Source organism: Homo sapiens, chromosome 5 (genome assembly GCF_000001405.40).
Source record: "Homo sapiens chromosome 5, GRCh38.p14 Primary Assembly".
NCBI classification, from domain to species: domain Eukaryota; kingdom Metazoa; phylum Chordata; class Mammalia; order Primates; family Hominidae; genus Homo; species Homo sapiens.
In genome coordinates, this window is record NC_000005.10 from 181,092,473 (window position 1) to 181,340,222 (window position 247,750).

Consider the following 247,750-nt stretch of genomic DNA (forward strand, 5'->3'; position numbering starts at 1 on the left):
CTGTCCCTTGGTGCTGAGACCTTGCCCCAACTAGGGAAAGTGCCTGTGGTCAGACTTCCAGTTTCTGGCCCACCACAGAAGGAGCCTGGAAGTCGTCACTTGGTCCTAACAACACGTAAAAAGCTGAACAGACTGAAAAAACCAACAACTCTTCTTAGATCCAGAGAAATGAGGTCACAGGGCAAAGCACTGCCTCCCAAGTATGAGAGGCAGACAGGCAGACACAAAGAATCACGACTTACCAGAGCAGAAACTCATGGGCGCCAAAGCCACGGCAGGAAGACGGAACAGTAGCTGAAGAATTGCTGGAGGTTCCCTGTAGACGAGTCTGAGAGTTGAAATCTCCAGGGGGCCTCAGTCATAGGGGGCCCTACACCGTAATGCATTTCACCTCCAGCTCTGCCAGGTTCTCCGTGAAGATCCCAGAATAATCCCCTCCTAATTACAGTAGGGGGAGGGGAAATGTAGCCATTTTGAAACACACCAGAACATTCTGCTTTTCACCCGGCCTGTCCTCAAGAAAAACTACTTTACCAGAGGCTAAATGACCTGGGGGAAGAGAAATACCCAACTCCAGCCCCGTCTAGCCCTCCTGTCCCACCTAAGAGTGGGAAGAAACTGAAAACCAGTGGTAAAGTTCATAGCCCAAGGGCACAGGCTCACTAAAAGTCTGACACCTGGGTGGTCCCAGTGGCTCACAACTGTAATCCCAGCAATTTGGGAGGCCGAGGCAGGTGGATCACCTGAGATCAGGAGTTCAAGACCAGCCTGGCCAAAATGGCAAAACCCTGTCTCCACTAAAAATACAAAAATTAGCCAGGCATGGTTGCACATGCCTGTAGTCCCAGATACTCGGGAGGCTGAGGCAGGAGAATCACTTGAGCCTGGGAGGTGGAGGTTGCAGTGAGCTGAGATTGCACCACTGCATTCCAGAACAAGACTCCATCTCAGAAAAAAAAAAAAAAATAGACTGAGACCCAACCATAAAGCTACAGAACACTCCTCGACTGAGACCCAACCATAAAGCTATAGAACACTCCTCGTCCCCCACTTTAATGCCACATCACTAAAAGCCTATTTACCAGAGTTCCTTTTATCTAGTAGTACATCATTTTGTTGTTCAGCAACAACAAAAATTACAAGGCACATTAAAAAGCAAAAAGCACAGTTTAGAGAGACAGAGCAAGCATTAGAACCAAATTCAGATATGTCAGGGATGGTACAATTAACAGACCATGAATTTAAAACAACTATGAATGATATGCCAAGGCTCTTATGGAAAATGTGGACAGCATGCAAGAACAGATGGTGATGTACACAGACATGAAAATTCTACGAAAAAAATCAGAAAGAAATGCTAGAGTTCAAACACTAACTGAAATGGAGAATGCCTTTGGTCTCATTAATAAACTGGACACAGCTGAGAAAAGAGTCACTGCGCTTGAGGACATGTCAATAGAAACTCCTAAAACCGGCCGGGTGCAGTGGCTCATGCCTGTATTCCCAGCACTTTGGGAGGCTGAGGCAGGTGGATCATGAGGTCAGGAGTTCGAGACAAACCTGATCAACATGGTGAAACCCCATCTCTACTAAAACTACAAAAATTATTTCTTGTAAATTTGTTTAAGTTCTTTGTAGATTCTGGATATTAGCCCTTTGTCAGATGGGTAGATGGTAAAAATTTTCTCCCGTTCTCTAGGTTGCCTGTTCACTCTGATGGTAGTTTCTTTTGCTGTGCAGAAGCTCTTTAGTTTAATTAGATCCCATTTGTCAATTTTGGCTTTTGCTGCCATTGCTTTTGGTGTTTTAGACATGAAGTCCTTGCCCATGCCTATGTCCTGAATGGTAATGCCCAGGTTTTCTTCTAGAGTTTTTATGGTTTTAGGTCTAACATTTAAGTCTTTAATCCATCTTGAATTAATTTTTGTATAAGATGTAAGGAAAGGATCCAGTTTCAGCTTTCTACATATGGCTAGCCAGTTTTCCTAGCACCATTTATTAAATAGGGAATCTTTTCCCCATTTCTTGTTTTTGTCAGGTTTGTCAAAGATCAGATGGTTGTAGATATGTGGCATTATTTCTGAGGGCTCTGTTCTGTTCCATTGGTCTATATCTCTGTTTTGGTACCAGTACCATGCTGTTTTGGTCACTGTAGCCTTGTAGTATAGTTTGAAGTCAGGTAGTGTGATGCCTCCAGCTTTGTTATTTTGGCTTAGGATTGACTTGGTGACGCGGGCTCCTTTTTGGTTCCATATGAACTTTAAAGTAGTTTTTTCCAATTCTGTGAAGAAAGGCATTGGTAGCTTGATGGGGATGGCATTGAATCTATAAATTACCTTGGGCAGTATGGCCATTTTCACAATATTAATTCTTCCTATTCATGAGCATGGAATGTTCTTCCATTTGTTTGTGTCCTCTTTTATTTCATTGAGCAGTGGTTTGTAGTTCTCCTCGAAGAGGTCCTTCACATCCCTTGTAAGTTGGATTCCTAGGTATTTTATTCTCTTTGAAGCAATTGTGAATGGGAGTTCAGTCATGATTTGGCTCTCTGTTTGTCTGTTATTGGTGTATAGGAATGCTTAAACAACAGGTGCTGGAGAGGATGTAGAGAAACAGAACACTTTTATACTGTTGGTGGGACTATAAGCTAGTTCAACCATTGTTGAAGACAGTGTGGCTATTCCTCAAGGATCTAGAACTAGAAATACTATTTGACCCAGCCAGCCCATTACTGGGCATATACCCAAAGGACTATAAATCATGCTGCTATAAATACACAGGCACACATATGTTTATTGTGGCACTATTCACAATAGCAAAGACTTGGAACCAACCCAAATGTCCATCAATGATAGACTGGATTAAGAAAATGTGGCACATATACACCATGGAATACTATGCAGCCATAAAAAAGGATGAGTTCATGTCCTTTGTAGGGACATGGATGAAGCTAGAAACCATCATTCTGAGCAAACTGTCGCAAGGACAGAAAACCAAACACCGCATGTTCTCACTCATAGGTGGGAATTGAACAATGAGAACACTTGGACACAGGAAGGGGAACATCACACACTGGGGCCTGTCGTGGGGTGGGGGGAGGGGGGAGGGATAGAATTAGGAGATATACCTAATGTAAATGACGAGTTAATGGGTGCAGCACACCAACATGGCACATGTATACATATGTAACAAACCTGCATGTTGTGCACATGTACCCTAGAACTTAAAGTATAATAAATAAAATGTAAAAAAATATATACAAAAATTAGCCAGGTGTGGTGGCGTGCACCTGTAATCCCAGCTACTCAGGAGGCTGAGGCAGGAGAATCTCTTGAACCCAGGAGGCAGAGGTTGCAGTGAGCAGAGATCATGCCACTGCACTCCAGCCTGGGCGACAGAGCCAGACTCTATCTCAAAAAAAAAAGAAAGAAAAGAAAAGAAAAGAAATACCTGAGGCTGGGTAATTGATAAGAAAAGAGGCTTAATTGGCTCATGGCTCTGCAGGCTGTGCAGGAAGCATACCGCCAGCTTCTGCTTCTGGCGAGGCTTCAGGAAGCTTCCAATCACGGCAGAAGGCAAAGAGGGAGCAGGCACATCACATGGCGAAGGTGGGAGCAAGAAGGCGGGGGGTGCCACACACTTTTTAAAACCTTATCAGGGGAGAACTCATAATAGGGAGGACAGCACCAAGGCCGTGGTGCTAAACCATTCATGAGAAATCCATCCTCATGATCCAATAACCTCCCACCAGGCCCCACCTCCAATATTGGGAATTACATTTCAACGTAAATTTTGACGAGGACATAAATACAAACTATATTACTACCCTTAAACAATTGGAAATTGCTTTGTTTTTGAGAAATAAAAGAATGCTGAATTCTGTTCTGTTGCTTTGGTTGTACACTTTAGTGAAAATTGAAAGGTTATGTTAATTTCTGAAGAATTATAATGATAAAAAACGGTGCAGACACAACCTGCACTTTGCAAGCATTGCAGACTTAAGTTTTTTGGGGGAAACTATACATAATTAAATAGTTTCCCAGTGAGCTCAGCCAGCCCATTCAGGGCAGTGCCCAGACATATGCTTGTGGCAAACTCTAGCCAAGCAACTTACCTACAGGAGAAAAAAAGACTCACTGTTTCAAGAGGAGCTGTGGTGCTTCTCTCCTTTCTCCTCTTTTTCTTGTATAAACCCTACATTCACCTGTATTCAACAAAATCAGCCAACTAATTGGTTTCTGTGTGTGTATTCAAGAAAATCAGCCAACTAATTGGTTTCTATGTGTGTATTCGAGAAAATCAGCCGACTAATTGGTTTCTATGTGTGTGTATTCGAGAAAATCAGCCAACTAATTGGTTTCTGTGTGTTTGTGTTCAAGTGAACGTCCACATTCACTCAGCTGTGCTGTGTCTCTGAGCTACTCTCTGACTCTGCAACCCTCCCCTTTTAAATGGTTGCACTGGACTCTGTATTCTTGTGCGCTCATACCCATTACCAAGCTCAAAGGGACCCACGGAAGAAGCTCAGAACTCTTATGAGAAATAAAATACCGCCGTGTGTCGTGACTAATTATGATGGCAGAAAAGCATCAAGCCGGTTTCCGTAGTGTAGTGGTTATCACGTTCGCCTCACACGCGAAAGGTCCCCGGTTCGAAACCGGGCGGAAACAGTTCCTTCTACTTTTCACTTAACTGCTTCAAATTTATTACACCGAAGACTAGCCTAGAACATCCCACCAATATCTCCACCCACTTAAGGAGAAAAGGCTATCAAGGGTATTTATACCGTTGCCTTTCCGCCGCAATCATTGGCATCTGGGAAGAACGGAACCCACCTCACTTGCTGTTGACACCAGCATGACGAACTCCCCACAAAGCCCGTCCAGTGGATGGATGCACAATGCCAAATGGAATTCCCGATGCCGGGAAAGCGTGGGGCCCAAGGCGACTTCCTCCTTTTGTAACCCATGAAGGGACAAAAATGGAGGAATCACAACAAGCTGGCAGCGGTGGGATTCGAACCCACGCCTCCGAAGAGACTGGAGCCTTAATCCAGCGCCTTAGACCGCTCGGCCACGCTACCCTCCTTCTGGGCTTCACCTACATCTTTTCCTTCCTTATAAAACATCCCCAGGGTCCCCGGGCCAACAAGGCGTCGAGGCGAATCCACAGGGCATCGCAGAACCACCGCCTTCCAGCAGGATTCGCTGGGCCAGAGGCCCCGGCTGGGAAACGGCTCCACCAGCGCCCCGGCAGAGAAGGTTCGCGAAGCGCAGGTCTCGGGATTTGCTTTGGGGGCCACTCAGAAAGTCACCCACATTGGCCCTCTTTGGGGAGGCGGCGTGAGAGGAGGGGAAGCCTTCTGCACTCTTTAAAGAAAGATAAAAATAAATAAACCAGGGCAGACCCGGTCCGCTCGGGGCCGCCTAGTCCTGCAGCCGCCGCGCCGCACTCCACAGGCAGCAGCGCACAGGGCGCGACTCCGGGGAGGCCGCGGCCCGCGGGGTCCGTCCGTCCTGCGGTCCCCAGCCCCGTCCCCTGGAGCTTGGCGCCCGCTCTGCCCGGATCCGCCCCGGCCCGGGGCTCCTGCCCGCCGTCCAGTCCGCGCAGGGACCCCGAGCAGCCTCGCCGTGCACGGCCCCGCCGGGCTCAGTTCTGGGCTCGCACTTCCACCGCCCCCGCCTGGCTCCCAGTTTCTTTCTGTCTCCCGCGGAACCGACCTCCTTCCCCCGAATCTCCGCCAGCTCTTCTCCCCCTCCCCCTACGCCCCGTGCTTTGCTCTCCCGCTTCTCGCCTCGCCCGCGGCTGGGGGAAGGGACTGGAGGGGAGGGGAGGGGAGGGGACGGGTGGGGAGGGGTGGGGCGGGGAGGGAAAGGGTGGGGAGCAGAGGGGTGGGGAGGGGAGGGGTGGGGAGAGGTAGGGAGGGGAGGGGTGAGGAGGGGAAGGGTGGGGAGCAGAGGGGTGGGGAGGGGAGGGGTGGGGAGAGGTAGGGAGGGGAGGGGTGAGGAGGGGTGCGGAGGGGTGGGGAGGGGAGGTGAGGGCAAGGGAGGGGAGGGGTGGGGAGGGGAGGGGAGGGCAGGCGAGGGGAGGGGTGGGGAGGGGAGGGGAGGGCAGGCGAGGGGAGGGGTGGGGAGGGGAGGGGAGGGCAGGGGAGGGGTGGGGAGGGGAGGGGAGGGCAGGCGAGGGGAGGGGTGGGGAGGGGAGGGCAGGGGAGGGGTAGGGAGGGGAGGGGTGGGGAGGGGAGGGGAGGGCAGGCGAGGGGAGGGGAGGGCAGGCGAGGGGAGGGCAGGCGAGGGGAGGGGACTCTCAGTTCCTGTTGTCAGACAATCTGAAGTTGTTTTTTTTTTCTTTGAGACGGAGTCTTGCTTTGTTTCCAGGCTGGAGTGCAGTGGTGCCATCTGGGCTCACTGCAATCTCCGCCTCCCACGTTCAAGCGATTCTTCTGCCTCAGCCTCCAGAGTACCCGCGATTACAGGCACGTGCCACCACACCCAGGCAATTTCTGTATTTTTTGTAGAGACAGGGTTTCACCACGTTGGTCAGGTTGGTCCCGATCTCCTGACCTCGTGATCCGCCCACCTCAGCCTCCCAAAGTGCTGGGATTACAGGCGGGAGACACTGTGCCCAGCCGATGAAGTACTTTTAAGTGTAGCGGGCTCACCAGTTCTCAGCCTGACACGCAGCTATGTGTCCTTGTCTTGACACTGTGTGAGGAGCTTTGGCTGGGCAAAACATTGCCAAGGTGAAAAATCCAGCGTGTCTCCATCCATGAGGTCATTCCAAATGAAGATTTGGATTCCATGTCACAGTCCAAGGGCTCAGTGAGCATGCCGTCCAAGTCACTTGGAAGCCTCTCCTGGTGGAGAAGGTCCATTCTGCCATAACCACTGCAGCTGCTCACCGAGGAGTAGCCCCCCAGGGCACTCATCTGCATGGGGTGGGGCAGAGGCACTTGCAAAGGTGTCTTCACTGGGGTCAGTTGGTTCACACCTGAGGTGTGGGGCTTGGTGTTTTCCGTGTGAGACAGGGCACGGCCGTAAGCTGCATATGTCTGCTGAGCATGCCCAGGGTGGATATGGGAGCTGGGATGCCTCATTTTGTATCCAGATGCCTGGCTGCCATAGGTTGACATGGCTGAATTAAGGCCCATCATGGTATTCTGGCCCAGAAACCGACTGTTGGATTGGGCTACTCCAGGATCAGCTGGTGTCATAATGTCATTATGGGGAGGAGAGTCAGAAGTCAGCATCTCCTCCAGGAGTCCCGCTACACAGTTACACGGACTCACAGCTCCGTAACTTGATTTGTGCTCCTGGAGTGTTTGCATCTGGGGCAAAGGGCTCATGTTGGACTGGCCCTACGTCTGTTTTTTGCAGTTTGGCTGGGCGAATTCAGACTGGTGTTTGGTGGCACAAAGGAGTAGCTGGCGTCTGCTGCATCATGGTGCCAGGTGAGGACTGGGTGGACACAGTTAATGATGTTGGTGAGGAGATAAGACTGAGATCACTCAGAAAGCTTTCCACGTTTCAGGATTGCTTGTCTCAGACTGGGTGGAGTAGGGGCATCTTTGCCGCAGATGGCGGGTACCCCACAGAATGTGCGTCCCCATCTCCAAGATAGTCTCCTTTGACTATAATGGGTGAAAGTCTCCCAGTAACAGTACTAGCATTTGAGCTAGTTCCAGGGCGAAATGCACTCCAGCTATTAAAGTCATCATTGCTGTGAGAGCCAGGGCTTGCAGGCCATCTGGAAAACTGGGGTCCAGGGCTGTCCCCGGCACCCCCCTGGCTAGACTGCAGGATGCTTTTTTCGTGGCAGCTTGACTTAGGCTCCGAGCGCATTTGCTGCTGCTGTCCATGGATGCAGCTCTTGTCCTAAGAGATCTCCCACCCTTGCCGCCCTCTGGATCCAGCGTCCACCGAGCACTTTTTCCAGTTCCTTCATTCTGCGCGCGAGTCAGCTTGCTGTGTAGGGACAGAAGATGACGAAGTGAATTCCTGCAGCCCGCCGAGCTGTTGCTGTCGCCCTGGGAGCAGGGCACGCTCTTGACCATCCACTCGCAGATCTGCGACAGCGCGAGCCGCTTCTCCGCCGAGCTCTCGTCGGCCCTGGTGCTGAGGTCGGCGTGGGACAGGCTGCGCGACGCGGTGCGACGGGACGAGCTGCCCCTGCGCTGCTGCCCGGCGGAGGCGGGGTCCCGGGTGGGTGCTGCGGCGCGGCGTCCCGGCGTCCGCAAAAGTCCTCGCTGTCCTGCAGCAGGCTCGGGTTGCTCATGAAGTCGGCGCTGACGGGCGGGACTGGAGGTGGCCGCGTGGGACCCGCGACTGGAAATCCGGGTGCACCTCCGCCCCCCGGGGCGCTTCGGCCTTGGGGTCCCGTCCCCTCCCCTCCCCTCCCCACCCCTCCCCTGCCCTCCCCTCCCCTCCCCACCCCTCCCCTGCCCTCCCCTCCCCACCCCTCCCCACCCCTCCCCTGCCCACCCCTCCCCACCCCTCCCCACCCCTCCCCTGCCCTCCCCTCCCCTCGCCACCCCTCCCCTGCCCTCCCCTCCCCTCGCCACCCCTCCCCACCCCTCCCCTGCCCTCCCCTCCCCACCCCTCCCCTGCCCTCCCTTGCCCTCCCCTCCCCTCTTATCCTTCCCCCAGCCGCGGGCGAGGCGAGAAGCGGGAGAGCAAAGCACGGGGCGTAGGGGGAGGGGGAGAAGAGCTGGCGGAGATTCGGGGGAAGGAGGTCGGTTCCGCGGGAGACAGAAAGAAACTGGGAGCCAGGCGGGGGCGGTGGAAGCGCGAGCCCAGAACTGAGCCCGGCGGGGCCGTGCACGGCGAGGCTGCTCGGGGTCCCTGCGCGGACTGGACGGCGGGCAGGAGCCCCGGGCCGGGGCGGATCCGGGCAGAGCGGGCGCCAAGCTCCAGGGGACGGGGCTGGGGACCGCAGGACGGACGGACCCCGCGGGCCGCGGCCTCCCCGGAGTCGCGCCCTGTGCGCTGCTGCCTGTGGAGTGCGGCGCGGCGGCTGCAGGACTAGGCGGCCCCGAGCGGACCGGGTCTGCCCTGGTTTATTTATTTTTATCTTTCTTTAAAGAGTGCAGAAGGCTTCCCCTCCTCTCACGCCGCCTCCCCAAAGAGGGCCAATGTGGGTGACTTTCTGAGTGGCCCCCAAAGCAAATCCCGAGACCTGCGCTTCGCGAACCTTCTCTGCCGGGGCGCTGGTGGAGCCGTTTCCCAGCCGGGGCCTCTGGCCCAGCGAATCCTGCTGGAAGGCGGTGGTTCTGCGATGCCCTGTGGATTCGCCTCGACGCCTTGTTGGCCCGGGGACCCTGGGGATGTTTTATAAGGAAGGAAAAGATGTAGGTGAAGCCCAGAAGGAGGGTAGCGTGGCCGAGCGGTCTAAGGCGCTGGATTAAGGCTCCAGTCTCTTCGGAGGCGTGGGTTCGAATCCCACCGCTGCCAGCTTGTTGTGATTCCTCCATTTTTGTCCCTTCATGGGTTACAAAAGGAGGAAGTCGCCTTGGGCCCCACGCTTTCCCGGCATCGGGAATTCCATTTGGCATTGTGCATCCATCCACTGGACGGGCTTTGTGGGGAGTTCGTCATGCTGGTGTCAACAGCAAGTGAGGTGGGTTCCGTTCTTCCCAGATGCCAATGATTGCGGCGGAAAGGCAACGGTATAAATACCCTTGATAGCCTTTTCTCCTTAAGTGGGTGGAGATATTGGTGGGATGTTCTAGGCTAGTCTTCGGTGTAATAAATTTGAAGCAGTTAAGTGAAAAGTAGAAGGAACTGTTTCCGCCCGGTTTCGAACCGGGGACCTTTCGCGTGTGAGGCGAACGTGATAACCACTACACTACGGAAACCGGCTTGATGCTTTTCTGCCATCATAATTAGTCACGACACACGGCGGTATTTTATTTCTCATAAGAGTTCTGAGCTTCTTCCGTGGGTCCCTTTGAGCTTGGTAATGGGTATGAGCGCACAAGAATACAGAGTCCAGTGCAACCATTTAAAAGGGGAGGGTTGCAGAGTCAGAGAGTAGCTCAGAGACACAGCACAGCTGAGTGAATGTGGACGTTCACTTGAACACAAACACACAGAAACCAATTAGTTGGCTGATTTTCTCGAATACACACACATAGAAACCAATTAGTCGGCTGATTTTCTCGAATACACACATAGAAACCAATTAGTTGGCTGATTTTCTTGAATACACACACAGAAACCAATTAGTTGGCTGATTTTGTTGAATACAGGTGAATGTAGGGTTTATACAAGAAAAAGAGGAGAAAGGAGAGAAGCACCACAGCTCCTCTTGAAACAGTGAGTCTTTTTTTCTCCTGTAGGTAAGTTGCTTGGCTAGAGTTTGCCACAAGCATATGTCTGGGCACTGCCCTGAATGGGCTGGCTGAGCTCACTGGGAAACTATTTAATTATGTATAGTTTCCCCCAAAAAACTTAAGTCTGCAATGCTTGCAAAGTGCAGGTTGTGTCTGCACCGTTTTTTATCATTATAATTCTTCAGAAATTAACATAACCTTTCAATTTTCACTAAAGTGTACAACCAAAGCAACAGAACAGAATTCAGCATTCTTTTATTTCTCAAAAACAAAGCAATTTCCAATTGTTTAAGGGTAGTAATATAGTTTGTATTTATGTCCTCGTCAAAATTTACGTTGAAATGTAATTCCCAATATTGGAGGTGGGGCCTGGTGGGAGGTTATTGGATCATGAGGATGGATTTCTCATGAATGGTTTAGCACCACGGCCTTGGTGCTGTCCTCCCTATTATGAGTTCTCCCCTGATAAGGTTTTAAAAAGTGTGTGGCACCCCCCGCCTTCTTGCTCCCACCTTCGCCATGTGATGTGCCTGCTCCCTCTTTGCCTTCTGCCGTGATTGGAAGCTTCCTGAAGCCTCGCCAGAAGCAGAAGCTGGCGGTATGCTTCCTGCACAGCCTGCAGAGCCATGAGCCAATTAAGCCTCTTTTCTTATCAATTACCCAGCCTCAGGTATTTCTTTTCTTTTCTTTTCTTTCTTTTTTTGAGACGGAGTCTCGCACTGTCATCCAGGCCAGAGTGCAGTGGGGTGATCTCGGCTCACTGCAAGCTCCGCCTCCCGGGTTCACGCCATTCTCCTGCCTCAGCCTCCCGAGTAGCTGGGACTACAGGCGCCCGCCACCGCGCCCTAATTTTTTGTATTTTTAGTAGAGACGGGGTTTCACCATGTTGGTCAGGCTGGTCTCGATCTCCTGACCTCGTGATCCGCCCGCCTCGGCCTCCCAAAGTGCTGGGATTACAGGCGTGAGCCCCCGCGCCCGGCCGGGATTATCGTGTTCTTGCGGCTGAGTGGTGCTCTGCTGCGCATCCACCTCGGTGCCTCCGCCCACTCCTGCACCGACGGCCGCTGCCTTTGCTCGCAGATCTGGGCTATTGTGAACAGCGCTGCGGTAAACGTGGCGGCACAGACATCTCTCGGGCAAACCGAGGATGCGATACGGATACTTCCTCCGTCATTTCCACTCCCCTTTCTCCAGGCCCTGAAGCTCCGTCTCCACGCCCGAACTCGTGGCCTCCCATTCCCCAGGCAGCTTCTCCCGAATGTCCCCTCTCAGAAACCGGTGCCAGCGCGTCCCCGCTGTGCCACCCCCAAGCCCACTGCCAACCCCGCACAGTTCCGCGTCCGCCGTCTCCTCTCCCTGCGGTCGCTGCCACACCCTCTCGTCCGGTCTCCCATGCCCCCTTATGCTACCGCGTCGGGCATGAAAACTTCCTTTTCTTTCTTCTCCTTCTTTCCTTCCTTTTGAGACAGGGTCTTGCTCTGTCTCCGCCGCTGGAGTGCAGTCACAGCTCCCTGCAGCATCAACCTCCTGGACCTAAGCAGTCCTCCCACCTCAGCCTCTGGAGTAGCTGCGCCTGGGGACAAAGGTTCCTGGCCTCAGCGCACTCTCAGATTCACAGGGAGACAGAACTGAGACTGAGAGCTGGTTCCTCTCCCTCTCTCGTGGGGATACAGTGAGAAGGCAGCTGGGCAGAAATCAGGAAGAGGATCCTTACCAAGAACTCCAGTGTGCTGCACCCTGATCTAGACTTCCAGCCTGCAAAACTGTGAGAAATCAATGTTCGTTGAGCAGCCTGGCATATGGTATTGTGTTACAGCAACCCGAACCAAGACAAAGGTTCTCAGCTGGGGAGACAGAAACTCATCTGGAGCCTGCACTCCCCCTGGGGAGGGGAAGATGCCTGTCGACCTGGACAGAGGGCCTTGGACAGAGGCAGCCCTGGGCTGAGTTGGCCCTTGCTTGCCGCTTCTGCTCGGGGGCACTGGGACAGGATCCCGGAAGGTTCCAGAATGCATGTCAAGCAAGCAGCAGCCCCTGTGGAGTTTGGGGTAACATGCACAGAGGAAGAAATGGCGGAAAAGCAGCATCAGGATGGCTTTAGGGCGGGGAGCTGCTGGAAGGTGGCAGACAGAGTGAGCAGGGGCAGGAGATGGGCCAGCGAGGCACCCGCTGACATGGAAGTGCCGTCATGCACTGCACAGCAACCTTCCAGGCAAGGAGGGACACGTGCATGACAGTGGTCCCATGACTATGATGGAGCTGAAGAATTCCTATGGCCTAGGGATGTCATAGCCGTGGTACTGTCGTAGCACAGACATCACTCGTGGGAGCGATGGGCTATGCCACCCAGCCTAGGGGTAAATGAGGTGCACCTTCCAAGAGCCACCTAATCACCATTTCCCAGAATGCATCCTTGTTGTTAAGGGGCCCGTGACTGTATGTCTTGGGAAGCAACACGTGACTGTTGTCCCGCCCTGCACTGACTGCCCAGCGAGCACTCAGAATGCATTAGATATGGGGTGGACAGAGGAGGAGGACAGCACCAGAACCCAGACAGCAACCGCCCTTGGAATCACCATTTCCTGAACCAGGGGACCTCCCCAGCCACCCACACCAAAGCCTAAACTCTCATACCTCCTCTCTCTAAAGCAGGGGTCTGCAAGCTTTCTCTGCAAGGGCCACGTATGGAATCTTTTCAGTTTTGTCGGAAGTACCCACGTCTGCCCTTTTGGTGCCAAAGCCAGTAAAGGTGACACATAACGAGAGGGAGGCGCTGTGTGCCAATGGGACGTGTGTGCCAATGGGACTTGACTCAGACACCAACATTCAAATTTCATCTAATTTCCACATGTCATGAAATATTATTCTTTTAATTTTTTCAACCAGTAAAAAGTGTAAAAAATGTTCTTAGCTCACTGGGCGGTAGAAAAATAGATTGCAGGCTGGGTTTGGCTTGAGGGTAGTTTGCTGACCAAGGGAAAGGGAAAAAAACCAAACTTGCTCTAACCCACCTCTCTCCCTCCAGTCCCATGCAGTCAGTCCCACTTCCCTTTTTTTTTTTTTTTGTAACCACAAAATTATCTTCACCATTAATTTTTCTTGCTTTTGACTTGGTTTTCTATTACACAGGTAACTCTATTCTCTCCAATGAAACTACACCATTACCATGTGCTCAATTCCCAAACACATTTGAGTCTCTTTATTGCTTCAGTTCCACTCCATTGATCTTCTTGGTTCTTCCTGCACCAGGACCAAAGTTATTACAGTTAGTAATACATGGAGGCTTATCTTTGTGCAGATTTCTTTGTACTGGGATTTTCAGAAGACTTTCCTAGCCCTGGAAGGCTGGTGTAAAAGAAAGGTTTCTTTCATGTCTATAATTCCTCCCAAACTGCCCTCTAGCAGGTGAGCCCCTTGTGCTCCCACAAGCAGGGTGCTAGGCCGCCAATTCCTTACCCTTGGTGGGTTCTATAAATCATTGCAACATTGGCAATTGGCTAAGCAAGAAATGTCTTACTATTGTTTTAACTGAGTGTATTTTTTATACATTCACTTATTTTATTCTGGAATTGCCTGTTCATATCCTTTGCTATTTTCCCTCATGGAGGTTTTAATGGTTTAACCAATTTTTAGAAGTTCTTTACATGTGTTTAATATATAAATATAAATATTTACTTATTCCAGACATTTGTTATATTTTATATGTAATGTGTGTATTATCTCCTAATCTGTTATATGTGTTGCAAATATTTTCACTGAGGTTGTCCCTTAATTTTTCTTTTTTTTTTGAGACAGGGTCTCGCTCTGTCACCCAGGCTGGAGTGCAGTGCTGTGATCTCAGCTCATTACAACCTCTGTCTCCCAGGTTCAAGAGATTCTCCTGCCTCAGCCTCCTGAGTAGCTGGGATCACAGGTGCACACCACCACGCCTCGCAAATTTTTGTGTTTTTAGTAGAGATGGGTTTTGCCATATTGGCTGGCTGGTCTTGAACTCCTGACCTCAAGTGATCTGCCCACCTTGGCCTCCCAAAGTGCTGGTATTACAGGTGTGAGCCACTGCACCTGGCCATCCCTTAATTTTTAACAGTGATAAAGTTAAACTGTAACACTTGGTTCGTCACTGTCTCCTGCCCTTAGACTGTAAGCTTATGACCACAGGGACCTGGCCTGTCTGCTCACCACTGCGCCCCTAGAGCCTGTCTGGCTTTCATCATGGCTGCCACAAAAGCCGCAGGCTGTGACTGAGTTTTAGATGGGTCACTTGGTGCAATTTCACAGGAATGTCCAGTGATGAACAAGACCATGCAAGGAACCAGGCAGGGGCAGCAGATCCGTCACTCCTTTCTTAGGATTCCTTGGGTGTTGCTTCCAGGGCACCCCTGCTGTGCCCGCCTCCTTGGGTGTCTGTAGGAGCTCCGCCTCCTTTCTGTCTCTTTTCAAAGCTGCAGCCCACCCTTCTGAGAGGACACAGCCTCTTCAGTGCTCTGGACAAGTCTATGGGACTTCACTGAGTAAGGAGAGGTTGTGGTTTATTATTAGAGATGGGGTCTTGCCGCATTGCCCAGGCTGTACCCTAACTCCCGGGCTCAAGCAGTAGCTGGGAATACAGGCATGCGCCACCCCACCCCACTGGCTTTTTTGCACGTCATTTTGAACAACTGATCATTAATGAGTAACAGATAAGGGATATCAAAAGCAGCGAACATATAATACTTCCCGAAGCTTAGGAACTACTGATGCCCTACAGCCAAAGACCACCAGGGACGTACAAGCAGCCTCCAGCCAAAGACCACCAGGGACGCACAGGCAGTTGAACAAGTACAGATTATCGCTCATTGCAGTGAAGGAGAACACACACTTCAGGGAATTGTGGGTGTCTCCCGGGAAGACGGTCTTAGAAGGTATTAATAGGATTTGGACTTTAGCTGGGCATTTGCGGGCAGGGTCTGAGTTTGCTTTAAACTGGATGCTGTTAGAAAGTGAGGGCGGTTCCATGACTGGGTGTCTCGATAAATGATATCTAACCTATGAGAAGGGAAGACTAGAGGGAAGATAAAGCTGTAATTGGCAAAGACGTAACAGCCACAGGTTTCGGCTGGGAGTGGGTGTTTGCTGCTTTGTGGGTGGTGCAGTCAACTTGCTCCCATCTGTGCTTAGATATGGTGATGAAGTGGCCTGGCTTGGTCTCCTTTCATCTTTGTCTCCAAGCTCTGTCTGGGGCTGGCGTTCTGTGGGGCTGCTTATGTCCAGCAGGAGAACAGCATGCTGCGGCTGTGAGCGCCACGCCAGCTTCCAAATGTCAGGGCTGCTCTTTAAAAACTTATTTTTTTCAGAAGTTGTTGTGGCCCCTGGTTGATCCCTGTGACCTTGTGTCCTGGCTTTCGTAGTATAGCCTCAATGCAAAATATTTTCCTTATGTTCCATTGGCCAGAATGCATGTGCTGGCATTTGGATCTGAAAATTTACATCCTATAAAAAAAAAAATCCTGATGCTTGTTAGTGCTAGCTGCTCCTTATCTAAGCACCTGCTACACGCCAGGCATTCACCGTGAACTTCCAAACTCTAATCTTAACTAAAACCCCATGTGGTAGGCTTCATTATCCTTGTACCCTTGATGGAGACATTTAACTTGCCTGCAGTCACACAGCTAAGAGGTGACATAAATACAAGTGGGATTCAGGTGCAGGTGTCCTGACTCCAAAACTCAACTGCCTTCCACCAGCTACATGATCTCTTCTGAGTTTGAGCCCCAAAGACTTCATTGTAGGCTGATATTTTGCAAGTTTCTCAACTGCCAGATGGGGTCCCAACAACCCCCTTCACCCCTCTCCCAGAAGACCCCGTCTGGGTGGAGCACTAGGTGCCTCCCGAGCCCATCAGAGGAGGCTGATTTGAGGGGGTGGTTTGCAGCCCTGAGGCCCTCCAGACCCTGGGAGACAGGCTTGCCCTGGAGGAAGCCGCCCTTTCCAAGCGCTCAGTAGGCCCACCCAGTTCCGCACGCTCCTTCACAATCTCCATGCACTTGGCCCTCAGTCCAGACCTAGAAAGAAGATTCTATGATCAGCTCATTTGCAGATGAGGAAACCAGGCAGGGTAGGAAGTGGGAGGGTCCCACCAGACAGACCCTCAGGTACTAGTGCCCCTACCCCCAGGCACCCCTCGTGGCCACGCCCACCTGCCTCTGCGGGACAGTGTCCATACTTAACCCTAGCAATCCTGAATTACTGTGCCCTGGGCTGGCAGGTGCCAACTCCTAGACTCTTCGTGGTCATTGCACGGTAGGTTCTGTTGTCTTGTTTACTGGTGAAAACACCGAGGCTCCTCGGGTGTGCTGGGGCTGACCTGGACGCATGCTCTGGTCTGGCTCTAACGACCCACAGTGGGAACCTCATGCAGACAACGCCCCAGCACCTTGACTTGCATGATGCCCACTGGAAACTCACGCCTGACCCTTAGGTTGGGCTCCCAGCAGATGACTCTGAAGCAGAGACTTGGTTTTTTCATTTTGTTTGTTTGTGTTTTTTGGAAGGGTTTTGCTCTGTTGTCCAGACTGGAATGCAGCGGCTCGATCACAGGTCACTGCAGCCTCCTCCTCCTAGACTCAAGCGATCCTCCCACCTCAGCCCTCCGAGTAGCTGAGACTATAGGCACACACCACCAGGCCATGCTAATTTTTTTTCTGTGTTTTTTTTCCTGTTGTTGTTTTGTAAGTAAGGGGTTTTGTCACGTTGTGCAGGCTGGTCTTGAACTCCTGGGCTCAAGCGATTCACCTGCCTTGGCCCCTCAAAGTTGTGGGATTCAAGGGCCATCGTGCCCGGCCTTGAAGCAGAGCTTCATGTGCAGGAAGGTTTTGGGGGAGTGCTGTTGGGATCAGCATCTTCAAGGGAGGGAGGGAGGCGTGACTGGGCAGAGGGAGGAGCTGAGCGGCAAGACAGTTACCACTGAGGCCTCAGCCCACCCCAGGGCTGCTGGGAGGGGCCTGCAGGAACGTCCAGTGGAGGTGAGGCTGAGGTGGGAGGGCCTGGCCTTTGTGCCCCTGTTCCAATCAGTCTTTGGGTCCTGGCTGCTTCCAGGGAGGAGGCGTGGCCCTGGGTGAGGCATTTCCCTTCCCCCAGGGCAATGCCTACAGAGGGGTTCAGTGCAGGCTGTGCTCCCAATCGAGGGGTGCGTCTGGTCTGGGTGGAGGGATCTGCATGGGGCATCGCAGCATCCACCCCACTATGGTCACCAAAGACCCGTGCAAGAACCTTCCCAGCAGCACTGTTCTATTGCATAGACATCCAAACTGGAAACTTCCCCAGTGTCCATCAGTGGAGAATGGACAAACAAGGTGTGATGCTGACAATAGTAAACTTCCACCTGAGCCTTGAGCTCCTGGGAAACGGCGACTATTAAGAAATCCTCCACCCTCTCAAGCAGTTTGAAAATTTTTCGAGGAACTTAGAACTACCCTTTGACCCAGCAATCTCATTACTGGGTTTACATCCAAAAGAAATAATTGTTTCACCAAAAAGACACCTGGCGCTTGTATTTTCATCGCAGTGCTGTTCACAATAGCGAAGCCACGGTGCCCGTCCACGGTGGATTGCATAAAGAAAGTGTGGTACATAGACACCATGGGATATGACACAACCATCAAAAAGAACGAAATCATGTCCTTTGCAGCAACGTGGATGCAGTGGAAGCCGTCATTCTAAGTGAGTTAAGGAAGGAACAGAAAATCAAATACTGCATGTTCTCACCTGTAAGTGGGAGCTAAACACTGGGTAGTCATGGACGTAAAGATGGCAACAAGGGATGCTGGGGACTCCTAGCGGGGAGGGAGGAAGGGAGAGGGTAGGGTTGCAAAGCTATAGGGTGCTATGCTCAGCACCTGGGTGAGGGGATCGTTCATACCCCAAACCTCAGCACCACACAATATACCCAGGTAACAAACCTGCAGATATACCCCTTGAATCCGAAATAAAAGTTGAAATTATTAAAAAGAAAATAGAAGAAATGCCCCACCCTCCTGTAGGCCTTTCCCCTGCCACATGGATAAGGCAGGATGGTGAACCCCTGTTGACCAACGATGAGGCCAGATCCAGACCCTCCAAATTCCCGATCTTCAACTCATGAGTGACTAGCTGAACTGTTTGTCCGCACTGACCAATCTGGATAAAATGCCTGTTGACTTGTCCATACTTTAGTCAGGCTTCCTGGTTCCCCACAGGCTGTGACCTTGGCCCACCTTGAGCAGCATGGGAACCCCTCTAACAGCCCCTCCTCAGAATCTCAGTTTCAGGAGAACACTCCCCGGTGCACTGTCCCATCTGTCACTGCTCATCCCGCCCCACCTGCCGCGGTCTTTCTAGCCTTGCTGACGCCTCCCTGCAAATGTGAAGCCCTTTCTGTAGCCTGGGACAGGGGTTCTTGCTGTCAAAGGATGGACCTCCTACTGCAACAGCCCCCTCCCTACTGCAGGGGGCTCTCCTCAGGCTGGAGTGCAGTGTTGCCATCTCAGCTCACTACAGCCTTGACCTCCTAGGCTCAAACAATTCTCCTGCCTCAGCCTCCCCAGTAGCTGAGACCACAGCTGCTTGCCACCACACCTGGCTAATTTTTGTATTTTTCATAGAGACCGGGGTCTCCCCATGTTGCCCAGGTGGGTCTTGAACTCCTGGGCTCAAGTGATCCACTTGCCTCAGCCTCCCAAAGTGCTGGGATTACAGGCATGAGCCACACACCTGGCTGAGAGTGTGTTAAGATACTTAAAATCTCAGGCCAGGCGCGGTGGCTCACGCCTAAAATCCCAGCATTTTGGGAGGTCCAGGCCAGAGGATCCCTTGAGGCCAGGATTTCAAGACTCACCCGGGAAACAAGAGGAAAACCTAGTCTCCACAAAAAATAAAAGAAAAACTTAGCCACAGCGGCAGTGAGCTATGATTGTGACACTGCACTCCAGCCTGAGCCACAGAGGAGAACCTGTCTCAAAAAAATAAAACATAAATAAAAACGCCTATCTCTGGGCTCCCCCTCAGAGTCTGTTTGCTAGGTCTGGGCTGGGGTCCAGGAATTTCCATTTCTAACAAGTTCCCAGGAGATGCTGCTGCTGCGTGCAGAACCTCAGCCCCAGGGGAAGGTAGCTTTCTGTGACTTGCTGTTTACTACTTGTTAAAATTCACTGAGACATTGGATGATAAGGTGTAGCCCTGTGGGGTTGAGATCTAAATGATTCTTGTTGTGTATAAAAGATAGCCCAGCAGCTACAGGTTTATTGCCTTGGAATTTATTAACCTGTTTTGTATCAAACTTAGCATTTGTATCCATCCTTCTTCCTCCCTGAGTGCATAACCCCACTTCTCTAACTCCCCGTGACTCAGACTCGCCATCCTGACAATTCCCTCATCAATGAGCTATACGCCTTTGCGTGTGTTTGCTGTATAAGTACATGACATATTGATGAGATACACAGTATGTATATGTGTTGTTAATGTTTCAAAGATTATGCTTTCATGGCAGAAACATCTATATATATGCTCCAAGACATGTATGGTTGTTCCTTACATCACCATAGTATAGGAAACCTGGAAGGAAACAATTCAAATGTGATCACTAGGGGTGTGGGTACACAGCACATGGTCTATCCACGTTATACACTCAAAAATAGTGAAGTGTGGGCCTCTAGGCATGGCAGAGGGCAGAAGCTGGCAAATCTGTTCCCACACCCAAAAGTATAAAATGGGACAAAATTGTCAAGAGCGATCATTTCAGAGCTCTCAAAATTGACCAAAGGCAAATCATCAAATGGAGAAACATATACTCATAATAAAAAGCTGCCAGAACTTCTAGTTAGAACAGCAGGACTTTGCAGCCTTCTTGCCTGGAGCTGCTGTCATTCTGGCACCCTGCCCTGATATCCTAGGCTGGGCCGGCCTTGAAAACCAGTAGTCTCACCCGCAAAGGGGGCTGATTTAATTTGGAACTGGGAAAAAAACTCAGACCTGCTGATGAGACGGGATTGTTCCCTTGATTTTGACCCCCTTCATGGGTGGGTACTGGAGAGGCTCGTTTCACTCAGCCTGCTGGGTGGCGGGTCGGGGGGTGGGGAACACTGCGTCTATGAAAACATTTTAAAAATTGCCATGTATGGTGGCTCCCACTTGTGGTCCCAGCTACTTGGGAGGCTGAGGTGGGAGGAACATTGAGCCCAGGAGTTTAAGGTTGCGGTGAGCTGTGAGTCCACCACTGAATTCCAGCCTGGGCAACAGAGTGAAGCCTTCTCTCAAAAAAAAAAAAAAAAAAAAAAAAAAAAATTGCATCGTGTGAATATACTGATATGGGAGGTAGAAAGAAATTATTTAGGCAGATAGTGAGGGCAAAAGAGTCCTTGGCAGAATTTCCCTTCTAACAAAAAGCAGCCTCCAAAATCATTTCTTTTCTAACAAAAAGCAGCCTGAAAAATAGAGCTTGAAACATAGAGATAAGCCAGCTGGAAGCCTGCACAGGGGAACGCTGGCAGCCGTGCCAGTAGAAAAGGGCCAGACATGTCCCACACGGAGGCTCCATCCTCCCTTTTTTGGTTACCACATGTACAGTAATAAAGAAATGGGCAACACGCTGTTCTTCTTGTTATCCTTCCGTGGCTACTGTAAAGCATTTAGAGACAGTAACAAGGAGGGAGCACGTTCTTCCACCTGGGCAACACGCTGCTCTTCTTGTTATCCTTCCGTGGCTACTGTAAAGCATTTAGGGACAGTAACAAGGAGGGAGCACGTTCTTCCACCTGGGCAACACGCTGCTCTTCTTGTTATCCTTCCGTGGCTACTGTAAAGCATTTAGGGACAGTAACAAGGAGGGAGCACGTTCTTCCACCTGGGCAACACGCTGTTCTTCTTGTTATCCTTCCGTGGCTACTGTAAAGCATTTAGGGACAGTAACAAGGAGGGAGCACGTTCTTCCACCTGGGCAACACGCTGTTCTTCTTGTTATCCTTCCGTGGCTACTGTGAAGCATTTAGGGACAGTAACAAGGAGGGAGCACGTTCTTCCACCTGGGCAACACGCTGTTCTTCTTGTTATCCTTCCCTGGCTACTGTAAAGCATTTAGAGAGAGTAACAAGGAGGGAGCACGTTCTTCCACCTGGGCAACACGCTGTTCTTCTTGCTATCCTTCCGTGGCTATTGTAAAGCATTTAGAGACAGTAACAAGGAGGGAGCACGTTCTTCCACCTGGGCAACACGCTGTTCTTCTTGCTATCCTTCCGTGGCTATTGTAAAGCATTTAGAGACAGTAATAAGGAGGCAGCACGTTCTTCCACCTTCTGGGTGCTGCTGAGCATCTTTCTGGGAGCAGTGGCCATGCTGTGCAAAGAGAAAGGGATCACCGTGCTGGGTTGGAACGTGGTGTTTGACATCTTGGTGAGAGGCAAATTCAATGTTCTGGAAATTGTCCAGAAGGTACCACATAAGGACAAGTCATGAGAGAATCTTGGCATGCTCAGGAACCGGGACTCCTCTTCAGAATGACCCTGCTCGCCTCCGGAGGGGCTGGGATGCTCTCCGTGCGCTGGAGGATCATAGGCCCGGGCCCGCCGGCCTTCACCGAGGAGGACAACTGGGCCTCCTTTGCTGACCGCGTGCTGGCGAGGGCCATAAACGACAATTACTCCTATTCATTGAATGCCTGGCTGCTGCTGCTGCGTCCCTGGTGGCTGTGTTTTGATTGGTCAGTGGGCTGCAGCCCCCTCATGAAGTCCCTCAGCGACTGGAGGGTAACTGCATTTGCAGCGCTCTGGTTCCGCCCAGTTGGCCTCATACGCCAAGCCCTGTGCTCTGCAGACGGCCACCAGAGAAGGATCCTTACTCTGCGCCTGGGATTGCTCGTTATCCCGTTTCTCCCCGCAAGTAACCTGTTCTTCCGAGCGGGCTTCGTGGTCCCGAGCGTGGGGTGCTGTGTGATGCTGCTTTTTGGATTCGGAGCCTGCGCAAACACACCGAGAAAAAGAAGCTCATCGCTGCCGTGGTGCTGGGAATCCTACTCAGCAAGATGCTGAGAGGCTGAGATGCGCGGTGCGCGGCGGCGAGTGGCGGAGCGAGGGGCGGTTTTCAGAGGCGCTGTGTCTGTGTGTCCCCTCAGTGCTGAGGTTCGCTGCAACATCGGCAGAAACCTGGCTGCTAAAGGCAACCAGACGGGCGCCATCAGATACCACCGGGAAGCTGTAAGCTTAAATCCCAAGTATGTTCATGCCGTGAATAATCTTGCAAATGTCTTAAAAGAAAGGAATGAGCTACAGGAAGCTGAGGAGCTGCTGTCTTTGGCTGTTCAAATGCAGCCAGACTTTGCTGCTGCGTGGATGAGTCTAGGCATAGCGCGGAGCAGCCTGAAACGCTTTGAAACCGCCAAGCAAAGTTACCCGACGGCGAGTAAACAGAAGGAAATACCCAGACCGTTACTACAGCCTCCGGCGTCTGCTGATCTCAATCGCCAGGTGGACGCCTTCAATGCGTGGAGAAATGCACCGAGCTGAAACCAGCGCGCAGCCTGGCCTGGAACAACGTGGTTACACTGCTCACGACCCAGGTAGTGCAGCCCAAGCCGAGGCAGTTGGAAGAGACGCGCTGGAATTAATACCTGATGATCACTCTCTCGTGTTCTCCTTGGCAAACGTGCTGGGGAAATCCCAGAAATACAAGGAATCGGAAGCCTGACTCCTCAAGGCAATTAAAGCAAATCCAAATGCTTCAAGTTACCGTGGTAATTTGGCTGTGCTTTATCATCGCTGGGGACACCTAGACTCGGCCAAGAAACGCTATGAAGTCTCCTTGCAGCTTCACCCCACGGCATCAGGAACTAAGGAGAATGCAAATGCAACAGAAAGACGCTGATCCTTTTTCCTTCATGTTTGGAGTCTGAGTGTGTGTGTGCATGAGCATATCTTTAATAGTATGTGGTTACATTTAACCATTTAAAAGTCTCAGACATGTGATTTTATTGATTTTTTTCGGCGCAAAAAGATGATAGCACCAGCAATATACTCTTGAATGCTTGATATGATTTTTTCATTGAAATTGTATTTTTTCAGACAACTCAAATGTAATTCTAAAATTCCAAAATTGTCTTTTTTAATTAAACAGAAAAAGAGAAAAAAATTATCTTGAGCAACTTTTAGTAGAATTGAACGTACATTTGGGATCTGAGCCTTGTCGTGTATGGACCAGCACTATTAAACTTCAATTATGACCAAGAAAGGATAGACTGACTCCTACAATTTGTATAAATATTGAATGTGTCTGTATGTTAGCATTTTTATTTAATGAAAAAGCAAATTAAGATTCTTGTTTTTTTAATCTCTCTTTTTTTAAAGCAATATACTGTGAACTTCGTTTGTAAGAAAATATTTATTTGTATTTTTATGTCTGGAATAGGGCAAATAATCGAACGAGGAATGGAAATTTTAACATGTAGTACAGCTACATGCTGTTCCCCACAGGAAGAAATTGACTCTTGCAGTAGTTTTGGATGCTCTGACTTGCACAATTTCAATACATAGGTGGTTATGCATAATCGATTACTATCAATAGAAAGTTCAAGCCATGCTTTAGGCAAGGGCAGGCAGCCTCACATCTTTATGTTTGTTACATCCAGGGTGAAGAGGGCAACACATCTGTGCAAGTTGCTTTTGAGTGTTTTTAACTGAAAAGCTGTTTTCCATTTTTGCTTAATGAAACTACAGAAATTACTCTATCCAGAAAATGCAAAATTTTCTCTCAAATGGAGCCACATTTATGGTATTTTTAAGAATTGAGTTGTTCCTGCTGTTTTTTATTTGATCCAAACAATGTTTTGCTTTGTTGTTCTCTGCATGCTGTTGACCTAATGATTTATGCAATCTCTGTAATTTCTTATGCAGTAAAATTATTACACAAACTAGCAAAAAAAGAGAAAGAAAAGAAAAGAAATGGAGAACACGGGGCAGCTCAGGCAGAGAACCCATCTGCGTAATAAAAGATTAGTATGGGGACTACCAGAGATTTGTGGCCTATGCAAATGGCACGCCTGGTCCACCCAGTTTTTCTCGCCCGATGTAGATCAGACACCACCTCCTCACCAGCTCATCAGTAACACCCCCTGCATTTCACTGTGGATCCAGGAGCCCATTTTTCTGAGACCCCTCTCTGTAGCAGAGTGGTTATCTTTCTTTCACCTATTAAACTTCTGCTCTTGGCCAGGTGTGGTGGCTCACACTTGTAATCCCAGCACTTTGGGAGGCCGAGGTGGGCAGGAGGTCAGGAGTTCGAGACCAGCCTGGCCAACATGATGAAACTCCATCTCTACTAAAAATACAAAAACTAGCCGGGCGTGGTGGCACACGCCTGTAATCCCAGTTACTTGGGAGGCTGAGGCAGGAGAATTGCTTGAACCCGGGAGGCAGAGGTTGCAGTGAGCTGAGATGGCACCACTGCATTCCAGCCTGGGTGACAGTGAGACTCCATCTCAAAAACAAAACAAAACAAACAAACAAAAATCTTCTGCTTTTAATCTCACTCTTTGTGTGTTCACATCCTTGATCTCCATCACCATGAGACAATGAACCTCGAGTATTATCCCAGACAACGAGGCCGCTTCAATACACATTTGGTTTATCCATTCATCAATTGATGGACATTTATGTTGTTTCCACTTTTTGGCTATCATGAACAATGATACCATAAACAGTTGAGTACAATTCTTTACATAAACACGTTTTCAATTCTCTTGTGTATATACCGAGGACTGGAGTTGATGGGTTGTATAGTAACCGTATGCTTAACCTTTTGGTATAGCAAAGTGAAACTTACAACATAGCAATTCCACTCATATCGTTTATATGAATGGAATTTATATGAAATTTACAGGAAAGGCAGATCAATACAGACAGAAACCAGATCACTGGTTGTCTAGGTTGGAGGCTGAGAGCCAGGGTTGGCTGCAGATGGGGATGCAGGAAATTTTTCTGACAAAGGAACTGTTTTAAAAGTGGATTGTGGTGATGGTTGCAGAACTGTATACAGTGACTAAAAATCATTGAGCTGTAAACTTACAATGAGTGGATTTTATTGTATTGAACTGTGCCCCAATAAAGCTGTTAGGGAATGCTAAACCATAAAAACAGACCCCCAAACACAGCAGCGAGGCAGTTAGTGTTTCCCAGGGATCAGCTGAGTGACCGTTGCAGTGTGCAAAATGATTCCTGTGGCCCAGAGCATAATAATGTTCACATAAGGCTTTAATGCAGCCTTGGCGGGCAGGTAACTTGCACCTTGAAACTTGAAGTTCTTGCTAGTGTTGCTTGTAATTAAGCTAAAGTAATTGTATAAATGATAAACATATGAGTAAATTTAAGGAGATGCCAAGTAAATGAAGGAGATGAGCAACCACCATGAGACTGAAGCTGGGAGGGGCGTGATGGAAGTCATCCAATCCAAAACTGCCGGAATAGAGACCTTGCCAACAGATGAGTTTAAAAAACGAAAAGTGCATGTTACAGAAACGAAATGAGGATCCGTCATAGGATCCAGTTTATGGCCAACATGGGCGCATCCACCCAATAGTGTGAGTCTGCAGGAGGGGCCAATGTGTGCTGCTGTGTTTTGTGTGTAATGTGCAAAGTCCTGGTCCTTGAGGAGATGGGGGCACTGGCTTTTATTTTCTACAGCTGTCTTCTATAATCTAAGGAGAGAAAAGCTTCTGTTGATGAGCACGCGGGGCTGCAGGAGGGTCGTGGTGTTGAGCGTGCTGGCCCTCTGCAGGGGCCGCCTGGGCAGGTCAGCTCCTCCGTTGGCTCTCAGAGTTTGAGTTTCACAACCCCTGGAGGTCCTGGTTCCTCCTGTAGAATGGCTCTGTCCAAATTTCCTCTTATAAGGACACCAGTCAAATTGGATTTGGGCCCACCCTAGTGACCTCATTTTTGTATAATCACCTCTTTAAAGACCCTATCTCCAAAAACAGTCACATTTTGAGGTCCTAGTGGTTGGAGCTCTAAGATATGAATTTTGAGGGGGACGCACTTCAGCGCTAGCAATGTCTTTCAGGCCTCAGGACTCCAGCTGAGCAGCGAGGCAGAGTCCAGATGGCAAAGGGAGGCTCTGGAGGGTTTCACAAATGGGACCATCCTGTGCCACTTTAGGCAAAAGGTGGAAGGAAGTGATCTTCTGGGGCTGCTTGGCTGGTTGTTCCAATGAATCCAGGAGAAGCAACCAGGTTAGCTTTGCCTTTGCCCTTTGGAAATCCATTTGGATTCAGTTCCAGTGTTGCATGGGCCTGGAGGCTGTGCCAACGTGGGTCCAGGGCACAGTTTAGGGACCTGCTCTGTGACCACAGGCCAGCCATTCCCATCTCTGAGCCTGTTTCACATCAACAAAATGAGAGGGTGAATTAAATGATCTCTAAGGTCCCTGCTCACCTGCAGTCACAGAGCAGGTCTGGGATTCCATCTGGCAGCGTGCAGCTGTGGAGTGGGCGGGCTCTGTGCCGAGGTCATCCTTGCAGTGTCCACAGCAAGTGAGGTGGGCTCAGTTCTTCAAAGGTGCTGATGGCTGATGTGGGAAGGCAACGGTGTAGATGCCTTTTTCTCCTTGCGCCTCTGTAACCAGGTGGAGATAGCAGTGGGATGTTCTAGTCCCTAATGTCACAAATGCGAAGTAATGAAGGAAAAAGCGGAAGGAGCCGTTTCTGCCTGGTTTTGAACCGGGAACCTTTTGCGTGTGAGGCGACATGGGACTTTGTAATACTTGCTTCCCTTTTGTGTATGCTTAAAGTTTTCTATAATAATGGTTTAAAATATTCACAGGCAAGTTTTTTTTTTTTCCAACTTCCTTACCAAATCCTTTCCCATCAAGTTGTTCATTCAACTTATGGGGAGATTTTGCATCATACATGTGACAAATCTTCATTCCAATCAGGTGGTCAGTGTTTCCTGCCTGTGTGAATATGAAAACTTGCTTTAAGCTAGGCATGGTGGCTCATGCCTGTAATCCCAGCTACCTGGAAGGCGGAGGTGGGAGGATCACTTGAGCCCAGGAGTTTGATGCTGCAGAGAGCTATGACTGCACCACTGCATTCCAGCCTGGGCAACAAAGAAAGACCCAATCTGTAAAAATTAAAATATTTTAAATTTCAGCCGGGGAGGATGGCTCACACTTCTCATCCTGTAATTTGTTTGTTTGTCTGTTTTTGAGACAGGGTTACGCTTTGTTACCCAGGCTGGAGTGCAGTGGCACAAAACCAGAATACTGCTTATCAGACAACTGTTTTCTCATTAAGACTCCTCACATCTGATGCCCACCAAGCCACTTCCAACTTCTCAAATCCAGATCCTAACACTCATACACATCTACCCTTGATCTTCCACTTCTGAAATACTGCAGAACGTGGTCATGGTGGTGTTTACCTTTACTGCATAAGGAATAAACTTGGCCTTGTTTGATCAGCAGGTTTTCCAGGTGGACTTTTTTTTTGAAAAAGTTAATAGAGAATAATTTTAATTCCTAAAAGCTTTGAATATTTTTTCTTCTCCTATGCATGGTTGCTCTAGTAGATGATCACAGATGCATTTGGGTGAAGGTTGAGAAGACTTACAGTATATATTCATTTAAAAATAATTCTAAAATTAATTATTGCCCATGACCCAGATGGAAAATTACTGTGCATTATTGTGCAGTTAATCAGACGGTGACTCAAACCACAGTGGCTGTTACAGATGTGCTCATCCTTAGTGGAACAAAGCAGCATAGCTTTTTATACCTAATATTCAGATTTTTTGTTTTTTTTTGAGATCCAGTCTCTCTCTGATGCCCAGGCTGGAGTGCAATGGTGTACTCTCTGCTCACTGCAACCTCCGCCTCCCGGGTTCAAGCAATTCTCCTGCCTCAGCCTCCGGAATAGCTGGGATTACAGGCGCCCGCCCACCACCACGCCTGGCCAATTTTTGTATTTTTAGTAGAGACGGGGTTTCACCATATTGGCCAGGCTGGCCTTGAACTCCTGACCTTAAGTGATTTACCTGCTTTGGCCTCCCAAAGTGCTGGGTTTATAGGCATGAGCCACCACCCCTGGCCCTAGTATGCACTTATTGACATGAAAAACTATTTTTCCTCTGTAACAAGTTGTAAGGCCCACAAAAAGCAGCTGTGTGCATTCCAGGACCACAACAGTGCGTCTCAACAATCTTGCCTCAGGACTCCATCGTTTCTCCTCCTGCGCAATATAATCCACAGAGATCTTAATCATCTTAACATGCCATAGAACACCATGCTTTGTGGAACAACTCAGATGCTTGCTCAGTGGACTATGGACAAAGTGGTTGCGGTTGTAGGGACAGAGGTTATCCACAGGTGCACCAACACGGATGGGTCCTCACCAAGCTGACCTGGTTACCACTACCACTGAGTGGCCAACCTTCCATCAGCAGAAACTCATTCTGGGCCCCAACATGGCACCTTTCCTTTTGCTACTAGCCTCCTAGAAGCAGGCTTTTATATTGGATCCCTTTTGTCATGAACGGCATAGCAATTTGACCTCACTGCGATAGACACCTTTTCTAGATTTGAATTTGCCTTCCCTGCCCACGCACATCTGACAGCACCGCCATCTATGTGCAGAATGCCTCAGATACCCCAGAGTGTTCTGCACAGCATCTCTTCTGATCAAGGAACTTGTTTTCTAGCAGAAGAAGGGCAGTGATGGGCTTATGTCTGTGGAGCTGACAGGTCCTGTGTTAGTCCATCGCCCGGAAGCAGGTGTTCTCATTACGATACCAACTCTTTTACAGTGTCAGTTCAGAAGCAAGACCCTGGAAAGACGGGGGCAAAGGACATAGGGAATCCAAAGTGAAGAAGAAGGTTCTAAATACCAATGATGTCTTCATGATCAATTGCCATGTTGGGGTGTGTGTGCGTGTGTCCCTGTGTGGAAGCTAATTTGTCCTCTCCCCCTCCTCTTATTGCTTTACATACCCCTGGTGGTGGAGGCTACCGTTCAGTCAAGATCGTGACTGTACATGAGGGATGACAGTGCCCACCGTTCAGTCAAGACCGTGACTGTACATGAGGGATGACAGTGCCCACAGGCGGTGCCACGGCTGCCAAAGGGCAGCGTGTGTGGACGCGGACACATTCTTAGGAAAAGCAAAATGTCCCTGCTGTTTAGTGGAAGTTCAGCTGTGAGTGAAATGCTGTGTGGACACTGAATGGCCACAGGAGGGACCTGCACCCGCTTTTAAGCAGTTGCCTCAGCCTGCAGCCCACACTCCTGTCATCTGAATTGTGTTGCTAGGGCTGATTTGCTGTCGGGGCCCATCAGTCTCCGCCAGGAGGACACTAGAAGGAGGCTGTCAGCCAGCAGGAGCGGAAAGAAACCAATCCTCATGACTTCCTGTTTTTTCCTGTCAAAATCGTCCCAGCAATGTTTCTTCATCCTGGAAGTTGGCTCCATGCTGCAGATTTTACTTTCACACTTCCGCACTCGTCTCATCCTGCCCTTAGAAAAACACGCAGCAGCCGACTGGCCCCCAAGCGTCAGCAGCCGGGACCTGAGGCCCTCTCTGAACACCTAGAGTGTCAGGAGCAACCACACAGCAGCTGCTCCTCGGAAGCCTGGGCCCAGCTTTGGAGGCCGCTTCTTCTCCCCCGCCGGCCCCCGTGCTCCGGGGGTACCACAAGGCAGGGCCAGGCAGCCCTCCAAGGTCAGGGAGATGCTTCTCCAGGGCCTCTGCTGAGCTCGGGATGCCATGGTCACTGCCTGCCCCCAGATGTTTGAGCTCCAAGGATCCCTAGTGTTCTTGTTTTGGCCATTCAGTTCTCCAACATCTGGTTAGCAATTTTGTTTAATTTTTGTGTTTTTTTAGACACGGGGTCTCGCTCTGTCACCCAGGCTAGAGTGCAGTCAGTGGTGCAGTTCTCTTACTGTAGCCTTGAACTCCTGGGCTCAAGCCGTCCTCCCTCCTTAGCCTCCCGAGTAGCTCGGACTGCAGTAGCTAGGACCAGGCTGGTCTTGTACTCCTGGCCTCAAGTGATCCCTCTGCCTCAGCCTCTCAAAGGGCTGGCATTACAGGTGTGAGCCACCGTGCCTGGCCAGCAATTCTTTATGTTAAACTTTCTCTTAAAATAACTGACGTGATTTTGTTCCTAAATGGACCCTGACTGATATATAAGTTTCAAAATAATGGCTCAGTTTATCTCCTTATTTCTTTTCCAGTCTTCATGCTCCAAGAGAGATACAGTTTTAAACCGTTAAAGAACTTGAAGTGCTAAAATGAATCACAGCTGCCACAGCAAACTTGACATGTGAACAGTGCTTTTAAAATGCTTCCATTTATATTACCTCACTTGATGCTCTCTTCTTGCATTCATTCAATAATGTTTTATTGAGCAACTGCTACTTATAAGGCACAGGGTCTGGTACTGGTAATACACTGTGAACCCCCAACCTTTGAGACAGATATCAGTTAATTTAGAAAGTTTATTTTGTCAAGGTTGAGGACGTGCACCCGTGACGCGGCCCTCCGGAGGTCCTGACGACACGTGCCCAAGGTGGTCAGGGCACGCTTGGTTTTATACATTTTAGGGAGACATGAGACATCAATCAATGTATGTAAGAAATACACTGGTTCCATCCAGAAAGGCGGGGACAGCTCGAAGCAGGGAGGGGGCTTCCAGGTCACAGGTAGGTGAGAGACAAATGGTTGCAGTCTTTTGAGTTTCCGATGAGACATTCCAAAGGAGTCAATCAGAAGCTGCATCGATCTCAGTGAGCAGAGGGCTGACTTTGAAAGAATGGGAGGCAGGTTTGCCCTGAGCAGTTCCCACCTTGACTTTTCCCTTTATCCTCGTGATTTTGGGGGCCCAAGATATCCTCCTTTCATAACACACACAAAAAAACAAGATATTCCCCCCACGAGGATAACTACTAAACTGCAGGGATTTATTTTTATTACTTAAAGGAGGTTTTATAAAGCCTCTAATTGAACATAGAAAAAGGCAAAGAACTGTCCAAAAAGAGTTATAGGGACTCAATTTCTGCCATTTAGAAAGTTTCCACTTAAGATATCCACATTTGTTAGTCTAAGTCATCAATTAAATAATTTAGAAAGAATAGAAAAGGAACAGGAACCTAGAACTTAGTAAGCATCCAATAAAAGACAGCTATTACCAAGAAGAATTAAGAAATATAGCACTAAAGGGCAGAAAAACACAAAAAATAAAATAAAGAAAATAAAAAATAGAGTAAATTTAGTCCAAGGATGTCATAAACAATCAACAATGACAATAATAGCAGCCGTTGCTTCTTCATGGAGCTTTAGATTGACACATTGTGATCTTTACAAAATCCCTCAGAGCACGAGTGTCCTGATTATCTTTTTTTCCTTTTTTTTTGGTACAGAAATGTTCATAATGGCTTTTCTCATGATGGCCAAAACCTATAAACCATCCAATGACCATCAACAGGTGAATGGAAACAGACACTCACAAAGGTTGAGTGACTTCCCAATGTGACACAGGCAAGAAGGGGCACAGCAGGCACCAGACTCTGGGGTTCAGTGCTGGCTGCCAATCCTGCAGCGGTCCAGCCCCTTCCTCAGTGCCCCCATCACCTCCCCATTCCTCAAGCTGTAAATGAGGGGGTTCAGCATGGGAGTAAGGACTGTGTAGAAGATAGAGGCCACCTTGTCATGGCTAGGGGCCCGGTAGCGCCTAGGCCTCAGGTACATGAACATGGCTGCCCCATAGAAGAGGGTGACAGCTGTTAGGTGGGAGGAGCAGGTGGCCAGGGCTTTTTTCCAGGCCTGAGCAGAGCGTATTCGGAGCACAGCCCCTAGGATGCAAGCATAGGAGGCCATGATGATGGAGAAGGGAAGGAGAAGCATGAAGACACAGCAAGCAAAGAGGAGGGTGTCAAAAAGGGAAGTGTCTGCACAGGCCAGCTTCAATAAAGCTTGTACCTCACAGAAAAAGTGATCCACGCTCCTTGAGCCACAGTAAGGTAAGCCCATGGCTGCCACCATCTGAATCACTCCATCTATTATCCCAAAGGCCCAGGAGCTCCCAGTAATCTGGAGACAGACCCTCTGATTCATGAGGATGGGATAGTGAAGTGGGTGGCTAACGGCCACGTAGCGGTCATAAGCCATGAGTCCCAGCAAGAGCCCCTCAGATCCCACAAGAGAGACAAAAAAGCCAATTTGTATGCCACAGCCCACAAAGGAGATGGACTTCCTGCCAGACAGGAAGTTGGCTGCCATCTTTGGCACAATGTTACAGACCAACATGAGGTCCATGAGGGAGAGCTGGCTGAGGAAGAAGTACATGGGGGTGTGAAGTCCAGCGTCCAGGTAGATGAGGAAGATGAGGAGGACATTCCCACAGAGGGCCACTGTGAAGACCACCATAACTGCAGAGAAGAGGACAAGGTCAGTCTGGCTGTGGGAAAAGATGCCCAAGAGGAAGAAGCCATCTGTGTAGGACTGGTTCACCCATCTTCCCATGGCTTAGTTGTTCACTGTCACCTGAGAACATAAGAGAAATTATAAGATTGAGTGACATGTCTCTATTGTGCTCCAAATTCTTCAGTTCAACAGCGTATGCTCTGAGAGATGCAGGAGGACACTCGTATTCCTGTGACACAGGTGACAGGACCTCTGCCAGCTCTGGAATTGGACTACACATCTGTATTTGTGCATATCCATACCCAGAGAGTGGACATAGGATCATTTCATGAGACCCAGGACTGTTGGACAATTCTCTTTTGGCCAGCAAAGCCCAGGCTTTCCACATGGCACTGCCTCTTAGCTGGGGTCACATGGATTTGGTCAACTGTCTCTAACATGCCTTGGTCTATTTCATGCCTGAGAGATCATTACATGTGTTACAAAAAGGAAAGATCAAGCTGGGCGCGGTGGCTCACGCCTGTAATCCCAGCACTCTGGGATGCTGAGGCGGGTGGATCACCTGAGGTTGGGAGTTCAAGACCAGCCTGACCAACATGGAGAAACCCTGTCTCTACTAAAAGTACAAAATTAGCCAGGCGTGGTGGCGCATGACTGTAATCCCAGCTACTCGGGAGGCTGAGGCAGGAGAATCGCTTGAACCCAGGAGGTGGAGGTTGCAGTGAGCCGAGATTGTGCCATTGCACTCCAGCCTGGGCAACAAGAGCGAAACTCCATTTCAATTAAAAAAAGAAAAAAAAGGAAAGATCATGGCAACGTGAGATGTTCTTTAGTCTTTACTTTGTTCAGGTCAAAAATCCTGGGACCATTTTCAACTTCTCTATTTCTTTAATTCCCTAGGTCCAAACCATCAGAAAAGCCCCTTGGCCCATACCCTCAGTGTTTCTCAGAATCTAATTCGCTTTTCCCACCTCCACCAAAACTACCCTGGTCCCAGCCACCCTCCTTTTTCTGATGGGTTATTGTAGCCTCTTCCCTGGTCTCCCAGCTTCTATCCTTGAACTCTTGAGTCTATTGTCACAGCATTTGCAGAGAGTCTGCTAAGATGTAAAGCATTTGTGTAACTTTCCTAGTGAAAGTAGGTCAATGACATCCCAAATTACTCCAAATAAAGCCCAGTTCTTACAGTGGCAAGCAAAGCCCTACATCACACACCACACACACACACACACACACACACACACACACACACAGAGACACACAGACAGACACTAATACACACATAGACACACACACAGACAGACATATAGACACACACACAGACACATGGAAATACACAGACACACACATATACACATGAAAATACACATGCAGAAACACATAGATACACGGAGTCACACACACAGCCATATAAACAAAGACACACACACAGATACACACCCAGAGACATACAGACATGGAAAGATATGCACAGACACGCACAGAAACACATAAGCACACATACATCCATATACAGAAACACAGAGACATACACACACACACACAGAGTCATACACAAATACAGACATATACACAGACACACATAGACACAGTTACACACCCAGACACATGGACACACGGAAATACACACACACCCCGCACGTCCCTCTGAGGTCCCCTCGGGCCCCTCCCTTGCTCGCAGAGCTTCCGGGGGTCTCCTGGGCCTGGTGCCCGCACCTCCATCCTTTGCTGGTTTTCCTCGGTGGAATGCTCTTCCCCAGGTCCCCCTCCCTCCCTGCTTCCTGTCTTTCCTCAAATGCCAGTCTTCACAGAGAGGTGTTCCGTGGAAGCCGGATGAAAACGCTGAATGTCTCGTTCTCCCAGGCCCCTTCCTGCTGCCGTTTCTCCACGGCACTGGTGCCATCTGACACCCACAGGCTCCCGTATTTGGACCGTCCCCGTCTGTGAGATCCACCAGAATGAAAGCATGTTTCTGTTCACCATGACGTTGGCAGCCCCCAGAATGGTGCCTGGCTCATAGCGGGACCTCAACCCAGACATGGTGACTGAACAAAATAATATGTGATGGAGTGACATGTGGCTGCAATTTCCATTTTCTGCAGAAAGGCTCCTGCTTCATTGGCCTTGGTCTGAGTGTCACAGGAGTTTGCTGTGTGATTCTTTTCTACCAGGGACAGTGAGTGAAAATGGAAGAAACATCTTCAGATGCTTACAAAGACGAGGACCTGCTCCACACATGGGCGGCTGTTTATCTGTAAGGCCTCTGCGTGCAGGTGCATTCACGTCCACCTTACCTCACTGCAGCGTTAAATGAGGCTGCTCCACGGGACACCACGCTCTCTGTGCCAGGACCCCGGGGAATTTCCTAAACTGGGATGGGCCTGCCCAGGCCCAGGACCCTGGAGATGGCTGCTTGATCTGTGGCCCTAGGTCAGGGAGCTTGTCCTGGTTCATGCCCAGGAGGGAGTTCCCGGGGTCCTTGCCACTGATGACCCCTGGAGTGATGTGGAGGGGATTTCTACAGGAGAGATCTATTCCCACAGCGACCAAGCACCATCTCAGCCACACCAGCCGCAGGTTCCACCCAGCAGCGAAACAAACCAGGTTCCCCCAGATCCCCCAGCAGAAGAAGGGATGCCCAGCCCTACCACCGTGTCCAGAGGCACCAGCCACAGGCACCTCCCAGGACATGCACGTCCCACTCCCCCCTCCCCCAGTCTCTTAAACTACAATACTGCATGGTTGACTGATGCCACTTCTCCCTCCATCCTGCATGGTTCCTTTGCACTCAGACTCTTACACCCACTGTGCACTCAACCTCTCCCCTCAGCTGTGTCACGGGCTTGTTCCACCCGAAGTGGCCAAACAGACCACCTGCTCTCCCCTGGAGAAACGCCTGTTCTCCCGCTCTCAGCTCAGTGAGTGGCAGATCTGTCCAGATTGACAGGTCACAACACTCGCATCATCCTGGACTCCTGTCCTCTCCTCACACACACACACACACACACACACACACGCCCCAAACATCAGAAACCCCTGCTGGCTCCCCTTGCAAAACATACCCCCCAGCCAGCACGCATCCCTGCCAGCTCCCACCTGGCCACACCACCTCTAGAGTGTCCCTGGAGGATGGCAACGGCCCCAACTGCATTTGCCTCCCAGTCTACGCTGGCACACCCCAGCCCAACCTGGTCTATTTGTCACGTAGTCCTGGGGTGGACCCATCTCTGCAGGAATAAAGCCAAAGTACTTCCAGAGGAAATGCAAGACTCATCAGCAGCCCTCCACCACCACCCACGCCTTTCCTTCCACTCTCCCGGGATTCCCTCCATGCCGGTCTCCCTGCCTCCTGGAGCTGCTCCCACACGGCAGGACAAGGCCAGCTCCAGGGGGCCTGGACACTTTCTCTCACCTCCGTGCAGAAGGCTCTTCCCAGACTGGCCCTGCCTTGCTCCCTCACCTCCTCCTCGCCTTCTCAGCAAAGCCTTCCCTCAGCACCCATTTAGAGCTGAAATCCTTCTTCTTCTGCCTCCCTTCCCTGCCTTGGTTCCCACAGCAGGCATATATGCAAGGCAGGCCCCAGGCTGCTCATGTGGGTGTCTGTTCTCTGCTTTCCCAACTAGAACCCGTGTTCCCCGGTGCCACGGGTGCTCGTGGTGGGATCCCTGGCTCCCGGAACAGGGTCTGGCACATCTGTTATGAGCTCAGTCAATATTTGTTGAATGCATAAAAATTTTGTTGGCCAAGTACCCTGGCTCACACCTGTAATTCCAAAACTTTGAAAGGCTGAGGCAGAAGGATAGCTCGAGGTAGGAGTTTGAGACCAGCCTGGGCAACATAAACGAGACCTCATCTCTATTCAAAAAACAGAGAAAATTAGCCAGGCTATTGTGGCACACATCTGTAGTCCCAGCTACTCAGGTGGCTGAGGTGGAAGGATCGTTTGAGCCTGAAAGTTCAAGCTGGCAGTGATCTATGTTCACGCCACTGCACTCCAGCCTGGGTGACAGAGCGAGCTTTGTCTCCAAAATAAAAATAAAATAAAACATTACCTGGGCGTGGTGGTGTGCACCTGTAGTTCCAGTTACTTGGAAGACTGAGGCAGATCACTTGAGCCTAGGAATTTGAGGCTGCAGTGAGCTACGATCACACCACTGCACTCCAGCCTGAATGATAGAGCTATGACATTGTGTGATTTGGAGGGGGTTTCTACAGGAGCAAATCTGTTCCCACAGCGACCAAGCACCCTCTCAGCCATATCAACCAGCAAAATACACCAGATGCCCCAGCAGAAGAACGGTCTCCCAGCCTTACCACCATGTTCAGAGGCACCAGCCACTTGTGCCTCTCAGGACACAGACGGCAAGATCCTGTCTCAGAAAAAAAAAATTGTATTATGAAACACAACAGAATTTATTCTTGCCTCTCACTGGCTTATCTTCCTGCTCTCTAATTTCAGACCTTTCCGTTGGGTGTTTAGTTAATGGCTTCACTTTTCTTCCTAGAAACCACAACATAGAAGAAGCCACTGCATCTCTGCAATATTCTCCCCGGCACGGGAGGACCCCGTCCCACATCAGCCCCCTCCTTCCTGCTCCTTCACCTTCGCACTCCCCACACATCTGTCCTTGTCTTCCTGCTGTGGACCATCCTCCACCCCAGGGACCTAGAGCCCAGTCTCCAACCCAGACAGAGGGAGGGGGACGGGAAAAGGGGAGTAGGACACCAAGGAAAGAGAGAGAGGTGGGTCAAAGGAAGAGAACGAGAAGAAAGAGTGAGGAGAAACATCACACCAGAAGACGGATGCCCCTCCAAACACCCACACGAAACAGTTACACCCTGATGGAGGCAGACAGCAGGAGGAAGAGCAAGTGCTGATGAACAAGATAAATGGGGACGTGAACCAGCAATGGGAGCAGGAGCTGCAGGGAAGAGAGAGGGGACGACAGGACAAGACCCTCACTCACCTGTGGGTGGGTCCCTGCAGGGGAACAAACTCAGCAGAGTCACCTGTGGAGGAGTTCCTAGCGTCAGAGCCATGCACTCATCCTCCTGTGTTTGCTCCCACTGGGTCGGGGGACAGGAGGAGCCGCAGCCCCAACCTCCTTCCTCAGCCCGCACCGACTACTCATCGGGTTGTGGAGCCCACGGCACCCTCAGCCTCCAGTGGCCCCTCAGGCTCAGAGAGCAAGGCTCACACAGACCACAGCCTCCTCTCAGAGGGAGAAACAGGCTCAGGGAAGGAGCTGGTGCTGGCAGGAGAGGTGGAGCCAGGAGCAGTGCCCTGAGCCCACCCAGGATTCCCACCTGCCTCCAGGACACCCTGGCTCTGGCCAGGTGGCAGAACCGCCTCCCACTGCCCACACAGGTACTGAACCCAGACACGGGGTGAAGAGGGGAAGCTGACTTCAGACCTCAGCTCCCAGGGGACCCCACAGACTCCAGCCCTGGAAGAGGTGCTCCCAAGATTACAATTAAAAAGACCCACAGAGGGACCTGGGGACAGGAACAGGAGCAGGGCCAGTGGGGACAGCGTGAGGAAACCCAGCTGGGGGAGGAGGAACGCAGGGCAGAGGAATACAGGAATGCGGAGGACATTCTTGGTGCCCTACATTGCCCCCCCACACACACATCAGCACTTCCCAGCGACCTCCAGGGCCCTCATGGGGTCTCCATGTCACAGCTGTCCCTTGGGCCCTCGCTGCACCCCACACCTGTCCTTCACCTGCCCCCATTAAGTCAGCCTACATCACCCGTGACATGCAAAGCACTGGGTGGGGGGCTCTGGACACAGTCCTTGCTCAAGGGGTCTACAGCCTCGTGGGAGGGAAAGAACAGCCCCACCTTCACGAGAGTCGGGTGGAGCCTGGGGGCCTGGTTGGGATCCTCATAAACCTGACAGGCGTTTCTGCAGGGTCAGTGTCTTCGTGGGCTGCTGGGGATGGGGCTGAAGTCCACGGTTCTGATGCTGCCACTGCCTTTTACTCTCAAGAGCATTTCACATCGGAGGATGCATTTTATGGTCACTCTGTGGCTATTTATGTCCCATGGAAGCAGGCCATTTTCTCAGGGGCCAATGTGCTTGAAATCCCCTTGCCACATGGCTCAGACACCAGAGGCGTTTGTTCCTTCTGAATCTCGACTTCCTTGTGTGTCTTTGCTACCACACTTTTGGTGTGTGCCCTCTTCCTGATCCAGCTTCCAGCTATGGCAGGAGTCTGAGGAACATGCAGGCGAGGAGGCCATGAGGGAGACACAGGAAGACCGGGGCAGAGAGAGGTAGACTAGGGAGGAAGGGAATGGCCACCTCGCAGCTGGAGTGGGGCAGGCTGGCTTTTGAGGACTGGACCTGCAGCGTCTCCCACTCCTCTCCCACACCGGCCTTCTCCTCTATCCTCCTATGCACCCAACGCTTTCCACACTCACACTTTTTCTCCAGCCACTTCTCCCCACCGGCACTTCCTCTGTCTTCTTCCTCTGTTACTCTTCAGCCTTATCTAATTCCCCAAGACCGAGCTCAAGCCCACCTCCATTCAGATTCCTCCGGAACTCAATCCACCATGACCTCCGCCGGCCATGGCTTCCTGTCTACACTCTGGCAGCGTATGTCCATGGCCTGCTGACAGCTCTTGTATTGCCTTTTATCGTATTATTCAGGGGGAACTTTTGATCATGTGCAAACAAGGAAACACTTTTATTTTTGTACAGCCACTGCTTTTAAATAAGACATCACAATTCATTCTCCACATCTTCATGACATCTCATGCAGATCAAGAGTTTTCTGGTGACTTTGGGTGGTAAGACGAAGGCTCATTTATATATTCTAAAATCCAGTCCATTGAAAATCAAAATTTGAATCTCACATTCAATTCAGTGTTGGTCCCCTTGACACAGCCTAAATCAAGACTAACTTGGGGCTTGGAGTCCCACAGTAGAGAAGGGAGAAGAGTCTGCTAACAGCAATCATATTATGTGTCCTTTCAGATTTTAAGGGAGGTGGGGATACTCTTTGAAATGTCCGTTTTTCTCAAATAAGTTACTAGGATGTCTGAACTGATTTATTTGGAGAACTGCCCTGCATAAATAGAAGCACTGTCTTTTACATGAGTATCTTAATTTAAAAATGTTTAATCTGGCACGGTGGTGCGTGTCTGTGGTCCCAGCTACTCTGGAGGCTGAGGTGGGAGGATCATTTAAGCCCATGAGGTCAGGGCTGCAGTGAGCTGAGATCACACCCCTGCACTTCAGCCTGGGCAACAGAGCCAGACCCTGTCTCAAAAAAAAAAATTATTGTCTAGGACATTCAAATTTTCAACCTCCCCTAATTTTTGTACTAAAATGAAAGCAGCAGCTGTCACATAAATGTCCAGGAAATGTCATTATTGATGTTTCTCTGTTAAGAATTCTTCTTAAATGCTCATCCTATTATTATGTTTTATTCTTGATATTTTAGAGAAACTTACTGATGTATTTACTGAGGAAACTATGTGATTTCTGAAACTTATTTGTAGATAATCCAGTTGTGAAGGGGAGAGGGAGAGGTGGGTGGGGAGTAGACGGAACGGTGTTGACCCTGAGCTGCCAATTGCCAGCACCGGGTGGTGAGTGCAGAGAAGTTCATTATACGATGCTTCCAGGTTTTAGGTGTGTCTAAAATGCTCTATAACAAGAACCTGGAAGGTCACTCCACACTGGTTGAGTAAACTGTAATGTATCCACATAACAGAGTGCCGTACGACTGTAAAAAGAACATCAAGTGTTTCTTCTTCTACACTGGAGGGATCTTCAGGAGGTAAGGAGGGAAAAAGCATGGTGCAGAACAGAACACAGCCTGCTGCTTCTGCCGTGAGAAAGGAGGAAATCTATGGACAAGGTTGTTTTTTACATTTTCAAAATCAACTATAAAAGGATAATTGCAAACTAATAAATACGGTTCCACATAGCAGGAGGGAAGAAATGTGTGTACGAGACAGAGACAGAAACTAGGTTTTTTTTTTCTTTTAAGAGACAGGGTCTTGCTCTGTGGCCCAGGCTGGAGTGCAGCAGTGCCAACATGGCTCACTGCAGCCTCCAACTCCTGAGGCAAGGGCACTCTCCTGAGCTCCAGAGATCCTCCTGCCTCAGCCCCTGAGCAGCTAGGACCCCAGGAGCATGCCACCACACCCGGGTGATTCTTTAATTTTTTGTAGAGATGAGTCTTGCTATGTTGCCCAGGCTGGTCTCAAACTTCTGGCTTCAAGCAGTCACCCTCCTCAGCCTCCCAAAGTGCTGGGATTACAGGCAAGAGCCGCCACTCCTCGCTAAAACTACACATCTGTAAGTGTGCTTTATTTTATAATTGGACTTCAGTACATGTTTCATACAATTAAAAATCAAAATTATATCAAAAAGTAAAAAAATTTCAGCCACTGTGGACTAGTTTGTATAAGAACAACTTTCATGATAAGAACAATTGGAGAAATTGGATAAAATCTAAAAATGAAATATTTTATAAGTGATTATAAAGATGCGGAAACAGCCACGACTCAAGGGTCTGAGACCCGGGGATGTGTTCTCGGCTGAGCTGGACATTGGGTGGTGCTTTTCCTCTCCAGGCATTTGCTGACTCATCCCTGGCACAGGGCCCAGAGGCTGGGAAGCTGAGCGAAGCCTCTTGTCATCTCACAGATCTGGGAGGGAAGAAATTGGGTTTAGAGACCTCAAAAACACCCTGACCTCCAGCTAGGACCCCAGGAACACTACACACTAAGAGTAATTATTAATCAGAAATAGAGAATTCTCACAAAGACTGAACCCAGCTTCACGCGGATCAGCCACAGGTTCACACGCATCAGCCACAGACTGGCTTAAGGAAACCAGCTGCTCATCTAGCTGCCCCACATAAGGAACGGTAAATCTTCTCTAGAAGAAAAGGATATTACCCACAGCTTCAGATTATTCGCATCATTTGTCTGCCATTCAAGAAAAAATTACCAGGCATTCTAGGGACAGGATAAAATGACCAAATTCAAAAAGACAAAAAAGAAACAAACTTAAAGGAGATCCAGACTGGCGTTGCCATTCATGAGCTTTAAATTAACTGTTATCACGATGCTCGAGAGAAAAAAACCAAGACGGATAATTTCACCAGACACCTGTAACCTTTGAAAAGAATAAAACGAAACTCTAGAACTGAAAGTATCAAAAACTAAATAAACAACTCAATAGATAGATTTGGCAATAGTTTAGACACAGATAGTTAGTGAACTGAGTAAGAGGTCAACAGACAAAACCAAGGCTGAAACACAGAGAGAAGAGAATACAAACCATGGAAGGGAGGGTGAGAAACACACGGGCATAGCAAGGTCTCACTTCAGTGCTGCTGGAGTCCCAAAAGTAGAGGGGCAGGAAAGAACAGGATGGAAACAATATTTTTAAAAGATATAGATGGAAGCCGAGGGGTGGTAAAAGCCAGGTCTCATGGCTGATGCCTGTAATCTCAGCACTTTGGGAGGCCAAGGCATGAGGATCACTTGAGGCCAGGAGTTGGAGACCAGCCTGGGCAAAATAGAGAGACCCCATCTCTACAAAAAATTTAAAAATTAGCCAGGTGCAGTGGTGGGCACCTGTGGACCCAGCTGCTTGGGAGACTGAGGCAGGAGGATCACTTAAGCACAGGAGGCTGAGGCTGCAGTGAGCCAAGATTGTGTCACTGCACTCCAGCCTGGGCAAAAGAGTGAGACCCTGTCTCAATTAAAAAAAAAAAGAAAGAAAAGAAAGAAAAAAATATGGGTGGAGCAATTTTTTAAAGTGATGAAAGAGATCAAGTCACAGATTAAGAAACTCTGTTAACTAATAGCAAGAAGAATACAAAGAAGTCCAAGCTAGGCTCACCACAGCATTACAGCTGAGAAGCAAAACAAACAGAAAAGTGTTAGCAGTATCCAGAAGAAAAAACAAAGTACATTAAAAAGTGCAACAAGAAGACTAACAGCAGGCTTTTCAACACACACACACACACACACACACTGCAACAAGAAGACTAACAGCAGGCTTTTCAACACACACACACACACACACACACACACAACAGTGATGAAAGCTAACATGGCACCCTTAACGTCTTGGAATAAAATTACTGCCCACATAGAATTATAGTTCCAACAGAAATATTATTTTAAGATGAAGGCAAATAAAGATGAATTCATGCAAACAAAAACTTTTAGAGTATTTTCTGTCAGAAGATTTGCACCAAAACAAAACAAAACCACAAAAATGAAAAAAGGAACCAAAACAAAGAGCAAAATACAAAACCCTAAAAGGAATTCTACAAGCAGAAGCAGAAGGAAAATGATCCCAGAGGATGGACATGCAAAGAGGGGTCTGGAGAACAACAGAAAGGGTAAATGTGTGAGTGAATCCATCTGCATATTGACAATATCAAATCAGGTTAGTGAGGCTGCGTGGGGTTTGAGATATGTGTAGAATCTAACTGCATAAAAACAACGACAAAGAAGGCGGAGTGGTGGGGAACTAACGCGTTCTAAGGTCCTCGTGAAAGCCAGGAAGTAGCAAAAATACATCTTTATATGAGGCACCAGTAAGTGAGGTATGTGGCTTGTAATTTCCAGGTCGCCACTTAAAGAATAAAGAAAATAACTAAGTTATTAGAGAAAGAAGAAATAAATGGCAAATACCACTTTTTTTCTTTGAGACAGAGTCTCGCTCTGTCACCCAGGCTGGAGTGAGTGCAGTGGTACAATCTCAGCTCACTGCAACCTCCGCCTCCTGGACTCAAGTGATTCTCCTGCCTCAGCTTCCTGAGTAGCTGGGATTATAGGCCTGCATCACCGCCCAGCTAATTTTTGTATTTTAAGTAGAGAGGGGGTTTCACCATGTTAGCCAAGCTGGTCTCAAACTCCTAGAGTCAAGTCATCCTCCTGCTTCGACCTTCCAAAGTGCTGAGATGACAGGCATGAGCCACCGCACCTGACCAAATATCACTTTCTTAGTTCCTCTCCTAAGTGCCCCCAAAAAAGGCAGGGAGAGAAAGATAAGCAAAGTAGGACAAGTAAAAATCAAATAGTAAGATTATGGATTTAAACCTAAATATATCAGATATTGGTATGAGCTTAATTATATCCCTCAAAATTTATATATTGAAGCCCTAATCCTCAGTACCTCCAAATGTGACTATATTTGGTGATGGGTGTAATGGAGGTGATTAAATTAAAATGAGGCTCTTAGGGTGGGCCCTAATCCAAATTGACTTGTTTCCTTCTGAGAAAATAAATTTCTATTGTTTAAGCCACTTCGTCTGTGGTACTATGATAAGTTAGCCCTGGCAAACTGATCCAGACATTACATGTACATTAAATGTAAATGGACTAAATACATCAAATAAGAGATGGGCCAGGCACAGTGGCTCATGCCTGTAATCAGGCGTGACTCCATCTCAAAAAAAAAAAGAGATGAAGATATCAGGCTCAATTTTTTAAAAAATATTAATATTTGCTCTTAAAATTTAGGATATTAACAGGTATAAAACAAAAGGAGGGACAAATACATACCCAGCCAACAATAACAACAAATGTGATGAAGTCAATGCTAAATTCAGGCAAAGCAGACGTAAAAGCATTAAGCTAAACTGGAAGAAAAGGTATTTCACAAAAGGATCAACCCTCCAAGAAGATACAGCAACAATATGTATATACACATGTACATATATAACCTCAAATATACAAAGGGAAATTTGACGGAACTAAAAGTGGAAATAGGCCAGACACGGGGGCTCACGCCTATAATCCCAGCACTTTGGAAGGTTGAGGTGTGCAGATCACAAGGTCAGGAGATCGAGACCATCCTGGCTAACACAGTGAAACCCTGTCTGTACTAAAAATACAAAAAATTAGCCGGTGTGGTGGGGGGCGCCTGTAGTCCCAGCTACTCGGGAGGCTGAGGCAAGAGAATGGCGTGAACCCGGGAGACGGAGCTTGCAGTGAGCTGAGATCGCGCCACTGCACTCCAGCCTGGGCGACACAGCGAGACTCCGTCTCAAAAAAAAAAAAAAAAGTGGAAATAGACAAGTTCACAAAAATAATGTGAGATTTTAGCACAATTGTCTTAGTTATTTTAGAACAAGGTAACTAAAATATCAGTAAGGATATAGAAAATTTGAAGAATTTGAGTAGCAAATTGATCTGTGGACATCTATAGAAAATTGCACCCAACTACTACAAAACACACATTTTCTCCGAGTGCACACAGAACAGGTGCCAAAACTGATCACACACTGGGCCATAAATCAAGTCCCAAATTATTTTAGAGCACTTAAATCTGATCAGGTTCTGATTAAGCTAGGAGTTAATTAATGAAGAGAATAATTAGAAAACACATACACCCAGAAATGAGGTAATAATCTTCTAGATAACCCAGGAGTTAAATAAGAAACCACAATGAAAATTTTAACATATTTTGAAAAAGAGAGAAAACAAAGATGCGACAGGTCAGAAGGAGTGCCATACAGCTGAGACTTGTAGAACCTGGACTTCCTGAGGGAGGTGTCAGGCGGTGTGCATCCCACACACTCTCAGGCCTGTGGAGGGGCCTGGGAATTACGAGGGGTCACAGGAACCGCTCCTCGACGCTTGCTTAGGGAGACCTGAGTGTGAGAGGGTGGCTGGAGCTGTCTGGATGGTGGAGTGAAAGGGGAGCCCACGGAGGGACGTGGGCGGTGCTTCCTGAGAGCTAAGTGGCTACCCCAGATGCTGGCTGGGCTTAAGCCATCTTGAAAGAGAGCTTGAACCTACCGTGTACTCCAGCCACAGAAATAAGAGTCCAGAAAAAAAAATAGCACATAATGAAGCTGGCTTTTAAATATGATACATAGCGGGGTAGAGTTTCTTGGTAAATGATACAGGCATATTTGATCAAATCTTTCGGGCTGGTGGTCTGAGAGTCCAGGCTGGCCAGCCCAGCAGGGCCATTGAAAAGCTGAGGGCCGTCCACCTTGTGGGGATGGTGCGTGGCAGATGGGGGCCCGGGAGAGCTCACACACAGAGTCTTTGGAAGGAAGACCAACATTTGGCTGGGCAACTCCAAAGACCCAAGGGGGTCAGCCCCATGAGACTCTTCATTTCCCTCTGCTCACTCTCCTCCCTGCTGTGCCCAGCCCTGAGGTAGCAAATCCTGAAGTAGCAGCTGGGAACCAGCAGAGGGTGAGACTCAGGGCTGGCCCGTCTCCTTCCCCTAGGCCGGTCTGTGACCTGTGCACATCTCCTGTCTTGCTGTGGGTCTGTCTCTGAGATAACACTCGCTGCTGCTGCTCTCAGCCCCACTGGATGTTGATCCTAATGAGTCACCCTTGGGGATGCTCTTGATGTACAGTTCTCCCGAGGCTCCCTCACCAGCCTCTTCCTGGCACATGAATGACCCCATTTTATTTTATTTTGTTTTTTTTTTTAAGTAAACGCTCCTCAAGTAGAATGTTTTGTTTTCTTCATAGCACTTGTCAGTATCTGAAATTGTTAACAATTAGCTCTCCAGTCAGACTACCTGGATGTGGACTGCAGCTCCACCACTGGCAGCTGTGTGGCCGAGCAAACTGCTTTATCTCACCTGCCTTTCTGTGCCTCTGGCCCAGAAAGTGGGGTCTGTTGAGTGGGGATAGTAGCATATAGATAGTAGTCTGTTAATAGTAGCATATAGTTACTATACAGATAGTAGTCTGTTAAGTGGGGATAGTAGCATATAGATAGTAGTCTGTTCATAGCAGTATATAGTCACTACATAGACAGTAGTCTGTTAAGTGGGGATAGTAGTATATAGATAGTAGTCTGTTAATAGTAGCATATAGTCACTATATAGATAGTAGTCTGTTAATAGTAGCATATAGTTACTATATAGATAGTAGTCTGTTAAGTGGGGATAGTAGTATATAGATAGTAGTCTGTTAAGTGGGGATAGTAGTATATAGATAGTAGTCTGTTCATAGCAGTAGATAGTTACTATATAGATAGTAGCCTGTTAATAGCAGTATATAGTTACTCTATAGATAGTAGTCTGTTAAGTGGGGATAGTAGTATATAGATAGTAGTCTGTTCATAGCAGTATATAGTTACTCTATAGATAGTAGTCTGTTCATAGTAGTATATAGTTACTCTATAGATAGTAGTCTGTTCATAGTAGTATATAGTTACTCTATAGATAGCAGTCTGTTAAGTGGGGATAGTAGTATATAGATAGTAGTCTGTTCATAGTAGCATATAGTCACTATATAGATAGTAGTCTGTTAAGTGGGGATAGTAGCATATAGATAGTAGTCTGTTCATAGTAGTATATAGTTACTCTATAGATAGTAGTCTGTTAAGTGGGGATAGTAGTATATAGATAGTAGTCTGTTCATAGTAGCATATAGTCACTATATAGATAGTAGTCTGTTCATAGTAGTATATAGTTACTATATAGATAGTAGTCTGTTAAGTGGGGATAGTAGTATATACACAGTAGTCTGTTAATAGTAGCATATAGTCACTATATAGATAGTAGTCTGTTAAGTGGGGATAGTAGTATATAGATAGTAGTCTGTTCATAGCAGTATATAGTTACTCTATAGATAGTAGTCTGTTCATAGCAGTATATAGTTACTATATAGATAGTAGTCTGTTCATAGTAGCATATAGTTACTCTATAGATAGTAGTCTGTTAAGTGGGGATAGTAGTATATAGATAGTAGTCTGTTCATAGTAGCATATAGTCACTATATAGATAGTAGTCTGTTAAGTGGGGTAGTCTGTTAAGTGGTCTGTTAAGTGGGGATTGTAATGGCCCTGTCATGGCTGGGGGAGTGAGTGAGAAGACCACGCAGCTCTCTTATCACGGTGTCTGGCATGGTGCCGAAAGAGTCCTTGGCGATGGTCACTATTATTTCTAACTAGTTTGGCTTCAAGCTGGTTGCTTTTTGACTCTCTTTTCTTTCTTTTTTTCTTTTATTTTGTTTAATCAGGCAATACTTTGTTCTATAAAATAGAATATGTGTTCCTAGATTCTTTTTTCTATTTTGTCTACTGCCTATCTTTGTGGCAATACCAACTCTCTTAAATGCTGTGTTTTAAAAATAAATCTTACTATCTGGTAACTTCTATTTTCTTTAAGATCATCTTGACTCTACCTGGCTATTTACATGTTTATACAGTTTTCAGAATAAGCAATTTCTACAAAAGTTCTGCAGGGATTTTGATTGCAGCTGCGTTGGACCTACAGACCGTTTTGGTGAGAACGGACATTCTTACAACGTGGAGTGTCGAAACCCATGAATATGATCTATCCCTCCATTGAGCTTCTGTGATTTCCCTCAGCAATGTTTTGTGGCATGGGCTCTTTGCACATCTTTATTAGTCTTATTCTAGATGCATAAGCAACTTTAAACATTTATTAAGGAAAATCTCAAGTGTACACAAAAGTATAGGCAGTGGAAAATAGAAGTTGTTTTCCATCCCTAGCTTACTATAAGCTTGATTGTGAATGGGTGTTGAATGTCACTAAATGGCAGTTCTGCATCCTTTGAGAAGATCATGTTTTCCCCTTTTCTACTGCTCATATTTTGATTTACTGTGTTAATCATGCTTTTTTGTTTTCTGCATTTGGTGCCTGGACACACTGGGGCCTTACTGATCCTGGAAGGACCGCCCCTCCCAGGCTGGCTCATTCTCAGACACAGTCACAGATGCTCTCGAGCTCACCTTTCCTCTGCAGACCAACCAACCCAGAGCCCAGGCCCCAGCTGCCTCCTTACTGGGCTCTCATATTCTGGACCCTGTGCACCTGCCCTACTCACCCCAGGGCAGGTACCAACAGCGAGGAACTGCCCCTATGTCCCAGAGCCCACAGAAATTACTCAGACTGGCAGGTCCTAACCCTTCTTGCCCTGCCTTGCCCATTCCTCCCCACAGAAACCACAACACAGGCTCAGCCCATGTTTCCCAGCTCCCTCTGCCTCCTAAAGGACCCTGCTACATCCCCATGTGGCCATGCCTGGGGTGCCTTACTCCTGTTTCTGGGGAATCTGTGAGTGTGCAAACGTCTTCCCCCACGACAGGCACTTATGTGTCTGTGCGTCTAACCACACCTGATTCACACAAATCCTGGCTGTGCTTACAACATTTACACGGATTGGTTTTTTCATGTTAAACCACCATAACATTCATGGAATTAATACAACTTTTGTTGTGTAATATTCTTTTTATATATCACTGTCGTCGATTAGCTAATATTTTGCTGCTTAAGATTTTTGTATCTATATTCATGAGAGAAAATGGCCTGTAACTTTCCCTTCTTGTAACATCCTTGCCATGTGTTGGCTAGAAAGTTATGCTGTCCTCACAGAATGAGCGGGAAGAGTCGTGGGAAGAGTCTCCACTCCCTTTTTAAAACATCCCTGGAAGACTGTTATTGTTTCCTCCCTAAATTTATGGTAGAATGTATCACTGAAGCCATTTGGTCTTGGACTTTCTTTTGGGAGGATATTTTAAAATTATTCGTACCAAACTGAACTGGGGTCTGTGTACACTAAGGTCAACATCCACATCTAATGATGAGAACATCAGGAATCTACTTTCTTAGCAATTTCAAAGCATACAATACATATTATTAACTATAGTCACCGTGCTGTGAGATAGATCTCAAAAATGTATCCCTCCTAACTGAAACTGTGTATACTCTTTCACCAAAATCTCCCCAGGCCCCCGAGCCCCAGCCTGTGATCCGCCTTTGTATGCTCTGCCTTCATGAGTGTGTTTTAGATTCTAGATACGAGTGAGATGTGCGGAATTTATCCTTCTGGGCCTGGCTTATTTCACTGAGTGTAGAGTCCTCCAGGCTCATCTGTGTTGTCATGGAGGAGCTCACAGCAGAGGAGGGGCTGTGGATGGAGTCTTTGGAAGGTCGGAAGAGTAAAGGGGAGCTTTAGATGTTTCTCTGTAGATTGGTTAAGTTTCAGTAGGAGGAGACAGAGAGGCAAAGTAAGTTCCCGGGGGAGAACAGCTTGATCGAAAGTGTGGAGGGGAAACACCAGGCCCCTGCACAGACCAAGGGCAGAGCAGCTGGCTGTGGAGGGATGGCCCAGAGGGAGGCTCGGACAGAGGGAGGCTGGCATTGTAGGGAGATTCTGTAAAGCCCGCTTTGCTGTCCCTGGAACCAGCATGACCAAGGCCTGTTTTCCTAGGTCCTCAGCGTCCACTCCCTACACTGGCCCCTCTCCCCACAATCCGTCTCCCCTCAGCCCTCTGATCTGACTGAGGTTCTCTGTGGTTTTGTCTCCAGCTGAAGCCCCCAGTAGCTTTGAATGGCAGGTGAAACACGCTTTATTGCTGTTGTGAAAATAAAAGGAAACCAGTAAAATAAAACCAAACAGTTAAAAGGAACTGATGAGTTGGTGATTCCGCCATTGAGTTTCCAATGAATTTGCCATTTTGAAAAGAGATCTATTTCCAGGAGACATAAAGCCAAGCACAGAGTGACCTTTACGGTCACTCTTGAGAGTGAAAGGCAGTGCAGCCTGTGCCTGCACGGGTGGCAGCATCGGAACCGTGCACCTCAGCCCTCTCCCCAGCAACCCACGAAGGCACTGGCCCTGCAGAAATGCCTGTCAGGGTTTGTGATGACCGAGGCCCACATGCCTCCACCCGACTCCTCTGGATGTGGTGCTGTTCTTTCCCTCCCATGAGGTATGAGATGGAGACCCCATGAGGGCGCTGGGGCTCACTGGGAAGTGCTGAATGTGGGGATCCTGTAGAACACCAAGAATATCCTCTGCATTCCTGTGTGAAAGGAAAATAAATCCTGGGGCCCTAAGATCACTAAGCTAAACGGAAAAGTCAAGCTAGGAACTGCTTAGGGCAAACCTGCCTCCCATTCTATTCAAAGTCAGCCCTCTGATGCATCTTCTGAGTGCCTCCTTTGGAGAGGCTCATCAGGAACTCAAAAAAATGCAACCATTTTTCTCTTATTTACCCATGAGCTGGAAGCCCCCTCCCCACTTCGAGTTGTCCTGCCTTTGCTTTGAGTTGCCCTGCCTCTCCAGACCAAGCCAATGTTCATTTTTTACATATGCTGATTGACGTCTCATGTCTTCTAAAATGCATAAAATCAAACTGTGCCCTGACCACCTTGGCCACTTCTCAGGACCTCCTGAGGCTGTATCACGGGTGCACGTCCTGAATCTTGGCAAAATAAACTTTCTAAATTAACCAAGATTGTCTCAGATATTTGGGGTTCACGTTTTGGTAACCACAGGGGGATTCTGAGTGGAGATGCCCCTGACCTTTGACAGATCTCCTATCGGTGCTTGGGACCAGCATGAGCCAACTTTATGGCTCAAACCAATAGGACAACTTGCTGAGGTCTGAGAGTACCTCCTCCAGAGAATCCCTGATCTCCCAAAATCTAAAGTTTTTTTCCTGATCTAAAGGTCAAGATCTAAAGTTTATTTTCCTGAACAACTCCCCTTTTTTGGAATTTCACTTGCTTCCAACAAGGAAGGCAAGATCTCCTGCTTCCCTGAAGATGGAAGGCACGTAACTCCTTTATGGAGTTTGAGCTCACTCCCAGAAGGGAAGATGAGTTCCAGTTGTTTTTCCTGCTTCTAGGATGGTAGAAAGCAGTCTACAGCCTCAGACCCATCCCTAGGTAAGTAGCTGAATAGTTTTGTCTTGGCTAATGTTTAATGACCAGCTGGTCTGAATTTCTTCTTCCCATTACAGCACTGAGTGATCTTATTGTTGGGATTTGTTGTTGTTGTTGTTTGTTCTGGTCTTTCTCCCATCAGATTTGACCAACTCTACCTGACTTCATCAAATCCGAGTGAGAATTCCAAATTATGGTTGGTAACAAAGCCTCTCTAATTAGGCTAAAACTCCTTGCAGCTGCAAAAGAGGAAAAAGCAAAGCAAAAACAAAACAAAACAAAACAAAACACAAATGAGCTTGGTTTCTGTGTTTGCTTTCCGTCTTAAAAAAATAAATGTTCTTGGCTGGGTGCAGTGGCTCACGCCTGTAATCCCAGCACTTTGGGAGGCTGAGGTGGGCGGATCACAAGGTCAGGAGTTCGAGACCAGCTTGACCAACATGATGAAACTACGTCTCTACTAAAAGTACAAAAATTGGCCAGGCGTGGTGATGCGCACCTGTAATCCCAGCTACTCAGGAGGCTGAGGCAGGAGAATCACTTGAACCAGGGAGGCGGAGGTTGCAGTGAGCTGAGATCGTGCTACTGCACTCCAGCCTGGGTGACAGAGTGAGACTCCATCTCAAAAAAAATAAAAAATAAAAAATAGAAATAAACAGAAATAAAATAAATGTTCTTTAATTTACTTTTCTTCACCCTATACCTCCTACCCCCTTTGCCTTCTGCAGTACCAAAAAATCTAAAGAAGGCTTCTCATGACTTGAACCCCTTTAAAGGATGCAGAGCAAAGGCACCGCTCACCCCTTTTGGGGTGTTCTGTTTACTTTGTGGAGTTTCAAGAGCCTCTCCTGGGAAGTTGTTGCTTAAGGATCCTATTTTAAATGACCTGTGATATCAAGTGTTTTAAACCTTTGATAGTTGACAAACTTTTCTAAATTAAATTATTAATTATGTATATTTGTGACCTAAGTAATCCTCTAATGTATTAGGTTCCCTAAGTCCAAAGATGACATTATTTGGCTTATTTGGTATAAAAATTATACAAGAAGCATTATCAAATATGAAATGGTGTTTGGTTTTCTTTGGGCTGTATTTGTATAAATATGTTATTAGTATGTGTTCCAAAATTATGGGAAACTCCTATAATTATGATATGACTTGGTGTGCATTATCAGTAATAGTTACAATTGTTATGTTAACGTGCCACAGAGGTAATAAATTTCCATGTCGATTGTGTCTTTGACTATGACTGCTCTGAAACTTTTTGTCATCCACAGACAACTCTTGTCTTGTTTTGATCCTCTCTAGAAGGTGGTTTTATAATCAGCTATAAAACTCTAACAGGTGCTCTTAAATGCAGGTGTCTGATAACTTTGGGAGTGTGACATCAGAATAGAGGGAAAACTTTCAGGACTCATGGAGGGCTGAGATGAATATCAAGCAGAACCAGAATTAACTGCATGGACTGAACTAATAAGAGACTGAAGTAATCTTTCTGACTTTTTGCTTAAAACGTTGCTGATCCTTTGTTTGGTTTTTTTCAGAATCAAGGAAACTTTTCTTTTGAGCTGTTGGCAGCTTTTAACAAGTTAGTATACTCCTATAAATAAAATTTGGAGCATGTTTGTTTCTCTCTACCTGAATTCTCCAGAATTTGGAAACTATTTGTGAGTATTATTAACTTATGTCAATACAGTTATTTGCATACATGTAGTAAGATCCTGTTTTCATTTGTAACAGGATGCAATTGAAGAAACTGGTTATTTTCCCAAAGGTTTGACTGGAATGGTGTGTTTTCCTTTAAGGAATCAAACTTGACTTATAGAGCCAATAAAAGCCTTCTGGGAAAACCGCCCTCATACCTTGTCTACACAGTCCCTGTACAGGGTTCCTGATCTGTGGTAAGTAAAGAATGTCACTTTCTGACATTCCCAGGAGCCCCAAGTTTTATCTTGGGACCTCAAGAGGAGAGGAATTCACCCAACTCATAGGTATTTGATGATACAAATCTATGACTGGGCTTGGCTTTAAAAAGTCTTATCTGAGATTCCTTCTATGGAACAAAGTTCCATCAAAGTCAATTTATAAACCTATGTAAAACATAATTATTCAGGCCAAGCACAGTGAGTCAAGCCTATAATTCCAGCACTTTGGGAGGCCAAGGTGGATGATCACTTCAGGTCAGGAGTTTGAGACCAGCCTGGCCAACATGGTGAAATCTCGTCTCTACTAAAAATACAAAAATTAGCCAGGTATGTGGCACACACCTGTAATCCCAGCTACTCAGGAGGCTGAAGCAGGAGAATCGCTTGAACCCGGGAGGCGGAGGTTGCAGTGAGCCAAAAGCATGCCACTTCACTCCAGCCTGGGCAACAGAGTGAGACTCTGTCTCAAAAGTAATAATAAAATTATTATTATTATTATTATTATTATTATTATTATTATTGCTATGCTGTATACAAATAATCCGGCCAAGTATATTAAAGCAAATCAATCCTGCCACGATTTGTCTTTAGTAAAAATGGGAAACTGGGGAGAAAACAAATTACGTTTCAAAAACTATAGTACACTCGTTAGCTTCCAGTCATGTCTAATGTTTTTCAATTTTTATTATTCTCTACAGTTTGGAATGAATTTTAATTTTTCTTGGCTACAAGTTTTCAAAATAATGTTTTCTATTTTTTTTTCTTTTTTGTCTCATTTTTCCTAATTTGGAGTCACTGAAAACTAAGCTGTGCCTTCATAAAGCCCTGCAAACTGAAGCCAGACAACGTAAACTTCAGAAGAAAATAACAGCAACTTATTTACATACATAAACCACTCTCATACCTGCCTACTGATGTATGGACTTCAGGGTAATGTGGCCTATATTAATTTTCCAGGGCTATTCTTTCATTTCTTGTTGTTTTCCCCCCTTCCTCCCCCTATTTTCTCTTCATAGAACATGAGACTTCACAACCTGCTCAAAATGAGCTTTCCTAATAACTCAGGACCTACCTATCTAAGAATAAACCATCCCAGCCATGAGAGATAAGACAAAACCTGAGACCAGAGACTCGTTTTCTTCTAAAATGCTTTCTCCTGGGGCCCTAAAATCACAAAGCTAAAGGGAAAAGTCAAGCTGAGAACTGCTTAGGGCAAACCAGCCTCCCATTCTATTCAAAGTCGCCCCTCTGCTCACTGAGATAAATGCATATATGGTTGCCTCCTTTGGAGAGGCTCATCAGAATCTCAAAAGCATGCAGCCATTTGTCTCTTATCTACCTGTGACCTGGAAGCTGCGTCCTCACTTAGAGTCGTCCAGCCTTTCCAGACCAAACAGATGTTCATCTTACAAATGTTGATTGAGGGCTCATGTCCCCCTAAAATGCATAAAACCAGACTGTGTTCTGACCACCTTGGGCACATGTTGTCAGGACCTCCTGAGGCTGTGTCATGGGTGCATGTCTTCAATCTTCGCAAAATAAACTTTCTAAATTAACTGAGACCTGTCTCAGATATTCAGGTTTCAGGCATGTATTCCTGTGCCCTGCATCCTTCCTCCCCCAGCTGGGTTTCCTCACGCTGTCCCCACTGGCCCTGCTCCTGTTCCTGTCCCCAGGTCCCTCTGTGGGTCTTTTTAATTGTAATCTTGGGAGCACCTCTTCCAGGGCTGGAGTCTGTGGGGTCCCCTGGGAGCTGAGGTCTGAAGTCAGCTTCCCCTCCTCACCCCGTGTCTGGGTTCAGTACCTATGTGGGCAGTGGGAGGCGGTTCTGGAACCTGGCCAGAGCCAGGGTGTCCTGGAGGCAGGTGGGAATCCTGGGTGGGCTCAGGGCACTGCTCCTGGCTCCACCTCTCCTGCCAGCACCAGCTCCTTCCCTGAGCCTGTTTCTCCCTCTGAGAGGAGGCTGTGGTCTGTGTGAGCCTCGCTCTCTGAGCCTGAGGGGCCACTGGAGGCTGAGGGTGCCGTGGGCTCCACAGCCCGATGAGTAGTCGGTGCGGGCTGAGGAAGGAGGTTGGGGCTGCGGCTCCTCCTGTCCCCTGACCCAGTGGGAGCAAAAACAGGAGGATGAGTGCATGGCTCTGATGCTAGGAACTCCTCCACAGGTGACTCTGCTGAGTTTGTTCCCCTGCAGGGACCCACCCACAGGTGAGTGAGGGTCTTGTCCTGTCGTCCCCTCTCTCTTCCCTGCAGCTCCTGCTCCCGTTGCTGGTTCACGTCCCCATTTGTCTTGTTCATCAGCACTTGTTCTTCCTCCTACTGTCTGCCTCCATCAGGGTGTAATTGTTTGGATTTTTGGGGGGGCATCCGCCTTCTGGTGTGATGTCTCTCCTCACTCTTCTCGTCTTGTTCCTTTGACCCACTTCCCTCTCTCGATCCTTGGTGTCTTACTCCCCTTTTCCTGTCCCCCTCCCTCTGTCTGGGTTGGAGACTGGGCTCTAGGTCCCTGGGGTGGAGAGTGGTCCACCGCAGGAAGACAAGGATGGATGTGTGGGGAGTGCGAAGGTGAAGGGATAGGAAGGAGGGGGCTGATGTGGGACGGGGTCCTCTCATCCCCAGGAGAATATTGCAGAGACAGTTTCTTCTTCCATGTTGTGGTTTCTAGGAAAAAAAGTAAAGCCATTAGCTAAACACCCAGCAGAAAGGTCTGAAGTTAGAGAGCAGGAAAATGAGCCAGTGAGATGCAAGAATAAATTCAGTTGTATTTCATAAAACAATCATTATTCATTAATCACGTGGTTACTGAGAGCACAATAGATGCCAGGCACTGGTCCAGGAGCCAGGGATCCCCCCACGAGCACCAGACGTGCCGGGGAACATGGGTCCTAGTTGGGAAAGCAGGAGAAAGTGTCTTCGTGGAGAGCATGGAGCCCGCCTCCTGGCTTTGTGTGCTGTGGGAGCCAAGATGGGAAGGGGAGGGAGGAGGAAGGATTTCAACTCTAAATGGGTGCTGAAGGGAGGCCTTGCCAAGAAGGCGAGGAGGAGGTGAGGGAACAAGGCAGGGCCTGTCTGGGAAGAGCCTTCTGCACGGAGGTGAGGGCAAGGACCGAGGCCCTTGGATTGGCCTTGGCCTTGTCCTGCTGTGTGAGGGAATCCCGCAGGGAGGCCAGGGATCCAGGAGTCCACAGAGCTCTGGGGAGAGCAGAAGGAAAGGAGGTCTGGGTGATGACGGATGGCCTGCGGATGAGGTCTTGCATTTCCTCTGGAAGTTGTTTGGCTTTATTTTTGCAGGGGTGGGTCCACCCCAGTGCTATGTGACAGTAGCCTGGGGTGGGGGACTAGAGAGGACTTAGGAGGCAAGTCCACTTGGGGATCAATGCCATCCTCCAGGGAGGCTGCAAAGATCATGTGGCCAGGCGGGGGCTGGCAGGGGTGAGTGAGGGTCAGGGGTGGATATGTGGGGTGGATATGTTTTGGAAGAAGAGCCAGCAGGGGTTTCCAATGGTTGGGATGTGTGTGTGAGAGGAGAGGACTCCAGAATAACCTGAGTGCTGTGACCTGGGCAGCTGGACAGACCTGTCTTCAACCAAGCTGGGAAGGAGGACAGGACAAGTGTTTCTCCAGGGCAGACCAACAGCTCTGTTTGGCCACTTCAGGCAGAACAGCCCCACTGGCCATCTGGGGGGATGCTGAGTACACAGCGGGTGTAAGAATCTGAGTTCAAAGAAGCCATCCCGGATAGGGAGACAAATGTCTTTAGTGACTCACATAGCATTGCACAAGTTACCTCTGCAGAACCTGTCCTGGAAGCCCCACAGAACCTCCCTCGTCAGAGGCTCACAGGTATACCACAATTATCTTCCTTCCGCGGAGGACACAGCTATGTCTGCAGGGTCACAGAGAGATGGACACGGCCCACAGTAACTGGCAGCAGGGCTGGGTCTTGGGCCCATGGCTTCAGATGCCCTTTCCAGTTTTCTGTCTATTTTCAGTTTTTGCAAAGAAATAGAGAGAGTCACTTGTTACGTAAATGTGCTATAAGCATTTCTGAAGAAACATGGAAATGTAAACACGGAGTGAAAGGAAGAGAGAGATGGACAGAGAAAGAGAGAGAGAATCAGAAATAGAGACAATGCATGTCTTTGAAGGTGCAGGTGGCCTGTGCCTCTGAACACGGTAGTAGGGCTGGGCATGTGCAGACAGGAAGGGGAACTTCTGCTGTGAATTTCTGGGGGACCTGGTTTGTTTTGCTGGTTGGTTGGGCCTCGGGCCCCTATGACCAAGATGGTGTTTGAAGACTGTGAGAACAGCAGTTTGCTTCTATAGAAAACCCCCACCACATCATACGTAGGTGTTGTTGCTGGCAAGGACCCCTGGGCACATCTTCTAGGGCACAAGTCAGGACGTGCTCCGCTCTGTGGAACACAGCTCAAGTGGCTAAATCCAAGGCTCTGCACCTGGGCAGGCGCATAAGAGTTGAGGACATTACTCCAGCTCTTTGCACAAAGAACATGTCCTGTGGAATGGCCTCATTTTGTCTTTGCAGCGAGAAAAGTACCTGAATACACCTGCATGCAACTGTCTGGTATTTGAGCCTCTCACCCTTGTCTTTTGTAAACTGAAGACATGCGCTGGCAGTCACAGTTCTGCATGGGAAGGAAGCTAGCACTGGCCTCTGCTACGCTCAGGTCAGGAGAAAGCTCCCCTCAGTAAAGGGGAAATCCTCTGCTTTCGGAACATGGAAACTGCAGCTGCATTTCACTTCATGGTATTGTTTTACTCAGCACGCAACTGAGTATCACAGTGGGACCATCTTAGAGACAGAGCAGAGAGCAAACCAGACCAGGAGCTGCTGTTCTCAGGACACTCAGCCAGTGGAATAGAGCAGATGATTCAGAACCCACAGGGCCAGGTGCAGTGGCTCACGCCTGGAATCCCAGCACTTTGGGAGGCCGAGGTGGGAGGATTGCTTGAGATCAGGAGTTCAAGACCAGCCTGGGAAACATAAGGAGACCCCCATCGCCACAAAAAATTAAAAAATTAGCCGAGCACGATGGTGCGCACTTGTGGTCCCAGCTACTCGGGCAGCTGAGGTGGGAGGATTACTTGAGCCCAGGAGGTGCGACTTACAGTGAGAGCCTTGACTGCACCACCGCACCCCACCCTGGACCACCCTGTCTCGACAACAGGAAAAAAGCCCCACAGATAAGTAAGCATGCAGAGTATCAGGCAGTGATGAGAGCTGTGGAGTGAAAGCAAGCAGGGAAGGAGGGCAGCCTGGGGCGCTTTGCAGCAAAGTTCTCAATGAGCAGAAGACACGTGGGGGAGACCTGAAGGAGGGTGTAGACAAGTGGGGAAGATGCTCCGTGCAGAGGGAGCAGGAAAGGCCCTAAGGTCAGATGCATCTGGCGTGCTCCAGGAAGAAAATAATAATAAAAGGGCCTGGCAGATGAGACATCCAGAGTCAGGGGTGAGGGCAGACAGCTGCGGGAGGGGAAGTGGGGGGATCCTGGAAGGGCGTTGGCCCTTGCTGGGAGTGTGTTGGGAGCCAGTGGCATATCCTGAGCACAAGACTGACACCATCTGGCTTAAGTTGCAGGCGATGCCTTCGCCCTCAGTCTGCTGGGTGAAGCCAGGGACCAATCAGGAGGCTGTACTGACCCCAGCTGCAGCCCTCAGCAGCACATGCATTGTGCCAAAGAGGTGCCACGTGCATGGGAAGGGATCGTCTGGTGGGGTCAGGTGGGGGCCCTTCGTGGCAAAAGTGGACTTGAGCTGAGCCCTTAAGGACATCAGCATTAATAAGATGAGAGGAGGGGACATGACTTTTGTAGGGCGCGCAGCTGAAAAATACTGCTTGGTTGTTTTCTGTCTGAGGTGTCAGCAAGACACGCAGCTGTATATGTTCTGTAGGAAATTTGCAGTTGAAGCTGGGGCTGGGAGGGGCGTCTGGGATCCCATGACGGCTTTGGCATTACCGGGAGGCTGACGCGGAAAGATCAGCTGATGCAAGGCGTTCAAAACCCTGTCTCTATGAAAAATAAAAAATTAGCTAGGTGTGGTGGTGTGCGCCTGTAGTACCAGCCACTCAGGAGGCTGAGTGAGGAGGATCTCTTGAGTCAAAGAGCTCAAGACTGCGGTGAGCTGATCATGCCACTGTGCTCCAGTCTGGGAGACAGAGCGAGGCCCTGTCTCAAAAAAAAAAAAAAAAAAATCAAAGGCTTTGGGTTTATCCGTCTATCTCCGATCTGCTGAGAAGAGGCGGGGCTCTAGTGACAGGCAGCACACACTCAGAAAAATCACATTCAGTGTCCCAGCCACAGTACTCACATCCATTTTCCTTTTGGCCTCATAGTGATCCTGCAATAAAGGTACAGTGGTTATTAAAATGGACCCCCTTACAAAGGAGGAAACGGAGGCTCTGAGAAGCTGGCTGCACAGCCCATGTTTAGTAAACGCAGAACCAAGATTGACAAAGAGTCTTTGAATGTCCGTTCTGGAAACTTAACTTTAGATCAGGCTGTTCCTGGGGAAAATATCCTGAGGGGGTAAGCCGCCTTATCTTGTAAAATTTCTCAGTTAGGAGCTTCCAGTTCCTTTTTCTCTGACTCTTGGCTCACCAAACAGCCTTCTTGTCTGAACTCTGAACAACTGGAGATGCTTTTGCTGAAGAGTGGCATTGGTGTCCTGTGAGATGCAGCTCTCGTTACAGGTGGACGCACACTCTCCTGTGGTTAGTAAGTTCCTGACTTGTGAGTTGGTTAGTGTAAACACAATTCCCCAACCCTAGAGGAAAATCAGCATTGCATTTCCGGACATGCTGAATTCCAGGGACAACCTCGGTGATGATTAGTGACTCACGTCTAAAAACAGAATACGCAGAGCTGAAGGGATGTGACTTCTGATGTGAGGTCACAAAATACCCCACTCCTCTCTAGGGCGATTTCCTTCCACTCTCTGGAGGATCACTTGCCCTGGCAGGAGGCAATGGCCACGTGGTGAGGCACCTGCGAGGAGGGAACAAGGTGCCAACAGCTGAACCAGAGCCTCAGGAGAGGCCTCAGGCCGGAGGCACCCAGATGAGCTTCACTGGATCCCTGGCCCACAGGAACCATGAGATAACAAATATGTGTTATTCTGTTTTAAGCTGCTCAGTGTTGGAGCTATTTGTTACAAAGCAGTAGGAAACTCATACAAAGTTAAGGGAGGAAAAGCGGGGAAGCACTGCAGTGCTGCGCTACTTACAGTGATGGTGCCTGACGGTGCAGGCCCGGATGGCTAAAGGGACAAACAAATCGGAAGGAGGCAAATGAGAAATAGAACATGAAAAGGCCTAAGGAAAACTGGGAACTCCTTGGAGGGCGAAGACAAGGCTCAGCCGGGTGAGAGCGTGACGCCAGTGATAACAGACTCAGAGTCGGAATACGGTGATGTTTTCCGCTTGTTGTTTATAATGATCTGTTCTGTTATTTGCCTTGGCTTCAGATATTCTACCGTCAAGGATGCTTTGTCTTTTTTAATATACATGATGTGATTTCCTGACTTGGCTTTGTCCGTGTAAAATCATATCATGTCTCTGGTGCCTCTCGATACTAAGGTGTTTAGGACAAATTGTTTGGCAGGACATGGTGGCTCACACCTGTAATCCCAGCACTTTGGGAGGCCACGTCAGGCGGATCGCTTGGGCTCAGGAGCTCGAGACCAGCTCGGGCAAGATGGCAACACCCCATCTCTAATAAAAACAGAAAAAAAAAGTTAGCCTGGCATGGTGGCAGGCACCTATGGGAGGCTGAGGTGACAGGATGGCTTGATCCCAGGAGGCGGAGGTTGCAATGAGCCGAGATCACACCACTGCACCCCAGCCTGGGTGACAGAGGGAGACCCTGTCTCAAAAACACAAAAACACAAAATAATTCTTGGCTAAATATCAAGGGAAACCCCTCTTTATTAGCAGGCTCCAAATAAATCCATTGAAACTTTGATGAAGCAGTGAGGAAATGACTCAGAAATCCCAGTGAAGTATATCAGTTACAAGGATCTCATAAAGAAGGCACTTTGATTTCTACTAAAGATAACTTAGGAAGCAGGTATTACCTATACTGATGTGCCAGCCTCTTCTACTGAAGCCCTGACTAAGGGATTATTTTCTAAGCCCCAGCATAACTGAAACCTCACTGTTCTTAAGACTCTTGGGCACCAAGTCATTGCTTCACCTCATTGGCCCTGTGACTTCCTGTCACTCGCGGTATGACTGACAATGACACCGTCCATCGCAACTCTTCCTTTCTCACGTGGGGCACAACAGGAGAACATCCTTTCCCTGTAGTCTGAACATAATAGAGTGGTAAGCATGAGAAAACTCTCAGAACATAGAGAGAGACTCCAGACTGAGGAGCAACTCCTGTTTCTTCCCTTCCTTTCTACAGCACACATGAATTATCTCCTGGGAATGAAATGGTCCCGGCCCCGTTAAACATTGTTTCCCAAGTCCATGTGATCCCAGGTAAAAGATTCGGTATCGGCCGGGCGCGGTGGCTCACACCTGTAATCCCAGCACTTTGGGAGGCCGAGGCGGGTGGATCACAAGGTCAGGAGATCGAGAGCATCCTGCCTAACACGGTGAAACCCCGTCTCTACTAAAAATACAAAAAAATTAGCTGGGCGTGGTGGCGGGCGCCTGTAGTCCCAGCTACTCGGGAGGCTGAGGCAGGAGAATGGCGTGAACCCTGGAGGGGGAGGTTGCAGTGAGCAGAGATCTCGCCACTGCACTCCAGCCTGGGCGACTGAGCAAGACTCCATCTCAAAAAAAAAAAAAAAAGACTCTGTATCATATGGTACAGCCAAGACTTTGCCTGCTGAAGGGGGTTGTCCGAAGGTCTCTGACACATGAAACAACTCAGTTCTTCTCTTTGTGGTAAGGATACATACAGCACATAAACACAGTCCAATTCTAGGAGCCAGGAGGGCCCCCACCGCTGTGTTAGGGAGATATGGAGTGTCCCCTATTATGTCCCAAAGCTTCAGTTGTTGAGATCTAATGAGTTGCACACAACACAGCTGACTGAAGACATAGCAGCAGAGGTCTATAAAGAGATGTCAGTCAATGTAACACATCTTGTCCATATTCTCAGGTGACCAGGAGCAACAACCGAGCCATGGAGACGTGGGTGAACCAGTCCTACACAGATGGCTTCTTCCTCTTAGGCATCTTCTCCCACAGTACTGCTGACCTTGTCCTCTTCTCCGTGGTTATGGCGGTCTTCACAGTGGCCCTCTGTGGGAATGTCCTCCTCATCTTCCTCATCTACATGGACCCTCACCTTCACACCCCCATGTACTTCTTCCTCAGCCAGCTCTCCCTCATGGACCTCATGTTGGTCTGTACCAATGTGCCAAAGATGGCAGCCAACTTCCTGTCTGGCAGGAAGTCCATCTCCTTTGTGGGCTGTGGCATACAAATTGGCCTCTTTGTCTGTCTTGTGGGATCTGAGGGGCTCTTGCTGGGACTCATGGCTTATGACCGCTATGTGGCCATTAGCCACCCACTTCACTATCCCATCCTCATGAATCAGAGGGTCTGTCTCCAGATTACTGGGAGCTCCTGGGCCTTTGGGATAATCGATGGCTTGATCCAGATGGTGGTAGTAATGAATTTCCCCTACTGTGGCTTGAGGAAGGTGAACCATTTCTTCTGTGAGATGCTATCCTTGTTGAAGCTGGCCTGTGTAGACACATCCCTGTTTGAGAAGGTGATATTTGCTTGCTGTGTCTTCATGCTTCTCTTCCCATTCTCCATCATCGTGGCCTCCTATGCTCACATTCTAGGGACTGTGCTGCAAATGCACTCTGCTCAGGCCTGGAAAAAGGCCCTGGCCACCTGCTCCTCCCACCTGACAGCTGTCACCCTCTTCTATGGGGCAGCCATGTTCATCTACCTGAGGCCTAGGCACTACCGGGCCCCCAGCCATGACAAGGTGGCCTCTATCTTCTACACGGTCCTTACTCCCATGCTCAACCCCCTCATTTACAGCTTGAGGAACAGGGAGGTGATGGGGGCACTGAGGAAGGGGCTGGACCGCTGCAGGATCGGCAGCCAGCACTGAACCCAGGGCATCCAGTGCCTGGCTCTGCCATCTCTTAGCTCCAGGGATGTCGGGTTAATAATTCTCTCATTTTCAGTCTTGGTTTCCTCGTGAATTATGATGATTGTGACACCCTCAGACTTGGAAGGTCTTTTTAAACACTACATCAGTTCTTTCTTTCTTTCTTTCTTTCTTTCTTTCTTTTGTTCTTTCTTTCGTTCTTTCTTTCTCTTCCTCTTTCTCTTTCTTTCTTTTTCTTTCAGTTCTTACTCTGTCACCCAGGCTAGAGTGCAGTGACACAATCTCGGCTTATAGCAGCCTTGATCTCCTGGGCTCAGGTGAGTCTCCAACTCAGCCTCCTGAGTAGCTGGGATTACAGGTGCGTGCCCCACACCTGACTAATTTTTTAGTAAGGGATCCACTATTGTTGTAGAGACAATGTTTTACTATGTTGCCCAGGCTGGTCTCGAACTCCTGGACTCAAGCAATCCACCTTCCAGAGTGCTGAGATTACAGGCGTGAGCCACCACGCACAGCCAACATCAGTACTTTTTATCTGATGAAGAAACAACTTTTCCTCCCAATCTTTTGTGTACTAATTATTTTACACTATACATTGAAAATGAATATAGGACATTGTAAATCAGCACTGTGCAGAAATAAGACATTGGGATTGCTGTCACTCATTATTTAAAATTGGAATTACTTCTACTAGAAGAAGACGTTGAGCTGAGCCTCCTAACTCTCCTTGCTAATGTTTTATTCTGTGCTTACTCTGTGGGAGACTTCGCTCTGTGATCTATGTGTAGACGTAGATCCCACCTGCATGATGTTTATATGATGTCTCACAACAGTTGTAGCCCAACCCTAGGGTCTTAAATGAACAACTTACAGATGACAGAAAATAAGCCTTTATAGTTCTCTTTAGAGAATGTCTACTCCTCACACTGGAAACTTCATAAAGACGTATTAAAAGCATACAAGTTGTCTTTGAGATAATGAGGGACAGGGTAGAGACATGCTTGCTTGTGTATTCAGTGGAAATCCCCCAAGCCTGCTGTCTCCTCACCACGTCCTAGCAGTGTGTGCTGCTCTGTGTCAGCTCAGCTTCTGTAAGGAGAAAACTGGCTGAACTCCTTCCCCTTCGGGGAATGAAGACTGGAGCATGGTGACAGAATTTCATCTGCTATTTGAAAACCTATTTTCAGAATTTCAGTGTGAACTATTTGCAGGACTTGTATCCATCCTTCCAAGCTCTGTACCTGTCCTATTTGCAGTAAAATTCTCTTTTCATGGAAAAAAAATATCTCCATTGAAGGCGGAGAGAAAAGAGGCCAGAACTGGTCCTGAGGATTAGACTAAACCCCAGGGAGGTGTTTGCTGGGCTTCAGGCTTTGGAGAGGTGGAGGGAAGTGGCACCCAGGGCCTACCGTGGTTGACTTTAGATTGTCCACTCAGCTTAATTCTCACAGGAAACATTCTGTGGTGAAAATATTATGCCCATTTTACAGGAGAGGAAGCTAGGGCTCAAATCGGTAAGTCCCTGCCTCATCGTCCAGTTTTCTTCTTCACCTCCCCATGGGAAAGACTGGTTTGTCAGCGCAGCTGAGATGAGCAAACAACTTCGGAGGAGGCTCCTTCCCTTGGGGGTTTAATTGCCTGAAAAGGTGTCTCCAAGGACTGGTGAAAATAGAAGTAACTTTCCTTAGTCACGGGGCTGCAAGATTTTCCACTGTGTAGATGGATCTTAGTGTATTCTGTGACCACTTGCTGATATCACTTAGGTAATGCCCAACCTACCAAATTAATTTAAGCTCTATAATATCAAATATCTTTCTGTGTATTCTCCTCATTTTCATCATATCTTTTTGCCTTGTACACATTTCTATTTGCCCCAAATTCTTCTCTTCCAGGAAGCATCCCTGATTAACCTCATGCCCACTCAGATTTCTCTGGGATTTTGCACCCTTCAACCCGTAAGTACCTTGAGTGTTTCAACCACAACTCTTTATCTATAGCCACTGAACCCCTAGACTGGAAGAAAATTTAGAGCAAACTTAATCCAGCCCCCTTCCGTGATGCAGAATTTTGGATCATAATCACCCAAGCAAAAGTTTCACCAGCCTTTACCTTATCTAGTCCCATGATGGGGAAATTCCTATTTCATTTTAATTGCATTTCATTGGCATAGGCTTGATGTCCTTAATTCATTTCCCGCACAAGGACCAGGGAATTCCATTGAAAATTATCTACTGAACGCCACTAGCACCCAGAAATGTGGTAAGTTCCATGTCACAAAAAGGTTCCACAGGGTCCTCTTATGTCCAGGCACACACTTCAGTTCACTAATCAATGCTCCTTATGAAACAAGAGTTGCATAACTAGTCTCAGTGTGAGCAACTGCAAACTTAGAGATGTGTAATTGTTAGAGATTTGTAAGAAAATAATATAGAGAGGAAATACATGTGGGGGGGGGGCAGGTGCGGTGGCTCACATCTGTAATCCAAGCACTTTGGGAGGCCAAGGCCAAGGTGGGAGGATTGCTTGAGCTCAGCAGTTGGAGACCAACCTGGGCAACATGGTGAAACCCCATCTCTACAAAAAGTACAAAAATCAGCCGGGCGTGGTTACTTGGGAGGCTGAGTTCCTTGGGAGGCTGAGGCGGAAGGATTGCTTGAGCTTAGGAGGCTGAGGCTGCAATGACCCATGATCATGCCACTGCACTCCAGCCTGGGCCACAGAGCAGAAGCCTGTCTCGAAAATAAATAAGTAAATAAATAAATAAACAAAAAATAAAAAGAAAACATGTGAAAGCACAGGAGAGTAAAAGAAGCAAGAATCTTGCCAGGGGACATGGGAGTTTTTGTTACTTGCTTCACTTTTGTGTATGCCTGACATTTTTTATAATTAACAGTTTAAAATGCTCAAGGCCAGTTTTTTTTTTGCCAACTACCTTACCAAATCCTTTCCCATCAAGTTGTCTGTTCATTTTATTGGGTGATTTTGGGGCATAGATGTGACAAATCTTCATTGCAATCAGTTAGGTCAATGTTTTGTGTGTGTGTGTGAATATAAAAAATTGCTTGAAGCCAGGCATGGTGGCTCATTCCTATAATCCCAGCTGATAATGGGGAGGCCAAGGTGGGAGGATCACTTGAGCCCGGGAGTCTGACGCTGCAGTGTCACTGCACCCCAGCCAGGGCAACTCAGAGAGATCCTATCTCTACAGATTAGAAATGTTCCATTTCAGCTGGACAGGGTTTCTCATGTCTGTAATCCCAGCACTTTGGGAAGCCAAGGCAGGAGGATCACTTGAGCCCAGGAGTTTGAGACCAGCCTGGGCAACATAGCGAAACCCCATCTCTAGAACAATTAAAAATAAAACATGAATTTTAAATTTAAAAATTGCTCTACACCTCCATTTGGAAAGACTGTGTATGTGTTTGTGTCACGTATGAAAGCTAAGCTGGCATCTCCATAACCACGGGGCTCAGATCTGTCCTGATCACGTTGAGCCCCATAGCCTGACCCTGGAGGAATGAGTATCTGCTGTTGTGAATGAGGCCAGCACCCTTCCCCACCCAGGAAAACCAACGGCCACAGGAGGGCAGCAGAGAGCCACGATCCCAACCAGAGGAGAAAGCACAGACAGCATGGGGCAGGTGCAGGCGCTTATGTTTGTTTATTGGTTTGTTTTCTTTTTTATTTAAGTGACCTGTGCCATCGTATTGGGCTGAAATAGCCAGGGATGTGGCCATACAGACAGATCTAGTGTAGGTGAAAAAGAGAGCGGAGTGGGGTCCAGACTATTCCAGCCTCCCTCCTGCTGCCCTTGGCAAGGCTGCCAGCCTCTCTGTGCCTCGGTGTCCTCATCTGTCACATGGGGATAATAACAGTATGGACTGCAGGGGGCTGGCAACAGTAAAGAGAGTGAGGTGCGTGGCGGCAGCACAGGTCGGCCCAGGAGGACCCCGTGGGAGCTCCTACTGACTGCGGAGAAGATCAGCAGAGGCCCCGCTGAGGACGGCCTGGGGGAGGTGCAGGGAAGGGGCTCATGGGAGGGTGGTGGGGAACACCTGCAGGCAGAGGATGGGTGTGATTGTGGGGACCTCAAAAGCCACACCCAGAGCCAGGGGGTGCTGCAGGGCAGAGGCTGCAGCGGGGAAGTGCCCATGGCCCGAGGTCCCTGTGGGCGAGGCCCTCCTCTCTAACCCACAGCCATCCCCCAGGCCCAACTTTCAGGGGTGTGGGAGGTCTGCCTGTCTCCCGAAGACCCACTGTGGTCACTAACAGACTGGGACGTACATGAGGGTGACCCAGGCAGGCAGGTCTGGGCCTCCCTGGAGCTGGCAACCGTGCTCCCATCATCCCTGTCCCAGGGCCTGTGTGGTCCTGAGCTGACACCCGAGGGTGACACCCCACACTCCACACATGGCAGAGTGAAATAATAGCACCCTGGCCATGGTAGCGCACGCTCACAGCCCCTCCAGCACAGAAATGCAGGGAGCAGGGGGCAGCGTCGGGGGTGGCCAAGGCTTTGGCCTGTGGCAGGCCCTGAGCTCAGAAGGATGCAGGGGCTTTGCCCAAACCCACACTAGGTGCAGGGCCGGGGAGGCTGTTTCAGGAGGCGAAGGAAGGGCCCCGGGCGGTGAGGGGAGAGGCTGGTTCCGAAAGTGTGGGCGACGCAGCCAGAGCCTGATGACTGAAGAGTGAGCAGGCGGTGGGGCTTCCTAGGAGGCAGTGAGGAGAGGCAGCCCAGACCCAGTGAGATCACACCTAGGATGTCCCCAAGAAACCCCCAGGGCTGGGGCCAGGTCGTGCATCGTCATTGGGGGTGGGGCCAGGACGAGCATCGTCACTGGGGGTGGGGCCAGGACGAGCATCGTCACTGGGGGTGGGGCCAGGACGAGCATCGTCACTGGGGGTGGGGCCAGGACGAGCATCGTCACTGGGGGTGGGGCCAGGACGAGCATCGTCACTGGGGGTGGGGCCAGGACGAGCATCGTCGTTGGGGGTGGGGCCAGGACGAGCATCGTCGTTGGGGGTGGGGCCAGGACGAGCATCGTCGTTGGGGGTGGGGCCAGGACGAGCATCGTCGTTGGGGGTGGGGCCAGGACGAGCATCGTCGTTGGGGGTGGGGCCAGGACGAGCATCGTCGTTGGGGGTGGGGCCAGGACGAGCATCGTCGTTGGGGGTGGGGCCAGGACGAGCATCGTCGTTGGGGGTGGGGCCAGGACGAGCATCGTCGTTGGGGGTGGGGCCAGGACGAGCATCGTCGTTGGGGGTGGGGCCAGGACGAGCATCGTCACTGGGGGTGGGGCCAGGACGAGCATCGTCATTGGGGGTGGGGCCAGGACGAGCATCGTCATTGGGGATGGGCAGCCATGTGGATGAGCCGAGAGATTCCAGTGGGGAAAAAGGAGACGAGGCCGAGATTGATGATCTAGAGGCGCCCGCAGCCTCACAGACCCAGGTGCCCTGGCAAGCACAGCCCTGCTCACACAGCAGACATGGGGGTGGGGATGACTGAGTGTGTGCATAGCAGGGAACAGATAAATGAGCCTAAAGGCATGGATAAGTTTAAAGGCTAAAGAAGGGCCTTGTGCAGACCAATCCTGAGCGGAAATGAATGCAGGAGTCCAGTTGGCCCCTGCTGAGAGGGGAAAACCGGTGTCTTAAACTCAGGACCTAGAGTCAGGAGGAAAGAGGTTCCAGATAGGACCCAGATTAGGAACCTCCTCACCCACTCCTCCCTCCAGAGACTACAGCAGAGGGGGAGGCCCACAGGCAGCACAGCCTTCAACTCCTGGTTTCCCCAGAAGACACTGTGGGCATTTGTCCAACTGACCTCAGAGGCCCCCTCCAGGACACTGTGACAGTTTATACCAATCTGCACTTTTGCTCCTTGAGCTCTTATCTTTGGGGCAGCTCAAATGATGACAATGGCTTTTCTGGCCAACTTACCCAGACTCTGTCCTGAGACGAGTAAGCAGGGCCCAGTCTTCCCAAGGCCCTCCCTGTCTTCTGGGACACCATGTGGGTCCTTCTGAGACAGTGGCCAGCTTTGCCCCAGCCCAGAGCAGCTGAGCCAGCGGTGGAATGACTCTCATGACAGACAGCTGTGAGCTCCTGCTGTGCCCCAGGCCCAAGGCTCTAGGGGGTCAAAGAGGTAGGAAGAAGAGCTATGCCAGGGGGGATGCTGGGAGGCGTTTGGGGGTGAGTGCCCCATCTCTGTCACATGGGCCACCTTCTCCACCTGTAAGAAGGACATCCCAGAAAACTGGCTCTTTATCTTGGCTTTCACTCACTCTGCTGAAGGGCAGGATATTCAGCAGAAATCTTAGAAACAGGGCGAAACTCAGTGACAGGAAAGCTGAGAGTTTAGAGCCAGCAGGAACCTTAGAGATCATCTCATTCACCCTCTCATCTTGTTGATGTGAAAACAGGCTCAGAGATGGGAGTGGCTGGCCTGTGGTCACAGAGTGGGTCCCCAAACTGTGCCCAGGGCCTGGGTATGCATCACTTCCAGAAATGTGTAACACTGGAAATGAATCCGAATGGCCTTCCAAAGCGGCAAAGGCAGCGCCAACCCGGTTTCTCCTCCTGGACGCATTGGAACAACCAGCCAAGCAGCCCCAGAAGATCACTTCCTCCCACCTCTAGCCTAAAGGTGACACTTTTGAAACCCCCCGTAGCCTCCCTTTGCAGTTTGGACCCTGCCGTTCTGTTCACCTGGAGATCTCAGGCCTGAAAGGTCTTACTGTGGTGGAATTACGTTTCCCTCAAAATCCATCTTAGCACTCCAACCCTCTTTCCCTCAGAATGTGACTGTATTGGACATAGGGCTTTTAAAGAGGTGGTCACACTAAAATGAGGTCACTAGGGTGGACCCCAATCCAATCTGACAGGTGTCCTTATAAGAGGAGGAAATGTGGACACACAGGGCCATCACGGGTACATGTGCACAGACGAAAGACCATGTGCGGACACATGTTTGGGGTGTGTGTGTGTGTGTGTGTGTGTGTGTGTGTGTGTGTGTGTTTGGAACAGGGTCTTGCTCTGTTGTCCTGGCAGCAGTGCAGCAGTGACGTCTCTGCTTACTCCAGCCTCAAACTCCCAGGCTCAACCCATACTCCCACCTTAGCCTCCCGAGTAGCTACAGAAACTTCAGGTGTGTGCCACCACTCCTGGCTAATTTTGGGATTTTCTGTAGAGATGATGTCCCAATATGTTGCCCAGACTGGCCTTGAACTCATCGGTTCAAATAACCCATCTGCCTCGGCCTCCCAAAGTGATGGAATTACAGGTGTCAGCCACCAGGCGAGGCCAGTTCCTCTGTTTTTTGTTTTGGGGGATTTTTTGGATGTTTGTTTTCTGTTTCTTTGTTTTTAATGGAAGAGATATTTAAGAGACACCTCACAAAGGAAGATTAAAAAAATGAGTCATACACATGAAAAAGTGCTTATCGTCTTTCCTCATCAGCTAAATGCAAACTTAAACCATGAGGAAATACTACATACCCAGAAGAATGGCTAGAAGTTAAAAAATAATCATCGTAATAGGTGAAAAGTACCAAATGCTGCCAAGGAGGTAGCCTCATAACGCTTTCACATGGTTGATGGGAGGAAAATAACCTAAATGTCCAACAGCAGTGGCTGCTTGGATAATCTAGAGCTCTACCAAACAATGGAACAATAAAAATGGTGTTGTGGGCTACTTCCTCTTTCATTCCACTCCAGTTTCTCCAGGCACACAAGCTCCAGCTCCACTCACGAACGCATGGCCTCATATTCCCCAAGCAGCTTCTTCTGAAAGTCTCTTCTCTTAGAAAACGCTGCCAGCGCGCCCCTGCTGTTCAACCCCCAGGCCCACTGTCAACCCCAGACAGCTCGACTGCCTCACGTCTCTCTGAGGTCGCCACCACACCTTCTGTCAGGACTCCCATGCCCGCTTATGCCACCACATCAGGCATGAAAACTTCCTTTTCTTGCTTCTCTCTCTCTCTCTCCCTTTTTCTTTCTTTTCTCTCTTTCGAGACTGAGTCTTGCTCTGTCTTCCAGGCTGGAGTGCAGTGGCGCAATCATAGCTTACTGCAGCCTCGACCTCCTGGGCTCCAGCCGTCCATCCATCTCAGCCTTCCAAGTGCTGAAACGTCCTTTTCTTGTGTGCTCATGCCCATTAGCCAAGCTCGAAGGGACGCATGGAGGAAGCTCAGAATTACCATGAGAAATAAAATGCGGCCTTGTGTGGTGGCTCATTGTGGTGGGTCAGAAAACGCGTGCAAGTTTCCGTAGTGTAGTGGTTATCACGTTCGCCTAACACGCGAAAGGTCCCCGGTTCGAAACCGGGCGGAAACAGAATCTTATGCTTTTCATCTCATTACTTCAAATTTATTACAAGAAAACTAGCCTGGAACACCCCACCACTATCTCCACCTGGTTACGGAGAAAAGGCCATCAAGGGTATTTATACCGTTGCCTTTCCTCAACGGTTGAGGCACCTGGGAAGAACTGAACCCACCTCACTTGCCCTGGACAGCGGCGCCGACGAACTTCGCACAAAGCCCGTCCGCTGGACGGCTGCGCGCTGCCAAGTGGAATCCAGATCCCGAGCATGCGTGGGGCCCAAGGCGAGTTCCAATGAATCCTCCTTTTGCAACCCATGGGGGGACAAAATGGAGAAATCACAACAAGTTGGCAGAGGTGGAATTCGAACCCATGCCTCCGAAGACACCGGCGCCTTAATCCGGAGCCTTAGACCGCTCGGCCTTGCTATCTTTCTCCTGGCCGTATACTTACATATTTCCTTTCTTTATACAACATCGCTAGGGTCCCCGGGCCAACAAGGCGTTGGGGCGAATCCACAGGGCATTGCAGAACCACCGCCTTGCAGTACGATTCTCTGGGCCAGAGGCACCGGCTGGGAAACGGCTCCACCAGCGCCCTGGCGGAGAAGATTCGAGAAGCGCAGGCCTCGGGATCTGCTTTGGGGGGTCACTCAAAGTCACCCACATCGGCCCTCTTTGGGGAGCCGGCGTGAGTGCTGGGGAAGCCTTCTACCCTCTCACTTTAAAGAAAGATAAACAAACCAGGGCCGGCCAAGAGCGGTGGCTCACGCCTGTAATCCCAGCACTTTGGGAGGCCGAGGCGGGCGGATCACGAGGTCAGGAGATCGAGACCATCCTGGCTAACATGGTGAAACCCCGTCTCTACTAAAAATACAAAAAATTAGCCGGGCGAGGTGGCGGCGCCTGTAGTCCCAGCTACTCGGGAGGCTGAGGCAGGATAATGGCATGAACCCGGGAGGCGGAGCTTGCAGTGAGCTGAGATCCCGCCACTGCACTCCAGCCTGGGCGACAGAGCGAGACTCCGTCTCAAAAAAAGAGCAGAGAGAAACCCTGTACATCCATTCCCTTTTTTTTTTTTTTTTTTTTTTTTTTTTTTTTTTTTTTTTGCTGTGAACTGTGTTCCTGAGTAGAGGTTGGTTAAGCTCTGACACCAGAATTTTCAGGTGTACGGCTAAAGAGCATTGCTCTTGCAAAAGTACCCATGATTCTCCAGATCTTTTGTTTTACTTCAAAAACATCTTCTAATCCTGACAGAGTCTTCACAGAGAAGTGTTTGTTTGTGGTGAGGTCCAACTCACCTTTTTTTTTTTCCTGTTTGGTGTCAAGTCAAAGAACTCTTCACCCAGCTCTAGGTCTAGATTTTCTCCTATGTCTTTTTGAAGTTGTATAGTTTTAAATCTGACATTAAAGCCCATGATCTCCTTTGGGTTCATTTTTGTCTCAGCTGTGAGGCTTGGCTAAGGTTCATTAGTTTGGCCTATGGCTGCTCCAGCACTGTTTGTTGAAAACACGATCCTTTCTCCATTGTATTGCTTTTGCACTTTTATCAAAAACTACTTGAAGCATGGTGCGTGGCTGACGCTTGTAATCCCAGCACTTTGGGAGGCTGAGGTGGGCAGATCCCTTGAGGTCAGGAGTTCCAGACCAGCCTGACCAACATGGCGAAACCCGGTCTCTACTAAATATACAAAAATTAGCCGGGTGTGGTGGTGCAGGCTTGTAATCCCAGCCATTTGGGAGGCTGAGGCAGGAGAATTGCTTGAACGCGGGTGGTGTAGGTTGCAGTGAGCTGAGACGGCACCACTGCACTCCAGCCTGGGCGACGGAGTGAGACTATGTCTCAAAACACAAAAACAACACAAAACAAAAACTACTTGAAAAGAAAATATTTGCAAAGGACATATTTGACAAAGGACTTGTAGCTGGGCTATATAAAGAATAATCAAAACTCAGCACTGAGAAAAAATCCTACATATTAAAAGAGTGAAAGAAGGAAAGAACACGATAAATGCAATTGACGCGGAAAAAGTATTGGACAAAATTCAACACCCTCTCGTGACTAAACACTCAACAGGCCAGGCGCGGTGGCTCACGCCTGTCATCCCAGCACTTTGGGAGGCCTAGGTGGGCAGCTCACTTTGAGATTTCATCTCAAAAAAACCCCAAAAAACAAAAAACATTCAACCAACTGGTACATGAAAGCATACTATTAACGGAGCAAAAAGGCAACCCACATAATGGGAGAAACTGCTAGCAAATTACGTGACTGATAACTGATGAATATCTAGAATATGTGAAAAACTCCCACAACTCAACAACAAAAAATAAATAACCCAATTAAAATATGCACTGTGGCTGACGCCTGTAATCCCAGCATTTTGGGAGGCCAAAGTGGGTGGATCACTTGAGGCCAGGAGTTCGAGACCAGCCTGGCCAATATGGTGAAACCCTGTCTCTACTAAAAGTACAGAAATTAGCTGGTCGTGGTGGCACGTGCCTGTAGTCCCAGCTACCCGGGAGGCTGAGGCAGGAGAATTGCTTGAACCCGGGAGGCGGAGGTTGCAATGACCCGAGATTGCACCGCTGAACTCCAGCCTGGGTCACAAAGCGAGACTCCATCTCAAAACAAACAAACAAACAATAAAATAGAGGACAAAAGAGTAGAATAGACAGTTCTTCAAAGAAGATATAGAAATGGGGATAAGCACATGGAAAGATGCTCAGCATCATTAATCATCAGGGAAATGCAAATCAAAACCACAAGAAGATACCACCTCACAGTCATTAACATGGCTATTTTCAGAAAAACAGGAAATAACCAAATGTTGGTGAGAACGTGAACGAATTGGAACCCTTGTGAGTTAATGACAGGATTGTAAAATGATACAGCCACTGTAGAAAATAGTTTTACGGTCCCTCAAAACTTTAAACAGAATTACCATATGATCCAGAAATTCTACTTCTGGGTATAAACACAAAAGAATTAAAAGCAGGGAGTGGAAAAGATATTTGTACAGCAGTGTTCATAGCAGCATTATTCACAACAGCCAAAAGGTGAAAACAACCAAAATGTCCATCGAATAATTGAGTGGATAAAGAAAATGTAGTGTATACACATGATGGGCTATGACTCAGCCTTAAAAAGGAATGAAGTCCGGACATATGCTACAACATGGATGAACCTTTAATCTTACACAGACTGAAGTAAGCCAGACACAAAACAGCAAATATGGTGTGATTCCACTTATGAGGAATAGTGTGGTCAGATTCACAGGGATAGAAGAGCAGGAGTTACTGGGGCTGGGTGAGGAAGGAACAGGGAGTTGTTGTTTAATGACTATACTGTTTCTATATGGGATGATTAAAACATTGAGGCTAGTGGTGATGATTACATAAGAATGTGAATGTACTTAATGCTATTGACATGTACATTTCAAACTGTTGAAATGGCAATTTATGTTGTGTATATTTTATTACAATTTCTAAAAAGAGAAAAAAATCCATTTAGAAAATGGGCAAAAACATGAGGAGACATTATATAGAAAGGGAAATGAAGGTACCAAATAAGTACATAAGGTGTCCAACAGCACTAGCCATTCAGGAAATGCAAATTAAGACGAAAGGGAGCTATCACTATACACCTATTGGAACGGCTAAAATTAAAAAACAGCCAGGCGTAGTTGTGCAAGCTGTGATCTCAGCCATCCCAGAAGCTGAGGCGGGAGGATCACTTGAGCCCGGGAGTTCAAGAGCAGCCTGGGAAGCACAGTGCGACCCTCCCCTTACCCCTGCCCGGGCAGTCCCCCTACTCCCCACCTCTACTGCCCCCTGCCGGTGTCTCAAAAAAATGAGATAACATCAATGCCAGCAAGAGCGCAAAGAAACCAAATCTCATAGAAGGCTCGTAGAAATGTGAAAAGACACAGCCACTCTGAAAATAGATTGGTCATTTCTTCAGAAACTAAAAATGCACTGAGCATATGACCTAGCAATTGCATTCAACCATTTATCTCAGAGAAAAGCAATATAATAGCCAAACTGAAAACAATGCAGACTTTCACCTGGTGGATGATTAAACAAACTGTGGAATATTTATAGCTTGAAATGCTACTCATCAATAAAAATAAATGAATTACTGTATTGATACAATTAGAGTGGATCTCAAGGGAATTATGCTAAATGAAAAAAGCCAGTTGCTAGAGGCCACGGGCTGTATTATTACATTTGTATAACATTCTTGACATAACAAATTTTTAGAGACATTAAACAGATTCGTGGCTGTCAGGAGTTAGGAACTGGAGGACAAGGGACGCTGTAGGGGTGTGTGTGGCTCTAAGAGTGTGGTGCTGGCTGTGATAATGGAACAGTTCTGTATCCTGATTGCGGTGATAGTCACAGGGAGCTACACGTGATAAAATTGCTGTGTAGAGAAACATACACGCACACACACACACACGAATCCATGTATAACTGGAGGGGTCCCAGTAAGCTCTGTGGATTGTACCAATGCCGTTTTCCTGGTTTTGTTACCGTGCTACAATTATGTAAGACGTCATCACTGGGAAAGACCAGTGCCTGAGACCTCCCTTTAGTTTTCTTTGCCACTTTCTGTGAAACTATAATTGTTTCAAAATGAAAAATTGGTTTGCTTTAGGTTTTATGTTTTCCTTTTTCTTTCTTTCTTCTTCTTTTTTTTTAAATAGACCTGGGGTTTTGCCACATTGCCCAGGCTAGTCTCAAACTCCTGAGCTCAAGCAATGTACCCACCTCCGCCTTCCACTGTGCTGGGATTACAGGCGGGAGCTACCGTGCCTGGCGTGGTTTTTTCTCTTTCTTTCTTTCTTTTTTTTAAGATGCCAGATTCTAAATTGGCACGCGAGGGCAGTTCCTCGTTTTTGGTTTTTGGGGATTTTTTGGTTGTTTGTTTTTTGTTTCTTTGCTTTTAATGGAAGAGATATTTAAGAGACACCTCACAAGGGAAGATTTAAAAAATGAGTCATACATATGAAAAAGTGCTTATCGTCTTTCCTCATTAGCTAAATGCAAACTTAAACCATGAGGAAATACTACATACCCAGAAGAATGGCTAGAAGTTAAAAAATAATCATCGTAATAGGTGAAAAGTACCAAATGCGGCCAAGGAGGTAGCCTCATAACGCTTTCACATGGTTGATGGGAGGAAAATAACCTACATGTCCAACAGCAGTGGCTGCTTGGATAATCTAGCCGTCCATCCATCTCAGCCTTCCAAGTGCTGAAACGTCCTTTTCTTGTGTGCTCATGCCCATTAGCCAAGCTCGAAGGGACGCATGGAGGAAGCTCAGAATTACCATGAGAAATAAAATGCGGCCTTGTGTGGTGGCTCATTGTGGTGGGCCAGAAAACGCGTGCAAGTTTCCGTAGTGTAGTGGTTATCACGTTCGCCTAACACGCGAAAGGTCCCCGGTTCGAAACCGGGCGGAAACAGACTCTTATGCTTTTCATCTCATTACTTCAAATTTATTACAAGAAAACTAGCCTGGAACACCCCACCACTATCTCCACCTGGTTACGGAGAAAAGGCCATCAAGGGTATTTATACCGTGGCCTTTCCTCAACGGCTGAGGCACCTGGGAAGAACTGAACCCACCTCACTTGCCCTGGACAGCGGCGCCGACGAACTTCGCACGAAGCCCGTCCACTGGACGGCTGCGCGCTGCCAAGGGAATCCAGATCCCGAGCAAGCGTGGGGCCCAAGGCGAGTTCCAATGAATCCTCCCCCAGCCTCCTGCTCGGCCCCTGCAGGCCCCGCACCCGCCTTTCCCCTGCAGCCCCGTGCGCCCTCGCGCCGCCTCTTCCACATCTCCCTGGGCGGAGGCCCCGCTCCATCGCGCAGTGCCGTCCACCGTTGTCCGCCTGTGTGGCCTCGGTCTTCCCTTGTTCCTCACCCCCACCCTTCCCCTCTGGGGAGCAGGATCCGTGCGTTTTGTTTCCTTCGTGCTGTGTCCCCTGGGCCTGGAACTGAGCTGCCTTGGCACAGCTGTAGATTCCGTGAGTGTTTCTTCAGTCGTACCCAGTGCTAGTGCGGGTGTTAATTGCTCTGACCCTGGTCACCCGCCCGTAAGAAAGGCGCTGCTCTCACCCCATTCTACAGACGAGGAACCGCCCCTCCCGGGGTTGTGTAACTCGCACCTTGACAGCCAGCGCAGGAGCTGACCCGCCCAGGCGGCCCCTGCAGAGGCCCAGCACACTCAACACCGCGACCCTCCTGCGGCCCCGAGCGCTCGCCGACAGCAGCTTTTCTCTCCTAGATTTAAAAAGACAGCTGTGGAAAATAAAAGCCAGTGCCCCCATCTCCTCAAGGACCAGGACTTTGCACATGACACACAAAACACAGCAGCACACACTGGCCCCTCCTGCAGACGCACATTACTGGGTGGACGTGCCGGTGTTGAGTGTTGGCCGTAAACGATCCTATGACGGATCCTCATTTCGTTTCTGTAACATGCACTTTTCGTTTTTTAAACCCATCCATTGGCAAGGTCTCCATTCCGGCAGTTTTGGATTGGATGACTTCCATCACGTCCCTCCCAGCTTCAGTCTCGCGGTGGTCGCTCATCTTCATTTACTTGGCATCTCCGTAAATTTACTCACATCTTGATTATTTATACAACTACTTTAGCTTAATTACAAGCAACACTAAGCAAGAACTTCAAGTTTCAAGGTGCAAGTTACCTGCTCTCCAAGGCTGCATTAAAGCATTCTGTAAACATTAATTATGCTCTGGGCCACAGGAATCATTTTGCACACTGCAACGGTCACTCAGCTGATCCCTGGGGAACACTAACTGCCTCGCTGCTGTGTTTGGGGGTCTGTTTTTATGGTTTAGCATTCCATAACAGCTTTATTGGGGCACAGTTCAATACAATAAAGTCCACTCACTGTAAGTTTACAGCTCAATGATTTTTAGTCACCGCATAGGATTCTGCAACCATCACCACAATCCAGTCTTAAAACAGTTCCGTTACCACAAAGATTTCCGACATGCCCATCTGCAGCCAGTCCTGGCTCTCGGCCTCAGTGGTACAGAAGAAGTGATCTGCTTTCTCTCTGTTTTCATCTGCCTTTTCTGGAAATGTCATATAAATAAATGGTGGTAGTGGAATTGCTAGTTTCAAGTTTCACTTTCTATACCAAAAAGTTAAACATAGGGTTACTATACAATCCATCAATTCCACTCCTAGGTATATATAAAAGTGAGTTGAAAACCTTGGTTCACATAAAAAATGTACACAAAATATATATGGTATCATTTTTCATTATAGCGAAAAAGTGGAAACAAAGGCTAGGCAAGGTGTCCCATGCCTGCAATCCCAACACTTTGGGAGGCCAAGGTGGGTGGACTGCTTGAGGCCAGGAGTTCCAGACCAGCCTGGGCAACATAGGGACCAAGTCTCTACAAAAAATACAAAAATTAGCCAGGTGTGGTGGTGTGCACCTATGGTCCCAGCTGCTTGTGAGGCTGAGGTGGAAGGATCACTTGAACCAAGGAGGTGGAGATTGTAGTGAGCTATGATGGCACCTCTGTACTCCAGCCTGAGTGACAAGAGTGAGAATCTCTCTCAAAAAAAAAAAAAAAAAATTGGAAACAACATAAATGTTCATTCTTTGATGAATGGATAAACAAAACGGCATATTCATCTAATGCAAAGATGTATTAATTTACTTATTTGTTTATTTATTTGGAGACAGGGATTCACTCTGTCATCCAGTAGCATCCAGTAGCAGTGCCCTGGTGTGATTACAGCTCACTGCAGCCTTGATGCCCAGCAAACTTTTTTTTTTTTTTTTTTTTTTTGTAGAGACGTGGTCTTGCTATGTTGCACTGGCTGGTTTCCAACTCCTGGCCTCAAACAATCCTCCTGCCTCAGCCTACCAAAACGCTAGGATTGCAGGGGTGAGCCACCATGCCTGGCCTATTTGAAATGTTTAATTAAAAAGCAAAAAATGAACAAAAAGAATTTGGGCCCACATATATGCAGTTATTTGATTTTCACCAAAGGCACCAAAGCAATTCAATGTGGAAATAGCGTCTTTGCAACAAATGGGTTCAGGAGCAGCTGGATATCCATAGGGGAAAGAAATTAACCTTAATTCCAAACTCATACCATAACAGAAAAATTATATGAAACAGAATTTACACTTAAACAGACAAGCTGAAATTTAGGAGTTTCCAGAATTAAAAAAGACATAGGAGAGTCTTTTTTTTTTTTTTTTTTCTTGGAACAGGGTCTTGCTCTGTTACCCAGACTGGAGTGCAGCACCGAGATCTCTGCTCACTGCAGCCTCCATCTCTCAGGCTCAATCAATACTCTCACCTCAGCCTCCCGAGTACCTACAGAAACCGCAGGTGAACGCCACCACTCCCAGCTAATTTTTGAATGTTCTGTAGAGATGATGTCCCAGTGTTGCCCAGACTGGTCTCAACTCATGAGCTCAAACAATTCGCACACCTCGCCCTCCCAGAGTTCTGGAATTACAGGTGTGAGCCACCACGCCAGACCAGTTCTTTGTTTTTTGTTTCTTGGGGTTTTCTGTTTGTTTATGTGTTTTTTTCTTTGCTCGTTTTTAACGGACAAGATATTTAAAGAGACACTTCACACAGTAAGATAAACACATGAGCCATAAACCCATGAAAGAGTGCCCATCTTTTCTCATCAGCTGAATGCAAACTTAAACCATAAGGAATACTACATACCCATAAATGGCTAGAAGTTAAAAAAGTAATAATCAATGAAAAGTGCCAAATGTTGCCAAGGGTGTAGCCTTCATAACGCTTGCACATTGTTGGTGGGAGGAAATTACCCTAAATGTCCGACAGCAGTGGCTGCTAGGAAAATCTAGAGTTCTACCAAACAATGGAACAATAACAATGGTGTTTTAGGCTACTTCCTCTTTCATTCCACTCCAATTTCTCCAGACCCACGAACTTCAGCTCTACTCACGAACGCGTGTCCTCATATTCCCCAAGCAGCTTCTTCTAAATGTCTCTTCTCTTTGAAAATGGTGCCAGCGCGCCCCTGCTGTTCAACCCCCGTGCCTACTGTTGCTGCCACATCCTCTCTCAAGACTCCCGTGTCCACTTATGCCACCACATTGCACATGAAAACTTCCTTTTCTTGTTTCTTTCTTTTCTCTCTTTCGAGACAAGATCTTGCTCTGTCGCCCAGGCTGGAGTGCAGTGCTGCAATCATAGCTCAGTGCAGTGTGGACCTCCCGGGCTCCAGCCGTCCTCCCGCCTCAGCCTTCCAGGTGCTGAAACGTGCTTTTTTTGTGTGTTCATGCTCATTAACAAAGCTCAAAGGGACGCATGGAGGAAGCTCTGAATTATGATGAGAAATAAAATACCGCCCTGTGTGGTGGCTCATTGTGATGGCACAGGTATCCCATGCAGGTTTCCGTAGTGTAGTGGTTATCACGTTCGCCTCACACGCGAAAGGTCCCCGGTTCGAAACCGGGCGGAAACACCTCCTTCTGCTTTTTACCTCATTATCTCAGATTTGTTACACTGAGGACTTGCCTACAACACTCCACCGCTATCTCCACCTGGTTAAGGAAAAAAGGCTATCAAGGGTATTTATACCTTTGCCTTTCCGCCTCAACCATTGGAACCTGGGACGAACTGAACCCACTTCACTTGCTGTGGACACCAGCGCCGACGAACTTCGCACAAAGCCCGTCCACTGGACAGCTGCGCGCTGCCAAATGGAATCCAGATCCCGAGCAAGGGTGCGGCCCAGGGAGAGTTCCAAGGAACTGGGGGACAAAATGGGCAAACCACAACAAGCTGGCAGCGGTGGGATTCGAACCCACGCCTCCGAAGAGACTGGAGCCTTAATCCAGCGCCTTAGACCGCTCGGCCACGCTACCTTCCTCCGGGGGTTCACCTGCATCTTTTCCTTCCTTATAAAACATCCCCAGGGTTCCCGGGCCAACAAGGCGTTGGGGCGAATCCACAGGGCATCGCAGAACCACCGCCTTCCAGCAGGATTCGCGGGCCAGAGGCACCAGCTGGGAAACGGCTCCACCAGCGCCCCAGCAGAGAAGATTCGCGACGCGCAGGCCTCGGAATTTGCTTTGGGGGCCACTCAGAAAGTCAGAAAGTCACCCACATTGGCCCTCTTTGGGGAGGCGGCGTGAGAGGAGGGGAAGCCTTCTGCACTCTTTACTTTAAAGAAAGATAAAAAAATAAACCAGGGCAGACCCCGTCAGTTCCGGGCCGCGTAGTCCTGCAAAGTCTCACTCTGTGCCCCAGGCTGCAATGACACGATCTTGGCTCACTGCAACCTCCGCCTCCCGGGTTCAAGCAATGCTCCCGCCTCAGCCTCCCAAGTAGCTGAGATCACAGGCGCACACCACCACGCCCGGCTAATTTTTGTATTTTTAGTAGAGACGGGGTTTCACCATGTTGGTTAGGCTGGTCTCGAACTCCTGACCTCATGATCCACCCGTCTCGGCCTCCCAAAGTGCTGGGATTACAGGCGTGAGCCACCGTGCCCGGCCAATAAAAAGTATATTAAACTATCAAGAGAAAAAAATCAACAGGCCAGAAACGTAAGGTCTGTTTCTGCATTCTCAGTTCTGTTCCACTGGTCTATATGCCTATCTGTATGCCAATAACATTCATCTTGATTACTGTAGCTTTATTTTATTTATTTATTTATTTATTTATTTATTTTTTGAGACGGAGTCTCGCTCTGTCGCCCAGGCTGGAGTGCAGTGGCGCGATCTTGGCTCACTGCAAGCTCCGCCTCCCGGGTTCACGCCATTCTCCTGCCTGGTTACCAGAATACCCGTCTCTACTAAAAATGCAAAAACAAAATTGGCCGGGCGTGGTGGCGGGCGCCTGTAGTCCCAGCTACTCCGGAGGCTGAGGCAGGAGAATGGCGTGAACCCGGGGAGTTGGAGCTTGCGGTGAGCAGAGATGGCGCCACTGCACTCCAGCCTGGGCGACAGAGAGAGACTGCGTCTCAAAAAAAATAAATAAATAAAAAAAAGAAAGAAAGAAAAAGAAAAAAGAAAAGAAACTCCTGGGCTCAAGTGATCCTCCTGCCTCAGCCTCCCAAAGTGCTGGGATTACAGGCATGAGCTACTGTGCCCAGTCTGTTTTGTTGTTTAAGATTACTCAAGATTTTTCTACATACAGGATCATTTTTCTCTGCTAATAATGACTGTCTTACTTCTGCTTTTCCTGTCTTGTGCCTTTAGCTTCCTTTTCTCACCTCCAGTACTCCGTGAAATACAAATGGTGAGGGTGATATCCTTGTCATCTTCCAAAGCTTAAGGAGGCTTTTTCACCATAATGTTACTGGAAAGAGGTCCCATTCCAGATTCCAAGAAAGGATTCTTGAATCTCGAGCAAGAAAGAATTTGGAGGCCTGTAATCCCAGCACTTTGAGAGGCTGAGGTGGGTGGATCACCTGAAGTCAGGAGTTCGAGACCAGCCTAATCAACATGGTGAAACCCCATCTCTACTAATAATACAAAAGTCATCCGGTCATGGTGGTGCATGCCTGTAATCCCCACTACTTGGGAGGCTGAGGCCGGAGAATCGCTTGAACCCGGGAAGGCGGAGGTTGCAGTGAGCCGAGATCACACCATTGCCCTCCAACCTGGGTGACAAGAGCAAAACTCCATCTCCCCCCGAAAAAAAGAATTCGGGAAGTTCATAAAGTGAAAGCAAGGTTATTAAGAAAATAAAGGAGGCCGGGCGCGGGGGCTCACGCCTGTAATCCCAGCACTTTGGGAGACCGAGGCAGGTGGATCATGAGGTCAGGAGATCGAGACCATCCTGGCTAACATGGTGAAACCCCGTCTCTACTAAGAATACAAAAAAATTAGCCGGACGTGGTGACAGGCACCTGTAGTCCCAGCTACTCGGGAGGCTGAGGCAGGAGAATCCCTTGAACCTGGGAGGCGGAGGTTGCAGTGAGCCGAGATCGCGCCACTGCACTCCAGCCCGGGCGACAGAGCGAGACTCCTTTCCAAAAAAAAAAAAAAAAAAAAAGAAAAGAAAAAAGAAAGAAAGAAAATAAAGGAATAAAAGAATGGCTACTCCACAGGGAGAACAGCCCCCAACGGCTGCTGTTGTCCATTTTTATAGCTGTTTCTTGATTATATGCTAAACAAGGGGTGGATTATTCATCAGTTTTCCAGGAAAGGGGTGGGCAATTCTTAGAACTGGGGGTTCCTTCTTGTTTTAGACCATATAGGGTAACTTCCTGGCATTGCCATGGCATCTGTAAACTGTCATGGTGCTGGTGGGAGTGTCTTTAGCATGCTAATACATTATAATTAGCATGTAATGAGCAGTGAGGATGACCAGAGGTAGCTTTTATCCCCATCTTGGTTTTGATGGGATTTGGCCGGCTTCTGCACTGCATGCTGTCTTATCACCAAGGTCTTTATGACCTGTATCTTGGGCTGACCTATCTTATCCTGTAACTTAGAATACCAGACTTACTAGGAATGCAGCCTAGTAGGTCTCAGCCTTTTTTTATTTAAACAGCCCTTATACAAGATGGAGTCACTCTGGTTTAAATGCCTCTGACAATAAGAATAATGTTCACTATAAGTCTGCTGTAAATGTACTTTATCAAATTGAGGAATTTTCCTTCTATTCTTAGTTTTTTAATTTCTTTTTTGTCATAAAAAACATGACTTTGCCAAATGCGTTTCTGTGTCTATTACAATGATCTTGTGGGCTGGGTTGTAGGGATGGCGGAGAAATGGGGAGACGTTGGGCAAAGGCTATGAAGTTTCAGGTAGACTGGATGGAAAAGTTCTAAAGAGCTATTGTATAGCATAGTGACTACAGGTAATAATACTGTGTTGTATTCTCAATGAAAAGAGTCAGGCGCCTGCCTGTAATCTCAGCTACTCAGGATTGCTAAGGCAGGAGAATCGCTTCAACCCGGGAGGTGGAGGTTTCAGTGAGCCGCGATCGCGCCACTGCACTCCAGCCTGGGTGACAGAGTAAGACTCCTTCTCAAAAAAAAAAAAAAAAAAAAAAATGGAGTTCGTAAGTTCATTTTGAATGAATACCTGGCATGTAGAAGGTGCTTAAACAAAGAGCAGATAACATTTAAAAAGCATCAGGAATATTCTTATAGGATGTAGATTTTCAGATCCAAATGCCAGCAGTTCATTCTGGTCGATGAGAGGAAAATATTTTGCATTGAGGCTATCCCAGGAAAGCAAGGACACAAGGCCACGGGGAGCAACCAAGGACCATGACAACTTCTGAGAAAAATAAGTTTTTAAAGAGAAGCCCCTGCCATTTGGAAGCTAACGGGCACTCACAGCCTGCTGGACATAAGCAGCCCCGCAGAATACAGCCCTGGACAGGGCTACTCGGAGGCCGAGATTAAATTAGACCACGCGAGGCCACTTCGTCACTGCACCGAAGCAGGGGTGGAAGCAAGCTCACTGCACCAGCCACAAAGCACCAGACATCCCACCCAGACAAAACCAGTGGCTGTTACTTCTTCACCAATGACAGCTTTAAAAAGCCGCTCCTGCCAGTCACGGTGGCTCACGCCTGTAATCCCAACACTTTGGGAGGCGAAGGTGGGCGGATCACCTGAGGTCAGGAGTTCAAGACCAGCCTGGCCAACATAGTGAAACCCCGTCTCTACTAAAAACACAACAAATTAGCTGGGCGTGGTGGCAGGAAGTCAGGGACCCTGAATGGAGGGAACAGCTGGAGCTGCAGCAGAGGAACATAAATTGTGAAGATTTCATGGACATTTATCAGTTCCCAAAATTAATACTTTTATAATTTCTTACGCCGGTCTTTACTGCAATCTCTGAACATAAATTGTGAAGATTTCATGGACATTTATCAGTTCCAAAATAATACTTTTATAATTTCTTATGCCTGTCTTTATTTATTTATTTATTTATTTATTTATTTATTTTTTTTTCTTTTGAGACGGAGTCTTGCTCTGTCTCCCAGGCTGGAGTGCAGTGGTGCGATCTCAGCTCACTGCAAGCTCCGCCTCCCGGGTTCACGCCATTCTCCTGCCTCAGCCTCCCGAGTAGCTGGGACTACAGGCGCCCGCCACCACGCCCGGCTAATTTTTTGTATTTTTAGTAGAGACGGGGTTTCACCATGTTGGCCGGGATGGTCTCGATCTCCTGACCTCGTGATCCGCCCGCCTCGGCCTCCCAAAGTGCTGGAATTACAGGCGTGAGCCGCCGTGCCCGGCCGAAAGAAACCTTTCTTTTACACCAGCCTTCCAGGGCTAGGAAAGTCTTCTGAAAATCCCGGTACAAAGAAATCTGCACAAAGATAAGCCTCCATGTATTATTAACTGTAATAACTTTGGTCCTGGTGCAGGAAGAACCAAGAAGATCAATGGAGTGGAACTGAATCAATAAAGAGACTCGAATGTGTTTGGGAATTGAGCACATGGTAATGGCGGCGTTTCAGTGGAGAGAACAGAGTTACCTGTGTAATAGAAAACCAAGTCAAAAGGAAGAAAAATTAATGGTGGAGATAATTTTGTTTTTACCCAAAAATAAAAAATAAAAGCCGGGCACGGTGTCTCATGCCTGTAATCCCAGCACTTTGGGAGGCTGAGGTGGGCGGATCACCTGAGGTCAGGAGTTCAAGACCATCCCGGCCAACATGGTGAAACCCCATCTCTACTAAAAATACAAAAAATTAGCCGGGCATGGTGGCGGGCGCCTGTAGTCCCAGCTACTTGGGAGGCTGAGGCAGGAGAATTGCAGTGAGCTGAGATCGTGCCACTGCACTCCAGCCTGGACGACAGAGCAAGACCCTGTCTCAAAAAAATAAAATAAAATAAAAATAAAAAATAAAAAAATAAGGAAAGTGGGACTGCATGGGACTGGAGGGAGAGAGGTGGGTTAGAGCAAGTTTGGTTTTTTCCCTTTCCCTTGGTCAGCAAACTACCCTCAGGCCAAATCCAGCCTGCAACCTATTTCTCTCCAGCCCAGCGAGCTAAGAACATTTTTTACTGGTTAAAAAAATAAAAAGAATAATATTTCATGACATGTAAAAATTAGATGAAATTCAAATGTTGGTGTCTGTGAGTCAAGTCCCATTGGCACACATGTCCCATTGGCACACGGCGCCTCCCTCTCATTATGTGTCACCTTTACTGGCTTTGGCACCAAAAGGGCAGACGTGGGTACTTCCGACAAAACTGAAAAGATTCTGTACGTGGCCCTTGCAGAGAAAGCTTGCAGACCCCTGCTTTAGAGAGAGGAGGTATGAGAGTTTAGGCTTTGGTGTGGGTGGCTGGGGAGATCCCCTGGTTCAGGAAATGGTGATTCCAAGGGAAGTTGCTGTCTGGGTGCTGGTGCTGTCCTCCTCCTCTGTCCACCCCATATCTAATGCATTCTGAGCGCTCGCTGGGCAGTCAGTGCAGGGCGGGACAACAGTCACGTGTTGCTTCCCAAGACATACAGTCACGGGCCCCTTAACAACAAGGATGCATTCTGGGAAATGGTGATTAGGTGGCTCTTGGAAGGTGCACCTCATTTACCCCTAGGCTGGGTGGCATAGCCCATCGCTCCCACGAGTGACGTCTGTGCTACGACAGTACCACGGCTATGACATCCCTAGGCCATAGGAATTCTTCAGCTCCATCATAGTCATGGGACCACTGTCATGCACGTGTCCCTCCTTGCCTGGAAGGTTGCTGTGCAGCGCATGACGGCACTTCCATGTCAGCGGGTGCCTCGCTGGCCCATCTCCTGCCCCTGCTCACTCTGTCTGCCACCTTCCAGCAGCTCCCTGCCCTAAAGCCATCCTGATGCTGCTTTTCCGCCATTTCTTCCTCTGTGCATGTTACCCCAAACTCCACAGGGACTGCTGCTTGCTTGACATGCATTCTGGAACCTTCTGGGATCCTGTCCCAGTGCTCCCAAGGAGAAGCGGCAAGCAAGGGCCAACTCAGCCCAGGGCTGCCTCTGTCCAGGCCCTCTGTCCAGGTCGACAGGCATCTTCCCCTCCCCAGGGGGAGTGCAGGCTCCAGATGAGTTTCTGTCTCCCCAGCTGAGAACCTTTGTCTTGGTTCGGGTTGCTGTAACACAATACCATATGCCAGGCTGCTCAAACAATGACATTGATTTCTCACAGTTTCGCAGGCTGGAAGTCTAGATCAGGGTGCAGCACACTGCAGTTCTTGGTAAGGATCCTCTTCCTGATTTCTGCCCAGCTGCCTTCTCACTGTATCCCCACGAGAGAGGGAGAGGAACCAGCTCTCAGTCTCAGTTCTGTCTCCCTGTGAATCTGAGAGTGTGCTGAGGCCAGGAACCTTTGTCCCCTTAGCACCTAGACAGGATGTGGGACAGGAGTTAGGCACATAAATAAATGAATGAATGAATGGAAAGAAAATATATGATTGGTAATAATCCTTCATTGATTCAACAAGCCAACCCTGCACAGTCCTCACTCTCAGCTGGGGACATCCGTTGCAAAAGTTCAATCACCTCTGGCCCTGGCCAGTCCCAGGTGGCACCTCAGCTGTCACCAACCTGTCCCCTGACAGTGCCCTGGATGAGGCCACCAGCACCTCCCTCCTGACTCACAAGCATGGGGCTCTTCTAGCAGCCCTACTTGACTACTCTTGGATCTGTGGGGCTTTTGGTTCTCCGAAAGTCACTCACTCATTTATCAAAGGGGGACTTCATGTTCCACCTTTGACCCACAACTCTTTTGTACTATTTGCAAGACTCTGAGGCTTTTTTTTTTTTTTTTTTGAGACAGGGTTTCACTCTTTTTGCCCAGGCTGGAGTGCAGTGGCATCATCTCAGCTCACTGCAACCTCTGTCTCCCAGGTTCAAGTGATTCTCCTGCCTCAGCCTCCTGAGTAGCTGGGATTACAGGCACCCATCACCATGCCTGGCTAATTTTTTGTATTTTTAGTAGAGACGGGGTTTCACCATGTTGGTCAGGCTGGTCTTGAACTCCTAACCTCCAGTGATCCACCTGCCTCAGCCTCCCAAAGTGCTGAGATTACAGGTGTGAGCCACCACGCCCAGCCGAGTCTGAGCCCTTTTAAAGATGGGTGGCCATGGACTACCAGTCTGGTGAAAGTTATGGACTCCTTCTCAGAATAATGCTTTCTTTCTGTTTGTTTTTGGTTTTGGTTTTTTGAGACAGGGTCTTGCTCTGTTGCTAAGGCTGGAGAGCAGTGGGAAGAACCTAGCTCACTGCAGCCATGACCTCCTGGGCTGAAGGGATCCTCCCACCTCAGCCTCTCAAGTACTTGGGGCTACAGGTGCATGCCACCATTTCTGGCTAATATTTTGCATTTTTTGTAGAGATGGGGTCTCCCTATGTTGCCCTTGCTGGTCTCAAACTCCTGGCCTCAAGCGATTCAAATACCTTGGCCTCCCAAATAGCTGGAATTACAGCTGTGAGTCACACTGCCAGGACAATTACCATAATTTTTAAGTACTAATGAGCATAAGTGATATTTCAAAGTGCCTACAAGAACTATGATTTGACATGTGATATGAAAGGACCTGTGATTTCTTTGTGTTTTGCTGGTGTATGAGACAGAGTCTGCCTCTGCTGCCCAGGCTGGAGTGCAGTGGCACAACCTTGGCTCGCTGCAGCCTCCACCTCTGGGGCTCCTGCGATCCTCCCGCCTCAGCCGCATCTGTGATTTCCATTAGCAATAAAGGTCGTGTTAATTCTACTGTGGATTGCAGCCTCCTTTCTGAATGGAAAACCCTCTTTCAGTTCGTGATTAGGAAAAACATGAGTTCTGCTATTGTTCCCACCCAGATTCACAGATCCCCTGTTATCCCCGCCTCCTAGGAAAGGGAATCTTTCGGCCTTCTCGGGGCCAGGCCTTCACCTCCGCCTACAGGCAGGAGATGGCGCCAACAGCAAGAGGTTCCTTCTGACTGTGGCCTATAATTAGGTCAAGTGGCAGCATAGGTAGACGTGCAATCAGGGACTAAGTCTGCAGATGTGACTTGCATGAGGTGGGCATGACTGTGCTACGAGCATAACTAAGAACGTCTTCATCTTAGTGAGCGGGTGTTTTATGAGAGTGTGCACTAAGATGAGAAATCATCCACAGCATCCACTAAAAGAGGGTTTGGGGGCCTTAAGTCTGTGCACACATCCGCCCGCGGTGTCCGGGGAGAGAGTGCGAAGTGCCGGGTCCCTGCGAAGGTGCAGTTCCTGGAGGAGGCCCTCAGGCTCTCAGGACAGCGGATGCTGGGACTCCACATTCTCCTTCTGGTTTTCTCCTGGTCTCCTGTCACCCGTGGCAAGTGTCTCTCCTGTTGTTGTCGTTTTTATAAATAGAAACAAGGTCTCATTATGTTGCCCAGGCTGGTCTCAAACACCTGGACTCAATCAATCCACCCACCTCTCCCTCCCAAAAGTTCTGGGACTTCAGGTGTGAGCCGACGCACCCAGCCCTGTTCTATTTCTGATTATAATCCTGAGCTTTGTCCATGTGTCCCTTTAAGCTTGGCTAATGGGGCTGAGCACATAAGAAAAGGAACTACCAGACTTGGAACGCTGAGGCAGGAGGATCGCCGGAACCCAGCAGTTGCAGACCAGCCTGTACAACGTACGGAGACCCCATTTCTACTGAAACATAGAAGAATAAAAATCAGCCAGGTGTGGTGGCATATGCCTGTAGTCCCAGCTACTTGGGAGGCTGAGGTAAGAGACTCATTTGAGCCTAGGAGGTGGAGGCTGCAGTGAGCCGTGATCGCAGCACTGCGCTCCGGCCTAGGTGACAGAGGGAAACGTCTTGAACAAAAAGAAGAAAAGAAAGAAAAGGAAGTTTTCATGCCCGACGCGGTAGCATAAGGGGGCATGGGAGACCGGACGAGAGGGTGTGGCAGCGACCGCAGGGAGAGGAGACGGCGGACGCGGAACTGTGCGGGGTTGGCAGTGGGCTTGGGGGTGGCACAGCGGGGACGCGCTGGCACCGGTTTCTGAGAGGGGACATTCGGGAGAAGCTGCCTGGGGAATGGGAGGCCACGAGTTCGGGCGTGGAGACGGAGCTTCAGGGCCTGGAGAAAGGGGAGTGGAAATGACGGAGGAAGTATCCGTATCGCATCCTCGGTTTGCCCGAGAGATGTCTGTGCCGCCACGTTTACCGCAGCGCTGTTCACAATAGCCCAGATCTGCGAGCAAAGGCAGCGGCCGTCGGTGCAGGAGTGGGCGGAGGCACCGAGGTGGATGCGCAGCAGAGCACCACTCAGCCGCAAGAACACGATAATCCCGGCCGGGCGCGGGGGCTCACGCCTGTAATCCCAGCACTTTGGGAGGCCGAGGCGGGCGGATCACGAGGTCAGGAGATCGAGACCAGCCTGACCAACACGGTGAAACCCCGTCTCTACTAAAAATACAAAAATTAGCCAGGCGTGAAAAACACCAGGCGTAAAAACACACCACAGGCGCGGTGGCGGGCGCCTGTAGTCCCAGCTCCTCGGGAGGCTGAGGCAGGAGAATCGCTTGAACCTGGGAGGCGGAGCTTGCAGTGAGCGGAGATCACGCCATTGCACTCCAGCCTGGCGACAGAGCGAGACTCCATCTCAAAAAAAGAAAAAAATATATAGAATTTTGGCCCATTAACTACACTAGATATTTATTTCTCTATATAATCATTATGATGTTATACAGAGATTGAGCCACAAGGATAATCTTGCAATGGGGGGAAAAAAAAAATCTGAGTCTAAATGTTCAACAACAGTGGCTGCTTAGATATCTAGAGTTCTTCCAAACACTGGAACAATGAAAATGGTGTTGTGGGCTGTTTTCTTCTTCCCGCTGATACCAATCCTGCTGCGGTCTGGTTGTGGTATACAGGGAGTTCCGGCGGGCCCAGGTCCCCTCTCCTCCTGCAGCCCTGGGCCCGGGCTCCGCTGCGTCTGGCGCTGCAAGACCTGCGCGCCGAGATCCCGGGGCGAGGGACCCTGGGCGGCGCGATCTGCACAGCGCCGAGCCTGCATCGCGCCCCCGCCAGGACCAGAGCCGCGCCGCGGTGGAGTCCTGAGCGCCCCCGAGCGGTCACGTGTGCGGCGGCGACCCAAGAATTTGAAAGAGTCGCGGAAAACTGCACTCATCATAGAGCATCTGAAGGTTCCTAGAGGGAGCTGTGAACGGTTAACAAAAAACACGGCCATGGGGTCCCCTGGTGGCGTTTTGAAGGGCGACCCCTCCCCTACCCCAGCGCGGCCTGTGGCTCTTTGTTTACAATTTCATAAAGGCGAAAAATAAAATGTAGGAATGAGTGGCATCACAGTACCTTTGTTGAGTATTTTTTTCTTTTTCTTTTTACTATGGAATCTTTCCAGCGAAGTTAAGTACTTTTTAAAAGGCAAGTTACAAAACACAATGCAAAGTATTCTTATTAAAACATAGCTCGGGGCCGGGCGCGGTGGCTCACGCCTGTAATCCCAGCACTTTGGGAGGCTGAGGCGGGTGGATCATGACGCCAGAAGATCGAGACGATCCTGGCTAACACGGTGAAACCCCGTCTCTACTAAAAACACAAAAAAATGAGCCGGGCGTGGTGGCGGGCGCCTCTAGTCCCAGCTACTCGGGAGGCTGAGGCAGGAGAATGGCGTGAACCCGGGAGGCGGAGCTTGCAGTGAGCTGAGATCGCACCACTGCACTCCAGCCTGATCAACAGAGCGAGACTCCGTCTCAAAAACAAAAACAAAAACAAAACAAAACAAAACAAAAAAACCAAAAAACAACAAAAAAAGAGCTCGGCCAGGCGCGGTGGCTCACTCCTGCAATCCCAGCAGTTTGTGAGGCCTAGGCAAGAGGAGCTCGAGATCAACCTGGGCAATATGGCGAAACTCGTCTCTACAAAAAATACCAAAATTAGCCAGGCGTGGTGGTACGCACCCGTGGTTCTAGCTGCTCCGGAGCCTGAGGTGGGAGAATCGCTGGAGCCCAGGAGGTCGAGACTGCAGTGAGCTGTGTTTGTGCCACTACAGTCCAACCTGGGTGACAGAGCAAGACCCCGTTTGAAAAATAAATAAATATGTAAATGTAAATAAGTAAATAACATAGCTTGTCGAGCTGAGTAGGGTGGCACACGCCTGTAATCCCAGCTACTCAGGAGGCTGAGGCGGGAGGATGGATCGAGCACAGGAGGTTGAGCCCAGGTTGGGCTAAACTGCGTAAACCACCCCCAACCCCTGCCTCAAAAATATATATATATAAATATAAGACAAATAAGTTAAAGTATCCATGAAAATAGTCTTAAAAGCTCTAAAACAAAATAATAGCAATATGTGTGGCATGGTTGAGGACGCTTTTTATGTTCTTTAAGCTCATTTACTCTACTTTTTCTTCTTAGGTGTGTCTAATTATTCCACAGTGAGCACATGTTAATGAAAAAGGTTTAGTGTCTAAACGTAGAAATAGGAAATCCTCCGGAACTGAAAGAACAGGCTGGAGGGGACCGAACAGAGCCTGGCACGTGCTCCAGGAGCGCCTCGGGGGCTGAGCGCTGGTAGAGGCGGCCTCTGTCTCCCGATCACTCTGCAACACAACGGGATGCCCACCTAGCCTGAGGATGCCAAGTGGACACAGGAAGCCAGCGTGGCCACACAGCAATGAGGAAGCACAGGACCCCTCATCCCCTCCCAGGGGCTTCTTTCAACAAGTTACAAATACAAAGACAGGTAAGGAACTTGGAAAGGCGTTTCTGCTGGGAGGCTCTACCGTATTTGGTTCTCTGGCCTGAAACTGTCATAGAGAGAACTCGAAGGTGGCCCCTAAGATTCCCACCCGGCGCACACGCCCTGTAGACCACCTGCCTATGAGTGAACGTGATGGCATGTCACTCCCACAACCATGCCACATTTTACGGAACAAAGGATTGCGCAGCTGTGATTGAGGTTCCTGGTCAGTTGATTTTGATAAATCAAAAGGGAGATTATCCTGGGTGGGCCTGACTTAATCAGGTGAGCCCTTTAAAAGAAGGTGGAGTTCCAGAAACACCGTGCACCGCTGGCCTCAAGGAAAGGGGCCTCTGGTTGCCAAGAGTGGCCCTCAGCTGACAGCCAACAAGCAAACAGGAGATTTCAGTCCCACAGCCACAAAGAAATGCATTTTGTCAACAACCAGGGAGGCTGGAAGAGAACCCCCCTGCCTCAGATGAGGCTGCAGCAATGGCCAACATTGTGATGTCACCTGCTGCGGTATCAGTAGAAGATCTTGCTAACTTGTACTCCACAAAAAGCGAGATAATAAATCTGTGCTGTCTTAAGACACTAAGTGTGTGGTAATTTGTTACACACCAGTAAAATCTAAAACAATAGCCTTTCCAACTAAGAAAGTCATGTTTTAAGAAACAATTTTCATACAGATATATCTGTACTGTGTAAAGATTTCATATGTACAGAGATCTTAAGTGCGCATGGAATTGAATACACGTGTGTACCTATCATCCAGATCGAAAAGGAACATTTCCAGCATTACAAAAAATTCCTCATGTCCCTTGCAAGTCAGTACCTGCACCTCCTTCTCCCAAGTGACAGGATTTTTAACTTCTGTCACCATAGATTAGTTTGGCTCGTGTGTGAATGTCATATGTGGAATCAATAGAATGCAGATCGTTGGTGTCTGGCTGCATTTGCTCAACATTGATGACGGTGAAATCCGTCCATGCTGTTTGCAGCAGTAAGCTCATTATCAGTGTTATAATAATCCCATATAAGACTATATATATAATAAAAAAATAAAATAAAATAAGACTGTACACAATTTTATTTATCCAATGTGAAGATGGTGGGCATTTGGACTGTTTCCATAAGTGAGTTATTATGAATGAAGTTGCTAAGAACGTTTCTGCTCATGACTCATAAAGTCAATACATACTCTCAGTTTGTTGTCTGCTTTGTTGTTGTTGGGGCTTTTTGTTTGTTTTGTTTTGTTTTTGTTTGATTGGTTTTGGTACAGGGTCTTGCTCTGTCACCTAGGCTGGAGTGCAGTGGGGCGATCTCGGCTCACTGCAGCCTCGACCTCCTGGGCTCAGCTTCCTGAGTAGCTAGGACTATGGTCACACACCATCACGCCCGGCTAATGTTTACATCTTTTGTAGAGACAGGGTTTCGCCATGTTGCCCAGGCTGGGGTTTTTTGCTTGTTTTTCTTTAGGTTTTTATTTTATTTTATTTTTCATTGTATTTGTTTTTGATTTTTTGAAGTGAGAGTGTCGAAGTCTTCCCCTGCTCTGGAGTGCATTCCCCAAAGAGGGTGGCTTTATGACTGGCCTTCCTAAAGCAGATCCTGAGGCCTGGGCATTGAGAATCCTGTGTCAGGGCACTGGTGGAGCCGTTTCCCAGCCAGTGGCTTTGGCGGAGCGGATCCTGCCATGGTCCTGCCCTGTGGATTCGCCCCAACTCCCTGTTGGCCCAGAGCCCCTTCGCACGCTTCATAACTGAAGGAAAATATGTAAATACCCAGCGGCAAAGAGGTAGCGTGGCCGAGCGGTCTAAGGCGCTGGATTAAGGCTCCAGTCTCTTCGGGGGCGTGGGTTCGAATCCCACCGCTGCCAGTTTGTGGTAGTTTTGTCACTTTTGTCCCCTATGGGTTACAAAAGGAGTAATGGGCCCCACACATACTCGAGATGCGGGGTTCCATTTGGCAGCGTGCCGCTGTCCAGTGGATGAGCTCTGTGCCGAGCTTGTCCACAGCAAGTAAAACTGGATTGAGTTCACAGGTGCGGGTGGTTGGGAATGGAAAGCAAAAGCGTAGATGCCCTCTTCTCTTTGTGCCGCTGTGACCACCAGGTGGACATACTAGTGGGATCTTCTAGGTTAGTCTCCAGTGTAATAAGAGCGTGTAATGAGATAATAACCGCTTCGGGGCCGCGCGCGGTGGCTCACGCCTGTAATCCCAGCGCTTTGGGAGGCCGAGGTGGGCGGATCACCTGAGGTCCGGAGTTCGAGACCAGCCTGACCAACATGGAGAAACTCCGTCTCTACTAAAAATACAAAATTAGCCGGGCGTGGTGGCGCATGCCTGTAATCCCAGCTACTCCGGAGCCTGAGGCAGGAGAATGGCTTGAACCTGGGAGGCGGAGGTTGCTGTGAGCCGAGATCACTCCATTGCACTCCAGCCTGGGCAACAAGAGCGAAACCCCATCTCAAAAGAAAGGGGGGGGAAAAAAAAAAAAAACACTGTGGCATGTTTCCGCCCGGTTTCGAACCGGGGACCTTTCGCGTGTTAGGCGAACGTGATGACCACTACACTACGGAAACCCACACCTACCTCTGTCGCCATAATATTGTCTGCTAGCAGCTACTCTCCGGGTACGTTCGACAAGTGATCCCTAGCTGTAAAAGGAGAGCCCCCACAACCCTCAAGAGCATACTCTCACGTGCAGGTCTGTGCCCAAAGTCTTCACAGCAACTGTTGCTTCCGGGACGGCTCGCTTAGTCTCCTATCCACGATTCTTTCCAATCCCCAGCACTCCCGGAAATCTTGGTGATGCCTCCGCTGGACATCTTTCGGGATCAAAACTGTCAAGGTAACACAAAATTTAGTTGAAATTTAAAAAGCTGGCTCATCCAGGATTTGAACAAGAAGAACTTCAGTTGAAATGGAAAAAAAAAAATGAAAAAGTGGGCTCGTCCGGGATTTGAACCCGGGACCTCTCGCACCCAAAGCGAGAATCATACCCCTAGACCAACGAGCCGGCTGTCTAGTTGCTCGCTGAATCTTTTCATGATTGTGTTCTTCATGGCTCGATTCACCGAAAAGGCGGATTTCCGTCTGGCAGCTTGAACCCATTCTCAAGGTCTTATAGTCTCCCAAGCCCAACTTGTCCCCGCTGCCCATCTCCGCGTCTGCCACTAATTCTCAGCCGCAGGTAGCTCCACACAGGGTAAACGCTCCCTATGTCCTGTGTCCTCTGGTCTCCTGGAATCCGAATGAGCGCCTCCCTGCTCGATCCACTCGAGTAGCAGGCAGGAGCGTCCATCCGTTCTGCAGCCTGGGCGCCCCTTCCCAAGCGAGTCCAAGAAAGGCGCAAATCTTGAGGCCCAGGGGCAGGACACAGAGGTTGGTAGAGCCGGAGGGCTCGGGAGAGAGCGCAGTGCTGAGAGGGAAGGAACGCCGGACCGGCTGGGTGAGGAGCCCCCAGAAGCCGCTCTTACCGTTTTATGAAAAGATAATAAACAGTGCATACCCATTTGCAAAATCTTCAGGAAATGTAGGAAAGTGTAAGGCGGAAACGACCGATGACCAGGAACTCTGTCTTCTCGTGGAGACTCTAGCCACGGGGTTGTTGCACAGCTCGGAGGCTGGGACCCACGCGCGCGCGCTCCCGCGGTGCAGAGTCGGGGTCCTGGCTCACAGCCCTCGCAGCATTCTCCCGGGATTGCCCCCGGGCCGCCTCCAGCACAGGGCAAGCCTGAGGCTCGAGCTGGGCGGGCGCGCTCCTCTTTTCTCGCCTCAGACCTACTCTCGCCCTGCGCACTTTAATTGCACTGGTTTATTTAGTAGTAAAAATAGTGATGCGGTTTCCTGCTGTAAAATTCGCGATAATCTACTCAGAGCTGATGCACAGGTTTATTTTTGTGTCACCAGCAGAGACATTTCCTACACTGCTGTAAAACAGCGTGGGATGGTGGTTAAGCTACTCCGAGGAAACAATGCTCATTTTTCCATTCGCACGCTCGGCGATCTTGCTCCGCCGTCTGCGACCGCCACTGTCCTCGCCCCTCCTCTCTGCCTCTCCACGCTGGACTCCCCTGGGTGCCGTGGCTGGCTTTCGGCTCTTCCAGCAGTGAACATTTCAGGTGAACGGACCCGCCCCAAGGGTCCTCCCCACCCGGCATAGCTCTCCCTTGTCCCAAGCCTCGCACCCACGCCTCCCCCAGCAGCTGGACAGGAGCGCCAGCCTGGGAGACCTCCCGGCACCTCACCCAGATCCCACCTGATTCAGCCAGGTGACCCGTGAGTGTACGGGAGCGGCTGTAACGCCCAGACTCTGAGAGCCCCCGAGTGCGAGGCCTGAGGTTCATCCACCTGTCTCTTCGATGATTATGGGGACCGCCTGCCAACACCCCCACACACAAGCAGACGCACGCACCCTGGGAGTCCACGGCTTTCGTCGGGAGGGTATCTGTAGTTAAGCCGTCAGGTAGCTCGCCACTGGTCCCCGTGACCCGACTTCTACAGTGGGGTGATCTTCCTGTGGGGCAGGCGTTTCGGGGTCCACGAGTCCGAGGAGCCCCGGGAGCGCTAGTGCCCGAACGTGCTGGCAGGCTCCTGGCCTCTCCCGAGCGAATCCATCCCGGTCTTGACCCACGGTCTCGGCTCTTTGGACCGGAGCAGGCATGGGTGAGAGAGGGAAGCGCATACCTCCCGGCCGGAGCCGCAGACCCCGCTCGCTCCTCCACGCCTCCCAGTCAAGGCAGTCACCCCTCCGGTCTCTACCCAGGTGGCCCCGAGCGATTTTCTCTTCTCTGGTTCACCGGACAGGGATTCCGTTTTCGAACCTTGAGCTACCCTGGAGTGGTCCCGGTATAAGCCGCGGCCCCACCTGGGACGGGGACTCGCTCAGAGCTTTTTTGAGGTTCCCTCCGGCTGGAGAGAGGGCGCCTGCGACAGGGGAGTGTACGGCGGGACCCAGCGCCGCCTCCACCTGTGCCCAGGCCTCCAAAGTGCGCGGTGCGGGGAAGACGGAGGCGGGAGCCGTCCCGAGACCCCCAGGGGGCCAGTCCTGCACCTGGGCAGCGCCCCCACTGTTCACTGAGGACTTGGGCTCACTTTCTACACTTCCGTTAACAGCAAGAATAAATCAGTCAGAAGGCCAGCATACCTTAGTTATATATTTTGTCTAAAATAAACTAAAATTTTGTTTTAGGCTGAAAGCGAATGTGACAGGTAGAGCCGTTACTCCCGGGTCATGAATGTGGCCGTCTGCGCTTTTCCGTGTTAACTCCACAGGAAGAAATCAGACCTTGCAGCACGGAGGCGGCGGGGACCCGAAGGCCGAGGGCGCGCAGCCGCCAAGCGCAGAGCCGCAGACCAGAGCCTCAGCGCGCGCGTCGGGGAACGCCGCAAACAAACGCATGGCGGGAAGGGGCGCGGTAGTGCCATCGTCTCCCCCTGGAGAGAGGGAAGGAGACACGAGGGCGAGTCCCTAGCTGGAGTGGGAAGACCGGAGAGAAGCGGAAAGACGCTCCCGGGGAGCGCGCAGAAGGAAGTGAGCGGGGTCGTGGGGAGAGGGCGCGCGGGGCCCAGGGAACCCGTGATGGAAAAGGAAGCCCGCAGTGGGTCTGACTCTTCAAGAGATAAGGAAGTGGTAGGAAAGTAGCCTTGCGCGGTGGGTATCTTAGAGGCAAAAAGAAAGTGACTCCGCCAGGCTCTGGCCTCCCAGGAAGGCGGAAGTAGGCTTGCCTATCTTCCACTTTTCTATCTTTAAGGAAAGAATAGGAAAAGACGGAAGCAGGCCCCAGCGAGATTTGAACTCGCGACCCTGGTTTACAAGACCAGTGCTCTAACCCCTGAGCTATGGAGCCGGCTGTTGGTTTCCTTTTGACACAAAAGCAGTTGACGCTGTCGCCGGCGCCGCGCAGCCGCAGTCCGCTGAACCCTCGGCCGAGTTCTGTGGCTGCTGGACCCAAGCTCCTCCCACGGCCGCAGCCATCTTGCCCGTGCGTCCGTGGCACGGAACGGCCGTTAGTCCCGGCAGAGGGCTCCGCGAAGACAGTGCCGTCGTTGGGCGCGCGCGCGGGCGGGAGCTGTCGGGGCGGGGCGGCACCGCCGAGCTCCGAGCTGTGAGGACCGCCCCGGGCCTTGGGCGGGGCGGGGGCCAGGGAAGGGCGTGCGCAGGATTGGGGAGCACGTTTTGCGTCTTGCTGTGCGTGAGGAAGCGGGGATCCAGGTCAAGGCTATGGAAAGGTCAGGGAAGGGTGTCAGTGCGCCCGTCCTGCAGGGAGTCCAGATCCGAGAGGTTAGGGCGGGACCTGGGGCGAGCTGGGCGGTGGGGGAACAGTGGGGTCATCAGGAGGTGGAGGCCCAGCGGGAGTGTGGCGGGGGAGGCGGGGAATCAGGAGGGCCAGGTGTTTGGAGGCGCTGGGGTGGGAAGGGTCCAGGCGAGGTTGCGGGTGGGTGCCAGCCCCGTCTCACATTTGGATGAAGTAGGAAAAGGCAGCTTTTAGGGTACACCCTGACATGTTCTGTCAGGGCCCTTAAAGGGCCCACGGGCCGGAGGAGAGGGGAAAAGGATGAGGGCTCAGCCTGGCAAAGGACAGAAAGTGGTGGGTGTAGGAGGTGGACCTTGGTCTGGTGGCCTAGCCTGCCCTGTGCTCCCTGCAATGCCGGGTGACTTGGGTCACTGGGCGGCCAGGCCAGAGGTGGGCCTCTAGGTGCCCCCCATTCTGGATGCTGAGGGTCCCTGTGAGGGTCTGGCGGCAGAGGCCTGCGCTTATGGGTCAGCAGCTAGGACTGATGGGTTGAATAAGAAGGGCCCAAGTTAGGCCAGTTGTTCTCACAGACCCAGAGGTCCCTAGAGTTTATGATGCCCAGAGTCTAGGAGAGGGAAATGCACACACATGCCCTCGAGGACACCAGCATCCTGACATCCAAGTTACTGTACTGCCCTGGTTAGCAAGAAAGAACATCTGTTCCCTTCTCTATGCAATTGTTACAGTAACTGTTGTTACATTTCTTAAGATACATAGCTATATATGTAGTCACTCTGCAAACACACACACTCTGATAGACACACGATTGCACTCATGGACACAAAAACGGAAAATAAACATGCGGACAGCTACTCCCAGTCCCCAGACCTGACCCTCATGTGACACCTTCACCAGACATGGTACTTTCTGGGACCTGTAATGTGTGTTGTGATGCCCAGCACATTTGTTGGATGGTACAAAGGGAATTATGATACTTAATCAAAAAGCCATACAAGCCAGATAACATTAAGGCTTAACGGTAACAATAGGTGATTCAGTTAGGAAATTAATGTTAGAGATCGGTTTTCCTTGTGGAAATCAGTGGTATTCAAATGCCTGAATTGGCTACCCGGTTTTAGAGCTGCTCTCCATGTATGAGCAGGACATAGGATTCACTCTCTGGAATGCTTCTGTAGGCAGGACTTTGAAATGACCCTGTCCTCAGCCTGGAGGATGCGGTATTCTGATTGTCTGGTGCTGTGTCAACTGGGCCTGCCTCTGGGATAGTGTTGTGGCTGCCCCACGAGAACCCTATATGCCAGGTGAGCTTGAAGCACCTCAGAGACAGAGCACTGAAGCTCCATGACACAGGGCTATTCAGCTATCATTGCCCCTGTTTGCCAGCACCTCTGTCTAAATAACTTGTGTGGGACAGAATTAGGTCCGAGTCTGGTATTCTGTTCATCTAGCCTGGTAGCCAGGTAGTGAGAGAAGAAACCTGTGGCCCTTGTCTAAATATGAGGTGGTCAGTATTTAACAACAAATCAACAATAGGGTATGACCAGACTGACTTGGGTCTGTTTGCAACACCTGAACCTTATGCACATGCTCATAAATGCCCTCTCCAAAATACACACACACACCCCCAAGAAAGGTGAGATACAAATACACACTCCTCCCACACAGAAACATGCATGCTCATTCACTCTGGCAGAAACCCTGATCACACTTACGCTCCTGCACTCAGATCTAGGGAGTAGAAAATGGGCCAAGCCAACTCCAAAGACAGCTCATAGTTTCATTTTCATCTCCTCACCCCCTTCCCAGGGGAGCGCTGAGCAGGGAGTAGCCCACTGCCACCCTTCCAGAAGCCCAGCTACCCAGAAGCTGGAGAACAAGTAGACAAGGGGCTGAGGCTGGCCAGGGGAATGCCCTCCAGGGCATGGGCTGAGAAGGCCTTGGCACCAGGGTGCTCTGCTGTTGGCATTTTCCTGAGTCCGTCAGGAGCATATTTGTGCTCTGTGTGTTGTTTAGAGCTGGCTGCATCTTTAAAATTGTAAGTGCCAACTTGTGTTTTGTGTTTCAAAGTTCCAGAAGCAAAAACAAAAAAAGTTCGGGTACAGCGGCTCACACCTGTAATCCCAGCTCTTAGGGAGATGGAAACTGGAGGATCACTTGAGGCCAGGAGTTCAAGACCAGCCTGGGCAACATAGCAAGACCCAGTCTCTTAAAAGAAAATTAAAAAGAAAGAGTAAATAAAGTTCCAGAAGCTTTGCTCTCCTTATCCAAGCAGCGTTTGTACTTTGGCACTGGAAAGTGCGGGAGTCAGGGGTTTGTGAGAGCACGTGTTGGTTGTCGCATTGGTCAGGATGCACCCATCACTCTGTATCCTCCGGCTAAGGAGTGCTGGAGAGCCGTGATGCCCACTGGCTGTTGTCCCGGGCTTGTCACTCAAAGACGGGACAGATGTCTCCTTCCAGTTCTGGCCCAGACTGTCCTCTGAGCTGGGAGCACAGGGCTCCTCCCTGAGTAGATGACCTGTCAGGTCAGCTGGATCCAGAGGTCCCACAACCTCTCAAGGCAGAGCTGGCAGCTGTCCAGAAGGCAGCAGCCATGATAACAAACGTGGTTGGCCCAGGCCCAGACCTGCCCCCTGGCAACAGAGAACAGCAGGACTGGCTTTGACATTGTTTTAGGGAGCCAGGCACCCTTCCCAGTCAGGGCAGAAGCCCCCTGGAGAGCTGGGCTCCTGACCTCACCGGCCTCCACCTCCTGAAGGCTCTGGCCAAATCCACATGTGACCTCAGGAAGGGAACACCCTCAGGAGTCCAAAGCCCCTGTTCCCCTGCTCGGTTGGCCACAGTCACTCTCCTGCCTCGGGGTTGTGTCTGTAGCAGGCTCTCTTGGGCAGCAGGGGTCAGGAGCACGGAGGGCAGACCCAAGACGGACCAGGCATCTCTGGGGAGGCGACATCCCCTCCCACCGGCAGCCCAGAGACAGGAGCTCCCCAGCAGTGCCCCTCAAGGCCAGATTCGCAAGTAGGTGCCCGTGGAGCAAACAGAGAAAAGCGGGAACACGCGCTCCTGGAAGTTGACGCGGAAGGTGTAGAGGTGGCGCATGTCCTCCACAGCGTAGAAGGACACGGCTCCCACCTCCAGGTCCAGGGCCACCCGCACGCGCGACAGGTGCCCGCAGCTGAGGGGCGACCGCTCGGGGCTGGTCACGGCCCAGTACTGGCCGCCGTTGAGCTGCAGGGCCCAGACGCCCTCCTCGGGAGTGAAGGGCGTCAGGCCCTTTCGGCGCACGCTCTCGCGGGCCACGCCAAAGGCCCAGCCGTCCTTAGAGCCCACCTCCACCTCCCAGTGATGCCGGCCCGAGGAGAAGCCGCAGGACGCCAGGACGCGGGTGTTGGTGTCGAAGCGGCAGGGGTGGTTGGGCAGGTCCTGGGCCCGCTCGCCGAGGCGCACGCCCTTAAGATCCAGAGAGAGGATGAGGCGCGGGTTGGCCGTGTCGGGATCCAAGGTGAGCTCCACTGCAGACAGAGACAGGGAGAAATGTCCCCACGCAGCCAGGCCCCTGGCACAGTCTTTGCAGGGCCGCGCCCGACCTTGCTTTGCAACCTGCCTGCCTTTCCCTCTAGAATCCCCCCAGCACCCAGCGCCAAGGCCCAACCAACCCCCACGCTCTGCCTCCCAGAGATTTTGCTTCCCCCCGCCCCGACCACTCAACAAGTACTTACTGAAATCAAACAAATGCAATGTGTGGGCCTGGTTTGAACCCCAATTCAACAGATGGGGATATTTGAATGCTAGACATTGGAAAGAATCATTAATCTGTCCAGGTGTGAGGACTGCTTTGTGGTTATGTTTTACAAAGTCTGTTTCTTTAGAGATAACACACTGAGGTATTTATGGCAATGATATGTTGTCTCTGATGCTTTAAAATAATACAGTAGGCCAGGCGCAGTGGCTCACGCCAGTAATTCCAGCACTTTGGGAGGCCAAGGTGTGTGGATCACGAGGTCGGGAAATCAAGAACATCCTGGCTAACATGGTGAAACCCCGTCTCTACTAAAAATAAAAAAATAAAATAAATTAGCCGGGCGTGGTGGCGGGCGCCTGTAGTCCCAGCTACTCGGGAGGCTGAGGCAGGAGAATGGCATGAACCCGGGAGGTGGAGATTGCAGTGAGCTGAGATCACGCCACTGCACTCCAGCCTGGGCGACAGAGCAAGACTCTGTCTCAAAAATAAAAATAATAATAACAATAATACAGTGGAGGCCGGGTGAGATGGTGCACAGCTGCGATACCAGCACTTTGGGAGGCCAAGGCCAATGGGTCACATGAGGTCAGAAGTTTGGGACCAGCTTGGGCAACATGGCGGAAAACTTGTTTTGTATTTTCTCTACTAAAAATACAAAAATTAGCCCGGCATGGTGTCCTGTGCCTGTAATTCCAGCTGTTTGGGAGGCTGAGGCATGAGAATCGCTTGAACCCAGGAGGCAGAGGTTGCAGTGAGCAGAGATCAGGCCACTGTACTCCATGATCTCACTCCAGAGTAAGACCCTGTCTCAGAAAACAAAATAATCCCACAGGAAGTGGATAGCAGTGTCTATGAAAACTGTGGCCACTAATTGATCACTGCGGACGGTGAGAGATGGGTATGTAACATTCTTTACACTCTTCTCTCTACTTTTGAGTATGTTTGAAATTTTTCATAATAAAAAGTTAAGGCCAGGTGTAGAGGCTCATGCTTGTAATCCTAGCACTTTGGGAAGCAGAGGTGGGAAGACAGCTTGAGCCCAGGTGTTGGAGACCAGCCTGGGCAATATAGCGAGACATCCGTCTCCACAAAACATAGAAAATTTAGCCAGGCATGGTAGTGTGCTCCTGTAGTCCCAGCTACTCGAGGACGCCCAGGAGAGAGGATCGCTTGAGCTTGCGGGGTGGAGGCTGCAGTTCCACTGCACTCCACCCTGGGCAACAAAGCGATACCTTGTCTCCAAAAAAAAAAAAAAAAGTTAAAATATGTACACTTACTGTGAGCACTACTACGATTGAGGCCCTGGGGGTACCACAGAGTATCAGAGTAGTCCTGCCTGCCTGCAGCTTCCTTCCCACAGGGAGAGGATTGAGGATAGATTATAAACAGAAGATGAGAGGGACCAGAAGAGCAGGCTGTAACTTCAACCAGAGTGGCCAGGGAAGACCCTCACTGAAAAGGGGCATCGAGCAGACAGATATAAAGAAGGCAAAGAAGCAGGCCACAGGACTGGCTGGGGAAAGCATGCTCCAGGTAGGGGCCTGGGGTGGGGGAGCCTGGCAGTGCAAAGGCCCCGGGATGGGTGTGTGCTTGGTACACTGAAGGAACAGCAGGGAGGATGTGTAGCTGCGTGGAGTAGAAGGGGTGTGCAGTGAGGCTAGAGCCCGTGGGCCCTTGAGACCTCCATGGGGACTCTGACCTTTACCAAGTCAGAGGGGCTGTGGCAGGGCTCTGAGCAGAGGAGGGCCTGGTCTCACTCAGGTGTTTTAGGTGGCACCCAGACACACTCTGACTTAGCTCAGACATCAGCATCAGGAATATGTGCCCTCCCCTCCCCTCCTCTGGGTGTTGGATGCCACACATTCCAGAGCTTTGCAAGAGTAAAAACGATATTCCTTCCAGTCTTTAGCTTCCCCTTGCTTTCCTGGTCCCCTGTATACACCCCATTCCCAGGAGAGGTTTCCATCCATCTTGGAGTGGGGACCGGGTAGAGGCTCACCCAGGTGGCCGAGAAGCCTTTCCCAGTCTGAGTATCTCGAGGTACAGGGCATTCCTGCTCCTAACCAACCTGCAGCATTTGGGCCAACATCTGAGGGTGTCAGAGCTCCCAGGATGGGGAGGGGGTGGTGTGGGGGAGGGGACAGAGGAACAGGGTTGCTGAGGTGGGTGGGCTGAAGGAACCGACCATATGCAAAACCCTGAGATGGTCACGAGCAGGGAGTAGGATCTCTGTGTGGCAGACAGTCCATACTCGCCATCACAGCACCATCCCTACCTTTCTCCTCTTTCTCCAGCTCTCCCCGAAGGTCCTCTGAGGAGGAGAAACAAAGCAAGGCGTGCATGAGCGACACGGGAGATTATATGGCAAGGTCACCAGCTCTTTATATCCCAACTGACTCATTCATTCCCCAGAGACTCCTAAGGCCAAGAGTGAACGTGCAGGCACAGGGCCAAGCATGGGGAGCGGGGGGCAGGGGGCCCATACCCAAGCATTCTAGCTCTACCCAAGTGGCTCTGAGCTGAGCTCCCCTGCACAGCTCTCTTCCTAACCCCAGTCCCCCAGCAGTACCCCTCTACCCCATCTGTGCCCATGAGAAGCGGCATGCCCTGCGGGGGCCTGACTAGATTTGCCACCACAGCCCCTACACCAATCTGGCCATGGCACAGCCAGCTCCTATTTTCACACACAGCTTCTGGAAAGCACACCCAGGGACCCCTGAGCTACCAGGAACCCTCCACCACCACCGCACTATGTGGCCCAGCTTGGCGCCCAGGCCCCTACCTTTGAACTTCTTCAGCATCCCTTTTAAGACAAAGGTCTTGAGAGAAACATTCCAGACTTTATTCTTCATCTCAGAAGAGACTGTGGTTGGCTTGGGGCCAGGCACATTGCTACACCTGCAGGACAAGGGCTCTGAGAAGGGCCTGTGTGCACCATTTTGCTCCCACAGGCTGTGACAATTAGGATGGCGAGGTCCTCTTGGCAGAAAGAGGTAGAAAAGGGAGAGCCAGACCTCATGCAGAAAAACCCATGGCCAGGCAGGTGGGCGTTTGTCTCGGAAGGTCCCCAGGCAAGCAAGTCGGGGGATCAGGAGGTGAGAGGTCAGGGGACAGGGAATAAAGACAAGGCTCAGTGAAAAGGGAAGAAGCAACTTAGAGAGGCCCCAGGAGCTGTGAGGTCACTCACCTGCTCAGCGTGCTTTTGAATTCCTGGAAGGAAAGATAGAGGAAACCAAATCAGCATCAGGTAACCTCCATTCACCTCTGAGAAACAAAGCTTGCCCCTTGCTGTGCCTCCCAGATGTAAGCATAAGCAAGTGTGCCACGCCTCACTGCCTGCGTGGGCCTCAGGGGCAGCAGCTTCCAGTGGCTGCTGGCTGCAGGGTGTCTCACCCACGCAGTGGACCTCTCACCCTTTGCCACAACTCTTCACGTGCTTTCTTTCTATCTTTGCTGCTTTCTTAGTTACAGAATCATCACTGGAGCTATCCCATGGGACCCAGTGCTGCGTGTGTCCTGGAAACCACCTGAGGGAGGTCACAGCCCTTATGCACCTACTGCTCACTCAGCCCCATAATGACTGTTCTTAACCCATCTATGGATTGTGAAGTTTATCTAGTTGTTTATAACTTTTTTTTTAGCGAAATAGAATAGAAAACATCAAAGTGCATACGTGTAGCAAAGGTGAGTATTATTTTCTGAGACTTTTGTCTCAAGCTTGTGATTCTGAAATACGATATATATTATTGTGGCTCATAGTCAAGAAAGTTTTCACATCTCTCTAGACCTCCAACCCCAGGAAAATCAGGGCACTTCTCTCCAGTCCCCTTCAGCTCCAGATCATGTGATTCTCCTAGACCCCCCAGGACTGACACTGTTCTCTAGCTGCTGGTCCTGATGCCTTAGGATAAATGACTCGAGCCCCTGGCTGAGCCAGACTTACCTGGAGAAAGTCAAGGTCAGGCTTTTGAGCTGTCTCCTGGATCTGGCTGCTGAGCTTGGACAGCTGGGTGATCTCAACCCCGAGCTGGGCCAGGTTCTCATTCTGCTTCTGTGCCACCTCCCGGGACAGTTCCTCCAGGCGGCCTAGCAGCCGACCCTCCTGCTCCACCAGGAAAGCCCTCAGTGCCTGGAACTCTGCCCCCACCTTCTCCTGCTCCGCTGCCATCTGTTTCTGTCCCAGGAGGAGAAGTTGGAGAGGGACTTGAACATGGAGACATAACATTTGGCCAGTGGCCTGAGTCATCCCACAGGGCAAGGCTTCGTCCCTGTCACTGCTGGAGGATCGGAGACACACCCACCTACGCACGCAGTGCGTGCTCTATTGTCAGTGTCCCAGCTCTGAACAAGCTGTAGTCTGGACACATGCTCTTTTCTCCCCTGCCACAGATGCACCCACACATGTCTGTGGACCTGTGCTCCATCACCTAAACCAAGGCAGCTTCATACTCCCCCCAGAACTACGCCAAGCTGCAGCTTCCTCACTTGAAAAGCAGAAGGGATAAATTAGTGCCTCCTGGGGCAACCATAGGATTAAACTGAGATTGCTTTTTCTTCCTCAAGCACATTTATTTCATCACCCTCAAACTTTTACACTTCACTTTCTTTTTAAAGGCCATCTTTCCTGTTTAGCAGTTATAATGCTAACACATGCTCAAAATACAAAACTTGGGAGATGTAGGAAAGTAGAAAGAAGGAAGAAAAGTCCGATGCCAGTGACCAGAGGTAGCAGCACACCCCCAAGGAACGAAGTGAGAATATGCGGCATGCAAGTGTCATATTCTGTTCTTTCCATTAACAGCATACACCGGATTTTTTACTCGAGTTTTCAGATGCAGACTCATGCCCTGATCTCTTGATTTTTTATGTGAACACACGTTTGGCACTCAATATGTCCCACCAGGAAGTTCCTCTTCCTTAAAACTCCTGGGCGGAGGAAGGGAGTCCTGTGAAGTTGGGAGACCTGGGTTCAAGGTGTCCTACAATGCCCCCACCTTTCCTTCAGCTTCCAGGCAGGCTGCAGTAGCCTGGAGCGCCTTATGGATATTAACTCCCTCAACCCTGACGGCAGCCCAGTGGGGAGGGTGCACTTCCCTTCAAGTCTTACAGGTGAGGAGACAAAAGACAGACACATCACCAGGAAGTGTTAAGCCAGGCTTCTCGGCCAGTTGCCTCACAAGGAGGTAGCACAAGTGAAACAGTATTTGCCAAAATACTCTAAGCCAGGGTTTCCCAACCTTAACACAGTTGACATTTTGGGCCAGATACTTCTTGGTTGTAGGGGGCTGCCCTGTGCCTTGTAGGACATTTAGCCGCCCCTCTGGCCTCTACCACGAAATGCCAATAGCATCCCTATCCCATTGTTGACAACCAAAAATATAGTATCTCCAGACTTTGCCAGATGTCCCCTGGGGTAGGAGCATTTTCAAATAAGAGCATTCCTTCTCCCTTTTGTGTTGCAGCAATAGTTGGGCTCTACCTCTGATGTTTCATTAAGCAGGGTATTGTAAATGAGACAAGTGTCATAAATCCAGAAGTATTTTATTGCTGCAAAGAACAGGTAGAGCTCACACCTGTCATCTCAGCACTTTGGGAGGCTGAGGGGGGCAAAGTCAGGGGAGAAGGTTGCTTGAGCCCACGAGTTCCAGACCAGCCTGGGCAACACAGGAGACTACCCCCAACCCCAGCTCTACAAAAAATAAATTAAAAATTAGCCGGGTGTAGTAGTGCACACCTGTAGTCCCAGCTACTCAGGAGGCTGAAGTGGGGGGATCGCTTGAACGACTCCAGCCTTTGTGACAAAGTGAGACTCTGTCTAAAAGCAAAGCAAAACAAAACAACAACAAAAACGAATGTGGGGGTGGATGGATGGATGTTGGGAGAGGACAGAGGTGGAAGGTGTTAAGCAAGGCCTGGGGACTCCGGTCAGAGACTGTGAAGCTGCCGCCGGTGCCAGGGAAGGCCCTCTGGTTCCTGGATGTCAACCAGTGGGGGAAGAGCTGCATTGGGAGTCATTTCTCCAGTGGAGGAGGGATGAAGGTCTAGAGGGTGAGCTCTTCCTCATGGAGGAAAGTGAGTGATGAGGTAGGAAGGTCTGGGATGCACACTGGGTGCAGGCATAACAGATATAGTTGAGGGTCTGGAAAGGACCCTAGGGTGTCTGAACTCCAGGCTCCTCCTCCACCCCTCCTGACATTGAGGATGGGAGGGTCCTCTAGTTCACCTTCCTTCAATTCCCTGCCTTGACAGGTCCTAGTAGATCCTTTCATTCTTTTTTTTTTTTTTTTTTGAGATGGAGTTTCACTCTCGTTGCCCAGGCTGGAGTGCAGTGGCATGATCTTGGCTGACCGCAACCTCTACCTCCCGGGTTCAAGTGATTCTCCTGCCTCAGCCTCCCGAGTAGCTGGGATTACAGGCATGTGCCACCACGGCAGGCTAATTTTGTATTTTAAGTAGAGATGGGGTTGCTCCATGTTGGTCAGGCTGGTCTGGAATTCCCAACCTCAGGTGATCCGCCCACCTCGACCTCCCAAAGTGCTGGGATTACGGGCGTAAGCCACCGCACCCAGCCAATCCTTTTATTCTTTCAACACCTATTTACTGAGCTAGGAACTGAATTTGCAAGGTAGAAAATGACCGATGGTGATTCATGTTTGCTTATCTTTTTTTTTTTTTTTAAGGTGGAGTCTCGCTCTGTCTCCCAGGCTGGAGTGCAGTGGCGCGATCTCGGCTCACTGCAAGCTCTGCCTCCCGGGTTCACACCATTCTCCTGCCTCAGCCTCCGGAGTAGCTGGGACTACAGGCGCCCGCCACCACGCCCGGCTATTTTGTATTTTTAGTAGAGACAGGGGTTTCACCGTGTTTGCCAGGACGGTCTTGATCTCCTGACCTCGTGATCCGCCCACCTCGGCCTCCCAAAGTGCTGGGATTACAGGCGTGAGCCACCCTGCCAGGCCTCATGTTTGCTTATCTTAACCAAAATGAGCCCTCGTTTCACTTTCCTGTTCTACCCTAAGGAAGATAAAATATCATTCCAACTTGGGGTAGAGGCAGGTGCCAGTACCCAAGACCCTGGGCTGTGCAGCAGGGGCTACTGTAAACCCAAGACCCTAAACTTCCTCCCTCTGCCAGAGCCAGGGAGCAGCTCTGACGCCCTCTAGCCCCTTCTCCGTTAGCCTCGATTTCAAATAAAAACACTGTGAACATGAAATTTTTTTCACTACTGTTTTGTTGACAAAACATGCCATGAGGCTCTTTATTGTATTAATATTCCCACTTATTGAATATCCATGTTTCTCTGCAGAAATAGTAATGTGTTCCATTACAAGATGCTTCCGCAGGCCCTAACTGGTATGTTACGTAATATCAGAGTGACTGAGCGTCCTGATTCGCTGGGACAGCTCCAGTTTAAGCCAGTTGTTTTGCAATAATTATTTTAGCACTGCTTTTCACTTTAAAAAGCTCTGGTTTGTACAACAATTATGTGGACACCCTATATAATATGGACTCTATTATCTTTCTGAAATCGATTCTGCGGTTCCATAGCACACACTCCAACACCACACACACCGAGCCCTGGTGCTGAGTTCTCAGGCCTCTGTAATGTCCCACGGGGGGCCTGCGGGTGCCTGGCTCACCAGCAGCTCCTTGCTCTCCTTCTTTTCCGTGGACCGGAACACCTCACAGTCCTCCAGTTCCTTCTTCAAGACCCTCAGCCTGGACTCCAAGAGCTCCTGTAGATGAAGGGAAACAATGTAAGGTGGGGGTGAGGGGCTTCTGGAAACCCCCACCTCTGCCTTCCTGGAGCCAGCCAGGAGAAAGGGAAGGCCCTGCTCACTGAGGGGGAGGCCGGGTAGAAGTCATCTCTACAGGCTACAGGTTACACTGCGAGGTGACTCTGAAGGTCTCGGGATCTTGCTTCCCCAAAAGCATCTGCTGGACCAGCCAGACTGAAACACAAGCTCCGGCAGCCCTACCCCTAGTCGTCTCCTCTACTCTCCGCCCCCCCACCAGGAAGCCCCGTGGCTGGGAGAGTTGGAGCAGGATGGGCCAGCAAGGAGAGACTGGGGACTGCCGCCCGAGCCTCCCCGCCCCGCCCTCACCCCTGCACACACCCTCGCTGAGGCTCAGCGAGAAAATAGCAAAGAAAGGGCCCCCAGAATCGACAGCGTTGGCACAGTCAGACGGCTCTAGGTGCGCGGCTTAACCCGGGAGCCCCCTCCCTGGACATCTTGGCGAGGTCCTCTCACTCAGTTCCACGAGGTGGGGACTTTGAGCAGAGCCCGCTTCGGGGAAAGAGATAAGAGTGGGGGCAGCGGCTGCGTGGCTGTGCCGGAGACTTCCCGCGGGCAGAGAGCTGCGGAGACGCAGACCAGGCTAGAGGCTCCGAACAGACAGGAAGAACATCGCCAAGTCCGTGGGGGACGTCGCGCAGGCGGCCCAGTATCTGGCCCAGAGGGAAACGCAGTGGGGGTGGGGTGGGGGTATTGGTGATGTTGGGGGTGACAGAGAACCGCGCTCAGCCCGGGAACCAGCGCTGGGCTTCCTGGAATGGAGAAAGAAGGGAGGGGCTCACCCGGGCCTCCTGATCGACAGGCTGTTCTCTGCACCCCGTGCGCGGGAGCGCGGGACCAAGTCAGGGGGTCCCGGGGACCCACGGGGTGGGTGGGGGCTGCGCTCACCTTGGCCTCCTGCACCGCCTCGTCCAGCGGCAGCACGGCGTGCTCGCGGTGCTCGCGGGCGCGGTCGCACACCACGCAGATGGCGCGTCCGTCGTCCTGGCAGTAGAGCTTGAAGGGTTCGCCATGCTGCCCGCAGCGGGCAGCCGCTGCCCGGGCCGCGGCCGCCTGAGACCCGTGCTCTCCCGGGGCAGCCGCGGGCAGGCTGAAGCGCCGCAGGAGCGTGGCCACTGCCGCCAGCTGCCGGTTGGGCCGCAGCTGACTGGGGCGCGCGGGCTCGCGGCACTGCGGACAGGGCAGTGGGAAGGGGGGCGCGCGGGTGGCGGCCCCAACAGACCCCGCGCCCGGGCGCTCCCAGCAGCGCCCTATGCAGGCGCGGCAGAAGCTGTGGCCGCACTCGACGGACACCGGCTCACGAAAGAGCTCTAGGCAGATGGAGCACGTCGCCTCGCCCTGCAGCTCTGCCGCCAGCGCTAGAGCCTCGGCGCCGGTTCCGGGGCCGGTCCGCGGTCCCACAGCCGCCATGCGCGCTCTCCGCGCACCCAGATCTGGTCGCGCCTGGGCGGCCACTGGACCTCACAGGACGCGGAGCTGGGCGCCGAGGGCCCACTGGGAGAGGAAGGGCGGGGCTGCCACTGGGCAGGCAGAGACTCGAGCCCGGGGCGCGCCCGGCTGGGAGCCGGGAGGGGAGGCGCACGTTGACTACGGGCCATTCAAGTGCGGGACAGCGCCCTGCGCCCCGGATCTGCGCTCCACCAGCCCCCGCCCTGGCCAGCGGCCTCTCCCCCTCGCCCCCGTCCCTCAGACTCTCCAGGCCGCCCCAGCCTGACCCAGTCAGCCGCGGGAAACGGGCCGCGACAGGTGGGCGCACAAATGCTGCCAGCGCCACTCCCGGTTTCCGACCGAGGCCGACCCAGCATCGCCGGGGCAAGGGCCTGGCGCTCGGGCCACGGTGTCAGGTTCCGCCAGCGCAGGTTCGCCCCGGCCCTGTGCTGAGTTAAATTTAGAGACTGGAACCTGGTCCTGTCCCCTCACGCGCAAGCGTGGCCTTGTATCCATTCCATTACCTTTTCTGCGACTGTCCTCCGGCTTCTTTACTCTTTACTTAGTATTTGAACAGATAACACATTTATAATTTCCCATTGTATTCAGTATTATTCCCCCCCCACCGCACACACACACACACACACACACACACACACAAACCTCAGCGCTCTCTTGTCCCCCAGCTGTCTCCACAGCCCCGCAGCAGAGCTGCCTGTGTTATCCGCTTCCACACCCTCTCTCCTCGCTCACTCTGGAGGCCACTTGGATCAAGCTTTCGCCCGCACCCTCCTCAGAAACCGCCCTTGCCAATGTCACCGGGAACTTCAGCAATTCTCACCCAAAGGCGAAGACCTCGCCTCACCTCATCTGCCCCCGGATGCTCCCTCCTTCCCGACTTCCCTTCTCAGGGCCTTCCAGGACCCAGTGTCCCCGATCTTCTTGCTGTTCCTGAACCCCGTGGCCTCTGCGCTGGCTGTTCCCCTTGCGTGGACCTCTTTTCTCCCACCACCTGCATGCTCCCTCCCACCTCATTCAGGTCTTGTTTCAAACGTCTCTGCCCACGAAGCCCGCCCCGAACGCGCACACTGTGTAAAGTCGTCTCTTAGCGCGCTCCCTTCTCAGGGCCGGCTCTGTGCCCGCACTCTATCTCCTCTGGAATGTCAGCTTTCAGATGGACTGTACTAGGTTTGTTCACGGCTGAATCCTGTTTTTAGAGCAGTTCTTGGCAAGCTCAGTAAGGTTTTCTTGGATTAAACTTGGTTCGAAATTCAAAAGAGGAGCCGCAGTTCACGGTGGAAAGTAGGCCCATCGCCTGTGTCCCAGTCCTTTCTTCCTCCCGAGCAATCAACTTTACAATTCTGGATTACGTTAATCAAATATTCCGTATTTTATTGCCTCAACCCCCACTTTTAAAAAACAAAACGTAGCATCCTGCACAATTTTCCTTTCTTCTCTTTTTCAGGTCACAGTTCATTTTTGGCATCGTGCCTGATGATTGTCTCTCCTTTTTCCACAGCTGCTCCCAGGTGCTTAGCCGGGCCTAATCCTCTCTCTTGGAATCCCTTGGTCAAGACCCGCTGGTTTGGAGTCAGCGGAGGACGCTGGAACAACTCTTGCCCTGCGATGCCGGGTTTTTGCAGCGGCTGAGACCCAGCGCGTACCGGTTGCCTTCCACTCCCGGTGTCCTGAGTTAAGCGACCAATAGGGACCATCTGGGAGAGCTGCTGAGAGTAGGTGGGGATGTAGCTCAGTGGTAGAGCGCATGCTTTGCATGTATGAGGCCCCGGGTTCGATCCCCGGCATCTCCAGTGTAGTTTTGCACATTCAATTATTGTTTTCGATTTTCCTTTCAAATTTTGAAATCCAGCATGTTTGAAGAGCTCCAAGAAAAAACCCAGAGGGTGGAGTCTGCGGAGTAGAAAAAGACCGCGGCGGCCCCTGCCCTCCTCTGGGCCCCATTGTCTTTCCCTCCTGTTTTAAAATCCACACGGTACTTGACCGGGTGAGGTAGCTCACGTCTGTAATCCCAGCACTTTGGGAGGCCGAGGCGGGTGGATCACGAGGTCAGGAGTTTGAGGCCAGCCTGACTAACATGGAGAAGCCCCGTCTCTACTAAAAATACAAAAATTAGCCGGGAGTGGTGGCACACGCCTGTAATCCCAGCTACTCAGGAGGCTGAGGCAGGAGAAGTGCTTGAATCCAGGAGGCAGAGGTTGCAGTGAACCGAGATTGCGCCACGACACTCCAGCCTGGGCGACAGAGCCGCAGTTCGTGGTGAAAGGTAGGCCCATTTTTTGAGAGTCTTCTCTGTCAAAAAAAAAAAAAAAAAAAAAATCCACACGGTGAGAGCTCCAGTGGCGTCAGGGTGCACGTTTCTCCATCTCCGTGCCGTGAGCTTCATCGCGGGTAGAAAATGGCTTGGTCGCTGGTAGGGTAGAAGGGGCAGGAAACGGACGTAAGTGGGAGGGACGGTCAGGCACTGACGGCAGAGTTTGAATTTCCCAGGAGCCGAGGCACTTTAGTAGTTTTATCACACTCCAAATAAATCCAAGTTCAAACCCGCAGTTGAATACACTCCGACTCTGATCTAGAATGAAAAATTGTTGAGATACGGTCATCGGGCGCCCGGCTAGCTCAGTCGGTAGAGCATGAGACTCTTAATCTCAGGGTCGTGGGTTCGAGCCCCACGTTGGGCGGCAACTGGTCGTTTTAGTCCTAAATCTACGACTACTAGCCATACCTAAAAATATATTATAAGTAGACCAGCTCTTAGGAAAATAATCTGCTCTGAAGTCTTGCATTTCTGTGTGTGTAATACTCTTGCGGGCGCTCCACTGTTCATTATCTACCCATTATCTTGCGATACAATTAGGATTTAAAGCTGTGGTAAAATATGCCCAACAAAATTTAACACTTTTTAACTGTACAGTTCTGTAGCATTAAATACATTTAAATGGTTGTGCATCAGTCTCCAGTCCTTTTTCCTGTTTCCCAGATGAAACTCTGAACCCATTCAGCATTAACTCTCCATTCCCCTCTGCCCACAGACGCTGGCAACCACCATTCTACTTTCTGTGTCTTTGAATTTGACTCCTCTAGATACCTCATATAAGATGAATCGTGCAATATTTCCTTTTTAAATTGTCTTATTTCACTTAATGTCTTCAAGATTCATCCTTATATTTCCTTTTTAAATTGTCTTATTTCACTTAATGTCTTCAAGATTCATCCTTATTGTAGCATGTGTCAAAATTTCCTTCCTTTTAAAGCTGATTAGCATTCCATTGCACATATATACCACATTATCCATTCATCTGCCAATGGACACTTGGTTCCTTCCTCCTTTTGGCTACCGTGGATAATGCAGCTATGAACATGAGTGTACAGATATCTGTTTGAGTTTAGGCTTTCTATTTTTTTAGAGTATACATCACAAAGTGAAATTACTAGGTCATACGGCATTTCTGTTTTTGCGGAAGTGTCATACCATTTTCCACAGAGGCTACATCACAAATGAGCTTTAAAAAACATCTTTCGACCTGGCGCGGTGGCTCACGCCTGTAATCCCAGCACTTTGGGAGGCCGAGGCGGGCGGATCACGAGGTCATGAGATCGAGACCATCCTGGCTAACACGGTGAAACCCCGTTTCTACTGAAAAAAAAATACAAAAAATTAGCCGGGGGTGGCGGGCGCCTATAGTCCCAGCTACTCAGGAGGCTGAGGCAGGAGAATGGCGTGAACCCGGGAGGCGGAACTTGCAGTGAGCCAAGATCGCACCACTGCACTCCAGCCTGGGCGACAGAGAGAGACTCCGTCTCAAAAATTAAATTAAATTTAAAAAAAACATCTTTCGGCCGGGCCCAGTGGCTCACGCCTGTAATCTCAGCACTTTGGGAGGCCGAGGCGGGTGGATCGCCTGAGGTCAGGAGTTCGAGATTAGCCTGACCAATATGGTGAAACCCTGTCTCTACTAAAAATACAAACATTAGCCGGGCGTGGTGGCACGCGCCTGTAATCCCGGCTACTCGGGAGGCGGAGGTTGCAGTGAGACGCGATTGCGTCACTGCACTCCAGCCTGGGCGACAGAGCAAGATTCCGTCTAAAAAAAAAAAATTAAAAAATACAAACGGGCCTTGTGGTGGACGCCTATAATCGCAGCTACTCGGGAGTCTGAGGCAGGAGAATCACTTGAACCCAGGAGGCAGAGGTTGTAGTGAGCTGAGATGGCGCCACTGCACTCCAGCCTGGCGGACAGAGCGAGATTCCGTCTCAAAAAAAAAAAAAAGCCGGGCGCGGTGGCTCACGCCTGTAATCCCAGCACTTTGGGAGGCTGAGGCGGGTGGATCACGAGGTCAGGAAATCGAGACCATCCTGGCTAACACAGTGAAACCCCGTCTCTACTAAAAACACACAAAAATATAGCCGGGCGTGGTGGCGGGCGCCTGTAGTCCCAGCTACTCGGGAGGCTGAGGCAGGAGAATGGCGTGAACCCGGGAGGCGGAGCTTGCAGTGAGCAGAGATGGCGCCACTGCACTCCAGCCTGGGAGACAGAGCGAGACTCCGTCTCAACAACAACAAAAAAACCCAAAAACAAAAATCTTTCGGCTGAGCGCGGTGGCTCATGCCTGTAAATCCCAGCACTTTTAGGAGGATTGCTTGAGGCCAAGGGTTCGGGAGCAACCTAGCCAGACCCTCATCTTTAAAATAAAAATTAAAGAACATTAAAATATAAAACAGAATTCAGTGAAAAGTGTTTAACTCCCCCTTAAAATTTCAATTTTATATTTTTGTACATATTCTTCCAGAAATTTTGATGCAAGTAGTTTTTTTTGGGGGGGGGGCTGGGTAAGGAGGGGGAACAGAGTCTCTTGATCTGTCGCCCAGACTGGAGTGCAGTGGCGAGATCTTGACTCACTGCAACCTCCACCTCCCGGGTTGAAGCGATTCTCTGCCTCAGCCTCCCGAGTAGCTGGGACTATAGGTGCCTGCCACCACGCCTGGCTAATTGTATTTTTAGTAGAGACAGGGTTTCACCATTTTGTCCAGGCTGGTCTCGAACTCCTGAACTCAGGTGATCCGCCCGCCTCGTCCCCTTAAAGTGCTGGGATTACAGGCGTGAGCCACAGCGCTCGGCCTTTTTGTTTATTTTGTTTTTTGACAGAGCCTGTTGCCCAGGTTGGAGTGCAGTGGTGCAATCTCAGCTTGCTGTGACCTCTGCCTCCCGGGTTAAAGCGATTCTCCTGCCTCAGCCTCCTGAGTAGCTGGAACTACTGGCGTGCGCCACCACACCCAGTTAATTTTTTCTATTTTTAGTAGAAACCAGGTTTTGCCCTTTTGATCAGGCTGGTCTTGAACTCTTGGTCTCAAATGATTGCCTGCCTCAGCCTCCCAAAGTGCTGGGATTACAGGTGTGAGTCACTGTGCCTGGCTGATACAAGCGGAGTTTTATTTTCCTGTATTTTATACAAAATTTTGTATTTTATGATTGTGCTATATTTTGAAGATTTTTTTTTTTTTAAGTAGGAGTTTCGCTCTTGTTGCCCAGGCTGGAGTGCAATGGCACAATCTTGGCTCATCGCAACCTCCGCCTCCCAGGTTCAAGTGATTCTCCTGCCTCAGCCTCCCTCGTAGCTGGGTAGCTGGGATTACAGGCATTTGCCACCACGCCCAGCTAATTTTGTATTTTTAGTAGAGACGGGGTTTCTCCGTGTTGGTTAGGCTGGTCTCGAACTCCCGACCTCAGGTCATCCGCCAGCCTCCGCGTCCCAAAGAGCTGGGATTACAGGCATGAGCCACTGCGCCCGGCCTATTTTGAAGACCTTTCTATTTCAAGACATAGAACATATCCTCGATCTTTTTTTACAGCTGCTCAATATTCCGCTGTCGATGAATCATCTTTTATTTAACAGATCACTTAATGGATGGGCATTTACATTGTTTCCAATTTTTTTGTTGTTACGATCAATGCTACAGTTAAGCATGTAGCAATTGTCATTTTGCACTTTTGCACTTTTTTATCTGTGGAGGTAATTGCCAGAAATGAGATTTGTTGCATCCAGGTTTATATGCAAGTAATTTTGTAAAAATAGATAAATTGCCCTACTGTAGAACCTACAGTCTGATATTACCTCCCACTAGCCATGAATGAGATTGCCTATTTCTCCAAGGTCTTGGGGGAAACGGGCTGCCTGGACAACAAATTTAAGCGTGTGACTCCCCCACTTAAAATTGCTGGAGTCCCTCACTGCCTGCCTGCAGGATAATACCCACTGGAGGGCGTGCAGGGTGCCACCTGGAGGGGAGAAGGACCCTCCCCGCCCCTTTACATCACACAGGAATGTACTCAGATAAAAGATTTTGAAGAGTACAGTGTCACTTTCATTTGCGGTTCTTAATCCAATTCTATATGGCAGCGTCGTTTTTTCTCTTTTCAAGCCTGTTTCTGAAGAAGCTATCATGTTCTCTTCACTTGCAAAGCCAGGACACCATTAGAAAGGCCTGCTCTGTTATTTCTTACTCTGCACATCTTCTTCCTTGGACAGGAAGAATCCAACCAGACATAAGAAATAAAATTTATATGTCATTTTCCATTTGATCTTGGTGTCCTTTGGGGCATGTATAAATTATTAGAGCACAGATGCGTTTGGTGAAGTGGTCTACAAGAATGATTACATATAATTTATATGTAAATTATTAATCAACCATTTCTGAATGTTTTCATTTAAAAGCCTCATTTGAAGCAGAAAATTATCTTCAGGTTTAGTATATTCATGGCTGTTATCTAATCTAACTAGTCTAAAAATATTCCAGTATCTCTTTCTTTACCAATCACTGGTTTCTCTTTACTGAACTTGAGGAAGTCTTTCTTCTAGGATCTCTGTGGTAGCATCAGGGAAGATGGCTCAGCTGCCATCAAATGCTCACTTCACTGTTTCGTTGCTGTTTATATCATATCACATTGGATTAAAGGTGCGAGTCCCTCAGGTAAAAGGCAGGCCTCAGTCACATGCTGGTGTTCTGGAGAATGTGAGTTTTGAGCAAGAAGGAAGCTGAAGTGTCAACTAGGGCAACCTAACTCTGGAGGACTGCTTGCAATAGGAAGAGTGGCCAAAAAGATGACCCAGAATGGCCCGCTCTTCCATTCTGTGTTGGGACCAACTGGAGTAGAGCCATAGGATATTCTGGGAAACGTCCCTGCTTATCACTGTCATTTGAGATGTATAATATCTAAGGGTGCGGGGCGGGGGGCGCTTCTGAATATAGAAAAGAATACATGCTTGCTTTGTGATTAATATTCAATTTATTAGAGTTGCAAATGTTAAGGCCTAGTTTTTCTGAAGGCTTTAAATTCAGCTTACAGATATTGCTGTTTTTCTATGAAGCTATCATTTTTTGAAACAGCCAGAACAATCCCTTTCGTTAGTTCCCTCATTAACTTTCCTTAGTTAATGGTTCCGTCATTAACTAAGGCTATCAAACGGAGGCATTCCGAACGGCTAAGCAATTGGTAATCTTTTCTTATATATTTCAAATTACAATTATGAATTTTATGCTTATGAACCCTCATTGGCTGGACAAGGAGACAGGAGACTGAGACATTAGGTCACAGCTGGCAGTGGAGAGCTGGTATCCGAATTTCATCTGCTCTTACAGACTCCCTGCTTTAACCCCTAACCCATAGCACTTTCAGAAATCCTGGGAGTATTGTTCATTTGAAATCTTCTGAATAAAGCTATGTACTAATTTGTCTGTCTTTCACAGTCCTGCACTGAGGCCTTACTGTGTGCCTCATTAGCCTGGAAGTCCAGTAAGATAGCAGATCCAATGTCTTCCACTCATTTTTCAATCTGTTTGCAAAACAAAAACAGCAACTGGTGTGGATGGAGTCATGAGAATGCATATCCAAGGAAGTAGACCTGTGGCTCCTTACCTCCCCACACCCAAGGTCTTCCTTCTTGAGCACACCAGTCTCATTCCTACTTCATAGTATGTGACCTTCCTCTGCTTCCTCTCTCCCAAGAACCTGTTCTCCAGATCTTTGGAAGGCTGCCTCTCTCTTTTCCTGGCTCAGCTCAGTGTCACCTGTTCTGCCACCTCATTCCTGGCCCCTCTCTATAATGCCGTCTTCTGTTTACCTGCCACTCTGCCACGTTGCCCTCTTTAATTTTGTCACAGTCCTTACTCTCTGAGGTGGTTTCTGTATCTGCCTGTTGTTTGTTATTTAAATCACCTGTCAGAAAGTGAACTCCAGGCGGGCAGGGACCTGATCTATCCCTTTTTACGGCAATATAAATGAATAAATAAATGAGATGTCATTTTAACAGTGCACACCACAGGTTGGTTTCGAGGATGCAATGAATCAATGCGAGTCTAGCACATAGGACAATGCCTAGAACGGTGGTGTGTGCCTTTAATCCCAGGAGGGCTGAGGCAGGAGGATTGGATTTCTTAAGCCCAAGAATTCAAGGTCAGCCCTAGCAACATAGGGAGCCTCTAGACTCATCAAAGAAAATGTAAAAAAAATAAATAAAAGGACAGTGCCTAATCCCTAATAAGGGTTCAATTAATGAGATTTGTAGCTGTTAGTATGATTCCCTAAACTTCAAAAGGTTATAGAGTATCAGAACAGCCACAGTGAAAGGGAGACGGTCAGTGATGAGACTACAGAAGAGAAGTCCATGAAATTTATGAGGATTAGAAAGAAAAGAGCCAGTGGGTTGGAGATGGACGGAGACGGATAAAACAGGAATAGTGGGAGAGTGAGAGTTGTTGAAGCTGGGAGATGTGTATTTGGACTTTCATTACACCTTTCTGTCTAAATTTTGAGACAAGGTCATGCTCTGCTGCCCAGGCTGGAGTGCAGTGGTGCTATCTTGGCTCACTGCAACCTCCTCCTCCCAAACTGAAGCCATCCTCCTACCTCAGCCTCCTGAATAGCTGGAACTACAGGCGCCGGGCTAATTTTTCTAGAAAATATTCTGTATTTTCTACTTTAAAATAGAAAAAAAGAGAGAAAATAATTTTGTACTTTTTGTTTTCTCATGTTGCCCAGGCTGGTCTCAAACTCCTAGGCTCAAGCAACCCACTCACCTTGGCCTCCCAAAATGCTGGGATTATAGGTGAGAGCCACCATATCTGGCCTACAATTGCTTTTGAGTGAGAGGTTAAAAATCTAAGTAGATAATTTGGTAGGGAAATGATGTTGGAGTTTATTTGAAAAAAAAAAAAAAAAAAAAAAAAAAAGGCCGGGCGCGGTGACTCACGACTGTAATCCCAGCACTTTGGGCGGCCAGGTGGGTGGATCACCAGGTCAGGAGTTGGAGACCAGCCTGGCCAATATGGTGAAACCCCATCCCTGCTAAACAAAAATTAGCTGGGTGTGGTGGCGCGTGCCTGTAGTCCTAGATGCGCGGGAGGCTGAGGCAGGAGAATCTCTTGAACCCAGGAGGCGGAGCTTGCAGTGAGCCAAGACTGTGCCACTGCACTCCAGCCTGGGCAACAGAGCAAAACTCTGTCTCAAAACAAAACAAAACAAAAAAGCAAAGATCTAGCAAAGCTGCAAGTCAGTAGAACCCCGGATGTGAGTTCGCCTCCTTCAAACTATTTCTCTAGGGCACCTGCAAGTGAGGGAGCCAGGAGTTTTGACTCCATGCACTGTCCTGGCACCCGGAGTGGGCTCTTTTATTCTTCACTGAAAAAAACCCCCTCAAACTTCCTGAATATTCTCCTGCATCATAGGGTAGAGGAATTTTAGACAGGCCAAAGCAGAATTTGGAAACAGGGGTGCTTTCAAATACTCAGGACAATGCTGAAAAGACAAAGAGCCATGGCAAAGGGGCGCCCACCAACAAGCAGCTGCAATTCAAGCATCAAAAAGAGAGTAATAGCACTGAGTTCCAGTTAACTGAAACAAGATGAGTTAAGGAAAGCTGTAAATCCATAATGACAAAGTGGCATTGTGTAACCTAAAGCCAGCCACGGTGGCTGAGACCTGTAGCCCAATCAACTTTGGGAAGCCTCTAGGAGGATCCTTTGAGGCCACCATCCACTCCATGTTTCTAAAATATATATATGTATTTTTATATAAAATATATAGCATATATAATATATAATAAAAATATATAATATATTATAATTTATATAATATATAAATATAATATAAATATTATAATATTATATATAATATAATATAAATATTATAATATTATATATAATATAATATAAATATTATAATATTATATATAATATAATATAAATATTATAATACTATATATAATATAATATAAATAGTATAATATTATATATAATATAATATAAATTGTATATATAATATAACATAATATAAATATTATAATATTTATATAATATAATATAATATAAATATTATAATATTATATATAATATAATATAAATATAAAATATATTTGTTATCTATATAATTTAATATATTATATAAAATAGAATATATTCATTATTTATATAATAAATATAGAATATATTCATTATTTATATAATAAATATAGAATATATTCATTATTTATATAATAAATATAGAATATATTCATTATTTATATAATAAATATAGAATATATTCATTATTTATATAATAAATTCATTATTTATATAATAAATATATAATGTATGTGTTATTTATGTAATAGATTTATTATTTGTGCAATAAATATATAATATATAAATATATAATATATTTTATAAATATATATAATATATAAATATATAATATATTTTATAAATATATATAATATATATTTAGAGATGTGGAGGGGGCGGTGGTCTCAAAGGGTCCTCCCGGAGGATCCTCCCGAAACTCCGTCTCCAACAAACAAACAAATATATATACATTTGAGACGGAGCGGAGTTTCGCTCTTGTCGCCCAGGCTGGAGTGCAATGGCGCCATCTCGGCTCGCTACAACCTCTGCCTCCGAGGTTCAAGCTATTCTCGTGCCCCAGCCTCCCAAGTAGCTGGGATTACAGGCGTGTGCCACCGCGCCCAGCTAATTTTGTATTTTTGGTAAGATGGGGTTCACCACGTTGGTCAGGCTGGTCTCGAACGCCTGACCTCAGGTGATCCACCCACCTCGGCCTCCCAAAGTGCTGGAATTACAGGCGTGAGCCACCGCGCCCGGCCCGTTCCTAAAATGTAATTCGAAATAGGACTCCAAAGAGACTGTTTCCTGTACATCTTGTTGCCCTGCCCAGCTAGCTGGCTGACGTTGACTGTGTTGCTTTGAATTTGCTTCACTGTCTCCACAAGGAAGACCAATGCGAACTGTCTTACGTTAGCTGAGGCACAGAGCAAAATATACTTAGAGAAGAGTGACAAAGGACTGAGTGATGGTCCTGGCCTCCCAGAGTCCCAGTGGCCAAGGAGGTCAGCTTAGAGGGATGCAGAAGGCACTCCGTCAGCAAAGTACAGACTCACTTCAAACCAGTCAGTTAAACACGACAGGAGGAGTGCGAGGGGGGGTCGGCGGGGAAGGGGTGAGGAGAAGTTGGGCCGGGGAGAATTTTCTGGGAGAACTCTCCTGCATGGGGTCTGTGAGTTCCAGGCTGACTACCGGACTTCCTGATGCGTAAATTCTGGGACGGTATAAAATTACAATTAAGTGTGAAAGAGCGGTGTTGAAGAAATAGGCATGACATTGATATTTTCTGTGAACGTTATGCTAACGCTGTCCCAACAAGTTTCCCACCACGGGACTCTGCTTTGATTACGCTTTGTCTGCATTTAAAATGTATGAAACGTTAAAGAGAATTTTGGTTTTTGCCACTTTTCCTTTTTTTTTTTTTAACGGGCTCGGTGCCCAGGCTGGAGTGCAGTGGCGCGATCATGGCTCGCTGCAGCCTCGACCTAGGGTAGTAACTGGAACTGCAGGTATGCACCACCACGCTCGGCTAATTAAAAAAATATATATATTTTTTCCTAGAGATGGGGCGGGGGGCGGGGGCGGGGGCGGAGGGGACAGTCTCACTATGTTGCCTAGGCTGGTCTCGAACTCTTAAGCCCGGTTTCCGAGTCGCTGGGGCTACAGTAGCGCGCTGACACGCCCGACCCTTGCTTTGCCACTTAGATGTTGCATTTATTCGACTTTCACGTCGGGCAGAGGTGCTGGGAAAGAGGCGGCTGGCCCCTGCGTAAGTGTGCGGGTGCGGTGTGAGAAAGCTGGAAGCCTGTTTTCTAGGCGGGGAAGCAGCCTGCGCTGCCGGGGCCGCATCATGGCACGTGGGTTTCCCCGGGCTTACTCTCCTGCCAGTAGCGCTGTCCTAGGGATCCCGCCCACCCCTCCGGCTTCTTCTCTGAAGCCTTTGCAGCATTTTCCCTGAGATTGCTGAAGAGGCCCCTGGGGATCGGGCTCCCAACTCACCCGCCGCGTCCCACGGCCCGAAGCCGACGAGCTGCAAGTGAGGATGGGTGCAGAGGGAGGCCGACGGTCACGCCTTGGAGAGGCTGATGGTCCTCTTGACCGCCCTCCACCGCCACTGCGAACCCAAAAGCCGTGTCAGTGCTGCAGGCCCGCCCGAAGTGGCGCAGTCCTCCTCCTGAACCAGCCTGTATTTCACTTGAATTTCTCTGTGCCCTGTTTCTTTTCCGTTCCCTGTCCTTTTGCTCCGTCCTACGTGTTCCGCAGCCTTGTGTGACCTGTCCATGCCTCAGTGGCCTCATCTGTAAACAACCTCCCAGAATGGTTAGGTTCCTCTGCAGGAAGCCCAGGGCCACACCTGCAGACTACTTGATGTGTGGTACACGTTGTAGTTACCGGCATCACTATTGGCCCGCCGGTGCACACCTTCCACGGCGTGAACTTCCACCAAGGATTTCCAACCCGAGCCTTCTTGCACTTTTTAATCGTTCATCTGTCATTCCGTGGCATTCCCCGGCGGCTGACTGTATTTGATCCGCCGGGACTTTGCAGGAAGACCCTAATAATGACCAGTAAGACCACTTACTTCTCACCCTCATATTACAGACGTAGACATGGAATACGCAGGTTGAAGTTAATTGGCAATGGATTGGAAAATCCGGCCGGTGTCTAAGTGTAGCAAAACTTGTGAACGTTTATACACATAGACTCCACACTAAGAAACCTTTTTGAACTGGAAGGAAAACACAGTCTTGTTTCCGCCCGGTTTCGAACCGGGGACCTTTCGCGTGTTAGGCGAACGTGATAACCACTACACTACGGAAACAGATGCGGAGAGGTTACTCTATGACTTTTATAAGTGTTATAGTCAACATCCAGGTGTCGGCTTCACCCATGGAGTCATGGCCCTTAGATCCATTCTTCCCCAGAACACCAGTCTCCTTGTGGCCCTGCGTAATGCCGTTTGTCAAACTGTAAAGCGTGACCTCTAAGGGTACCCCAGTCACTTCCAGCAATTAAAAGCAAAACAAGGCCGGGCGCGGTGGTTCACGCCTGTAATCCCAGCACTTTGGGAGGCCGAGGCTGGCGGATCACGAGGTCAGGAGATCGAGACCATCCTGGCTAAAATGGTGAAACCCCCGTCTCTACTAAAAATACAAAAAAATTATCCGGGCGTGGTGGCGGCCGCCTGTAGTCCACTCGGGAGGCTGAGGCAGGAGAATGGCGTGAACCCGGCATGCGGAGCTTGCAGTGAGCCGAGATCGCGCCACTGCACTCCAGCCTGGGCGACACAGCGAGACTCCGTCTCGAATAATAATAATAAATAAAAACAAAACAAAAAACTAGCGAGCATCGCGGGAGGAAAGGCAAATGTACCTTCCAAGGCTTAAGACTGGATACGCTTCCCTAGTGGTTCCTTTTCTTCCAGGGAAGACAGCCAGAGGTTTCAATTTTCACATGATTTGTGCTCTACGGACAGTAATGACAGAGAGGATTCAAAAAATGCAAAATGCATTTAAAGCACACGATATTTAAATATATTTTGTTAAAATGTAAATTAAAGTAAACATAAAAATCAAAAAGTGAAATTATTCTTATGTCCTTTCAAAAATTTATTTCTATGAATTATGCATAAGTATTAAACTAAACGGCAAAATATAAATTAATGAATATCAAAATTTTAAGTCGGTTTTTAAAGATAAATCTGAAATTTTTTTTACATTTTAAAAGTTCAATGAAAAATTTTAAGTATTTTTATAAAAATAAAACTCGCCAATCCTAGCATCCAAGGTATGTACGTATGTAGAGTTGGAATACGCTTAACGCCTGTCATATGGAGATCTGCATATATGTAAATTTAAAAGTAGTAGCGATTGCTTAATATTGTGAAATGTTTTTCCGCCGCCGACGCCTAATTTCCGAATACCTGGATTGCTTGGAAGCGAGGCGCAGTCCTGCTGATCAGGGATCCTTGCTGCCTCTGTGACCCCGAAGGCCCGCTCCTTTCGGCGCAGGGCGGGAGCCCTTCTTGTGTGCGTCTGATTCTCTGGTCAAGGTCACCACGGGCCTCCAGGTGGCCCAATCCATGGACGCCTTCTCTTACGAGACCATGTGCTGAACTGGACGCTGCCAATCTCCTTTGCACTGTGCGGCACCCTAGGCCTGGGTGGGCGCTTCGCTGCAGGCTTTTCTCCCATCCCGTCTCCGCCTCCGAGCGCCCAAGGCTGACCCTGGAGCGTCACGTCGGCTGGCAGCAGGACCCACACCTTAGCTCCGTCTCTGGTTCCAGCAAGAACTGTTCTCCCAAGCTTCAGATCCACGCGTGTCTTGGGCAGTTTTTCCAGGTATCTCACAGCATCTAACGCCCAACCGTTCGAGACCTAAGTCATTGTTTTTTTCTTCCCTCCCCTCCCGCATCCTCAGCCTGTGATCTAGGTTGTGGAACTACCCAAATCTATCGCCGCTGCAAGCCTTGCATCCCGCTCCTTCACCTGCGTCTCCCTCTGGCTGCCGCCTCACCCGGCGCCGGCCGCCTCCTGTATGGACCAGGCCTGTGTCCTTCCAGCCCCTGTCTCCGACAGTCTTACTCCCCCTCATACTCCCTGTTTGCATCACTCCTGAAGGAACCCCCTGAAATATAAATCAGAGTGAGTCCCTCAGTCTCCCCAGGCCCCATCACCACAGGGTTTGGGAGGAGGCCAAAGATCCCACCAGGTTCATGTGTGTGTCGTGCTTCTCCGACTGTTGAACGCTTGCCGCCTTTGTGCCCGGAGCAGCTTGGGTCACTTGCCTGGAGGGGCATCCCAAACCTGACCTGGCCAGAGCGGCGACGGGTGGAAGGGGTGGAGAGGAGAGAAAGCAGGAATTGTAGCAAAAAGCTCCAGCGGGCGTTCCCTTGGCTTGCTAGAGGACAAAGAAGAGAAGCCTGTCCACTTCATCTCCACTTTAATGAAAAAGCCAGAATCCTTTAAGAATGTTTTCCAGTCCCAGTGAAGGTGGTAAAAAATAACCCTGAAATCACAGTCTGCAAAAGAATCCGAAATAATTTGTGCAAGACGAAATGTCAAACTTAAAACTCTTTGAACACCAGCTTTGAACACCAGTAACTCATGTGCTAGGATTGTACTAGCGACTCTGCCTATTTACAAACGTTGACCAACTTCTGCCCAGACCGCCCTCACAGACTATATAGCCCTCATAAGTCCCCGCTTTGATTTACGTCTGAGACAGAAGACGATGCTATCTTTTGCTCAGCGAGATTAAGCCAGCTTTCTATGATCAACAGACTTCTCTCGTGGTGTGGTGCGTATGCGGAGGAGACTTCGACAGCTTAAAAATACAAAACGGGGCCAGGCGCGGTGGCTCACGCCTGTCATCCCAGCACTTTGGGAGGCTGAGGCAGGAGGATCACGAGGTCAGGAGATCGAGACCGTCCTGCCAACATGGTGAAACCCCGTTTCTACTAAATACAAAAAATTAGCCGGGCGTGGTGGCGCGCCTGTAGTCTCAGCTATTCGGGAGGCTGAGGCAGGGGAATCACTTGAACCCGGGAGGCGGAGGTCGTAGTGAGCCGAGGTGGTGCCACTGCACTTCAGCCTGGAAACAGAGCAAGACTCCATCTTAAAAAAAAAAAAAAAAAAAGAAAGAAAGAAAGAGAAGAAAAAAAGAAAAAAGGCCTATATTTGCAGGACTAATTTCGAGGCCATCCTGGGCTCAAGCGATCCTCCCGCCTTGGCTTACCCAAAGTATTGGGATTACAGGCATAAGCCACCGCGGCGCATGGCCCGTTTTTATCTCTATTTATGTATGGGGGAAACGTGGAGGCTGGTATTTGTGGGGCAACATCTCACAAAAATAGACTCTTAAAGTCAAGAGCATAAAAAAGAATATACGGAAGACAAGTGTCTCATATGACACAAAGCATCTTTCTTGACAGGGAGTCGAAAGCAGGTCGTAGCGAGACAAAGGCGGAAGCCTAACCACTAAATCTCCCAGTAAAGTGGGAGTGAATCAGATAGGTTTTGACGCTCACGAACGCCTGGGGTCGTCCTGCGGTCTCACCCCAGTTTCGATAAACCACATTGTTCCCTCCAGCACAGCAAGTCTCACAGCAAGACGGGGGCAGGCCGTCTGGTAAACATAAAATGCCTAATATGTGCTGCCCGTGGGCGAGTGGCCTACAGCAAAGGGTCATGCATGCACGATAGCCCGCGGTGCTGGCCTGCAGGAATTGGTCCACAGGTACCCGCCTCTCATTCTTTCTTTGAGAGTTAGCGAGGGTGCAAACGTTGTGAGAATTCTGCTCGGGGCCTTCCACACACGGATCGGAGAACACCAGGTTAGTCCAAGTTCTAACACCCACTGTTGGTGAATCTGCTACCCACTAGGTCTTGGTACAGAGAATACCATTTGTGCACTTAGGTAACACAACTTGCCTTAACCTTTCCAAAAAGCGAAATTACGCCCAACGTGGGGCTCGAACCCACGACCCTGAGATTAAGAGTCTCATGCTCTACCGACTGAGCTAGCCGGGCGGCCATGTCTGTATTCTAACTTTGTCTCTGAAGATGGAGGTTACCCTCAGAGGTGTAAGCACGTTTCCACTGTGCAAATACTAAGAAGCGCCTGCGCCTGGCTCTGTTCTAGGCACTAGAGCCGAGGATCTGAAATCTACGGATTCCTGTACATGTGATGGCTGCATAGGCTTCAGAAGGGAAGAGCAAGAGATTAGGTGAGGGGCGAGACCTGAATTTACTTGAGTAGTGCTCTCCTTCAGTTTTGCCCCAGTCCGTGTTCCTCCGAAGCGCAGGGACACACATGTCCTTCCTGCCACGTAAGGCCGGCCTCGGGAGAGAATCTCCCGAACAGACCAAAACGTGTTTCCGCCCGGTTTCGAACCGGGGACCTTTCGCGTGTGAGGCGAACGTGATAACCACTACACTACGGAAACCACCTTGGCTACTTTCCTGCCGGCATCGTCCTGAAGACACACACGGCTGAGACGGCCGGGATAGCTCTAGGCAAGCGCCCTTGTAGGACAGGCCCGGGGACCCCTGCCGCGGCCGGCTGAGCGGTGTCCAGGTTCTGGAGCCGGACTTGTCCACCGCAGCCGAGTCCGCAGGTCCTGTAATGGCCTAGCATAGTTCACCCACGAGGGTTCGTGGTTTTTGGCGCGTTTGATCTGACATACTCAGAGGCCTGACCACCCCCCTAGGAAGCGCGACGTCCATCTGGAGTTTTCCCGCGAGCCGCCTTGAGAGCAGGGTAAGTTCTGCAGGCCCAGCCCTGGCGTCACGCTGTGTCTGGCACTCACTGGAGATTCTGTACATAAATCATGGCCCCGTCATTTTTCTCGCATCAAACAACATTTATTTATTTATGTATCGACATCAAATCTCTATAAAAATAAAATTTAAAGAGCTATTTAAGCATCAAGTATTATTTCTACCGCACAAAGCATCTATTTTTGCAGAGATGCTGTGAGAATGTAGATGTAATGATTCGTCACCACTTCTTCACTGCTGGGCAGTTAGGGAAGTTCATCTAAACCATGAGACAGTGTCCGGTTGGCAGTTTCTACCTCGGATGCGAAACGCCGACTACAGTTGGGGAAGGGTGGGGCGTCTGCTGCCCTAACCCGCGAAGCGCTTTCTCAGGCCCCGCCCCCGGTCCGACCCGGACGACCCTCTGAGTCCTCCACAACGAAGTCGTCTGCCTAGAAGGGCCGGAAGTACTTCAGGGCGCGCCGCGGACCCACCCCCTCGCTTCCGGCATCGGCTGTGGGGAGTACCGGCTGCAGTCGGCTGTGCCGGGAGGGTAGGATGGCGTCTGGCCGATGCGGTGATAGCACCGAAAGCAGACGGCCGCCAGGCGCTCCCCCTACCCCCCGAAGTTTCTCCCCAGCGGCGGGGGATGGGGGTAGGCGGTTCCTCTGTTCTTTCTGCGTTCCCCGCGGCCTCTTACCACAGAGACGCGGGCCTCCACCGTCCTAGCCCTCCCGCCCTGTTCTCTAGTGCGGACTAGAGCGTCTCCTCGCCATTTCCTGTCGCCCTGGGGCCCCGCGGGGAAAAAGGGGGAGTAGCAGGACAGCGGAGGGAAGTCGCGAGCTTAGGTGGTGTGTAGACGCCGGAAGTGTTGGGAAGGAGGCCGGAAGCTAGGGGCGGGGCCAGGAAGTGAGGAGGGGCGGGGGTTTATGAGGAGTCCAAGGGAGCATTGGGGCAGACTTGTACTCAGAGCCACCTGAGGGACTTGGCGGTGGCGCCCAGCACTGTCCCCTCCCCTCGTAGAGACACGGTTGTCGTTTGGGAGTAGGGAACACTGTGTTGGGGTGGGTTGTCGGCAGGACATCTCTCTGGCTGCTCTTGGGGCGAGGTGTGGAGGGGCAGGGCTGGGGGTGGAGCCGGGTCGCCAGGGCGTCGGTAGGGAAGACCCCCGCCCCTCGCCCCCCCACCGAACCTCTACACTGGCTGGCTGGACACTAAGATGGCTGCCGTTGCCATGACACCCAACCCTGTGCAGACCCTTCAGGAGGAGGCGGTGTGCGCCATCTGCCTCGATTACTTCACGGACCCCGTGTCCATCGGCTGCGGGCACAACTTCTGCCGAGTTTGTGTAACCCAGTTGTGGGGTGGGGAGGATGAGGAGGACAGAGATGAGTTAGATCGGGAGGAGGAGGAGGAGGACGGAGAGGAGGAGGAAGTGGAGGCTGTGGGGGCTGGCGCGGGGTGGGACACCCCCATGCGGGATGAAGACTACGAGGGTGACATGGAGGAGGAGGTCGAGGAGGAAGAAGAGGGTGTGTTCTGGACCAGTGGCATGAGCAGGTCCAGCTGGGACAACATGGACTATGTGTGGGAGGAGGAGGACGAGGAGGAAGACCTGGACTACTACTTGGGGGACATGGAGGAGGAGGACCTGAGGGGGGAGGATGAGGAGGACGAGGAGGAAGTGCTGGAGGAGGTTGAGGAAGAGGATCTAGACCCCGTCACCCCACTGCCCCCGCCTCCAGCCCCTCGGAGGTGCTTCACATGCCCTCAGTGCCGAAAGAGCTTTCCTCGGCGGAGCTTCCGCCCCAACCTGCAGCTGGCCAATATGGTCCAGGTGATTCGGCAGATGCACCCAACCCCTGGTCGAGGGAGCCGCGTGACCGATCAGGGCATCTGTCCCAAACACCAAGAAGCCCTGAAGCTCTTCTGCGAGGTAGACGAAGAGGCCATCTGTGTGGTGTGCCGAGAATCCAGGAGCCACAAACAGCACAGCGTGGTGCCATTGGAGGAGGTGGTGCAGGAGTACAAGGTGAGAGAAGTACAGAGAGAAGATGGGAGTTTAGTGGGGGGATGGAGAGGAAGTAAGGGGACCTGGGAAAAGGAAACATCTCTTCACCCACCAAAGAACCTCATGGTATTGGTGAGCCAAGTTTGCTTATCTAAGCACTTACTGCCACCAAGGTGGATTAGAATGAGAAGGATTCTGTACACAGAGCAGATGCAGTGAAGACGACCAGGGAAGGATGGCTTCCTCAAAGCAAATAGAGCAAAGCCGGTGATGCCAGATCAGGTCTCTAGGGCTTTACCAGAAGTCTCGTTTTCTTTCGGGTGAGTCTTAAGTCTGTCCTTGACGGAGACACCTAGAGATGGAAAGAACTGGGGGCTTCAAAGGACAAGAAAAGGCTCAGAAGCAGGAACACAGAGATAACTGCTAGTGTCAGTGTCAGACCCAAATGCTCTGCACTTGCCTCCCAGTGGGTTCCCCACCTACCACGATATGGCTTGGTTCTGTCTTCAAGGACTTTGGTTGGCTCTGTGTCATTCTTATGCACTGACTAGAAAGCAGGAGCTTTTCAGTCAGAAGACCTGGCTCTGCAAGTTGCATTGTCAAATCTTGATTAAGTCTGTGAGTGTCTTTGGACTTTAATTTGTCCAGGATTGATAGTTAATATTCACTGGACATTTATATGTATACCAGGCACTGTACTAGGCACTTTTCATGGACTGTCTCGTTAAAACCCAGACAACACTGAGTTTGATATGTTTTCCATTCCCATTTTATAGATTGGGAAACAAAGTCAGAGAGGCTTTAAGTACCATACAGAGGGCCACAGAGCTTCAGTAATAATTGACTTAGTTATTTACTGTCCCTTCCCCTGGTGTATACTAACAACGCCACCACCATTTGGATGTCTGTTGTTTGACTTTTCTGATGTGACTTTCTTGGAGTCTGATTCTAGTTTGACAAATACCTTGCCCCTACTTCTCATTTTGACTCTTCTTTGGACATAGGTAAAGGAGATTTGTTTGCAAGGCAGCCAGCACAAATAGCACTACTTAGTGAAGGCCTGGATGGGTTTGAAGCAGTGGGACCAGGAGGAGGAGGGGGTAGCCTCTGTGTGGTCTGCACAGAGCTTTTTTTGTTTTATAACTCATGTTTTCAGACCTTCTCCTGATTCCTGCTATAACTTCATTTAGGTATTATTTTCGTTACCCCAATTTTAGAGTAATGTGTCTAGGGTTTCTCAGCTCTGAGTGGTACAGCTAGACATACCTACATTACCTCATCACAAGTAACAATTTCTTTTACAGAGTGGCCTTTTTTTTTTTTAATTTTTTGAGACGGAGTCTCACTCTATTGCCCAGGCTGAAGTGCAGTAGCATGATCTCGGCTCACTGCAGCCTTCACCTCCCGGGTTCAAGTGATTCTCCTGCTTCAGCCTCCTGAGTATCTGGGATTACAGGCACTCGCCACCACAGCTGGCTGATTTTTGTATTTTTAGTAGAGATGGGGTTTCACCGTGTTGGCCAGGCTGTTCTGAAATTCCTGACCTCAGGTGATCCGCCTGTTTTGGCCTCCCAAAGTGCTGGGATTACAGACATGAGCCACTGTGCCTGGCTACACAAAGATTGTTAAACCTGCCTGATTGTTGGAATTACTAGGGGAGGTTTTCAAAAATACAGTGGATCCTACCACTAGAGTTTCTGAATCAGTGAGTAGGAGAATATCTTTAAAAAGCCCAGTCTAGCATGGGGATCACTGCATTGGTAACATTGCCTAGCTGTTAGTCCCTGCATTTTTAGCAGAGATTGTGAGGTCCTGTTGTCCTTTCCATCTCCTCAGTTCCTAGTTAACCATACCCATCATATCATGTGTGGTCACTTTGTGAACAGGAACCCAGGCCAAACTATCCATGGGCATTCCACCCTTTCTCTTTCACCTCCCCCTGTAGGACTGCTCCAAGGAGCTTCTGAAACTGGATTTTAATTTGCATTAGCCAAATTTGTTCAATGCCAGCTGCCTGAAATCCCGTATTAGGTCCTGAAGTAGGTGAGGAATTAAAAAAAGTCATAATCTCTTTTCTTTTCCCCCCTTTTTTTTTTTTTGAGACAGAATTTCACTCTTGTTGCCCAGGCTGGAGTGCAATGGCACAATCTTGGCTCACCGCAACCTCTGCCTCGGATTCAAGCGATTCTCCTGCCTCAGCCTCCCGAGTAGCTGGGATTACAGGCATGTGCCACCACACCTGGCTAATTTTTTGTATTTTTAGTAGAGACGGGATTTCTCCATGTTGGTCAGACTGATCTCGAACGCCTGACCTCAGGTGATCCGCCCAACTTGGCCTCCCAAAGTGCTAGGATTGCAGGCGTGAACCACTGCGCCTGGCCATACTCTCTTTTCTTGATCTGTTTACTGCGCTCTGCAGTTTGGGAGGCCATATACACATATTTAATCTGACATTAAGTGATGAGTAAATGTAAATACATAGTTTTATTGTATAGGACTAATTTGAGTGATTCCCTTTCTGACTTAATAGGCTATTTTACAAGTGGGTCATTTATTTTTTTATTTTTATTTTTTTTGAGATGGAGTCTCGCTCTGTCGCCCAGGCTGGAGTCCAGTGGCGTGTTCTCGGCTCACTGCAAGCTCCGCATCCCAGGTTCACGCCATTCTCCTGCCTCAGCCTCCCAGGTAGCTGGGACTACAGGCGACTGCCACCACGCCTGGCTAATTTTTTTGTATTTTTAGTAGAGACAGGATTTCACCATGTTAGCCAGGATGGTATCGATCTCCTGACCTTCTGATTTGCCCGTCTCGGCCTCCCAAAGTGCTGGGATTACAGGCGTGAGCACCGCGCCCAGCCACAAGTGGGTCATTTATTCTTTTCAGATATGTACATGCAGTAACCAGTAGCTTGGCAAAATGTTTTGTAAAAATTTTTTTTGTTGAATAGGTAATAACACACAAATGATATGTAAATATAGTTCCTGAACAGTTACATGTTTGTTTTGTTTTTTTTGAGACAGGGTCTCACTCTGGCCAGGCTAGAATGCAGTAGCATGATCATAGCTCACTGCAGCCTTGACCTTCTGGGTTCAGGTGATCCTGAGTAGTAGCTGGGACTGGAGGTGTGTGCCATCATGCCCAGCTAATTTTTTTTTTTTTTTTTTCGTGGAGACAGGGTCTTGCTGTGTTGCTCAGGCTGGTCTTGAACCACTGGCCTCAAGCAATCTTCCCATTTTGGCCCCTCAAAGTGCTGGGATTACTGTGTCTGCCCGACAGTTAAATGTTTTGAAAGTTGGCCGGGCATGGTGGCGGGTGCCTGTAGTCCCAGCTACTCGGGAGGCTGAGGCAGGAGAATGGCGTGAACCCGGGGGCGGTGGAGCTTGCAGTGAGCTGAGATCACGCCACTGCACTCCAGCCTGGACAACAGAGCGAGACTCTGTCTCAAAAAAAAAAAGAAAAAATGTTTTGAGAATTTCTCTTATAACTGGCTGGCTGTGGTGGCTCACGCCTGTAATCCCAGCACTTTGGGAGGCTGAGGCAGGTGGATCACTTGAAGTCAGGAGTTCAAGACCAGCCTGGCCAACATGGTGAAATTCCGTCTCTACTAAAAATACAAAATTAGCCAGCATGATGGCATGTGCCTGTAATCCCAGCTACTCGGGAGGCTGGGGCAAGAGAATCGCTTGAACCTGGGAGGCAGAGGTTGCAGTGAGCCAAGATTGTGCTACTGCATTCCAGCCTGGGCAACACAGCGAGACTCCCATCTCAAAAAAAAAAAAAAAAAAAAAAAGGAAATATATCTTAAATAGAACTCTGTTTGAATTTGTGCTTATTAATTTTTGTTTTTGTCAGCAATTTAGGGTCCCGGCACGGTGGCTCACACCTGTAGTCCCAGCACTTTGGGAGGCAGAGGTGGGCAGATCACTTGAGGGCAGGAGTTAAGACCAGCCTGGCCAACATGGTGAAACCCTGTCTCTACTAAAAATACAAAAATTAGCCAGGTGTGGTGGTGGGCACCTTTAATCTCAGCTACTCGGGAGGCTGAGGCAGGAGAATTGCTTGAACCCAGGAGTTGGATGTTGCAGCGAGCCGAGATGGCACTGCTGCACTCCATTCTAGGCGACAGAGCAAGACTCTGTCTCAAAAAAAAAAAAAAAAAAAAAAAAACAGTAAATGGTAAATTTAAGCGTTATAAATTCTGAATTAATGGAGAAATTATTGACTAGAAAAGTAGAAAGTTATATCAGAAGGCCAAATTTTGTGTAGTTCATGCTATTGTCACGAGTTGACTATAATTCCATTATTACTGTAATTTTGTCTACAACCACTTATCCTGTGCAGCAACTGCTGTTTGCACTCTGGCTTGGTAAACTCTTTAGTTCAGGGGTCATTATCAGGATGTCACTGGCAGCTTAAGGTATAGGGAACAAATATTAGATAACATTTACTGATCTTCTGCTACATGCCAGGCACTGCAGTAAGTGTGCTATCCATGAGGTCCATTCTCTTCTTATTTGAAGCTGAGGAAACTGAAAGCATGGCTTGCCTGAGGTCACTTCACTTCCCTCTGGTCCTGACTGGAGTCAGGCTGGAGCTCTCCTACCCTATATTCTCTCTCAAAGAAAAGGAGACAGGCTAGTAGAAGACATAGAAAAGGTAAGAGCAAATAGGTAGGGCTTATTCCACTCATTCTGGGCTAACAGCCCTTTAAAGAAAAGTATTTGGCTACAAATTGTAGAAACACAGAGCTCGTGTGCCTATTGGCTATAACAGTTACAACCTTTGGAAGAGGGGTTTCGGTGTCCTTTGCCATTTAGCAAGTAATTGAGCAGGAGAGAAAGCAGATGAGCAGAAAGAAGCAAAGAAGTTGAAATAAGTAGAGTGTGGGCAGGGACTCCGCAGTGTCCTGGAGGAGGCACACCTGTCATTGGTGCCCTGGGAACTCATGTATTAGATATTTCTTGGGATCACAGAGGATGTTGGGGGTGGGGAGGATCAGGGCCATTTTCAGGGAGCTGTTTTAAAGGAAGAATACCTTGGGCCAAGTGGAGAAAGGCACTCCCAGACAGAGGGAACAGCATGGAATTATACTCAGGAAATGACAAGTAATTTTATGTGGTCAAACGTGTTAAGAGTCTGTGTGGAAGGCGTTGAGTGTAGAGGTGAGGCTGGAAGTGTGGGGTCAATGTTTTGGAAGTGGTGGTGACCCATGGAAAGGTTTTAGCATAGGAAAAAAATCATCAGAAAAGTATTTAGAGAGAAGAGTTCTGGGGAAGATCGCCTGTGAAGGGGAAGGGGACCAAAGGTGAGGGCACCCCTGGAAAGACTCTGGTGCGGGGCTCAAGCCACTTCCCCTCAGCTGTGAGCGTGGGAGCTCTCTAGTCTTGAGGCTCCTACCTTTAGAGAATACACACAGGGCCGGCCGGGCGCGGTGGCTCACGCCTATAATCTCAGTACTTTGGGAGGCTGAGGTGGACGGATCACGAGGTCAGGAGATTGAGACCATCCTGGGTAGCATGGCGAGGTGAAACCACGTCTCTACTAAAAATAAAAAAATTAGCCAGGCGTGGTGGTGGGCACCTGTAGTACCAGCTACTGGGAAGGCTGAGGCAGGAGAATCGCTTGAATCCGGGAGGTGGAGGTTCCAGTGAGCCAAGATCGTGCCACTGCACTCCAGCCTGAGCGACAGAGCGAGACTCTGTCTCAAAAAAAAAAAAAAAAAAAAAAAAAAAAAATACACACAGGGCTTCTGCAGACGTGCACAGAGGGATTGGAGGCTTTTGTCATCATCTGAAAGAAGAAAGTGGAGGAAGGTATAATACTCACTTGACACCCATTTTCGGGGGTAGGGATCAGGCTTTGACCCATCTTGCTATAGGGAGGATTGCAGAGGTAGGCTCTGAAGGGCAGGTGCCTCTCCCAGCCCCCACTTTTCTTTTTCTGTTTCCTCAGGCCAAACTGCAGGGGCACGTGGAACCACTGAGGAAGCACCTGGAGGCAGTGCAGAAGATGAAAGCCAAGGAGGAGAGGCGAGTGACAGAACTGAAGGTGGGTGAATGTTCTCGACGGGGCTGATGGGCAGTACAGTCGAGGCAAGGAAGGTAGGGCTTCCCACTCTCACAGGGAGTGACTTGGTCCCCTGAGGAGGGGACAGCTAAGGCCTGGGAGAGGGGTAGATGCTTTCCCTAGGTGCTGAGGAGAGCGGGGCCTTAGAGAATCAGGAGGCATGTTCATTCCTGGTTCCAAAATGGAGTGGAAACTGAGGCCTGGATTGGAGGGCCTAGGTGCCTGGCCCAAGGCTGCAGAACAGGCTTTCTACCCGACACCAGAGCCTGAAGGGGGCAAAGCAAAACCCACATAGCAGCCATCAGAGAAGCTGCCGGCCCCAGGATCCATGCAGGCACTGGGCAGAGCAGCCCTAAGCATGAGGCGGACACTGTCCTGGGACACTTGCTGTGTCCTGAGAGGGGGCCAGTGTGTTTAAGCTGGGGCAGGATTTAGTGTATGTTAGCACTGCAGAGACCTAATATTTCCTAGTCTAGTGTTTTCTCAGCACACCCCGACCCCCCCGCTTTTTTTGTTGTTTTTTTCCATTATTGCTCGCCCTTCTCCAAGGAGTCTTTTAAGATACATTTTCCATCCCCACCTCCCGCCTGTTTTCATAACCCCAGCAGGTCCTGCTGGGATGGGCTGGCACTGTGAGCTTCATAGACCAAGCCAGGACCTCCCCTTCTGTCCCTCTTCCCTCCTCCCTTCCCAGCCAGTGCCTGGGCCTTGCCACTACCCAGGGCCCATGCTCACTGCCACCTGAACGTTAGGGACTCTGCTGCTGGCGACTGCTAGGCACTGAATGGTAGGATCTGTCTGGGAGTAGGAAGTCATCGTGCTTCTGGCCAGCTGCCCAAGTTGATACTTTTGGGCTCTCCTGGGTATAGAGGTAACAGGAGCTGTGTGCCCCTGGCATAGAGTGAAGCTGACTGTGGCGGCTGTTCCCTCACGCGTCTGGTCAGTTGGGACCCTCCTCTGGCCTGCTGCTCACAGCGTCTGCAGCCGATGGTAGCTGTGTGAAAAGTGTGCCTACCACCCAGGAAGGGCCATCCCTGGCAAATAGGGTGGGACTGGGCAGGAGTTTTTTCTGTTACAGGATATTAAGTCCCTACATAATATCCTTGATTTTTGCCTCTTAGCCCACAAAGCATAAAAATACTTACTATCTGGACCTTCACAGAAAAAGTTTTTCCGAGTTCTGATCTGGGGCTTTTGGGTGACTTTCTTAAGGTCACTGTGTTTAATGGCGTCGGGACCCTAACTTCATGTTTTGATTCCTGAATTCTTTTATTTATTCATTTCAAAAATTTTTACCAGGTGCCTACTCTGATTGGTACTATGTCAGGGTCCGAGGACCCTGGCAAACAAAGACATTCCTAGTCCCTGTCAGTGGGAGCTCATGGTACAGTGGGGGAAAGGATGTTAACAGTTACGTCATTTAAACACAACGTTTCAATATTATATGTGCCACAGAGAGATACAGTGATATTTGTGGGGATGGTCCCGATTTAGATCTGGAGAGGAGGGAAGGCTTGTCTTGGAATATTTAAGGTTGGACCTGAAGGATGAGTCAACTTAGGTAGAGTCAGGTGGAGAGGAGTGTTCCAGGCAGAGGTTAGTGAGTTTGAGACCACTGTGCTGGGAGCAAGGGGGTGGTATCTGGTAAGGCTGGTAGGGGATGAGCCTCTTTCCGGGACTATCTTGGACCTGGGGAGTGTAGGGCTCCTTTGCCTTGCATTGAGAAGTAGTAGTTGCAAAACTGGAGGTTATCTTCGTACGTGTTGAGGTGGTGTCTGCCATCCCCTTTGCACCATTCCAGAGCCAGATGAAGTCAGAGCTGGCAGCGGTGGCCTCGGAGTTTGGGCGACTGACACGGTTTCTGGCTGAAGAGCAGGCAGGGCTGGAACGGCGTCTCAGAGAGATGCATGAAGCCCAGCTGGGGCGTGCGGGAGCCGCGGCTAGTCGCCTTGCAGAACAGGCCGCCCAGCTCAGCCGCCTGCTGGCAGAGGCCCAGGAGCGGAGCCAGCAGGGGGGTCTCCGGCTGCTCCAGGTGAGCAATGTCCCCTCCCTGTTCCCCCAGCATTCTGTGTTGGCTGTCAGGCAGTGCTTACCAAACGCCTGTCCAGAGCTGCCTCTTTTCTCCCTGGGAGGAACCCACAGTGATTGAACCTGAAGACCAAAAACATGTTTTAAAGCTGGAAACAGAGTTAATGTCGAATGTGGTATGTGTGGCGATTATACCCAGTGAAAAGCATGAAGATTCGGTTGTAGGAGAGGTTTAAATGACAGTTGAGGAAAGTCTTTTTGACAGTGACATCCTGAAAAAGGTGAGCAAGTCGTATTGTGGAAATGACAGTATCCCTGGGCTCACAGCAGGATGAGGCGAGTTAGGTATGGCGAGGCATGGGGTGGTTGAAATGGATGTGTGTTCATTGAGGGCCGTGAGGGTGCTGCTTCTCCCTTCCTGCTCAGGTTCAGTCTCTGACTGGAGATCGGGGAACGCTGTCCCTGTGCAGCTGACACTCTCTTTATCTCTTTCTCCCTCTCCCTCTTTTTGTTTCTCTTATTCCCAGGACATCAAGGAGACTTTCAATAGGTGTGTTCCCAGTCTTTGCCCTTCGTGACCCAGTGGCATCTGGTTCCCTGTCCCTGCTTCTCTTCGGTATCCCTCTCCTCTCCTTCCTTCCCCAGGACCTGAGTTTCCATCTCCTGGACCCTCCTCTCCTTCCCCTCAGCTTTTGCTTTTCCCTCTGGGAATATCGTGGTCCCACCCCCTGCCCGGTCCCCTTCCTCCAGGTGTGAAGAGGTACAGCTGCAGCCCCCAGAGGTCTGGTCCCCTGACCCGTGCCAACCCCATAGCCATGACTTCCTGACAGATGCCATCGTGAGGAAAATGAGCCGGATGTTCTGTCAGGCTGCGAGAGGTAGGGAGGTCACCTCCACGACCTTCCTTTGCCTTTCCCTTCACAGACCTGAGACTGGGTCCTGAGGGAAGTTGGGCCCCAGGGAAACTGTGGGGCTTGAGATGGAGCAGGATCCAGGCAGCCACTCTGAGGTTGAGGTTTCAAGCCATGAGCAGGTAGACCTAGTGCAGGCAGGCCTGGAGGGTGGGGTGGGGTGGAGTGGCAGGAAGAGCCAGGCTGGGGGAAGACCTGTCAGGTATCCTAGGAACAAGAGTGAGGAGCAAGATGAGCCTGCAGGAATCTGAGGCTGGCCTCTGGGATGGTGTGGGGAGCTGGATTCAGGGAGAAAGGGGGCCCAATCTGTGGAGTTGGCTGCTGACAGGGGAACAGCCGTTCCAGCCCTGGCGTATTTGTCCTCCCTCCCTCCCAAGTGGACCTGACGCTGGACCCTGACACGGCTCACCCGGCCCTGATGCTGTCCCCTGACCGCCGGGGGGTCCGCCTGGCAGAGCGGCGGCAGGAGGTTGCTGACCATCCCAAGCGCTTCTCGGCCGACTGCTGCGTACTGGGGGCCCAGGGCTTCCGCTCCGGCCGGCACTACTGGGAGGTAGAGGTGGGCGGGCGGCGGGGCTGGGCGGTGGGTGCTGCCCGTGAATCAACCCATCATAAGGAAAAGGTGGGCCCTGGGGGTTCCTCCGTGGGCAGCGGGGATGCCAGCTCCTCGCGCCATCACCATCGCCGCCGCCGGCTCCACCTGCCCCAGCAGCCCCTGCTCCAGCGGGAAGTGTGGTGCGTGGGCACCAACGGCAAACGCTATCAGGCCCAGAGCTCCACAGAACAGACGCTGCTGAGCCCCAGTGAGAAACCAAGGCGCTTTGGTGTGTACCTGGACTATGAAGCTGGGCGCCTGGGCTTCTACAACGCAGAGACTCTAGCCCACGTGCACACCTTCTCGGCTGCCTTCCTGGGCGAGCGTGTCTTTCCTTTCTTCCGGGTGCTCTCCAAGGGCACCCGCATCAAGCTCTGCCCTTGATTATCCTGCCACCCGCAGGGGCCCCTCTGTCAGCACTTGGGGGGTGGGTGGTGGAGGGTGGCCCGTAAGTTTGAGGGCTCAAAGGCTCTTCCCACTGCTTGTTACTGTGTTGCTTCCCACTCCCCCTTGACCCCAGGCCCCTGCTTCTCCCTCTAGGAGCCTAAAGAACCCTCCTGGCCTCCAGCTCAGCCTTCTCTCACCTACTATGTCTGTCCAACAGGTCTGCATGGGTCCCTGATAATGAGAACAGCTGCCTGGTCTTCTCTCCCAGTCTGCCTAGCCCAGCCCTGGGACTGGAATTTGAGTAGGGGATGAGGGGAAATTGTAATTTCATTCCTTAACTTCCTTTTCCCCACCCCTGCTCTTCAACCTCTTTATCAGTTCTGAGGCTGGAGGGTTTGGGCAAGGCAACATCCCCATTCCAATTCCATTTTCTGATGCAGATTTTAGCTGAGGGATTTGGAAGCCATTTGGGGAGGCAGGCTGGGCCAAAGGGTAGAGCTGGGTAATAAATGTCTATTCTCCTGGGGAGGAGGGATTCTAAACTTTCCTTCCGTCCTCAATTTCTACCTCCATAGACCGGCCAGAATTTAGCTTCACTTGAGAGAGATCTGGAATGGTCGCCATGATTGAAACCACGCACCATTACATCATCATTACATTAATTACATCAACATAAATTATTTCTTCCCCCTTCCCTTTTCCAGCACTCAACCAAGGAGCAAAGCTCATCCCACCCCACACCCCTCCCAGGTCTGCTCACTGCCAGGCTCCTCTCCCCTTTGTTCAGTGGAGCTGGCTTTTCTCCCAGCCCCTTTCCATGCCTTTCACTCCATTTGGCAAGCTCTGAGGGGGAGCCTGGGGACGGGTTTGGGTCCCCAGGAGGAGAGCCTTGGGTATAATCTATTTTTCTAGGAGCCTCTTGCCTTGTCACTTGCAGCTTTCGCCCTCTGCTTTGATGGCTGAGGTGAACTCATGTTCTTTGGGAAAAGGGAAGGCGTGCTGTGGAAATAAAATGTTTATTTGCTTCTCTTGTGAGGTCTGTTCCTTCAGGTGAGGGTGTAACTCAGGATTTCTTCCTTTGCCGCCCCTGCAGTGAGAAGCCACACAACTGAACTGGTTAGTTGCAGTTAAAGGCATGCTTTGCACCTGTTACCAGGCAGGCTCCTATTTCAACAGGGATGTGGACCCTGCTCCCCATTTTAATATCTTAACCTAACTTACTAACTGTTCAGTCTACTTAGAGATGTTTGCCACACGTAGTTGAAACTGAAGCCAGAAATGCCTCATCACCATTATAAATTGAGGGGAGTAGGAAGTGGAGGGTGCATGTGGGCCTTCAATATGCTGTAGTTGCTTAGCACAGAAAATTGCAAGGGTAGTGGGGTCTCAGCCGCATGTTGAACCATTCCATCCCTGTACTGAGGTTTCTATTGGAAACTGTAATTGTAGTTTAATGGCTCACTTCTGGCCTTTCACAAGGCATCTATCCTCATGAATAAACTGTGTTTGTGTGTAGGGGGATTGAGGGCCAGGTTATAGTAGCAGTTGAAATGTTTAGTAGGGCCAACTTTATGGTTCTATTTATGAATGCTTCCAGACCAACCACCCCAAAACTTTTGACCTGAGGAATAAATTAGTTTTGAATTAAGTTCTTCTGGTGAGAACTGCCTTGCTTAAAGAATTAAAAACCCTTGACTTTCCTCAAAGACCATGTTGACAGAGACTGCTAACATGAAGCTTAAGTTTTCTGAATTATGTTCAAATCTTTAGAGGAATGAGGATTCATCTTCCACTCTTACGTGTCAGGGGTTGGACCTGCGGAGTCTGCTTTTTCTAAAAATTGACTGCAACCACTTTGAAATCAGTTCTTTCCCTCAAGAAGGTTCCCCAGGTTGAAGGTAGGCCCTGATGATCTGCACGTGGTATGTAGGACGCTGATGGGGTTTAAGTTCAGGGAAACTGCTATGTGACTTCTCACAAACATCCCACCTGATGCTACCCCAATCCTGAGAACTTAGACGGACAGCTCCCCTTCAAAGCCTTGTTTACTTAGTCCATACCTTGCATCCAGTTCGCTAGTGCAAACTTAATGTGTAAGCAATGTAGATAGAATGGAGCTTTTTTGCATATAAGAAAAAAAAACCTAAAAGTCAGAAAAGCCAGTTTTTTTTTTATTTGTAAAGCTCTGCCATAAACTTCTAGCGTGTGCCAATGGTCACCTGCCACACTCGCACCAGGTTGTCCGTGTAGCCAGCAAACAGAGTCTGCAGGGAAGAAATGACAGTGACAGGTCAGGCTGGCATAAATTCTGCAGTCTCACTAGATTCAGCCCAAGTGGCTTTTTTTGAGATCCGTCCACCTTGCTCCATTGTCTAGGCTGGAGTGCAGGGGTGCGATCCTGGCTCACTACAGCCTTAAGCCCCTGCAGTTCAAGAGATCCTCCCACCTCAGCCTCCAGTAGGCATGTGCCACAACGCCGGGTAGACTGTAAGAAACCGCTCTCATTTCAACAGCCAGCTTGTAAGTGGTGGTTATGTATTCCTTGAGGAAGAAACAGCTGGTGATAAGGCTCCAGACATTTGAAAACTGGTCAGATTAATTAAGGTATTAATTGAAGGCTGACAGCCACTGCGTTCCACATCAGTCTTCCCTCTGATGCAGAAACACATTCACTGGCATGGCAAACGAGGGCATCCTCATCAACCTGGCTTGTCATTTCACTTTATGCCAAGGACACTGCTCTTGTGTCTGACAGACTAGATATACTAACAGAATGAGAGGGAGAAAATTAACTGGAAGCAGAATCACCTGAGAGGACAGACCCACTTACCTGGCCATCAGCAGACCAGGCCAGGGAGGTGCACTGGGGTGGTTCTGCCTTGCTGCTGGTACTGATAACTTCTTGCTTCAGTTCATCTACAATGATCTTTCCCTCTAAATCCTGGGGAACAGGGCAAAAGCAACCTTAAGACTTACCAATCAAGAGAGTCTCCTCTTAAAAGCCCCTCAAGATTCTCAAGTTAAAAAGGGATGATTTTGCTCCCTGGGGTCCATGTATCAATGCCTACATGCATTTTCAGTTGCCACTAGTGGAAGGATGGTTTGCTACTGACATCTAGTAGAAGCTGGAAATGCTGCTAAACATCCTGGAATGTACAGGACTGCACACCACAACAGAGTTACTCAGACCAAAATGTCATTACGTGGAGGCTGAGAAAGCTTAGCTCCCAGGTGGGAGTCAGATGGCATATATAATAACCAAAACATTGCCAGGGCTCAGAGTGCAGCCAGGTACCCAGTCAATTGTAACCCACACTCACCCAGATCTTGATGCTGGGGCCTGTGGCAGCACACAGCCAGTAGCGGTTAGGGCTGAAGCACAGGGCGTTGATGATGTCCCCACCATCTAGCGTGTAAAGGTGTTTGCCTTCGTTGAGATCCCATAACATGGCCTGGCCATCCTGGACACAGGTAAGGTAAATCAGGACACTGTGACCTCTTCCAGATGTTAATTCTGCCCATCTCAAGATTCTGTCAGAATCAATTCTTACCTTTCCTCCATTACCCCAGGCTTCTTTGAAAGCTAATGACTCAAGTACCAATATTTATCTCTGTATACCTTTCCTTTAACGTAAGACCTTACCAACCCCATCAAAAAACCCCTCCCAACTTACATAAATCACTCCAATCATTTCTGAAAACCAGGATCCCAATCTCATCAACTGCTTCAAGAAACCAACTTTAGGCTGGGTGCGGTGGCTCATGCCTGTAATCCCAGCACTTTGGGAAGCCGAGGTGGGCGGATCACCTGAGGTCAGGAGTTCAAGACCAGCCTGGCCAACATGGTAAAATCCTCTCTACTAACATACAAAAATTACCCAGGAGTGATGGCGGGTGCCTGTAATCCTAGCTACTCGGGAGGCTGAGATGGGAGAATTGCTTGAACCCGGGAGATGGTTGCAGTGAGCCGAGATCGCGCCACTGCACTCCAGCCTTGGCAGCCGAGTGAGACTCCGTCTCAAAAAAAAAACAAAAAACAAACAAACAAAAAAACAACAAAAAAAACCCACAGGCTTATAGAAAATCATCTTTTTCTTCCAGATAGTATGCCTTAACTGTCATTTGCTGAAAGTAATCTTTGGAAACATATTCTCAGATTGCCATTATCTCATTATCCTCCTAAAACCATCTTGGCTAATGTTTGCCATTTTACGTTAGAGACGCTGGCTAAGTGCTCCTTCCATGACGCTGTCTTCCACTGAGTAGGAGACGCCTTGTCCCCAAATACCTTGCCTCCAGAAGCACAGAGGGATCCATCTGGAGAGACAGTCACCGTGTTCAGATAGCCTGTGTGGCCAATGTGGTTGGTCTTCAGCTTGCAGTTAGCCAGGTTCCATACCTGCATAGACGTGCGGTTGACAGGTGAACATCCTAGCTCTTGATGAGCTAGGGTCAGGCCCAACAAAAAAGGGCTTGGCACTTCTGGATACGGTAGCCATTTCTCATTCAGTAACATGTCCTGGCCACTTCACGTTAGATTATAACACATATCCAATGCAGTGTGCTGACTTACAAGGGACATCAGACCATGTGACAAGAGAAAGAGTCAACTGAGGGCATCTGCAAAGCTTTCCACAGGACTTGGAGTGTATGACCACCTGGGAGCACACCCTGACTGGTAAAGCCCCTGCCTTGGCTTGACGCTCACCTTGACCAGCTTGTCCCAGCCACAGGAGACGATGATAGGGTTGCTGCTGTTGGGCGAGAAGCGGACACAAGACACCCACTCTGAGTGGCTCTCATCCTACAGAAGATGGAAAGGAAATTAGGGCAAACAGTCCTATCCCATGAAATGCTAGACCTCCCAGCCCTACCCCTCAGTAGGATGATGGCTGGCAGCACCTTTCAAAAACCAAGAACCCAAACCTTTAAGCTCAATAGAATCCCTTTAGATTCCAGACAAGAAAATTTTTTAAAAATTTAGAGATGGTGGCTGGACGCAGAAGCTCACGCCTCTAATCCCAGGGAGGGCGAGGTAAGTGGATCACCTGAGGTCAGGAGTTTGAGACCAGCCTGGCCAAAATGGTGAAACCCTGTCTCTACCAAAAATACAAAAATTAACCAGGTGTGGCGGCGGGTGCCTGTAATCCCAGCTACTGGGGAGGCTCAGGCAGGAACACTGCTTAAACCCAGGAAGCGAAGGGTGCAATGAGCCAAGATTGTGCCATTGCACTCCAGCCTGGGCAACGAACAAGTGAAACTTCATCTCCAAAAAAAATATAATAATAATAATAGGGCCTGGTGTGGTGGCTCACGCCTGTAATCCCAGCACTTTAGGAAGCCAAGGTGGATGGATCATGAGGTCAGGAGATCAAGACCATCTTGGCTAACATGGTGAAACCCTGTCTCTACTAAAAATACAAAAAATTAGCCAGACCTGATGGCAGGCGCCTGTAGTCCCAGCGACTCGGGAGGCTGAGGCAGGAGAATGGCGTGAACCCGGGAAGCAGAGCTTGCAGTGAGCCGAGATCGCACTACTGCACTCCAGCCTGGGCGACAGAATGAGACTGTCTCAAAACAAAACAAAATAGTAGTGATAAGGCCGGGCACGGTGACTCACGCCTGTTATCACAGCAGTTTGGGAGGCTGAGGCGGGCGGATCACCTGAGGTCAGGAGTTTGAGACCAGCCTGGCCAACATGGTGAAACCCCATCTCTACTAAAAATACAAAAATTAGCTGGGCATGATGGCACACGCCTGTAATCTTCTCAGACACCCAACCATCGGCTTCTGAGCTGCGGCAACTCCCTTTCACCTTTTCACCGCCCCCCACCCATCCCCAAATCCCCGATCCAGCCCCCAATCTGCGATCCCAAATCTGCGATCTAGCCCAGAATCCATCTCAAAAAAGAAAAAAAATAAATAAAATTTTGTTTAAATAGATGGGGTCTCACTATGTTGGCCAGGCTGCTCTCCTGTCCTCAAGCAGTCCTCCCACCTTGGCCTACCAGAGAGCTAGGATTACAGGCGTGAGCCCAGCCCAGACAAGACTTTAAAAAGGCAAAGAAAGCGGGGGACGGTGGCTCACGCTTATAATCCCAGCACTTTGGGAGGCTGAGGCGGGCAGATCACCTGAGGTTGGGAGTTCAAGACCAGCCTGACCAACATGGAGAAACCCTGTCTCTACTAAAAATACAAAACCGGGCATGGTGGCGCATGCCTCTAATCCCAGCTACTTGGGAGGCTGAGGCAGGAGAACTGCTTGAACCCAGGAGGCGGAGGTTGTGGTCAGCCGAGATCACGCCATTGTACTTCAGCCTGGGGAACAAGCGAAACTGTCTCCGAGAAAAAAAAAAAAAAAGGCAAAGATAGGCAGGTGGGGGCTCACGCCTGTAATCCCAACACTTTGGGAGGGCGAGGCAGGCAAATCGCCTGAGCCCAGGAGTTTGAGACCACCCTGGGCAACATGGTGAAACCCTGTCTCTACTAAAACACAAAAAATTAGCTAGGCGTGGTGGCTGCGCACCTGTAGTACCAGCTACTCGGGAGACTGAGGCACCAGAATCCCTTGAGCCCGGGAGGCAGAGGTTGCAGTGAGCCGAGACTGCGCCACTGCACTCCAGCTTGGGCAAGAGTGAGACTGTCGCCAAAAAAAAAAAAAAAAAGCAAAGTTTAAGAGGGTGGAAGAGATCCTTGGAGATGGCTCACTTTACCTGGACAGTGTATTTGCACACACCCAGGGTATTCCATAGCTTGATGGTTTTATCTCGAGATCCAGAGACAATCTGCCGGTTGTCAGAGGAGAAGGCCACACTCAGCACATCCTTGGTATGGCCCACAAATCGCCTCGTGGTGGTGCCCCTGAGAGGGAGGAGTTTGTCATTCTCAGACTTAGCAAACACTCTCATTCAACGGTCAGACTCATTTCCTGGGCTTTGTCTCTGTCTCATTGCATCACTCATACAACCCTGGATTTGGCTCTGATCACAGAGTCAAGTGACTGAGTATATGAAAGAGAAGAGCCAAGTGACAGAGAATCCCTTCAGAATTGCAGGACATGTCCTCACTCCCACTTGGGGATTGGCTGACAATGCCATCTGTCATCACCAGGACCCTCTAATTCCACCTGCCAATTACCTGAGCTTTCAAGGTAAAACATGTTCAAACTGCTGCCCACTCAGAACTTTTGCACCTGGCAAAAATGTTCAGCCACACTCCTCAGCAATGCTGAGTAACTTATTTAAAGTGAGGGAGGCCAAACATCTTCTGTAGGTGTGCTCTGCTTTCCAGTTCCCAAATGGACTGGATCTCCCCTGGGAAACCAGCCAATTGCATCCACCTCACTTCTGCCCAGATTCTTCCCAAGGCCCCAGAGCTAAGTGAGCAGCTACTTGCGTTGTGAGATCCCAGAGGCGCAGGGTTCCATCCCAGGAGCCTGAGAGGGCAAACTGGCCATCTGAGGAGATAACCACATCACTAACAAAGTGGGAGTGACCCCGCAGAGCACGCTGTGGAATTCCATAGTTGGTCTCATCCCTGGTCAGTTTCCACATGATGATGGTCTTATCTAAAGGAGGTAAAACAGAAGAAAAATCAGTGAGGAACCCGCAGCCCGTTTAACACACTGGATAATTCACTAAGTGTCAAGGTCATGAGTGGGTTAACAACAACTAAGGACGCTTAAGGAGGGATGGAAACAACAGACAAGAGCAGTTACAGACCAGGACTGAGTGGCTCTATTCCAGACTAAAAACGCACGTAGAGGTAAACTGTACCCTGATAACTTTTTTTTTTCTTGAGATGGAGTCTCGCTCTGTCGCCCAGGCTGGAGTGCAGTGGCATGATCTCGGCTCACTCCAAACTCCACCTCCCGTGTTCAAGCAATTCTCCCGCCTCAGCCTCCCAAGTAGCTGGGATTACTTGGCCAGCTGGCACCTGCCAGCACGTCTGGCTAATTTTTTAACTAGAGATGCGGTTTCACCATTGGCCAGGCTAGTCTCTAACTCCTGATCTCAAGTGATCCACTCGCCTCTGCCTTCCAAAGTGCTGGGATTATAGGCGTGAGCCACCGCGCCCAGCCTGTATCCTGAGAACTTAATTTAGGTGCCAGAAATACAGACACCCTTTCCTGAAACTCAGACGAACTCAACAGCCACTTTGTGTCTTCTCTGCAACCAAATGCACAGCAGTTTGTGGCTGTAGAGTAGCTGGGGCCTCCTATGCCTACCTCTGAGGGCCGACAGAAATGTAGTAATGAATGCTGGAAAAGCCACTTCAGGCGCTACAGGATTGGATGCTTTTACTGAAACCTGTCCCACTCAACAAATTTTACGATTAACAGCCAGACATGATTCAAAAGTCAGACAATTCTTAACAGTGTAGCAGCAAAGCGGAAGCACAAGAAGCGTCTAAACGCAGTCAGGAACACAGGGATAGGGACGGGGAGAACCAGGGGCAGAAAAAGTAGGCCGACACTTGAGCCACGAGGTCCTCTGGAGTCCACCTGCCTCCCCACGAGCCTTGGGCCGGGCGGCAGCTCAGAAACAGCCTCTGGATTTCAGCACCGACACTCAGATGGCATGTTGGGGTCATCACCGCCCCGCCCGGCCCGTAGGCCCCCGGCCACACTACGAAGGAGAAGGCAAAAGATATTTTAAAAGTTTCCAACTCTCCAACCCTCCTAGCAGCTGCGAGCTGATGTACACGTAGGTTCTCATCTGCAATGTGGTTCGCCCGGGTTGAGGCCTAGGCTCGGGTCCGCACGCCCCAATTCACAATGGGGCAGAGAAGTCTGTCAGTCCCCGCCAACTCGCGCGCCACCGGCCTGCCACACCACACGCGGAATTCCCTACACGACACGCGGAATCCCCCAGCCCTGCAATCTCGGGTCCTGAAATCTACCTTAGTCCGTACCTCGAGAGGCGGAGAGGATCATGTCCGGGAACTGCGGGGTAGTAGCGATCTGGGTTACCCAGCCGTTGTGGCCCTTGAGGGTGCCACGAAGGGTCATCTGCTCAGTCATGGCGGCGGCGAGAGCGTGTGTCGCTGCAGCGACGAGGATGGCACTGGATGGCTTAGAGAAACTAGCACCACAACCTCTCCTGCCGCCGCCTTGCAGTGAAAGAGAGAGAGAAAAGCCCCCCGCCGGAACCGGAAATACCCGCTCGACCATGCAAAATGGCGAGCCCCATGATACATTTCTGCTCAAGATGGCGGCGCCATGTAATGCAAAAGGCAGAGGGAAATTGCAAGGCATCACAGTCCCGTCTTCCGTACAACAAAATCTGACTGCACTTTACAAATACACTCTGAAACAAGCACATTCAAGTGTTTAAAAAGGCTTCTCAGGGATGATGTAGAGCGAGAAGCGAAAGAGGTGAAGTGTACGGCACATTCCCATGAGGACCGCCGGGCTGCTTCCCCGCCCCTATGTGGCATAGCTCGAGCTCCGCCTGTTCCACTTGGTGCGGGGAGGGTTGACGGGGCAACCCCAGGGGAGCTTAATTTTCATTTCACTATCGTGGGTAACGATGGGCAATTTAAAAAGTAGAGTATTAAAATGTTAAAAATAAACTTTAAAACTGTGCTTCCGGAGGGTGTTCTCCCCTCACGAGGTTTTTGTTCTGATGCACACCAACTCCGGAAGGACTTAGTCCAGGCTGGACTAAGGCAGGAGAGGGTTACTCTGGATGAACTAAGAATTGGTCTCTTTTTCCCGGGCGCGGTGGCTCATGCCTGTAATCCTACCACTTTGAGAGGCCGAGGCGGGTGGATCACTTAAGGTCAGGAGTTCAAGACTAGCCTGGCCAACATGATGCAACCTCTTTCCAAATAAATAAATAAAAAAAATTAAAATTAGCCAGGCGTGGTGGGGGGTGCCTGTAATCCCAGTTACTCGGGAGGCTGAGGCAGGAGAATCCCTTGAACCTGAGAGGCGGAGGTTGCAGTGAACCGAGATCGCGCCACTGCACTCCAGCCTGGGCAGCAGAGCGAGACTCCGACTCAAATAAATAAATACATACATACAATAAAATAATAAAGTAAAAATTGCCCTGTGTGTTGCTAGACTGCCAATCCGTTCCTGCCTAGGCCAGAACACGGGAAGCTCTCGCAGAAACGGAAATGCCCAAAGGAGGACCTTAAGGTTCTGACTTCTGGGGACATCTAGTGGAAAGCTCTCTCTGGGCCCAGCCAGCGTACACAAAAGCCCAGGGGTCTGGGGGTCCAACTGTGCCCTGAAGGACGTGCCCAGACAGGGAAGCGGTGGAACACGGATACCTAACTGTCCTTCTGCCTTCCGCTCGACCGCAGGAATTTAAATAAGTAATGGCTCCCATTCTCACCCATCTCTGACTATAAGAGACAGTGTTGGCACCATGTCTATTCAAGTAGTTTTAAACAGGGGCACAGATCAGGATGATAGCAGCCACCAACATCTATGCAAAATAAAGGGGGCATTATACCTAAGTATATACTTTTCTATTTGTGACATCTATCAACTTTCGTTTCTCATCTGTGAAATGAGATTGGAAATAATATTAGTATCTACATTACATGGTGGTGTGGAAAGTGAAGAAGCAAATGTAAAGCGCCCTGAACAAGGCAGAGTAAATGTTGTGAAACTTAGCACCTCTTGGGTGCCAGGCCTTATTTTAGGTCTTGGGGACACAGCTGTGAACAAGACAGAGGGGGGACCCTGGTTTGTTTTATTTGCAGTTTACTTCCTACGGTATGCGAAGAGGGGAGAACATTGGAACAGAGACACGGAGAGAGCCCTGCGGGTATATGGGAGAATAATGTTCCTGTGGAGGGAAGTCAAATGGGGGAAAAATATTTCAATCGGAGGGAAGAGTTAGTGCCAACGTACTGAGCTGGAGTGTGGAGGGGCTGAGGACAGAGCAGGGAAATGGAGGGTGCAGTTAACCTAGGGCCTTGAAGGCCTGGAGAAGAACCTTGGCAATGTCTGCTAGAAAGCCTGCGTAAAGGCAGAAGACAGGCGAGGGAGGGTGGCAGAGCTGCCGGAGGCTGTAGACGCCCAGGTGTGCAGGGAAGGCCAGGATCCCTCCCTGAAACAGCTTGCTCTCCTGGTCCTCTGCAGGTTCCCCTGCCTTCCGCCGCAGTCTCCCTTGGGCTTTCCGGGACGTTGTCCTGGCTGTGGTCCTCCGCAGCCTGTGGACCATCCTAAGGCTCCAGGTTTGTATACATCACCTGCCTCCTTGGCACCCCCAGCTGACTGTTCTTTCGCTTTTCCAATACGGGACTCAATCCCTACCCAGGTGATTGTGGTGGTCGTGGAAGACCGCTGCCTTCACCCTCCCGCTAACCAGCTTGCTGCCCCCCACTCGGGTCATGCCAGCGCCTCCCTGAGCCCTCGGGCACAAATAGGTGAACGACCACACCCGCCTCCCGCTGTGGACTGAGATTCGCGGTGCGAGGGGTTCCCGGGTTGAGGACCTAAAACGCCGAGGAGTTCCAATTTGTCCTCGAGAACACGGGGTTTCTCCATTCGCGGCCGTCAACAGCACTAGATCACAGTTACATTTTTTTTCCTTTCGCGAAACCTCATTCGGTTCTCTTTTTCTTAAACGTTCCACAGGGAGTCCAGGTCCCCACCCACGCCCAAGGGAAAGGCCTTGCCGCGCCGCGGGTCACTGTCCCGGAAGCGGGAGGTTGCCACGTCCGGCCCCACCCTGCCCCGCCCCCTTTCCCGCTCCGCTCCGGGGCCGCCCTCTTTCCCTGCCTCGCGACACCCAGACCGAGACCTCGGGAATGCTCCGGCCCCCTGCCGCCGTCTCCCGGCCCGGTTCTCTTTCACTAAAAATAGGCGATTCTGGCAGCGCCCCTCCTATGGGGCCTTGGGGGCAATTGGGGTTTTGTCTTAGAGCCCGTGTGGACCCGGATGGCGACGGCAGCCCGAGGAGAGGGAGGGCTGACTGTATGGTTGGCTTTCCGACGACCAGACCCTGCAGGATTCGGCCTTTCCCTTTGGAGTTTTCCTCCATCCCCCTCCGTCCCTCCCAGGGGATGCCCGCAGGCCACAGTGGTCACTGAAGGTCAACCCTGAGCCGAAGGAGAAGTGGCCTCGACCCTGGGGACCCCTTCAGGTGCAGCTTGAGGGGGAACGGCCGCCTTTCCCGTTGGGCACCCAGCTGTGGCTGTGCCCTGTCCTCGCCCAGCTCCCGGCATAGGCATGCGCTCTGGGCCGGGGCCGGGGCCCCCCGCCTCCCCGGGAGGAATCGCTGGGTTGACTCTGGGTCAGCAAAGGGAGCCCGGCCCTTTCTAGCGGGGGGACGTCCTGCAGCCGCTGGAGGAGGCTGAGTCACGCTTTTCCCACCAGAAGTCTACCTGTGCCTGCGCCCGCCGGACCTGCCGGCCTCTTCCTTCTCATCCAGGGGGCCTCTTCTCCAGCCTCACGGAGGTGGGAAGCTTGCTGGAGGCCCCTACCTGCCTTTTGGGGAAGACCCCGAGGCTGGCCCACGCCCTGCTGGCAGGACCCTTCCTGACTGGGTCCACCGTTCTTCTGGGTCTCACCACTTCTCCCAGCCCCTGGGCTGCTTCCTCTCTCCCGTGTCTGGGACCCCAGAGGCACCACTTCCATTCCATACAAGGTAAGAGTCCCAAGGAGAGGCCGGGCACGGTGGCTCACGCCTGTAATCCCAGCACTTTGGGAGGCCGAGGCGGGCGGATCACGAGGTCAGGAGATCGAGACCATCCTGGCTAACACGGTGAAACCCCGTCTCTACTAAAAATACAAAAAATTAGGGCGTGGTGGCGGGCGCCTGTAGTCCCAGCTACTCGGGAGGCTGAGGCAGGAGAATGGCGTGAACCCGGGAGGCGGAGCTTGCAGTGAGCCGAGATGGCGCCACTGCACTCCAGCCTGGGCGACAGAGAGAGACTCCGTCTCAAAAAAAAAAAAAAAAAAGTCCCAAGGAGAAATTGGAGAGGCTCTCCTATGAAAATCCATCTCACCATTCCTTTTCTGAGGAGTCCACAGGACCTGTACAGTTGGAACCAGCCCCTCAGGCTTCCCTGCCAGAGCCCTTTTCTCCAGGAGCAGAGGCATCCATCCCCTCCTGCCAGCATTCCAGACCCTGGAGGGCTTGCGCGGTGGCAGGTTTTCCCTTGAATGCTGAGGCGAGGCTGAGGGAAAGGTGCGTGGCCAGGACCAGAGGGCCTGCTGACTGCCAGCTAAAACTCTGTGCAGGAGGCTTTCCCACGTACTTTACGTACTTTAAGATGATGAGCAAAATCCTTACTGTCTCCCTGCAAAATCCGTGTGGCTTCCTCTGGCGTGTCCCATACTCTTGTGTTTGTGGCCAGACTGGGCCTCCGCTCTTCCTCCAAACTCATTAGTTCTCTCCCACACAGAACACACATTGTTCTGCCTGGAAGGCCCATCACATCCCTCCCCAACCCTCTCGGTTCAATCTAAGCTTTCTTGGGGTCTCAGCTTAGGTTGCCTGTTCAGGGAAGCCTCTGGGACCCTCAGGTCTAGGTCACATTTGTTTCATGCTTTCACAGCGGTGGTGTAGTGTATACTGGTTCTTCTTATCCCTCAGGTGTCTCCTCACAAGGACTGCTCTGTTTCTGCTAAGTGTTGCATTCTCACCACCCAGTGGAGGCTTTGGCCTGTGGAAGATTCTAATTTTGGTGGCCAGCCTCATGGGTTGAAAAGTAAAGGTCAAGTAGTTAAAGGAAGGGCGTTCCAGGCAGAGGGATCAGCGTAGGTGCAGAGGTAAGGTAGGGATAGCTTTGAGGGCTCCTTAGGAGGGAGTGAAACCCCTGAGGGTCAAGGAGCCCTAGTTTGGAAGGCCTTGCTACTAAGGGATCTGGATTTTGTCCTGAAGCCTAGAGTAGTTTCTTTAAGAGTCTGATCTCGGCCAGGCCTAGAGTAGTTTCTTTAAGAGTCTGATCTCGGCCAGGCCTAGAGTAGTTTCTTTAAGAGTCTGATCTCGGCCAGGCGCAGTGGCTCACGCCTGTAATCCCAGTACTTCGGAAGGCCAAGGCAGGCAGATCACGAGGTCAGGAGTTCCAGACCATCCTGGCTAACACGGTGAAACCCGTCTCTACTAAAAATACAAAAAATTAGCTGGGCCTGGTGGCACGTGCCTGTAGTCCCAGCTACTCGGGAGGCTGAGGCAGGAGAATTGCTTGAACCGGGGAGGTGGAGGTTGTAGTGAGCAGAGATCATGCCACTGCACTGCAGCCTGGGTGATAAGAGTGAGACTCCATCTCAACAACAACAAAAAAAGTCTGATCTCAGCACTGTCCTGCCTAGACTGCTTCTTTTTTTAGGACAAGTTTTTATTGCTACCTGCTAAAAACGCACTTATTGTCACGGTGCAGGCTAGGTTGGAGGAGTAAAACTAGAGACAAGAAGAGTTAAGAAGCCACTGCAGTATTCAAGACAAATGAGTCAAGCCAAAGGCTGAGATGCTGTACAGGAAGGTCTCTAGGGGGACCCTAAATTTAGCTGGGGGTGGTGGTGCAAGATTCCTACGAAGTGGCACTAAAGGAGGGACTGAGTACTTACTAAAGACCTTATGACTAAGAGGTCTCTCTCATCCCTACACTACTTCCTTCACTCCAGTGTCTAGAATTGGCCTCTGTATATAGGAGCTCTTTGGTTGAGCATGGTTCACACCTGTAATCCCAGCAGTTTGGGAGGCTGAGGTGGGAGGATCACTTGAACTCAGGTGTTCAAGACCAACACAGTGAGACCCCATCGCTATAAAATTTTTAAAAATTTTAGCCAGGCATGGTGGTGCACGCTTGTAGTCCCAGCTACTTAGGAGGCTGATGCAGGAGGATCGCTTGAGCCCAGAAGTTGGAGGCCGCAGTGAGCTATGATCACATCACTACACTCCAGCCTGGGTGACAGGGTAAGATCCTGTCTCAAAAAGAAAAAAAAAAAATTAAGCACAAAAAGTTTGGAGACCAGGAAACAGGAGTACAAGTATAGGTGCTGTCCCACTCTTAGTGAGGTCGGCTGTGAAATTAAATCAGTTCCTGGAACAAATCTTACAAAGAGATCAGAGATCACTTGCAGTTTTTTTTTTTTTTTTTTTTTGAGACAGCGTCTCACTCTGTCACCCAGGCTGGAGTGCAGTGGTGCCATTTTGGCTCACAGCACCCTTCGCCTCCTGGGTTCAGACAATTCTCCCACCTCAGTCTCCCGAGTAGCTGGGACTACATGCCTGGCTAATTTTTGTCTTTTTTGGTAGAGACAGGGTGTCACCATGTTGGCCAGCCTGGTCATTAACTTTTTAAAAAAATGTTTATTTTCCTGATAAAGATTCAGCATAAATTTTAGGCAGAAGTCTGACGTCTAGCAGTCCCCCAGAAAGCATTCTGTTGTCTGTTGGGGCTTCCTTGGGAGATGGACTGTGGGCTAGGCCTGGGTGCTTTGGCAGATACAGAGTCAGAGGCTGTGGAAAGGGGATGGTCCAGACAGGACTATAATAAATGCAGGGATGGCCGGGCGCGGTGGTTCATGCCTGTAATTCCAGCACTTTGGGAGGCCAAGGCAGGTGGGTCACTTGAGGTCAGGAGTTCAAGACCAGCCTGACCAGCATGGCAAAACCCTGTCTCTCCTAAAAATACAAAAATTAGCTGGGCGTGGTGGTGCATGCTTGTAATCCCAGCTACTTGGGAGGCTGAGGCAGGAGAATCACTTGAACCCAGGAGGCAGAGGTTGCAGTGAGCCGAGATTGCGTCACCGCACTCCAGCCTGGGCAACAGAGGGAGACTGCATCTCAAAAAAAGAAAAAAAAAAAGAAATGCAGGGAGAAGTCAAGCTTCTAGCCTCCTTGTCAAAGGATTTAAAGTAGCATTAGATGGTAGAGAGAAACAAAAGATGACCCAAGTTTCATTTTCTCAGCTTTCTACTGGAGAGAGGACGTCATATAAACCAGAGTGCGAAAAAGGTCAGAATGGAACCCTGGGGCTGGCTAGCTCAAATTTGTATGAGGGATGAAGGGCAGTCCTCTCTGCTCACACTAAGGCTAAATGGCCAGGGCCTGCGGAGAAATCACATCCTTTGCTGTAGGAGTAGAAGGGATTCCATGTGCCTAAGAAATGTCAGAGAAAAAGGGGATGTGAGCTCCATGGATCCTCTCCAGGCCACCTGGATCCCTCCTTATCTTTGTAGGACTCTGCTTACTGCCAGCTGGAATTGTCAACCAAAGGGCTCTAAGTTGGGATCTCGGTCCCTTAAGATGAGGGGAGATGGCTGGGCGTGGTGGCTCCTGCCTATAATCCCAGCACTTTGGGAGGCCGAGGTGGACAGATCACCTGAGGTCAGGAGTTCGAGACCAGCCTGGCCAACAATTAAAATTACATTTTAATTTTTTTAAATATAAAAAAATTAGCTGGGCGTGGTAGCACATGCTTGTAATCCCAGCTACCCTGGAGGCTGAGGCAGGAGAACTGCTTGAACCTGGGAGGTGGAGGTTGCAGTGAGCCGAGGTCGTGTCACTGCACTCCAGAGCCTGGGCGACAAGGGCAAAACTCAAAAAAAAAAAGAAAAAAGATGAGACGAGAAAGCTAGGAAGGCCTAAGCACAAACCTCAGCAGGGGGAATCGCTATAGAGGATAAGCCTCCTTGTTCTTAAAGGCTATTTTTATTTCAGTTGGCTGTTTGGAGCTGTGTAAAAAAAATGGAAAACAACAATAACAACAACAAACAAACAAAAAAACCCTCCAAAGGGCTATTTCTAATTCAAATCCCCGAGGTGTCTATCTTTCCCCTTCCTTTGGGGGAGGGAGGAGGTGAGACAAGTAATAACTTAGAGGAACGTTTCCTTCCATCTTTGCAGGTCTCCTGATAGCAGGAACCTTGCTGCATCTCCTACACTTCTCAAGAGCAGAAATGAGCTCACTGCCCCACACCCAGGATTCTCATACCACACTTGAGGACTCTCTGGTTTGGACAGACTATGATTAAATTTATCACAACTGTTAGTTCTCATGGTCTGGGAGGCCATCTCCTCTCCTCAGACCCTGTTACTCCTAGATCTGTCCTCTCATTAACTCTGTCAGCACAGGCTGCTCTCTCTTCCAGGACTCCAAGAGCTCCTCATCACCCTCATCTGCTGTAACACGGAAAGAACCCACTTACCTGCTTCAATACTAGGTTTTGCCCCCCATCCCATTTTCAAAAAGTCAGGCACAAAGTAAAACCCTATATTTATTATCCCTCCTATTTTGAGGCTCCAGCTCTAGCCCCAGACCTTTTTTGATAGGAGAAGGTAATACAGTTTATTTTCTAACTTGTTTCCCCTAGTTTTCTCCTGTCTCGTCACCCGTGTGATCCACGTGTATCAGAAGTGATAGGTGGCTCAAGATCATTTTGGTCAGATTTTAAAAATAAAATATTTTCTCCTTTTATGTCTAAAAATATTACCTTACAGCCTACCGCTCCCAGCTGGAAAAAGAAAATTGTTTCATTTCTGTTTTTATCCTCCCCCTTGGACTTGCTACTCCCAAGGGCCCCAGGAAGAACTAGACTTTGGTTGTACAGAACTGTGCTGTTAAATAGGATTTGATAGCCACTAGCTACATGTGGCTAATTAAAATTAAATTAAATACTATCTTAAAAATTGAGTTCATGAGGTGCACTAGCCACATTTCAAGAGCTCAAGTCATATGTAGCTAGTAGTATCTACTGTATTAGACAGCAGATACAGAATACTTCCATTGTTACATGAAGTTCTATTAGCTTGAATGTGGAGGACTAGCGTCTTTAGCTTCCTTTCTTATAACCCCATTTTACCAGCCAGCAAATATTTGCAATAACTTCACTGTTACAGGATAATTTTCAGAGGAGTTAGGAATTGGGGGTAGGAAGCAGCATAGAATCTACAAGTCTTATAGGAGTTTCAGGAGGCATGGCATAGAGGCCAGGGGTTGATGGTCAATGGCAAGAGCCTTAGGTTTTAAGAAAGTACTTTAGGGACTGATGTTATATTACCAGGGCCACCTCCACTGTGGACTCAGTGGTTCTGCGTAATACCTGAAAACAAAAAATGACATCCCTACTGCTCTGCTGGAACTGAGTAGCTGAAGTGATTGTTATTACTCAAAATCTCCAGAGCTTGATTTTGTAAACTGTTTATCTGTCACGGTTCTTGTTCTCCCAAATCCAAGTGACATAAGCAGCGGTAATGTTTAGAAAAGGTTTGTTGACTTTGCTACCCCACTCCAAGAGCAGGGAGTAGTGGGTGTCATATCCACTAATCCACTGATACTCAGGGTACTTTTTTTTTTTTTTTTTGAGATGGAGTTTCATTCTTGTTGCCCAGGCTGGAGTGCAATGGTGCGATCTCGGCTCACTGCAACCTCCTCCTCCCAGGTTCAAGTGATTCTCCTGCCTCAGCCTCCTGAGTAGCTGGGATGACAGGCATGCGCCACCATGCCTGGCTAATTTTGTATTTTTAGCAGAGACAGGGTTTCTCCATGTTGGTCAGGCTGGTCTGGAACTCCCGACCTCAGGTGATCTGCCTACCTCGGCCTCCCAAAGTGCTGGGATTACAGGCATGAGCCACCGTGCCTGGCCCTCAGGGTACTTTTAATAAAGTGCTAGCTAGGCAAGCCTATTCTTCCTCTCAAGAGTAGGTGTTCCACTTTTGAACACCTATGCCAGGCACCGGCTATAGTGCCTACAAGAGGATGATATGTGGACATGACCACTTTCCCTGACTACATCAGTGGTTCTCAACTGGGGATGATTTTGCAATGTCTGCTTATGGGACATTTGGTAATGTCTAGAGACATTTGTGGTTGTCACAACTAGTGGAGGGGTACTACCTGCATGTAGTGGGTAGAGTCCAGAGATGCTACTAAGTATCCTATAATGCATAGGACAGCTGCCCACAACAAAGAATTATCTCACTCAAAATGTCAATAGGGTCGAGGTTGAGAAATCCTGGTCTAGGCTGGGTGTGGTGGCTCATGACTGTAATCCCAGCATTTTGGGAGGCCAAGGCAGGAGGATCACTTGAGCCCACCAGGAGTTCAAGACCAGCCTGGGCAATGTAGGGAGATCTCCACAAAAAATAAAAATAAATTAGCTGCACTATAGTCCTTGTTACACAGAAGGCTGACGTGGGAGCATCACTTGAACGTAGGAAGTGAGTGAGCTGTGATTGCACTACTGCACTCCAGTCTGGGCAACAGAGTGAGACCCTGGCTCAAACAAAACAAAAACAAAAGCATTGAAAGAAAGAAAGAGGCCGGGCGCGGTGGCTCACGCCTGTAATCCCAGCACTTTGGGAGGCCGAGGCGGGCAGATCACGGGGTCAGGAGATCGAGACCATCCTGACTAACACGGTGAAACCCTGTCTCTACTAAAAATACAAAAAATTAGCCAGGCTTGGTGGCGGGCGCCTGTAGTCCCAGCTACTCGGCAGGCTGAGGCAGGAGAATGGCATGAATCCAGGAGGCGGAGCTGGCAGTGAGCCGAGATCGTGCCACCACACTCCAGCCTGGGCAACAGAGCGAGACTCTGTCAAACAGAGAGAGAGAGAGAGAAAGAAAAAGAAATCAATCAATCAATCAATCCGGTTTAGATGACAACATGAATCAGGTTTGTTGTTGTTGTTGTTGTTTCCCCCGCAGACAGAGTCTCGCTCTGTCGCCCAGGCTGGAGTGCAGTGACGGCGATTTCGGCTCACTGCAACCTCCGCCTCCCGGGTTCAAGTGATTCTCCTGCCCAGGCCTCCTGAATAGCTGGGACTACAGGTGCACGTCACCATGCCTGGCTAATTTTTTGTGTTTTTAGTAGAGACGGGGTTTCACTGTGTTAGCCAGGATGGTCTCGATCTCCTGACCTCGTGATCCACCCGCCTTGGCCTCCCAAAGTGCTGGGATTACAGGCGTGAGCCACCGCGCCCGGCCTGTATCAGGTCTTTATGCCAAAATGAATCATGCAGTCTAGGCTCAGTAGGATAGTAAGGCTGTTAAATGTCTGATAAATTGGGAAGGAAAAAATATGGAGTCAGTGAAACAGTGGGCTCCCTAAAGCTGAAGGGCAGGTGTAATTGGAGTGTGCTTAAGTGTATTGGAAGGCTAAGAGCTAAGGTCATAGTGCAATGGGAGTTGATTTCAGATGTGTAGCCAATCTGAAGATGAGATCCAGGGTACAGCCACAGAAGTAGAGGAACAAGTTTAAACAGTCTGACTTGTGATACAGCAGTGAACAGCTGAACCTAATAGGGAAGACATTCAATAAACAGGTGAGCTGTATGTTTTTCCTCAATGTTTTTGTAACCCACACTTCTACTTTTCATATACCTGAAAATCTCACATTTGCCCCTCCATTTACAATTTCAAAATTAAGTATCATGATTGAAATTAATGAAAGCAGTAGTAATTTTAGAAGGAAAAAATTTATTCAGATGATGTGATAGCCATGTCACTGTTAAGCCTGAACTTTTCTTTCCTGGGTGGTGTGAAAGGTGCAAGAAAACACAAGCTGCTTTTAATAACACTCTTGCACTGCTTTCTCCCCAAAGCTAGATATATCAAAACATTAAAAAATAAAAAAGCTTTTTAAGGTGTAAGGAGCAAATGGAATAGTGGATAAAGCCTTTTCATCTGTTTAGTCATTTTACACCCAAGTTTCTCTGGAGTATTTGCCTGGAAGTTTCTAATCAAAACCATTAGACTTTGAGTTTCACAAACTCCTCTTGAAGCTCTTCCAGTGAGGCCTGCACATCGGTATGAAACACATTCTTTCCAAAAGCTACCACTGGTAGATTTTAAGAACAAGCTCAGGAGCACATCACTCAAAATAATTCCAAGTATTTCACTTTTTCCCTTCAAATAACACTCATGAATCTGGTCCTTGAAAGACTAGCCAAGAAAATTAGACATTTTTAGCATTAGTTTGCTCATACATACATTTGCTATATTTTTATGGTTGTATTTTTGGCAAGTTTTGTTTGATGTATTTCATAATGAACGGCGAAATTGGTGTTTGCCCATTGACATTTCAGTGTCAATGTATTTTAAGCTTCAGTGTGTTAAAACTCTGTTGAAAATTTTAACTTTTGAAATGTTCAAGTATAGATTATTTTTCATTGTTCTTCCAACCTTGGGGTTGTTCTGTCCACAAGTTCAGCAGAATCCGTTTTTCTTTGGCAACCAAGAAACTTCAATATGTAACAGAAAACATGGAATGGCATTTAGATCTTCAAAAAGCAGGGCAAACTGGAATGGAATGTACTGTTTCTCACAGTGGTCTATGCTGACAGCAAGGCTGAAGATTTCCAGTAGGTTATGGGTAATCAGTGAAAGTTCATGCTTGGTGGTGACAGCTGCAGTACATCTTGAATACCAGTTTTCTTCAATCTTTGCCAAAAACCCAAATTTAACACAGTTTGCTGTAGTGCCATTAAGATATACTCCTATACAATTTCCTCCAACTCGGTTCATTTGATACAGCTGCAAAAATACTGTCTTTGGTGGTCAAGTAGAAGGCTCACGAAAACAGCACACCCACAGTTTTGAAAGCCTTATTCTGAATGTAAGCAAAGTACAGTTTTCTTCATCAGTAGATTCATCTCAACCAACAGCAATAAAAGATGAGCCGATTTTTTTTTTTTTTTGAGATGGAGTCTTGCTCTATTGCCCAGGCTGGAGTGCAGTGGCTCAGTCTCGGCTTACTGCAAGCTCCGCCTCCCAGGTTCATGTCATTCTCCTGCCTCAGCCTCTTGCGAGCTGATGTTTTTTAAGATCTGAAGTTTGATATATACAGTCATTAATTCAGAGTTAAGACTGCAGAAGTAGATGAAGAAATTCTGGAATTCCTTAATTTATTTGTGGCAGCACTCAGAATGCAAGGTTTCACAAGTGTCTCCATTTTTTTCTCCTTTGCAATTAAAAGGGCTGTTTAATATTAAGCTTTCACGGCTTGGAAGATTCCTGTGAATATTTCAATACTGTCCAGTCTTAAAGCTGCAGAGAATCGGGCTTTGCAGAACACTCCACTGTTTTTAATGGCATGAATTTAACAGTGTTTGGCATGGTGTCACTGCCCAACACTTTCAGATAACTCAACTGAAGAAGTTGACCCTATCTTCTGCAAAATAACATGAGTATATACTTGAGAAAAGCCTCAACATTTTTTTTTGGCTGCCATTTTTAGCTACCTCAAAGGAGATAACAGAAAAACAAGGAGTACTGATGATGGAAGCATCTGGTCCCTCTTGCAGAGTGATGAATGATTTTATTGGTGGCAGCTGGGTGGCAGGACAATCCAGGCATCCAGTTATGCCTGATCCCCAATAAGTGAAATCTTTGTTCATTTTCTTTTTATACACCCGTCTGCTTCCTAAAACCTGACACCATTTAATGGTGCCCTTGGTCAAATCTAAATGATCTTACTTTCATAATTCTTTGATTCTAGCTTGCAGAGTCAAGACGAACTCTAACTCATGGGATGGACAAACTGGAAGATGTAAAATAAGTAAGGCTTTCTGGGCCAAAAAGCCTCTTCTTACAGAAAATCAAATTTTAAAAGAACATTGACCTCAAAACAATAAAACTGTCCTGGTTATGCAATAGAAATAGCTATATAAATGGAATCATATCCTTAATGAACACCTCCTGTGGCTACCCAACTTTTCACACATCTTACTGATTATAGGCCTTGCTGTGAATGCTTTCTTGCTCTATCTGAAGTATTCCCACCAGAGTTGTTTCCAACTTTATTTCCTATATTATGAAAAATGAAGTTTTTTTAACATTGTAACAAAGTATATGAAAGATAATGTATACTGTATTAAATAAACCATTATACAAAAATAGTTCCTTGTACTGTTAACTATTATTATGACTTTGGTCAGTAAAATTCTAAATCATGCGACTATAATTTACATGTTTACCAATGGAAGGAAGTGACAATGAACTGCCTAAAGAATGAAAGAGACACCCAGGCATGGTGGCTCACATCTGTAATCCCAGCACTTTGGGAGGCCGAGGCGGGGGGATCAGGAGGTCAAGAGATTGAGACCATCCTGGCCAACATGGTGAAACCCCGTCTACACTAAAAATGCAAAAATTAGCTGGGCATGGTGGTGCGCACCTGTATTCCCAGCTACTTGGGAGGCTGAGGCAGGAAAATCGCTTGAACTCGGGAGGCGTAGGTTGCAGTGAGCCGAGATCGCACCACTGCACTCTAGCCTGATGACAGAGCGAGACTCCAGCTCAAATAAATAAGTAAATAAATAAATAAATAAAAATAAAAAAAGATTTGTGTCTTAACTGTGCACTTAACAATATTTACTATAAAATGGGGGAAGGGGATGATGATAAAAGTTAGCTGAGGAAGGCTGGGCACAGTGGCTCATGCCTGTAATCCCAGCACTTTGGGAGGCCCAGGTGGTGGATCTCCTGAGGTCAGGAGTTCAAGACCAGCCTGGCCAACATGGTGAAACCCCATCTCTACTAAAAATGCAAAATTAGCTGGGCATGGTGGCATGTGCCTGTAATCGCAACTACTAGGGGTGCTGAGGCAGGAGGATCGCTTGAACCCGGGAAACGGAGGTTGCAGTGAGCCGAGATCATGCCATTGCACTTCTGCCTGGGCAACAGAGCAAGATACCGTCTCAAAAAAAAAAGTTAGAAGAGAAATGGAAGGTTCTCTCTTTTCCTCAGCTTCAGTATACTAAAACCCAGAAGCATAGGACATAAGTTTTTTCCATGGGATACTTTAGTTATCACCTTGGGTGAAAACATGGTACTAGGATTTGTCCTTCAAGTCAGGTTAATGTAACAGAGGTAGCAGTGACTTATGGTTAGATTTGTGCCTTAACTGTGCACTTCCCAATATTTGCTATAAAATGGGGGCAGGGGGGTGATAATAATATCTAATACATGAAGCCTGTAGGACAGTGCTCTGTGTTTGTGTTTTGACTGCAACTCAAAGAAAGCAATATATTTTTAGATGAAGTATATACATGTATATATATATAACTTAAAAGTTTCATAAAGCAGTACTTACCCTTACTATGTTCCATGTGTTCTAATATTTTCTCTTACTTCATTTTGAGATAATGCTAGGCATGACCCATTTATTTTAAGACACACTAATTGGTCAAAAAACAATTTGAAAACCACTGCTATAGGAGAACACGAGGAAATATATTTTATAAACTGTAAAGCACTACTAAGACGTGAGCAGCGGCTGCTGCATATCCAGGTCAACCTTTATGGGCCTGAAGACAACCTCTCCTTCGTTTGGGCACTGCTAGGAGTCAAATCTACCTAGACTTTTGGTAAGGAAGATGGTACTCATGCTCATTGTCATTGAGACAATTATCTAATGCTTAGAAGTCAAGACTAGAAAGCAAGGCATTAACCATATCAGCACCCAAACAAGGGAAGACAAGTTACAAGAAAGCCAAATAAAACAGCAAACATTTGTTTAGTGCTTTATGGTTAACATATATGATCTCTTTTAATCCTTACAATCCTAGGGAAAAAGTGAAGCTCAAGGAGGTTGACACCTGCCCAAGACTAGACAGTAAGTGGCAGAGCCAGGTCATCTGATCCTAAATCCCGCACTCCTTCCACTATGATAAAATACCAGGAAAGAAAAGTGATCAGGATATGAGGCACATTCTGATCCATCAAAGATGCTTATATGCTTTGCCTTTCTCTAGAAGGAAAACGGACCCCACTGAAGGTAGAGATGCAATCCCAGACTTTCAGAGGGGGGGTGTGGCCAATTGCTATCAGTAGTTTAGGACTCACATCTGGCATTTCTGTCTACCAATACATCTATTTTGACACTGCTTGTGCTGAGGTCCCAAATGTCTATTATCTCCAAGTACTGTGGCTTTCTATTCCTATCTGTACCTGTCCCAGGGAATTGGTCAAGGACTCACATTAGGGAGAAATGAAGTACTGGGTATCTGTTACTCACGTCCCTTACACTTAGGTAGACTGCCAGTATTAGCAGTAGTGGTCCGCTTCCAGTGACCGTCATATTATCTGTTCAGCTTCCTCTGGGGAAGCCAATCTGCCCCAATCTTCATGGTTTTGTGTCTCCTTTTTTACCCATATGACCATCTCTCTCCACCGTGTCTCCCTCATCAAATAAAGAGAAGTTTAGCAACTAAGTACCTGAGGAGGTGGGAAAGGAATGCTACTCATTCCTCAGCTCTCCTAGTTACCTTTCCACTCCCTTCATCCCCCCACATTCCCTCATTTCTCTCACCTGGTACTCCTGCACCACCTCCTCCAAAGGCAGCACGCTGTGCTGTTTGTGGCTCCTGGATTCTCGGCACACCACACAGATGGCCTCTTTGTCCACCTCACAGAAGAGTTTCAGGGCTTCCTGGTGTTTAAAGCACATGCCCTGATCATTACTCCGGTTTCCCCGATAAGGAGTGGGGCACATCTGGCGAATTATCTGGACCATGTTGGCCAGCTGCAAGTTGGGACGAAAGCTGCGACGTGTAAAGCTCTTTCGGCACTGGGGGCAGGTGAACTGCCCTGGAAGGGGCAAGGAAGGAGGCGGGTGGATGTCAGGATACAGCTCTTCATCTTCGTCCTCATCGTATGCTTCCAGTATTTCTTCTTCTCGGTAGACATCAATTCTCAGGTCAGGTCTCAAGCCTCCTAGGTAATAGTCCTGATCTTCCTCTTCTTCTTCTTCCTCCTCGTCCCACATATAGTCTACGTTGTCCCAATTAGTTATACCACTGTCACCGAGCCAGAGTTCATCGTCATCTTGGTCTTGGAACAACTCTTCGTCAGCATTCCCCCGATACAACACCTCTCGAATGGAGCCGTCCCATCCATCCATGGCCCCCACCGCTTCCTCGTCCTCCTCCTCCTCCCATTCATCTTCCTCCTCGTTCTGGTCCTCCTCGTCCTCCTTACTCCACAGCTGGGTCACACACCCTCGGCAGAAGTTGTGCCCACAGCTGATGGACACGGGGTCCTTGAAGTAATCCAAGCAGATGGCACACACCGCTTCCTCCTGAAGGGTCTGCATGGGGCTGGGAGTAGTGGCATAACCAGCCATCTTAATGCCCGCCGGCAGGTGTAGATACGTCAGCTTGGAGCTGAGGAGCGGGGACGCGCCTGCAGGCCTGCCTCCAAACTACTCTGGTGACCCGAGGCTGTCCTCAACCTTGCTCTTCTTCCTCGGGGCCGCAGGGGAGCTTTGACCCCCTCTCTCAGGGTGCGAACGCCCAGATCCAGACTCACAGCCTCTCTCTGGGATCGGTGGGGACAGAGCAGGCTGCAGCCCCCAGCTGCTCGGTCCTGTCACGTCTCTCGCTACCCTCAGGGTGTGCCCTACACTGCGGCGTCCGCCTCAGATGCAGCCGCTGGCTACCCTGCCCGAGGCGACGCAAAATGACGTCTCGCTCCTGCACACGCTCTGGAGAGACGCTCTAGGCCGGCGGAGGACCACGTCTCTATGGTGTGCCGGGGGCCGCGCGGGCCGGGAGTTGGGTGGGCTGGGGGACAGGCGCGCCCGCGCCGCCCGCTCCAGCTGGGCTAGTGCTGCACATTCCGGCCAGCCCCTCCTCAAGACCCCATTCCCAAGCCCCTTCTCAGCTCCCTCGGGCCGGCAGAGCGGCTCTGATCAGGTCAGCGGCGGACGCCGGGAAGAGGCCCGGCTTGGGAGAGGTGGTTTGGTGGGTTGGCTGGTTCTAGATGGTGGGGGGGTCAACACTTGAGGGGGACTGGGTCTCCGAGCCGTTGTCCAGCCTGAGCCGGAGCCCCAGGAAGGTTAGAGGGAAGGGGGATAAATCTCTCCGGAAGCCCCGCCCGGGCCGGGGCCGAGTTGGTCCGCGGCGGTGGGGAAGCCTGGGACACCACCCTGGTGCTGTCGCCCGTCCCGCCGTCCGCGCTTGGGGTGCCTTTGTGGGGATCCGGGCGCCGCACAGCTGGGAGGGCCTGCCGCCCGGGAGGCTCGGATCCGGGGCGCCCAGTGCCCCCCGCTGCCTTCCGTGAGCCGTCGGGCCCCAGCTCCACGTAGGCCTCAGACCCAGCCCTGTTTCTGCTTGCGGGGCCGCGGCTGCGCAGTATTGCGGCGTCTGCCAGCAAAGCTGCGCCCCGGTCGTGGGTCCCCTGAGGGGGCCGGGGCTCAAGTTCCCTTCGGTGCTGCCGCCTGCGTCGGGCCAGGGTTCCGAGTTCCAGCCCTGAGCTCTGTGAGCTCGGCCGGGAGGGGGCTGGATTTGGGACCACACTTCCTCACCGCCGTGGTTTAGACTTAGTTTGAGAGCGGCTGGCCCCTCCTTCCTGTCCCGGTGTCCTCCGCTGTCTGTTATGCCCTTCACTCCTCCCTGGGGAGGGAGGGCTGGGGGCGCTGTCTGGGTCTGTTTTCCACCCCAGCGGGGCCCTAGGGCAGTGTCATTTAGACTCCACTCTGTCACCTTTCCTGGAGAGGGGACCTGATCCAGGGCTGAGAGGTTTTTTTTTTTTTTTTTTTTTTTGAGATGGAGTCTGGCTGTTGCCCAGGATGCAGTGCAGTGGCGCGATCTCGGCTCACTGCAAGCTCCGCCTCCCAGGTTCACGCCACTCTCCTGCCTCAGCCTCCCGAGTAGCTGGGACTACAGGCGCCCGCCACCACGCCCGGCTAATTTTTTTTTTTTTGTATTTTTAGTAGAAACGGGGTTTCACCCTGTTAGCCAGGATGGTCTCGATTTCCTGACCTCGTGATCCGCCCACCTCGGCCTCCCAAAGTGCGGGCTGAGAGATCTTACAGTGGGAGGGGGAATCAGGCCCTGGGGAAAGGCTTCTCAGGGGTTGTCTCCTTCTGTCTTCTGTCTCTGCAGGTAGGGATAGAACCAGGTCAGGCCTGGATTTGTAGTCCCAGAGAACAGAGGATGGAGATGGGGGCTGGACGCAGCTCAGAGGGGCTGGTGCTCATGGGCTCTGTGTATGCCTTCTCCTGTGGCCTGGTTCTGTGTACAGATGTTCTACCCCAGTGCTGAGGGCCAAGACACCCTCTTGGCCTTGGTGCTGGGGGCATCCTGGGGCAAGGAGTGTAGGCAGAACTCCTCAACATTGGAGATTTGGGGAAATTGTGTCCCCTCCCTTTTAGACTCCTGTAGCCCCCTGCAGTGGCACGATCTGGGCCCACAGCAATCTCCACCTCCTGGGCTCAAGCAGTCCTCCCACTTCAGCTTCTGGAATAGCTGGGAACACAGGCATGCACCACCACTCCAGGCTAATTTCTTTATTTTTTTATAGAGACAGGGTTTCGTCATGTTGCCCAGGCTAAAGTGCCGTGGCTATTTATAGTCACGATTATTGCACCCTACCACCTCAAACTCCTGGACTCAAGTGATCCTCCCGCCTCAGCCTGTGGAGTAGCTGGGACTACAGGCATGCACCACTATGCCTGATTTACCCATTCTCTTTTAGATTTTTTTTTTTTTTGAGAGAGGGTCTTGCTCTGTTGCCCAGGCCAAATGCAGTGGTATGATCATGGCTCATTGCACCCTTGACCCCTGGGCTCAAGTGATCATCCTGCCTCAGCCTCCCAAGTAGCTGGGACTACAGGTGTGCATTACCACATCTGGCTAATTTTTATTATTTTTTTTTTTGTAGAGATGAGGTCCTGCTATGTTGCCCAGGCTAGTCTTGAACTCCTGGTTTAAGCAGTCCTGCCTCAGCCTTACAAAGTGCGGGAATTACAGATGTGAGCCACTACGCTCAGCCCCATACAAGGTTTTTTTTCTTTCTTTACCTGCCCTTCAATAAGAAGTACATTGCACATACTGATCCAATATAGACCTGCACATATATAACAGAAAGAAAATTTCTGCAGTGTTCTTTCCCTTATGACATCCAAAGCACTCTGATATTTTCTGTTTTATTTCAGTAAAATGCTGTTGAAGGCCCACGGGCATGACTGCACCCCTCACTAATTGGTCATTGGTTTGGGGAGGACACCACTGTCCCAGTGGAACCTTGAGCACACCTTGGAGCCCTCCTCTTCCTCTCCGGACCTGTGCCAAACTGTGAGTGGCACAGAGCAAGGACTGTATGTGTTCTCTTCTTTGTTGCATACTCAGTTCCTTGACCACAGTGCCAAGCACACAGCGAGCACTCCCTGTGTATCTGCTGAGTAAATAAACGAATGAACAAACCCAACACATTTCAGCCAAGTCCTGCTGATGTTTCTCCTCCGATCTAGCTCCTCCTTTCCAGCCTTACTTCTGCCACTCCAGATTTCACCCCCATCAGCTTCAGACTGGATAAAAGGAAACCATTTCTCTAAAGGATCACTTGCTCTCTCATTTCAGGCCATCCTGCAGCCACCAGAACCTTCCACATGAAATGAAAGGCTCACCACTTCATAGGCTTTAAGGAAATTCTTGGCCAGGTGTGGTGCCTCACTCATGTAATCCCAGTGCTTTAAGAGGCCAAGATGGGAGGATTGTTTGAGCCAGCTGTTTGAGACCAGCCTGGGCAACGTCATGAGACCCCATCTCCACAAAAAAAAAAAAAAAGAAAATTGGCTGGGTGCGGTGGCTCATGTCTGTAATCCCAGCAATTTTGGAGGCTGAGGCGGGTGGATCACTTGAGGTCAGGAGTTTGAGACCAGCCTGGCCAACATGGTGAAACCCCGTCACTACTAAAAATACAAAAATTAGCCAGGCGTGGCGGCAGGTGCCTGTAATCCCAGCTACTTGCGAGGCTGAGGAAGAATTGCGTGAACCTAGGAGGTGGAGGTTGCAGTGAGCCAAGATCATGCTGCTGCACTCCAGCCTGGGCAACAGAGTGAGACTCCATCTCAAAAATAATAAAAATAAATTAAAAAAATTAAAAATTACCTGCGTGTGATGGTGTGCGCCTGTAGTTCCAGCTACTTGGGAGGCTGAATTGGGAGGATCATTTGAGCCCAGGAGGTCAAGGCTGCAGTAAGCAGTGATGGTGCCACTGCCCTCAGCCTGGGCAACAGAACAACATGCAATCTTAAAAAAAAAAAATCCTGGCCAGGCACAGTGGCTTATGACTGTAATCCCAGCACTTTAGGAGACGGAGGCGGGCAGATCACGAGGTCAGGAGATTGAGACCATCCTGGCTAACACGGTGAAACCCCGTCTCTACTAAAAATACAAAAAATTAGCTGGGTGTGGTGGCAGGCGCCTGTAGTCCCAGCTACTTGGGAGGCTGAGGCAGGAGAATGGCGTGAACCCGGGAGGTAGAGCTGGCAGCGAGCCGAGATGGCGCCACTGCACTCCAGCCTGGGCGACAGAGAGACTCCATCTCAAAAAAAAAAAAAAAAAAAAAAAAAGCCAAGGGGAAGGCCCAACCCTAGCCTTGTCTTCTTTCTCCTCTTTGTGGAGAAGCTCACAGATGTGGGTGTAGCAGAAGTGTGACTGCGGCCCACGCTGCCTCCCTGCGTCTTCTCACCTTCTCCTTGCCCTGCGCTGTCACACCAGCGAACGAACCACACAGCCTCCCCTCAAGGCAAAAAGCCGGGGTCAGGGGTCAACCTGCCAGCTGCCCACGCCGAGGGTTTGACAGCCTCAGCTAGGGCTCTCTAGGCTCCTCCTCTCCACAGTCTTTAACGGGGAGGAGGCCCGGGGCAATGCTGCTGGCAGAGGAGGAGTGGGCTCTAGGTTAGGGAGAAGTGTGGCTGTGCACTGAATTGCTCTTGGCAGTAGCTCACTGAGACTAACTCGGGGGAAGGCACTGTTGGTCCTGGCCTGGGAAAACACGGAAGAGGGCTAGAGGGAGTGAGCTGCAGTGCATTGCGGGCAGGGTCCTGCAGGCTCCCAGGGTCTCGGCCCCAAGAGACAGAACCCCTGCCCTGCCTGGCCGTAAATTAGATGAGGCTGAGAGGAGCAGGGGCTGGAGCTGGTTTTCTCGGAGCCTCTGCAGCGCTAGGCCTTAAGCACACAGCCCCTTCACTCTTCCCGGCCCATGCACCAGGGAGAGGACACGAGGTGGAGTGGCCTGGCCCCTCTGTCCATCCAATCTCTGGCTGCAGTAGGAGAGAGGGCCCCTGCATGCATCATCATCAATTCCAAAGGGCTCCTAGGTTTGTGGGAATTTCAGGCCAGGCAGGTGGTGGGAGAAGGAGACTGAGCTCAGGTTCTTCCCCTAATCAGAGTGAAGATCAAAACACCCTGCTCCTGAGTTCCCTGCATCGGTACCTTCCCTGAGGACAGGAGACGGGGGACCAGGATGGGAGAAGGTCAGGAGAGAGCTGGGGTTGACTCCCAAGGCCCAGGTTACAGCCCCCTGCTCTCAGCCCCATCTCACGGTAGGCCCCTCCCCGGTGTGGGCCAGTCCAGCCTGCCCAAGTGAAATGACCAACGTGCCAGAAAGTTTAATTTCAAGGTTTAAACAATAATAAGTAATACATACTGAAAACAAAACATACATATGCCTCAGACCCAGTGACTCCACCCTAAACCCTATGCCCAGAGGCAAGAAATGCATGCTTATGTTCACCAAAAGATGGATACAGGTGATCAAGGTGCTGTTCCTAATACTTCCAAACTGGAAACAGCCCTCCTATCAACCAGAGAACACATAAGCACATTTGGCCTATTTACATGATGGAATATTTACATCAAAGTGAGAATGAACTTACTACATGCTATGTCATGGATGCATCTCATAGACGTTAAGTGAATTAAGCCTGGCATAAGAGCATCAGACTGTACGATTCCATTCTCTGATGCTCACAACAGACAAAACTACTCCAGGGCCAGAGAAGGCAAGACCGTGGTTACGTGGGGGTGGAGAATGAGTACAGTGGACTCAGGATTTCTGGGGATGCTCCATCCATCTCCTGTTCTGACTGTACGCTTTGAAAATTCATTTCAGCTGCAAATGTATGATTTGTGTCTTTCTGTGGAGATATCACATTTCAAGCAGAGCAGATAAAGAACTACCAATATTCCCAGAGTCTGTAATAGTCAAACCTGCCACAAACCTACAACCAGGCCTGATGCAGACCCACTGGTCACGTTCACTGTGTCCAGCTGGGACTTCTGGAATCTAAGAGACAGTGCCCAGCTGAATTACATAAGCCCCCCAAAAGAACAAAACCACCTTTGCCAAATTATGAACAATGAGTGAAACCTACCACGACTGGTGAAGGGGTGGCCTGTCCCTCCACACTTGTGGGCGTTTCTCGTCGGGTGGAACGAGAGACTTGAGAAAAGAAAGACACAGAGACAAAGCGTAGAGAAAGAAAAGTGGGCCCAGGGAACCGGCACTCAGCATACGGAGGACCTGCGCCAGCACCAGTCTCTGAGTTCCCTCAGTATTTATTGATCATTATTGGGTGTTTCTCAGAGAGGGGGATGTGGCAGGACAATAGGGTAATAGTGGGGAGAGGGTCAGCAGGAAAACGTGAACAAAGGTCTCTGCATCATAAACAAGGTAAAGAAAAAAGTGCTGTGCTTTTGATGTTCATATACACAAACATCTCAATGCCTTAAAGAGCAGTATTGCTGCCAGCATGTCCCACCTCCAGCCCTAAGGCGGTTTTCTCCTATCTCAGTAGATGGAATATACAATCGGGTTTTACACCGAGACATTCCATTGCCCAGGTACGAGCAGGAGACAGATGCCTTCCTCTTATCTCAACTGCAAAGAGGCCTTCCTCTTTTACTAATCCTCCTCGACACAGACTCTTTACGGGTGTCGGGCTAGGGGACAGTCAGGTCTTTCCCTTCCCACGAGGCCATATTGCAGACTATCACATGGGGAGAAACCTTGGACAATACCTGGCTTTCCTCAGCAGAGGTCCCTGTGGCCTTCAGCAGTGTATTGTGTCCCTGGGTACTTGAGATTAGGGAGTGGTGATGACTCTTAAGGAGCATGCTGCCTTCAAGCATCTGTTTAACAAAGCACATCCTGCACCGCCCTTAATCCATTTAACCCTGAGTGGACACAGCACATGTTTCAGAGAGCACGGGGTTGGGGCTAGGGTTACAGATTAACAGCATCTCAAGGCAGAAGAATTTTTCTTAGTACAGAACAAAATGGAGTCTCTTATGTCTACTTCTTTCTACATAGACACAGTAACAGTCTGATCTCTTTCTTTTCTCCACAGACTGGCCCACCTGGCTTCTAACCTTATAGGCTGTTTTGGTATTTTTCTCTTGGTTATTCTAGCACTGAGGCCAAAATAACTATGAGAGGGATTTAGTTTATAGTTAAACTTGGAGGCAAGGGAAACGAACCCCCTCCACCCCATCCAGAGATTCGGGCTGCATTCACATGACAAGGTTAGTATTATGGCAGGGGCTTGGACCTTGCTAAAGAATAGGAATAATTAAGCACTGATTGCTGTCGCTTAGCAGGTTTTCTGTAAGTTACCGACTGCCCCAGAGTCACATAACTGAGGACTGCAAGATTTATAACTTCCGGGCCGGGCTCAGTGGCTCCCGCCTGTCATTCCAGCACTTTGGGAGGCTGAGGTGGGTGGATCACGAGGTCAGGAGTTCAAGACCAGCCTGTCCAAGATGGTGAAACCCTGTCTCTACTAAAAATACAAAAAAATTAGCGGGGCGCGGTGGCAGGCGCCTGTAATCCCAGCTACTCAGGAGTCTGAGGCAGGAGAATCCTTTGAACCCGGGAGGCAGAGGTTTCAGTGAGGCGAGATCATGCCGCTGCACTCCAGCCTGGGTGACGGAGTGAGACCCTGTCTCAAACAAAAACAAAAAGAAAAAGAAAACAAGCACAATACCACAACCAGTACCACAGAAAACCTCAACCAATGGTCATAGAAGCAGCTGAAAATGTTATCTAAGACTACCTCTAAGCAAACTTCTAGAAACACACACATGCATACCTGCCAAAAATGTTTAGCCTGAATCTAATCAAGCTCTCCATCCTAATGTGCAGTTTGTAGGAATCTGGGGAAACAGAGCAAGAACATGTTAAATGACACTTCCAGGAAACAAAGACCCAGAATGAGGGACATTTTCCAAGACAACAGCCCGGTTTTCTTCCAAAAGTCAATCGAAAAATAGGCAAAGGACACAAGCAATTCACCAAAGAAATGCCACATCCAATATACCTTCAATAAATATGTTCACTTACAAGCAATTGAAGACATGCTCGTTACAAACGTTAAGAAGAAACCACTTTTCAAAGTGGCAAAAAAAAAAGTCTTTATAGATAGCACTGAATGCAGACAGAAGTACTGAGATGGACTAACCCACAGGCGCACAAATAAGAACTCCCTTCTGAAAAGCCAGGTACCAATTACAATCCATAAAAATGACTCAGTGCTAACATGTATGAATCCATCTTTTTTTTTTTTTTGAGATGGAGTCTCGCACTGTCATCCAGGCTGGAGTGCAGTGGCGCGATCTCGGCTCACTGCAAGCTCTGCCTCCCAGGTTCACGCCATTCTCTTGCCTCAGCCTCCTGAGTAGCTGGGACTACAGGCGCCCGCCACCACGCCCGGCTAATTTGTTTGTATTTTTAGTAGAGACAGGGTTTCACTGTGTTAGCCAGGATGGTCTCGATCTCCTGACCTTGTGATCCACCCGCCTCGGCCTCCCAAAGTGCTGGGATTACAGGCGTGAGCCACCGCGCCCGGCCACGAATCCATCTTATGAAAATAAAAAATGTGATCCGGGAATTATTTCAAGGTTGTTCAGTGTGAAGTTCTTTACAATATAAACAAAGTACAAAAATGCTTAAATGTTTAACCACAGAATTGTTACTTCAATTATATTTAAATAATAAAAATGAAATATTTCAAAAAGTTTAATGACAAAATTTATAAAGTAGGGCTGTAACTAAAAAAGTTTGTACACAAACATGTTTTTTTTAACGACTAGAAGTACCTCAAAAAGTTAACAAAGGTTTTATATGGGTGGTAGAATTCTCCTATGATATATACATTTTATTCTAAATTTTCAGGAACACATACTACCTTTATCATCAGAAGACAACTATCAGTTTTATTGGTGTTCATTTTTCACACAAACAAAATCTATTTTTAACACATGCATGTTAAAATGTATGGCAGGCTTCTCTTTTTAAGGACCATATCTATTAATTTCTCAGCCAAAGGGAGAAAATGAGATCATAAAAGGAGGAATCCTAACAAACATCCTCCCGCTGTCCAACCTTTTAAACAATCACCAGCCCAGGGTTCTTCATTATTCCCACAAACAAAAATATATATATTTTTGCCCATATATATACACACATATACGTATATATTATATATATATGTATACACACATATACATATATATTATATATATATATGTATACACACATATACATATATATTATATATATATATGTATACACACACACATATATGTATCTCCAGGACAGTGCCTGCTCCTAATGGTTTGTAGTGGCAATTTTAGGCAAGATAGAAGTTAGATTTTTGAACCAGGGATCCTTGTGAGGGAGTTGATCCTCTTCCTCTGAGCTGGCAGGTTGTTCCTTTTTCTCAACCTTAAGGAAAGGAGATGTCTTTGCTGGCATACTATTGTGCCCTTTAACAAGGAGTTGAAGCATTTATTAAAGAGATAATCTAAAGAAAGACAGTGGTTCTGAAAAAGCCATCACGCTTGAGGTCTTGCAATAGGTGGTGAACTTAGGGAGGCTATTCGGCCAGTAGAAGGTACTTGTAAAAGCCTGTGGATCTTTATGACTTGCTTGCACATGGTGTCTAATGAGGGACTGAGTAATAACGAGCCATGAGTCCCTTGAGCATGAGGTTATCAAACAAACTATATAGGTGATTTGAGAACGAGGCTTTTGGGGATCTATTGTGTAAGGGGGCAGGCTTGTATAAGTAGCAACTACAGTGTCAGAGTGATCATGCACTATATGAGGTCCAGGGTGACAAATCCAGCAGGGGATAAGTTAGCAGAAGGAGCACTACATTGGGAAATCCTTGCTAGAGTTATCTTGGCCAGGAGCGGTGGCTCACAACTGTAATCCCAACACTTTGGGAAGCCAAGGCGGACAGATCACCTGAGGTTGGGAGTTCAAGACCAGCCTGACCAACATGGAGAAAACCCCATCCTACTAAAAATACAAAATTAGCTAGGCATGGTGGCACATGCCTGTAATCCCAGCTACTGGGGAGGCTGAGGCAGGAGAATCGCTTGAACCCGGGAGGCAGAGGTTGCCGTGAGCCGAGATGGTGAAACTCCGTCTCAAAAAAAAAAAAAAAGAATAAAAAAAAAGGAGTTACCTTGTCAAGCAAGCAAGGGTCCCCAAAAGACAAACAGGACAAATAATGGTGTACATTTTTAATTTACTTACCTTTTTTGCAAAAACAAAACAACCAACCAAACTAAAAAAGACTTTAGATCTTCCACGGGCTTGCAAACCCACTGTTTTTCTGGCTTCTGAGACAGAAGGGGGCCTCCAGTGGTGCAGCCTTGATTCAGTGTGATGTACCCACAGCTTTATCCCAGCAAGCTTGACTGATGAGTGGGCATTTAGCAACACCTCCAACAACAACCCGTCCACTTGATGGCCAGTTGGTGCTCTGGGCCTTGTTCTCTCCAGGCCTTCAGGAGCACCCAATCTCCAGGTCAGAAAGGGTGCAGAGCTATGTCTGTGGGGTAGGAAGTCCTGCTGGAGGCCAGCTTGTGAGTACAAATTAACATACTACCTAAAGCCTTTACGTATTTAGCAATTGTTAAATCCTCCAGGCCTCAGCAGGCTCCCGTGTTGGATCAGAAACATAGAATGCAGTATTATATAAACATGACACTGAAAATATTGTTTTGTAATGTGTAACTATGTATGTTGCTGCTCAGATGTCTTTATCATTACTGTTACTTTTTTTTGTGTTTTTTTGGATACAGAGTCTTGCTCAGTCGCCAGGCTGTAGTGCAGTGGCACGATCTCAGCTCACTGCAGCCGCCACCTCCCAGGTTCAAGCGATTCTCCTGCCTCAGCCTCCCGAGTAGCTGAGACTACAGGTGCGTGCCAGCAGGCCTGGCTAATTTTTTATATTTTTAGTAGAGACGGGGTTTCACCGTGTTAGCCAGGATGGTCTCGATCTCCTGATCTTGTGATCCGCCCGCCTCGGCCTCCCAGCGGTGGGATTACAGGCGTGAGCCACCACGCCTGGCCAATAATTTTTGTTAACAAATTTCACATTACACTCTTTGTTTTACTGAAACTGCATCTTCTCTTTGTGAACAGAGCACCATGGCCTGGCAAGGTCCGACGTTTTCCAAGGATCCTGGCTGAGCTCCTGTGGAAGCTGCTTCTTACACTGATGTGGTCCCTCGGCTGGCAGGCCCTTCTGCGGCCAACCAGGTGACACCTGCCAGTTATGAGGGACAGGTAGGAGAGGATGGGCTTTCCATCAGAAAAAAAAAAAAAAAGGTTTTCCAAACTGCTTTTCTTTCAAATTTTAATCTTAAGACTAACCTACATTAATTTCTTATTTTTATCTCATAAAGTCCAGAATTTCTGATAATTTCAGTTCTTTTCCAGAGTGCAAAGAAGCATTGGCTCTTCAGGTATTATGTTTAACATTTTGCAGGAATTGCTTTACTCTATAGACAAATAAACTACACATTTAAGACTTATTTCCTCTGTCAGTAAATGTGAACGCTTTGACTAATTTCTCAAGTGTGTTGTTTTGACAGTGAGGCAGATAGCCTGCTGTTTTGGGTCAAACCTACGTAAATGTACATGACCCCAGCAAGTACCACTGAAGACATTTTGGGATATTTTCTCTAAATTGATCTTATCTCATTTACCAGTTGGATGTGCTCTTGCTTTTTCTGCTCCTCTACTCATTTCTAGTCCCCTTTTTTAATTCTTTAAAAAATCTTTTTGCCTTAATTTTTTTGTTGCCCCTAAGGGCATTGTGTTGGACTGCTGATGCCATTTACAATTAATAACTTTCTGGTCTCTGAACTAAAAAAATAAACTTTTTTTTTCTTTAGAGATTCTAGACTCAGCAGAGGAATTCACAGCAAGAGTTGATGTAGAAGTTGACAACCAAGGCCAGGCGCGGTGGCTCACGCCTGTAATCCCAGCACTTTGGGAGGCCGAGGTGGGTGGATCACGAGGTCAGGAGATGGAGACCATCCTGGCTAACATGGTGAAACCCCGTCTCTACTGAAAATACAAAAATTAGCCGGGCGTGGTGGCGGCGCCTGTAGTCCCAGCTACTCAGGAGGCTGAGGCAGGAGAATGGCGTGAACCTGGGAGGCAGAGCTTGCAGTGAGCAGAGATGGCGCCACTGCACTCCAGCCTGGGCGACAGAGCAAGACTCAGTCTCAAAAACAAAAAAACAAAAAACAACAACAAAAAAACAAAAAAACCCATAATAGTAGTGATAAGGCCGGTGCGGTGGCTCATGCCTGTAATCCCAGCACTTTGGGAGGCCAAGGCGGGCGGATCACGAGGTCAGGAGTTTGAGACCAGCCTGGCCAACACGGTGAAACCCCGTCTCTACTAAAAATACAAAAATTAGCTGGACGTGGTGGCGGGCGCCTGTAATCTTCTCAGACACCCAACCACCGGCTCCTCAGCCGGGGCAACTCCCTGTAAGATGACGGCACCTTTTCACGGCCCCCCACCCTGCCCCAAATCCCCGATCCAGCTCCAAATCCCCGATCCAAACCCCAACCCGCGATCCCAAATCTGCGATCTAGCCCAGAATCCGCGATCCAGCCGGGTCCACCACAGCCTTCAGCAGCGACACTCCCAGCCTCCGACCTCTCAGACCCAGTGAGCCTCGCAAGGCCATTAGCAGCGCGCCTGCACCGCGGGGGCCGCCGGGCTCCCAGAAGCCGCTCCCAGGCGGCGCGCCGGCAGGTGGGGCTGCAGCCCGGGGCAGGCGCCGCTGGGCTCGCGGGTTCTCCTGCGCTGGTCCGGGCTGCCCCAGGACCACAGGCGCAGGATCGCAGGCGCGCAGCCCGCCCGGCCTCAGGAGCAGGGCCTGTCTGGCCGTGCGGCCCCACTTAATCTTAATAGCAAATAAAACTCAGCAGTATGCTGTGGTATATTCTATAATGATTCTACACAATTGTAGATTGCATTAGAATAATGTTTTTTAAAATTATTTTCTTGGTAACAAATGGACACTTGAAATTTTATTTTAATTTTAATTTTTTTTTAAACAGAGTTTCACTCTTGTTGCCCAGGCTGGAGTGCAATGGCGCGATCTCGGCTCACTGCAACCTCTGCCTCCCAGGTACAAGTGATTCTCCTGTCTCAGCCTCCCGAGTAGCTCGGATTACAGGCACGGGCCACCACACCCGGCTTTTTTTTTTTTTTTTTTTTTTGGTATTTAGTAGAGACGGGGTTTCATCATGTTAGGCTGGTCGCAAACTCCTGACCTCAGGTGATCCACCTGCCTTGGCCTCCCAAAATGCTGGGATTACAGGAGTAAGCCACTGCGCCTGGGCAAAATTTTATTTTTTAATAATGCCAAGTGATTTCATTTTAAATTAAACCGCAGCATAAATTGGATTATTTTCCTGCATGAGTACCTTGCTCTTCAAACAAAAACATTTTTTAAAGACCAAATATATTGCATACTTTTTTTTAAAAAAGCTCTGGCTGTGTGCATTGGCTTACGCCTGTAATCCCAACACTTTGGGGAGGCTGAGGGAGGAGGACTGTTTGAACCAGGAGTTTGAGACCGGCCTGGGCAACACAGTGAGACACTGGCTCTACAATAATCTTTCTTTAAAAGTTAGCCAGGTATGGTGGTGCACAGCCATGGTCCCAGACACTTGGGAGGTTGAGGTGGGAGGATAGCTTGAGCCTGGGAGGTTGAGGCTGCAGTGAGCTATGATTGCACTCCAGCCTGGGTGACAGAGCAAGAACCTGTCTCAAAAACATGTTCTTTTTTTTTTAAAAATTTATTTATTTATTTTTTATTATTATTATACTTTAAGTTTTAGGGTACATGTGCACAATGTGCCAGTTAGTTACATATGTATACATGTGCCATGCTGATGTGCTGCACCCATTAACTCATCATTTAGCATTAGGTATATCTCCTAATGCTATCCTTCCCCTCTCCCCCCAAAACACCCCCCAAAACATGTTCTTACTGTATAAGAAATTATGAATGACATTTATTTTATGTTAAAACAGTATATTTTATCTACAAAAGGAGTAAAAGACAGTAATACAAAAAATTGGCACATAAAGGAACAAAAATGCTAAAAAATTAAAATTTACCAATAATCCTATCACCTAAATTGATAATTTTTAATATAATTAAATGTAGGATTTTAAAATAAATTTCTTTTAATTTATTTATTTAAACATATAGATTATTTTTAGACCCTCTTCAGGCATCCCCTGTTGAATAAGTTCCATGATTTACAGGCCTACTCTCTCTATTATTAAATATTTTATTGCTTTCAATGAACAACATTTTTTGTAAACATTTTCACAGAAACAAATATGGGCACATTGAGACATGTTTTCTTTTCAAAAAGTCCTAGCACTTTAATTACTGTGTAAAGAGATATTAGTGTACAATTTTCACACATATTGACTAACGTCCCTGCAAAATGTTGAATCAATTTATACTTGCAGCACCAATCGGCAAATTAATGTCCATTATGCTTTCGCTTCACCAAAACTGATACTTATATTTTATTTTGCTAGACAAAAATACATATTATCTTAATTTGCATAACTGTAATTAATAGAAAGATTAAATTTTTTTTCAGATGTATCATAGGACATCATTTTTTCTTGAGTCTGGTGGGTGCTTAGTTCCTTTAAAGCATTAATCTTGTATACATTAATTTTATGTGCAAAACAATCATTAAGTACAATTTGAAATATGGAAAAATAAATAGCTGGATTAAGAAAAAAACAAATAGAGCTTCTGGAATTAAAACATTCACTAATGGAATTTCAAAACACAGTTGGAATCTTTAACAATAAACTAGACCAAGCAGAAGAAATAATTTTAGACTTTGAAACTGGTCTTTCAAAGTAACCCAGTCAGACAAAAATAAAAGAAAAAAGAACTGAAAAACAAAGCCCTTAAGAAATATGGGATTATGTAAAGTGACCAAACTTATAACTTATTGGCATTCCTACAACAGAAGAATAAAAAGTAACCAACTAAGAAAGTATATTTAAGGGAATAATTTAGGAAAAGTTCTCTAGTCTTGCTAGAAAGGTTGACATTCAGATATAAGAAATTCAGAGAACACCTGTGGGATAGTAAACAAGATGCCCATTCCTAAGGCATCCACAGTCATTAGAATAGCTGTGGTCAATGCAAAAGAAAATATATTAAAGGCAGCTCAAACAAAGGGCCAAATTACCTATAAAGTAAATTAGATTAACAACAGACTTAGCAGCAGATACCCTGCAACCTAGAAAAGATTGGGGCCTAGCGTTAGCCTTCTCAAAGAAAAAAAAAAATGCCATCCAATAATTTCTTTTTTTTGGAGACAGAGTCTCACTTTGCCACCCAGGCTGGAGTGCCGTGGTGTGATCTCAGCTCACTGCAACCTCTGCTTCCTGGGTTCAAGCAATTCTCCTGCCTCAGCCTCCCCAGTAGCTGGGATTACAGGTGCCCGCCACCACACCTGGCAAATTTTGGTATTTTTAATAGAGATGGAGTTTCTTCATGTTGGCCAGGCTGGTCTTGAACTCCTGACCTCAGCTGATCTGCCTGCCTCGGCCTCCCAAAGTGCTAGGATTACAGGCGTGAGCCATTGCGCCCAGCCATGCAAGAATTTCATAACCTGCCAGACTGAGCTTCATAAAGAAAGGAAAATAAGGTATTTCCAGACAGGAAAATGCTAAGGGAAGTCATTACCTCCAGACTGACTCTAAAATAAATGTTTAAAGGAGTTTGACTCGTGAAAATAAAAGAATGATACTTGCTATGATAAAAGCATACATGAATACAAAATGTACAGAACCTACAAAGCAATTAAACAATTGAGACTACAAGGTAACTAGCTAATGCTATAAAAGGAAGAAAACCTAACACATCAATATTAAGCTGGAATGTAAATGGCTGAAATGCTCCACTTAAAAGACACAGAGTGGCAAACTGGATAAAAAAACAAGACACTTCTGCTGCCTTTGAGAGACCCATCTCATGTGTAATGATCCCAACAGGCTCAAAGTAAATGGATGGAAAAAGATTCATCACATAAATGAAAAACAAAAAAGGAGAGGTATTGCTATTCTTGTATCAGATAAAACAGACATTAAACCAACAACAGTAAAAAAAAATACAAAGAAGGGCATTATATAATGATAAAGTGTTCAATTCAACAAGAAGACTTAACTGTCTTAAATATATATGCAGCCAACATTGGAGCACCCAGATTTTTAGAATAAATATTACTAGACCTAAGAAAAGAGATACACAGCTGTACAATAATTGTGGAGGACTTCAACACCCCACCGACAGCAGTAAGCAGATTATTAGTTAGGCAGATTATTAGGCAAAAAACTAACATTGAAACTGTGGACTCAAATTGGGCTCTTGACCAAACAGACCTAATAGATATCTACAGAATACTCCACCCAGAAACCATAGAATGTACATTTTTCTCATTTGCACATGGAACATTCTCTAAAATTGACCACATGCTCAGTCATAAAATAAGCCTCAATAAATTTTTAAAAATCGCAACTATATTAAGTATCTTCTCAGACCACTGTGGAATAAAATTAGAAGTCAATATGGAGAACTCTCAGAACCACAGAGGTACATGGAAACTAAACAATCTGCTCATGAATGACTTTTGTGTAAATAACAGAATTAAGGCAGAAATTTAAAGAAATTCCTGAAACAAATGAAAATAGAAACATAACATACCAAAACGTCTGGGATACAGAAAAAACAATGTTAAAAGGAGAGTTTATAACACTAAATGCCTACATAAAAAGAAAGAAAGGTCTCAAATTAACAAGCTAAAATAGACAAACACACTAGAAAAGAACAAACCAAACCCAAAGGTAGTAGAAGGAAATAACAAAGGTTAGAGAATAAGTTAATGAAATCGGGACCAAAAAAACCATACAAGGAATCAGCAAAATTAAAAAGTTGGTTCTTTGCAAGGACACATAAAAATGATAGATTGCTAGTTAGATTATGCAAGAAAAAAAGAAGATTCAAATAAGCACAATAAAAAATGACAAATGAGACATTGCAAAGGATACCACCGACATAAAAAAAGATCCTCAGAGACTGCTATGAATATCTTTGTGTGCATAAACTAGAAAACCTAGAGAAAATGGGTAAATTCCTGGAAACACACAACCTTCCAAGACTGAATCAGAAAGAAACCAAAAGTCCACCAGGGCAGTGCCAACAGGAAATGTGGGATTGAAGCCTCCACACAGAGTCCCCACTGGGGCACTGCTTACTGGAGCTGTGGGAATGGGGCCACCACCTCGAGATCCCTGAATGGTAGAGCCACGGGAAGCTTTCATCCTGAGCCTAGAAATACCACAGGCACTCAACTCTGACCCAAGACAGCAGCCATGGTGACTGTACACTGCAAAGCCACAGAGGCAGAGCTGCATAAGGTCTTGGGAACCCACCCTTGCACAAGTGTGCCCTGGATGCGGGACATGAAATCAAGAATTATTTTGGAGCTTGAAGGTTTAATGTATGCCTTACTGGGTTTCAGATTTGCCTGAGGCCTGTTGCCCCTTTCTTTTGCCCAACTTCTCCATTTGGGAATGGGAGTATTTACCCAACACCTGTACTGCATTGAATATTGGAAGCAAATAACTTGGTTTTGATCTTATAGGCTCATAGGTGGAGGAACGTACCTAGAAGCTCAGATGATATTTCGGATTTTTGAGTTGATGCTGAAACAGCTTGAGATTTTTGGGGACTACTGGGAGAGGATAATTGTATTGTGCAATATGAGAAAGACATGAGGTTTGGGGGCCATAGGGGTGAAATGACATTGTTTAGATGTGTTTACCCTCAAAATCTCTTGTTGAATGTGATCTCAAATGTTGGTGGTGGGCCTAGTGGAAGGTGTTGAATCATGGGGGTGGACCCTTCATAAATTGCTTAGCTCCATCCCCTTGGCGATGAGCGAGTCCCTGCTCTGTTGTGTCACACGAGACCTGGTTGCTTAAAACAGCCTGCCATGTTCCCCTTCTTGCTCTTGATTTCTCTCTCGACACGTGATACACTGGCCCTCCCTTTGCCTTCCTCTGTGATTGGATGCTTTCTGAGGTCTCACCCAAACCTGAGCAGGTGCTAGTCCCATGCTTCTACTGCCTGCACAACTATAAACCAAATAAATATTTTTTCTCTATAAATTTAAAAAAATCTGGACAGACCAGTAGTTAATTATGAAATTGAATTTGTAATAAAAATATTTATCAAGCAGGAGAAGCCCAGGACTAGATGAATTCACAGCTGAATTTTACCAAACATACAAAAAAATAGATGGTATCAATGTTACTGCAACCATTCTAAAACATTGAGGAGAAGGAATTCCTCTCTAACTGATTCTACAAAACCAGTATCATCCTGACACTAAAATCTAGCAAGAAAACAACAACAACAAACTACAGGCCAATATCTGATGAACATAGATGCAAATATCCTCAACAAAATGCTAGTAAACCAAATCCATCAGCATATCAAAAATGTAGTTCATCGTGATTACATAGGTTTTATTCCTGGGATCCAAGGACTATTTAATATATGCAAATCAATAAATGTGATTTACCACATAAACAGAATTTAAAACAAAAATCATATGATTATCTCAATAAATGTAGAAAAAACATTCAATAAAATTCAACATCCTTGCCAGGTGCGGTGGCTCACACCTGTAATCTCAGCACTTTGGAAGGCAGAGGTGGGCCAATCAACGGAGTTCAGGACCAGCCTGACCAACATGGAGAAACCCCATTTAGAACTAAAAACGCAAAATTAGCTGGGCGTTGTGGCGCATGCCTGTAATCCCAGCTACTCAGGAGGCTGAGGCAAAAGAATGGCTTGAACCCGGGAGGTGGAGTTTGCAGTGAGCCGAGATCACACCACTGCACTCCAGCCTGGGCAACAGAGCGAGACTCCATCTCAAAAAACCAAACCAAACCAAAACAAAACAAAAAAACCTGAAATCATATCAATTATTTTTTCTGACCAGAGGGGAAGAGTATCAAAAAATCAGTAACAGGAGGAATTTTTTTCCCGACCGTCTTTGGCTCCCTCTCTCGCCACCCTTTTTCTTCCTCCATCTACCCCAAAACTTTTTCCCCACCATTTTTTCCCCACTGTCTTTTTGCAAAGCCTTCTATACTCTCCCGCTCACTACCGTTTCCCCACCCATCTACCCCAAAACTTTTCCCCACTGTCTTTTCTCCCTCTCCCTGGCCACCCTTTTTTCTACCTCCCACTCTCATTACCCTCTTTTGCTCCTCCATCTCCCCAAAAACATTTCCCCCAACTTTTCCCAAAGCCTTCTCCCCACTCCTGCTGCTCGCCACCCTCTTTCCCCTTTCATCTACCCAAAAACTGTTTCCCTATCATCTTTTTCTCCCTTCCTCCTTGCCACCCTCCTTCCCTTCTCCATCTACCCAAAAACATTTCCCCGCCGTCTTTTTACAAAGCCTCTTCTCTACTCCTGCTCACCACGCTCTTTTACCCATCTACCTCCCCAATTTTTCTCTGCCATCTTTTCACAAAGCCTTCCCCGCTTCCCGCCTGCCCTCTTCTTTCCTCTATCCTGCTTGCCACCCTGTTTTTGCCCTCCATCTACCCCAAACTATTTTCCCCATAGCCTTTTTCCCATTCCTCTTTCCCCACTCCCTCTGGCCACCCTCTCTATTCTCCTCCCACTTGCCACCCTCTTTTCCCCCTCCATCTACCTAAAAGCTTCTCTCCTCACTGTCTTTTTGCAAAACCTTCTCTCCCTCTTGCTCACCACACTCTCTTCCCCCTCCCTCTTCTGCACGCTCTTTTCTCCTCCCACTTGTCACCCTTTTCCCCCCTCCATCTACTCAAAATCTTTTTACCTACAGTCTTCTTTCCCTTTCTTTTCTCCCCACCGTATTTTTGCAAACCTTCTCTCCTTCCTGCTCATCCCCGTTCCCCCCTCACGACCCTCTCTTTCCCCCTTCCATCTACCCAAAAACTTTTTCCCCACCGTCTTTCTATGAAACCTTCTCTCCCTCCTGTTCACCACCCTGTTTTCCCCCTCCATCTACCCCTCAATTTTTTTTCCCCAACATCTTTTTCTCACCGTCTTTATGCAATGTCTTCTCTGGCTCGCCATCCTTTTTTCCTTTTGGCACTAACCACCCTCTTTACCCCTCCATCTATCCCAAAACTATTTTCCCCTTCCTACCACTCCAGCTACACTACAGTTTCTGTCGCCACCAACTGCAGGGAGGCCAGCCGCGGTGCGCAAACTACAGCCTCCAGTCTGTCCTGGTCCTCTAATCCGGGCTCGGAGCAGCACCGGGAGCAGACACAGAAAAACCTGGAAGAGCCTCTCTTCTTCAGCACCAATTATATACTGAGGTTATTCATATGCGGTTCCTGGACTACATGTTCCAGGACTGGACAACCAATCAGAGTATGAAAATAAAGTCCAATCAGAGAAGGCCTAGAGGTTTTCTCTCACCCAATCAGAACATGCAGTCCAGAAACCATGCGCATAACCCAATGTGCATGCTGAGGAGGCCTCACGCCAGTTTAGGCTCTCCAGTATCTCCCACTGAGCTACTCTGTCCCCGACTTAGAGGACCAGGAGAAGGGGGAGCTGGAGGCTGGAGCCTGCCACACCGTGGCTCGTCTCACTCTGGATGGTGGTGGCAACAGAGATGGCAGTGTGGCTGGAGTTTTAGGAGGGCGGCCTGAGCCGTAGGAGGGGGCTGGAGCAGTAACATGGCGGCCTGAGCGGTAGGCGGGAGCTGGAGCAGTAAGAGGGCGGCCTGAGCGGTAGGAGGGGGGCTGGAGCAGTAAGAGGGCGGCCGGGGCGGTAGGCGGGGGCTGGAGCAGTAAGAGGGCGGCCTGAGCGGTAGGCGGGGGCTGGAGCACTAAGAGGGCGGCCGGGGCGGTAGGAGGGGGCTGGAGCAGTAAGAGGGCGGCCTGAGCGGTAGGCGGGGGCTGGAGCAGTAAGAGGGCGGCCTGAGCGGTAGGAGGGGGGCTGGAGCAGTAAGAGGGCGGCCTGAGCCGTAGGAGGGTGGGTGGCAGCTGGAGATGCTCTTGACCGGCTAGAGGTCTAGGAGAAGGTGGGGACCGTGTCCAACACTCGTGGCTGGAGCCTTGGCCACCGCGGTTCTCCTGGCTGTGGTTGGTGGTGGCGACGGAGACTGCATCTCTGTTAGACTGGTAGAAAGGTGGCAGGGTAGGTGCGCTCTCTGCGGCTGCACTGCCCGCTTGCGGGGTGGTAGGGGAGCGGGTGTGGCGTGCTTTTGGGGCTGCACTGCCTGCCGCGGGGGGCTGGTGGGTGGCGCTATCAGGCGTTGAATTGCTGGCAGTGGGGCAGGTTCGCTGCACTATCAGGCTCTACACTGCCTAAGGGGGCGGGGGGTTGGAGGCAGGTTGTGGGTTGTGTGCACTGTCGTGCACTGCCAGTGGCGGGTGGCAGGGGGTTAGGAGCATTATTAGCTGCTGCACTGGCTGATGCAGGGGGCGGGTTGGGTGAGCTATCGTGGGCTACAATGTCAGCAACAATGCCAACTGGCAGGCAGTCGGGGGTGCTTTAGGGGAGCTGTCAAATGCTGCATTGTCCGTGGGGGAAAGGGGAAGGTGGGGTGGGGGGTTGGTTGGGTGCACTGCCCTGGGCGTTCACTGCCCGAGACGGGAGCAGATTGGGGGCGCTATCTGGGGCTGTGCTGCTTGTGGTTCGGGTGGGGGGCGGGTTTGGTGGGGTGTTATTTGGTGCTGCAACACCCGTGGCGGGGATGGGTTGTGGACACTATCGAGTGTTACACTGCCAGGAGCAGAGGGGTGGTTTGGGGGCGCTATCAGGGTTACACTGCCTGCAGCAGTCTCTGGGTGTGTTGTGGGCACAATCCGGGGGCTACGCTTGTCGGTGGGGGGGCAGGTTGGGGCGCTATGGGGGGAGGCTGCACTGCTGCTGCCAGCGGCAGGTTGTGGAGGTGGCCACGACAGTGGTGGCCTCTGAGGAAGGGGCCCTTCTCCTCTTCCCGGACTCAAGGCTCTAGAGGGTGAACAACTTCTGCTCGTGTTGGAGCGTGGAGGGTGTACAGAGTTTTCACGGCAATCCTCTGACCACCCCAGGGCCCTCACACCCACCATGGTTCCCCGGCCCTTGCCCTCTTGCTGCGTGGTGTGGAGACCATCTGGGGGCCCCAGGCGTGGAGTAGTGGGCACCACGGGGGCTCAGGGTCCTGTGGGTGGAGGAGTGAGGAATGGGAACTGGTACTTGGGTGGAGAGGACTGGCTGGGTCTGAGTTTCTGCTATTCTTGCTCCCCAGTGAGCCCTGGGCACTGTGGTGTCTCCAGTCCCCACCCCAGGTCAGGAGGCCAGCTTGGTCTAGGAGGAGAGGCTGGACTTTGGAGGGTAGGTGTGAGTGCCTTTGCTGAAACTGGTCCCTGCCACCCAGTGGCCAGCATGACAAGGTGAGGCTCCAACACTGCCACTTTCTGCATCCTGTTGTAGGTTTTTCTGGCATTGTCTGCCCAGCTGCTCCAAGCCAGGCTGATGAAGGAGGAGTCCCCTGTGGTGAGCTGGAGGTTGTAGCCTGAAGATGGCACAGCTCTGTGATTCATCTCCTGCGGTTGTGGCGGCCACGGTGATGGAGACTGCAGCTCAACAGGAGTGGTAGGAGGGTACCCGTGGAGGCCAAGTAGTAGGAGCCTTGGAGGGTGGGTAGGTGCATGGAGGGTGACAGCAGCGCTGGTTCCGTTGGCGTCGGCGCTAATGGTGGCAGCAGCAGCAAGTCTAGGGGCCAGGAAGGGGGAGTAGGAGAGCTCTGGGGCCCGGCCCGGCCTGGGGTGGGTAAGAAGCTGCCGGTTCTGTACCGCAGGCCTCAGTGACAGTGGTGGACCAGGGCAAGGAGGAGTCCTCCCCCTTCTCCTGCGGTCTCTGGAGGGTGCCCTCCTTCTGCTGGCGTCTGAGCCAGGTGTGAGTGGCAGCATTGTTTCATTCTTAACAGAATTTAGGGGCTTACTATTTGTGTATCTTTTTGTTTTTGGTTGTGGTAACCCTTAAGGGACAAAAGGCTTCTTTGGCTGGGTTTTGGTGTGGTGGGATCCCTCCATGTAAGACAAAGGGTGCTTCCCTGGCAAGCTGTGTGTTAGAGGGAGTTCACGAAGGGGAAGAAAGGGAACCTCCCAGGAGGGTGGCTGCTGTGGCAGGTCCCCTGCCTCTGGGCACCCTTTGGGCCACCTAGTTTCCCCTGTGGAAGAGGGGAGGCTTAGACCGGTACCACCTGTATCATCAAAGAGGCATCCTGGCTGGGCCAGTCGATTTGACCTTCCCACTTCTTCAGCCCACCTGCCTGTGGTGTCACCTGGGGGAAGTGGATCCTCACACCACAGGGGCAGAGGCTTCTCTGGCAGGCTGATTGCTGTAGTGGATTCTGTTCTGCCTGCTGCTCAGGAGGGTTTCTGTGGCCAGGAACTGATGCTGGGACTCTCCTGTTGGTGTTTTGCTGCCTCTGTGTTGTCTCCGGCTTCTCAGGGACTCTCAGATGTGTGAAGGCAAAAAGGTTTCCTGGCTAGTTTGCGTGGTGTGGTTGGGATCACTTTTGCTACATGCCCCTCAGGCACCCTAGTGGGGGAAAAGGGAATTTTAGATTTAATGGAGAATGTGTCTATGTTGGCTGCTTATTGTTAGCAAACTTCTGAACAATTCTATTCTAAATGGTCGCCTCTTGTTGAGTAGACTCCAGCTCCATTGGAGAAGAGATGATCTTACCTGGGCTGTGTTTTCTTGCTAGCTTGAGGGTTGAAAACACTAGGTTTTTGTCTCCTTTTCCAGTTGAGTTAGGGAAGTGACATGCATTGCCACAAAACAATTCCTTCAGTTCTGGAGTCCTTAGACAGACTGTCATCTTACTAGCACCTTCCAGCATTCTCCTTTCAGTGAGATAAGGGAAGGTTCCTAATCTAAAAGGAAACATGGAATGGTGTTCTTATATTGTATGACAAGAAATATGAAATATTTCTGAAAAATTTAGTCATTCTTCTTTTAAATTTAGAAACCTGTTTTTTATATTTATAATATTTCAAGCCATTAAAAATTAGGATGTCATAATTGAAATAATCTTTTAACATTTTACATTAATTAGCATTTAGCAGATGACCATAACAAATTATTTTTAATTATGTTACATTAATTGCCAATACAGATTTCTTTCTGGTTATTACAAATCTGTTTGCAAAATTTTATTTTGTCATTTATTAAATTTTTGTATAATTAGTTGCTACATTGCAGGTATAGGAACTTCCAATATTAAGCATGATTACAAATACCTCAGTTTTCGTGTCTTTTTATTAATAGTCTAAAACTTATAAAATGCTTTGTGCATTTTATAAGTTATTGGTATAAGTTATAATGTTATTTTATAAGTTATTGGTATAAGTTATAATGTTATTGGTAACATTCTTTAGTATGAATTATCATTTGAAAAATGTTAAGAACATAGCTTTCCCATCTTATTTATTTTCTTGAGGTGGAGTCTCACTCTGTCGCCCAGGCTGGAGTGCAGTGGCGCGACCTTGGCTTACTGCAACCTCTGCCTCCTGGGTTCAAACTATTTCTCCTGCCTCAGCCTCCTGAGTAGCTGGGATTACAGGCACGGTCCACCACGACCGGCTAATTTTTGTGTCTTTAGTAGAGATGAGGTTTCACCATATTGGTCATGCTGGTCTCGAACTACTTACCTCAGGTGATCCACCTGCCTCGGCCTCCCAAAGTGTTGGGGTTACAGGTGTGAGCCACCACGCCAAGCCTATTTATTTTAGATACAGTGTCTTCCTCTGTTGACCAGGTTGAAGTGCAGGGGTGTAGTCATAGCTCACTGCAGGCTCAGACAGTCCTTCTGCCATGGCTTTCCAAAGTGCTGGGATTACAGGCATAGGCCACTGCACCTGGCCTAAATTGTGATAATTTTACAGTTTGCCTCAAACGAGGGTTGATGTCTGGGCAAGGTCTGCTGGGGGCCTCCCATATGCAGGCAGTCTCTCTGCTGTGCCCTCCACCAGCACTGAGGGTCACCTGCCCACAGGCACCCCTCTCCTTTCCCCTCTGGGGAAGGCCAGAAGTGACTTTTGAGGTTACCTGAGGGTCTTTGTCTGGAAAAGGGTGTGAAGCTGAAGCCGATGGCCTCAGTGTCCAAAGGGGAACACTTCCCACAGGCGTTGGGAAGCCACAGGCCTGACAGTGGGGTCCTGGTCTTGGCGGTCTCAGTCACCTGGCCACCCATTCCTTCCTCACTTAGGCATCCACCTGGCGGGCTGCCCACACCCTCTTCTGTCTGTGCTCAGCCAATCAGGCAAGCCAGGGTTACAGCCCTCCCTGTCCTGGGCCCTGGCTCCATGAAGCACCATGTGCCTTGGAAGACCTCCCCGATTGATCCTGTCTCCCCAGTATCTTCTGCTAAGGCAGAGGTTTCCCTGGGCCCCTGCTCTGGTCCGCTTCCTTGGCACAGTTTGTAGCTGTGCCTGACACAGCCCACCTGCCTGGCTTCTGTCTCAAACCCACAGCCAGGCCATGTGACAGCCGCTGCCTGTGCCCAAACATTCATCCAGCCCCACCCAGGAGAGCCAGACAGGCACTCATACCCTCACCCACACACCCCCACCCACACACCCCCACCCGCACACCCTCACCTGCACAATGTCACCCACACACCCTAACCCGCCTGGCCCTGCTGCGCCCCCACCCCACTCTCCCTCTAAACCTACTGGGGGAGCAGCTTCCCCTATATTTGCTTGCTCCACCTCCTCCTAGAGCTGGGTCACATACCAATTCCCACACTCTTGGCAGGTTGGTCATGGCCCTGGCAGGTCTGAGGACAGGATGGACACAGGACTGTGTGTAGCATAGAAAGGTCAGGGAGTGCAGCCTCCTACTCTGTGCCAGCTGCCAGCCCCGGAGCTTACTAGGCTGATGGGGACAAAGAATGCACCAGAGGGGACAGTGACCATTGTCCCTGGGTTAGTCCACCACAGGACTGATGGGAAGTTCATGGATGTACTGATTGCCCTGTTGCATTTGTCCTCAGGGGCGGATGCTGAGATGGAGTTAGGAGAGCAAAGGGGAGGAAGGGAGCTGGGCATGGTGGCTCATGCCTGTAAATCCTAGCACTTGGGGAGGCCCAGGTGGGAGGATTTCTTGAGGCCAGGAGTTTGAGACCAGCCTGGGCAACATAGCAAGACCCTGTCTCTACCAAAAAAAATTAAAAATTAGCCAGGTGTGGTGGCTGTATTCCCAGCTACTTGGGAGGCTGAGGTGGGCGGAACAGTTGAGCCTAGGAGTTGTCAATAGAAATCAAGTGTTGGGATATTGAGAATAGCAGCATAATGAGGGTCCAGAGTATGTTCTTAATACTAATGGTATAATTTCGAGCTTCTGATATATACACAAACATGTATAGCTACACCAGGGATTGTGCTCAAGATTTGACTTACATTAGCTTGTTTAAGCCTCTTCCACACACTATTTGAGGCAGGTACTGTTGTTATCATTTTATGGATGACAAAACTTAGAAGCAGAGCATTTAGGAAACTTGCCCAAGATCACACAGCCATGAAGCAGACACCAGAACCAGAGCCCTAGGCTCGCAAACTTCACTGCCTTCACTCCTAGGCTGTATGTTATTCTGACCATCTCTCAGCCAGGAAGTCACTCCCTTATGCAAATGACATTGTCTGTGCTGATGGTTAAATATTTCTATTCTCACAACATGTGAAAGAGAGAGCCTGATTTGTTAGCTAAGCCCCAAGGGTTTCTCCTACCATTTCAGAGAGAGAGAAACTTTTCTTTGCCCCTAAACTGTGGCAAAGAAAACAGAGAGGAGGAAACAGCCATCAGAAGACTAAAAATCTCTCATCTCTGCAAATAAGAATTCACTCTAACTGAGCTTTTCTGCATGCAGCACTGGGAAGAGACCTTGTTTTTTATTCTATCAACTTACCCATTTAACAATTTATTGAGAACCTGTTGTGTACCTGATGCACTGCTGGCATTGGGTATGTAAAAATCAATGCAGCATGGTCCTTTCCCCAAGCAACTCAGTTTCCTGCTTGGTTCTCTTTTCTGGATCATTTTAATTATGGTTCACCTTTTAAGTAAAGGACAAACAGAGAAGTAGCACTGAGTCAGATTTTTGCCACTAGTCTTATACAGGTGACATATTTTTCTTAATGCTCCCCACACATGGGATCTGAGCCAGCTGAGCCCTGAAACCTCCCAGGCTGAGAACGTAGTGTGGCACTTCACATGAGACTGCGCAGAAGTTGATACAACTGGCATGTTAGCCACAGGAACTCTGCCAAGCGTTCGGGAATAGAAGGGGTGGACAGGACCCCACCTGCTTTTCCTAATCTCATGGGTATCAGGCACCAGGCAGCCTTGCCCCTGGAATGAGACATCTCAGGTAGGGGTTGTCACTGTTCCAAGCTTCCTTTGATGCCGTTTTGATCCTGGATGTAGAGTTGCCACGTGGAGAGCGAAACCACCAGAATATATAATTGAGAAAGGAATGGAAAGATGGACAGATACCTAAATAGATACATAAATACTTTGCAGAAGTCTGGGACAGTGGAACGTAGGAAGAGAGCCTCAGATAGAGAGAGAACAGTAGGTTGATTGTGGTAAAGGGAAGGCTTCACTTTGTTATTCAATATAGTTATTTATTGACTTGTTTAAACAATATGTATGTCTTTAAAATTAAAAGATAATTTGGGGCCGGGCATGGTGGCTCACACCTGTAATCCCAGCACTTGGGGAGGCTGAGGTGGGGTGGATCACGAGGTCAGAAGTTTGAGATCAGCCTGGCCAGTATGGTGAAACCCCATCTCTACTAAAAATACAAAAAGTTAGCTGGGCCTGGTGGCAGGCACCTGTAATCCCGGCTACTCAGGAGGCTGAGGCAGGAGAATCACTTGAACCTGGGAGGCGCAGGTTGTAGTGTGGTGAGATCACGCCACTGCACTCCAGCCTGGGCGACAGGAGCGAAACTCTGTCTCAAAAAACAAAACAAAACAAAACCTTGCATCCTTTCAGGGGGCTCACACCTCCCTAAGGGCCCAGTAATTAAACCCTTTGGGCCTGAGGGTGAGAAACTTTGTCTCAGTTCTTCCCCAAGTGATCAGCCCAGGTGTAAGGAAGGAGAAGCCAGAAAGCAGGACCCATGAGAAGGGCCCCCTCCTGGAGTTTGAGGCCCACTCCCTCCTGCCCCTGCCTCTCCTCTGTCCAGGACTCCTCCCTGCTCTGCCCCACTCCTGGGGCCATAACCATGGGGAGCTGTGGTTTTCTACAGGCCCCTGGGCACAAAGTGGGCAGGCTCACCTGGAGGCGATCAGAGTAACATGGCAGGAAGTGAGGGGGAAAGCCGCCCTGGAACTGCGCCTCTCTGCCCCCTGACGTCACTGGCGTGCACTCCTCCCTCCCCTCATTCAGGCAGTGGCATGAGTTCCATGTGAGCGCTGTCCTGCTCCCTCTGCTGCCTCTTTTTTTTCTTGGGGCTGCCATAACACTTTCCCTTCCCCAGCCCTGCCAACCTGGTGGGACATTGGGCTTCCCTCTCACAGGGTCCTGGGGACAGGCCCATCCTTTATCATACGCACAGAGAGACCGTTTTTTCCTTCAGGACCTGGGGAGCAGCCAGGTTCCATGAGTTAAATGCAGATCTGAACCAAGCTGGGATTGGGGTACACACTCTCCTCTACTGAAAAGTAGCTAGGGATTCCAACTAGGTGAGAAGGAGAGTGGGGCAGAGCCAGACCAGACAAGGACTGATCACCTGGAAAAAGCCTGCCATCAAAGGTCTTGGCAAATGCTGGGTGCAGTGGCTCACTCCTGTAATACCAGCACTTTGCGGGGCTGAGACAGGTGGACTACTTGAGGCAAGGAGTTCGAGTCCAGCCTGGGCAACATGGCAAAACCACATCTCTACTAGAAATACAAAAATTAGCTAGGCATGCTACACTCCTGTAATCCCAGCTACTCAGGAGACTGAGGCAGGAGAATCACTTGAACTGGGGAGGCAGAGGTCGAAGTGAGCCGAGATTGTGCCCCTGCACTCCAGTCTGGGAGACAGAGTGAAACTGGCCTCAAAAAAAAAAAAGAATATGGCCTTGGCAGAGAGGGGCCAGCCCAGCAGTGCCTTCCCTTGGGTTTCTCCTGGGTAGGCCTCTGCCATGAGGAGGTGCTTCCTTCTGCCTGTCCATGGCCCACAGCAATGGAATGTCTGCTTCTGGGGGTTGGGTGGGAGACTGCTGGCAGAACTGGAAACCTTCAGGTGGGGTTTTTTTGTTTTGTTTTGTTTTCGAGATGGAGCGTCGCTCTGTCACCCAGGCTGGAGTGCAGTGGTGGAATCTCAGTTCACTGCAACCTCCGCCCCCCTGGGTTCAAACAATTCTCCTGTCTCAGCCTCCTGAGTAGCTGAGATTACAGGCATGTGCCACCATGCCCGGCTAGTTTTTGTATTTTTTGTATAGATGGCATTTCACCATGTTGGCTGGGCTGGTCTCGAACTCCTGACCTCAAGTGATCCACCCACCTCGGCCTCCCAAAGTGCTGGGATTACAGGCATGAGCCACTGAGCCCAGCCCCTTCAGGGGGGTTTTGAGGCTTCACTACAATACTAGTTTCCTGTGGCTGCTGCAACAAATTACCACACACTTAGTGACTTAAAACAACCAAAATGTATTCCCTTACAAGTCTGAAGGCCAGAATTCTACAGTAAGTCCTTCTGAGTCAAGGTGGGAGCAGGGTTGGTGGCTTCTGAGGCTCTGCGGGAGAATCTGTTTCCTGGCCGTAGAGGTGGCCTGCACTCCTCAGCTTGTGCTGCCCGTCTTGAATGACTGGAGTTTCCTGCTTCTGTCACTACACCTCCCACCCTCTCCATCACCTGCTCTGCTCTTACAAGGATCCGAGTGAGTACATCAACCCCAAAAGCCAAAGACCCTTAACTTCATTATATCTGCAAAGCCCCTTTTGCCATATAAGGTCATGTTCACCAGTTCCCGGGATTAGGATATGGGCATCTGGGGGGCATCAGCCTGCTACAGCTAGGCTGCAAAACTGTTACACCCTCCTGGTGTTTCAGTGATTGGGAGAAAAAGGGTTGGCATTTTTTGCTTAGAGGTCCCTCTTAAACTTGTATCTGTAAGGTCGGGGGTCCCTCTTAACCTTGTGTTTTTGTTTTTGTTTTTTTTTGAGGTGGAGTCTTGCTCTGTCATCCAGGCTGGCAGTGGCGTGATCTTGGCTCACTGCAATGTCTGCCTCCTGGGTTCAGGTGATTCTCCTGCCTCAGCCTCCTGAGTAGCTGGGACTACAGGCGCCCGCCACCATGCCCTGCTGTTTTGTATTTTTGGTAGGGACGGGGTGGGGGTGGGGCTAGGGAGGGGGCTTTTGGCTATGTTGCCCTGAGCTCAAAGTGATCCGCCTGCCTCTGCTGCCAAAGTGCTGGGATTACAGGCCTGCACCACTGCACCCGGCTGCTGTAAAGTCTTATTTCACACAGCTGAGACATGTTTTAGGAAGTTTGCTAAAAGACCCCTGGAGACCGCCTCATTGTGACCTCCCTGTTATTGTGTTTAATTTGATTGAACTTCTCTGCCCTCCTGCTTTTCAGCTTCTCTAATAGTCTCCCATTAAACCATTCTAAGAACCACCAAAAAGGGGAAATTTTTTCTTGAAAGCAGTAAAATGATATGGACTGTTAGAATGTAAAATATATGAAATCAGTCATTATACGTTAGTGCTGCTCTGACATAGGGACGTATTATTGAGAAGCAACTTTTGCTTGATTTTCAGAGAAATGGAATCATCGTATCGCTGATCTATGTAAACAAACTGAAGAATTGTCTGAAAGAAAATATGGTATGTCTAAACTGGAAAAGTCCTGTAATCTTATGTTCATGGGCGTTTACACAATGGAGTTACTGTTCATCATGGGGGTACCGTGGACAAGCCCAGGGCTGCCGGCGAGTCATGCCATCCTTACACGTTTCTCCTTGTAAGGTGCTTTGTAGTGTCTACACACTTTGTTTCTAGATTGCTGCAAAGCTGAGGAAAAGTTGTATTTCTTTAGTTATTAGTTAGCATTTCTTTTAAACTTTCAGTATGGAGATTGGAAATTTATTTACATATTTATTGCAAAGCCCTGAATCTTAGGGATTTCATTGAATTATTTATTTATTTTTTTTGAGACAGAGCCTCACTCTGTCGCCCAGGCTGGAGTGCAGTGGCACGATCTCGGCTCTCTGCAACCTCCGCCTCCCGGGTTCAAGCAGTTCTCTGCCTCAGCCTCCCGAGCAGCTAGGATTACAGGCACCAGCCACCATGCCTGGCTGATTTTTGTATTTTTAGTAGAGATGGGGTTTCATGATCTTGGCTAGGCTGGTCTTGAACTGCTGACCTCCTGATCCACTCACCTCAGCCTCCCAAAGTGCTGGGATTACAGGTGTGAGCCGCCATGCCTGGCCAAATATTATTTTTTTAAATGAATTGTTTCTCTTAGTCTGTTTTGTTAAATTTGGAATTCATCCGGGTGCGGTGGCTCACACCTGTAATCCCAGCACTTTGGGAGGCCAAGGCAGGCAGATATCTAGGTCGGGAGTTCGAGACCAGCCTGACCAACATGGAGAAACCCCGTCTCTACTAAAAATACAAAATTAGACGGGTGTGGTGGCGCATGTCTGTAATCCCAGCTATTCGGGAGGCCAAGGCAGGAGAATCGCTTGAACCCAGGAGGCAGAGGTTGCGGTGAGCCGAGGTTGCACCATTGCACTCTAGCCTGGGCAAAAAGAGCAAAACTCCATCTCAAAATAAATAAATAAATAAAATGTTCAGTACTCTCCAAGGTGCCCCTATTGTCTCTACTTTTATCTTGATGCATCACTGAATTGATGTTAGATTTCAAATTCATCATTGCCCTGCTACTATTCTATCCTGAAGCCACCTTTATATAGTGATGAAAGAAATTAGCGATTTGTTATTATCCTCTCTCTGTTGGTATACATCAAATACTCACCTAAAAAAGAGCAACAACCAGTGGAAAACGTGATGTTTTTATTTGGGTGACTATTTACTTGTAACCTACTAGCAAACTATAAAATTGTATGATATGCAGAATTTTAACTGAATTGCTTTAAGTGAACATTTAAACATGATAAACAATATTGATGGTATTTATGTTAATATACTTAAAATGAACATTTTTCTTCATCATGAGTAATATAACCTACTCCTCAATGAAAACCTAGCACTAAATTTGCTAATGAATTCAATAACATTTCCATAATATTTTTAGTTACATGCTTAAGGTTCTCTTAGTGTTTCTCCCACTTTTTAATAGCTTATGCCTTTTTCACCTTTGGTTTTTTTTTGGTTCATTTTAAAGCAAAAATCTCACAACATGTGATATCTGGAAACACTGTAACCTAGTGGTAAGACCATAGGCCCTGGGGACACAGGCTGGCCACGTCTCTTCTCCTGTCTGAGCTTTAGTATCCTCTTTTGTGGTCATGAGAACTGAAGATCTGTCCCGAAGATTTGATAAGATAGTAAAGTGCTTCACATAATACCAGACATATAAATACACAGTAAATGCTTCCTCCTTATATTTTTATTGATTGATTGATGGAGACAGAATCTTGCTCTCTTGCCCAGGCTGGAATGCAGTGGCGTGATAATGGTTTCTGCAACCTCCACCTCCTGGGTTCAGGCAATTCTCCTGCCTCAGCCTCCCGAGTAGCTGGGATTACAGGTGCCTGCCACCATGCCCAGCTAATTATTGTACTTTTAGTACAGACGGGGTTTTACCATGTTGGCCAGGCTGGTCTCGAACTCCTGACCTCATGATCTGCCTGCCTCGGCCTCCCAAACTGCTGGGATTACAGGTGTGAGCCACTGTGCCCAGCCTGTCTTTTCTCTTCACAACCGCAGTTCATGATGAAATATTAAATATGTACTAGTGGATATTACTTTGCTGAATATTGCCTAATGAATATTAAGTATTTATTCTCACCTTTCAGACATGAACTTATGAATTCAACAGGTGAAGATTTACAACTTGATAAATCAACTGTCAGGTACGTCTTCAGTCAAGTCAGATTAGAAGATTATGTGAGGTAATTAACACTTAACATTGATTTAATGGTAGCTTCCACATGAAATAGTATGCCTCTAAGTATTAATTATGTCCTAGGACAGAAGAATTCATGTTGTCAAAATTCTCATACTCTCTAGAACAATAAACTCATTTTCTTTTTATTAGTAAATATTGCATTTATGGGTAGACAAAACTGAAAGAACAATATTTGTTCTACTTTTGAGATGCAAGATTCATCTGGCATAATGCATTGAACAGGTTATTATTGAAGGCTACACCAGTCAACTGAATAAGCATTCATCAAATGTCCATGATATGCAGGACATAAGTTTTCTTTTAGAGTATGGAACCATGCATATTATCTTTTAATTAGATGATTTAGTTAGATATGTTTTTAAAGAACTAGAAATATAATTGATTTTCTTGTTTTGGCTCTGGAGTGGAGTGGGGACGAAACAGAATGGATTCACACTTGTTTAGATTTACTAAAATGGAAGGATTGCAGCAAGATCATATCCCTAGTCTCCCTATAGCAAATGTCACCTGCTAGCTGTTTTTTTTTTTTTTTTTTTTTTTTTTGGAGGTTGAAGTTTTGTTCTGTCACCCACGCTGGAGTGCAGTGGTATGATCTCAGCTCATGGCAAGCTCACCTCCTGGGTTCAAGCAATTCTCCCTGCCTCAGCCTCCTAAGTAGCTGGGATTACAGGCCTCTGCCACCACGCCTGCCTAATTTTTGTATTTGTAGTAGAGTTGGGGTTTCACCATGTTGGCCAGGCTGGCCTTGAACTCCTGACTTCAGGAGATTCACCCGCCTCAGCCTCCCAAAGTGCTTGGGATTATGGGTGTGTCACTGCACTTGGATTTAATGGGATATTTCACTACAGACTTCGGTAAACAGAATATTAGCATTTTTGGTGTTCTTTTTATTTTACTCATACTGTTTTTCTTTGGACTCAATCACAATAACAGAATTAAAGATCAAAGTGTAAAAGTTAAAGACCAGTACAGATTCAATAATTATTCTTTTCTACATACTGTGTTTAAATGATATCCCTTTTTCTTTTTGTTCTTACAGCTCGAGCTGTAAAAGCCAAAGGTCCGGTGATGATCCCATACCCTTTTTTCCAGTCTCATGTTGAAGATTTTTATGTAGAAGGCCTTCCCAAAGGAATTTTTTTTTTTTTTTTTTTTGAGATGGAGTTTTCACTCTTATCGCCCAGGCTGGGGTGCAATGGCGCAACCTTGCTGGTCACTGCAACCTCTGCCTCCTGGGTTCAAGAAATTCTCCTGCCTTAGCCTCCCAAGTCACTGGGATTACAGGTGCCCACCACCATACCAGGCTAATTTTTGTATTTTTAGTGGAGATGCGGTTTCACCATGTTGGCCGGGCCAGTCTCAAACTCCTGACGTCAAGTGATCTTCCCGCCTCGACTCCTGATATCAAGTGATCTTCCCGCCTCGGCCTCCCAGAGTGCTGAGATTACAGACGTGAACCCATGCCTGGCCAGGAATTTTGTTTTTTAGGAAGGCTTTCTACTAATGGAATTCCTGGCCTTGAGAGGATGTTACTTTAGAAGGAAAGGATTTTTTTGTTATTAAAAGGTAAGATTCCTGGATTCTTATTGGACTGTTACCTCTGTTATGAGTAATCCAGCTTTAGTCATTCACCACTAGGGTTGTATTTAATTAAGTCTGAGTTATTTTATGGTAGTTTTGTTTTGTTTTGTTTTGTTTTTACCGAATTTTGTTCTCATTGCCGTGGCTTGAGGGCAATGACGTGATCTCAGGTCACCACATTCTCTGCCTTCCAGGTTCAAGCAATTCTCCTGCCTCAGCCTCCTTAGTAGCTGGATTTACAGGCATGCGCCACCATGCCTGGCTAATTTTTTGTATTTTTAGTAGAGATGGTGTTTCACCATGTTGACCAGGCTGGTCTAGAACTCCTGACCTTGGGTGATCCACCCGCCTCGGCCTCCCAAAGTGCTGGGATTACAGGCATGAGCCACTGCGCCCAGCCTGGGCCTGCTTCTTTCTCTTTTTCTTTTTTTTTCATTAGCAGCTTAAAATTGGTGCCTTATTCAGACACAAGCAAAAGGACATTAGCCCAGCTTTGGAAATAGGTGAGAGCCCATATATGATTTTCCTAGTTTCTCCTCCCCCTTTGCTTTTTGCTCTCTTGTTAGTATATTAATTGTTTTCACTCTCTGAATCTTTTTTCCCCATTTCTTTGGCAGACATTTTTACTTGTCTTGGAAGAGTAGGTGAAGAGCTGTTTTTAGGACTCTTTGAAAGGGTACAGTATGGGTGACAGTCTTGGCTAATGGTAACATCCAGGGAGCTGGGGTCAGCGTGAGCTGGAATCAGTTCAAATTAGCAAAGCACTGGCACTCAGTAGCAGGAATACAAGTGACTGCAAAGTGTTAAACACATCTGGAAAGGGATACTGACATCATCCTCAGAATCTGTGGGGAGTTCACATAGCCAGTTAAGACCCATTCTTCTTTGACCCTGTAAAGATTCTTTAAAGAATAAATACCCTTAGTGGTTTTCTAGCCAGCTTGCCTGCTCATTTATCTTTGAGGACGACATGCCTTGTGGAGCTCCACAGGCCCCAGAGGGGTATGGATTCTGCATTTAAAAGTGCTGAAGCTGAGAGACTGGGTCTTGGTGGACCCCGAGAGGTCTGTTTCTCCTCTACTCATTGTTCCTTTTTTTCCCAACAGCTGGCATTGCTGTTTAAATGGGTTGTTCTTTGCTGTTTTAAGTTGTTTCATAGTGGTGTGTCAGGATTTGGGTTTTCTTAATACTTTCCAAGCTGGTGACTTGAGTGGTGGTTAGGGAGGAAATGTTTTAGGGCTGTTCTGGAGCTATTGAGGTCAGGTGTCTAGATACTCCCAGCTTGTCTGTTGAGGAGAATGCTGTTCTCATTGTGCTGCCTTTGGTGGTGCTGTGTGTGGCTCTTTAGATGTGCGTGGAGGTGAGCTGGGGGAGTTAATGAGATCTTTTTTAGGTGCTTTTGATAAAGTAGCCTGCACTACAGGATTCACTGTGACTTTTTTCCTTAACCTATGCATTTCTCTCTGCTAGCTTTTGCTGTCTTTCTCATGCCTTTGATTTTCCCAGCTCCTCTTAGTTGAATTAACCTAAGTGCTCTGCTATGGTTTAAATGTGTCCCCCAAAGTTTATGTGCTGGAAACTCAATCCTCAATGCAACAGTTGGGATGTGGGGCCTAATAAAATAGCCTTCATGAATGAGTTAATGTTGTTATTGTGGTAATAGATTAGTAATCACAGAGTGGGCTTATTATAAAACATCGAGTTCAGCCCCTTTTGCCCTCTTGCTTTCTTGCACTCTCTTTTCCTTCTGCCTTCTGTAGTGGGATGATGCAGCAAGAAGACCCTTACCAGATGCAGGCCCCTCAACCTTGGACTTCCTAACATCCAGAACTGTTAAGAAATAAAATTTATTCCTTTCCTTTCCTTTTCTTCCTCCTTTCCCTTCTCTTCCCTTTTCTTCCCTTCCCCTCCCTCCCTCTCTCCCTCCCTCCCTCCTTCCCTCCCTTCCTCCTTCCCTCTTTCTCTCTTTCCCTTCCTTCCTTTCCTTCTTTCCCTTCCTTCCTTTCCTTCCCTCCTTCCCTTTTCCCCTCCTTCCCTCCTCCCTTCCTTTTTTCTTTCCTTCCTTTTTTCCTTTTTATAAATTATGCAGTCTGTGGTATTCTTTTATAGAAGCATGAAATGGACAAAGACTCCATTTTCAAGAGCAAGCACTTTTGTAGTTTCTGAGCGAACTATGACTGCAAAGGAAGTTCTATAGGTAGCCTCAGATCCACTACCTAGGAAGCATGCCACCAAGCAGACCTAGGATCTAGGATTTGATCAAGTGCTGGGCAACATGATACCTCTGCAATTTAGCACTTCCCTATATACCTCCAGTTGGCTCAGCCCATTAGGGCTAAAACTACCCCTCATATCCTGGTGTCTCTTGTAGGCAGAAGCCTTGCCTAAACCCTAAGCTGCTTGGCTCACATTCTGTCTTGTGCTTTTTTTGTAGGGGGTTCAAATATACACAAAAGAAATATGTTGAACCTCCATGCACCCAACCCGCAGATTAAGCAGTTACCTCCATTTTTCCAGATTTGTTTCATCTGCTTCAATCTCCCTAAAAATTTATGTTTGTACAGGAAAGACTGAATAAATAGCTAATTCTCCACCCTACCTCTCATCTTAAGTCACTTTTCAGAGTAGTAAGTTAGTGACCTAGTAACCTTCCCTCTAATGACCAGTAGTTTTTTTTTCTGAATACCATTATGAACTCATAGATTATTGTTTGCATTTGATGTATTTCAGGCCATTGCAGTCTTTATTGTTTTGGATGCTTACATTGTCTCATCTAGGTTAATAATTATCTCTTCAAGTTGACTTTCATGTCTTTTTGACGTGATCCTGTTGGACTTTGATGGCTTCCTTGCTTTCTGGCAAAAAAGATGTTCCAGGATCAATATACTGCACCATACATGGAGTCAGCCGTTTCTCTAGGGAACCTTGATTCCTTTTAGTAGAGAACACAGTTTGAGGTCTTGGACTGAATGACTTTTGTGAACCTCCTCTCCTGAGACTACAGCCTGCATCCCTGCATATAGCCCGTTTGGAGCTCTTGCTGGGCACCAACAGATCTCCTAAAACTGCTATATAGTTCTGCCTCACTCTTACAAAGATTCATCTCTTGAGAGTTTTGTGCTCTACCCCCAGATGTGGTCTTTCTGGTTCTGAAGCTTTTGCTTCAGTCACCCTGAATTTTGCCAGCCCTATGCATGCTATACCTTGGATTGCCAACTTGCCCTCACTGAAGCCAGTTTCTCTGGTTAGAATAGTTGCCCAAACCCATGCCTAATACTCTAGTAAACAAGGTTCTACCTGGGCTTAGGTTAACTTTTGCTCCTTTGGGCCCTGTGTTCTACCAGCATTCCATTTATCTGAAACTCTCCCTCACCTTAAGAACTTATCTGTTCTTTAATGATTTACTGCTGCTTCCTGGGCTCGAAAGAACCCAGTTCAGGAGTTTCTGTTTTAGTTTGAGATCTTATAGGCCTGTCTCATCAGGTTGGTGTCAGCCCAGCTAGGATTAGGCAGAATTGGGTGGGGGCTGTAGTGCATTTTTGGCACAGCATGTACCTGTCTGACTAATTCTCTGTCTTTTCTTTCCTGTTGCAATTCATGGGTCTTAGCATCTTCTGAATGGTGTTTAGTAGGTCATCCTGTTGATTTCCTGCTAGGGAGTAGCATACTCTGGCTCTGTACCATTGGCCAAGGGACTTAAGGATAGATGAAGGGCTGCAGTTTTGTTAAATGGAACAATATGAAGAGATGGCATTGTAAAAAAAAAAAAAAAAAGGCTTGGCAGCAGGGCCCATTTGAATGGTTGGTCCTTGGCTCCTTTGTTGATATAGGCAGATCCTTGATGGGAATTTGGAATGATCCCAAATATTGTAGATCACTGGTACATCAAGTCATCCTCAAGGTTGTCTGTGTAACAGTCTTGAATGATATTTTGTCAGTCTTTGGAGATTCTCTGTATAGGGTTTAATCATTTAGTTATTTCAGTTGAGACTGTTTAGTTTCTTTGCAAGGAGATAAGAAATGTGAAAGAGATGCAGACATTAGGGAAAAAAAGTCAGGAGCCTTGTTTCCCCATCCTCTACTTGGGTTCTGGAACTAGACTCATAGGTGAGTAGTGAGGAGCTGGGCCCAAGCACATTAATCCTAGATCTAGCTCTGCTTTGCCCTCGCTCCAGTTCTTGTATCAAATTCACTTCAAGCCACCCAGAGTAGTATGTAGAGGAGTCATTCAGGACCGTGCTCATACTTCATTGTATCAAATGGGAGATCCAGTAATTTATAGCCTATTGTTTCTGGAGCCTGGAGATGGCTCTGCATAAGATTTGCCGAAGCAAATTTTATTACATTAGAAGAGAACCTAGCTGGCTGCATCCTACACTGGAAGCTTTTAGATGCTAATAAGGAGGTCATGTAAAGGTCACAGAATGACTCTGGAATCCATTCCCCGCCAAGAAAGAATAATGACATTCTATGTTGGCCTCTTTTCATTTCCCTTTGGTTTTGAGTAATAAATTCTCTCCTCACTTCCCAGTCGAACTGTTTGGGAGTCTCTATTCCCTAGAAAGACTCTGGTCGCATACCCATCAGATTAAATTAGGTGAAAACTCTTTGGCCTTCATGAATGTTGAAGGATTTCAAAGGGCTAATGGAAATTCTTCTAGAAGTAACTGCAACCTCTGCCTTCCGGGTTCAAGTGATTTTCCTGCCTCAGCCTCCCAAGTAGCTGGGATTACAGGTGTCCACCACCATGCCCAACTAATTTTTGTATTTTTAGTAGAGATGGGGTTTCACCATGTTGGCCAGGCTGATCTAGAACTTTTGACCTCAGGTGATCCGCCCGCCTCAGCCTCCCAAAGTGCTGGGATTACAGGCGTGATCCACCGCGCCCAGTTAAACTTCAGTTTTTCATGTTCCATGCATTGGTCAGGGTCTTAGGGAGTGATTCATTCTAGCAGAACTCCCTGGATTTTAAGGCAGATGTTCCATTTATTAATTGACAAAGGAGGCATATTTCTCCCCTGGTAACCCAAAGATTTAGGTCATTTTCCCAGAGACTCCATTTCCACTGTGAGGGTTCTTGGAAGACTAAGCAGAGGATGAGGAAAAGTCTGTGAACAAGCTTGCTGGTCTCTCCCTGTCCTACAAAAGAGCATACCTCTTCTGTAACCAGAAGGCCCTTTTGATTAGTCAAGGCTGGACAGAGTGAGATTGGGGGTGTGTGTGTGTGTGTGTGTGTGTGTGTGTGTGTGTGTGTGTGTTTGTGTGTGTCTTGAGACAGGGTCTCACTCTGTCACCAAGGCTAGAGTGCAGTGGTGAGATCAGAGCTCACTGCAGCTTCCACTTCCTGGGCTCAAGCGATCCTCCTATTTCAGCCTCCAGAGTAGCTGGGACTATACGAATGTTTTACCGCACCCAGTTCATTTTCTAATTTTTTGTAGAGATGAGGTTTCACTGTGTTGCTCAGGCTGGTCTTGAACTCCTGGCCTCACGGAATCCTCCTGCCTTAGTCTCCCAGTGGGCTGGGATTATAGGTATGAGCCACCTCACCTGACCTGCGACGATTTTTCAATGATGTAATTTCTCTTTTACAGAGCCACCTAAGCTGAAGATTCCCTTGAGAACAAGTACTGTCCCTGGTTTCCCAGTGCTGGAATATAGAAAATGGATGGACAAGTAAATCCCACTCAGCACCCATAGTCCAGGCGTGGGGACCTCAACACACCTGAGCCCCAGACATCACCTTTCATTGCGAGTAGCTCTGAGATGACACTTCTGCTGTTCCCAATTCCAGCATTAATTGGATTAGATAGTTATTTTATGAAGAATTTTCATATGCCACAATCCTGACCATATCTTCAAGTGAACAGAAAAATTCTATTAAAAAGTCAACCTTCTGTCTCACTCTGTTGCCCAGACTGGAGTGCAGTGGTGCAATTATGGCTCACTGCAGCCTCAACCTCCTGGGCTCAAGCAATCCTCCTGCCTCAGCCTCACAAGTAGCTGGGACTACAGGTGCTTGTCACCACACCTCACTAATTTTCCCATTTGTGTTATATGTGGATTCCACAGGACTGACTTCGAAAACTTGAGTATGCGTGGATTTTGGTATACACAGAAATGGGAGAGCTGGAACTAATCCCCCCATATACCAAGGGACAAATTGTATCTGTTTTTACAATTATACAGTAGGAGACATTATGTTCCATGACAATGGTAATTTTTAACGACAGTTTTTAATTGAGTGAAATTACCATAAAAATAATAATAGTAGCAGCTAATATTTACTGAGCTGTTACTAGGTGCCTATAAATAGCATAGATTTTTAAATTCTCCATAATTCTTCCTTATTTCACTTAACCACTCTATCTTAAATTACTCATGCTTGCCTCAGTAGCACACATACTTAAGTTGGAACAATAGAGAGATTGGCACGGCCTCTGTGGAAGAATGACATGCAAATTTGTGAAGCATTCCATATTTTTTTAAAAAAAGAAAAAAAAATTACTCCCAGATTTTCACTGTGTTTGTGCATATGACCTTTTGTTTAGGTTGAATTATATCCAAAGGTGAAATTTCGAGAAGTGAGATTACTGTGAGTCACAGGGCATGAGCATTCTTATTACCCTCGATGTAAATTGCAAAGCTTTCAGGCATGGTGGCTGTCAGCCTGTAATTCCAGCACTTTGGGAGGCTGAGGTGGGAGGATTGCTTGAGGCCAGGAGTTGGAGGAGGCAGTATAATGAGTCACTGTCTGTATGATTTAAAAAAAATTTCCAAGCTTTATGCTGGAAGGCTTATATACATTTTAAACACCACTAATACTACAAGAAAATGGCCATTTCACTGCACCTTCGCCCACACAGGTATTATAATTTAACAAGTTATTTTCTGTGTGATAAATGAAAGACCTCATATTATTACTTTGTCACCCATTCTTTTTTCTTTTTTGAGACACAGTCTCGCTCTGTTGACCAGGCTGGAGTGCAGTGGTGTGATCTCGGCTCACTGCAACCTGTGCCTCCCAGGTTCAAGCGATTCTCCTGCCTCAGCCTCCTGAGTAGCTGGGATTACAGGCACATGCCACCATGCCTGGCTAATTTTTGTATTTTTAGTAGAAACGTGGTTTCACCATGTTGATCAGGCTGGTCTCGAACTCCTGATCTCGTGATCTACCCGCCTTGGCCTCCCAAAGTGCTTGATTACAGCTGTGAGCCATGTGCCCAGCCTATTTGTCACATATTTTATCTTTCCTTATGTTAGCTTATTAGCTTTATTTCTTTATTGTCCTTTTTTTTTTTTTTTTTTTTTGAGATGAAGTCTCGCTCTGTCTCCTAGGCTTCAGTGTAGTGGCACAGTCTCAACTCACTGCAGCCTTGACCTCCTAGGCTCAGGTGATCCTTCCACCTCAGTAGTTGGGACTATAGGCACATGCCACTATGCCTGGCCAATTATTTTTATTTTTTTATTTTTACTAGAGAGGAGGTCTTGCTTTGTTTCTTAGGCTGGTCTGGAACTCCTGGCCTCAAGCAATCCCCCCACCACCCCCTCCCAAAGTACTGGTATTATAAGCATGAGCCACCATGCCTGGGGTATCTGTGTCTTTTCCATTTATTTATAGAGTTACTTTGTCTTTTACTAATTCAATGATCTGTTTAATCTTTTATTAAATTATAAAAATAATAAATACTTTTAAATAAGTGAAAAATGTCCTTCACTCTTTAGACCCATAATCTTATCTCAGGAAATAATTGCAGTTGAGAAAATGGGCCATATCCTTCAAGATACGTACATGGTGATTGAACATCACTTCATATTTTCATATTTCGTGGACATTTGTGCCAATACCTATTGATCTATCTTAATCCTTTTCATGGTTGCATAATATTTTATTATATGGATGTGTCACAATTTACCAGTACCAGTCAACTGCTGGAGGCATTTAGGCTCCTTCTAATATTTGCTTTGAGCTCTTTATATAATTAAAAATTAACCCCCTCAGCCAGGTGTGGCAGCTCACACCTTTAATCCCAGCATTTTGGAAGGCTGAGGTGAGAGAACTGCCTGAGTGTAGGAGATCACCACCAACCTGGTCAACATAGTGACACTTTGTCTCTACTAAAAATTAAAAAAAAAAAAATGAGCTACACGTTGCAGTGCACACCTGTAGTCCGAGCTACTGGGGAGGCTAAGACTGGAGGATCACTTGAGTCTAGAAGGTTGAGGCTGCAGTAAGCTATGATCACACCATTGCACTTTAGCTTTGCTAAGAGCAAGACTGCACTTCTTAAACAAAATAAAAATTAGATGGGAATATTGCTCAAGCCCTGGAGGTTGAGGCTGCAGTTAACTGTGATTGCAGCACTGCAGTCCAGCCTAGGTGATAGAGCAAGACCCTTTCTCTAAAAATAAAATAAAATAAAAATTAACCTTCTATCATATTTCCCAGTAACACCTTCCCTCCTACATTTCTCCTAGAAGCCCTTAAATTTTGTTTTTCACATATCGTTTAAAACTTTTAAGCGCTGATGTCTGTCTGTGTCATCCCTCTTTTTTTTTTTTTTTTAAATGTCTTTTTGTCACTTCTAGCTGGACCTACCATGAAAGACTTCTGAATCCAGGAAGAGAAACTGACTGGGCAACATGTTATTCAGGTACAAAAAGACTTGGACTGTAACTCAAAAATGATCAAATAATAGTGCATGCATCAAGTGCAATCGGAAGCTCTTCTGGAGAGGGAGAGAAGCTTCCAGTTAAGGTGACATTGAAGCCAAGTCCTGTAAGATAAGGAAGAGTTGTATGAGAGTGGGGAGGGAAGGGGGAGGTGGAGGGATGGGGATTGGGCTGGGATGGGATGGAGTGAGCTGCCCAGGCAGGGAAACCAGCACTATACAGACCTGAACAATGAAGATGGCACATTTTGTTCAGGGAATGGTGAATTAAGTGTGGCAGAAATGCTTTGTAGAGACAGTAATTTGCTTGTATGGAATTTTGCTCAAGAGACCTCATTACAGTTTCTAATTTTTTGATGTTATCATGCATCACTGCCCTTGTCAGATAGTATCATGATCACAATAACATCAAGCATAATATTTCATTGATTCTCACAAAAACAGGTGGGTGCCACAGTTATCCCCATTATATGCACAAAATGATGAAGACTTGGGGTTAATGAGCGATTTGCCCAAGCTCACCTGAATATTAGGACTGAGTCAAATGTTAGTCTGGTCTGACTTTAATGCTTGCCTTGTTCATGAGCACCATGCATTGCCTCTCCTATTAAGTTAAGCAGGTAGACAGGTGAGAGAAGAGCCAGTGTGATATCGGGGGAAATTCACCCCTGATATTTCATGTAGGTTCTTTTCTATTTTCCCTGAGTGTCAGCCAGTCTGAGAAATAAAGGGAAAGAGTACAAAAGAGAGAAATTTTAAAGCTGGATGTCCAGGGGAGACATCACACGTCGGCAGGTTCCGTGATGCCCCCCAAGCCGCAAAACCAACAAGTTTTTATTAGTGATTTTCAAAAGGTGAGGGAGTGTACGAATAGGGTGTGGGTCACAGAGATCACATGCTTCACAAGGTAATAAAATATCACAAGGCAAATGGAGGCAGGGCAAGATCACAGGACCACAGGACCGGGGCGAAATTAAAATTGCTAATGAAGTTTCGGGCGCGCATTGTCATTGATAACATCTTATCAGGAGAAAGGGTTTGAGAGCAGACAACCCATCTGACCAACATTTATTAGGCGGGAATTTCCTTGTCCTGATAAGGCTGGGAGCGCCACGCGAACCCAGGGCTTATTTCATCCCTTATCTATGACTGTAAAAGACAGCCGTCCCCAAAGTGGCCATTTCAGAGGCCTCCCCTTAGGGATGCATTCTCTTTCTCAGGGATGTTCTTTGCTGAGAAAAAGAATTCAGCAATACTTCTCCTATTTGCTTTTGAAAGAAGAGAAATATGGCTCTGTTCAACCCGGCCCACTGGCAGCCAGAGTTTAAGGTTATCTCCCTTGTTCCCTGAAATTGCTGTTATCCTGTTCTTTTTTCAACGTGCCCAGGTTTCATATTGTTTAAACAACTTGTGCAGTTAACGCAATTATCACAGGGTCCTGCGGGGACATTCATCCTCAGCTTACGAAGATGACCGGATTAAGAGATTAAAGACAGGCATAGAAAATCACAAGGGTATTGATTGGGGAAGTGATAAGTGTCCATGAAATCTTCACAATTTATGTTCAGAGATTGCAGTAATGACAGGCCTAAGAAATTATAGAAGTATTAATTTGGGGAACTAATAAATGTCCATGAAATCTTCACAATTTATGTTCTTCTGCTGTGGCTTCAGCCAGTCCCTCCGTTTGGGGTCCCTGACTTCCTGCAACACGTTTCTCTCTACTCACAGACTTCTGACCAAATGTGTGTGCAGAGTTTCTACACCAGTTCTCCAACTCTCTGGATACCAACCGCGTATCCCACAATTCCATTCTGACACTACCTAGAGTTAGCACAGAACCCACAGGTTAGGGGCTCAGTCCCACAAGACCACCCTCACTTCAGATGCCAGTTGCAAGTCCTAGGTTGTCACCTGTATTTTGACCAACCAGTTAGAAATCAGGGTTTCCCATGACCCTCTTGTTGAGTTTAATTATTTACTAGAACAACTCACAGAACTTAGAAAAACAAGTTTTTTTTCTTTTCTTTTTAAGAGACAGGGCCTCGCTCTGTTGTCCAAGCTGGTGTGCAGTGGTGCAATCATAGCTCATTGAAGCCTCAACGTCCAGAGCTCAAGTGATTCTCCTGCTTCAGCCTCTCAAGTAGCTGGAATTACAGGGTTCCCACCACCACATTTGGCTAATTTCTTTTATTTTTTGTATAGATGGGGTCTTCTTATGTTGCCCAGGTTGGTCTCAAATTCCTAGGCTCAAGTGATTCCGCCCACCTCTGCCTCCCAAAGTGCTGGGATTACGGGCATGAGCCAGCGCATCTGGCCACCTTATTTTCTATTACTGGCTCAATGTAATGGCTCCATCTCAGGAACAGCCAATGAAAGAGATGCACAGGACAAGGTAAGTGGGGAGGGGCACAGAGCTTCCATGCCCTCTGTTGGGCACACTACCCTCCCAGGACCTCCTTGTGTTTAGCAACACAGAAGCTCTCCAAACCCTGCTGTTTGGGTGTTTATGGAGGCATGATTGATAAAATCACTGGCCATTGGTAGTTAAGTCAATCTCCAGTTCCTTTTGCCTCCTGGAGTTCAGCAGGTGAGGCTGAAAGTTCCAAGCCTCAAAAAATGTGGTTGGGGCCAGGTGCGGTGGCTCACTCCTGTAATCCTAGCAGTTTGGAAGGCTGAGGCACATGGACCACTTGAGGTCAAGAGTTTGAGACCAGCCTGACCAACATGGTGAAACCCCATTTCTACTAAAAATAACAACAGTTAGCTAGGCGTTGTGGCACATCCCTATAATTCCAGCTACTCGGGAGGCCGAGGCAGGAGAATTGCTTGAACCCGGGAGGTGGAGGTTGTAGTGAGCTGAGATTGTGCCATTGCACTCCAGCCTGGGCTACAAGAGCCAAACTCCGTTTTAAAAAAAAAATGTGGTTGCTTTCTCTGGCAGCTAGCCCTCCTCCTGAAGCAGTCTCGGAGCTTGCAGCCACCCCGTTAGCTCAACAGCATCCCACATGCATTCTTACCATGCTGCAGATCTGAAAGACCTTAGAGGCCCTTGTGTCAGGAACCTGGGACTAAGACTAAATATCAAAACAGAAAATGCTCCTATTACCTCTGTCACGAAGGGCTTTATAAGAGCTTTGGAAGCTCTATGCCAGGAACCAGGGGCAGAGACCAAATGTATATTTCTTTTCTTATATCGGAGACAGAGTCTCACTCTGCCACTGAGGCTGGAGTGCAGTGATGTGATCATAGCTCACTGCAGCCTTGACCTCCTAGGCTAAAGCAATCCTCCCACCTTAGCCTCTCCAGTAGCTGGAACTACAGGCATGCATCACCATGTCCAGCTGATTTTAATTTTGTAAAGGCAGGATCTTCCTTTTTTCCCCAGGCTGATCTCTAACTCTTGGCCTCAAGCAATCCTTCCTCTTTGGCCTCCCAAAATGTTGGGATTACAGATGGGAGCCCCCATACCCACCAATCACAAGGATCTTTATAAGAGAATGAGGTAGGAGAGTCAGAATTAGAGAAAGTGATGTGGTAATGGAAGAAGAGGTCAGAGAGGGAGATTTGAAGATGCTGCACTTCTGGCCTTGAATATGGAGTCACGAGGTAAGTCAAGGAATGGGGGTGGCTTCTAGAAGCTGGAAAAGGCAAAGGAGCACATTCTGTCTAGAGCCTCCCCCAGAAGGAATGCAGCCTCTCTGACACCTTGACTTTAACCTTAATAGACCTAGTTGGGCTTCTGGCCCCCAGAACTGTAAGATGGTAGATTTGTGGTGTTTGATGCCACTAAATGTAGGGTACTTTGTTGTAGCAACAACAAAAAATGAACATGAAGCTGGGACCTCATGTTACGGTTGCTCACGCCTGTAATCCCAGAACTTTAGGAGGCTGAGGTGGGAGGATCGCTTAAGCCCAGGAGCTTAAGACCAGCCTGGACAACATAATGAGACCTCATGTCTAAAAAAAAATTTTTTTAAAGGCCAGGCGCAGTGGCTCACGCCTGTAATCCCAGCACTTTGGGAGGCCGAGGAGGGTGGATCACGAGGTCAGAAGTTCAAGACCAGCCTAGCCAAGATGGTGAAACCCCATCTCTACTAAAAATACAAACATTAGCCAGGTGTGGTGGTGGGTGCCTGTAATCCCAGCTACTTGGGAGGCAGAGAATCACTTGAACCCAAAAGGCAGACATTGCAGTGAGCCAAGATCGCACCCTTACACTTCAGCCTGGGCGACCGAGACTCCATCTCAAAAAAAAAAAAAAAAAGCCATGTGTTGTGGCATGCAGCTGTAGTCTCAGTTCCTAGGGTGGCTGAGGCGGGAGGATTGTTTAAGCCTGGGAGGTTGAAGTTGCTGTGAGCTGTGATTGCACCAGTGTACTCCAGCCTGGGCAATAAAGCAAGACCTTGTTTCAAAAAGAAAGAAAGAAATGAGCATGGTGGGAATGGGGACAGATGGCAGTGTTAAGTAGAGTGGTCAGGGTTGGCCTCATAAGTGAATATTGAGCAAAAGTTTGAAGCAGGTGATGGAGCTGGCCAAGGTGCTGAGGGAAGAGCATTGTAGGCTGAGTCAACAGGATAAAGGCATTAGGAGGAAACTCTCTGGTGTGTCTGAGGCTCTGGAAGGAGGCCAGTGGAGCAAAGAGATAGAGGGAGCGAAGTCAGCGAGGAGGCCAGGGAGTTGCTGGGCTGGGATCGGTACAGATCGTGTAAGCCCTGGGACGCTATTGCTGGGGCTTTGGCTTTTACTCTGACTAAAATGGGAACCACCGAGGGCTTCTGAGCAGAGAGGCGACATGATCCGTTTCCTGATTTAAAAGCACGACCTGGCTGCCGAGTTGAGACTATGGGAAGATTTGGGTAGAAGCATGGGAGCCAAGCTGTGGCAACATCCCGGTGGGAGATGATAGTGATCCTGACGGGGTTCATGGTGGTGGTGAGAGATGGTTAGAGCCTGGATACATGTTGAAGTCAGTCAGTAGGATTTCCTGACAGACTGGATGTGAGCTGTGAGAGAAGGCAGTGGTCAAGGTTGAGTTTGATTCTGATTGAATTATTAAGTAATTTTAAAAAACACTACTGCTTTTCCCAATCCTACCAAGTAAAGGATGCTAGATAAAAGAAATCCCAAGTCAGGCCAGGTACAGTGGCTCACACCTATAGTTCCAACAGTTTGAGAGGCAGAGATGGGAGTATGTTTTAAGGCCATGAGTTTGAGAGCAGCCTGGGCAACACAGCAAGACCTCCTCTCTACAAAAATAAAAAAAATAAATTTAATAAAATAAAATAAATATAGCCAGGCATGATGGTATGTACCTATGGCCCCAGTTACTCATGTGGCTGAGATGGGCAGATCTCTTGATTCTAGGAGTTTGAGGCCAGCTTGGGCAACATAGCAAGTCTTCTCTCTCTACAAAAATGAAAAAAATGCCTGACATGGTGGTACTTGCCTGTATTCCCAGGTATGGGGGCAGCTGAGGCAGGAGCATCTCTTGAGCCCAGTTGGTCAAGGTTGCAGTGAGCTATGATTATACCACTGCACTCCATCCTGGGTGACAGAGTGGGACCCTGTCTCAAAATACAAATACAAATGAAATCTCAAGTCAGACCAGTCCCTTCTAGGCTATGTAGGCCTTGTAACCACATAGCTGCATGATCGGGTTTGTGTGGCTGTGGATGAGGAGACCCCTGTCCAATTGTTGGCTATGTAATCAGTTTATTTTTCAATATAGTAATCAAATATATTTCATCATACTTGATGGTCTCAGATATGTGTGGATTTTGGAATTCCCCTTGGAACAGGTTGTAACATCTTATTGGCTCCATAATTCCATAATTTTTTTAATCTGATCAGTTTTTAATAAGATCGCAATTTATATTAGACTACTTAATCGGTTTTGTTAATGAGAAAATGAAATTGTGTTGTTTGCATTTTATCCAAGATGGGTGTCATATTGGGTAAATCTCATCAATACTTGAACAAATGCAAAATTAGAGCTTCTTTATCATGAAACACGATGTAATTCTTGAAGAAGATGCCATTTCTTTTTTTTCTTTTTTTTTTTAAGATAAGAGTCTTTCTCTTGTCACCCAGGCTGGAGTGCAATGGTGCGATTTTGGCTCACTGCAACCTTCACCTTCTGGGTTCAAGCAATTCTCCTGCCTCAGCCTCCCGAGTAGCTGGGATTACAGGTGCCCGCCACCATACCCAGCTAATTTTTGTATTTTTAGTAGAGATGGGATTTCACCATGTTGGCCAGGCTCCTCTGGAGCTCCTGACCTCAGGCAATCTGCCTGCCTCAGCCTCCCAAAATTCAAGGAGTACAGATGTGAACAACCACGCCCGGCCTCCATTTCTTTTTTGTAGTCTTTAATAAACAGCTGCTATCATTGCAGACTTGCTGTTTAGGCACTTAGGAATTTTTCACTAGAAGGCATGTAAATAAAGACCATGGGCAATTGTAATGAATTTCGCCTTCATTCTTTGACTACATGACTGTCCCCAGAGCTGTAACTTTATTGAATTTTTTAGAAGCCATTTAGCTAGCAACTGAGCCTAACCAGCCACTCACCGTCATTATTCAGTGCTCTTTTATTATTGTCTATTTCTCCTCCAACTTGGCTACACTCACAAAGTGATAAAAACTTGCATTTGTTTTCTTTCCTTTTCAGAAATGGCATCTTGCTCTGTTGCTTAGGCTACAGTACAGTGACATGATCATGGTTCACTGTAGCCTCAAACTCCTGGGCTCAAGTGGTTCTCTCACTTCAGTCTCCCAAGTAGCTGGGACTACAGACATGTGCCACCATGTCCAGGTAATTTTTTATCATAGAGACGAGATCTTGCCATGTTGCTCCGACTGGGCTCAAAACTCCTGACCTCAAGTGATCCTCCTGCCTCAGCCTCCCAAAGTGCTGGGATTACAGGCAGGCATGACCACCTGTGCCCAGCCCCCTATTATTATTATTTTAAATAATAGCTTTATTAAAATATTCACATACCATTCACTTTATTTATTGAAATCTGCAATTCAGTAGGTTTTAGAATATTCACAGAGCTGTGCATCGATCACCACAGTCACTTTTAGAACCTTTCATTACCCTATAGAGAAATCCATACCCCTTAGCCACTACCTCCTACTCTCCCCACCTACCTTTGCCCCCAGCCTTAGGCAACCATTGATTAATTTTTTTGTCACTATAGATTTGCCTAATCTGGACAAATAGAATTGTACAATATGTGATCTTTTGTGGCTTTTCTTCCCTCTTAGCACAGTGTTTTCAAAGTTCCTTTATGTCATAGTGTGTATCAATATTTCATTCCTTCTATGGCAGTATTCCATGGTAGAGACACACTGCATTTTGTTTATCTGTTCATCAGTTGGTGGATATTTGGGTTGTTTCCATGTATTCCATGTATTGGTCATTATGAATAATGCTGCTATGAAGATTGTTGTACAAGTTTTTGTGTGGACATATATTTTTATTTTTCTGGGATATATGCCTAGGAGTGAAATTGTTGCATTATAGGATGACTGTACATTTAGCCTTTTGAGAAACTGCCAGACTGTTTTCTAACGTGGCTATACCAGTTGGGTGCAATGGCTCACACCTGTAATCCCAGCTACTCAGGAGGCTCAGCTAGGAGGATGGCTTGAGCCCGTGAATTCAAGACCAGCCTGGGCAAGATAGTGAAACCCCGTCTTGATTTTTTAAAAATCCAATTAAAATGACAAGAAAAGAAATACCCAAACAAAATGGTTACACAATTTTATGTTCCCACCAGTAATGTATGTGGGTTCCAATTCCTCCACATCTTCACTGACATTTTTTTTTTCTTTTTTTTTTTTTTTTTTTTTTTTTTTTTGAGACGGAGTCTCGCTCTGTCGCCCAGGCCGGACTGCGGACTGCAGTGGCGCAATCTCGGCTCACTGCAAGCTCCGCTTCCCGGGTTCACGCCATTCTCCTGCCTCAGCCTCCCGAGTAGCTGGGACTACAGGCGCCCGCCACCGCGCCCGGCTAATTTTTTGTATTTTTAGTAGAGACGGGGTTTCACCTTGTTAGCCAGGATGGTCTCGATCTCCTGACCTCATGATCCACCTGCCTCGGCCTCCCAAAGTGCTGGGATTACAGGCGTGAGCCACCGCGCCCGGCCAACATTTTTTTTTTTTCTAGATAGGGGCTTGCTCTGTCTCTCAGGCCGCAGTGCAATGATGCCATCACAGTTCACTGCAGCCGTGACCTCCCAGGCACAAGTGATTCTCTCATCTCAGCCTCCTGGGTAGCTGAAAATTACAGGTGTACGCCACCATGCCTGGCTAATTTTTAGATTTTTCTGTAGTGGTGGGATTTTACCATGTTGCCCAGGCTGGTCTCATACTCCTGGCCTCAAGTGATCTGCCCACCTCAGCCTCCCTAAGTTCTGGAATTACAGGCTGCCACCATGCCCGGCCTTCACCAACATTTGCCATTATCTGTTTTTTTTTTCTTCCTTTATACCTTAAAGCAGTATAAGAACAAGTGTCTTCAATTATAGGAAACAGTATAATCCCAGGGCTTTGGGAGGCTAAGACAGGAAGATGTCTTGATGCCAGGAGTTTTTTTTGTTGTTGTTGTTTTTGTTTTTGTTATTGTTGTTGTTGTTTTTGACAGTCTCGCTCTGTCACCCAGGGTGGAGTGCAGGGATGGGGTCCACTGCAACCTCCACCTCCCAGGTTCAAGTGATTCTCCTGCCTCAGCCTCCCGAGTAGGTGAGACTACAGGTACACGCCACTACTGCCCAGCTAATTTTTGTATTTTTGATAGAGTCAGAGTTTCACCGTGTTGGCCAGGCTGGTCTCGAACTCCAGACTTCAGGTGATTTGCCTGCCTTAGCTTCCCAAAGTGCTGCGATTACAAGCATGAGCCACCATGCCCAGCCTGATGCCAGGAGTTTTAGACTAGCCTGGGCAACCTAGCAAGACCTTGTCTCTACAGAATATTTAAAAATTAGCCAAATGTGGTGGTGCCTGTGTATAGTCTCTCTCCCTCTCTCTTTTTTTTTTCTAACTTTTTGTGACATGGTCTGGCTCTGTCACCCAGGCTGAAGTGCAGTGGTGTGATCATGGCTCACTGCAGCCTGAAACTCCTGGGATCAAGTGATCAATCCTCCCACCTCATCCTACCAAGTAGTAGGGACCACAGGTGTATGCCACCCAGGTCTTGCTATGTTGTCCAGGCTGGTCTTGAGCTCCTGGCCTCAAGCAATCCTCTCACCTTGGCCCCCCACAGTGCAAGGATTACAGGTATGAGCCACCATGCCTGGCCCCTACCCTGCCTACTGAGAACCAAAGGAAGGATCCAAATTCTCCTTAGCTCAACTCGAGCCATTTCCTGATTGCTTCATCAGCGAGGAGCTGGTTATTGGGCTGTCCAGGCCTCCCAAGCAGCACAGAAATGAGGTGAAGGAGTTTTCCTGTTGCTCCACTCTGTAAGGAGTTGGAGGGTGATGTTTACTCGTTTGCAGAGAGAGATGCCTTGTAGGCACCTCAGGATGGAGAGGGTCCTGATTCCAATGTCCTTTTTTTCTTCAGAAACAGGACCTTGCCCTGTCACTCAGGATGGAGTTCAGTGGTCCTATCATGGCTCATTATAGCCTCAAACTCCCAGGCTCAAGCAATCCTACCATGTCAGCCTTCCCAGTAGCTGGGACTACAGGTAAGCATCGTGACACTCAGTGAATTTTGTTTTTATTTTGTTGTAGAGATGGGACCTCAGTATGTTGCCATGGCTGACCTTGAACTCCTGCACTCAAGGGATTTTCCTACCCTGGCCTCCCAAAGCATTGGTATTACAGGCATGAGCCATTGTGCCCACCGTCTCTGGTTCTTAACCTTCTGCCTCCCTCTTCCAGTTTTAAAGAATGCTTGTAATTACATGGGCTCTCCTAGATACTCCAGGATAATCTTGTTTTAAGGTCAGCTGATGAGCAACATTAATTTTATCTGCACTCTTAATTCCCCCTTCCTATGTAATTGTGCTGTGTAACATAGGACATGAGCAATTGGTGGCGGTGGGGGTTATTACTTTGGCCACCACAGTAACTATTTTATGCCAGGTACTCAGCTAAGCACTGGTGAATTAAGCATGAATAACACACACTCCCTAATCTCCATCCATTCATGGGAGGAGCACTTCACCTGCCATGCTCCTGAGAATCTCGGGAGTCATAGAAGTCTTCTATGAGGAGGTGATGCCAAAGCGGACAAGTGACAGAGGAGTCAAAGCTAGCTAGGAAGAGAGTAGAGGTTTAAGGGGAAGCATATTATAAGCAGAGGATATTACCCACTTCAGAGACTCCCAGAGGAGAAAGAGTGTGCGTTCAAGGGGCAGATGAGGCTCAGTTGGACTCCATAGCAGATGAAATGGAGAGGGGCAAGCAGTGAGGCTGCCTTGCAAGGCAGGGCAGAGCAGGGGCTGTTAAGGAGTTTGGACTTAATCCCTGAGGCAAGGAGAAGTGATGTAAATGGGGGAGTAACATGATGAGATTCATAGATTAGAGACATGGCTCAGGCTGCTGTAGAGAAGGCACCAGGAAGAGCAGATGGCTCAATGTGTGTGCAGAAGACCTCTCCCTGAGTTTAGGGAGAGGTTTTTAAAACAGAAGAAGTTTGAGTAATTTAAATGATGATGGGAAGGAGCTAAAAGTGGGGGATAGGTTAAAGAAACAGGAAAGTGGGAGGAAGAACTGACAAGTGAGGTTCCAGAGAGGGCAGGAGAAGAGGAGATTCCCATAGGGGGATTAACACTTTCTTTTCTTTTTTCTTTCTAAGACAGGGTCTCACTCTGTCGCCCAGGCTGGAGTGCAGTGGCACAATCTTGGCTCACTGTAGTGTAGACTTCCCAGGCTCAAGGGATTTCTCCCACCCCAGACTCCCAAGTAGCTGGAACTACGGGTGTGCACCACCACCACACCTGGCTAATGTCTCTTTTTTTTGGTAGACACAGAGTCTCACTATTTAGCACTGATTGGTCTCCAACTCCTGGCCTCAAGCGATCCTCCTGCCTAGGCTTCCCAAATTGCTGGGATTACAGGCATGAGCCACAATGCCTGGCCTCTGCTAGTTCCGTATTCTCTAGAGTTGTCTTTACTTTGTGCTAGTGTGTCCCTCATTGTGCTGATCCTCTGTAAAAATTAATACCTTTTTTTTTTTTTTTGAGATGGAGTTTCACTCTTGTTGCCCAGGCTGGAGTGCAATGGTGCTATCTCGGCTCAGCGCAACCTCCACCTTCTGGGTTCAAGCAATTCTCCTGCCTCAGCCTCCCGAGTAGTTGGGATTACAGGCATGTGCCACCATGCCCAGCTAATTTTGTATTTTTAGTAGAGATGGGGTTTCTCTGTGCTGGTCAGGCTGGTCTCGAACTCCTGACCTCAGGTGATCTGTCTGCCTTGGCCTCCCAAAGTGCTGGGATTACAGGCATGAGCCATTTTGCCTGGCCAAAATTAATACTTTTTATATTAAATTTACATATATATATATATATATATATATATATATATATATATATATATATATACACGTTTTTTCTTTTTGATACCGGGTCTCACACTGTCACCCAGGCTGGAGTACAGTGGCACAACCTCTGCTCACTGCAGCCTCCACCTGCCAGGCTCAAGCAATTCTCCTGCCTCAGCCTCCCGAGTAGCTGGGATTACAGGTAAGTGCCACCACACCCAGCTGATTTTTGTGTTTTTTGTAGAGACGAGGTTTCACCATGTTTCCCAGACTGTTCTCAAACTCCTGAGCTCAAAGCAGTCCACCCACCTTGGCCTCCCAGAGTTCTGGGATTACAGGTGTGAGCCATCTTGCTCATTCTAGTTTAAACTTTTGAGTGGTTTGTGTCTCCTGATTGGACTCCTACAAATACAGAATTGATGCTAGGAAGGGTACCAGGAGATAGACGCACACAGATGGGATTTGGGAATAGGTTTGGTTATCCAAGGAGCAGTGCTGAGCTCCTTGCAATGGGATATGGGATGCTGGTGATTTCCAGGAAGTGAGCTCACAATGACTCAAGCTGCCACATACTGTTGATTGTGAAATGCCAGTTGAAGCATATGTCCTGCGAGCTTAGGGGTGCTACAAGTTGACCACTGCAGCAGTAAAGATGACTCTGAAGAATGGCGTGGGTTGGTTCCTTTCAAATGCACTTGAGCAGTGGTCTCCAACCACAGGGCCACAGAGCTGGAGGTGAGCAGCAGGCGAGTGAAGGGAAACTTCATCTGTATTTCTAGCCCCTCCCATCGCTTGCATGACCACCTGAGCTCCATGTCCTGTCAGATCAGCAGCAGCATTAGGTTGTCATAGGAGCACAAACTCTGTTGTGAAGTGTGCATGCGAGGGATCTAGGTTGTGTACTCCTTATGAGAATCTAATGCCTGATATTCTGTTACTGTCTCCCATCACCCCAGGTGGACAGTCTAGTTGCAGGAAAACAAGCTCAGAGATCCCACTGAGTCTACGTTATAGTGAGTTGTAGAATCATTTCATTATATATTACTATGTAGTAATAATAGAAATAAAGTGCACAATATATGTAATGCACTTGAATCATCCTGAAATTATTCCCTCATTCCCAGTCTGTGGAAAAATTGTCTTCCACACATTCACTCTGTTTTTTGGTAGAGGCAGGGTCTTAATATATTGCCCAGTCTGATCTCAAACTCCTGGCCTCAAGTAATATACCTCTCTCAGCCTCCCAAAGTGCTGAGATTACAGGCATAAGCCACCACCCTCAACCAAGACTTTCTTAAACCAAATAAAAATTAAGTGAGATTACTTGAGCCCAGGTGGTCAAGGCTGCAGTGAGCCTGATTGCACCACTGCACTCCAGCCTAGGTGACAGAATGAGACTGTCTCAAAAAATAAAATAAAATACAAATTAACCCTTCATGACATTCCCAGTAACTTCCTAAGTGCTCCCCACAAGTCTTTGAATTCTGTTTAATTTTCACATGACATTTAAGACATTTAAGAACTTATGTCTGTCTGTGTCATCCCTTTATGTCAAAAGATGTCTTTTTGTCACTTCCAGCTGGATCTACCATGAAAGACTTGTGAATCCAGGAAGAGAGACTGACTGGGCAACATGTTATTCAGGTACAAAAAGATTTGGACTGTAACTTAAAAATGATCAAATTATGTTTCCCATGCATCAGGTGCAATGGGAAGCTCTTCTGGAGAGTGAGAGAAGCTTCCAGTTAAGGTGACATTGAAGCCAAGTCCTGAAAGATGAGGAAGAGTTGTATGAGAGTGGGGAGGGAAGGGGGAGGTGGAGGGATGGGGAATGGGCCGGGATGGGATAGCGCAAACTGCCCGGGAAGGGAAACCAGCACTGTACAGACCTGAACAACGAAGATGGCATATTTTGTTCAGGGAATGGTGAATTAAGTGTGGCAGGAATGCTTTGTAGACACAGTAATTTGCTTGTATGGAATTTTGCCTGAGAGACCTCATTGCAGTTTCTGATTTTTTGATGTCTTCATCCATCACTGTCCTTGTCAAATAGTTTGGAACAGGTATAATGATCACAATAACCCCAAGCATAATATTTCGTTAATTCTCACAGAATCACATATAGGTGCCACAGTTATCCCCATTTTATGAATGGAGTGATGAAAACCTTAGGAATAATGAATGATTTGCGCAGGCTCACCTGGATATTAAGACTGAGTCAAATGTTGGGTCTGGTCTGACTTTAATGTTTGCTTTGTTCATGAGCACCACATATTGCCTCTCCTATGCAGTTAAGCAGGTAGGTGACAGAAAAGCCCATGTTTGTCTCTACTCACACACTTCCGACTGAATGTATGTATGGAGTTTCTACACCAGATTCTTCAGTGCTCTGGATATTAACTGGGTATCCCATGACTTTATTCTGACACTACCTGGAGTTAGCACAGACCCCACAAGTTAGGGGCTCAGTCCCACGAGGCCATCCTCACTTCAGATGACAATGGCAAGTCCTAAGTTGTCACCATACTTTTGACCAACCTGTTACCAATCGGGGGTTCCCGTAACTGTCTTCTTGGGTTTAATAATTTGCTAGAACAGTTTACGGAACTCAGAAAAACAGTTTATTTTCTTTTTTTCTGAGAGAGAGGGTCTTATTTTGTTGCCCAGGCTGGTGTGCAATGGTGCAGTCATAGCTCATTGCAGCCTTGATTGTCTGGGTTCCAGTGGTTCTCCCACCTCAGCCTCCCTAGTAGCTGAGACTACATGCCTGCACCACCACATCTGGCTAGTTTCTTTTATTTTTTGTATAGATGGGGTCTTGTTGTGTTGGCCAGGCTGGCCACAAATTCCTGGTCTCAAGTGATCCTCCCACCTCAGCCTCTGAAAGTGCTGGGATTACAGATGTGAGCCACCACATCTGGCCAGTTCATTTCCTATTACTGGTTCATTGTGAAGGATACATCTCAGAAACAGTCAATGAAAGAGACGTGCATGCTGGATGCAGTGGCTCATGCCTGTAATCTCAGCACTTTGGGAGGCCAAGGTGGGAGGATCGCTTAAACTCAGGAGTTTGAGACCAGCCTGGGCAACATGGTGAAAACCTGTCTCTATAAAAAATTAAAAAATAATAATAATAACTGGTGTGGTGTTGTGCACCTAGAGTTCCAACTACTAGGGAAGCTGAGATGAGAGGATACCTTGAGCTGGGGACTGGGGAGGCTTAGGTTACAGTAAGCTGAGATTGTGCCACTGCACTCCAGCTTGGACAAAAGAGCCTGATCCTGTCTCAAAAAAAAGAAAGATACCCAGGGCAAGTTAAGTTCGGAGGGGCACAGAGCTCCCATGCCCTCTGTTGAACATGCGACCCTCCCAGCATCTCCTGTGTCCAGCAACCCTGAAAGCTCTGCAAACCCCTTTCAGGGTGTTTATGGAGGCTTTATTATGCAAGCATGATTGATAAAACCTTTGGCTGTTGGTGATTAAGTCAGTCTCCAGCCCCTCTTCCCCCTGGAGTTCAGTGCATGAGGCTGAAAGTTCCAAGCCTCTTACCATGTGGTTGCATGGTAATCAGCCCTCCTCTTGAAGAAATTTAGGAGCTTGCAGTCACCCAGTCATCTCAACAACATCCCCAAATGCATTCTTACCATGCTGGAGATCCCAAAGTTCTTAGAGGCTCTTGTGTTAGAAACCTGGGACCAAGATCAAATATTAAAACAAAAGATGCTCCTGTCACATCTATCACTGAGGTCTTTGTAAGAGCTTTAGAAGCTCTGTGCCAGGAACCAGGGACAGAGATTAAATATATATTTCTTTTCTTTTTTTTGAGACAGAATCTCCCTGTGCCATCCAGGCTGGAGTGCAGTGATGTGATCATAGCTCACTATAGCTTTGGCCTTCTGAGATCAAGCAATCCTCCCATCTCAACCTCCCAAGTAGCTAGGACTACACATGCATGTCACCCATGCCCAGATCATTTTTGTAGAGTCAGAGTTTCACCGTGGTGGCCAGGTTGGCCATGTTGGCCAGATGGGGTCTTCTTTTGTTGCCCAGGCTGGCCACAAATTCCTGGGCTCAAGTGATCCTCCCACCTCGTCCTTGTAGAGATGAGATTTAGTTACGTCGTCCAGGCTGATCTCAAACTCCTGGGCTAAATCGATTGTCTCACCTCAGCCTCTCAAGTATGTTATGAAGGTTATATGTTAGGAAGGGTCCCAGGAGGTAGACCCACACAGATGGGATTTGGGCATAGGTTTGGTTTCCCAGGGGGCAGTGCTGAGCTCTTTGCCAGTGGGAAATGGGATGCTGGTGATTTCCAGTAGGTGACCTCACAGTGACTCAAGCTACCACTTACTGTTGATTGTGACGAAATGCCAGCTGAGGCACATGCCTTGGGAGCTAAGTGGTTGCTGCCCTTGACCACTGTGAAGACTGGTGTGGGAAGGGTCGTTTTGGATGCACTTGAGCAGGGGTCCCCAACCCCTGAGCCATGGAGCCGCAAGGAGCCACACAGCAGGAGGTGAGCGGTGTCGAGTGAGGGAGTGAGGGAAGCTTCGTCTGTATTTACAGCCACTCCCCTTTGCTCACATTCCCACCTGAGCTCCACCTTCTCAGATGAGCAGCAGCGTTAGATTCTCATAGGAGAACGCACCCTGTTGTGAACCGTGCATGTGAGGGATCTAGGTTGCGCTGTCCTTATGAGAGTCTAATACCTATTGATCTGTCACTTTCTCCCATCACGCTCAGGTGGGAACATCCAGTTGCGGGAAAACAAGCTTAACACGCCCACTGATTCTACATTATGGTGAGTTCTATAATTATTTTATTATATATCACAGTGTAATAATGGAAATAAAGTGCCTAATAAATGCAAATGTGCTTACATCTTTTGGCCCAGCTCCTACCTCCCGGCAGCCTCTCCAGGCCCAGAACTTTCTCCAGTCAGCCTCTACAGACCAAGCTCATGACTCACAATGGCCTATTTAGGCCCATACCCTACGTCACGGCAGCCTCCGCAGATGAGCCTACTGCCTCACAACAGCCTCCACAGGCACAGCTCCATCGTTACAATGGCCTCTTTAGACCCAGCTCCTGCCTCCCAGCCTTCTCTCCAGGCTCTGAACTTTCTCAGTAAGTTCAGGTAGCTGGGACTGTAGGTATACATGATGATACTTGGCTAATTTTTAAATTGTTTTGTAGACACGGGGTCTCACTTTGTTGGCCAGGCTGGTGTCAAACTAATGGCCTCAAGTGACCCTTCCACCCCTGCCTCCCATCCTCGAGGCATGTGCCACCACAAGGAGCACTTGTTCAATTTTCTAAAAAAAAAATGTCTAAAGTAAGGCTGTGGGATGATGGCAGGAAGATAAAAGAAAAACAGAAGAATAAGTTAAAATGACTTATTCACACATATTCTTTTGACAGCAAGAAGAACTTTTAGTATGTACATTCCTTACAAACAAACAAAAGGCAGATAAACAATGTTGTATAGGAACTTCAACACACACTGTACAATATTCCCACTTTGCTGACATAAGTTATGGAAATTTCATGGTTTACTTGAGTGTCGCTACCAGTATTTTGCTTCTCTGATGATTTTTATCAACTTCCTCATCTGTTAACTTCTCTCCAAGGTATGTCATGTCACGACATACTGCCGCTGCACGAACATGGCCAGTGTCTTCCTATTCAACATGTAGAATGCTTTCCTAATTTCTCTTTTTACTCTCTGTCTTTGTGTTCTGCATTTTCCTTACTTTTATTGTCAGAAACTCCAGAAAGTCAATCGTACTAATTTATCACGATTTGCTTTATTAATTTATACTTTGCTTATATGGAATTTTGCCCAGCAGACCTCATTACAATTTCTAACCTGTTTTATTTTGTTTTTTTTTCTGAGACAGGGTCTCCCTCTGTTGTCCAAGGCTGGAGTGTAGTAGTGCTATCGCAGCTGACTGCAGCCTCAACCTTCCAGGCTGAAGCGATCCTCCCACCTCAACCTCCCACGTGGCTGAGACTACAGGTGCTTGCCACTATGCCCAACTAACATTTGGAATTTTCGTATACGTGGATTCCAGAGGGGTGACAGCGAAACGTGAGTAAGCATGGATTTTGGTATATGCAGAGATGGGGGGCTGGAACTAATTCTGTATACTGAGGGACGACGACTATATGTTTTTACAATTATGCTGTGGGATACATACTGTTGCATAGCCTTGAAAATAATAACTTTTAATTGAGTGGAATAAGAATAATATTGATAAAAGTAGCAGCTGGCCAGGTGTGGTGGCTCACACTGGTAATCGCAACACTTTGGGAGGCTGAGGCAGGAGGATGGCTTGAGGCCAAGAGTTTGCGATAGGCCTTGGAAACAAAGGGGGAGTCACCATCCCTACAGAAAAATACATGAATTAGCCTAGTGTGGTGGCATGTTCCTGTAGTCCCAGCTACTTGGGAGGCTGAGGTGGGAGGATCACTTGAGCCCAGGGAGGCTGAGACTGCAGTGAGTCATGATCAGGCCTCTGCACTCCAGCCTGGGTGACAGAGTGAGACCCTGTCTCAAAACAACAAAAAAGTAGCAGCTAACATCAACTGACCTTTTACCAGGTGCCTATTGATACCATAGTTTAATTTCTTATAACTGTTTCTTATTTCACTTACCAACTCTGTCTTCAGTTACTCCCAGATTTTTACTGTGTGTGTACAGATGACCTTTTGTTTAGATTGAATTGTCTCCCCAGAAGTAAGATTACTGTGAGTCATGGTGAATGGACATTCTCCTTACCCTTGATGTAAATTGACAGGGTTTTGGGTGCCTCCCAGCTATAATCTTAGCACTTTGGGAGGCTAAGAGAGGAGGATTGCTTGAGGCCAAGAGTTGGAGGAGGCAGTATGGCAGTATGGTGAGACCCTGTCTCCATTATTTTAAAAAATTGACAGGCTTTACCCGGGAAGGCTTATACACAATTTAAACACCCCTCATAGTATAAGAAGGTGCCCATTTCACTGCACCTTTGCCAGCACAGGGTATTATAATTTAGTAAGTCATTTTTTGTTTGATTATTTTACATAGACAAAAGAACTCATATTACTTTACTTGTCACATTTCAACATCTTTCCTCAGCTTATTAGCTCTATTTCTTTTCTGTCTGTAAATGGTTGTTGCTGTTTTGGTCTTTGAGACAGGGTCTTGCTCTGTCACCAGGCTGGACTGTAGTGGCATAATCATGCCTCACTGCAGCCTTGACCTCCCAGGCTCAAACTTCAGCATTCCGAGTAGCTGGGACTACAAGTGTGCACCACCACCCCCAGCTAACTTTTTTCTTCTTTTGGATAGAGACAGGGTCTCACTCTGTTGTCCAGACCGGTCTCTAGCTCCTGGCCTTAAGCAATCCTCCTGCATTAGCTTCTGAAATTACTGGAATTTCAGGCATGAGCCACCATGCCTGGCCTGGGCTAGTCCCATATTCTCTAGAGTTCTCTTTACTCTGTGCTAGCCAATCTCTCATTATGCTGTTCACCTGTTATAATGAATAATTCTCTGTATTAAATTTTACCACTTTAAACTTTTGAGTGGTTTATGCTTCCTGATTGGACTCTGACTAATATGTTAGGAAGGGTCCCAGGAGGTAAACCCACACAGATGGGATTTGGGCATAGGTTTGGTTTCCCAGGGGGCAGTGCTGAGCTCTTTGCCAGTGGGAAATGGGGTGCTGGTGATTTCCAGTAGGTGACCTCACAGTGACTCAAGCTACCACTTACTGTTGATTGTGACGAAATGCCAGCTGAGGCACATGCCTTGGGAGCTAAGTGGTTGCTGCCCTTGACCACTGTGAAGACTGGTGTGGGAAGGGTCGCTTTGGATGCACTTGAGCAGGGGTCCCCAACCCCTGAGCCATGGAGCCGCAAGGAGCCACACAGCAGGAGGTGAGCGGTGTCGAGTGAGGGAGTGAGGGAAGCTTCGTCTGTATTTAGAGCCACTCCCCTTTGCTCACATTCCCGCCTGAGCTCCACCTTCTCAGATGAGCAGCAGCATTAGATGCTCATAGGAGAACGCACCCTGTTGTGAACCGTGCATGTGAGGGATCGAGGTTGCGCTGTCCTTATGAGAATCTAATACCTATTGATCTGTCACTTTCTCCCATCACGCTCAGGTGGGACCATCCAGTTGCAGGAAAACAAGCTTAACACGCCCACTAATTCTACATTATGGTGAGTTCTATAATTATTTTATTATATATTACAGTGTAATAATGGAAATAAAGTGCCTAATAAATGCAAATGTGCTTACATCTTTTGGCCCAGCTCCTACCTCCCGGCAGCCTCTCCAGGCCCAGAACTTTCTCCAGTCAGCCTCTACAGACCAAGCTCATGACTCACAATGGCCTATTTAGGCCCATACCCTACGTCACGGCAGCCTCCGCAGATGAGGCTACTGCCTCACAACAGCCTCCACAGGCACAGCTCCATCGTTACAATGGCCTCTTTAGACCCAGCTCCTGCCTCCCAGCCTTCTCTCCAGGCCCTGAACTTTCTCAAGTCGACCTCACCAGGCCCAGCTCATGCTTCTTTGCAGCCTCTCCAGGCCCAGCTCCTGCATCTTGGTGGCCCCTCCAGGCCCAGCCTCTGCCTCCCGTCAGCCTCTACAGTCCCAACGTCTGCCTCACAGCAGATTCTTCACGCCCAGCATCTACCTCACTGTGGACCCCCCAAGCCAAGCTCCCAACCTTTCAGCAGCTTCTACACACCCAGCTCCTGCCACCCAGTGGCCTCTTTAGGCCAAGCTCATGCTTCACAAGGGCCTTTCCAGGCCCAACTTTTGTCTCATGGCAACCTTCCCTGGCCAGATTCCTGCCTGTCTCCCAGCAGCCTAGACAGGCCCAGGTCTTGCCTCACACTGGCCTCTCTACATCCAGCTTATGCCTCACGGTGGCCTCTCCAGGCCCAACTCCTGTCCCAGGACGTCATCTCCGGGCCCAAAACTTACTCAAGTTAGACTCTCTAGTCCCAACTGCTGCCTCCTGGTGGCCTATGAAGGCCCAAAATCTCCTCAAGTTGACCTGTCCAGGCCCAGCTCCTGCCTCCTGTCAGCGTCTACAGGCCCAACCTCTGCCTCATGGGGGCTTCTCCAGGCCCACCTCTTCCTCTTGGCTGGGTCTACAGGCACAACTGCTGCCTCACAACAGCCTTTTTTGGCCCAGTTCCTGTCCAGCTCATGGCGGCCAATGTAGGCCCAAAACTTCCTCAAGTCAAACTCTCCAGGCCCACCTTCTGCTTCCCGGTGGCATCAACAGGCCCAGCTTTGACTTGAGAACAGCCTCTGCAGGCCCTGCTCTTGCCTCCCAGGGGCTTTTTCCAGGCCCAGCTCTTGCCTCATGGCAGCTGCCCCAGGCCAAATTTCTGCCTGCCTGCCAGCAGCCTCAACAGGCACAGCTCCTCCCTCACAGTGGCCCATTTAGGCCCAACTCATGACTGTGAGGCCATTTCCAGGCCTAGTGCCTGCCTCGTGGCTGACTCTTGAAGCCCAAAACTTCCTCAAATCAGGCTTTTGCCCAACTTCTGTCTACTGTCGGACTCTACAGGTCAGCCTCTGCCTCACAGTGGACCCTCCAGACCCAGATGGTGTCTCACTGTGGCATCCTCAGGCGAAGCTCCTGCCTTTCGGCAGCCTCTCCAGGCCCAGCTCCTCCTGCCTCCCAGTGGCCTCTTTCGGCCCAGCCCAGCTCATGCCTCCCGGCGGCCTTCCCAAGCCCCGCTTTTGACTTTCGGTGGCCTCTGCAGGCCTCGACAAGGCCCAGCCTCCTGCCTCCCGAAGGCCTGCACAGGCCCAGCCTCTGCCTCACAGCGGACTCTCCACGCCCAGCTAGCTGTTGCTTCACTGCGGCCTCCCGAGTCCAAAGCTCCTGCCTCTCGGCCGCTTCGGCAGGCCCAGCTCCCGCCTGCCAGTGGCCTCTTCAGGCCCATGGGGCTCATTCCTGACAACGGCCTTTCCAGGCCCAGTTTTTCCCTTCCGGCGGCCTCTCCGGGCCCAGAACCTCCTCAAGTCGGCCTCTCCAGACCCACTTGCACCCTCCGGGCGTTCTCTCCGGGCCCAGCTCTTCTTCCTGGTTGGGTCTCCAGGCCCGATTCCTGCCTCTCAACAACCTCTTTGGACTCAGTGCCTACCCATCTCCTGGCGGCCTTGGTCGGCCCACAGCTTCCTCAAGCCAAGCTCCCCAGGCCCAGGTCAGGCCTCACGGTGGCCTCTCCAGGATGAGCTCCTGCCCTCCGATGGCATCTCCAGGCCCCAAATGGTCTCCGGTCGGTGGGCTCCTCCACGCCAAGGTTGGGCCTCCCGGCGACCGCCGCAGGCCCAAGTTGTCCTGAAGTCGGGCTCTCCCGGCCCTGCCTCCCAGCAAGTAAGCAAGCTCTTTTGGCTCAACTCCTGCCCAGCTCCCAACCGCCTTTGTAGGCCCCGAACTTTCTCCAGCCAAGCTCTGAGGGCCCACCTCCTGCCTCCTGGTGGCCTGTACAGTTCTAGCACTGGTTGGAGAACAGCCTCTGCAGGCCCCTCCCTTGCCTCCCAGGGGCCTCTCCAGGCCCAGCTCTTGCCCCCACGGCGGCCTCCCGGGGCCAAGTCCCTGCCTGCCTCCCAGCAGCCCGCGTGCGGCCCAGCTCCTCCCTCACGGTGGCCTGTTGATGCCCAACTCATGCCTCTGGCACCCTGCCCAGAGGCGTGAGCCCCTGCCTCACACTGGCTCCTCCCACGCTGAGAGAGGTCAGTGTGAGCCCTTGCCTCACACCGGCCCCTCCCACGCGGACAGAGGTCAGCGTGAGCCCCTTGCCTCACACCGGCCCCTCCCACGCTGAGAGAGGTCAGTGTGAGCCCTTGCCTCACCCCGGCCCCTCCCACGTGGACAGAGGTCAGCGTGAGCCCCTTGTCTCACACCGGCCCCTCCCACGCTGAGAGAGGTCAGTGTGAGCCCTTGCCTCACACCGGCCCCTCCCACGCGGACAGAGGTCAGCGTGACCCCCTGCCTCAACAGGCCACCGTGAGGGAGGAACAGGATCGCACTCGGGCTGCTGGGAGGTAGGCAGGGACTTGGGCCTGGGAGGTCGCGGTGGGGCGAGAGCTGGGCCTGGAGACTCCCCTGGGAGGCAACAGCGGGGTCTGCAGACGCCCTTCTCCAGCCGGAGCTGGGACTGTTCAGTCACTGGGAGAAGGGATGTGGGTCTGAAGAGCTTGGTTGCAGAAACTTCGGGGTCTACAAACGCAGGCGGGAGCTGAGCCAAAAGAGCTTGTTTGCTGGGAGGTGGGAGATGCAGCCAGGAGGAACAGCTGGGCAATGCGGGAGGCAGAGGCCAGGCCTCCTTAAGTTGGCCTCTCAGACCCACTTGCAGCCTCCCGGCGCCCCCTCCGGGCCCAGCTCTTCCTCCCGGCTGCATCTCCAGGCCGGACTCTGGCCCGACTCCAGGTCCCAACAACGTCTTTGGACTCAGCTCCTGCCCAGCTCCCAGCGGCCCTGGTAGGCCCACAACTTCCCTAAGCCAAGCTCCCCAGGCCCAGCTCAGGCCTCGCGGTGGCCTCTCCAGGCTCAGCTCCTGGCCCTCCGATGACATCTGCAGGCCCCAAATGGCCTCCGGTCGGTGGGCTCCTCTAGGCCCAGCTTGGGCCTCCCGGCGGCCTCCGCAGGCCCAAATCGTCCCGAAGTCAGTCTCTCCAGGCTTAGCTCCAGCCTCCCGGCGGCCTCTGCAGGCCCAAGTCGTCCTCAAGTCGGCCTGGAAGTGGGCCTGGAAGAGCAGCAAGTCGGCCTCCCTGGGCCCAGCTCCGTCCTCTCGACGGCCTCTCCAGGTGCAAAACTTCCTCGAGTCAGCCTCTCCAGGCCCAGCTCCTCCTGCCTCCCAGTGGCCTCTTTCGGCCCAGCCCAGCTCATGGCTCTCGGCGGCCTTCCCAGGCCCCGCTTTTGACTTTTGGCAGCCTCTTCAGGCGCAGAACTTGATCTCCAGTCGGCCTTTGCAGGCCCGGCCTCCTGCCTCTCGAAGGCCTGCACGGGCCCGGCCTCGGCCTCGGCCTCACAGCAGACTCTCCACGCCCAGCTAGCTCTCGCCTCACTGCGGCCTCCCCAGTCCAAAGCTCCTGCCTTTCGGCCACTTCGGCAGGTCCAGCTCCTGCCTGCCAGTGGCCTCTTTAGGCCCAGCTCATTCCTCACGTCGGCCATTCCAGGCCCCGTTTTTCCCTTCCGGCAGCCTCTTGGCCTCTAATTTGTTTATCTTTTGTGTATAAATCCCAAAATATTGAATTTTGGAATATTTCCACCATTATGTAAATATTTTGATAGGTAATTTATTTGGAGTGAGTTTCTGCGCCAAGCCCGAATTTTTTATTTTATTTTCCTTATTATTTGGTGTTAAACAGGTTTAATGACGGTCATGGCAACTTTTTGGCACAATGAAAAATATCGCCCACGATCAACGTGTTCTGTTCTGGGGAAGGGGGCAAAGGCAGGGTGAATCACTTTCTTAAAAAGTATAGCTCAAGTTGGGAGTGCAGAGGGAATGGGGAGAAAACCCTCCCGCTGCCTGTGTCGAAGTGCAGGAGCCCCCACCCCCATACTCACCTGAGTCCAGCCCCTCTGGGGAAAGAAGGGGTGCATGAACTCCCCCTAGTCCACAGGCGCCTCCCTGTGGCCCAAGGCCCTCTTCACACTCCATCTTGTAGCCCCAGCAGGAGCTATTTTCCGAAAAGTGAAAAGCTCTGAAGGTCCCACAATTCATGGTATGTACAGGGGCTCGGAGGAGGGAAACTGCCCAGCTTTCCCCCGGCACAGCTGCAGGGGTAGGGGGTATAGATAAGAGGAGCAGGCCTTGGCCAGGCGTGGTGGCTCACGCCTGTAATCCCAGCACTTTGGGAGGGGGAGGCAGGCAGATCACGATGTCAGGAGATCGAAATCAGCCTGGCCAAGATGATGAAGCCCCGTCTGTACTAAAAATAGAAAAATTAGCCGGACGTGGTAGCGTCCACCTGTAATCCTAGCTACCCGGAAGGCTGAGGCAGGAGAATGGCGTGAACCCGGCGGGAAGAGGTTGCAGTGAGCCAAGATCGCACCACTGCACTCCAGCCTGGGCGACAGAGCAAGACTCGGTCTCAAAAAAAAAAAAAAAAAAAAAAAAAGGAAGGCCTTACTCCGTCCCAAACTGAAAGGATTAAATGGCTTCACCTGGGAGAAGATAACCATCCTGCCCTCCATTGCTACCCCCACATACTGTCCATGTTCTCAGGGGGTACTGTGAGTCCTGGGATCTTTGGGGTTGCCCACCTGCCTGTGGTAGTTATGGAGACCCCCAGGTGTTGAGGCAGGGCTGGGGTGTCCCCTTCCAACCAGGCTGTCAAGGCCCCAACTCTGGGGCAGAGGCAGTGGCAGGGCAGCCAGGGTTGTGCCAGAGCCTGAGCAGGTTGAGGTGGGGTCAGGCAGGGCTGGGAGTCAGGGCAGGGGCAGCAGCAGTGGACCTGCTATGCACACATCTTCTTCTCCAAGGTTTGTGTGCAGAACATCCTGCCCATGCTGCCCTAGCAGCTTCAGTTGGCACCTGCCTCAGTCCAGCCTCTGGGAACCATGCAGCAGCTCCCAGCGGCCCTGCACCCACCACCAGCATCCGTTTCACCTGCAGTTGAAGATCCGTGAGGTGCCCAGAAGATCATGCAGTCATCAGTCCCACGGAGCAGCCTGCGAGGCTGAGGCTCCTCCCACTGGACCGCCCCCCAACTGGCACCACTGCTGCCCCTGCCCCTACTCTCAGCCTCACGTGACTCTCGGGCAGAAGCAGTGGTGGGGCAGCCAGGGCAGCGTCAAGAGTCTGAGCCAGGTGAGGTGCGGTCAGGACCCCCACAGGGCTGGGAGTCAGGGCAGGGGCAGAACAAACCTTGGAGGGGAAGATGTGTGCATAGTGGGCCTGGAGGGCGGCTGTGGCCTAGTGGACAGGAAGAAGCAGTGGGCCTGGAAGAGCTGCATGATCAGGGCCGGCACTGGTCCAGGGTACGTGCAGTGAAGAGGACAGCGCCTTCTCGGTCTCCGGTTCCCTGAGCCTGTCCTCGGCTTCTCCACCTGTACAGGCAAAGGGGAAGCTGTCCCCATCACACATGGCACACTTGGGGGTGTTGGGCTTTGGACTGCAGCTGGAGCATCTTCTCATCTTGCATTTGGGCGCGGTGGGGTCCTCCAGTGTGGGATCCATGTCCGTGGGGTTCCCTCTGCCCCGACCCCGAAAGCCCAGTCAGTTTCTCTTCAGGCTCTGCCCCCCGGGTGGCTCAGCCCAGCTCCTGCCTAGGAAAGCCTTAGTGTTGGGAGGGACCCTGATGACTGAGGAGCCTGGTAGCTCCAGGTCGCCCACACTTTCAGGTCTCTTGCACCAGAAGGTGGCAGGATCCATTGGGAGGAAACAGGCCACCTTGGAAGGCGTCCCTGGGCCCCCATCCCCAGGGGTTGGGGCCGTAGGGGGCCCGCTCTGCTGCGTTGACCAGACTCCTGGGCTTTGAAGGCTCCTGGGCCCAGTAAGAAGGAGGTGGGTGCCAAGGTTGAGGAGGAAGCATCCGAGTACGTGTAGGAGGAGGACAGGGTGTGACCATAGACTGCCAAAAGCTGCAGGTGGATCGGGGGACCCTGGGGGCTCAGGATCCAGCAAGGGGCGGCAGGAGTAAAGGAGGAAGGAATGACAGGTGCAAATACCTTCCCACCAAAGCCCTTGTTGCCCTCTGGCTCCTCCCCAGAGTTGTCCCCACTCTCAGTCGGTCACCCACTCCTTGAACTTGAGATCGGTGTCGGTGGTGCTAAAGCCATCATCAGCAATGACATCATCACCCCCTCCTCCTCATGGATGACCGTGTGCTCTTCGTCACTCGCTATGACCTCGCTGGCCATGTGCTGGGAATGAGCAGCTCACGTGGGCGGCAGCAGGGCTGCCCACGGGTCACCTCCCTCACCAGGGGCTGCAAAGTGGCCTGGAGCTCCATGCTGAGTAGAAGGCTTTGGGCCAGAGTATGATGCAGTGCCAGACACCACCTGTGTCAGTTCCCGTAGTGCCTGACGGTCTATTTCCCTGCCGTCCAGGCTGTGTACCCCGCTGTGGGAGAAGGCTTGGGCCAGGCTGAGCCAGGTTCCCTGACTGTGTGCAGCCGTTCTGCCCCACAGAAGCTGCTCCTTGGTATCCGAGCTCTGGAGTGTTTGGGCTGCAACTGACAGGAGTTCAGAGGACACCCCAGGGGCAGTGGCCGTGCCCGTCTCTGATATGCTCCGCTCCCACGAGCCCTTGTTACACTCCTGCTAGCCCCTGGCTTGTGGGCTTGGCCTCTGAGCTGGACTTCTTTCGGTCCTTGTTGCAAGTGGGCCACCTTCACCTGGAAGGCCAGGTTGTATTTCTGCATCTCATTGGGCCCCAGGGTGTACCACCGCTCGCTCAGCATCTGGCTGACGGTCCGGTTATCCTGGTTGGGGTGACCCTGGTGCGCCCCGCCAGGGCCTGGTGCCGCCTGCTGAAGATCATGAGCGCCACTCATGGGCCACCGGATGTGGTCCTTGTCTGATTTGTTGGGGCTGCGTCCATCCTTCTCAGAAGATGAGTCCTGTTCCTTGCGCAGGGCACTGAGGGACTGGGCCTGACATCATCTGAGTGGTAGAGGCAACTGGGTGTCAGGAGACATGATGGAGAGGAAAGCATCATCATGGTCATTCTCTGTCTCACTGTCCAGCAGGGACTCCCCTGAGGGGCCCAGGGCTCCTCCTCCATGGTGGGAGGTGAGCTTTTACCAGGTTCCACCACCCCCAAAGTGTGTGGGGTTGCGGGCCCTGGGCTTTCAGGGCAGGTGGCTCCAGGGGGCCGCCCAGGGTCAACACTCCCTGTCCCACCTGGTGGACGCTCATGAGCAACGGCTGCCAACTTGGCAGGTTGTTTTCTCTGGTTGGAGGCCACTGAGTGACTGGCAGGTTGCTGGGCCTCGTGTGGCTGCAGGGAGGGGTCAGGAAGGGGATGGAGTACCAGGAGAACACGGCCGCAGAGTGACCTTCCACATTCCTCCACACGAACATGCTGACGCCACGGGAGGCCTCACTGAACGCAGGCCTGGGGGCCGAGCACTTGGTCCGGGCAGGGGGTTCCTGGCAGGGGCTCACACCTCCTCGCCCCCTCCTCAGCCAAGGTGGCTTGGGCCCAGAGAAGGGGAGGTTGGAGAGGAGCAGAAGGCCAGGCCTCAAGTTTTGTTTTTTTTGTTTGTTTTGTTTTTTGTTTTTGAAATGTAGTTTGACTCTTGTCACCCAGGCTGGAGTGCAGTGGCACGATCTCAGTGGCCTTCATACCTGGCTAATTTTTTGTATTTTTACTGGAGGTGGGGTTTTGCCATGTTGGCCAGGCTGGTCTTGACCTCCCGACCTCAGGTGATCCACCCACCTCAGCCTCCCAAAATGGGATTACAGGCATGAGCTACCGCTCCCAACTTCATTCATTTTTACTTGAAAAACTCCGTTAAGCATTTTTTTAAGGTAGACCTAGTGGTCCTGAATGCCCTCAGCTTTGTTTGTCGAGGAAACACGTTATTTCTTTTTCCTTTCTGAAGGACAGCTTTGTCAGACATAGTATTAGTTGCTGGCAGTTTTTTTCTTTCAGCACTTTGAATGTATTATTCGATTCTGTCCTGACCTGCAAAGTTTCTTTAACTTTTGACTATTTGATTATATTGTGACTTGGTGAGTATCTATTTGGTTTGAACCTCTTTAGGAATCTTTAAGCTTCATGGATTTAGATGTCTAAATCTTTCCCATGATTTAGGCAGTTGTCAGCCATTCTTTAAATAAGCTTTATTCTCCTTTCTCTACTTTCCTTCTCAAACTCCCATAACCTGACAATGGTTTGCTTAATGGTGTCTTGTTGGCTTTCTTTTCTCTGTCTCTTTTTTTTTTCTTTTTGAGACAGAGTCATGCTCTGTCACCCAGGCTGGAGTGTAATGTGTGGTCTCGGCTCACATTGCACTCCAACCTCCGCCTCCTGGGTTCAAGCGATTCTCCTGCCTCAGCCTCCTAAGTAGCTGGGACTACAGGTGTGTGCCACCACACCCGGCTAATTTTTGTATTTTTAGTAGAGATGGGGCTTTGTCATGTTGGACAGGCTGGTCTTGAACTCCTGACCTCTTAATCTGCCTGCCTCGGCCTCCCAAAGTGTTGGGATTACAGGCTTGAGCCACCACACCCAGCCTTCTTTTCTCTCTTTTATTCTTTTTTTCTCTGTCCTCTGACTGGATAATTTCGGAAGATCTATATTCAAGTTTACAGATTCTCTCTCCTGTTGAAGTTGACTATTGTGTTATATCACCCAGTCTGGTCTTGAACTCCTGGGCTCAAGCGATCCTCCCACCTTGGCCTCCCAAAGTGCTGAGTTTACAAGCATGAGCCACTGCATCCAGTCAGTCCCAGCACTTTGGGAAGCTGAGGTGGGAGGATCACTTGAGCTCAGGAGTTTGAGACCAGCCTGGGCAACGTACTGAGAACTTGTCTCTATATTAAAAAAAAAAAAAAAAAGTCTTTGGGAGGCCAAAGCGGGAGGATCACCTGAGGTCAGGAGTTCGAGACCAGCCTGGCCATCATGGCAAAACCCCATCTCTACTAAAAATACAAAAATTAGCCAGGTGTGGTGGCACACGCCTGTAGTGGTGGTGCATGCCTATAGTCCCAGCTACTCAAGAGGCTGAGGCAGGAGAATCACTTGAACTGGGAGAGGGAGGTTGCAGTGAGCTGAGATCGCACCAGTGCACTCCAGCCTGGGCAACAGAGTGAGACTCCATCTTATAAAAGGAAAAAAGAAAGAAAAGAAAAATTCCATATCTGAGTGTTTACTCCTGAGTTTTTGAGATTGTTATTAAGATCGTGCTCTACTGTGATGATTTGGGTTTGTTTGATAATCAGAAAAAAAGCGTATTCTTTTAGGTGTTCAGCCACACTGCTTTGGTGTCACAACTGCACATTGGTTTCACAGCTGCAGGACAAGTTCGAGCATCTTAAAATGATTCAACAGGAGGAGATAAGGAAGCTCGAGGAAGAGAAAAAACAACTGGAAGGAGAAATCATAGATTTTTATAAAATGAAAGCTGCCTCTGAAGCACTGCAGACTCAGCTGAGCACCGATACAAAGAAAGACAAACATCGTAAGAAGCAATAGTTTCTCTTACTATTCTGAGAGCCTTATCATTCTACATCCCATCTTCCTGTGAGTTTGTCTTTGTAGCATTTAACTCTAATTGCAGTTCTCATTTTAAAAACTGGCTTGCTTATTGTATATTTTCCCCAACTAAAGCGTGAACTCCTAGCAGGGCGTGGTGGCTCATGCCTGTAATCTCAGCACTGTGGGAGGCCGAGGTGGGTCGACTACCTGAGGTTAGGAGTTCGAGACCAGCCTGACCAACATGATGAAACGCTGTCTCTACTAAAAATACAAAAATTAGCTAGGCGTGGTGGCTGGGACCTGTAATCCCAGCTACTTGGGAGGCTGAGGCAGGAGAATCACTTGAACCCTGGAGGTGGAGGTTGCAGTGAGCAGAGATCTCACCATTACACTCCAGCCTGGGTGACAAGAGCAAAACTGCATCTCAAAAAAAAAAAAAAAAAGGGGGTGAACTTGAAGGCAGGTCCTGTGTCCATCTTTTCAGATTCTGTATCCCAGCACTTAGGACATAGACAAACACGAAGATGACAATCAATATTTGCCAAAATGAAAAAACAAAAGAAACATGTAACATCATGTAAAAGAAGCTGGTTAGGTGGAGAAATTTATTTACCATAGTCTTGCTTGTGGATCCAGTAGTGACTTTTACAGTTTGTATCTAAATAGAAGCTGGAGGCTTTGTTGGGGACTCATAGGCATAAAATATTATTTATTATAGAGTTAAATGCTACAAAGACAAATCTAATTAATAGGCCTATTTTCCTTTTTAAATTCTACTCATAATTTCTTCATAGTTTTTATGATAAAAGGTTGGATTTTGATTAGAACTCCCATGATTTTGTGTCAGAATTAAAACTGGTATTAGAATAAATAATTCAAAAGCTAGAGAAAGAGTACAAAGAGAAGCCATGAGTTGCATTTGAATTATAATATTATGTCTTACAGATTTGGGGTATATGCTAAAGTTACCAAAGTTGTAGAAAATAAGGCCGGGCATTGTGGCTCACATCTGTAATTCCAGCACTTTGGGAGGCCGAGGTGGGCGGATCATTTGAGGTCAGGAGTTCGAGACCAGCCTGGCCAACATGGTGAAACTCCGTCTGTACTAATAGTACAAAAATTAGCCAGGCGTGATGGTGTGCACCTGTAGTCCTTGCTACTCAGAAAGCTGAGGCAGGAGAATCGCTTGTACCCAGGAGGCAGAGGTTGCAGTGAGCAGAGATTGTGCCACTGCACTCCAGCCTGGGTGACAGAGTGCTATGAGTCACCACACCTGGTATGAGCCACCGTGCCTGGCCCACAATGACTTTTACACATGTTGTTAAATCATCTTACAGATTTTATAATTTGGGGGAAGAAAAGTTTTACTAAATGGTCTTTTAATGGAAACTCTACAAGAACCAGAATCTTTGCTTTGTTCACTTATGTATCCATTCCTAGGCCTAGAAAAATGTCTGACACATAGCGGCAATTATTCATTGAATAAATGGACCCAGCGATAGTACATTAGCTATGCTATATGCATACATTAAAGATGTAGATTATCGACTTTCAAAAGATAATTAATGTAACTTCTTACTGCTTCTGAACATGTTTGTGAGTTATATTGCTGAGGGACCTTTATCTTCTCATTCTTTCATCTTAACCCAGTGTTATAAAATTGAAATCACCAATATTATTCCATATCTAAAATTAATATCTACCTTGTAAAAAATATCACTCTGCTGCATTTGAGAATAGACTTTTTAGGTAATAATGATGCAATCCATAGGGTTTTTGGGGGCACAGAGGGATTCATGCTAACAGAACATTTTATTTTCTATTTTCCCAGAGCTGTAAAACATGAAATTACGGTAGTATAAGGCATATTTTTACTCTTTTTATAATTTTTTCTAAAAAAAATTAGTGTTTGTTCCCTATATAACTTTTAACTTTATAGGTAAATATTTGTTTCTTTCAGCTCCAGTTTTATGTGAAATAGAGTTTTCAGATTTATGTAGCATGGAAAGTTTTAATACGTCAGAGTTACTGATTTTTGCCAATCATTTTCTCAATTATTTCTTTTTTATCTTTAGTTGATTTTTTTGTAGTGACACATTTTGTTTCTAGTCTCATTTCCTTTTGTTTATATTCTATATATATTTCATTTTTGGTTACTATGAGAATTACATATAACATCCTAGAGTTATAACATTTTAATTTGAATTTATTTCAACTTAAGTTCAATCACATACCAAAATTCTACTGCTATATATATAGCTCTACTCTTTTTATGTTATTGATGTGACAAATTATATCTTTATTCATTGTATACCAGCTAACAGATTTACAATTACATTTTATGCATTTGCCTTTTAAATTATGTAGAAAATAAAAAGCAGAGTTACAAACCAAAATTACAATAGGACTGTTTTTATGTTTATGTATTTACCTTTACCAGAGAGCTTTGTATATTCATACAGCTTGCTTATTTACTTACATAGTTATTGCCTAGAGTTCATTTATTTCAACCTGAAGGACTTAACACTTCCTGAATGTCAAATTCAGGGATAAATGGATTTTTTTCAGTTTTAAAAAAAAATCCGGAAATGTCTTAATTTCTCCTTCATTTTTGAAGGATAAGTTTTCCAGCTATATATTTCTCAATTGACAGGTTTCTTCATTATTTTAAATATATAATCCACTGCCTACTGGCCTTCAAGGTTTCTGCCGAGAAATCAGCTGCTAATGTTATCTGGATCCCTATCTGTGAGAGTTGCTCTTCTCTCTGAGTTTTCAACATTCTCCCATTATCTTTTTTTTGTTTGTTTTTGAGACAAATAATTGTACATATTCATGGGATACAGAGTGATATTTTGATACATGTATACAATGCCCAATGATCAAATAAGGATAATTAGCATATCCATCACCTCAAATATTTGTCATTTATTTGTATTGTGAACAGTCAACATTCTTTCTTCTAGTTTTTTAAATTTATAAACATTTAAATTTTATTACAGAAATTTAAATTTTTTGATTCTGAAAAAGTCATATATGTATGCAACATTTTTTATCATTTATTTATATATTTATGCATCTTTCCTTTTAGTTTTGACAGAGATTTTCTATTTTATCATTATTTCAAAAGAACTCTTACCTGTATTTATTTATCAAGTATATTTCCCTTGTTTTTTCCTAGTATATTAATTTATTTACTTATCTTCTAAAAATCCTCCATATAATCTGTTTATTTTGTTTCCTTTCTATAATTTCTTCAATAATTAGTTCTGTTCTATTTTCCATTAAAATATTTAAATCTTGTATGAATTTTTGTCAGATTAGAAATTTAGGGCGTTTCTTAATTTCTCTATACTCTAGCTTTTGACTTTTTTTTTCTGACCTAAGAGGTATTTAGAGCACATTTTAGATTTTTTATTTTGACTAATCATTTAAAATGTATACTAATCTTCAATTTAAATAAAAAACTGGTCTATAGTGACAAAAATTACAAATGAGCCTAACTAATAAATTATCAGCTGTGTTTATATGTATAAGCATGCACAGATTTTGGTAAATATGTACATAGTATATTGGTGAGCTTATTTTTATCATTCTTAACTCATTGTGTAGTCTAAACGTTGGGGAAAAAATAAAATACAATAATCAGATGGTGTGAATAAGAAAATTGTTCTAATGTTTGTAAACCAAGCAACTGTTTTAACTGCTCCCCTCTTCCTGATTGACTTCTAAAAGGGATTGATCCATATTGGGTCCTATCATATACGTCACGGTATAACATCTCCAGCTATAAAATGGAAATTTGAGAATAACTTTGCTGCTACTCAGATACATTTTATTTCAAAAACATACACTAAGGTGTTGCTGTTGGATCTTTCCAAAAACATATTCACACTGAACTTTCAATCACACTGAGCCATATTTGAACAATCTTTCAAGGTCAGCTCTGGCATAAGCTAACATTATACCATTTAACTCAGAAATTTCTTTAGTATTTGATTAATGGGTTTATGTTTGATATGTAATGTAATTTTCTAATGCTAAATCAAGTGGTAATTTTGTTAGTCAAGTTGATTTAGTGGCTTGGGAAGAAAGCTTTTAATGTTCCCCTAATTTTTCTTACCTTTGACATGATCCTTCACATGTCTTATTTTGCTTAGTGATTTTTCTTTTTTTTTTTTTTTTTTGAGACAGGGTCTTACTCTACCACCCAGGCTTGAGTGCAGTGGTGCAATCACAGCTCATTGCAGCCTTGACCTCCCAGACTCAAGCTATTCTTCCACCTCAGCCTCCCAAGTAGCTGGTACTACAGGCACATGCCACCAAACTTGGCTAATTTTTGTATTTTTTGTAGAGACAGAGTTTTGCCAAATTCTCAGGCTGGTCTGGAATTTCTTGGCTCAAGTAATCCTGCCTTGGCCTCCCAACATGCTGATATTACAGACATAAGCCACAGTACCTGGCCAGTTTTCTTTTTAAAAAAATCTATTGGTTATTAATTTGAAGCCTTCCTTTTCATAGCTGTGCTCCTTAATTGGGAGCAAACATGAATGGACCACAACTTAGCCAATTTTCTATATACGATCTTTGCCATCCTAATTTAAAGGAATATTAATTCTTTCTTTTCCTCTTTCATTCCACAAACCTGTATTGACTACATCTAAGTTCTAAATGGTGCACTGGATGTTGAAAAAGTTGATGATGAGCAAGAACAAAATTCCTGCTTTCAGGAGACTTACAGTTCAATATGGGAAATATAATTTGTTAAAATATAAAAGTGCAATTGTGTTACATGCTGTACGAAGTACATGTTGACATGTGAGCATATAATAAATGGGCTGGAGGCCAGAGGATTGCCAAAGAGAATGGGCCTCCTGCTGAGATGAAAAGTTGAGCAGGGATTAGTTGGCAAAAGTGGAGGGACGATCCTTTCTAGGCAGGAGGAAGAACATGTACAGAATCTCTGAGGTGTGATGCGACAAAGTCTATATAAAAAACTGAAGAAAGGTCTAATGTGGCTTAAATACAGAAGCTAGTAGGAGAGGAGTCGAAAAGAGGCTGGAGAAGTAGAAAGTGTCTGCATTCTGCAGGAACTTATATTGTATAAAAAGAATTTCTCTTTATTCTAAGTGCAATGTGAAGCCAATGAAGTGCTTTAAACAGGTGATGTGATTTGATTGAATTTATTACTTCACTTAACAAATATTCATTACATGCCCACTGTTTGTCAGATATTGCTGTAGCCCCTGGTGATACAGTAGGGAATAAAACAGGCAAAAATCCCTGTCCTCTTGCAGCTTATAATGGACTGCAATGTTTAATATGTCAGAGGAGGTCCACGGAGGAGTGACTTCTAAGCAAGAATCTGAAAAAAATGAGGATATCTAAGGAGGGAACAAATGGTTCAAAAGCCCTATAATTGCAAGCAGGCATGATGAAGCAATTGCAGTTGTCCTGACTCTCAACACCGTGGAACTCAAAGGAGATGGAAAGATTCCTTCTCTCCCTCATATATTTTCTCTCTTTCTGTCTATATATATAGAATATGAGACATTTCCCTAATCATTATGTGTAATTACAATTACATATATATATGTAATTGTAATTACACATAATGATTAGGGAAATGTCTCATATTCTTCTACTCAGAAATAAGCAATATAGCAATTACTGTTTTTTACATTTTACAGTTACAGTTTCAGAGAAAGTTTGATATTTATCTAAAATTTTTCAATGTATGAACTTTTTCATTTGACAAACCATAATTGTACATATTCTTGGGATACAGAGTGATATTTTCTTTACATGTATAGAATGTGTAGTGATCAAATCAGGGTAATTTCCACTAATTTAAAATGCCACCTTTATGTTATTGTAATTTATATATATACTATATATACACACACACACATATATATATACATGTCCACATACAGTGTGTGTGTGCACATGTACACACATGCATATGTGTATAGAATGCCCAGTATAAGCAATGTGCACAAATAAAATTAGCTAACAGAGATAGTATAGAGTGAGAGGAGAGGCAGATTAATCTTTGAGGAAAAGCACAATTTTATAGCTGAATGGAGAAAGCTGAGGTGGTTTCTAAGATGGAGAATAAGACGAAAAATGTAAGTACGTTGTTTGACTGAATTCAAGAAAGAAGGGTAAAAGAGAAGAAAGTAGTGGTCTTATCATTAAATGCCACAGAGAGGTAAAGATAAAGACAACATATTGTTTTGGGTTTAGTAATTTAAGGGTGACCAAATTCCGTTTTGGAGGAGGAACAGATTC

General features: G+C 48.5%; 6 protein-coding genes, 6 long non-coding RNA genes, 20 other non-coding genes and 6 pseudogenes across 58 annotated transcripts, besides 69 other annotated features; 18 read left to right on the top strand and 20 right to left on the bottom strand.

Moving 5' to 3' along the window:
• The first annotated feature begins 4,597 nt into the window (after positions 1-4,597).
• Positions 4,598-4,670, top strand: TRV-CAC1-2 (tRNA-Val (anticodon CAC) 1-2). The gene has a single exon. It is a non-coding gene; the product is annotated as a tRNA-Val (tRNA).
• Positions 4,671-5,001: 331 nt separating this feature from the next.
• Positions 5,002-5,083, bottom strand: TRL-AAG1-1 (tRNA-Leu (anticodon AAG) 1-1). The gene has a single exon. It is a non-coding gene; the product is annotated as a tRNA-Leu (tRNA).
• On the bottom strand, positions 6,304-8,318 carry FOXO1B (forkhead box O1B (pseudogene); annotated as a pseudogene).
• TRL-AAG1-2 (tRNA-Leu (anticodon AAG) 1-2) lies at positions 9,368-9,449 on the top strand. Its single transcript has one exon. It is a non-coding gene; the product is annotated as a tRNA-Leu (tRNA).
• Positions 9,450-9,780: 331 nt separating this feature from the next.
• Positions 9,781-9,853, bottom strand: TRV-CAC1-3 (tRNA-Val (anticodon CAC) 1-3). Its single transcript has one exon. It is a non-coding gene; the product is annotated as a tRNA-Val (tRNA).
• Positions 11,889-12,390: an enhancer, noted in NCBI's record as "H3K4me1 hESC enhancer chr5:180531361-180531862 (GRCh37/hg19 assembly coordinates)". NCBI's record gives its function as "activates a minimal SCP1, AML or CMV promoter by ChIP-STARR-seq in naive H9 embryonic stem cells {active_cell/tissue: H9 hESC(naive)}" and the evidence as "EXISTENCE:reporter gene assay evidence [ECO:0000049][PMID:30033119]".
• Positions 12,391-12,890: an enhancer, noted in NCBI's record as "H3K4me1 hESC enhancer chr5:180531863-180532362 (GRCh37/hg19 assembly coordinates)". NCBI's record gives its function as "activates a minimal SCP1, AML or CMV promoter by ChIP-STARR-seq in naive H9 embryonic stem cells {active_cell/tissue: H9 hESC(naive)}" and the evidence as "EXISTENCE:reporter gene assay evidence [ECO:0000049][PMID:30033119]".
• Positions 21,554-23,382, top strand: LOC729707 (transmembrane O-mannosyltransferase targeting cadherins 4 pseudogene; annotated as a pseudogene).
• A 7,267-nt stretch (positions 23,383-30,649) lies between these two features.
• On the bottom strand, positions 30,650-38,697 carry OR2V1 (olfactory receptor family 2 subfamily V member 1). Its single transcript, NM_001258283.2, has 4 exons — positions 38,578-38,697; positions 37,701-37,743; positions 37,048-37,103; positions 30,650-32,853 (listed from the first exon to the last, which is right to left on the bottom strand). The coding sequence occupies exon 4, from the start codon at positions 32,830-32,832 to the stop codon at positions 31,885-31,887; it is 948 nt and encodes a 315-aa protein (NP_001245212.1). The 5' UTR covers positions 32,833-32,853; positions 37,048-37,103; positions 37,701-37,743; positions 38,578-38,697; the 3' UTR covers positions 30,650-31,884.
• Positions 37,483-37,984: an enhancer, noted in NCBI's record as "H3K4me1 hESC enhancer chr5:180556955-180557456 (GRCh37/hg19 assembly coordinates)". NCBI's record gives its function as "activates a minimal SCP1, AML or CMV promoter by ChIP-STARR-seq in primed H9 embryonic stem cells {active_cell/tissue: H9 hESC(primed)}" and the evidence as "EXISTENCE:reporter gene assay evidence [ECO:0000049][PMID:30033119]".
• Positions 45,583-46,082: an enhancer, noted in NCBI's record as "H3K4me1 hESC enhancer chr5:180565055-180565554 (GRCh37/hg19 assembly coordinates)". NCBI's record gives its function as "activates a minimal SCP1, AML or CMV promoter by ChIP-STARR-seq in naive H9 embryonic stem cells {active_cell/tissue: H9 hESC(naive)}" and the evidence as "EXISTENCE:reporter gene assay evidence [ECO:0000049][PMID:30033119]".
• Positions 55,017-55,739: an enhancer, noted in NCBI's record as "H3K4me1 hESC enhancer chr5:180574489-180575211 (GRCh37/hg19 assembly coordinates)". NCBI's record gives its function as "activates a minimal SCP1, AML or CMV promoter by ChIP-STARR-seq in naive H9 embryonic stem cells {active_cell/tissue: H9 hESC(naive)}" and the evidence as "EXISTENCE:reporter gene assay evidence [ECO:0000049][PMID:30033119]".
• Positions 55,114-66,813, top strand: OR2V2 (olfactory receptor family 2 subfamily V member 2). The gene is made up of 2 exons (NM_206880.2): positions 55,114-55,523; positions 62,447-66,813. Exon 2 carries the CDS (start codon positions 62,471-62,473, stop codon positions 63,416-63,418), a length of 948 nt encoding a protein of 315 aa, NP_996763.1. The 5' UTR covers positions 55,114-55,523; positions 62,447-62,470; the 3' UTR covers positions 63,419-66,813.
• Positions 58,481-58,982: an enhancer, noted in NCBI's record as "H3K4me1 hESC enhancer chr5:180577953-180578454 (GRCh37/hg19 assembly coordinates)". NCBI's record gives its function as "activates a minimal SCP1, AML or CMV promoter by ChIP-STARR-seq in naive H9 embryonic stem cells {active_cell/tissue: H9 hESC(naive)}" and the evidence as "EXISTENCE:reporter gene assay evidence [ECO:0000049][PMID:30033119]".
• Positions 61,635-61,684: an enhancer, noted in NCBI's record as "active region_23775". NCBI's record gives its function as "activates an Ori minimal core promoter by ATAC-STARR-seq in GM12878 lymphoblastoid cells {active_cell/tissue: GM12878}" and the evidence as "EXISTENCE:reporter gene assay evidence [ECO:0000049][PMID:35858748]".
• Positions 64,346-64,465: an enhancer, noted in NCBI's record as "active region_23776". NCBI's record gives its function as "activates an Ori minimal core promoter by ATAC-STARR-seq in GM12878 lymphoblastoid cells {active_cell/tissue: GM12878}" and the evidence as "EXISTENCE:reporter gene assay evidence [ECO:0000049][PMID:35858748]".
• Positions 66,978-67,734: an enhancer, noted in NCBI's record as "H3K27ac-H3K4me1 hESC enhancer chr5:180586450-180587206 (GRCh37/hg19 assembly coordinates)". NCBI's record gives its function as "activates a minimal SCP1, AML or CMV promoter by ChIP-STARR-seq in naive and primed H9 embryonic stem cells {active_cell/tissue: H9 hESC(naive and primed)}" and the evidence as "EXISTENCE:reporter gene assay evidence [ECO:0000049][PMID:30033119]".
• Positions 67,735-68,490: an enhancer, noted in NCBI's record as "H3K27ac-H3K4me1 hESC enhancer chr5:180587207-180587962 (GRCh37/hg19 assembly coordinates)". NCBI's record gives its function as "activates a minimal SCP1, AML or CMV promoter by ChIP-STARR-seq in naive H9 embryonic stem cells {active_cell/tissue: H9 hESC(naive)}" and the evidence as "EXISTENCE:reporter gene assay evidence [ECO:0000049][PMID:30033119]".
• Positions 67,911-68,090: an enhancer, noted in NCBI's record as "active region_23777". NCBI's record gives its function as "activates an Ori minimal core promoter by ATAC-STARR-seq in GM12878 lymphoblastoid cells {active_cell/tissue: GM12878}" and the evidence as "EXISTENCE:reporter gene assay evidence [ECO:0000049][PMID:35858748]".
• Positions 68,665-68,954: an enhancer, noted in NCBI's record as "active region_23778". NCBI's record gives its function as "activates an Ori minimal core promoter by ATAC-STARR-seq in GM12878 lymphoblastoid cells {active_cell/tissue: GM12878}" and the evidence as "EXISTENCE:reporter gene assay evidence [ECO:0000049][PMID:35858748]".
• Positions 69,125-69,294: an enhancer, noted in NCBI's record as "active region_23779". NCBI's record gives its function as "activates an Ori minimal core promoter by ATAC-STARR-seq in GM12878 lymphoblastoid cells {active_cell/tissue: GM12878}" and the evidence as "EXISTENCE:reporter gene assay evidence [ECO:0000049][PMID:35858748]".
• Positions 69,125-69,497: a biological region, named in NCBI's record as "ReSE screen-validated silencer GRCh37_chr5:180588627-180588969".
• Positions 69,155-69,497: a silencer, noted in NCBI's record as "fragment chr5:180588627-180588969 (GRCh37/hg19 assembly coordinates)". NCBI's record gives its function as "represses an EF-1alpha promoter that drives an FKBP-Casp9 reporter gene in an ReSE screen in phorbol 12-myristate 13-acetate-treated (for megakaryocytic differentiation) K562 erythroleukemia cells {active_cell/tissue: K562(+PMA)}" and the evidence as "EXISTENCE:reporter gene assay evidence [ECO:0000049][PMID:32094911]".
• Positions 71,077-71,371: a silencer, noted in NCBI's record as "tiled region #11855; K562 Repressive DNase matched - State 1:Tss". NCBI's record gives its function as "represses a minimal TATA promoter and a strong SV40 promoter by Sharpr-MPRA in K562 cells {active_cell/tissue: K562}" and the evidence as "EXISTENCE:reporter gene assay evidence [ECO:0000049][PMID:27701403]".
• Positions 71,682-71,754, top strand: TRV-AAC1-2 (tRNA-Val (anticodon AAC) 1-2). The gene has a single exon. It is a non-coding gene; the product is annotated as a tRNA-Val (tRNA).
• On the bottom strand, positions 72,092-72,173 carry TRL-AAG7-1 (tRNA-Leu (anticodon AAG) 7-1; annotated as a pseudogene).
• Positions 75,402-75,491: a silencer, noted in NCBI's record as "silent region_16779". NCBI's record gives its function as "represses an Ori minimal core promoter by ATAC-STARR-seq in GM12878 lymphoblastoid cells {active_cell/tissue: GM12878}" and the evidence as "EXISTENCE:reporter gene assay evidence [ECO:0000049][PMID:35858748]".
• Positions 77,029-77,759: an enhancer, noted in NCBI's record as "H3K4me1 hESC enhancer chr5:180596501-180597231 (GRCh37/hg19 assembly coordinates)". NCBI's record gives its function as "activates a minimal SCP1, AML or CMV promoter by ChIP-STARR-seq in naive H9 embryonic stem cells {active_cell/tissue: H9 hESC(naive)}" and the evidence as "EXISTENCE:reporter gene assay evidence [ECO:0000049][PMID:30033119]".
• TRV-AAC1-3 (tRNA-Val (anticodon AAC) 1-3) lies at positions 77,138-77,210 on the top strand. The gene has a single exon. It is a non-coding gene; the product is annotated as a tRNA-Val (tRNA).
• Positions 77,760-78,489: an enhancer, noted in NCBI's record as "H3K4me1 hESC enhancer chr5:180597232-180597961 (GRCh37/hg19 assembly coordinates)". NCBI's record gives its function as "activates a minimal SCP1, AML or CMV promoter by ChIP-STARR-seq in primed H9 embryonic stem cells {active_cell/tissue: H9 hESC(primed)}" and the evidence as "EXISTENCE:reporter gene assay evidence [ECO:0000049][PMID:30033119]".
• Positions 80,804-80,943: an enhancer, noted in NCBI's record as "active region_23780". NCBI's record gives its function as "activates an Ori minimal core promoter by ATAC-STARR-seq in GM12878 lymphoblastoid cells {active_cell/tissue: GM12878}" and the evidence as "EXISTENCE:reporter gene assay evidence [ECO:0000049][PMID:35858748]".
• TRV-CAC1-4 (tRNA-Val (anticodon CAC) 1-4) lies at positions 81,178-81,250 on the top strand. The gene has a single exon. It is a non-coding gene; the product is annotated as a tRNA-Val (tRNA).
• Positions 81,204-81,283: a silencer, noted in NCBI's record as "silent region_16780". NCBI's record gives its function as "represses an Ori minimal core promoter by ATAC-STARR-seq in GM12878 lymphoblastoid cells {active_cell/tissue: GM12878}" and the evidence as "EXISTENCE:reporter gene assay evidence [ECO:0000049][PMID:35858748]".
• TRL-AAG1-3 (tRNA-Leu (anticodon AAG) 1-3) lies at positions 81,572-81,653 on the bottom strand. The gene has a single exon. It is a non-coding gene; the product is annotated as a tRNA-Leu (tRNA).
• Positions 91,543-91,752: a silencer, noted in NCBI's record as "silent region_16781". NCBI's record gives its function as "represses an Ori minimal core promoter by ATAC-STARR-seq in GM12878 lymphoblastoid cells {active_cell/tissue: GM12878}" and the evidence as "EXISTENCE:reporter gene assay evidence [ECO:0000049][PMID:35858748]".
• Positions 91,706-92,373: a silencer, noted in NCBI's record as "fragment chr5:180611178-180611845 (GRCh37/hg19 assembly coordinates)". NCBI's record gives its function as "represses an EF-1alpha promoter that drives an FKBP-Casp9 reporter gene in an ReSE screen in HepG2 liver carcinoma cells {active_cell/tissue: HepG2}" and the evidence as "EXISTENCE:reporter gene assay evidence [ECO:0000049][PMID:32094911]".
• Positions 91,706-92,440: a biological region, named in NCBI's record as "H3K4me1 hESC enhancer GRCh37_chr5:180611412-180611912".
• Positions 91,940-92,440: an enhancer, noted in NCBI's record as "H3K4me1 hESC enhancer chr5:180611412-180611912 (GRCh37/hg19 assembly coordinates)". NCBI's record gives its function as "activates a minimal SCP1, AML or CMV promoter by ChIP-STARR-seq in naive H9 embryonic stem cells {active_cell/tissue: H9 hESC(naive)}" and the evidence as "EXISTENCE:reporter gene assay evidence [ECO:0000049][PMID:30033119]".
• Positions 95,215-95,344: a silencer, noted in NCBI's record as "silent region_16782". NCBI's record gives its function as "represses an Ori minimal core promoter by ATAC-STARR-seq in GM12878 lymphoblastoid cells {active_cell/tissue: GM12878}" and the evidence as "EXISTENCE:reporter gene assay evidence [ECO:0000049][PMID:35858748]".
• TRL-AAG2-1 (tRNA-Leu (anticodon AAG) 2-1) lies at positions 95,229-95,310 on the top strand. The gene has a single exon. It is a non-coding gene; the product is annotated as a tRNA-Leu (tRNA).
• Positions 95,935-96,134: a silencer, noted in NCBI's record as "silent region_16783". NCBI's record gives its function as "represses an Ori minimal core promoter by ATAC-STARR-seq in GM12878 lymphoblastoid cells {active_cell/tissue: GM12878}" and the evidence as "EXISTENCE:reporter gene assay evidence [ECO:0000049][PMID:35858748]".
• On the bottom strand, positions 95,944-96,016 carry TRV-AAC2-1 (tRNA-Val (anticodon AAC) 2-1). The gene has a single exon. It is a non-coding gene; the product is annotated as a tRNA-Val (tRNA).
• Positions 96,185-96,394: an enhancer, noted in NCBI's record as "active region_23781". NCBI's record gives its function as "activates an Ori minimal core promoter by ATAC-STARR-seq in GM12878 lymphoblastoid cells {active_cell/tissue: GM12878}" and the evidence as "EXISTENCE:reporter gene assay evidence [ECO:0000049][PMID:35858748]".
• TRP-TGG3-1 (tRNA-Pro (anticodon TGG) 3-1) lies at positions 96,382-96,453 on the bottom strand. The gene has a single exon. It is a non-coding gene; the product is annotated as a tRNA-Pro (tRNA).
• Positions 98,415-98,544: a silencer, noted in NCBI's record as "silent region_16784". NCBI's record gives its function as "represses an Ori minimal core promoter by ATAC-STARR-seq in GM12878 lymphoblastoid cells {active_cell/tissue: GM12878}" and the evidence as "EXISTENCE:reporter gene assay evidence [ECO:0000049][PMID:35858748]".
• On the bottom strand, positions 98,574-99,436 carry LINC01962 (long intergenic non-protein coding RNA 1962). Its single transcript, NR_108031.1, has 2 exons — positions 99,270-99,436; positions 98,574-98,873 (listed from the first exon to the last, which is right to left on the bottom strand). It is a non-coding gene; the product is annotated as a long intergenic non-protein coding RNA 1962 (long non-coding RNA).
• Positions 99,165-99,244: a silencer, noted in NCBI's record as "silent region_16785". NCBI's record gives its function as "represses an Ori minimal core promoter by ATAC-STARR-seq in GM12878 lymphoblastoid cells {active_cell/tissue: GM12878}" and the evidence as "EXISTENCE:reporter gene assay evidence [ECO:0000049][PMID:35858748]".
• Positions 99,215-99,286, bottom strand: TRT-TGT6-1 (tRNA-Thr (anticodon TGT) 6-1). Its single transcript has one exon. It is a non-coding gene; the product is annotated as a tRNA-Thr (tRNA).
• Positions 99,225-99,404: an enhancer, noted in NCBI's record as "active region_23782". NCBI's record gives its function as "activates an Ori minimal core promoter by ATAC-STARR-seq in GM12878 lymphoblastoid cells {active_cell/tissue: GM12878}" and the evidence as "EXISTENCE:reporter gene assay evidence [ECO:0000049][PMID:35858748]".
• Positions 99,418-104,409, top strand: TRIM7-AS2 (TRIM7 antisense RNA 2). Of its 6 annotated transcripts, none has more exons than NR_183283.1 (3): positions 99,418-99,720; positions 100,870-100,995; positions 101,762-104,409. It is a non-coding gene; the product is annotated as a TRIM7 antisense RNA 2 (long non-coding RNA). The 6 variants fall into 6 exon arrangements; NR_183284.1 differs by having other exon boundaries at positions 99,418-99,668; NR_183281.1 differs by having other exon boundaries at positions 99,418-99,544.
• Positions 99,425-99,764: a silencer, noted in NCBI's record as "silent region_16786". NCBI's record gives its function as "represses an Ori minimal core promoter by ATAC-STARR-seq in GM12878 lymphoblastoid cells {active_cell/tissue: GM12878}" and the evidence as "EXISTENCE:reporter gene assay evidence [ECO:0000049][PMID:35858748]".
• TRIM7 (tripartite motif containing 7) lies at positions 101,452-112,724 on the bottom strand. Of its 7 annotated transcripts, none has more exons than NM_203293.3 (7): positions 112,117-112,724; positions 111,073-111,168; positions 107,379-107,609; positions 106,623-106,645; positions 106,218-106,333; positions 105,711-105,746; positions 101,452-103,205 (listed from the first exon to the last, which is right to left on the bottom strand). In NM_203293.3, exons 1-7 carry the CDS (start codon positions 112,636-112,638, stop codon positions 102,694-102,696), a joined length of 1,536 nt encoding a protein of 511 aa, NP_976038.1. In that variant the 5' UTR covers positions 112,639-112,724; the 3' UTR covers positions 101,452-102,693. The 7 variants fall into 7 exon arrangements, with proteins under 7 accessions (NP_976038.1, NP_976039.1, NP_976040.1 ...); NM_203294.2 differs by lacking the exon at positions 112,117-112,724 and adding an exon at positions 111,550-111,868; NM_203295.2 differs by lacking the exon at positions 112,117-112,724 and adding an exon at positions 111,550-111,868 and having other exon boundaries at positions 111,005-111,168.
• Positions 107,603-110,645, top strand: TRIM7-AS1 (TRIM7 antisense RNA 1). The gene is made up of 2 exons (XR_001743050.3): positions 107,603-108,544; positions 110,116-110,645. It is a non-coding gene; the product is annotated as a TRIM7 antisense RNA 1 (long non-coding RNA).
• Positions 109,877-110,171: a silencer, noted in NCBI's record as "tiled region #12726; HepG2 Repressive non-DNase unmatched - State 3:PromF". NCBI's record gives its function as "represses a minimal TATA promoter and a strong SV40 promoter by Sharpr-MPRA in HepG2 cells {active_cell/tissue: HepG2}" and the evidence as "EXISTENCE:reporter gene assay evidence [ECO:0000049][PMID:27701403]".
• Positions 111,983-112,052: a silencer, noted in NCBI's record as "silent region_16787". NCBI's record gives its function as "represses an Ori minimal core promoter by ATAC-STARR-seq in GM12878 lymphoblastoid cells {active_cell/tissue: GM12878}" and the evidence as "EXISTENCE:reporter gene assay evidence [ECO:0000049][PMID:35858748]".
• Positions 112,093-112,422: a silencer, noted in NCBI's record as "silent region_16788". NCBI's record gives its function as "represses an Ori minimal core promoter by ATAC-STARR-seq in GM12878 lymphoblastoid cells {active_cell/tissue: GM12878}" and the evidence as "EXISTENCE:reporter gene assay evidence [ECO:0000049][PMID:35858748]".
• Positions 112,683-113,002: a silencer, noted in NCBI's record as "silent region_16789". NCBI's record gives its function as "represses an Ori minimal core promoter by ATAC-STARR-seq in GM12878 lymphoblastoid cells {active_cell/tissue: GM12878}" and the evidence as "EXISTENCE:reporter gene assay evidence [ECO:0000049][PMID:35858748]".
• Positions 114,307-114,406: a silencer, noted in NCBI's record as "silent region_16790". NCBI's record gives its function as "represses an Ori minimal core promoter by ATAC-STARR-seq in GM12878 lymphoblastoid cells {active_cell/tissue: GM12878}" and the evidence as "EXISTENCE:reporter gene assay evidence [ECO:0000049][PMID:35858748]".
• On the top strand, positions 114,396-114,467 carry TRA-TGC3-1 (tRNA-Ala (anticodon TGC) 3-1). Its single transcript has one exon. It is a non-coding gene; the product is annotated as a tRNA-Ala (tRNA).
• Positions 115,107-115,166: an enhancer, noted in NCBI's record as "active region_23783". NCBI's record gives its function as "activates an Ori minimal core promoter by ATAC-STARR-seq in GM12878 lymphoblastoid cells {active_cell/tissue: GM12878}" and the evidence as "EXISTENCE:reporter gene assay evidence [ECO:0000049][PMID:35858748]".
• On the top strand, positions 115,283-115,355 carry TRK-CTT2-2 (tRNA-Lys (anticodon CTT) 2-2). The gene has a single exon. It is a non-coding gene; the product is annotated as a tRNA-Lys (tRNA).
• Positions 115,547-115,636: an enhancer, noted in NCBI's record as "active region_23784". NCBI's record gives its function as "activates an Ori minimal core promoter by ATAC-STARR-seq in GM12878 lymphoblastoid cells {active_cell/tissue: GM12878}" and the evidence as "EXISTENCE:reporter gene assay evidence [ECO:0000049][PMID:35858748]".
• Positions 123,996-124,065: an enhancer, noted in NCBI's record as "active region_23785". NCBI's record gives its function as "activates an Ori minimal core promoter by ATAC-STARR-seq in GM12878 lymphoblastoid cells {active_cell/tissue: GM12878}" and the evidence as "EXISTENCE:reporter gene assay evidence [ECO:0000049][PMID:35858748]".
• Positions 125,142-125,271: an enhancer, noted in NCBI's record as "active region_23786". NCBI's record gives its function as "activates an Ori minimal core promoter by ATAC-STARR-seq in GM12878 lymphoblastoid cells {active_cell/tissue: GM12878}" and the evidence as "EXISTENCE:reporter gene assay evidence [ECO:0000049][PMID:35858748]".
• Positions 125,732-125,821: a silencer, noted in NCBI's record as "silent region_16791". NCBI's record gives its function as "represses an Ori minimal core promoter by ATAC-STARR-seq in GM12878 lymphoblastoid cells {active_cell/tissue: GM12878}" and the evidence as "EXISTENCE:reporter gene assay evidence [ECO:0000049][PMID:35858748]".
• TRV-AAC1-4 (tRNA-Val (anticodon AAC) 1-4) lies at positions 125,798-125,870 on the bottom strand. Its single transcript has one exon. It is a non-coding gene; the product is annotated as a tRNA-Val (tRNA).
• Positions 129,388-129,597: a silencer, noted in NCBI's record as "silent region_16792". NCBI's record gives its function as "represses an Ori minimal core promoter by ATAC-STARR-seq in GM12878 lymphoblastoid cells {active_cell/tissue: GM12878}" and the evidence as "EXISTENCE:reporter gene assay evidence [ECO:0000049][PMID:35858748]".
• On the bottom strand, positions 129,507-129,579 carry TRK-CTT2-3 (tRNA-Lys (anticodon CTT) 2-3). The gene has a single exon. It is a non-coding gene; the product is annotated as a tRNA-Lys (tRNA).
• Positions 129,848-130,077: a silencer, noted in NCBI's record as "silent region_16793". NCBI's record gives its function as "represses an Ori minimal core promoter by ATAC-STARR-seq in GM12878 lymphoblastoid cells {active_cell/tissue: GM12878}" and the evidence as "EXISTENCE:reporter gene assay evidence [ECO:0000049][PMID:35858748]".
• TRV-CAC1-5 (tRNA-Val (anticodon CAC) 1-5) lies at positions 129,923-129,995 on the bottom strand. The gene has a single exon. It is a non-coding gene; the product is annotated as a tRNA-Val (tRNA).
• On the bottom strand, positions 130,094-130,161 carry MIR4638 (microRNA 4638). The gene has a single exon (NR_039781.1). It is a non-coding gene; the product is annotated as a microRNA 4638 (primary transcript).
• Positions 130,808-131,037: an enhancer, noted in NCBI's record as "active region_23787". NCBI's record gives its function as "activates an Ori minimal core promoter by ATAC-STARR-seq in GM12878 lymphoblastoid cells {active_cell/tissue: GM12878}" and the evidence as "EXISTENCE:reporter gene assay evidence [ECO:0000049][PMID:35858748]".
• On the top strand, positions 130,809-143,336 carry TRIM41 (tripartite motif containing 41). 8 transcript variants are annotated; one of them, XM_006714932.4, is made up of 8 exons: positions 130,809-132,340; positions 138,272-138,367; positions 140,187-140,417; positions 140,941-140,963; positions 141,164-141,291; positions 141,702-141,883; positions 142,460-142,523; positions 142,882-143,336. In XM_006714932.4, the coding sequence occupies exons 1-8, from the start codon at positions 131,528-131,530 to the stop codon at positions 142,905-142,907; spliced, it is 1,563 nt and encodes a 520-aa protein (XP_006714995.1). In that variant the 5' UTR covers positions 130,809-131,527; the 3' UTR covers positions 142,908-143,336. The 8 variants fall into 8 exon arrangements, 7 of the variants coding, with proteins under 7 accessions (XP_006714995.1, NP_963921.1, XP_006714994.1 ...); NM_201627.3 differs by having other exon boundaries at positions 141,702-141,877; XM_006714931.4 differs by having other exon boundaries at positions 141,702-141,873.
• Positions 131,348-131,557: a silencer, noted in NCBI's record as "silent region_16794". NCBI's record gives its function as "represses an Ori minimal core promoter by ATAC-STARR-seq in GM12878 lymphoblastoid cells {active_cell/tissue: GM12878}" and the evidence as "EXISTENCE:reporter gene assay evidence [ECO:0000049][PMID:35858748]".
• Positions 131,705-132,702: an enhancer, noted in NCBI's record as "H3K27ac-H3K4me1 hESC enhancer chr5:180651177-180652174 (GRCh37/hg19 assembly coordinates)". NCBI's record gives its function as "activates a minimal SCP1, AML or CMV promoter by ChIP-STARR-seq in primed H9 embryonic stem cells {active_cell/tissue: H9 hESC(primed)}" and the evidence as "EXISTENCE:reporter gene assay evidence [ECO:0000049][PMID:30033119]".
• Positions 143,655-143,734: an enhancer, noted in NCBI's record as "active region_23788". NCBI's record gives its function as "activates an Ori minimal core promoter by ATAC-STARR-seq in GM12878 lymphoblastoid cells {active_cell/tissue: GM12878}" and the evidence as "EXISTENCE:reporter gene assay evidence [ECO:0000049][PMID:35858748]".
• Positions 144,425-151,434, bottom strand: RACK1 (receptor for activated C kinase 1). The gene is made up of 8 exons (NM_006098.5): positions 151,220-151,434; positions 149,702-149,873; positions 149,020-149,167; positions 147,015-147,110; positions 146,595-146,705; positions 145,627-145,767; positions 145,137-145,247; positions 144,425-144,570 (listed from the first exon to the last, which is right to left on the bottom strand). Exons 1-8 carry the CDS (start codon positions 151,326-151,328, stop codon positions 144,505-144,507), a joined length of 954 nt encoding a protein of 317 aa, NP_006089.1. The 5' UTR covers positions 151,329-151,434; the 3' UTR covers positions 144,425-144,504.
• Positions 149,048-149,097: an enhancer, noted in NCBI's record as "active region_23789". NCBI's record gives its function as "activates an Ori minimal core promoter by ATAC-STARR-seq in GM12878 lymphoblastoid cells {active_cell/tissue: GM12878}" and the evidence as "EXISTENCE:reporter gene assay evidence [ECO:0000049][PMID:35858748]".
• Positions 149,346-149,417, bottom strand: SNORD96A (small nucleolar RNA, C/D box 96A). The gene has a single exon (NR_002592.1). It is a non-coding gene; the product is annotated as a small nucleolar RNA, C/D box 96A (small nucleolar RNA).
• On the bottom strand, positions 150,842-150,904 carry SNORD95 (small nucleolar RNA, C/D box 95). Its single transcript, NR_002591.1, has one exon. It is a non-coding gene; the product is annotated as a small nucleolar RNA, C/D box 95 (small nucleolar RNA).
• Positions 151,229-151,288: an enhancer, noted in NCBI's record as "active region_23790". NCBI's record gives its function as "activates an Ori minimal core promoter by ATAC-STARR-seq in GM12878 lymphoblastoid cells {active_cell/tissue: GM12878}" and the evidence as "EXISTENCE:reporter gene assay evidence [ECO:0000049][PMID:35858748]".
• Positions 151,389-151,528: an enhancer, noted in NCBI's record as "active region_23791". NCBI's record gives its function as "activates an Ori minimal core promoter by ATAC-STARR-seq in GM12878 lymphoblastoid cells {active_cell/tissue: GM12878}" and the evidence as "EXISTENCE:reporter gene assay evidence [ECO:0000049][PMID:35858748]".
• Positions 151,609-151,678: an enhancer, noted in NCBI's record as "active region_23792". NCBI's record gives its function as "activates an Ori minimal core promoter by ATAC-STARR-seq in GM12878 lymphoblastoid cells {active_cell/tissue: GM12878}" and the evidence as "EXISTENCE:reporter gene assay evidence [ECO:0000049][PMID:35858748]".
• Positions 153,004-153,932: an enhancer, noted in NCBI's record as "NANOG-H3K27ac-H3K4me1 hESC enhancer chr5:180672476-180673404 (GRCh37/hg19 assembly coordinates)". NCBI's record gives its function as "activates a minimal SCP1, AML or CMV promoter by ChIP-STARR-seq in primed H9 embryonic stem cells {active_cell/tissue: H9 hESC(primed)}" and the evidence as "EXISTENCE:reporter gene assay evidence [ECO:0000049][PMID:30033119]".
• Positions 153,152-153,201: an enhancer, noted in NCBI's record as "active region_23793". NCBI's record gives its function as "activates an Ori minimal core promoter by ATAC-STARR-seq in GM12878 lymphoblastoid cells {active_cell/tissue: GM12878}" and the evidence as "EXISTENCE:reporter gene assay evidence [ECO:0000049][PMID:35858748]".
• Positions 153,933-154,859: an enhancer, noted in NCBI's record as "NANOG-H3K27ac-H3K4me1 hESC enhancer chr5:180673405-180674331 (GRCh37/hg19 assembly coordinates)". NCBI's record gives its function as "activates a minimal SCP1, AML or CMV promoter by ChIP-STARR-seq in naive and primed H9 embryonic stem cells {active_cell/tissue: H9 hESC(naive and primed)}" and the evidence as "EXISTENCE:reporter gene assay evidence [ECO:0000049][PMID:30033119]".
• Positions 154,012-154,091: a silencer, noted in NCBI's record as "silent region_16795". NCBI's record gives its function as "represses an Ori minimal core promoter by ATAC-STARR-seq in GM12878 lymphoblastoid cells {active_cell/tissue: GM12878}" and the evidence as "EXISTENCE:reporter gene assay evidence [ECO:0000049][PMID:35858748]".
• On the top strand, positions 154,069-165,114 carry CTC-338M12.4 (uncharacterized LOC101928649). Its single transcript, NR_109909.1, has 3 exons — positions 154,069-154,410; positions 154,644-154,914; positions 164,715-165,114. It is a non-coding gene; the product is annotated as an uncharacterized LOC101928649 (long non-coding RNA).
• Positions 154,192-154,271: a silencer, noted in NCBI's record as "silent region_16796". NCBI's record gives its function as "represses an Ori minimal core promoter by ATAC-STARR-seq in GM12878 lymphoblastoid cells {active_cell/tissue: GM12878}" and the evidence as "EXISTENCE:reporter gene assay evidence [ECO:0000049][PMID:35858748]".
• Positions 154,502-154,601: a silencer, noted in NCBI's record as "silent region_16797". NCBI's record gives its function as "represses an Ori minimal core promoter by ATAC-STARR-seq in GM12878 lymphoblastoid cells {active_cell/tissue: GM12878}" and the evidence as "EXISTENCE:reporter gene assay evidence [ECO:0000049][PMID:35858748]".
• Positions 154,860-155,787: an enhancer, noted in NCBI's record as "H3K27ac hESC enhancer chr5:180674332-180675259 (GRCh37/hg19 assembly coordinates)". NCBI's record gives its function as "activates a minimal SCP1, AML or CMV promoter by ChIP-STARR-seq in naive H9 embryonic stem cells {active_cell/tissue: H9 hESC(naive)}" and the evidence as "EXISTENCE:reporter gene assay evidence [ECO:0000049][PMID:30033119]".
• On the bottom strand, positions 156,590-168,671 carry TRIM52 (tripartite motif containing 52). 6 transcript variants are annotated; one of them, XM_017009991.3, is made up of 2 exons: positions 167,529-168,671; positions 156,590-161,810 (listed from the first exon to the last, which is right to left on the bottom strand). In XM_017009991.3, the coding sequence occupies exons 1-2, from the start codon at positions 168,339-168,341 to the stop codon at positions 161,628-161,630; spliced, it is 996 nt and encodes a 331-aa protein (XP_016865480.1). In that variant the 5' UTR covers positions 168,342-168,671; the 3' UTR covers positions 156,590-161,627. The 6 variants fall into 6 exon arrangements, with proteins under 6 accessions (XP_016865480.1, NP_001332978.1, NP_001332977.1 ...); NM_001346049.2 differs by lacking the exon at positions 156,590-161,810 and adding an exon at positions 162,675-164,043; NM_001346048.2 differs by lacking the exon at positions 156,590-161,810 and adding an exon at positions 162,675-164,387.
• Positions 168,372-168,421: an enhancer, noted in NCBI's record as "active region_23794". NCBI's record gives its function as "activates an Ori minimal core promoter by ATAC-STARR-seq in GM12878 lymphoblastoid cells {active_cell/tissue: GM12878}" and the evidence as "EXISTENCE:reporter gene assay evidence [ECO:0000049][PMID:35858748]".
• Positions 168,602-168,651: an enhancer, noted in NCBI's record as "active region_23795". NCBI's record gives its function as "activates an Ori minimal core promoter by ATAC-STARR-seq in GM12878 lymphoblastoid cells {active_cell/tissue: GM12878}" and the evidence as "EXISTENCE:reporter gene assay evidence [ECO:0000049][PMID:35858748]".
• On the top strand, positions 168,740-179,835 carry TRIM52-AS1 (TRIM52 antisense RNA 1). 4 transcript variants are annotated; one of them, NR_102762.1, is made up of 3 exons: positions 168,740-168,912; positions 179,101-179,217; positions 179,444-179,835. It is a non-coding gene; the product is annotated as a TRIM52 antisense RNA 1 (long non-coding RNA). The 4 variants fall into 4 exon arrangements; NR_102760.1 differs by lacking the exons at positions 179,101-179,217; positions 179,444-179,835 and adding exons at positions 171,156-171,317; positions 171,580-172,095; NR_102761.1 differs by lacking the exons at positions 179,101-179,217; positions 179,444-179,835 and adding exons at positions 171,156-171,294; positions 171,580-172,095.
• Positions 168,792-168,941: a silencer, noted in NCBI's record as "silent region_16798". NCBI's record gives its function as "represses an Ori minimal core promoter by ATAC-STARR-seq in GM12878 lymphoblastoid cells {active_cell/tissue: GM12878}" and the evidence as "EXISTENCE:reporter gene assay evidence [ECO:0000049][PMID:35858748]".
• Positions 169,052-169,301: a silencer, noted in NCBI's record as "silent region_16799". NCBI's record gives its function as "represses an Ori minimal core promoter by ATAC-STARR-seq in GM12878 lymphoblastoid cells {active_cell/tissue: GM12878}" and the evidence as "EXISTENCE:reporter gene assay evidence [ECO:0000049][PMID:35858748]".
• Positions 172,383-173,001: an enhancer, noted in NCBI's record as "H3K4me1 hESC enhancer chr5:180691856-180692474 (GRCh37/hg19 assembly coordinates)". NCBI's record gives its function as "activates a minimal SCP1, AML or CMV promoter by ChIP-STARR-seq in naive H9 embryonic stem cells {active_cell/tissue: H9 hESC(naive)}" and the evidence as "EXISTENCE:reporter gene assay evidence [ECO:0000049][PMID:30033119]".
• Positions 173,002-173,619: an enhancer, noted in NCBI's record as "H3K4me1 hESC enhancer chr5:180692475-180693092 (GRCh37/hg19 assembly coordinates)". NCBI's record gives its function as "activates a minimal SCP1, AML or CMV promoter by ChIP-STARR-seq in naive H9 embryonic stem cells {active_cell/tissue: H9 hESC(naive)}" and the evidence as "EXISTENCE:reporter gene assay evidence [ECO:0000049][PMID:30033119]".
• Positions 174,698-175,267: an enhancer, noted in NCBI's record as "OCT4-NANOG-H3K27ac hESC enhancer chr5:180694171-180694740 (GRCh37/hg19 assembly coordinates)". NCBI's record gives its function as "activates a minimal SCP1, AML or CMV promoter by ChIP-STARR-seq in naive H9 embryonic stem cells {active_cell/tissue: H9 hESC(naive)}" and the evidence as "EXISTENCE:reporter gene assay evidence [ECO:0000049][PMID:30033119]".
• Positions 175,268-175,837: an enhancer, noted in NCBI's record as "OCT4-NANOG-H3K27ac hESC enhancer chr5:180694741-180695310 (GRCh37/hg19 assembly coordinates)". NCBI's record gives its function as "activates a minimal SCP1, AML or CMV promoter by ChIP-STARR-seq in naive H9 embryonic stem cells {active_cell/tissue: H9 hESC(naive)}" and the evidence as "EXISTENCE:reporter gene assay evidence [ECO:0000049][PMID:30033119]".
• Positions 188,138-188,840: an enhancer, noted in NCBI's record as "H3K27ac hESC enhancer chr5:180707611-180708313 (GRCh37/hg19 assembly coordinates)". NCBI's record gives its function as "activates a minimal SCP1, AML or CMV promoter by ChIP-STARR-seq in primed H9 embryonic stem cells {active_cell/tissue: H9 hESC(primed)}" and the evidence as "EXISTENCE:reporter gene assay evidence [ECO:0000049][PMID:30033119]".
• Positions 191,564-192,084: an enhancer, noted in NCBI's record as "H3K4me1 hESC enhancer chr5:180711037-180711557 (GRCh37/hg19 assembly coordinates)". NCBI's record gives its function as "activates a minimal SCP1, AML or CMV promoter by ChIP-STARR-seq in naive H9 embryonic stem cells {active_cell/tissue: H9 hESC(naive)}" and the evidence as "EXISTENCE:reporter gene assay evidence [ECO:0000049][PMID:30033119]".
• On the top strand, positions 209,495-209,598 carry RNU6-705P (RNA, U6 small nuclear 705, pseudogene; annotated as a pseudogene).
• Positions 231,034-235,723, top strand: LOC100132062 (uncharacterized). The gene is made up of 3 exons (NR_028325.1): positions 231,034-231,202; positions 231,430-231,487; positions 231,581-235,723. It is a non-coding gene; the product is annotated as an uncharacterized LOC100132062 (long non-coding RNA).
• CICP15 (capicua transcriptional repressor pseudogene 15) lies at positions 235,660-239,424 on the bottom strand (annotated as a pseudogene).
• Positions 241,269-243,852, top strand: SEPTIN14P5 (septin 14 pseudogene 5; annotated as a pseudogene).

Coding starts and splice junctions, on each gene's coding strand:
- OR2V1 (NM_001258283.2), bottom strand. CDS start 32,832: ATGGGAAGATGGGTGAACCAGTCCTACACAGATGGCTTCTTCCTCTTG.
- OR2V2 (NM_206880.2), top strand. CDS start 62,471: ATGGAGACGTGGGTGAACCAGTCCTACACAGATGGCTTCTTCCTCTTA.
- TRIM7 (NM_203293.3), bottom strand. CDS start 112,638: ATGGCGGCTGTGGGACCGCGGACCGGCCCCGGAACCGGCGCCGAGGCT. Junction 107,610..111,072: donor AGGAGAGCAAGGAGCTGCTG/GTGAGCCAGGCA, acceptor CTCCTGGGACAG/AAACAGATGGCAGCGGAGCA. Junction 106,646..107,378: donor CTGACCTTGACTTTCTCCAG/GTAAGTCTGGCT, acceptor CTTTCCTTCCAG/GAATTCAAAAGCACGCTGAG.
- TRIM41 (NM_033549.5), top strand. CDS start 131,528: ATGGCTGCCGTTGCCATGACACCCAACCCTGTGCAGACCCTTCAGGAG. Junction 138,368..140,186: donor GGCGAGTGACAGAACTGAAG/GTGGGTGAATGT, acceptor GCACCATTCCAG/AGCCAGATGAAGTCAGAGCT. Junction 141,292..141,701: donor GTTCTGTCAGGCTGCGAGAG/GTAGGGAGGTCA, acceptor CTCCCTCCCAAG/TGGACCTGACGCTGGACCCT.
- RACK1 (NM_006098.5), bottom strand. CDS start 151,328: ATGACTGAGCAGATGACCCTTCGTGGCACCCTCAAGGGCCACAACGGC. Junction 145,248..145,626: donor GCCCCAGCATCAAGATCTGG/GTGAGTGTGGGT, acceptor CCTGTTCCCCAG/GATTTAGAGGGAAAGATCAT. Junction 144,571..145,136: donor CCTGGTCTGCTGATGGCCAG/GTAAGTGGGTCT, acceptor TCTTCCCTGCAG/ACTCTGTTTGCTGGCTACAC.
- TRIM52 (XM_017009991.3), bottom strand. CDS start 168,341: ATGGCTGGTTATGCCACTACTCCCAGCCCCATGCAGACCCTTCAGGAG. Junction 161,811..167,528: donor AGGTGGTGCAGGAGTACCAG/GTGAGAGAAATG, acceptor TCTGTTTGACAG/AGTCTCGCTCTGTTGCCCAG.